This window comes from Pipra filicauda, unplaced genomic scaffold (genome assembly GCF_003945595.2).
Source record: "Pipra filicauda isolate LSUMZ 115617 unplaced genomic scaffold, ASM394559v2 scaffold183_size1465899_pilon, whole genome shotgun sequence".
NCBI lineage: Eukaryota > Metazoa > Chordata > Aves > Passeriformes > Pipridae > Pipra > Pipra filicauda.
In genome coordinates, this window is record NW_024104291.1 from 1,237,031 (window position 1) to 1,465,842 (window position 228,812).

General features: G+C 43.8%; 15 protein-coding genes across 22 annotated transcripts; 7 read left to right on the plus strand and 8 right to left on the minus strand.

Moving 5' to 3' along the window:
• Nucleotides 1-25,254: 25,254 nt before the first annotated feature.
• AQP11 (aquaporin 11) lies at nt 25,255-40,308 on the plus strand. Of its 2 annotated transcripts, none has more exons than XM_027741064.2 (4): nt 25,255-25,550; nt 25,652-26,296; nt 31,367-31,483; nt 38,913-40,308. In XM_027741064.2, the coding sequence occupies exons 2-4, from the start codon at nt 25,702-25,704 to the stop codon at nt 38,963-38,965; spliced, it is 765 nt and encodes a 254-aa protein (XP_027596865.1). In that variant the 5' UTR covers nt 25,255-25,550; nt 25,652-25,701; the 3' UTR covers nt 38,966-40,308. The 2 variants fall into 2 exon arrangements, with proteins under 2 accessions (XP_027596865.1, XP_039235949.1); XM_039380015.1 differs by lacking the exon at nt 38,913-40,308 and adding an exon at nt 37,540-38,905.
• A 2,260-nt stretch (nt 40,309-42,568) lies between these two features.
• Nucleotides 42,569-54,720, minus strand: CLNS1A (chloride nucleotide-sensitive channel 1A). The gene is made up of 7 exons (XM_027741065.2): nt 54,556-54,720; nt 52,291-52,427; nt 49,908-50,015; nt 49,052-49,162; nt 48,445-48,618; nt 45,934-46,018; nt 42,569-43,364 (listed from the first exon to the last, which is right to left on the minus strand). The coding sequence occupies exons 1-6, from the start codon at nt 54,702-54,704 to the stop codon at nt 45,951-45,953; spliced, it is 747 nt and encodes a 248-aa protein (XP_027596866.1). The 5' UTR covers nt 54,705-54,720; the 3' UTR covers nt 42,569-43,364; nt 45,934-45,950.
• A 3,109-nt stretch (nt 54,721-57,829) lies between these two features.
• Nucleotides 57,830-121,921, minus strand: RSF1 (remodeling and spacing factor 1). Its single transcript, XM_027741066.2, has 16 exons — nt 121,614-121,921; nt 97,584-97,675; nt 93,172-93,264; nt 92,309-92,514; nt 90,246-90,403; nt 84,733-86,450; nt 81,081-81,278; nt 79,775-79,879; nt 79,075-79,154; nt 77,134-77,188; nt 75,730-75,839; nt 72,727-72,794; nt 71,569-71,776; nt 69,740-69,963; nt 67,418-67,609; nt 57,830-65,651 (listed from the first exon to the last, which is right to left on the minus strand). Exons 1-16 carry the CDS (start codon nt 121,813-121,815, stop codon nt 65,077-65,079), a joined length of 4,284 nt encoding a protein of 1,427 aa, XP_027596867.2. The 5' UTR covers nt 121,816-121,921; the 3' UTR covers nt 57,830-65,076.
• Nucleotides 121,922-122,141: 220 nt separating this feature from the next.
• AAMDC (adipogenesis associated Mth938 domain containing) lies at nt 122,142-131,596 on the plus strand. Of its 4 annotated transcripts, none has more exons than XM_027741089.2 (4): nt 122,142-122,185; nt 125,797-125,947; nt 129,106-129,201; nt 129,934-131,596. In XM_027741089.2, exons 2-4 carry the CDS (start codon nt 125,816-125,818, stop codon nt 130,072-130,074), a joined length of 369 nt encoding a protein of 122 aa, XP_027596890.1. In that variant the 5' UTR covers nt 122,142-122,185; nt 125,797-125,815; the 3' UTR covers nt 130,075-131,596. The 4 variants fall into 4 exon arrangements, with proteins under 4 accessions (XP_027596890.1, XP_039235966.1, XP_039235965.1 ...); XM_039380032.1 differs by lacking the exon at nt 122,142-122,185 and adding an exon at nt 122,290-124,612; XM_039380031.1 differs by lacking the exon at nt 122,142-122,185 and having other exon boundaries at nt 124,646-125,947; nt 129,934-130,189.
• A 3,559-nt stretch (nt 131,597-135,155) lies between these two features.
• Nucleotides 135,156-168,740, minus strand: INTS4 (integrator complex subunit 4). Of its 2 annotated transcripts, none has more exons than XM_027741087.2 (23): nt 168,666-168,740; nt 167,813-168,004; nt 165,336-165,453; nt 164,538-164,644; nt 164,131-164,316; nt 162,248-162,298; nt 161,504-161,592; nt 161,153-161,273; nt 160,570-160,641; nt 159,373-159,547; nt 157,012-157,217; nt 154,311-154,453; nt 153,416-153,531; nt 151,155-151,288; nt 150,188-150,345; nt 146,670-146,763; nt 144,991-145,071; nt 143,237-143,367; nt 142,265-142,324; nt 140,421-140,580; nt 139,972-140,115; nt 139,156-139,276; nt 135,156-136,800 (listed from the first exon to the last, which is right to left on the minus strand). In XM_027741087.2, exons 1-23 carry the CDS (start codon nt 168,717-168,719, stop codon nt 136,607-136,609), a joined length of 2,907 nt encoding a protein of 968 aa, XP_027596888.1. In that variant the 5' UTR covers nt 168,720-168,740; the 3' UTR covers nt 135,156-136,606. The 2 variants fall into 2 exon arrangements, with proteins under 2 accessions (XP_027596888.1, XP_027596887.1); XM_027741086.2 differs by having other exon boundaries at nt 167,813-168,007; nt 168,666-168,723.
• Nucleotides 168,741-172,052: 3,312 nt separating this feature from the next.
• KCTD14 (potassium channel tetramerization domain containing 14) lies at nt 172,053-175,391 on the minus strand. Of its 2 annotated transcripts, none has more exons than XM_039380026.1 (2): nt 175,332-175,391; nt 172,053-172,724 (listed from the first exon to the last, which is right to left on the minus strand). In XM_039380026.1, the coding sequence occupies exons 1-2, from the start codon at nt 175,389-175,391 to the stop codon at nt 172,053-172,055; spliced, it is 732 nt and encodes a 243-aa protein (XP_039235960.1). The 2 variants fall into 2 exon arrangements, with proteins under 2 accessions (XP_039235960.1, XP_039235959.1); XM_039380025.1 differs by having other exon boundaries at nt 175,323-175,391.
• Nucleotides 175,392-180,492: 5,101 nt separating this feature from the next.
• LOC113998401 (mid1-interacting protein 1-B-like) lies at nt 180,493-182,059 on the minus strand. Its single transcript, XM_027741098.2, has 2 exons — nt 181,587-182,059; nt 180,493-180,828 (listed from the first exon to the last, which is right to left on the minus strand). Exon 1 carries the CDS (start codon nt 181,996-181,998, stop codon nt 181,609-181,611), a length of 390 nt encoding a protein of 129 aa, XP_027596899.2. The 5' UTR covers nt 181,999-182,059; the 3' UTR covers nt 180,493-180,828; nt 181,587-181,608.
• A 4,892-nt stretch (nt 182,060-186,951) lies between these two features.
• Nucleotides 186,952-187,644, minus strand: LOC113998404 (mid1-interacting protein 1-B-like). Its single transcript, XM_039380017.1, has 2 exons — nt 187,154-187,644; nt 186,952-186,968 (listed from the first exon to the last, which is right to left on the minus strand). Exon 1 carries the CDS (start codon nt 187,571-187,573, stop codon nt 187,172-187,174), a length of 402 nt encoding a protein of 133 aa, XP_039235951.1. The 5' UTR covers nt 187,574-187,644; the 3' UTR covers nt 186,952-186,968; nt 187,154-187,171.
• A 4,701-nt stretch (nt 187,645-192,345) lies between these two features.
• Nucleotides 192,346-193,434, minus strand: LOC113998405 (mid1-interacting protein 1-B-like). The gene is made up of 2 exons (XM_027741102.2): nt 192,952-193,434; nt 192,346-192,668 (listed from the first exon to the last, which is right to left on the minus strand). Exon 1 carries the CDS (start codon nt 193,369-193,371, stop codon nt 192,970-192,972), a length of 402 nt encoding a protein of 133 aa, XP_027596903.1. The 5' UTR covers nt 193,372-193,434; the 3' UTR covers nt 192,346-192,668; nt 192,952-192,969.
• Nucleotides 193,435-198,145: 4,711 nt separating this feature from the next.
• Nucleotides 198,146-199,239, minus strand: LOC113998402 (mid1-interacting protein 1-B-like). The gene is made up of 2 exons (XM_027741100.2): nt 198,751-199,239; nt 198,146-198,467 (listed from the first exon to the last, which is right to left on the minus strand). Exon 1 carries the CDS (start codon nt 199,168-199,170, stop codon nt 198,769-198,771), a length of 402 nt encoding a protein of 133 aa, XP_027596901.1. The 5' UTR covers nt 199,171-199,239; the 3' UTR covers nt 198,146-198,467; nt 198,751-198,768.
• Nucleotides 199,240-202,875: 3,636 nt separating this feature from the next.
• LOC113998406 (mid1-interacting protein 1-B-like) lies at nt 202,876-203,578 on the plus strand. The gene is made up of 2 exons (XM_039380018.1): nt 202,876-203,374; nt 203,560-203,578. The coding sequence occupies exon 1, from the start codon at nt 202,955-202,957 to the stop codon at nt 203,354-203,356; it is 402 nt and encodes a 133-aa protein (XP_039235952.1). The 5' UTR covers nt 202,876-202,954; the 3' UTR covers nt 203,357-203,374; nt 203,560-203,578.
• Nucleotides 203,579-208,680: 5,102 nt separating this feature from the next.
• Nucleotides 208,681-209,818, plus strand: LOC113998400 (mid1-interacting protein 1-B-like). The gene is made up of 2 exons (XM_027741097.2): nt 208,681-209,168; nt 209,452-209,818. Exon 1 carries the CDS (start codon nt 208,749-208,751, stop codon nt 209,148-209,150), a length of 402 nt encoding a protein of 133 aa, XP_027596898.1. The 5' UTR covers nt 208,681-208,748; the 3' UTR covers nt 209,151-209,168; nt 209,452-209,818.
• A 4,148-nt stretch (nt 209,819-213,966) lies between these two features.
• Nucleotides 213,967-215,534, plus strand: LOC113998399 (mid1-interacting protein 1-B-like). The gene is made up of 2 exons (XM_027741095.2): nt 213,967-214,440; nt 215,199-215,534. The coding sequence occupies exon 1, from the start codon at nt 214,029-214,031 to the stop codon at nt 214,416-214,418; it is 390 nt and encodes a 129-aa protein (XP_027596896.1). The 5' UTR covers nt 213,967-214,028; the 3' UTR covers nt 214,419-214,440; nt 215,199-215,534.
• Nucleotides 215,535-220,635: 5,101 nt separating this feature from the next.
• On the plus strand, nt 220,636-224,139 carry LOC113998407 (BTB/POZ domain-containing protein KCTD14). Of its 2 annotated transcripts, none has more exons than XM_027741108.2 (2): nt 220,636-220,695; nt 223,303-224,139. In XM_027741108.2, the coding sequence occupies exons 1-2, from the start codon at nt 220,636-220,638 to the stop codon at nt 223,972-223,974; spliced, it is 732 nt and encodes a 243-aa protein (XP_027596909.1). In that variant the 3' UTR covers nt 223,975-224,139. The 2 variants fall into 2 exon arrangements, with proteins under 2 accessions (XP_027596909.1, XP_039235957.1); XM_039380023.1 differs by having other exon boundaries at nt 220,636-220,704; nt 223,303-223,974.
• A 3,164-nt stretch (nt 224,140-227,303) lies between these two features.
• Nucleotides 227,304-228,214, plus strand: LOC120323009 (integrator complex subunit 4-like; the record flags this gene model as incomplete). The annotated part of the gene is made up of 2 exons (XM_039380021.1): nt 227,304-227,361; nt 228,020-228,214. Coding segments are annotated over exons 1-2 (249 nt in total), but the record flags the coding sequence as incomplete, so codon positions are not given.
• Nucleotides 228,215-228,812: the final 598 nt, after the last annotated feature.

Genomic DNA, 228,812 nt, shown 5'->3' on the forward strand with positions numbered 1-228,812 from the left:
TAAGGAAGAAACCAGAATTCATTAATGACTTGAAAACTAATTACAAATCTCTAGGTCTTAGTAGCTGGGAAAAGAAAAAGACAAAAAGGAAAAAGAGGTCCTACAGTTATACAATACACAGTTTCAAAGTTCCTCAGCCAAAGATCTCACTGCAAAGATGCAGAAAACAGCAAGCACCAGCAAGCAAAATTGAAGGTGATGGTGGGTCAGCGTACCACTGCCTGGGGGTTTCTCACCCAGTAAATCAGAAGTCAATCCAGCAGAGTAATGTTGTTATAGTGGTGTGATGTGATGAAGAAGACAGACTATGATTCATCACTGCCCTACATATCATGTAAGCTTGTACAGCTCTGCAAAATGTATGTAAAACACTTTCAAATCACAACTATCTCCTTTTCATTTTGTCCAGATAATACAGCAGACTAAAGCAGTGAGGAATGTGTTTCTGGACACAAATCTGTGATGCACCGATGTTTTTCCTGAACAAACACACAAAAGCACGTCAGCAGTGATTTTTCATTTCCTCGGTAAGTTTTAGGGTGTCTTAGTGCCAGAAAAGCAAAGTAAAAAATAACAAAAGGACCAGAACACCTGACTAGTGAAGAACAGCATCTGGTTCCCATCTTACATATCCTGATGTTAGATAGTGTGTAATACCCATCGCAACGGAAGTTAAAATCAGTTCCAAAACATATACAAGAAGCACATTACATCTGATGCATATTTAACATGGACATGCACCTCCTAACATCCTGGAGAAAGGTTTGCTAAGATTTCTCCGCCCAGTATGAGTTCAAATACAGGAGTAGGAACCAGGGTCACCATTTTAGCAAAGCTAGCTCTGGGTTACTCTTGTTTGATCTTAGCACTGAAGTCAAAAATCCAGCTTATGCGCTACCATTTTCTCAGTATTTGGCTTTATGCAGTTGTTTCACTCCAGATAAATGGTTAGAGCGTCATACTGTACATGTTCCCACTTGCCACTTAGTCCTCCATTTCTGTACTGAGAGGCTCACAGTAGAGGGCCAGGATCTGTCTGGTACAGTTATAACAGTTATTACAACCTGGTACATTTTTGTGATACTAAAATCCCAAATAATTCAGGTTCTCCTTAAGGGTTACATTCTTGTTGGTTAAGTTACCCTATAGTTGACTGAAAACTTAGAGGAACCTTCATGCCATTCCAATTTTAAATCATCTCTTACCGCTTCACTGAAGTCCTGGAATCTTGCAAAACCTCTGATGATGAATACACTTTTACATTCCAGATCTCCTTTAGCCAGGAAATTGCACAGAGACAGCTAAGAGTGTTCAGTGCTTTGGTGAGCAGTCAGCAAGTCGGGGGAATACTAGGGAAGCCACAAATGACTATTCGATTCTGGAAGCCTTGTGTATCTCTGGAAGTCATAAAATACAGATGGGCAATGGCTTAACAGTGAGGTCAATCTTTGATTCATTAGCTAATAGCTGAATTTAAACACATATATCTGAGTTTTGAGGCACGCTGCTAATTCAAGCTTAAAAACATGGGATGAGTTTCTTTGGAGCCCTACAGGATCCTGGTTTTGGCTTAGATTTTGTATGTTTTCTCAATGATGCAAACAGTTTGTTTTTCGAAAAAATATGACCAGCCACTGGTAATCTTAGGTAAAAAACAAATTGAAATGTCATAAGCTCTTTTTGTGGTTGGGGGTATAAGTTTCAAACACATTGGATCAGTCACTGGAGCTATGCAAAGTCCAGGGGCTGACCATTATGTATGTTAATCCTACACTGTGCAAGACTCTGTGGAAACGAGTGCCATAACAGAAAAGTCTGTTTTCAGATATAAAAAGCAGGAACTAGACTCAAAATTTCCTCTTTCCTTCTCCAACTGCAGTCGTAGCTATACTTCCCTGCATCAGAACTTCCCTCTGCCTGCAGTCCAAAAAGCCCCTATCCATCCCTGCCCCTATTCTTCTCCAGCTGTTTCTTGAAACATCCAGTCCTATTTCCTCTCCTTTCCCCTTTCTTCCACCCCCTGCCTTATTTAATCATTCACTTCACTTTTGAAAGCCCCTTCCTTCCCTGATCCCACCAACCAACCTAAGGTGAGGACACAAATAGGTCTAGACACTCCTTTAGTGTTCAGTGTTCCGTCTCAACTGGAAATCATAGAATCCTAGAAAGGAAGGGACCTTAAAGATGATCTAGTTCCAACCCCTTTGCCATGGGCAGGGACACCTTCCACTAGACCAGATTGCTGAAAGCCCCATCCAACCTGGCCTTGAACACTTCCAAGGTTGGGGCATCCACAGCTTCTCTGGGCAACCATTCCAATGCCTCACCAGTCTCATAGTGAAGAATCATGACAGCAGCTCTACTTTACAAAATACAGGCAGCTGCAGACAAAGAACGAGGCACCCAGGGAGAGCGAGAGGGGCACCGCTGAGAGGTGTGGGGGAAGGGAGAGGTCATAAATACTGCTTATTCACTTGGGCCTTTGGAGCATGAAAGAATTGCTGACAGTTAAGGAAGTGTGGAAAGCAGCATAGTAACAGCAGACAAACGTCTCAAGCACAGGAGAGCCTGTCTCCCGACTGGCAAAATACCTGCAGAAATCACAGAACTGTCTATGGTTGCTGGCTGCTGTTCAGCCACCAGTACAAGTGGTCCTGGCCTGGACCATTGTGTGGCAGAGACTTCTTAGAACTGTTTGAGTGACTGTCCTGGCCTCAGGTGTGAGCAGGTTCTCTGGACTGGACCCGAACCATGACTCTAAGCTTCTCTTCTCAATACAAAGAATTCAGAAAAAAATAACACTGCTCAAAATGTAAATTTGCTGCCTAGAACAGGTTTCCCAACAGACATGTCTGTGACAGGTTTTCCTTCCAGGATTCAGCTTACAGAGTTGAAAAGGTTTTATAACAGACACTCACAATCACTTTTCCATTTATTTTATTGTGTTTTACTGTAGATCTGTGATGAGATAAATCCTCCTCTGTGAGCCTGTGGAGTAACACATTGGAAATGGATTTACTCGTAACTTGAGTTCAACAGCTCCTGCTAAACCAGTAAGAAAACCAGAATAACGCTTCTGAAAGTGAAATTAATCCAAATTATTCAGAACTATGTTATTTTTTAAAATTTCCTTTTACCTATATGTGGGGAGAAATAAAAAAGAAAGCTATAACATCAAGGGGAGATGACTCTGGAAAAACAAGGCTGCAGCAAACTTACCTTTCATTAGGGACTCCCCAAGTTTAATGGGCTATCTTATAAAGAAAATAATAATAAAAATAATTTCAAAATCAATTAGCTTTTCCTCTCTTTATTGATTTTTTTAAAGTATGCATCTGGAGAGTTTCCACTTCCAGTATCAGGGCTTAAAAACAAAGCTAGGTAATGCAAGAGACAGTCTGAATGAGACATCAGACAGGGACTACTAATCCAGGGCTATTTATTGCTCAAAACCTAACAAAAGCAGCTCATTTTTTCTACACAGAAAGTCTTAGTTGCATGGGAGGACACTGTAAACAGAGGAGGGGGAGCCTGAAAGAGGTTGTAACAGTGTAATGGTACAACAAAATTAGATTCTTTTCCTGGTTTTGTGGAGCTTATTCAAACTGAATGACTCGGAGGACCTGATCCTGTTCTGACTGAAGCCAGTGAGAGATTTGCTACACATTTCAGAGAGAACAAAACCAGCCCTTCAGTCATAGCACCTCCGCCAGATTTTGTTTCACATCCTGCCAAAATGTCATAGCTTGAATCACTTCAGTAGCCAGAGCCATTTAAAACTGGACTGAACAAAACCCTGGAGAATAAACTGCAGAGAGAAATCTTCCTCTGTTCTTTCCCTTATCTCTGCTCTTCTGCCTCACTGGCTTACATGAATAGCAACCAAAAACTGCAGAGCACTGGCAGACATGGAGTCTCCAGGCATTTCAGATGTTTCACAAGCAAGCCATGAAAATATGAAAACACTACCCTTCATTTCTACCTGTTTGCATTGTGTCCAAGAGGGACTAAGTGGATCATAACAAAAAGATTACAGAGTAGCTGACTTCAAATGTTTTGGAAAAACTACGTTGAATTTGAGAGATTTCATAGCAGCTTCAAACATCAGTGCAGTTAAATTCTATTAAAGTGCAAAGTAAAGGTCTTCAGCAACATTATCTGAACTAACCTGGAGCAGGCAAAATACCATAAAAACAGCAAGATAATTCAAATTATTAACTCATCAAAAAGCGGGAGAGATGGAGCACTCATTTTGCGGGGCAAAGAGAGCTTGAATAGTTAGTCCAACAGAGGGAGCTATACAAGCTAAGGGGCAATTTTGCTGAGGACAGTGACACTGGTAATTTAATTATACTGGTTGGTCACACTATAACCAAAGTTACACTGGAGATATAGATCACAACAAGCCTGCCAAGAGAGCTGGCCCTGCAAAATTCCTTTGATATGATGTACATCTCAGTGCTGTCCAAATCGCTTATGAGTCACGGATTGTTCTGCAGGACACAGGAAATCTTAATAAATTAATTTAATTGCGTAATCCTTTCCAATTGCTTCTTTGTATATACCTGCAAGAACCACTAAATAACAACATACAATCCCCTGAACGTTTTCACTGGCTGCCTTAGCACACCACATTGATCTTCCAAAACTGCCAGGGTAAAACTGAGGTTTCAGGAACGTACTATCCTCTAACTTTACATTTCTGTCAAGCTGCCTCTGAAATCAGAGGAATGTCAAGTTGCACTGGCTGAACTGGCCATAATATCTCTGATGAGGTTTCTATCCTGAATTTCACCATCTTTTCTCGGTTTGTTAATTATCAGTTTTAGGGCTGGTTATTTTGCTTTTCTTTTTGCCGCATTTCCTGGGATATATAGAGATTCTTATCAAATTATTAAATTCTGACCAAGTAATTAACTTCATCAGCATAAATTAATCACCAAACCGTCCTATGAGCTGTATCACAGATGGGGAAAATGAGGTAAGAGCTCAACCTGTAGCCTCAGGCTGTGCAGCAAAACTACTGCAATAATGCCTTTTGAATTCAGGAGCTCCTACCTCCCGGTTCTGCTCTCAGACTAGATCAATCCTTTAAGTTGCCTCTGAATGCTTCCAATTGCAGCAAATATAAACCTCCTGGAAGAGACCCGGCTCTGCAGTCATACAGAGAACTAATCTTCAGCAGGCAGATGAACTATAGAGAAGAAATGTTTAATTTTCCCATTTGCATCAGATTGGCAGTGTCCGTCCAAAAGCTTTGTGTTAGCAGACAGCAGCCCTGCAGAAAAACAGGATGCTGAAACTTATTCTCTGTTGACGGTGGCCTTTATCCCACCCAAAGAGGAAGGTGTAAATGGCTGTATAGAGAAAAAGGGCCTAGAGGCCCGAGGTAAATAATTTTCAAAAAACAGTGCAGAAAGTGAGTCAGCTGCTGATGGATGGGGACTGTGTTTGAAACAGGGTGGGAAAGCTACTTGCCGACAGGGAACTGGGTTTGGGAACATTTAAGTTCCATGGTGGACAATGCTCTGTTGTGAAATCTGTGTATTGAGGATTTCTTATTTTTGCCTGTATGCCTAGATTCCTGGGAAGAGCATATTTAATAAAACCGTATTCAAGAAGACCATGTTGAAGTAATTGTTTTCCCCCTTTAATTTTTAAGTGGTTACAAAACAATGAAGCTCTCAGTTCCTTGGACTTCACAGGGGAGAATTTACAAAGAGCTGCTTAATCTCTTTCAGTTCAGTCCTTTTATTCTCATGGGTATCCAGTTGCAAGGTATCTGTATCAGTCTCTGAATTCTCAGCCATGCATCAAACTGTAAGCTCTTGTTTTAACATGCTGTTTCAGGACTGACCAGGTTTTAGCACGAGTACGCGAGGCCTGCTATGCCTAAATCCGTTTGACGTTGGCAGAGGAGCAGTGTCACAAATCCAGCAGTACTCATTCTGATGATGAAATGCCAAGTAAGCGCTTTCACAATGCTGGGCTAATCTTAACGCTGATGCTTGCGATCTAGAAGGAAGCAAGCTGTCCAACTAAAGTAGGCATATCACCAAGGAAGATTTGAATGCTTCCTGATTAGTTTTCCAAATAATTATTTCATTTGCTTATAACAGAGATTAGCTTGCAATTCAAGTATTATATGGTTTTCTTCATTGCAAACTGCAATTAAGGAGTCAGATGGCAAGATACAAACCATACCACGAGATCAGCTAGGAAAGAATGGTGAAACCAGACAATATTAGAGTTTCAAATCAATTTCCTCACACTATTCCAGGCAGTCTCAGATGCAAAGTGGAAAAAAGGAACATAAATATATTTATAGTTAATGTAATAAATTAACACCTGTTTGCTACATTAATGTGTGAAATTTGCTAAATTAAAATGCTAAATTTGGCTCAGTCACTTAGCAACAGCTGCATCAGTTTAAGATATTTCCATTCTGCAGCTGTTAGCTGTCACCTCAGGTTGGAGCTCCCATAGAACCTTAGAATGGTTTGGGTTAGAAATACCTGTAAGATCACCTAATTCCAACACCCCTGCCATGGGTACCTTCCACTAGACCATGTTGCTCAGGGCCCCATCCAGACTGGCCTTGAACAATTCTAGGGATGGGGCAGCCATAGCTGGTGCCTTACCACTGTCACAGGAAAGAATTTTTTCCTAACATCTAATCTAAAAGTATCCTCTTTCACTTTAAAGCCATTCCCTCTTGTCCTGTCACTCCATGCCCCGGTCAAAAATCCCTCTCCAGCTCTGTTGCAGCCCTTTTATGTACTGACAGGTGCCCCTTTAGGAGACTGTATGGTCTTACTCGGAGCCTTCTCTTCTTGAGGCTGAACAACCCCAAGTCTCTCAGCCTATTTCCATAGCAGAGATGCTGCAGCCCTCTGATAGTTTTTGTGGCTCTACTCTGGACTCACTCCAACAGGTCCACGTCTTTTTTTGTACTTATGACCCCAGCACTGGACATGGCACTCTAGGTGGGGTCTCACCAGAGCAGAGTAGAGGGGCAGAATCACCTCCCTTGACCTGCTGCCCACACTGCTTTTGATGTGGCCCAAGATACAACTGGCTTTCCGGGCTGCGAGTGCACACTGCCAGCTCATGCTCAGCCTCTCATCCACCAGCACTCCCAAGTCTTCTTCACAGGGCTGCTCTCAATCCATTCATCCCCCATCTGTATTGAAACCAGCTGTTGTATTGAAACCAGCTGATCCACATGCAGCACTTTGCACTTGGCCTCATCGAACCTCAAGAAACTCCCACAGGCCCACTCCTCAAGCTTGTCCAGGTCCCTCTGGATGGCATCCCATCCTTCAGGCGTCTCAACTGCACCACACAGCTTTGTGTCATCTGCAAACTTGCTGAGGGTGCACTTGATCTCTCTAGAAAAGTCAGCAGAAGGAAACATGTACCTGCATTTCGCCCGCTCCTCTCCCAAACCAAGTGTCTTCCCTCAGATGCATCTTTATCGACTATCTACTTGTTTGGCTTTGTTGTTAGGTAGAAGCGTCAGCACCTGTTCATTCTGATAGCTGTGATGTGAAGCAGTAGTCCACACCAGAGAGGCAGAACAAAGTTTAACTGCCATAGCAATACTCATCAGAGTGTACCCAGCAGTGCCTGAAGTGAAGATGAAAGTAGAATCGTGAATAATCATGAAAGTGCCTAAGGAAATAAGGACAAAAAATTTCAACAGGAATTTTGTCACAGTGCAACACACTATTTAGAAATTACTGTGCCAAAAAGAAGGAGCCTAAGGCTTAGCATACACCCCAGGGGATAGGTAGATCTAGTCTTGATCCAAGCTCTCTTGACCACTTAACTGCAATGCTGCAGTTATTTATTTACTTGTTTCCTGATGTAAGTGGCTGTGAGTGCTGTGATGTGTACTCAGGTCAGTGCTGTCCCCTGTGAGGCAGGTGTGCCTGGAGTGCAGCCTCCAGACCACAACCCTCAGTGGATGCAGACAAAGGAATGCTTACTCTGAGGATCATGGGTAGCAGGATTAAGAGCAATACAGGAGCTGAAACTGCCAAGAAAAATTCAGAGGGCAAGAAACTTGGCCAGCCAGAAAGAAATCACTTGCGCTGGTGATTTTGAAGGGCCATGCTGTGAACCTACACACCTAAACACCAACAGCACAATGCTCAAAAATTATTATTTTGATCCTTAGATATTCCTGCCAGAGAATATGCCACTGGAATAAACAAATTCAATAAGTTACAGTCACAGAAAGATAATCTCTGTGGGATGGTGCTCACATTTTCTTGTTCAAGTGGATCAAAGAAATTTCTCTCTAGGAGCTGCAGCATCTCCAGCTTCACTGAATGTCCTGAGGCAGGGCATAGTGGTATATCTGGAACAGTGCAGGCAGGCAGTCTGCCAGGTATCACCATTTGCTATTCATCAGGCTGGAACTCCCTCAAGCACAGTGATGTTTTCTCCCATGCTGTCATTTGGCAAGGAGAACTTTACAAAATCCATAAGAATAGCATTGCAGCCTCCATAATGAAATTTAGGCTAAGGATGATGCCTTCATGCTCAGCCACAAAGAAGCAGTTGGTATGCTGGAAATGCTGCTTATTTCATTAATCATCCTATTTTTTCATTGTGTTGTCTCTCTTCATGAATAGAAAAAAGACAGGAATCAGCCTTTCTGCTCTTAACCTGTGTATGCCATGTATAGTCACCAGGGATGCCACAATCTCTGGCTGATGCGTTTCAGATTGAAAAGCTAAACAGACAAAACATGCAACCAGCCCAGGCCATACAGTTATGACAATCCCAATAAATGCTCATAAATGAAAATCATACCTGAACCATGTCTTAAACAGACCACGATCAAGGCTTCCACCTGATGTTTTTATCAGTACGCCCAATGGCAAGGCACCACCTTACTAGCACTAATTATGAGTAATAATTTCCAACGTAAATGATCCAATAATAGTTTGCCAAGCCTAAACTCACAGCTCCATCGTGACACACACACATCCAAACCGCACACTGGTACTGAAAAAAAGCAGGAGTTACTGTGTTTATTTATTTATTTCCACTGGGAGCAGCACATCCTTGTGTACAAATGGAGAAAAACCATCCAACATTGCAGATACATGACTAATCTCTGTAACAAACAGCCATCATAAGCATACCCAAGAAAAAGATCTAATAAGCTAAGTAGGCCCAATCCTCCTCTGCTCAGTATCCTTCATGGTAATTTGTGTTATGCCAGGGAGTAGGATACCAAGGCTTCATCACCTCTTTTTGTAATCTCTACTTTGTTCTGCACCATGTGTACATATAGAAATTAGAGCTATTAAAAAAAGAGTATATGCTACTATATTCACACCACTGGTAAGTCTGCTTAAGCTTTTGTTAGCCTAGGTAGGAACTACATGTAGTTCCTTCCTACTACAGAAGCTAAATTTCCTTCAGCAGACAGTCCTCAGGCTTAATAAGTAGTTGCAGAGCAGAAGATTTGTGTGGAAACATGAAAAAAAATTAAACAGGATGCTATTATTAAACAAATTCAGATCAGAGATTGCCAGTGGCTATAGTTTTTCCTTGTTTTCTTTCCCAAACCTGTAAGATAATGTGATGACTAAGAAGATCACAAAAACAACAGAAATGCAGCTGAAGTTACTGCTTTGCACAGTGTGAGGAATGAGAGATTTCCCTTTTAAGTGTACTCTGCAAACCACTTCCTAAACAAGGTAATTAAGTCTTGATCTACTTCATAACATACTAGAAAAATTCTCTTTTGTAGACTTACAGACAGTATATAGAGCAGAATTTGTACTTACCCAGGACTTACCAGCAGACCATGTGAAGCACAGCCTCTTCTTAGACAATTTGGCGTATCCAAATCACACAGGCCTCAAAAAACATGTGCAACCTACACACAGGCAGTGACAACACCCCCACACCTGCTAGTTGTCAACCCAGACAGAACTTGGCAAAACCAGGATACATTTTTGCCCCTTTTGCTGTTTACCTGCATGTTTTCCATTGGTCTTTCCTTCACAACCTGTTAGTTTGACATAGATAACATGGCACAAAACAACCAGTTTCATGGGCTCATGGGACATAATCATGCAAAAGCCAAATAAGTAGGGAACTTTGACCCCACCTGTTTATGCTACCACTCTTACCATAATCCTCACTTTCACCTGGTTGACTCAGTTTTCTTTGTGGCGACACATCAACTCTTGCACTGAAGTCCTGAGAGATCCCATTTTCCTTGTCAATAATAAATTATTTTACAAAATAAATTTATGCCCTTGATGTCTATATTTTGGTTAGCTCCTTTTACTTTTTACCTGATCTCCGCTTGCCTCTAAACTCTCTAGATTTGTTGTAAAGCCTCCACTTGCATCAAGGCCAGATAGTAGTCCTGAGAGACTTACTGGCTAAGCTGCAGTTTGCTGGTTGCTCTGGAGGATGGCCAATAAACTAGCACACTTCAGACCTCAACTCCACAGAGATTTGGGTTTTCTTTAAAGTAATCTTCCTTTTTGCTTGCAATGCAAGCCCAAAGAAAGCATTATATAGCAGTGAAGTCATAATGTCAAAGTGTTATTTACACTTTGATTGCAAGAGAACAGTTTTGCTAGCTATGCCCACTACTTTTGTTTGCTGTGGTGTCACCTTCTGTGGGAGAGGGGACGTCATTAGGAGCATCTACACTAGCACCTCTCCCTTATATAACAAAGTAATCATTTAAAGTGCGATCACTGGTACTTACTGCAGATCAAAAGAAGGCAGCTGATGAAACCAAAGTTTGTCTGAGCTTGTGAGATGACTTCTCTTGTTATTTCAATTGAAATGGAAAGTTTTGATCCTGCAGTTCATCCGTGTGCCTGCAATCTGAGCCAAATACTCCTGTCAGTCACAAGTTTGCCACACACATTAGACCAGAGTCATTCCAGGTGTATGTCTACAGACTTCCATGCAAGCAGACCACAACAAATTTACCCTACTGTTATCTTTTTTTGTTTCTCACTAAACCTTTTATTCAGGCTTCCAGGATACTGCAGAAACTTAAGTGTATCACACAACCTCTCTTTATTAGACATACCAAATAAGTTTAAAGAAGAAGGGTGAGACACAGCTTCCAAAGAATGTACTGACTTCCAAGATCTGCACCTGGAGACCTGAAAGCCAAAGCAGAGCAATGGCTGGCATCCACGGGGAGTTAGCTCCACAGACATGTTTCCTGACCTGAGAAAGTCCTGTTCTCCCAGCTCAGTCAGAGGGGACTGCCGGATAAAGAACAAGACAGACAGACTGTCCCTGATGGCCTGCCTGCCTGAGGTGATGAGTGACAGTCACTGAAGCGTTTTCAGGGAAGATGATTCTAGCTGGTTCATGTGTTGCAAAACCAAGCAGCTTGTCTAATACTGTAAGAAATGCATAGAAGCCAGAAACTTTCACAGTCACTACTGCATGCCCAAATCACTTCAAGCTCTATGGGAAGAAGCACGGATGTCTTCAAAACCACAAGCATTTACAACAAAACCAAATGACAATCCCTATTGTCCGTTAACAGCGCTCTCAGCCTGCAACATCCAGCTGGGGAGCTCTGACATGCACCATCAAGGCTTAAGGATTTTAAAAGTTTTATATTAGAAATTAGTACTCACCATCTTTATCAGCACAGAATTTTGAGTCCTAAGGTGGCAACAAAGGATAGTAGAAATTGTACAAGGATAACGCATCTCCAGTTCTGAAAAGCACACAGTCTAAATATGCAAGTCAGGGACTACACACTGTTATTTGTGTTCCCAGACAAAATTCATACATCTCAGGTTTTTTCAAATGTAGTCCAAGTCAGTAGTAGCTGAAGAATATGGGCTTCTGACAGCTATTCTGTGTTGTAACTGCAAAACCTTAGAATCCTTGCCTAGAGCTTCCAAGCTCTACCTCTATACAAACAATACACAACATTAATTAAACACTCAGAAATAAGGCTAAAAAGAACACTAATGAAATTTGCAAGTCTAAGCATTTGAAGGCTGCAAAATGCCAAAGTGAATGTCAGCTGCGTCACCTTAATTATTGCCCTTTGCATATATACCTTATAATGGATTTTAATTATCTGAGTTGGTGATGTTTTTCCACAGATCCCTGCTTCCTCATTTGGTTGACAAAAAGAACGACACTCACTCAAGAGGAGGTTGATGTCATTTTTCTTCATGCACCAAGTTTATGTAATCTGAGTCTTAAATAAACTGAGTCTCCTTTTGAAATACAGATCTTACCATGATGAATGTACAAAGATAATTTAGATATGTCATGGATATGTCAGTAATCCACCATTTAAAGCAACAGCAGCTCAATTTTTTTCCTCCTAATTTCATGTATGTTCCAAAGTCATATTCACTGTAAACTGGCCAAACCTGAAGACAGAAGTACTACTTTATTCTATCATTTGCTATGATTTTCATCATAATAGAACCTAATTTTTTCTTTCTTATTTTTATAATATCCTAGAAGGTGAAGGAGTCATCTCTCCAGTCCTACAGGGAACATCTCTTACTCAGTCTCAGCTTCTCGCTTCCCATACATCTGCCATTTCTATTTTGTTTGTCCAATATATTTGTCCCCACGCACATCAGACTGTTTAGATAAATCTTTCTATACTCCCCCACAGCCAATCCAACACCTTCATAAGGCCAGTCCTAGTTTCCAGTTTTTGTCCCCTCTCTCCCATCATCTTCTCATCCAGTCTCTGTCATTCTCCCACCTACTGTCTTATTTTACTGTTGAAGATCAACACATATCCCCAGAACATGAGAAGTGAGATTCTTTTCTAAAGCTTTCTGACTTGGCCAAATTTAGGTCAATTTTCACAGGCACAGTCCTGACACATAGTCCATTCTCTTGCCAAACAAACAACAACAACAACAACAAAACACACACAAAAAAACCCCACAACAAAAAAACCCCCCCACACCCCAAACCAAAAAAAAATACAAAAGGATCTAAGCTTCTAAGTTACTTTAACACTGAAGAACAACTTATTCTTCTCTTTTCATACTGGGAAATGACTGAAGAGCTCTGGGTGAAATTTCAGGGGACGTAGAGATGAGACAACCCGAGACAGGCCCTTGGCTCAATAACATTAGAGTTAATTAAAACTAAATAGGTAGTCTCAGACAGAGGCCCCATTACAACTCGTTAAAGGAAAATTATTATTTTTATTGAAACATATGCTTTTTCATGGTCTGCTATGGTTATGGCTATGGTTATGAGCTATGGTTATGAGCTATGGTTACTCTGGTAGGATATCAGTCACATTTCAGAAGAAATTTTCGATGTTATCATCTACTGACTCCTGACATCCATTCAGTAGATTCATCTCAGATCATAAGCACTAAGAGAGGAAATTAGGTTTTCACACATACTTACTGAATATCTCATCCAAGGGGATCCATGCAACTCGTTGTTATGTTTTGAACATATTTTAAGTATGTTTTGAATGCATTGCATTCCTTTAGCATAAAAAAGGTGACCTTTTAATTTTTTTTTCTCCACACTCTCTTTTCATCAGAACCAGCATGATTCGACTTCCGTGTAGTATTAACAAGCTATTGATTCATTATAAGTCTGTATCTTGGAATTTTAAGCATTTATTTTCTTTGTTATTGGTGGTTTACCAGTTTCAGATTGTGGAATTGGTCTGGAGTGAGAACTCTTGCAAACCCTGATGCAAATCTTCCATAACCAAGATTTATTTTAAGCCCTAGCTCATAAAAAAAGGATCAGGTTCTGTCTTTTCGAGGTATATTTACTTCTGAAAGAAAACATGCATCTTTCTCCCTTTGCTGACCTTCAGTTTCAGTTTTGCTCTGACATGCAAGTCAGTTTTCCCCTGTCTTTTTTGAGTTCGATTTTACCTTTCAGAGGTTGGGCTGAAGATTCACCGAGAGCAGACTGGGAGAGACATTGCATTACAGATCCTCTGTTTGATCCCCATCTTAATTAAAATCCCCACTTCCCACTTATGTTCATTGTTTAGACAAACTACACAGTGTCAGTTGTGTTCTGGCACAGCCTAGTGAACCCTGATACAATTGGTAAGATTACTTCCTAGTTTTCTTGGAGATTGTTGTATTTTAGCAGGGAAAAGTATTATTGACAGTAATTAAGCCTGCCCTTTTTTCTGCTGTGATTCTAGGAACGTAACTGATAATACGACTATAAAGGAATCCTTGAACCATGAATTCATGTTCTCTGCTAGTAGAAGCATGGGAATCAAAGCTTAAAATAAATGTGCATGGTTTTTGACTTAGAAGTGTATGCCTACTTTGAATTTCACACTTATATATTTCCATTTGTTCTTGTGTCAATATTGTCTTTTAAATTAAACAGGTCATCTCTCTGTGGAGCATTAGTTTCTTTGATGTATTTTGAAAAGCAGCCAGAGACATTTCAAGATTTCATTTGCCTTCATCTGGGCACGTCTTAAGCTGGCCCACAGTACACTGGCAGCTGACAACTGAATCCAGATGTTCTACCTCTACTCTTTCTGCAAATCTCCTCTTTTCTATCAGATTTTTTTTTTCTTAGTCCCCAGTACATGACATTGTGATTTCTGTTACTCCAGTCCTCAAGGTTATCCAGTGCTTCTTATATGATGTTCCAGTTCTTCTTTGTTTTGATATTATCTTCCAATATTCGTTTTGATATTATCTTCCAATCAGTGTCGTCTGTCTTGCCTGAAAATTAGCCCTGAAAATATTGTTTATTTATTGTTTTCATATGTTTGTACTGTATTACTGCTCTCTTGACAAGCTTATAAACACATTTCTTTTTATTAGGTCTAAGTGGTTATTTAAGCAGCACAGTTGTTAGTGCTCCTGTCACTTTTTCTATCAATTTTTAAATTGTCATTTTGCAGGGTTACTCGGCCCCTAGGCAGACTGGGAAATTGTGATGGCACATTCCTCATGATATTCCAACTAAAGTGAAATTATTTAATTTGTTAAGTTCAGAAGTATTACCCACTGAGACAAAAGGCATCCATGCATGCTTCTCAGAATTATTCTTCCCAAATATTTCTGAAAACTCATCTCAGTCACATCCTGAATTGTTTTTTGAAATCCTTCAGGCTAGAAACCAGAGAAGGTTGAAGAAACTGGGTGTTTATAACAAAAGCTTCAATTCTGGGAAACTAGTGGCTTTACAGAAAATTAGTAGTTGTCCTTAGTTATGCGCTGACTGAATCTGACCCCAAACCAGTCTTTATTTAAAGTTGATGTGGAAGTTCAGGCTTCAGATACTTTAATGTGCCACTTCTCAGCAGGCTAAAACTCATTCAAAGGTAGAAACAGAATAATTGAGAACTGGCAGGCTTGACACTTCATGTCTCAATGTTGTACTTCAAGTTACCTCCTATTATCTGCCTTGAAGAATGATGCCTATCATCTTTCCAAGGAAAAAAAGTCTCTTGGTACTCAGTCCCCCCATCTCACCCTCATGAAAACTTTTAAAACTCTAGTTGATTCAGCGTGGACCCAGCATGTCCACAGCAAATAGCAAACCCATTGCTCACCTTTTAGGCCCAGAATACCCAAGGAGGAGCAGTTGAAGGTAAAGAAAAACCAACAAAATCATACCCAGTCTCCTGAGCACATACTGTGTCTCTACGTACACGAGCTCCGTTACACTTTCTGATATCCCAGTTCTCAGGTTTACCAATAACTTGAAGTGGCTGGAGGGAGTACCTGGCAGAGGCAGGGGTGTCAATAATTTGATTTTGTGATCATGCTACCAACTTGGGAGTCAAGAGGCCTAGATGCTGCTCCACATAATCCACAGCCTTCCTGCCAGACAAAGCATTTAACTATCTGTTGTTTTACTACTCAGTAAAATGGGTAATATTTTACTGCATCTTGTAACAGTGCTGTGAAACATGCTTTTTAATGTTCATGTAATATTCCAACATAATTGTTATTTCTAATTAATTGTACTGTATTACATACACCCAAGTGTTGACACTGCCCATTGACAAGTAGAAGGCTGCAGACAGACAGAGCAGGAATCAAAACAAGTCTACAATACGTGATTATGCAATAAGGATTAGACTGCACCTCTCTTGACTAGCGTACATGCTTTGCTACCAGATTACCTCATCTCTCACAAATAAATTATGATTCCATTATATAAGGGGTCATCCACTCAACACCTCTTCTTACACTGGAAAAAATACATATATTAAAGTATGAAATATAAGCAAACAAAAGATGTGATAATCCCCCATAGAAAAAGTACTGTATCTGCTTGAGTGAAATGAAAGAAACACAGTTGTGCTTCTTTAATCTTATTAAATTTTCAAAGCAATTATGTGAGTGCAATGATAAACAGGCATGAGATGTCTCCTAGTGCTAGAAGCAACGACTTCACTAACATAAACTTCTGCCACAGGGAGCCACTCAATCAAATTGATCTTCCTGTTTGACGCTGAAGTTTTCCTTTGCTTCAGTTTCATGGCATCAGGAAGAGACAGTGAACAAATACACCTTATCAACAGGTATCCCAGCAAAGATGAGTTTACAAAATGCTCTCTCCAAAGGAGACCATAATGGACACAGGCATGGTACAGCTCAAAGTCAAGGTACAAACATAAAATCAGGCATAAATCAGAGTCATGTTCCACAGTCTTTTCTTTGACACCAGAGCTGGACAACATCAGAGCCAACTAAAAGTTGTGATCGTTCCCCTTATATCTGGTTCTCCACTCACCTTTGGTCAAGCTTGCTGCTGCAGCTGTCTGACTCAAATCCTTCTAAGATGGGCTGTCTCCTTTCTTCTCTTGAAATCTTTCATCACCTGTTCATAAAGAAAAGCAGAGCTCCCATTTGCTTTCTGAACTACTGCTATTGTACTTTTGAGGCTACAAGCAACACATGAGTCATCATCACTAACAATTGAAAGAGGGACAACAAAAGAACTCACTTCTTTCCCACAGAGAAGTTTCTGGCACACTTGCTAACACGTATTTTTTGATAAATGCTTTTATACATGTCAAGTGAATGTGATTACTTGACAGGCACTTGGCAGGTGTGTGCCATCATCATACAGTGAGATTATTTATACTTGAACACACAGTTTACCTACAATCAAACTTTAATTCAAGAACTGTTTTGCCTGGGCCAAAACATTGCTTTGGTAGCAAGTGCAAAAGGGAACTAGTACAAGCCCTTCTGTTCACACAGTACAGTGAATGCCACTTGCAACCCAGATACATGAAGAAAGACAAAACTGAGTGTGAACGAGGTTGAAAAGTTTTCACAAAGTGTAAAGACAGCATGCTAAAAGACTGCTGGATTCCAATTCTGTAACCCAGACCTGCAAAACACAAATACATATTAAACATATTTTAGTGCAGCATGAGACAATATAGTCCCTCTTAACCTTCTTTCTAGCCTTCAAACTATATTTGTACAAAAATATTCATTGGAGCTACTCTAAATCATAGTGGCAAACTATTTGTTTGTTTTGTTCCATGGCACTTTATAGAGACAAACCTAATTATCAATGGGAGCAACTGGAATTCAGTAATGTATCTTTTTTACAAGTTCGGGAGAATATTGCGTTTGCTCTTACACATTTTTTTCTTCTTGTAAACAATCATAAGTAAAAAGATAATAAAGCAATGATGATTTTTGTTAATCTATGGCACTATGCATAATAAACAGAAGCAGAGAATTCAGTTGGTTGTTTTGGGGTCAGTTGTCCTAAATACACCTTTAAATGAGTCATTTCAGCTCAAGGCCTTCTACTGGTTTTTCAGCATTTACAGTTCTTAGAAATATGGTTCTATGTAACCTCACATAATAAAGTAAAGTATGTTCACAAGCAACTTGAAAAATATTTTGAATGTTGGGTATAACAGATACATTGAGACAGTAAGCATTCACATCACAGACTCCCAGTTCAATATAGGACAATGTTTTAAGGCAAGCAGTTTGATTCTGGAACAAGCTTGAAACAGATGGAAAGCAATAGGATGGGAACAAAAGATGAAGGACTGCGCACTGTGCAATTTTTGTTAGCAAGTGTCACTTTACTATCATGAATGAGGCTGTGGCATCAACACTTAAGAAATGCAAAGCTAAGGATTATTTTGTATTACATAATCCAGAAGAGGGAAAAAAACCCCAGAAACAAAAGAACAGAAATGGCCTTCAAAAACAAAAGCCTTTAAAAAATGTGAAACTTTTTCTCTGCCTTTGGCTTTTTTGTTTTAACTTTTAGCCTTTTTGATTAGGGTGGATTTAGTGGGCTGGTGCCAACCTCATGAAGCTCAACAAATCCAAGTTCAAGGTCCTGCATATGAGGCAGAGCAGTCCCAAGCACAGAGAGAGGCTGGCGGATGAAGGGATTGAGAGCAGCCCTGAGGAGAAGGACTTGGGAGTGTTGGTTGACAAGAAGCCCAACAGGACCTGGCAATACACATTTGCAGCACAGAAGGCCAACCGCGTCCTGGACTATGTCAGAAGCAGCAAGGCCAGAAGGTCAAGGGAGGGGATTTTCTCCCACTACTCCACTCTGGTGAGTCCCCACCTGCTGCATCCAGTTCTGGGGCCTGAACATAAGAAGAACACGGACCTACTGCAGCGAGTCCAGAGGCCACAAAGACAGTCAGAGGGCTGGAGCAACTCTGCTGTGGAGGCAGGCTGAGAGAGTTGGGGTTGTTCAGCCTGGAAAAGGGAAACCTCTGGGAGGTACTGAGCAGCTCCCAGTACCTGAAGGGGCTACAGGAGAGCTGGGGAGGAACTTTGTATGAAGGATAAGGAGAAATGGCTTTAAACTGCCAGAGGGTACATTTAGATTAGATGTTAGGAAGAAATTCTTCCCTGTGAGGGTGGTGAGGCACTGGAACAGGTTGCCCAAAAAAGCTGTGGCTGCCCCACCCCTTGAAGCTTTCAAGGCCAGACTGAACAGGGCCTAAGAAACCTGATTTAGAGGAAGGTGTCCTTGCCCATGGCAGGGGGGTTCAAACAAGATGATCCCTAAGGTCCCTTTCAACCCAAACCATTCTAAGATTCTAGGATTATGCCTGTGAGCTTGTCTTCAAAACCAGGAAAGTTAGATCCTTCTGATTTTAAATGAAAACTGACAGATTCACTTGAATTCTGGGTCTTGATCTCAGGGGAAAAAGAGAAATACTGTACTGGTCATAAGGAAATCAAGCATCAGTTAATGCAAGGGTCTTTTGCCAACAGGACCTGCCTTCAAATCATCGTTACTTAAAATTAATCTATTTTTGCTCCAGTCATATTAAAAATGTTCTTTAGAATCCTAATTCTATGCACCCTACTGCAGTAATAACAGGTAGGTTTCTACAACAACATATCTGATTTTATATAGTGTTGAAAGCTGTATCTATTATTACAGAATAGTGATTTTATTTATATTAATTTGTATATGTCTTGTTGCTTCAGAGATTGTGAACATCAGGTGGTTTAGAGATTTTCTTCATGATTCACCTCATAAAATAACATTGCTTGTTACATTTTTAGAATAAAAGATAAGTCCTTCCCATCAAAGCTAACAGCATGATCAGAAAACAAAAACTAGTGATCTAACTCAATTACTGTGCAAAGTGGCCAGTCATGACTGAAGAGCAAATAAACCTTCTGGCCCTTTTGTACAAGGCAGTAACATTTGGTAACAGAGTGGGGGAAGAGATGGGGTTAACCCCCCTTCAGTTGCTGCTACCTAAACCAAACAGGGTTTGCAAAAACAAATTTTCAGTCTAGTGTCTGGGCCTAGGCACTGCCTAGTCACTGTTATTACCCTCACATTAGTAAATTAAACAAGTCTGGGACCAGTCTCTGCCCCTGAGGCCAGCTGGCACGGGACATCCAATATCCATTCTATGAAAGCCTCAAAAAGTCAGTGGAAGCACACAATCTGGTATTGGGGACAGCAGGACATATCCCTGAGCCCTCACTCTGGAATATTTTGGGACACTGGCCCAGGCTAAAACCATATAAGGATTAATGAGAGTAGAAACAACTGAGTTCTGGTGCTCAGGAACATCCCTGATGCTGTTTAATTTGCTGGCACCAGCAGAGGTATAAAGAGTCTGTACACTTTCTGCACTTTGATCTGAGTTAATGCCCTCACCAGGCCCTCACGGCAATGGCCTGCACAGGCAGTGGCATTTCTTGCCCTAAAATCAGGCACTGTATTGTCTAAGGGCTCAGACTCATGTGCACTGAGAAATTCCCCTGATGATATCATCCCTGGCTCTTTCCTATCGCCCATGCACCGGGATTACTGTGTGCACAGCAGCACAGGTACAGCAGAGCTTCCAACAGCCCTCTGGTGCAAATCCTGGCACTGTCCTCCAGCTGCTGTGAAAAGCAGCCAGAAAGGGGAAATGTCCAAAGCCTCTGCAGCTGCTTGCTAAGAAAAGCTTTACTGAAGCTGTGCCTGAGCTTGCCTGGGCCTGTGCTCAACAAGGATTTTCTGTTTGGAGGCGCTATGACTACTTCTACTTTCTGTATCTAATCAATTTCCAATAAAGATTTAAATGTCAGTGGAAATCTACTAATCTGGGGGAAAACCAACTAAACCACAACAGAGAAAACAGGAACACATTTATTCCCTGGTATATAATTACTTAAACTACAGATTTGGCTCCTCTGCAATTATTCATTAACAGTAATGTAGATGGAAGCGTTTCCCAGTATTTTCCAGCATGATAATGCCCAATTTCACCCCTGAAAAACCCATCCAAGAATTCTTGGCATGTTGATACCCTCTGAATGACTCAGCCTCCCATAGGAAAAGGAAGTAGATGAGGGAATTTTAGGAAGGAAGGAGATTGAAACCATATACAGAGCTAAGAACAGTTAACTGCATACAGAAAAAGCAGGAAATACAAGGGCTTGGGTAGAGAAGGAAAATAGGAATACACACAAATAGGAAGGAAAATTCAAGGACTGATGTGCATGGAAGGGAAAATGGGAGAAAAGGATGTGGAGGGACTCTGAAATGAGGAGAGGAGAAAAGAAAATGGAATGTTTCACAGGAAAGGGAAACTATCTATGTCCTGGTATAGAGCAGGCAGGAGCATGAGAGAATCTTGTACACAGAGGGACACAAGGACAACCTAAAATGAGGCACAGAGACAGCAATGCCACAAGGAAGAAGAAACTGATGATCCCAATTCATTCAGTATCAAGAAACTTTATAGTCTAAAATAAATTTTAAAAGACACTTCAGGCTTGAACACTCATTTTTACAAATTACAAAATTAAGAGCTTGAACTTGCACATAGGAGATCTATATTCTCACCTCTCAGTGGCAAAACACAAAAAAAGCTGCTCTAGGAGCACACCAAAAGCAATTGTTTGGAATGACACTACCCTCTGGTGGTCAAAAAATACAGTTATATGTACGCCAGGAAGGTAATATATTTGCAGCTGGTCATACAGATAACTACAGCTTGTTTGACTTTATTCCTGTCATTGGCACCAACTATACTAAACAAAAAAAAAAAAAAGGCAATCAATTCCAATCCACACTTCAGTAAGCCACATCGAGAGTGTGCTCTTGAATCAAACATCTTCCTTATTAGTCTGTTTTTAAATGACAAATTCATGACTGGTCGCACACACAAGTAACTGTCCAAGGCTCAAAAAGAGACTGGCAATAATTTGTATGTTCTCTGGCAAGCTGCAAGAACAGGAACAACACATATGGCTGTGCTTAGCTGTGTAAGTAAAGGAATACTAAATTCCCAAATAAAACGTAAAGCTATTACCAGCATTTTTCTGCTTTATCTCCTTGGAAAATAAGCTCTTCTGAGATTCACTTTTAGCATGTGCAAGAGAGCTCCTAGACCAACACACTGCAGTCCCTACATGTCACATAATACAAGAATTTAATAAAAACCACAATACCACTGGTAGGAAAGAAAAATGGAAGATAATTTTTCTAAGTTAGTGCTGGCCACATGCATAATTGTGTACATGGTCACCAATGAATTCAAAACTGAGTGCATAAACCTATGCTCAGAGAAATAAACAAACAAATAAAACAGAGGAGTCTCTCTCTATATATATTAAAAGCCAGTTTTCTTATTCTGATCCTTACTTCTAACAGGACATTCCTTAATTTCATCCAAAATCTTAAATACATTAAGGATATAACTGAGTTTTTTTCTCCTGTATTACAGCTACAGAACACCTCTGCTGAGAAAAGCAATTGCTTCAATGCATGGTTTTCATGGAGATGCACTGGGACTTTTGTAATGACTTAACACAGTCATGGCTGCTGCCTTGCCTCACTCACATTTCTTGACATCTAATCTTCTACAAACAATAAAAACCAAATATTAACCACTCTGTCATTTTCTCCTTTCCTCTCTTCACATTATCACTGTTCAACTCCTGGATTTTCCACTCTTCTGTTAAAAATATCCCTATTTCTTAAAGCCAAATGATCCTCTGGGAAACTGAGCCTTCCAAATATTCTTCTATCCGCAAACTTCTTAAGCCCAGATGTCTCAATTATCCTACATTTAAGGAAATGAGGAAGAGCTTGTCACATTACTCCCTCCTAGAGAACAATTCTGTGTTTTTCAACTTTGCTCTTTATGGTAGCCTGACCTTCAGCTAAAAGTTTTGTTGCTTGGAAGCACATTTGTGTATTGCCTCCTTACAAGAAATATACTGTATTGATTCATACACGGACCTTGACCAGGCAAAAGTCATTCCTGGGAGGTCTGATAAGCTGTCATTGATGCCACCTTGTGGCAAAAATACTGGATACTGGAATTCTGGAAAAATAGTCAGCATTTGCCCCTCCTTGCAGGTGCCGCTGCGATTCGGTTTTAGAGTTCATAAACTCAGGGTTTGGGCACTCCTAAAAACACATCACCAGTCGGTGACTACAAGGATGAAAAGCGGGAAAATAAGCACCACAAAATACATTTATTCTTATTTTATTAGGGTGAACATGGTACACCCAGGGACACATGGCACAACCATTGATGTGCTCAGAGCCTGGGCATTTATTTCTCTCTCCCCACAAGAAAAACTTTCTGGAGAGAGGTACAACCTGTTCCAAATACTGCAAAATAGCACTGTGGGGAGAGACTGGAGGAAAACTCGGCCCCAGCCTAAGGGGACAGGAAGCATTTCCCAATTACCTCATGCTGGACTCACCCTTCTTAGCTACCAGGCTCAAAGAATTATAGGAGGCTATGCCTATTTTTCCAAGACTGTCCCGAGGCCATTTGGGACCTGCTATGAAAGCCAGCATTACCACATACTGCAGAATGAGGAAGATACCTATTTTTAGCATCACTTCCACTGGAGAAGCCCAAGAATCACCACCTGCCTCTTCTGGGCTTTCTGTCAAATGCCTTCTCCCAGCGAGGGAGTGGGAAGAAGAGACTGAAGCAACCTGTGCACCTATTTTTTGCAATGCCAAGTTCCCAAGAACACAGGAAAGAAACCCCTCTTGTTGCAAAATGTGGAAAATGTAAACATTTTCTTAAGAAAGGGTGTACTTTGATGTTTGATCTTTGTACACTTTTAAGCCTAATCAACAACAAGGGAGATTTAATGCATGAAACTGAGAGCAGCTAACAAGCAAGCTCTAAGCAATGTCCAGGGGCTAGAAAAACAAATTACTTGTGGGTAGAATTACATTGTTAAGGATTTAGGGCTGGACATATTTCAATGACCTAAGACCTAGGGGGAGGTTAACAAAGCTTGGTGAGAAGGATGTACCACTGATAGTGGACACAAAGAACACAAAATTTACAGGCCACAAGGACGTTTGACAGAACTCCCAAGATAAGGAAGAAACTAATAAAGACAACTCGTCAACTGTGCTGAATCAGCTCCAACTGAATAAAAAGTAATTCCTGCAGAGGAAGATCATGATTACCAAGTCACAGACCACCACCCCAAGAAACCCACTGACACAAAAGAAGAGAAAGGCTGAGCATGAGGACTAATTAGCAAGAGAAGTGAGAGAATCATTAACCAATAGAAGATAGGGTACTAATTAATAAGAGAACTATGCAATCTGTAGCCAACGAACAAGTCTTAGCAGGAGTGGCTGAAGAAGCTGGGGGTGTTTAGCCTGGAGAAAAGAAGGCTTGGGGCCTTCTTTTAGGGCTTGCACTCCCTACAACTACCTGAAAGGAGGTTGTAGCCAGGTGGGGGTTGGTCTCTTCTCCCAGGTAACAAGTGACAGGACAAAAGGACAAAGTCTTAAGCTGCACCAGGGCAGGTTTAGGTGGGACATTAGGATCACAGAATCAGCTAGGTGGAAAACACCTCTGAGATCATCGAGTCCAATCTGTGACCTAACACCACCTTGTCAACTAGACCATGGCACTAAGTGCCATGTCCAGTCTTTTCTTAAACACCGTCGGGGACGGTGACTCCACCACCTCCCTGGGTAGCCTGTTCCAATGCCCAGTCTCTCTTTCTGTGAAGAACTACTTCCTAATGTCCAACCTAAACCTCCCCTGGTGCAGCTTAAGACTGTGTCCTCTTGTCCTACTGCTGGTTGCCTGGGAGAAGAGATTGATACCCACCTCCCTTCAGGTAGAGAGTGATGAGGTCTGCCCCGAGCCTCCTCTTCTCCAAGCTAAACAGCCCCAGCTCAGCTGCTCCTCATAGGACTTGTGCTCCAGTCCCTTCACCAGCCTTGTTGCTAATTATCCTGAAAGGGTAATTAGACATTGGAACGGGCTGCCCAGGGAGGTGGTGGAGTCGCCGTCCCCTGAGGTGTTTAAGGAAAGACTGGACGTGGCACTTAGTGCATGGTCTAGTTCACACGGTGGTGTTTGGTCATAGGTTGGACTCGACGATCTCAGAAGCATTTTCTAACTTAATCGATTCTGTGATTCTGTAATGCCTTTGTTTGCTAAAATGTATAAATACTAAAAAAAGTTTTGATAGCTGGCGTGCTTGTTTGTGGAACACCACCGAGCACCCGGGCTTGTGCAACTCTGAAATAATCAATCTGTCTCTCTCTCGAGCGTGTAATTATTGGCTTGTCGCACAGAGCGGGGTAAGCAATCTGATTTTTGCGGACAGCCCGAGCTGGGGCCCGCAGAGCTGGCGGTGACACCGCACCCGCGGCGCTGCCCCGCCACCCTCCCCTCAGCGCCCCTGCCCCACGCCCGCCCGCATGCGCTGTGCAGCCGCAGCGCCCGCCGGAGGGGGCGGTGCGCCCGGAGCCCGCGGCCGGCGCGGAGCTGGTGCTGGAGCCGCGCTCGCAGCCCCGGAGGGGCCGCGCCACAGAGCCCGCCGCGGGAGCGCCTCGCCTCCCGTCCCCTCCGCGGGCGGGAGCGGCGGCCCGCCCTCCCCACCGGCAGGCTGAGGGCGAGAGGAGTGTTCCGTCCGTCCCGCGGCGGAGGGGCTGAGGGGAAGCTGAGCCCCCTCCCCGCCCCGCGGTTTTCTACCGAAGGGACAGACCTTCCTTCTTCTAAGCTCTGCCGTGGCAGGAAGCGGGATCCCCTTGCCCTCACTTCTGCCCTTTGCTCCGCCAAGCCGAGGGTGAGTCAGGCGCCTCGCAGGTGGGGACAGAAGCTGGCTCCTGCCTCGGAGGGCAAGGGTGGGCATTTTCCCTCCCTCTCCTGCTTTCTTTCTCCCCGCAGGTGGTGGGGCTGGACCTTCTGCGAGCCCTCGGGCCTGTGAAGCTCCGGGCATGGCTGTCGGTGGGCTCGGGAGCTCCCTGCTGCTGATGTCCGGCGTGGTGGTGGCCGTGGGGCTGTGCAGGAGGCTGACCCGCCGCCGGCTGCGCTCCCACCCGCGCCTCTTCGCTTTCCTCGTGGAGATGTTCAGCACCTTCCAGATCTGCGCCTGCACGAACGAGCTCAGCCTGCTCGGCAATGTGGAGCCGAAGCCGCACACCGCCCTCACCCTCACCTACGGCTTCACCGTCCTGCACGGCCTCACCCTGGCCGGCAGCACCTGCAATCCCTGCGGGACCCTGCAGCCCATGTGGGGCGGCAGGACATCCCTCAGGATGGGGGGACTCAAGATTGCCGCTCAGTTCGTGGCTGCAGTGCTTGCCAGGGTGTTCATGCACTTTATTTGGAGTCTAGAGATGGCAGAGCCACATTTTGGAGCACTCTCACAGGGCTGCAGCAGCCCCATGCAGACTACAGAGATGCAGGCGTTCTGCATAGAACTGCTCTTTTCTGTCGTTTTCCAGCTGGCAGTCCTGCGATCGGAAAGTGTTAATCCCAAATACAGAGTCCATTTGATTGCCCTTCTCATCACCATGCTCGTGTATGCAGGTTAGTATTTTCTTTTTTTTTTTCTCTCCTCTGTTCCTGCAATTAAGTTGTAATGGAAGGGGGTTTTATTATTTTCTTAAAGGTTAAGATGCAAAATTCTTTTTCATAGATTACAAAAAAAAATATCATCAAGGAAAGTTTATTGTCCTACATATGCAGAGTCCATTTGGAGTTTATATAAAGTTTACCTGTTTGCATTCCAGACAGGTGCAGGGTTAAGAATGAAAGGAGTTATGAATTTAAAAATATGTCAAATACACAAGTAAATATGGTTAAGTATTAAGATATCTCAGTGAAGGATTGTTTCATAATCTGACTATTTATACAGCATGAGAGATTTCTTAACTATGTGCTCTGATTTCTAAGTGGCGTTGCGAGAGAGAGCACCGCTCTTTGTATCAGGAAAAAGTGCTGATGGTGCAACAGCAGGGTACAGACCGGCAATAGGGAAGCTCTGTATTTAGATAATGCATAATTCATATCAGTGCAGTTTATTTAACTACGTCCTTAAATCAGAAACGGGAATGGTTATTTGTAGACTGCATACAGAAATGATAAACACACGCAGGATCACTCTCGAGGAGAAAAGGCAACGCAGAAAGAATCGTGTTCTGCAGAATATACCATCTAAAGAGTCTTTCTACTGTGCCTTTTGCAATCGGATATGTCTATCTCGTATTGGCCTCATAAGTCACCAACGTGCCTGTAACAAATGTGGTTAGAGCCTTCCCAAATCTTCGTTCGCGAAGCCCAGCCATGATGACAGAAATGATAAATACCTCCTGAAACCAAATGTAAAGAAAGGAAAAAAGTAGGTGTTGTATTAGAGCCTCCTGTGTCTGTAATACCGTGTGTCCATAGCCTTGCCTCTATCTGATTGTCACCTCATGCTTCCCAGAGCTGGGACACTCTCACCTCCGCATCCTCTCTGGAGCAGTGGGAGGGAAGAGGTGAAGGGAGTCAGTCTGAACTTCTTTCTTCCGGCTGTTGATGCTCCCTTTTGTCCCTAGTGAAGTGCGGAGAGTTGTTAGGTCACTTGAGTCCTTCTACTGGCAAGGAGAACTCTACAGTTTGAAGAGGTGAGAGAGAGAGGGTTACCGAGCTCCTTGATTGTGCTACTGCCCCCACCACACAAGAAGTTATCTAGGGAATTATCAAATCCTTTTATGAGAGAGGGAGAACTCTTATCTGCAAACATCCGTGGTGTCACTGATGTCGTGTCCAAAAGGTTTACCTTGTTATGCTATTTAACATAATAGTGTCAGGAACAATGTACAGTCAAATTTTCAGATGTAGTAATGAAAAAACCTTTACTCATTATTTTTAGCTGAAATTAGCTAATGCCTAAAAGGTAAAAGAAGTCCATGGGGAATTTTGAGAATTAACTTAGCAGTTTGAACTACTTTTCAAAATTAACTTTTGAAGGCAGAAGCAAGGTGCATTTGAGGACGTTAAATATATTTCTGAATTGCTCAGTGAAAGTATAGCCAAATATTATCCTCTCTCTTTACAAGCAAAGAAATCTGCATTCCTGATTCTTAACATTCTTTTCCTGCTTAGAAAATACTCATATGTCACATTGCCTTTCTCTTCCCTAGTTCAAACATAGGATTCATTCCCAGTGTTGTTGGCCAGGCTTCTCTCTTTTTCCAGCAGGAGAAGGGTGTGTACCACTTCCCCTTCCATGTCATAAACTTGGACTTGTTAAACTATCCAGTGCAATTGATCTGCACGTTCTTCTAAGAAATCTCAGACCTGCTGCACCCAGGCCTCTTTCTTTTGCACCTTCTGTCTGTACCCTGTGCTACCTAGACATTTTTCTTTGCATTTCTTTTAATCTGGAGTCCAGCCTACTATAAAAATACATGGGTATTCCAGAGAATAGATCCTGAACCTAGGTTTATGCCATACTTAGTGGAAAAACTAATTTTTTCTTGTATGCTCTGCTCCAAGCTTCCTAAGGTTTCCATGTTTGCTGTACACTCAGGTTCAAAAGGAAAGATGAGAATCAGTGTTATCCTCCCCCTGCAGCAGGCATGCATGAGCCTGGTGTTTACTGTCCGCTCCTAAGATGTGGATTGAAGCTTTCTGAAGCAGAGGAAGGCATAAACCCTGATTCCTATCACTTGAGGTATTACACAATAAGTGTGGGTGCAGGCTGCTGCTATTAATTTCTTACTGTGATGAAGTCAGAGGTTTGCACTGTAACAGATCTCTTTTTCTAGTGGAAGGTTAATTCCTCCATTTTGAGGGCTGCTGATATTGGAACCCCCTTCCCACAGCATCCTGACAGCGTGGCAAGTAACTGGGGCAATAGCAAAGGGCCTAGTAGGCAGCCATGGACTGGTGCATAAATCCTGTAAATTCTGTGGATCTCATGGCGTAGAGGTCTGTTCCACCTCAGTGTTTCTTACATGCATTAAGAGTGACTTACAAATCAGGTGTCACAGATAGTGGCCTCCAGCAGGCCAAGTTCTCATTTACAGGCTGTGAAGGCAGACAGATGCAAAACTTAGTTGGGCTGGGTAATTCTCGTAATTCTCAGGAACTCTTCTACACCTCTTTGTTTACTGTTTATATATTTAAATATATGTATATATAAATATATATATATATTTAAGGACTTTGAGTGCCTCTCTAAGAGGAATGGATCTTTCTTGCATACCCAGCACCAAAGGGCCAGGCAACCAGCACAAATTTAGGCAAAGCAATGCTAACTTAGGCAACTTGGTAACACTCTTCCTCTTTTCTACAAAACTATCAAACAGGGTATTGAATGAATAATGATTTTTTTAAACTTAACTTAGCAGATAGAGGGTTCTAGCTAGCAACTCTGGTACATTAAATTTACAAAATAAAATTTATGATAATGATTTCTTTTTATACTGTGATTGTAAAAACAAAGTCCATTGTGCCTTCAGGACCTGTGTCTGTTACAGTTATGAATGAACCAGAAACATTAGGAAAAAACATCTTATACATAGTATATTGTATTTCATTCCCTGAATTATGCTCTGAGTTTGGTAGCTGTATCCTGTATGGGGAATGATTGCTGTCTGAAAAGGGACTGTAAGAAGGGACTCCTATTTAGTTTGGGTAAAATTTTGGAGGATAGCCACATCCCTGTGGCTTCCACCCTTCTAAATGTATTGATGCAGAGACAAGGCTCAAAAACATTAAATTGTATTTTTATGGTTGAATAAATGGAGCTATTGGAAAAAACAAATTTCGCTAGGTCAGTGTTTTGTGTACCAATACAAGGTACTTAGGTATGCCATGCAGCTCACTCCAACAAATAACATCAGGTTGTATAGTATTATCAAAATTACAAGCTGTTTCTTTAGTTTTTCTTGCACTTTTTCATAGTTAAGAATATTTGGATTTTTTTTCCACATTTAGTCTTACACAGAGCAAATTTTTATAGTAGTATGTACTGTACACAAAAGCTCCAATATTTTCTCACGCATTGTGTGGAGCACACATTCCTTCCCCTTTTAAAGTTCTTATATGTACCACATCAAAGAGGCTACATTTCTTTTGCCATAAAATAATTTGTCTTTTCTGGTACACAGACTGAGGTGCTTTATATATAATTTTAAATCAGATTATACTAGTGCCCCTGGCCTATGGTTGATATTCCAATAGTTATTAGTAATGAATATTGAAGAAATACAGCAGTTAAAACTCTTATCTGATGTTCAGTGTTCAGCAACCACATCCTGAGAGTGAAATTCTACTTTCAACTGTGTGTTTGTTGATATAAAAGTAGAAGCAGTTAATTCATAAATAGGTTTAAGCAAAGTAAATTATTGTAGCTGGGCTTCCTGGCAACCGTGGACATTGCTAATGTGTCATTGTGCAGAATAACAGACTGCACAACAAACCTGAGATGCTCTTGAGAACAAGTGTAAAACCACAGTCAACTGAGTAGGTAAAAAAACTTTCCTGAACTGTAATAACAGTAAGAGAAATAATAAGGAGAACATAGAAAGAGAAAACAGAAGATGACAATAACAAAGACTGTACTAAAACTTTGGGTAAATGATTGCATGCTCATAGCAAACAAGGATTGCAGCAGCATGGTATTTGTACAAAGGGTAAGTTCAAAGCTCACACTAGCTTATTTGGGGAAAAATCGAGAATAAGCTTTAAGGAATTAAATAGACACAATTATTATTTTATGGGAATAGATTAATAGATAAAAGAGATATGGGGTGGTTAGTAACTTATAGTACAGAAATACAGATAATTTTGCTGTGAGTAATGCTATTTCTGCAGGATTGGAATGAGAGGAACAACATACATCAGAATTAAACACACTTAGCTCCAGGTTCATCTGCAGTGAAATTACAGTTTAATCCTCACAGTTTAATGTGTTTGGATCTAGTTATTTAGAATATGTTTAGGCAAGTTCATTTACATCTGAAATCAGAAGCAAGGAAAGATGCTTGACTTCCTTTTACAAGACATGGGGTGGCATTTGCTTTTATTTTCTTCAGACAGCATAGAGAATGATTGTGAAGGCTTTTCCCACAGTTATTATACCATATGATAACGTTCTATACATTGGTGATATTAGTGTTCTTATAATAAAGTATAGAGGTCAGCTGTCAGTATATCTGTCAGTGCTTGACAGATTTTTTTCTATTATCTTGCATATGTGTTTCATGTGACATAGAAATGTAATGAGGGCTCAGTAGTTCTTTACTAATATTTGTGTAATTCCTGCTTCTAAAAGACTGTTAGTAAAACAGCTTCTAGTTTTATCAATAGAAACATTCAGTATTGGCCAAACTTATCTCTTTAAAGAATATTTGCTACAAAGATATAAAGGAAGTTATAGCCTGCCCTTCAGATGTTTTAAAGCCTATTAAGAAACAGTTAAACTGTTAACCATGTCATCAGGTAAATAAACTCTTCTGAAGTTATCTGTTCAAACGGTTTCTGCTAATTCATTTTATTGCTGGGTGCACATTTCTTGTAATATTGTGTGTGCATTTCAATATTAATTTAATAATAAGAAAGATGGTTTGATTTCATGTTGTTTGCATTATTTTCATCTTATTGCAGGTGGAAATCTCACAGGAGCAGTATTTAACCCAGCATTGGCATTTTCATTACATGCAGATTGTTTCTATGACAAATTTTTGAGTTACTCACTAGTATACTGGATAGCACCAGCCTTAGGTAAGTTCTTAATACTTTATGTATTTGAGAAAGTGTTATGTAGTACATGGTTCAAAAATCAGGAAATAGCTATTCTTTATTTGATAGTGTGCTCATTTTCTGCTTTAAATAAAATCCAGAAAATAGTAAATTGTAATTTATGTGTAAAAATCATTCAGAATCATGGTTTCATTTTTGCAAATGCAGGCTGTGTATTTTACTCTTGTTCAGTGCTCCATGTAGAGTGCCTGTGACACTGTTTTGTGAATCATAGAATGGCTTGGGTTGGGAGGGACCTTTAAAGATCATCTAGTCTGACCCCCTTGCAATGGGCAGGGGCATCTTCAACTAGAGCAGGTTACTCAGAGCCCCATCTGACCTAGCCTTGAATGTTTCCAGGGATGGGGCACCTGCCACCTCTTTGGGCAACCAGTGTTTCACCCCCTCATTGTAAAGAACTACTTCCTTAAATCTAGTCTAAATCTGCCCAGTTTTAGTTTAAACCATTACCCCTTGTCCCATCAATCAAGTATCTAATACTGAGTTTTAAACACCAGTTTTATTAACAAAATAATATCTACTGTTTTAATTAATTTATTTTAAGAAACAGCCACATTATGCTGTACAATTGTTTAATCCAGATGTCATGTTCAAAGTCTAAGTACATTTGGGATACTTTGAGCAAGAAAATGTACCTACCAAAGAACCACAACAGCACAATTCTAGATGGAAGAAGTTTGGTGTTTAGGTTAGGCTTAACTAGTTAGTTATAAACCACAACAGCTGTTTACTCTGGAGCTTGATACATTTGAAACTGCCTATTGTTTGGGACTTTATGCCCTGGTATTAAAATCCAGCCTGTTTGAGGTATCACACTGACCAGAGGCCCACTTGTAGATTGTAGCAGAATACTAAACAGGAGAAGAAGATACCTGAAAGTAAATATTAGCTTGATTAACTTCAAAAAGAGAAACACACTGGTTAGCACTGGTTTGTCTTGTTTTGTGACAGTATCCAAGAACATGGGGATGATAAATTAAAAAACACCCACAAGTATTAGGACAAGTCTGTAAATATGCTTTCTCGATTACTACTTTTATAATATCAAATCTTTCTTCTCTCCATAGTGTCTAAACTTTGCAGTTTTCATTCTGTGTTCCAGTTCCAGTCACTGCTGGAAACAATCTGTTATTAGTTTAAGAATTAGGAATGTTAGCAACTAGATTTTTTTCTAAGTTAAATTATGGTTTTAATTTGGAACCTATTGATTTAACTTCTAGTTGTGTGCAGATGAAAATGCTGCATGTGATACTTCATGCTGTTTGTTTACAGTTAGTCCTTACAACTCTTGAGCTTTCTGCTTAGAGGGTATATAAAGAAGCAGTTTGCTAATCCTAAATTCTTTCATGACTGTTAATCCTATTAGAAGGTACAACAGTGATGAAGGCACAACAGGATATAAAATATACACAGGAAACATAACAAAGGGCTCCCATTATAACAAAAAACTTCCTCTTCTTGAGTTCACATCTGTGCATGTTCTACTTGCCTCGACTCTCAGTCAGTCAAAAATGAAGATCGAAGTTTTAGTCTATCTAAAATTTACTTTAATATAATTTTGTTAAATTAGATCTCCAAACAGGATGAGTGAACAGTAGAGTAAGCTTGATAACTGTTCAGTTAGTAGTTAATGAAATGTCTTCGGCAAAGCTGATCAGCATCACTCGGGTCCTAACAGAACACATAATATTTCTCACCATTCAGCTTTAGCTTTCTGTTTTATTAACTGATTTCGATGTGATAACTGTTTAGAGATTTTCCAGGTTGTAAGTACTTGGGATTTAATATTTTGGCAAGTGATCTACAGAAACAAGGAGGCATTCTGAAACCCCATGTTCTGCTTATTTGTCAAGATGTGTTCTGCAGAACAGCTTTGCAGAAAGCCTTCAGAAGATTTTGACATAAGAAAATCAGCTGATGTTAACTCAAATGGACCCATGACTTGAGGAATTTAGAATGTGATTAGGGAGTAATGTTACATTTCTATGAAAATTCGTAAGCAGGGGTTTGTCATTAGTTAACATCTAGAAAATCCATAAAGAATGTATTGAATTCTGCCTCTTAAATTAAAAAGGAACTCCAGACTGAACAGTTTTAAAGATGTGGTTACTCAGGACACATCACTTCTTGTGCAGTGTTGCTACTGCAACCACCATTTAGTTACAGATCTAGGGTGAAGGGTGGAGGACTCTATTGGTGGTATAAATAGCTTATTACAAAACAAGGATGCTTCATGGATACGTAGAGACCTTACAAACCAAGAGCTGTGAACACCTGTCTGAGGAGGAAGGATAGAGGAGATTGCTGCATTTGAAAACTGAATTGGTGAATACGAGAGTGCAGATCTACAAAGCTAACATGAAGTGATTTTCTCTCTGACACTTTTTGAAAATAAGAAAATAATAGGAATAGAATTTTTTCTTCCACAACTGGACCAAATGATGAGGCATCTAGGAAAATGACCTGTTAAGATGATAAATAAAATTGTTTTGAAAAGAACTTCTAAGCAGAATCATAAAAGTAGATAATGGGGGAATTAAATTTAGTTGTAAAAATTACTTTCAGAATCCACGTGTCAGCAGAAATACTGTTTCAGACTTCCTAGAAACTGGCAGAGTTGTAGTGATATGCTAACTTGATGCCTTACTTTTCACAGCATCAGCATCTTAGGTGGTTAAATTACTTTGCTCTTCCTTTGGGGTGATGCCTTAAGCCCCTAATGGTTTTTTATTTTTCTAATATTTGTAAGACTTGTAAGTTTTATAAATAAGTTTTAAAAGCAGCAACCTTCCCCCCCCCCCTTGTCCCTTGCTCCTTTCCCTTTCTCCAGCAGCCTTGTTTATACATTCCCTAACCCTCTTACCCCACTCTATGCTCCCCATATCAATCCTGCTTCTGAATACAGCACAAGTGTTCAGTCTTTCGTCAAGGCAAGGCCTAGACAGTTGACAGAACAGCATATCAGGGCTAAACCACAGAATACGGTCAAAAATTAGGTAACTATGTACCCTTTGTGCTCTGAAGATGGTGAAGATGATGAAGTAAAAGACCCCAGACTCATTTCAAGGGGGTGGACCCGGGGTGGTCCAGAGGAAAGGCCAAAGGGTGGGCACATCTGGGATTGGATAGATGGTATTATAAAATGTAACCTCTCAGGCACAGCCAGCGTGCGTCCTGTAACATCTTTGCCTTGGCAAATAAACCCTTTCTTATCTCACCCCTAATTAACTGCTCCTGGAGATTTTTTTCAGAACCAAAATATACCGGCAACAGGGGAATTCTTTTAGGAGTCTATTAGCTTTTTTTGTGATTTTCTGTAATAACTACCTCATGCAGAACCATGGATTAGCATACCGTGAAATTTGAAATTGCCAGTGCAAAGTGCAGTATGTTCTCATTTATGGCCAGAGCAAAAACCCACAAGGCTAAAGAGATTGGAGAGCGTTCAGTATGTAACTGATACCCTGATCTAGCTGTAAACAAGTTCTTAACCATCAGCTTCAGAACAATCTTCATAGAAAAGACACTTGGAACAAGAGGAAGATTGATTGTCACTTTCACAAGAGGAAGATGAAATGGAAGTTCTGTTTTAGGATAAACAAACCAACTAGTGGTTTATGGTCTTTCAGGAATATAATCTTGAAACTGTAGTTAATTACTTATTTTTCAAAATGGCTTCACTGACGTTTTGGTGAGGTGATTCTCCTGCAGCTTTAAACAGCTAATTCCTGTAATAAGTATGAATGTCAGCAAGTGTTTATGACTTAGCACAGGCAGGCCTATGTTCTGCACTGTGAACATAGACACAACACGTACCAGTGGAACAAAGATAGTTTCTGTTTTACTGCCAAAGGAATTCATATTAGTTGTCCAGGCATTATTAGTAATGATGGGGACTGAGCTAATGATGCTCTTTCAGTACCAGGAAAATGGAAGCTTTGAAGGGAAGAGTTGGTAACATAGTCATGAGGTCAGTAAAATGAGATGCTCTTTCCTGGACAGGTGCCATCTTAGCATATCATAAAATTGTGTTGTAGAATGGTTTGGGTTGAAAGGGACCTTAAAGACCATTTAGTTCCACAGCCCAGGGGCAGGGACACCTTCCACTAGGCCCAAGTTGCTCAAAGCCCCATCCAACCTGGTCTAGCATTCTGCTAGGTTTCTAACACTATAAAACCAGAATCAAGACCCACTTCTTTAGATCAGTTTTACTAGAAAGACTATTCCTTAGTTGAAAAAGTCTTTTCCTGACCAGGAGGGAAAATAAGTGCTACCAAAGTTACTTAGCAGTAGAAGTAAATGGAGGAGGTAAGCAAGGGAGAAGGCAAGAGGTGAGACTTTCACCTTTCTGCTCAGAGGACAGGATATTCAGAGCCCTCCAGCATGTTCAGAACACTGAAGCATGGAACTTAGCAAAGAAACAAGAATTCCAGGTCTGTGTGCCATACAAAACTCTCTAAAGGAGAGTTTCAACAACTGTAAGTCTCCTATTCCCTCACCCTGATCTCCTAGGGGTTTTCAGCTCTGCAGAAATCATCTGACAGCGAAACTCATATGCAGTGAGTGAATGCAATCCATGAAGTTCCTAGAAAACTGTCAGTAATTAAGTCTAATTTAAATACTAAAGGGCTGGTGAGTGGTAACCCTGTACTTTGCCTGCTTACAAAGGATGGATGGTGAGTGTGGCCACTTGGTTTCTAGTCCTTACAAGAGTTCAGGGTCCAGAAGGAGACTGGGAGGGTAAACAGCAGAGCTGTTTAGACTTTGGACTTCAAAACAAAATTCTGCTTGTGTAGGGCACTGCTAAGTCAGTAAGAATTCCCTTGGAAGCTGCCATAAATGACAAAAGTATACCATGGAAAGGTGATTTTTCAAAAAAGCTCACTGAGAACTCAGTAATAGATTTACATGTGCAGGAGAATCTGTCACATAGTTAGACTAGGAATTTTGACAGAAAGCCTTTCTCTGTTTGCTAGACAAAGAGCTTCCCTATGAATGAAGGACAGCATGTAAGAAATTGAAACAGGGGTGGGCAGCAAAGGAGGAGTATAAGAGTTTTGCACTTAGAAACAAAATCAGGAAGGTCAGAGCTCAGCTGGAACTAAGACTAGGGACATGCAAAGTTACAAATATATTAATCAGAAAAAAATTCCAGAGAAAATTCAGGTCCATTGGCGGATGGGAGAGACAACTTAGTGATGGATGGCATGGAAAAGGCTGAGGTACTGTATGTCTTTTTTTAACCATTGAGTCTTCCCAAGAAAATTTTGCGTCCAAACCTCTGTGTAAATCAGTAAGGTTTTGGAAAGGAGGCAATAAATAGTGAGGGAGCAACGGGGTAGGAATGGATAAGCTCAGTGATTGTGAATCCATTGACTCTACTGGGATTCACCTAGAAATGCAGGTAGAGTTGGCCAATGTTAGGATTGTCCTTCATTTATGAAAAGTTACAAGAGTTGGAGGAGGTTCCTGCCAATGGGAAATGTGCTAATACTATGCCAGCTTTTAAGGAGGCGGAGAGAGAGGCCGGAGAACTCTAAGCTAGTTGGTCTCACCTCAGCCAGTGGGAAGACGGTGGAGTACCTAGTCTTGGAATCCATTTCCAACCATGTAAACAACACAAAGGTAATCACAGGAGCAATCAGCGCAGATGTAGTGAGGGTAGTCTGTGCTTGACCAGCTTGGTTGCCTTCCATGATGAATGCATGTGGGAATGAGGGGGGAGCAGGGATGTAGTATACCTTCACTTTAGTAAGGCTTTTGATACCACCTCCCACAGGATTCTTGATCCAAATTTAAAGTAGTGGGGTCACCCATGAAGACTCTTAAATGGAATAAAAACAGGCTAAACCACTGACCTCAAAATGTAACAATCAATGGTTTGACACCTGGCTGAGGGCCAATAACATGCAGAGTATACTGGTGTCAGTACTGGGACTTTTCTCAGTATACTTAATATATTTTGTATATTTAACATATTTAATTCAGTGACCTGAATTAAAGTTTGTTCACAACAGTTTGTTCACGACAGTTTGTTCGCTCTGTAAGTAAGACAAAGCACACGATTCAGCAAATTGGAATCATCATGGGACATTATCACCCCCCTCTGCTCAATGCTTGAGAGGTGACGTCTGGAACATGGCTGTCTGGAGTCCCCCAGTTCAAGAGCTATGTGGACAAAACAGGATCCAGTCAGTGGAGGACTACCAAAATGGTGAAGGGCCTAGAGTACCTGATACATGAAGGAGATGCTGAGGGAACTGGACTTGTTTAGGCTGCAAAAATAAGATGAAAATATGTTTTAAGAACAGTCAACCTTTATGTCAAAAGAAGTTACAAGGATGCCAGAGATTAACTGTTCTTGTTGGCAACAAGTAACAGCAATGCCCCAAATTGTGGCATGGGAAATTCAGATCAGTCTCCGAGAAAACCTTCAGAAGCAACATTGAAACTAGTTATTTGGAGAAGTGCTACAGTGCGTGGAGGTTTTAGGGACTCAGCTAGGGAAAGCCTCACTGACCCATCTAGCATAGGCAAAGTCCTGCATCGAGTGGGAGACTGGACTAGAGAGAATTCCTTCCAATAAGCTTTTTTTTTTGTGATCTAAGAAGCTTCATAAAATACAAGCTACACTGTATGAGCAACACTGTCAACCAGGATCCTCTTCATTTCTGAAAGAGAATATGCTGATTTTTTTTCCCAGGAGAAAAAAAAATGGTCATAATAAACTGTATTTGGATGCCCTTTGGACTCAATGGCCCTTATGGGCCACTTCCAACTTGAGACACTGTACGATGCTCATGAAGAAAATACAATCTCTAACTTCACTTTTTTTCTGCTTCAGAATAAACCCTAAATCAGAATGATCTTCAAAAAACCACCCATTATCCTATAGGCACTTGGCAGCACCTAAAAATGATCAGCAGCACGATTTGGCAGCACCAAAATAGACACTGCTAACAAACTCAGCTGAGAAATAAAGGTTAAGCTGCTGGTTCAGTCATTTATACATCCAGCTACAAAGAAAGGAGCCTTGATACAGCAACAGGAAGGTGCACGTGTTGGATTCACCTAGTCAAACTGCTCTGACTTTGGCTTGGCTTACACAGAGCAGAGTTAAAACATTAAATATACTAAGAAAAACAGGATTATGAACTCATAAGGACCACTTGCATGGTTGTTGAAGCTTTCTTTGTGAAAAAAAATTGTGTTTGGAAAAAGTGCTGACTGCCTCTAACCCTTTGACAGAAAATTCAATTTTTCTGCAATCTATGCTGTATTGCATGTTAGACACTCAAATACTTGAACATAATGCTTATTTTCAATATCAGTACTGTGTCCTGCTCAAATACATTTAAATAAAGGTCCTTTCTGTAATTTCTCATTTCAGGTACAATACTTGTGGCTTTTATATGGGATGAAATCTTTCCTCGGATATCCTGAGACATCAAATCCTGAAATCTGGCAGTACTACATTAAAAATTATTTTCAACATCTGCAGACATGAAGCTTTCAAAGAATTGTTGACATAGACTTCCACATCACCTTTCAATTGCATTTTCAGATTTCACGTTTGAAATATTAACTTATCACTTTGTATTCAAATAGTAATTTTGTAAGTGTGTATTGGGATTCTGGGAATATCTGCCACCATTTTCAGTTAAGCCATATGAATGTGAAGGACTGTTAAAATACTGAAACTTTGTCACTTTAGCCATAAGTGCCATTTGCTGACCTTTATTACAACAGCATGCAAAACTAATTTTAGAGAAATACCCAGTCCTTTCGAGGTTTGAATTTATTGGATTTTTTCCTATAGAAGGCACCTGCAAAAAAGGAGCTGAAGATCTCTTATATTGACATCATCATATTCCTACTTGCCATACATGTAACTCTGAGAGGAAGAAAGGCTACACTACTCCCTAGAAGAGTCTCCACAGCTCTATTCTAGAGGCACCCTACACCAAAATTGAAAGTCTGTAGGACCAGCATTGTTTTAGTAATACCTGAGTGCAGGTAAGTAACCTCTCACTTCCTGTCGGGAAGGCTCTGCCGCATCCTGGCCCACTGTAGATTGTCGAATGTTTACCTTGGTTGGAAAAATCAGTAGTAAAGTACCATAAAATTCTGTAGACACACAAGTAAAAGGGCATTTTAGGCAACCGCCCCTACTTTGTATCAGAGATTACTGCTACCTCTTCATATAGACACAGTATATAGGGATGAGTCATGGGGTATTCAATTTGTCCTTGATTTTATGCAGCTTTTACCGATTTTTAAAAAAAAAAAAAAAAGAATCTGCAACATAGGAGAATAAATAACAGAGCTAAAAACCACAGGAAAGCTCCAGACACAAATTGGCACAAACATGCCCTTTATAGCCTCAGCTAAGGCAACCACCACCGACAGGTACCACCCTTGGAAGCTCTGCTTCTAGCATGAAGTTTCTTCTTCTGGATGCAGCTTAATTTTTAAATATGCCAAAATAATTTTTTCAAATTTAGGAGTAAATTCAGTTTTTCACTTTATAGTTACTAGGTTTAAAAGGAGAGATAGTTAACAAGTTCTACAAAGATCTCAGTAGCATGCCACCAAACTCAGCATCCAAGTCACCTTACAAACCATGTTCTAAGAAAAAGGGAATCAGATGGGGGTTTTTTTCACAGTAAAATTATGAACCAAGTATTTAACAGGTACTATTGCCAGCTATCTTTTTTGCAAGAGTTCGGGAAGTAAATATTTTCATGTAATTTCCAACTTGTTGCAATAAAATCTTTTCTCACTTATATTTTCCAAGGTACCTTTAAGATTATATTGCAAAATGAAATCAATGGTTTGAACATGCTTTACATACAAGAGTTCCTAACCACGACCCTGTATTCAGTCATTAAAATAATAATAAAAAAAAATTAGCCTGTTAATACAGTGAACTAGAACTAGATAACTGGGTTATCATTCAGCAGCTCATGGACACTAGTGTGTTGGCCTGCTAAAGGAAATTGTCTCTGGTAAAACTATTCATGGTAAAGACCACACACGGGCACACTGAGCCTGGTAAGAGGTGATCCTCAGAAAAAATATTTACTTTTATACAATGTTCTGCTTCTAAAACAGATACTTTAAGGGAGTTCTAACTTCCTTTCCTTGCTTTACTGCTTTTTATACCTTTTACCTATTTTTAAAGTGTTCTATGCCTTACAGATTTTTTTCCCCACTTTTCAGCCTCATTTCTTATGGAAACAAACCTTTCATAATTTACACGATTTGATGTTTCCATCAAATGTGAGCCCATGAAGCCCACAGGGTAAAGGTCCCAAAAATAAACCTCAAAGAGCATAAAAACAGACAGGGAAAAGAGAAAGCAGAGAGACAAACCTAGAGGGCAGCCAAGATTTGTTAGATTAGAGGCCCTACTTCTGTGTCATTTCTGAAGGCCTGCAAAAGCAAAGTCCATAAACTGAAAAGGTCGTAACAGATATGCCTTCTCCACATCTGTATTGTTTATTTTGGCATAACATGTAGTTTAAAAGAAGTTGGTACAAACCTGGGTGATTAACAAGTAGTTGCTCTATTTATAGCCACTAGAAGTAGAATATAAAATTGAAATAAAAATCACTAAGAAATAGACAAGCCTTAAATTGACTAAATTAACACAAAACAAGCAAACAAAAAACCCCACAAAACAAAAAGTAGCAGAAACAATGAAAAATAAACCCAAGTTAGGAACTGAAGAATTTAACTATTTTTGGTAGGACAGACAAAAATGAGTATTTAACATTCAAAGCAACGAATGCTTATGAAGTACACAACACTTACACATAGCCTAAATGCAAAGTTTTATTGGAAATAAAACTCGTCAATTCACACAAGACACTTCTCAGTGCTACCCTTCAGGGCTCATCCAGGTTTGTTTCCACCTCACCAAAATTAATTTTGCTCCATTGACTGGGCTAGAAGACAAGATTTCTGTTCCTGGAGCTCCACATTGGTACAACACAAATTCTCCCTTTGGAGCTTCCTAGTGCTCGGATGTACAGTGAGAGTGCTGAGAGGAGCTGTGTACAGTCCAGCTGCCCTGTGGTTAACTGTGCCCAAATGCCAGGGTATGTAACAGTCTGCAGTTTAGTGTGGAAAAGAACAGAAAGACCACACTGCAACTCAGGTTTACACACACACACAGAAAAACCCACCAGTATGTTTTAACAGTGACTGCTGAGTTAGAGTTGAATGAGCCTTTTGCCTAAACTATGGTGCTGGTACAGTTTTACCATGCTAAGATTCTCCAAATGCCAGTGCAAAAATCAACACATCACTCAGTACCCTCCTTTGTTGCTCTGTATCCCTAACAAAATCATGCACATATTTACATAAACACATATATACATATGCATATATAGGGGCTAGTACAGACATTCTTGTAGTGTCTTGTTGTGTAACATGCTAAATACCTCATTTATTCAGCTATGGTTCACAACACTATTAAGACATCCCTAATTTGACTGGCATTCCTAATGAATATTCAACAAAGGGTGGTTATAATTACCAGGTACCTTGAAACCAGATCACATCCTAAGGTGCTAAGCAGGGCAGGACCACTCAATACAATTCCAAGAGTGTAGAGCCAGTAAAGAAAACTGTTCATATACCAACACTACAATATCCCCCAAAAAAGAATCACAAGTCAACTTCAAATCAAAGGAAAACAGAAGTTTGTTATCAGACTTTCAATACTGGGGGGAAGTGGGAACAACCTGAATTTGCTGACGTTGCCCCATGGCAAAAACACCACCCCACAGAGACATGAAAGAGGAAAAGCTGCGGTAGGACCAAGATCTTGGCAATCTAAGGCCAGGTTCCTCAGTTTGGGGTGTGTCAGACTAATTCCATCACAGGCACACTCTGCAAATATTCCACCCTTTTATCCTCACATCTGGGTAAATGATGAAAGTGGCTTCACTGGAGGTTTTTTGTTACAGAAGAGAGTGCTGAAACTCAAGGGCTGAAGCTGTTTGCCGAAGAAAAGGACTGAGAACTACAACACAGAGCTGGTTGTGAGATACAAAAATCTTAGTTTATTTAACAATGTTAACATTTAATATAAAGACACAAAACAGTTCTCTTTCTCCGGACATTACAGACTTTATTCCATCTCCTCTACGCCCAAACTCTGCTTCTCAGAGAAATGAAAGGGATAGCACTGAAATGATAAAGCCAGTTACTTGTGGGGCTTTTAATTTAGTTTTGCTTTTAATCCTTGGCCAACCCTATTTCCTTTTAGCTGTCACGCTTCTATGTCCATTCTACACCATGGAGTCAATGAACAGGTAAAAAAAATATGGAAAATTCCAGGACAATCTAAAATTCTGTTCTACTTACAGTTTTATTTCTCAAGTCCTAGAATTCCTACAAAGGCTTCTTTAAAAGGCCAGAGAGGTTGCTCAGAGAGTGAACCCATCCCTGGAAGTGTTCCACAGCCAGGTTGGGATGGGGTCCTGAGCAACCTGATCTACTGAATGCCATCCCTGCCCATGGCAAGGGGGGTTGGAACTAGATGATCTTTAACTGGGATGTTCCAACCCAAATCATTCTGTGATACTATGAAATGGCCCCGATTAGCCCCATTCAAGTGTTAGATGCAAGAGGTTTTATTGTTTTTGTTTGTTTTGTTTTTTTAAATAACCCCATAGTGGTCACAAATGTCAAACCCTGTTTTAAACAACTCTAAAAGCATTTATTGACCTAGATGTCTAAGCTTAGGTCATTTAAAAAAAATGTTAACTCCCGATAGTCACTGCAATGCCTTCGGTTTTACAGCTTATTCTGGAAGTGCCACAAGAGGAATCTGAAAGACACAAGACACCCAAGTTTATATAATTGGCATCAAAAGAATATTAACCTTTACAGAGTAGTAACTCTCTGTTGTTTGCAGTCAGAGGGCAGCACTTTACTGCAAACCCACTAATTTTCAGAAGGGCTGAGCATCTTTGCCTTTGGCAGCAGCTCCAAACTGAGGTCAGCTAAGGACAGCATGTGCTTACAGCATGTACTAGGGTGCCCTGGCAGACCCCGCTGCACCGCCACACACAGACACATAGTTGCTTAGGAACAATTACTGCAGCCTCGTGATGCAGCAGACAAAACACTGCTTCTTGCAAGAACAGTGGAAATGTCCCGCATCAACCATCAGCAAGTCTTCCAGGAGCTTCAGCAGGAGACTGTCACATCCCATTTGAGTAACGAGCAGTGACACACAACGTGAGCGTCCCACAGGGGCAAAGCTTTAGAGGCAGAGCACTGCACTAACCAACAAGATGTTCGTGTAGATCGTTTTGCAGTTCAGGAGGTTAAAAGGGCTGAGCTGTTCCAGGGAGTGCCCATAAGATCACAGCAGGCTCCCTCTCCGTCCTTATTTTCAGGGTGCAGAGCCAAGGCACCCTCATGCTCAAACTTGGTTAGCAGGGTCATTAGCACAGAGCTCCAAGAGTGTCCTTGTCACTTTGCACCTTCAGTTATATATTGCTGCCTTAGATCCTAGATTTCTGAACTTACTTAAATTACATCAACACACTCAGGCTGGCAGTTACTTAAAAAGGGCCACTGAGTTCATGGCTCCCGAACTGCCACCTGGAGCAACGTCATTGCCAACACCTGACACTGCACATGCAGGTCACTTATCTGCTCGGGCAGGGATCAGCTCCTCAGCTCTGATCAGCACAAGCAAAAGACAGAAAGAATCCCTGTCCAGTTGCCTCTCACAACATTAATCTCCGACAGCCATGTGCTGCACCATGGAAGGCATGGAGTAAGCAGCAGGAAGAATTCCATGACCAAAACTACTTCTTACTGGGTGTATTTTGTGCTTTGCTAGAAGATTTCCACCAGCACTTTCAGACTCCTTAGAGATCTGCTATGAGCCACTAACTCTCCTTAATCCAGCTCAAGTTTAAACCCGGATAATAAATAAAGCACTCAAATCTGAATTTTTCCACAGCATGATTTTTTTTTTTAACAAACCACGGACCAGAGTAATCTTGGAGATGGAGTCATCGGAGCCAAACTTTCCATTCACTCTCTAAGAGGTACTTGATCTACATCTAAAGGCTTTCCTTTAATTTTAAAGTCTGTCCTTTACCAAACTGGGTAACCATCCAGTGGCAGGACAACCAGTATCTGGACTTTTCTGGAAGAACTCGTCTCTGTTCTGTGAAGTCCTTCCCAGGGTAGAAGTGTGACTGCAGAAAAGTTTGAGCTCTTACAGGATAAATACCAATTCAGCACCACTGGCAGTGGTTGAGGTAAGAGAACACAGAACTACTCTGAGACTTTCCGAACTGCAACAACAAAGAAAAGCAACAGAGGAGGAAAGCAGCTGTGCATCACCCCTCCACAACAGCCTTACTCGGGGACTGGGGCCTCTTTCTCAGTGACACTGTAAGCCCTAATTAACTACTTTCCACTGACATTTTTCAGTGTGTCATCTTCCTATTTGTGGCCCTTTCCTCCTTCCTCCTCCAAGCTTCTGGCTGTCTGCTCCACAACTGTTTTCTCTGGCATTTCAAGTGGGATAGTGTGACACTCACTTTAGGGTAAGGGCTGTCAGTCTCGCTTACAAAAGAGGCAGAAGAACTGGGACCTTGCAGCACCACTGGAGCACCACGTGCAGTCTGTGCAGTAGTGATCACACCCCCGCTGTGCCTGTGCATTTCCACAGACAGTCCCAGAAAAAGCTGCTCTTCCTCTCGCACCCAGCATCAGCAAGGAAACACTGGCACATCTTGTAACACTTAATAACAGGAGAAAGCAGCACACGTGATGGTAGGCAAGAGGGCACACTGGCACAACCACCTGAGCAGGGTGTTGCCTGTAAGCTGTGCAGTCCTGATAGCAATCCCATCCAGATTGCACACTAACTTTACCAGGAACTGCACAGTTACTTTACCAGGAACTGTTCCTGCTCTGCTTACGGTGAAGGAAGAGGACTTTCAGCACTGTGAACTGTCCTGCCTCCCTAAATGGCCTGTGAAATCCTGTGCACTAAGGGCAAAACATACTAAGGACAGTAACTTCCCAGGGATGGCTCCAGTATTCGTATACCAGCATCTAAGAGCCTCTGGGATTGGGCAATTTTTAAATCAACTAAAGGGCTGACCTGTCTTCCAGACAGGCATATCCACACAGGTTGCCTCTGCAGGGTGATGCCAGTAGGCATTTTGGACAGATCATTGAACATCTTTCCATGCTTGTGCTAACTACAGCTACCTTTTCCATCCTCTAAATCATCACCATCATACTGATATGATCATGAAACAGTTCCCGAAGGAGATCTGGGATCACATACATTACACACATTACTGAGAGGGAAGGCTCTGCAGGACTGAAAAGCATTGCTGTTGGAAGTCAGAGGAACTTACAGCAGTGTAGGTCCTCCTCAGTGATCGACTTCTGCATCTTCAAACTGCCCGGCGACTACTGGTGCTACGTCCACCTCCATCCCATCTGAAAGAAACAGCCAATGCTCTGTAACCAAGTGGATGATGTTTTCACGGGAAAGAGTGCAGATGCCCTCTGCTGACAAGACGTGGCAAGGACAGAAAACTCCTCTGAACTCCTGAAAGCAGCTTAAGGAAACACTGATGTGCTCGCAAGTTTCTGGGTTTGTTCCAGCTCTACTGGTTGGTCACTTAAAGATGTCACTGCTTCCTACAACCTCACCTCACCCTGTCTTATTGAAAGACTTAAACACTGGATTAAAACTATTTCATGTTTTAAATGAAGTTTCAGTGTAACAAATGGTGTAACAATTCCTTTGAATACCTCTAATTATGCTCTAGCAAAAAGAGGTTAGATCCTGTTCTGAAACCAGTCTCAACAATCATCAAGTTGAAAAAAAGAACAATTGCTCTATGCCACAATGTCAAACATTAATGTAATTCTGAAACTGAGTAGCCCTGGGGAGATTTATAATTGCAGAAAACCAAGCAGCAGTACCATAGCAAATAAGGTTAGGAAAATAAACAAATCTGATGAAGATGACTCTGAGACATGTGACATACTTGCTGGTCAATTTATATTCATTTTCAAAATTTTGGGGTTCAGAAACCTGACTAAATTTTCAAACAAAGGGCACTGCTAAAATGGGAGTGTATCACCTAAAGTTGTCTTTACATTACATAAATTTATTTGAAGTTCCAGAACAAAGAGAACCTGTAAACAACAAACAAAACAGATAAGATTAAAAAAATCCTCCCTCTGGATGAGAACAAGTTAGTTATTATTTTGTTGACTGTTCTACACAAGCTGATAGCTAGAAATCCACAACTGCTGCATCATTCTCCATCTTTCAAAAACATCAGGGCATATTAAAAGCACTGCAATTTATATAGATTAAAAAAAGCAATGCTATTAAACTACTTCCCTGTTCTTCTCCCAAGTAATATATTGCTCCACTGAAAACAGGATGCAGAAAAGGCAAAGTCTGAGAGATCCGGTTTTTTTCACCCAACAGAAAGAGATTTTACTCCTTAAATACATATTTGAATAATCAGTAGAATTAAAAGACAGAATCCTTCAGGAAACTAGATCTTTTTTTTACATCTCTTTCAGTATCTTTCATTGTTCCTGAATTCACCCTGAACTCTGTTAAGACAATTATTAACTTACAATTTAGGGTATTAAAAAAACCAAACAAAAACTACAACTCATCTAGAGTAGAAATTGCTTCCTAATCCCAGTGTAGACTGACAAGTTTAATTTTTTTTTAATCCTAAATCCACTTCACACTACCACTATTCCAGGAAATTATACTGGGAAGAATCAAGCATTCTTAACACAGCAGCGCTCACTCTCTAACAGAGCAGCCCTCAATACACAGCTGGCGACACCCTGCCTTGTAGGGCCACAGGCATGTGGGTGATACCTTTTGCAGTGAAGTATGACTCACACCATCATACTTGCTCTGTCCTTGTGTTTATGGATTAGCCAGATTGGAGAACCACTGCTTTCATATCACAGAATCACAGAATGGTTTAGGTTGGAAGGGACCTTGCAGACATGGGCAGGGACACCTTCCACTAGACAGGGTTTCTCAAAGCCCCATTCAATGTGGTATTGAACACTTTCAGGGATGGGGCTTTCACAGCTGCTCTGGGTAACCTGTGTCAGTGCCTCACCCCCCTCATGGTAAAAAATCTTTTATCATCTGAATCTCTCCTCTTTTGGATGAAGTGATTCCCCTTGTCCTATGGCAACCAGCCTTACCAAAAAGTCTGTCCCTATCTTAAAGTACTGAAAGGCCTCAATAACATGTACCCAGAGCCTTCTCTTCTCCAGGCTGGACAACCCCAACTGTCTCAATCTGTCCCCATAGGAGAGGTGCTCCAACCCCCTGATCATCTTCATGACCTCCTCTGGACTCACTCCAGTAGGTCCACGTCCTTCTTACGCTCCAGACCCCAGAGCTGGATGCAGTACTCTGGGTGGGGCCTCACCAGAGGGAACAGAGGGGCAGAATCAGGTCCCTCAACCTGCTGGCCACGCTGTTTTTGATGCAGCCCAGAATATGGTTTTCTGGGCTGGGAGCCCACATTGCTAGCTCATGTCCAACTTTTGATCCTCCAGCACCCCCAAGTCCTTTTTGACAGGGCTGTTCTTAATCCCTTCATCCCCCAGCTTGCATCAATACCAGGAGTTGCCCCAATTCGCGTGCAGCACTTCGGACTTGGCCTTGTTGAACCTCATGAAGTTCCCCCATGGGTCCACTCCTCAAGTCTGTCCAGGTCCTTCTGGATGGCATCCCATCCTTCAGGAATATCAACTGCACCCCTCAGCTTGGTGTCATCTGCAAGCTTGCTGAGGGTGAAGTCAATCCCACTGGCTATGTCATTGGTGAAGATATTCTTTAGTAAAACAAAAGCATTTCTTACCTTCAAACTCCCTTATCGAGTCCTCTGTTCTCACTCCAGCCATGTTGTACTGAGTGCTGACAGACTGGGCTAACATGCCTTCTAACCTCTCCAGCGTGGCCTGACCTTCTGCAGTTAAATGTGACAATCCTTCTTCGTACGTGTAAAAGCTTGGGATGTCACCTTGTTCTAGCTCTGCAAAAACAAGTTTGTGTTTATCAGACCTAAGTTTAGGAGCCTGCAACATGCAGGGGTGGAGGAGTAGGACATCGGCTAGGCAAGTTATGCTCAGATTAACTGACTGAGATAAAAAAGCTACTTACATGAGGTACAGAATGTACACAGTGATGTGAACTGACCACACTGCAGCATGGGCACTGAACCCAGGCTAGCACAGCCACTGGGCACAGGAAAGCCTGCTGTTTGCATCTGTGGCCTTTTGAGAACCAGAACAACACTTTTGCTGAATTCCTGTGATTTGTGACAGCTAAACTACATATTCCCTGCAGATTTATGTGTTTCTATACTGTGTCTGTGACAAAAAGAATGTTTTGGCAAGACGAGTAATAAACAGATGCCAGGTGTCTAAGTGCTGACAGGTATTTCAAAAGAAGCAACTGTTACCAACCGCGGGCCTCAACATCGTACTCGTCCCCTTCGTAATCGTTGTCTGAATCGTCATCATCCGGGTCTGGGTGCAGAGCTTGGCATTCACACATGGCTGAAAACATGGCTTCCACTGCAGGAACACAAGTGAGTGCAAACCTCCCTTGTTTCTACACCAATACCCCAAAACAACAGCCAAGAAACCCTGGACTGAGTGATCAAAGAGATTAAGAATATTCCTTTAGCAGAACCACCACTGAATTCATATTTGAAAACATCATCTCACAAGTCAGCAGCCATGCAGGAAACAAATCGTGTAGATCCCAGCCTGGTGCTTTATCCTCTTAACAGCACTTCTCCGTAATTTCACTGATGATAAAGGTGAAATGGACTATGGACAATTCCACCTGTGGTAACCCACTACAGGAATCCTTGCAGGATCTCATTCATCAGATTCTTAAAACTTGAATCCAACTGTAAGCTCCACACCAGATGGGATATGACTGCTTTCCAGTGGTAGTGTCTGGGTATTAAAATTTTCCTAATGAAATTGTCGCTGACTCAAATATCACTGAATTAGTAATTTAAAAGACGTTTCCCATGCATGTTCTCTCCAAATGTATATAAGTGAGACTGCTCATGTCATGTATTTATACTCAAGTCTCTATTTTAAAGCATTACAATTTTCCTTGAGAAGCAGCTGCTTGAAATATTCCAGCTTCAAGCCAGATAAAAAAATTTGCTTTGTTCTTTTCAGCACACAGGAATCAAGGAATTAAAAGGGCACTCAAAAATCATGGCATTTACATCTCTGTACCCCACTGTCTTCCACATATAGCCAGGACTTTAAATTAAGACACAACTTCCCCCTCACTTACAGGCTGATTTGTCATTAGGTACAAATCGGAATTCTGCAATCGGTTCAACATCGTCATCGCTGTCGTCCTCCTCCTCCCCTTCAGCCATGGGAGCCTCTTTTGTCTCCTCTTTAGGAAATTGAAATATTTAAGAGAAATGCGTTTATTTAGTTGAAAAAAAAATAAAAAAAGAAAGAAGTCACATTTGTTTATTATTTCAGGAACACACATGTAATCAAATCAGAAACCCGGACACAACCTGACAGAGGCACAAAAAACCCCACTCTGTTCTCCCAGAAAACCCCATGAGATTCCAGGACTCACACGGACATGTGAGGTCCTCTCACAGAACCTTGACAGCACTTGCAACGCACACAAAAACTTCTCTATTTATAATTTTATGACTTAAGATTTCTGTAATGGTCACACAACGTATTCACGCACCTGAGGAAAATTGCCTGATCCTTATTAAAAACAACTGTGCTCACCCCCTGGCCCTAATTCACAGTTGTTGCCATTTACTTGCAGAACACTACATGTCTTTTTTTAAATCACATGAATTTTACAGATCCTTGACGTTACTGTCATGAAATCAGCCACCTTCCAGTGTGGCCCCTCACAGGGGACTCTGACATTTACAGAGGATCTCTACTCCATTTCCAGTATTCCTAGCTAGCCAGCGAGATGTCAGAGGTAGAAAGTACACACAGAGCCAGTGACAACTGCGGGCAAGACAGCACTTCCTGGCTTCTGTGCATGAATAAATAAGCAACAACATGGTGTTTTACTTTCTGTGAATGTAAAAACCACAGAGATGGCTGCAGTTCATCACTTTGTGGCTGGGGACACTGCACTGACAGCCTCAAAAGTGCATAACTATTTTCTACAGAAGAAGAGGCCGTTCCACTGAGAGTGGCTTTTATCACATACAAAACTGGCACCACCAGGAATATGAAGATGCCAAGAAGCTGCCAGCCAGCTGCCCCCAAAAATGTAGTGTGCAAAGGAAGCTACCCAATCCTTTTCCAACTGACACCCGCAGGCACAGCTTGTTACTGTTGAGTCCAGCTCTTCGTTTTCAATGGAGTCAACCTCTGAGTGCCTTTTTCTGAAAAAGGGGTGAGGACAAGGCACACACTCATAGAGAGCACAACAAAAACTTTCAGAGAAGAACAAAATGTTCTCTGCCCAACTGAGAATGAAGACTTCTGCAGCCAAGAAAGCGGAAAGGTTTGAGTTTAACACTATTCAGCAGTTAAAACTGCAGACCAGGGCTAGACTTGAAAACTAAAATCTACCTGCTGTAGAAGATTTACTGTAGGCAGAGTACATATATATAAAAGAAAGTTTACACACATGGAGGAAATCAGTCTATTAATGATTTCTAGATAAGAATTAACACACGATATCTGTATTCTTAAACACCATGATCAGAATGAATTAAAAGCTAGAAACAGTATCTTTCTTCAGATGAAGCTCAGTTTACTTCAAAATAACTCGTTAAAGGAAAATGAGGAAGAAGAACCAAGAGGAGGATGCATGTTCTCTTATTATTTGTAGTGATAGACTGTCAGAGATTATTAGTAACTTGAGAGAAGGAAATAATGAAGAGCATTAATAGCTTAGAAATGGCTCCGCCTCCTCAGAGTCTTGTCATTACTTTCTGGATACATTAAAAAAAAAAATTAAATGCTAGATTTTAACCTTTAACAATTATGACCAGTAGGCACGAAGAGGAAAGAAGACCTGCCCAACACCTAACACCCATTACTCTTCAACTGAGATGGCAGTTTATGACACACTTAAAATATTAACAGGTCTACCATAAGAAAAAAAATTAATATATCAAAAAAAGCCAATGAAACAGATTTTCATTGATATCAAAACAAGAACAGTCAAAAAGGTTGGTTTTGTGGGCAATCTACAAAGATCAATTAAAGCCTGGTCACATGACCTATTGTCTTTTTTTGTTTTTAAGTAAGCTGTGGGAGAAAATTAATGAAAATTTCCAGGCTGCTGTGAAACAGCAGGAATCCATAAAGCCTGGAGAGGGCAGCAACATTAATATAAATTCAATAAAGAAAAAATTATACCCAAGCTGGAATCACAGGGAGACTGCAGAGGAACTAAATTGTTTAAAACAGTGTAACAGAGCAGCGAACTGATTCTCAGCATCTCCAGCTGTACACAGTCACATGCTGAGAGCAGAACTGTACAGAAGCGACTCCAGAAGAGTGCAAAGCTGTACTTTTAAGACAACTAGACTTTGCAAAAATGAAAAATAAAATACAAGCTATTACTCAAATGAAGCATGTAATTTTTAAAACCAACATTTACTCTTTTTGAAGAAGAAATCATGTCAGTTATGACAGTGTGGGAGCGCTAAGGAACCCTCCGGGCATACCTTCAAATTTGGCGTTCACCATGACATACAAGTGCTCCCTTGGGAAGGCGCTCAGGTCCCTGGAGACGGCATGTAAGCTTATGGTGGGATAATCCAAGGAGAAGCCAACTCCAGAGTTTTCCAACCAAGACAGGCGACTAACAAGGAGGGACGGAGGAAAAAGAGACAAGTTACAAACTAACAGTGGTATCCATAGTACCTGACTCAAGCCTGCAGAAAAGCAAAACAACCCCAGAAGAGTAATTCTGGACAAGGCACTCTCCAGGCATACACAGACCCAAACAGGCCTTTGCAATGGCATTAACTGTTGGCTGAGGTAAAAGAAACCTCTTCTCAAAGAATGTGAAGCTGAGCACCCCAAACACATTGCAGCTTTATCACATTTGCACTGAATGCTGAATTTCTCTCCTTACCTCTTCATTTTCTCCTCTCTGTAGGTACCTATCATTCCAAAGATAACTACAGTGGTTCCACAGTGTGATTTATAACTCAAACTATTCAATGTGGTTTTTCAAGACAAGGAGAACACCGAAAGAAAAGTCAATATCACAATTTCTAGAGAATTATAGATCTGATGTGAGTATAGCCTGGATGTATAAAAACAAACAGTTCTGTGATCAGCAGAGCTAACAAAGCCAGGTTATGAGTATTCCTTCCCTTGCAACTTATCTGTATAACCTCTGCTTCCCCCCATTTTCACTCTCATCCCTAACTAACCACAGCAAGAGACAGCACAGGTTGTCACCACTGGGCGCTGCCTCCTTCATATCAGAATGATCAACGTCTTTCTAAGCCAACGAGAAATCACACTCAAGCTAGTTTTGGGTGTCTGCAATCAATGAGGTCACACAGTGAACAGAAATACTGACGGGCAGAAAGCGAGACCTCCACCACAGGCAAAACTCAGCATTCATAAGCTTTTGTTTTGTGGAGGGATAGAACCCTTTTGTGGAGGGATAGAACCAATGGAAAAGTCACAAAAAGACTCCTTGCCTTGGAAAATCTGGCTGAGAGCAAGAACTAGTGCAGAGGGAGCAAAGAATTTCTTTCCTAACCTCAACTGGGCAGTCCTCAATGTTTACAGCTGCTGATAGAGAATCAGTACACAGATCCAGAGCCACACTGTCCTCCTGGGTTCTCCCACGGCATTCCTGCAAACACTGGCGTATTCTATTCATTACCAGCAAGTGACTATGGTAAAACCTCTGCAACGTGCTCCAAACATGTTGAGAGGAAGGTGGCAGCCTTGTATTGTGCCTCACACAAAAACCTATAGAAAGCAAGTTACAAGGAAACTCAACATTACACCTCTTGAGACCTGATGCTGCACAAACGAAAGCTCCAGTATCTGCGACCAAACTAAACAAAAGAGTAAACAAAATTCCAAAGAGATTCTTCTCCAACACAACACCACTAACAAGGTGGGGCAAAATATTGACCATTTTATAAATGTTTCCTAGTCTAAAGGTTTTAAAAGACAATTCACTCCTCCATGCACATTCTAAATGACATTTTTGTTCTAACAATGCTCTTCTAGTGCAGAATATATTACGAGTATTTTCCATGGTCAAAGAAAATTCTGTTGGTTTAATCATTAAGCTGTCTTCTTGAGATATACAATGCAGAGAGGATTTAAAGGAGACTGTAAAGAGCTCAGATAACATCTTCCAGAATAACCAGGCTGATTTCTGCCTAGTAAGAACATACAGTCTCCACGTGATTAACGCAACATGAAAGAACCACAGTAGCTAATAACAGCAGAAACCCAACAGCCCCATCCACTTGCCTGTCAAAAGAGGAGAGGTGCTGTGTTTTTCATTATAGAATGGTTTGGGTTGAAAAGGACCTTCATGATCATCTAGTCCCAAGCCCCTGCCATGGGCAGGAACTTCCACCAGCTTGCTCCAAGCCCCATCCAGCCTGGCCCTGAATGCACCACCAGCCGGGCTCCCGTGCCGAGCTGTTCCCTTTTGCCTTGTTTAAAACACCGTTTCGAGCAGGAACAGCGGGACGCTCACACCCCTGCCCCTCACAGCCCCCCCGAGGGCCTCCTTCACACCCTTATCCAAATCACCCACATCCCCCCTCGGGCAGGTCCCCTCAGGGGTGACCCCACAGGCCCCTCAGGGGTGAGACCCTCTCAGGGAAGGCTCCCACTCGCTGGCCCCCTCAGGATACCCCGCAGCCCCCTCAGGACGCCCTCAGGAGCAGCCCCTCACAGCACGGCCCCCCGAGGGGTCCCCAGCGCCGTGTGTTCCCCCGCACCTCTCGGCGATGTAGAGGGTGCCGGCGCCCAGGCTGCGCCCCGCCAGCAGCGCCTCCGTGTCCGGCTGCTGGTGCCGAACGCCATCGGCCGGCGGCGGGAACCGCTTGAGGAAACTCATGGCGCCGCCGCCGCCTCCCTGCTCCACCATCGCCGCCGCCGGAACAGGAACCGCGCCGCTCTGTGATGCAATTCCCCCTCCCAGTCATCGTGGATCCGCGGGGGAGCTGGCGGGTTGTCACCTCACAACCACAGTGTTCCTTACGGTCGGACGTTTGTACGTCCGGAGCGATGCGGGCTGTGCTCCAGGAGTATCTCTGGCAGTTTTTGGAGTGAAGTTTTCATTTTCTGGAAAAGAGAAGCAAAGGGGAGGCGCTGAGGTGATCATTGAGGGCCAGAGCACCTCTGCTGGGGAGACGGGCTGAGAGAGTTGGCCTTGTTCAGCCTGGAGGAAAGAAGACTCCAAGGACATCTTAGAGCCCCTTCCAGTATCTAAAGGGCTACAAGACAGATGGAGAGGGACTTTTGACAAGGGCATGGAGTGACAGGACAAGGGGTAATGGCTTTAAACTGACAGAGGGCAGGGTGAGATTAGATATTGGGAAGAAATTCTTTACTGTGAGATTGGTGAGGCACTGGAATAGGTTGCCCAGAGAAGTTGTGGATGCCCCATCCCTGGAACTGTTCAAGGCCAGGCTGGAGGATGGGCATTTGAGCAACCTGGTCTAGTGAAAGATGTACCTGCCCGTGGCATGGGGATTGGAATGAGATGATGTGGAAGGTCCCTTTCAACCCAAGCCATTCTATGATTCTACGATTCTATAGTTGACAGTACTGGCTCTAGTCCTAAAATCATAGAATATCCTAAGTTCGAAGAAGCGCACAAGGTCAAGTTAAGCTCCTGGCCATGCACAGGACAACCCAAAGAATCACACCGTGTGTCTGACAGCTTTGTACAAACACTTACTGAACTCTGGCATACCTATTTTAGCATGTAAGTCTCTGTTGGAGAGGTGAAAAAGGGAAAAACAAACACAGCAGCTTTTCAAGTGCCATCTTCAGATGCTGGAAAGGAAATTTTAGGTGGATGACCAGTACCTAGTGCCTGATAGATGCACACAGAGAATAAAAAGAATGTCACAAGTACCTCAACTGCCTAAAGAGTATTCAGTTGATTTCCTTAAGCATTGGTGGACTCGGGATCAGGAGCCCAATAGTACTATGATATGTACCTACCCGGGTGCAAACCCAGGTTCTCACAAACACAAACCAAATATGAACAGGATTAGGTCACCATCTTTCCCTTCTCTGGACTTTCCTAGTTACAGTCTTGAATAGCAGAGAGCCAGAGCACTGCATTCTGGAAAAGGAAAGCGTGCAAAGAAATCAGGGGGAACAAGAACATAATGTGGTTCTCCTAGGCTGAGCTTTTCACAATGCTTTGGAAAGCTTCTCAACCATGGCTACCCATTTGGGATTCTAATTATGCAAATAATTATTACTCATATAAATAATCACCTTGACTGAAATGTAAGCAAATTCCACAATGAAGTGATATTTAAACAACATTAGAATAGCTTGAAAAAAACCAAAGAGGCAACAGCAGATGAGGAAGAGGAAATGTCTCAACCATCTTCAAGTTTGCCGTGCCAAGACAAGGGCTCATTTGGAAACAAAAAATTACAATTCATCCGTGAACACAGATCAGGCTGTGGCAGCTGGTGGGAAGAGATGCAAAAGCATGGAAACGCCATTCACCACACTTTGTGGTTATAAATCAATATTCCTGCTCATGTCCATTCCCTGTTACCTAACGTGACTGTCATATCAGCCATGAAGAGCCCTCATCACCTCTGTAGTTAACTCCAAATCATGCAACTCCTTTAGGTTGTTAAGTTATAAGATTTCTGAATGGCTGAGGTTGAATTAAGCCACTGCAGTGGAGCAGTAGTGTGTTCATTTCTCCTCCTGATGCAAATGCAAGTCTTTCTTCTGTCACATACCACTCTTTCAAAAGAAAATGGAAAAAAGGATGGTTTAAGTCCAAGCAGGGAAGTTGGTTTTGAGTCCAAGGCATTAAGGAGGAGGAGAAATCCACATCTTCTCGTTTACACAATTGAGACACTTCATACCCCAGTACTGAGTGCTGCACCTAACAGAAGTCTAGAGCAGGAAGGCAGACGTTTCCTGGAAGTTTACAAATGGAACAGAATGGTACTATTTGAAAATGCTTTTCCTCAGCTGTAAGAGGTTTAAGTGAGTCAGGACCCAACCCCACACTGATATCTGAACACTGGATGTCCAACAGTGATTTAGTCAACAGGGTCATGTTCAGAGGCAATGGATAGCAGCAGGTACCTTCTCAGGGTTAAGAGTCACCTTAGGACAGAATGCAGAACTTGCCATCCAAGGGAGCTTGTTTCTCTCCACAGCACTGCCTGCCATAAGATGGCCAGTTCAGACTTAAAATACCAAGAATCCATCAAAAAATGCAAATATAAAATTTTGGCAGTGGATCTGGAGCAAGAGGAAGATTTTCACCGCAATTTCTCATCACTACAGGAACATGCAGTAGCTTGACTACAACCACAAACACATTCAAAATAAAAAAAAGGCTTCAGTGATTCACACAGAGAAAAGCCACCCTCTTCTTTGATTTCTCTCTCCCTGAATTTCTCCTGTTAAAGTCCTGAAATACCTGGTGTGTCCACTGCCATTGCCACATGTCAGAACATCTGCTTCTTCAGTGCGTCTCTGCACTTTTTTCCCCCCATTTTTTCCAGATTTTACACATCTCAGCCTATATCAATGAACCTGTCTCCTCTCTCATTAGCACTACGTGGAAACCTCATGGATGTCTGCTGGAACAGCCTAGCTGGGTACGGTGCTGGCTGCAGGCATACTGTTTTTTGTCAGGTGACTGCAACATCGCTATGAAATGAGATATAAAAATTATGTAGAAAACGGAATACATGCAGAAAATCACTGTGACTGCAAAAACAGTCCATCAGATCTTCCACACCATCAGCCAGAGCTGGTCGAAGAAAGAAAGAAAGACTGTCAGTTGAGCTGCCATAAAAAAAGCAACATAAACCATGAGCTGCCCGTTCCCAAGGCAGACAGTGAGAATGACATGCAAGGAACCATCACAGGCTGGAACAATACACAGCAGCCATTACTCTGTGCTTGTTTTAAAGCTGAAAAAGAAATGTGCATGTGTGATGCCCATTAAAATTCACTTGCATCTTCAATACACATTATACTTTGTACATCAAATTATTTCAATTTTTTTTATTATGACAATTTACATGTCATATTTATATGAAAGAAATGACAGTAGATATTATAACAAAACCATTATGAAAGAAAAGTTACACAATTAGGCCTACAAGCTATAAAATGGCTTCAGGCCCAGCTTATAGACAAAGAGTTCTGACCAGACTGTAGTGAGAGACAACGCTGAACAATTCATTAACAAAAATATTGGCACCAGCCTTAACATTTTTTTTTACTTCATTTACAAGGAATACAGTATTTAAACAGTTGTGTACTGCAAATCTAAAAACATTAGCTGTTATTAAACTGCAGTTAACCCTTTGAGCACTGAGGCCACCATGACTTCCATTTAAAAAAGTTTAAACGCAGCATGTTTTACATGCACGTGGTATTACTGGTGGGAGGGAAAAGACAGTGAAAGCACCACCCAATTTATGTGCAACAAGAATAACACTTCCAGTTTTTTCAACATATCTCCCCCCCTTCCCACACACACAGTGTGTGTCCCCTCGGTCCTTTCCCTTTGATATTGTAGCAAGTCATGATTGAAGAGAGACTGAAGAAAACCAAAGTTCAGGACTCAAGAAACGCAAGGGTTAAACTCTACATAAAGAGCTCAGCTTGTGGAACTTCACTGTGTTAATTCTTTAGAGAAAGAAAATAAAAAATGAGGCCAGCCGTGAAGGAGACCATTTTTAAGGAACTCAGGATTTCTTTGCAAACATACAAACAGCACCCAGGAGTAAGACAAAACTGTATTTCATGAAAGTGTATCTTAAAGAGACCTGTCTGGCAGATTTGATCCAGTTCTCACAGAATATTGGAGGGTAACCATTCTGCTGGCAAGGGACCTGGTCTATGTTACCCAGGACATTGAAAATACCTGACGTTTGTCTAATGTATAGGATCTGTGCCCATGTGAGAACCGCTGTGCATAGCAGGAACGGTGACATTATGCGTTTGAACTGGTCACATCCTTCTCCTGGCTGCAGCGGGAGGACTGTGGAAAATGGGCAGGAACGAGCAGCCACATTGGCATTGACAACACATCGATTTAATGCAAGTTTGGGGGAGTATCATTTGGATGAATATAGGATAAGATACTGTACAAGATTTTAGAGTCCATATAACGGGTAAAAAATGGCAAACTAAACAAGGCTTACAGTTTTATGATTTGATTTCCTTTTCTACCACTACCCTGAGTAGCAGATTAATATCTATTAATGACTTTTAACTGATCTAACTAACAAACAGTGCACTGATAACTAGGCTTATCGTATGTTTTCACAGAAGGACTTTATCCCCGTAGAATCATTTAAGTCAAGTTCTGACAGACTAATCTAAGTTCAGTTGTGTGGGACACAGTAAAGGGAACAAACAAGAAAGCAAACCGTGTGGACCGATGTCCCCAGAGGCAAACATTGTCATAATATTCTATAGACTGATCCTGATTTTTTCCATATCCACATTGCACTGATGGAACATTATCTATTCCTTCAAGGAAGGAGACCTCAAGTATATTTTCCAGTTACTTTGAAGGTCAGGATGAGAAAAGGAGGGTAATTGGGATGTTTCTCCTAAATGGAGACCTTCCATTGGAAATACAGTCTTTAAAGGGCAAGTCACAAGTAGTTTTTAGGCCTGTCTTGCAAATGGCATGGGTTTGCATACACATTTTTCTGCTCCACTTCCCTCCATCCATTCCCCATCTCCTTCTGCTGTTTGAACAAGCATCCAAACAGCAGGAGCAAGTGACTCCGTCTGCACCTGGGGAACCAGTGAGACCGACTATACACAAAGTGCTGCAAAGTGCACAAAGTAAACCAACCGAACAACAGAGCCACTCCGTTGTTCAGCCCTTGGTAGCAACCTTTGGGGTTATATGTAGCAATAGTAGATACTTACAGGCACACATGCGCCCTCTAACTGCAGTACTGTCCCCTCTCCTGCTGCTCAGCTCAGGTGTGGGGTGCCAGCATTTACGAAATGATAGTCAAAAACCGAAGCTGTAGGACTTGTTTTTAATTGCAGTTGAATCTGGAGGCTTTACACCACAGATTCAATTATAAAAACTTACCTACTTTAGAGTGTTCTGTTCTTTCCCCCAGAACCTCTACACAATCTTTTTTTTGTTCTTTTAAGTGTCATACTAGCAATATACATCTTTTGCAATACACAAAGTAAGTTAAATTACTCTGAAGTGTCGGGACAATCAATTCCCAAGCACACGTTTTTGTTGTTAGGAACTATCTCAGTTACTTACACCTAATCTAAAAGAAGAGCTCAATAAGTGATGTGACTTTCTGAAGTGACTGGTAATCCTCAACACCCCAACTGCAGGGTGTCCAGATTCAGAAATAATTTCCAACTAGTAAATATTTCTGAAGCCAGAGTTCTCTGTTAGATCTCAGATTGGGAACTCAACTGTAAAACATCAAAAATTAGTCACAGAATTCTTCTAACATCAATATATACCAGAAGGAAAAGGATCATGTCTGTTGGATTTTTTCTACTTTCCGCCTTCCAGTGTTTCAAGTGAGATATAGTTCCCATCCCAGCTGTTAGGGAAGGGGAGGAAGAAGAAACTAACAGGAAATGTGGTCTTGATCCTGTAAATCCTTACTTTAGACAATATCCTAAATGCTTCTATATATGTATGTACGTTCTAAACACTTAAGGAATTGCAAAATTCTGCTCTTCCATTTCTAGAGTTTCCCCCACCATACTCAACACAATGTTTTTCCCAAACTTACTGTCTTGGTTGAAGTTCTTGATCTTTTATATATATTTATATATATTTAAGGATTTTATATACCCACCAAATGGGAAGCATACATCAAATGTAAATACATAGCTAAGGGTGCACGCTGCACATCAGAACCATATTACAAGCCTGTGAACAGTAGCCACTGCACATGTACCAAAACCAATTTTCAAGGCCTATATATTGCCATTTTGAATGAGATGATACAAATCTCTTTCGTGAGACCAGTTCTTGGGGCAAGCATTACTGCCATGATTTATTTAAATCACTGTGTACAAAGTGAATTTAAAAAAACAGGTGCTATAAAAATTCCTCACTTACTTTTTGTAAAAGGAGTTTTTGAAAATATGTGATTGGAAATGATTATTGGAAAGTTTAGACCAGGATTTCCTGCTGAAGAACACTGAAAACCAAGTTATAAGCACCTGAAAAGAGAGGTATAAAATGGACACCCTGACAATGAATGATTAGAATTATTAAACAGTTGCAGCATCTGGATACCAATGTAGTTCAAATGACAGATGTGAAGAGAAATCAGAACAAGTGTACCACTACCATACAATTTTTCTTTTGTGAATATACATTTTCCCCCTAGAGTTTCTTTGAGTAAGGTCTCACAGCAATTAGAAAACAGAGGTGAACAGAAAACAAAACAAATCCAACTAAGTAATTAGCTCCTATGATAGGAAGAGTAACTGAGACACTTAATACAAAGAAATCTTGAAGGTGACGTACTTCATAAATGAGCAATTTAGAAAAAAGCATCTCTTGTTTCTCTCAAGTGTTGCTAGAACAGAGCAATCTTTTCATTCAAAAAATAATCAGGAAGATGCAGTAATTTTATAATGTAATTCAACATGTAGGAAATTAAACTATCAAAAAGTTGATTGTTCAGTACTGACCTTCCTACAAGATTTCAGTGCTATGAGTTGTTTTGGTGATGTCATTTTCCACTTTTAAATCAAAACGATGCTCAGGTTTATCAGACTCAACAATTAGAAGACAGCAACCATGGTGAAACCCAGTTCTTATCACTACCACCCTTCTGCTTATATTAATGCACCACATTCATTAATTGCACAGTGGAGCTACTTGTGCGCTTTGTGTTGCTGACAGTCACACAAGTCCCATGCAAGAAAGCAAATATCCAGCATCTATACTGGTGACACAAAAAGAGTCCAATCTTCCGCTCGATTTATATGTTCTTCCCCTCAGCAATGCTACTCAGGCATTCATTCTTCTCCCAGTCAGTTATACTCAGAAGAGTTTGCAGTTAAAAAAAGACAAAGCTTCTAGTGACAATCTGTGTGGAATAAACAAGAGTTTGTTGAACAAATGCTTTGTATGTTCAGCCGATAGCTGCTTGTTCTAGTACTTCTAAATCCATCATGTTAAAAAAATCCCTGGCCTGTTTTCCCTGTTTCTCATATGGTTTGAGCTTTCTCTAAGCCCAAAGCTACACCTGAAGATCCCTCCTCAAAGGCAGTTAATTTCTGATCTCACAAGGAGCACAGAAGGGCACAGGAATGTGAGGACACCAGGAAGACATTTCCACTCTGGTACATATACGTACCGTAACAGAATGAACCCTCTGTGGCAGTCAGCTGGCCTCATGTCAGAAAGTGTCATCTTCCCAAATAGGAGACTGTACATTTTCCATCAAACAGGAGGCCTTAGAAATGAGATAAATGTTTTAAAATGGTAACACTTTCCAGGGCATTTTTTGCAGTGTTATCTTGCACACCATTCCCACAGGATCTAAGGAGGAACTCTAGATCCTGTGGGATGAAGCCAGCTCAGGTACCAAGGGTGACTTCTAGAAGACAGAAAAGTTGTTTTTGAGAAGTGACCTAGAGAAAGTAAAATTTGGTAACAACTGGTCACTTTTAAAATACAACACTCCTGATGCAAGCTTCAATGCTCCCATTCTGTTTCTTGGTCTTTCCTGCTTTTACATCACTCCTTAACTCAGTACTCAATTTTTTTTCTCGACTGGCGTATCCAGTACTGTAAGTCTTCTGCATTTTCCTACATTCACAATTACTTGGTCACTAGGTACTGAACATTTAGGGTTGACTCCACAAGTAAGAATGTTTGCTACAGCACTGATCAGATACTAAAAGGCTCCATCAGGCAGCAAAGAAAAATATGGCACTGCCAAAACAAATCAGAAACCATTGGTTGCACGCTGTTGCTGCACGTGAATCAGTTTGCACTGCAAGTATTAAAAATGCTCAGCAGCTACTACCATGGACAAGTGGAAGCCGTATGTTCTTACTTGTTCTAAAACACAAGTATATTAGAAATGTAGACGCACTACATTTATGGGTCACCTAAGCAAAGCAAAGCACTACAGTAGCTTAAAACGCTACATATGCTTTTAAGAACTCATTGTAAGTTTCTGCGGCTTTTCACTACCCTGTTTTAATCATTTAACTGTTAATTGTTAACATCAGTAAGGTAGGAAAATATTTAACCTTTGATGAAATTAAATTCTCATTTAGAGAGTGATTTCTCTTGTTTGTTTTTCTTAAATCACAAGCTTGCTTAGCACAGCAGATAAAGAGCGAGTTCCATCTTTTTGCATCTTCCTGATCCTAGTTTTTTAGCACGATATGTGCACTGCTAGAACCCAAACGAGTCATGGAGTGGTTCTGATAGACCTCATGGAGAAAGAGGTGGGGAAACAAAACCAAGACTTTAAAGGCTAAAAAGCAGGTAATTTTTGGACCTAGGTTTTCTAGAGAGGTATTCAGTAAAGGCCTAATGCTGGTTTTATTACAAGAAAAGAAGTGCTTAATGACTGACTAGTAAATACAATATAATGGAAGGGAATCAGGTGGGGCAGGAAAGGAGAACTCACTCCTCGGTGGCAGCAGCAGTTTTGGTGCATCCATTGCCGGCAATGGACATAAACACCAGTCAAAAATCCAAATCTCAGAGCAAAAGGATTAATAGATGTGACCTTTTTGGATTTCAATGTTAGGCAGATCTGTTTGAGTTATCTGTGTGCTGTAGCACATATAAATGCTACAGCCTGCATCTTAATCAGAGTAAAGAGAAAACTGAATGCTCTTGATATGCCCCATATTGGTTTGTTTTGGTTTTTTTCTTCCATTGTCTTTTTTTTTTTCCTTGAATGTATCACTTATGCCTGCTCAAAAGTTGGTGAGATGTCTTGGAGTCAAGCGTTTTCTCTCAGAAACACTGCCTTCTTGAAATCAGTTGGTCACATGACAGTTATTTAAATGTAAGAAAATTCTAATGGCCAAAAGCCAACAACTACATTCAAAAACCTGCTAATACATCCAGGCAGATAAGTAAAATCAAAACAAAAACACACATAAAACCCCAGACAGGAAACCTCCAAAAGGAAAACTGTTCCATTTGATTACTTCAATTTGAAGTAGATATTAAGGGCATGAATGGACCAGTCACGGTTTATTTGATAATCCCTCCATCCTCTGATGCACTGTCACTCTGTGGTCAATGCCGTTTGCACAAACACATTTTGTTCAGAACACTCCGACGGATGGTGAAACTCGTGTGGCCGGGCAGCTACCGCAGGGTTCTTTTGTCTGTAAAAGGTTTGCAGCACTTACAGACTTACTTGACATCCAACTTACAGACTAACTTGACATCAATACGTCCTCCCACTAGACACTGTGCATCGAAGACTACCTGATGAACTGAGCATGAGATCGCTTTAGAAATTCATGGCTAGTGTGTTTTGACTGTCAAAAACTTCATTACAGTACACTTCACTGTACAAACACTTTAAAGGATGTTTATTAGGAAAGTCTGCAAGTCATAATGGATAGCAGAGTTCTTGTTTATGGTACCTTCTTGGCCTCTAATAATTCTGTTTGCCTCCAGTATTAAAATCGAACTGCTTCCATGAAGGTGATTACTAAAATGAGCTATGGTATGTTAACCTACAACTCACAAAATGCGACAGTACAGACATTAATTTTGCTTTTAACTGTCTGTTAAGTTGTAATCTAAGTTGTGAACATTTAAATATAATATATATCTCATATGAAAAAGCTAAAGCACAAGTGCTTCTGCACCACCCCCCTCCCATCCTCCCACCCCTTGAGCCAAACCCACCCCAGTTCCGGTTTGGGCCCTGACTGATTTGGAATGCTTTCTTAGGCCACCCATTTCCACAAATTTGTATGCACTCAGGAAATATAAAGTCAAAAATATACAAATCTCTTGTTGTTATAAGGTTTTTGTGAGTGAAATTACCCAGGACCATGGACTTGTAAGGAGAAGGGGGGGTATGAGAGGGAATTTACAGCAATTAATCTTCAAAGTTCAAAACTGGTCACTTCACAGAAAGACTGCAGGACTGGTGAAATTCTTGCTTCTAGAAAGTGATACTGTAGTGGAGAATTTTCTAGGAAAAATAAAACAGCTTTTAATAACTGGCCCGCTGGTATGAGCTACCGTGGAATAAATTAGCACAAAAATGGAAGTCTTATAACTGTTCACTGTTACAGACGTAATCAACAAGGTCAGTCACTCTCAAAAGTTCATCTTCATCTTCCTCTGGCCCTACTGCCTCCTGCCCACTCCCTGTCCCGTTGGGCGCCAGGCTGGCGCTGGCTGTGCTGTCCTTGGGGGCCTGGGTCTTCTCGCTTGGCTTGCCAATCAAGTTCTCAATGGTTTTCCCTGGGCTCTGTCCGTTGGTGGAAGGCAAGTCCACCAAGCTGTAGTCCAAAGGGCTCTCTACTTTCCCTACGTTATCAAAGTCATCTTCGTCGTCGCTTTCTATCCGGTAGCAGTGCTTCTTGGGGTTGTCTTGAGCAGCTTGTGCTGCTGGCAGCTTGTTTGCAGGAGCGGGGGTTTCTGTGTCCTCATTGGCATTTTCGCAGTTATCTTCCTCATCTGTCTCGATTCGATTCAGCCGTTTGCGGACAGGCTTCCCTTCCTCCTCCTCGTCCTCTCCTTCTTCCTCGGAATAGTCGTCTGTGCTCCGCCGACGTTTTCGAATCAATCGCTTCGACTCCTTTGTGGATTCATCATCTTCAGAGTTCTTAGATGTGTAGCTCTCTGGAATAAGCAGCAGACTTAGAGCCATTAGCAAATCTTAGTGCAACCTTTACACTTTATTCTTCATCTTTCACACTCATTATCGAGCGATCTCTCACCACACACACTTCCATCTCCTCCAGGATCCCCAACCAAGTCAAAACACTTGCATCCTTTTTACTTCTTAAATAAACTCCTAAAGCAGAAAATACCAACAATTTGTTGATATTCTGTTTCCAATCTGAGGAGTACAGGAGGCTTTGGAGGTAGCTGTGTTCCCCTCTAGAACTGCTAACTCCATGCTGGAAATAACACAGAAGTGCATCCCTCATCTCATAGCACATGCTTTATTTACAGCCTGCCAGATATTGAGAACCCAAATAATGGCTGCTCTGTCATGAAATTCACACACACACACACACACACACACACACACAGAACTGTACTATACCCCTGCCACCCCCAAATTATATACAAATTCTTTCAAAGCATATAAATGCTGCCTGACTGTCATCTGAATTTTGCTGCCCTTTATTGGGAGGCTTTTTTTCCTCTGGCAAACTGGAATATTGCCTACACACTGACAGCCTTTGCACTGATCTTTGATGATTTTGATGAGAAAAGGAGGAGGATGAAAAATCAAATGGCAAACTTAATTTATTGTCTCCTTGTGATTTCCATTAGAAATCCATTTCAAAGGGTATTGTTTAATGTAGGTTCAAGTTGATAGAGACTGTTAGCGCTCCTCTATTTTCAATGTAATACAATTCTAGTAATGTTGTTACATATTTTATGGTATAATGCAGGAACTGTGGGAGAGTGCTGGAATGGTACTTAATGGTGCTGATTTTAATACGCAGAAAGCCAGCACCAAAAATACCTGAGGAAATGGAATTTCATGAAGAGAAGACACTGTCAATCAGGCACTGTTTAAAATCACAAATGCAGGCAGCAAAAAGCCACCGTATAGTGAATTCTTGAGAGCAGGCTGAAGTGAAGTGTATGATCATGTTTTTAAGGTACTACACGCACTTGCATCACATAATTGTTTCCCCTCAACTAAGAGGGTGCTCTAACACTCTCGAATTTCAGGGCAGCCCTTCCAAAACTGAGGTGCTTGGCCTGTCAAGCGTGGCTTGTTTTCTGAGGAAGTCTGGTATCCATTGCAACCCACACTGCTCAGCATTCAGAAAGCTGGACCTAAGGTCTCATAAGGTGCGTGCCCAGAACCCAAGGTACCCAAAGTCAGTGGTTGCTTTTGTAAAAGCTAATGAATTATAAATCAAAAACCAGTCACTCATGGTGTGATTGACATTACTAAGAGGGGCTTCTGCCACACTTAGCACAGGTCCTTAAACAGGAGATAGAATGAGTCTAAACCACCAGCACAAACACAGTCAGGGCACCAGAGGCACTACCCTTTCTTTTATAAAAGAGAATCTTTAAAGGCTCGTGGGATGGAGCTTTATGACCTCTTAACAGAAAAGTGGTGAGACAGTTATATTAGTGCAAATTTCAGAACTCCAGCATTCTGTGCCAGATACAGTAAATTCAGACCTGGAAGTCAGGATTAGGGACATTAGGGACAATGAAACACTTATGAGAAGTGACTCAGTTAACAGTGCCTCATGAAGTACCAGTGGGCTGTTTCAGAAAGAAACAGTTTCTGAGAAATATCAAGGAACTGAAAGATGATTCTCTGAAATCTTGGAATTATATACAGTTTTCCCTTCATGGTAATGCTGACAATATACGAGCTCCTGCGAACACCACACTGTTTATTTTACCTTCACTATCTGAAGTGGAGAGCCTGCGCTTGTGAACTCTTCTTAACTCCTTCCCATATCGGACACTTTTCTGTGAGCCATCACTTTCTGAATCTTCCTTATAATTAACTTGTCTCTTCTGATTCCGTCTTGATCTTCTCCTCCTAGTTTCCAGGTAATCATCATCACTGTAATCTGTGTACTCACCACTCTCTGTACAGAAGGAAACAGTGACATGCATTATTCCAACAAAGCAAACTGCTCTACATAAAAAAATTTATATAAGCTTTAGACCACCAATAAAATCATGTGCTCTTCCAGGACAGACAGTCTCAGCCATCATGCCTCATTATTCTGACCCATGCCGGCTCTCCCATTTATTACCAGTGTAGAATTCTGACCCACTCCAGCTCTCCCATTTATTACCAGTGTAGAATTGCTTGATTTTAAAAGTTTCTCAAAAACCCTTTCCCTGTCTCCCTCAAACTCCTCCAGAAGGTTTCCTTCCAATGTTTTTGTTGCCTCATCTCTACTGGCACCCAAGACGTCTCTACAATTCCTGACAGTAAAAACAACCTAACTGAATCAGAGTTGATGGTGCACGTTACCACTGACACTGGGAAGTCCATTCTGCTTTTAAAATTTAAATAAATAGTACTCTACTGGAAGACTTTTAAGAACAGGTAGATGAAAAACCACTGACAAGATGAAACTCCAAGATCTGAGTTACAGAATTTATATTAACAACAAAAATCAGTTTCTCTCAATCACAGGTTTGCTTAAAACAGAAACCATACAGAAGAAACTTACCATCAATCACAGTTTTTCCTCCACCACTCTACTGCAGCTAGTGTCTTCAAAAACTAAATTTATTTACATCAGATGAAAATAGCCTCGAATCAACTTTAGCTGCTCTTCCACTGAGCTATGCCAGAACAATTATCCCAAGGTACATTTCTATACAAGTCTCATACTCTGTTCCTAACTTAGTGACTGACATGAGTCACAGATCAAAGTGGCATTCTCTTTACTTCCTAAAATATTAGAGAAAGAATCAGAGCAAGTTAGCAAGAAAAACCCCTTTCAGAAAGAAATTCCATCTCTGGAGACTGAAAACAAAGCTTGCTCACAGGGCACCTGGTTTCCTTAGCTCAAAAGTGGTTTAAAACAGGATCCTGAGGGATGAGGGTAATGAGGGTAAAAGAGAGAAACACATAGTTAATGCTATACTTTTAGATAGAGATGGCAGGATACTGGAATCAATTGATTTTATCACAGGTGCATGTCCACTGTGAAACAAACAAGTTGCTCTTGTACATTACAAAATATAAGAACAACCTCTTTATACTTCTGCCAGTATCTTCGTCTAAGAGCTTATGATTAGCGCAATGATGTATTCAGGACAGGGAGACAGCAACAACTGCATGTGCATATAGCTGTCTTCATCTGTCTGTGCACAAACCCTCCTTTTGGAAACCAGTACTCCAAAGCAACTTACTCCAACATGGTCATCTTCTATATTGTAGAAAGACAGATAAAACACTGGAAAGATAACACACACTACAATAAGTTAACACTCCAGTATAGTTAGTACCTTAAATTCACAATAAAAATAAGTAAAAACAAGTGCTTCTGTATGTGGCACTTTCTAGTCTGTGACTCAAATGAAGCAGAAACAGTCTTTGGAGAAAGATGCTGATCATGAAAAGGTTTAAGGTAGTATTCTCACACTTCAAACCATGGCAACAGAAAATGAACTGGTTGAAGGACAAGTAGAATACAGTGAATTATTAGGTTCTTCTGTGATGCAAGAGTCTTCAGTTACTAAAGATTTTAAGGATAATTGTAGGAGAGAGAGAGGCAAGGTGTTATTGTTTGCCTTCAAGTCAACCGGAAAGCACAGAATGACATAAAACGAAAAGTTTTCTTCCATACAAAGTGAGGGAAAATGTTCCTTTCAGGAGCTTTTTCTAAAGTGTTCAGAAGGTCTTCTAGTAGCTATAAAGCCTCCATTCCTTCTCTTCCCTGCAATCATGTGCCAAACAGGAACATATGGGGGTAGCTGCAACTATCCACAAAGCTGGCCTTTAGAATCGTAGCATAAGCATTCATTTAAACACATAATTACTTGAAAATGCCGAGAACCTAGTGCTCAATACCAGTTCCCTGCAGAATATTGACAGCAGAACTATTAGCAAAGTGCTTTACAGCAAAGATCTGACACATCTGACTTGACCAAAGCAAGCGAACAAGTTAGAGTCAGTTGCAACAGGAAACTGAGATTTCCATTCTTTCTCTTTCCAGTACAGAGTATTTAATATATCTAAGACTGCTTATACTCACCAGACTCTCTGCTTGAATTTTCCTCAGAATCTTCATCTTCATCATCTTCAGAGTATTTTTTCTTGGCTGTTTTCCTTCGTAACCTCCTGCTTTGCCTCATGGGCCTGGAGAGGTGTCGCCTGGATATGCGGGCACAGAACTCTGAATCACTGTCCTCGTTTGATGGTGGGTCATCTTCACTTTCATCCAGATTTTCCTCTGATATAACAAACTCATCCTGAGATCTGCTCAAAGAAGAACCACACACAACAGAGATCGGTATTGAAAACAAAGGACTGAGACAGTACCTGTGTTTTACAAGTCAGTGGTAAGTATCCTCTTACAAACAGAGACTAAAGCAGAAAAGGCACAAATCTTATCATGAGGAGCGAAGACCCTGAGAGAGCAGACTGCCATCACTGACATGAGGTTTCAGCTGTATATTTGGGACATAGCTCTACAGTGCATGACATTACACAGCAGATTAGAACAGCAGGTGGATATAAAACTCTGTCAAACCAGCACCACAAGTGATATTAACATAAGACAGACTCTAGAGCGTTCACGTAGTTCACTGCAATGTAATGTCTGCACAGAAATAACTGTGGGGGGGAAAACACTCACCATGTTCTAGGAGAGGTGACCTTCCCTTCACAAACCAACTAACTATGCAATTTCTGAGAATCAGAATATTGTGTCTTAACACAAAACTACTGCTCTTATGCACCTCACAACCTTAACAGCTCGTAACACTCCCATTATTTCAGAAGTGAGCCAAGGCTTTTTTAAAAACCATTAAGCACTGAAGGTACCAGCTGCTTGCGTTTGTGTTAAATTCCAGTATAACATCCAGAAGGCCCTCAGCAGAGGATGGAGTTGAAAATGCCTGACTACACTTCAATATATCAATGCACCAATGCCAGATTTTCACATGCTACACTCATTGATTGAAAATTTCCAGCATATGTAGCTCAATTATTCAGGGTGCCACTGAAATGTCCTCAGCATGGCCACAGGTGAAAAACAAAGCTCAAAATTTGCATCTGTCTTGTATAGATTTTTCATACACTTAGTAAATAGACTCAGTGACTGGTGTAAAGCTTTAAATGTTGCTGGTAAAGACTCTACAGCCTCATGCTTCATTATGTTTCTTCACTGAGGCATGAAGTTCATCTAAAATTATCAAATTTTTCAACATCAGGAATTGTACAGACTGAACAAGGAGAAATTTTGTGCAAAATGAGTTTCAGTTAGCCAGAGCAATATTCATTTAGCATGTTAAGCTTCACGTGACACCTATTTGTTTTCTATAGTATAAACCACTTCTTTGGTTGTGTTCAAACTCTATCTCCTAGAGAGCAGCAATCAAAAACTCATTTCAGAACCTGTCAAGTTCTGTATGCTCTAAATAAGAACATTTTCCTCTTCCAATTTCTAAAAATTGGTTAAGGATTTTTGCTCGACAGTCACATCATCATCACTGAGCCCACCTGGCTCCTTCCCGAACAGAACCCTTTAGTGAGGCCTCAAACATCCCAGTAACATTTCCAGATCATGTTTTGCTTAAAATACAGATTAGATGATTTCAGCACATGGATCCAGAGCGCAGTTTTTCCAGTACAATGACATTCCCCTAGGCCAGAAGGACCCCAAGGCAGGGGGTTTGGAATTAGGTGATCTTTAAGGTCCCTTCCAACCCAAACTGTTGTATCATTCTGTGACTTCTGCTGGCACTGTGCAGTGCCATCCCAGCACTGGGAACATCCTCCTGATGATCATTTCAGGGGCACTGCAGAGTCACAGAAGCCTGCAGTGGTCAGTGACTTATGGAAGTTAAATTGCAGACCTACCCATCACTGATCTTGAATTCATCCTCACTCTCTTCTTCATCCAGATTACTGTCACTATCCAAGTCATTTAGTCGCCGTCGTTTCTTGCGTCGTGCTGCAGCAGCCCTTTGTGGTCGCTTGCTTTCCTTCCTTTCTTCCTCTAGGATTGTGGAAATGTCTTTTCCACGGTGACCTGTGATATTTGACATGTCTTTGCCCCTGCCAATGCCTGAATTAAGTGACACAAAGGGGTAAAAAAGAGCAAGTTTATTTTCTTGCTTAACTTGCTACAGATCTTTCTTACATGCTTCAGCTTATTTTCTGTAAAAGCAGAGTATTTTTTTTTGTCAAGCAAGACTCTGTCCAGACTCTTGTTCCTGACACACAAAGCCCAGCTGTGTCCACTTGGAAATACTGAGGTCCAGGCAGAGGGTTGAGACTCGGTTACGTTTATTGTATGGGCCTTGTGTTACACACCCAAAGACACCTGATTTTTACATTGTCTGTGTACATTCATGAGCTTCTGAAAACTGGTGTCTGTAGGGAGATGCCACAGGCCAAACAACTGAGGAACAACATTTCATGGCTGTTTTCTCCAGGCAAGTTAAGGTGATGCAGAAGCACAAATCCATCTCCACCTCTCAGATAGTGCTGAAGATCTCTCTTTTGGTCCCCTGTGTTGCCCTAACGGGCAACAAAGAACAGAATTTCACTTTATTCATGTTCAACTGAGAAGCGCTTACAGAGGTGGATGAATATTGTTAAGACAACTTTGTACACCCCATCTTTACGGGGTCCAACTGCAGACCAATTTATGAGCCCTATTTTTACAGGGGAAAATGTCAATAGCACTGCTGCCATTCCAATCTCAAATCCAAAACTCAGCAAAATAATTTTAAGAGTTTTCTTGTCATGCTTATTCATTGCATATAACAAAACACATACAAGTTGAATTTAACTATCAAGGTTAAATATTTTCTGACATCTTTGGGCAGTCTGGGATGGCCATTCCTAATGGAAATTCTTTAGTTCACTTCCAAAAATACGGCAGCAAAAAAACTCTATAAACTACAAAGTTTAAGGGGAAAGATTATATTTGTTGCTTCTCATATAAAAATAAATTCGTCTCAATTTTCTTATCACCACTGCAGTGCAAAACAACTAACATCAGAAACATACCTCCTCCATCAGCTTCCTTGATATCATCTTCAATTGCCTCATCGATTGCCTCATCAAATTCATCAAACCTAAAAATAACAGCTTTCATTTACCACTTTGAAATGAACTCTAATGAAATATATTATGAAAACATACCTCAAAATCTAAAGAAATAACCCTGCTTTAAGAAATCACACTGCACAGACAGTGGTCTGGATATATAATAAAATAACTAAGATAATGGGCCAGATTAATAATAAAATAGATATTTTTTTAAAAGATGTGTTTCTTGTTTCTATTTCCTAAGAGAATATTTGTCATTGCCTGGCTGTATTACTATCGATTTAGGTGAACAGAAATGCGGTTTCATTTTATGCAACATATCCCTGAATTAAACAATATATAATCTGAAAGTTCTTTAACATAGTTTCAGTGGCATTTTTCAGGTAAAGCATTAATATTTTTTTCCACACCTTTTATGACATGACATATGTCCTACCAATCTTCAAAACAGACTTTCTGAGAAACATCTATTAAAGTCAAGGTAAAACTATTCATTCTGTCTACATTTTCCTTCAAAACTCATTTCACATAGCTGCTTTCTCCTCTTAAAGCTCACGATAATCATACTTTGTGGATCTGCAACATCCTAAGCTGAACAGATAAAACAAAACATATTGTACACAGTTCCTTGTGATTCTGTAAAAATAACCTGTAATACAATGTTACATAACTAAAAAGGACAAACAAAAGCAAAATATTTGAGTTTGTCCTTCAGCAACTTTTATAAAACTGCATAAATCTCTGCACTCTGAGTAACTCATTTAAAGGGAACAGCAAATGGAGGAAAAGGGATCCAATTCTTTCAAACAGACAACCTCAGTTTGTGCCTTCAGTTATGAATTCAAATTCCGTAAGAAGGGATTGTTACCTGTTCCACCAAATAGATGCCTTGAGCTCCATCATGCAAAAGTACAAAATTTATTAACTATATAGGAAAGACATTTCATTTAGATGCAAGTTTTTTGTCTCATTTTTTAAAAAGTAAATTTTTTTGCTTGTTTTTCGTACAAACAACTTACAATTGGACAATACATTCATTAAAGATTCCATTTCTCAGTCATGAAAGGAAGATTACAGTCATATTTATCTTGATCCTCCATAGGAACCTCCAGTAGAACAAGGAAAGAATAAATCCAATCCTATACTCTGTAATTCAATAGTAAGCATAAAACACTTCCTCCTTTAAAAATAAGGTGATGGGCTTCTGGTATCTCAAAACAACTGCATGTCACATTCAAAGCAGCTTTACCCAGCAAGGAAATAACTCTGAAATTATTCCATCAACAAGATTAGTTCCACTCTACTCAAACCCTATATTCTCTCCACAAAGCTACAAAAAAACCCCAAAATCCCACCTCTTCAAAATGTGAGAAATCACTTAACACTGTCAAATCACTGCTAACAAATAACCTGAGCTCAGCCACAAGCTGACAGCTCACTTGTCCATTAAGTGTAATGGAACATAATTTCTTCTGCTGCTGCTTTATTCGTGGTGCAGGTTTTTGCTAACTTGCTCGCAGGAGGACTCAAGAAACGACTTGGGTGATACAAAGGGATTACGGATCTTTAGACAACCAGGATGCTCCACAGTACAGATCTGTTTGTAAGCAGAATAAGGCATTTAGTATTTATTTTCCCCTGCTGAGGGAAAGCACACACAACTCTCAGTGACACCAGCAGGACTTCACTGTGGACATATAAATCTGACACACTGATACATGCAATATTTTCACCCACTCAAAGTTATGTGGATGACGTAGTCTGTAAGAAAAACTCTTATCCTTTTGTATCAGAAGATTGATTTTTCCAGAACATTACTTCCAATAAAAAATATTGTCTTTGCACAACATGGGTCCTGCTGCAGTCATGCCACATACCCTAGTGTTAACAGGTTTTTTCTCTTGGTCAGATGCTGCCTGATCCTGTAGCATAATGTTCCTTACAGGAATACTTAATTTCTCAAAGCAGCAATGGCATTTTCTTTAGTGTGACTTCTGCTGTTCGTGTAAAAAGGCACCAAAAATCAACCGCTAAGCAAGGTCAGGCCAAGTTTTCTGGCCAGGCTGGAATGCCTCTCCTCAGCAGCAAAACCAGACTAAGTTCAATGATGGTTATTGTTGGAAGGCTTATTGTTCCAATATTGTAATGTTCTCATTTTTGATGATAAAGGTCTGCATAGAGTAAGTACTGGAAAGTATTTTTTAAATCTTCCTAATGCATCTGGGACAAAAAAACACAAGCTCTCAGGCAACCACATTATTTTTCTAATCCCAAAGGTATCCTACTTGCCTGGATACCTGGTGGACTGAAGAAGATATGGAGTGTTTAAAAGTATTATTTAGATATATAAAAATAATATTGGTAATACACTGGGAACAAAAGACATTAATAAGATCATGCTGAATTTTGGAAACCTTAGGTAACCTGTTCTACTTTAAGAATGCACAGAGTTTAAATATCTTGCGTTTTCATCGACTAATTGCATTCTTATCAAAATTTCCCTAAAGAGTTACAGACCATTTTTAGATGTACTGTCTCATAATTACATTTTAAGTTTCATGCTCCTTTCATGTAAAGAATGTGCAAGGTGGGGAGGGGGGAGAGAGCAAGGAATTGAAGGCCTTTAGACACAAGCGTAAGTCTCCCTTGCAAGAGAAAGAAGAGGTTTGATTCACCTGCTTTAATGCACTCCAGAAACTGCAGTAATGCCAAGACCTTCTCCAGTATTCCTGAACAAAGTACCATACACATTTTTATTTTTTTTATGCATCATCCCTTCGCTATACCACCTCATGCTGTCACATCCACCAAACATAACTAGTATTCAGAGGAAAAAACAAAGACACTTTAGTTGGACTTTTCTTTTAAATGTAAAAGTGCGTGTGAGAAGTGGTGGGGTGATTCAGAAAGAAAGCACCTGTGTGACTTCTGCTGTACAAGCCATTTAAACAAGCTGCTGACCTGTAGCTTATGCACTTTCGAGTTCTGGTAGATCTCCTTTCAAGCAGTTTTGATTTGGGCTTTTTGGAATCTTTCTTCTTTTCTTCCTGACCTTCAGGTATTTCTGGTTCCTGTTCAGGTAAGACAAAAGTGTCAAAAAGACATATCTCCCCCCTCCCTTTGCACTCATTATGACTGAAGTCATGTGATTCAGATATTCTTACCATCTAGAAAGCTCATATGCCCAACACAGCACATTTTGGCTTCTAATATAATAACTTGTTACAGCAGTTCAAGTGAACACTTGCACATCTCACCCTTACTGGCTACATAACTTCCCAAACACAGAGTTTAAAGGTTCAGCCTACTGTATCACTGTGCTCACACTGCAACGCTGAGATTGTGCCTTGGGTGACACTCCCAGGACTAGTAAATGTGTCAGCTGAGCAAACTGTGGCCAGCATCTCTAAGTACTGAGCACAGGGACACCTCTACATGGTGCACTTTCAATAAGGTTCCATGCAGGTTACTTTATTACACTGTTTCCAAGTTATTAATTTAAAAGAAAAGTAATCCACTCCTAGTCTTTATTTTTTGAATATTTTCTCCCAAGCATAGACTTTGTATGTTTGTAAAATCTGTTATCATTTTTCTGTTATCCAGAGACAGGGAGAGAAAGTTGGCCTTGTAACAGTCAGGCAGAGTGGAAAGTCTATGTTTAAAACAAACTAAAGTTTCATTCTAAACTGCATACAACAGATGATATCATTCTGGATGAAGGCATTTGGCTAAGACTTCAAGAGAATGGCTTTAAAATGTATTTATGAAGTGAGAAGAGGCTGTTCTCCATGTGAGTAAAAGCATTTTTCCTCTTCTGTCAAGGGAAACCATATAAAAGCATAATGAAACATTAAATGTTTATAGTTGTTAATCACATGTGACCTTAACATCCATTTGTTGAAGGCAAATGCTATGCTGCTAAGAGATACTACATATTCCCTCTGAATTATAAGCCAAAAGTGTTTGTTGCCATCCGTTCCAAAGGAAAGCTATGACAATTATCTCAGAGCTAGATAACTATGCAGCAAACACCAGAGTTAAATAACTGAATCCCACCTTTATAAAGTACTGAATATTGGAGCACTCAATTCAAAACCCAGTTGTAATGGGTAGGAAGGCAATTCTGAGATCGCTCACTGACAGAGGACTCTGTGTGGCATCAGTTGGCTCTAATAAACACCATAAAGCTCCCATGGTTTCTCTGCTATGTTCAGTCTAAAAGAGTCTAGAATTATTTCTGACCTGCATATAGATTGATTTTTCTTTCCAAGATGCTACCAGCACTTCTGACACACCACTGAGAAACTTTTTCCCTGAGCAGTTTGGAAAATAAAGCCATAATACAACATAGAGGCAGTAACTTACCTGAGGTGGAATGATGTTCTCGATACTGATACCCACATACACCAATCGCTCTTTCCTTTAGGAGAGAAGAAAAGTGAAAATAAGCTTACAGAAAGACTGCATATATCTAAAATAATGCTGTATTAGCACCGTTTGAAGCTCTTACTATCACTAGGCAGAAATATCGCAAGAGGATGTTCCAAGTGAAAACAGTTGTTTTAGTTGGGATTATGTGCTAATTCTCATATGATTACATTTTCCTGCATGTATAATGTAAGAGATTTCCAAAGAGTTCTGACAATCAACAGTATTTGAAGATTGTGGGCACTGCAGAAACGATTGAACTTGGGGTGTAAAAAGCAAGTAAAAAACAACTGAAAAATATTAACATTATGAAGATTATGCTGTTAGATCCATAACTACCACCAATCTTGGAGGTGCTGAAAGATAAAATAGGAATTCAAATCACACCTGGAAAATTTATGTAAAGATCGGATGTGATCCAAAATGGATAAGTGCCAGATCTTAGATCTGAGCAGGAACAACCAACTGGTTCAAAGAATCTATTAAGTAGACAGATCCATAATGACAGAGTTGGATTTCTTCTCTTTGCCAAAAAGACACCACATACTGTGAGTTTTCAGAAACACTGAAATATTCAAGTATTTTTGTGCCCCAAACAACCAATTTGTTTTAACTTATACACTGAGCTGTTATAAAGACTATAATTTCCTCTAACATTATGATTCTTCAGCCTTTTTACCTTACTATTCGCTAAAATACACCATCATTAAGTTGGAAGGTTTCAATATTCAACTATTGTATCAAAGTGTTTATTATAACCCAAGCTCATTTCTCTTTTTAAGAAACTTCATAGAAAACTTTAAAAAATAGAACCTCAATTTTATGATATACAACATAATGCCTCATTTAGTATGAGGATCAAATTGCAAAATGGTTGTAAGACATCTGTTTCAGACACTGAAAACTGCTATGATATCAACTGTATGCTCTCCTGTTAGATCACTGTGTTTTTATGCAACACTGGTGATTTCAAGAAAGCAGGACAAACTGGAAAAAGCTTGCATTCCATGTAATTTTTGCCAGCAGAATGTTTACCAAAGTAGGACCAAAAATATTGTTCACTACTAATGAGCATTCCCACCACAAAGCAAAGCAGCAGACACAGTTCCTGTGTGTCCTGTAGGACTGCACAGATGGAGGCTGTGTGTAAGCTGAGCTCACTCATAAAAATAGATAACAGTTTCATTCCCAAAGCTACAAATTCAGCAGAATTGGCAAGCCATGGATAATTTTACCACAGTGTGATCCAGATACAGTCTGAGCAGAAGTAGCGACATTAGAAACAAGTGGTACCTGATCTGTCACTATCCTTGTTGCTGTTGCAACAGCAATAACAGATTTGAAGGAAGCTGAAAGTAGACATGGACTGCATTTTGCTCTTCCCAGCACTGACTCACTACATCCCACGTAATATTACAGTACCTGCCACAAATATAAGCCTGTTCAATTACTTTCTATAAAAGGGTGTCACCTTCTGCTGAAATTTGCCTTTTAAGATAAAATTCATGCAAAATTCTGTTTAATAATTCATACAGATGTTATTAAATTCTGCAAAATACTCAATGTCCTAAAAGGTATAAATTACGCAGACTGTGTTTTATGTTCCTCCTTTTCAGGTCTGAAAACTACAGACAGGATGTTCCAAATATTAAGGCTGTTGTTCCTAAATGCATTAAATCAGTTTGCATTTAGCCTTTGGTATTGGCAGGGGTGGACACAAAATTTCATTCAAAGTTGCAACTTCACTGACTCACTGCACTACACCAATTACATAATCTTGTAAATTTGGCAAAGTTTAACAGAATCTAAAGCACAAGACTCAAACCCTACATTAGCGTGGATGACCTCTGGAGAAAAGTCAGTACCAGACAACAGTACCTGCGTTCCGCACGTTCCTTCTTTTTTAAGACAACATCCAGATCTTGTAATTGTTCTTCTAATTTCTCACAGAGTAATTTCTAAAGGAAGCAAACACAGTGTTAGTTTCTTTCATAACGAACTATTTTGACACTGAAATAATGTTCAGACACTTCATTCACTATGTATTTGTCTGGAAGAAGTGTGAGTGCCTCGCTACGCTGGAGGCTCCTCTTCAGTGAACAAGGCTTTACAATACAGAGTGTCTTCCTAAAACACATGTGCTTCACCATCAAGGCCAGGTTGGATGGGGATTGGAGCAACTGTGTCTAATGAAAGGTGTACTGGCCACTGATCCATCCCTCACTGTCTACTGCTTCCGCCTCCAGGATAAAAACATTTCTTTTGGGAAAAATTAAGACATTCTATCTATATTAGTCTTGAGATGATTTAACCAGAGATGGGAGATAACTGGTGTGGCTGAAGATTCCCATCTACAAGTCAGCAACACAAACTAGCAGAAAAGAGAAAACCAGGTCACAAAACTCAGTTTTACTAATGGACAGGAGGGAAGATCAGCAGTCCTACCACTCATCCCAGTCTATCTGTTAACAGGAAAAAAAAAGATCATAGAAAGAACTTGTTAAGAGTCCGAGCAAATCTCCACAACCACAAGCAAAGCTGTAAAGGAGTGAAGAGTGAAGTCACACAGGAACCTTACATGCTGGCAAGGTGGGCAGAACCACTCTCCATCAGGGATTATCATCAATGGAGGGCGAAGGCAGGCTGTGTGGTATCCACTGTCACAAGAGTCACACAACAAAATCTGTGGAAATACATCATAAGTATCTTTTGGCACTCACAAGAAGTAACAAGCTCCAGAACTATTTCCCCAGCCAACACAGAAGTGCTTTATACTTTGGACTGTGCCAAAACAAAAAAAACCCCTGTAGTGCATTTCCAGGGCCAAGAGTGATTTTTATGGGGAAGTTTATGTATCACGATTTTTCATTTTAACACCAGATTTCCTCTTACTATGCCTTCTCAGTACTTAATACTACTGGACTACATAGACTGTGTGCCCTTAGTGTAGAATCTGGTAACGCTTTCCAGATCCTAGACTAAGTGAAAAACTCCATCTGAACAAGACGGGGTATGAACGGTTTTCCTTGTGCACTGATATCCTCGTGCAGGAAACCTGGCCTTTTTCCTCAGTCAGGATGATTTTATGACCCGGACAGTAGGGACAAAGCCTTACAGGCTCTTAAGGGGCATCCAGAACTAGGCAACTATTAGAGTTCATACTTAGTTGGGTAAAATTTGAGATATCCCTTTCCATAAAACTGAGGAACAAAGCTGGCATAAGCTGTGTGTGTATTTACTGAAATATTTATCTCTAACATTCTAAAGGTCAAACTTTGCCTCAGCTATGCCAGGATATCTGTCACACACCCTAGAGTGGGCTTACTTTGTGGATTCATATCAGGACTGCACATGATGGTTTCCCAGATAAACAGGAATCCATAATATCTACCACAGATGAACAGGAACCATAACCATGAGAAATAGTAAAAGCTCACTGTGCTCTTTCTGTCTGGGATTTTGCTGTACTCAGTCCTCAGGGTGATGTGCAGCTACATCCAATGAGGATGACCATAGCTGTGGCCATGTCATGTGACACTGGAAAGCAGACATGACACTGTTGGGGTTCTTTTTAATACTGTCTCCTCTGTATTTATTGCAATTGCAGGCACAACCTAAAGCCTCACCCAGATTAATTCTCAATGGGCTAAATTGTGTTAATACCTCATAAAAGATGATATTTTTGTGGTGGAAAACAGAAAAACTAACTTCCTTCCCTCCTTATCAAAGGTAACTCACCCACTTTTGTGAGTTTACCACCTAAAACCTAGAAAGTACTCTCCTACGTACAGCCATCCCAAAGGCTGATGTGCCCTCAGACACCACCAAAGCCAATCCACCAAGTCTGACACAACAGCCCACAGAAGCTTTCCCCAAAAACTTACCAGCTCAGGGTGATTGGGAAGGCCACACTTCTTGCACGGCTCATCATCATCAGCAGGTGCAACTTCTTCTTCCTCCTCTTCTTCCTCTTCTTCCTCCTCATCAGAGTTTTTTTCGCTCTCTGAGTCCTCACTTTCTTCATTACTTGAGTATTTCCACCTGCCACGTGTTCGTGTACCAGTCCACCGAACTTTGCTTTTCTGTAAGAGACACCATTCCAAAGAAAAAACAGGAAAGAAGCTCAGAAGAGTTTCTTCCCAGATCTTAAAAAATATTTGTCTCTAAAGTAAAGTGACTCATTTCAGTCAGAACAGCTGCAGTAAATTTACAGCAGAGCATTTCAATGAATATTCTCTTTCCAAGATCCTTAAAATGCAACAGGATAAAGGGAGAAAAAAATTGCATCTGTGTACAGAAAGAAATTTTCAAGTGAGATTTAAAAGATGGAAGACAATTTTTTTCACTCAGCCCATTTTTATCTATTTCGACAAGGTAAACTCGGTAGTGAGCATGGTAAATTCCACATTTAAATTTTCTGACTTTTTGACGATAGCTTGCCTCTACTCAAAGAGGATCTTTTTTCTGTCCCGCTGTCCCCTAATATAGTTTAAGCCTTTTATATTATTTATTTCAGAAAACATGTTTGTTTCTGAAATAAAATCACTGCATCTTTTAAGCACATAACATATCTAGGTCTTCTTTCACATTTATAGTTTTCAATTATTTTTCTTAAGTGAAAAGTGATTTAGTTGATACTTCTTTTTTGATAATCAAAGGAGCCTCTACCCCCTTTCTATCATATTTACTACCACATTTTGGATGAAAAACAGGTTCCAAATAAAACTCAGAAGCCTATTTTGAATTACTTAAAAATACTTTGTGCAACTGAGGTATTTTAGATTTAAAGCAACATGCCAAACAGAAGAAACTTTTATTCCTGTTGACTGACTTGTTTCTTACAGCCATCATTCTCTCACAATTCTTCCCTCCTCAAAGGTATTGAAAAAAGAAAATAACTTTTCCAGCTTTTTCAACTCAAAGCATTTTTTTCAATTTTGACTTAACTATTCATAGCTTCGAATGAGCTGAATAAACTAAAATGTACAAAATATTCTATTTCTCTTGCAGAATTAACTTGTACCACAGCAGTAGTTGTCATATTGGTAAAATTTTGTTTCAGGTTCTTAACATTAATTTCCACCTCTTTAAGGGATTTTACTGTTCCATAAGCTTCAGTAGCAAAGGTATTTAAAATCCATTATAATATTAGATTAGGTTTTGGCTTCATCATATATCATCATCATTTCAAATCTGTTTTTTAGAGACCCTTCTTTAAAAAGAAAATTAACCCAAGAACATAAAATAGGCTATTAAAGAATCTGATATTTTTTTATCTTGATCAAATAACAGCTTAACAGCTTCAAACTTCTTCCTCTATCATAATTATTTTAGAACTTCTGTAGAAAAGCAATCATCTTCTGATCTCTTCATCTTTCAAAACAGAGATCAAATTAAAACACCTGTAGCAACAGTACTTCAAAATTCTAACCACTTACAGGACTTACAATCATTGTTACTTTTGTTTATTTTCTTTTTTTAATTAAAATATTTAAATGGAAAATTTATTATGACAGATTTTTTTCAGTATAGGTGCTACCATTCATTGAAAAATCAACTGTTTGTTCCATTTATGAAGGTTATTCAACATAGCAATATGTGAAAGAAACTTGCTAAATGAGTGAATGCTTTGGCAAAACTACAAAATCAGTCAAAAATGTGCTGCAGTGGAAAAACTGACAGGATTTTACAAATTGATATAAAAAGAGAGCACTTTAAAAATACAAACTCATTATTCCTTGTTTCCCTTTTGTACTCCATATCCAGAAAAAAACAGAAAATAAATTAATAAAAGGTGTTTATAAACACACAGACTCAGAAGAACACTATACAAATGTATGTTTAACTTTCTGTGATATTGTCATGGTTTGAGATGGCCCCCCTGGGAGTCGGGGGGCTCAGAGGTGACTGGGTGCCAGGGCAGTGTTCCCTGGAGAGCCAGTCACCACTCGTCTTGTTCACTTCTGCTAAAAAATCATATATACACAGCACCGTAAGCTGCTGGCATATCTCTCTGTTGGTGTCTGCTGTGTGTAGGTGTAGAAGGCCAGGGGGTGGCTGGGCTCCTTCTTCCCCACTCCAGGGGGAGAGAGGGGAGCCCTGCGGCCCCCCCAACTCTGCCTAGGCCAGAGTTAGAGACAGCATTGGAGTGAGTGAGTGTTTGTGAGGGACATGACTCACAAAACAACTGGTAAGCGAGGAGAGAGAGGCAGGCCTTGCGGTCAGGCCCTCTTCTTCCCCCCTTTTGCAGCCAAGCTGCAGAAGGGGGCTGTTTTTCCCTCTGACTGTTTAAGTGGGAGTGGATGCAAGGCTTAGTATTGAAGCTGAGCCAAGAGCCGGGCCGGAGGAGGCTCAATTGCCAGAGGGAAGAGTGCCAGGCAAGAAATTGGAGATGGGCCAAGGGCTCAGGAGTTGCCCTGCTGAGGCTTTGACCAGGGGCAGCCGAAAACTGACTTGGAAGAATGAAGATTCCAATGCCTACCGTGATAAGCTACAGCAGCAGCGAACTGAGGTATGAGACTGAGAGAGCGAGAATGACACAGCAGAGACTGACATGGGACCGAGGAGAAAGGACTCGGAACTACCTTCTTGGACTTCGTGAGAAGAAAAGACTGCAGCAAACAGTTGAAGGTTGGTGAGGGAGTGTTCAGGGGGCCCTGAACACTCCCACGAGAGAGAGACTGCGTTACATATCAGCCTTGAAAGGCTTCTCCTGGACTAAAGTTAAAGGGAGGGGCTTAAAAGGACTGATAGAAGTGTAATAATATATATATAGTTCCCTTTAGTTTATATAGTATTTATTTGTGTAAATAAATGTATATACTTCCCCCTTCCCCTATGGAAGCCTCTGGCCTAAAAGTTTTCTCTTCGGTGTTGGGATAAATTGTGGGAAGGGGTGGGGAAGCCTGGAAATTGGATTTTGGATTTTCTAATGCGGCTCAAACTGCCACAGATATATTTCCCTGATGTACTTTTAAAGATTCTATGCTGCATAAATAAAAGTTAATCATGAAAAAAAATACCTCCACCCAAATTAAAATGGGTATTCCACATGAGAAAAGCTAAATTATATCAGGAACTCACCACAAAAATAACTTTGGCTTCCCCTAGAAAGAGAAGTGATAATATTTTTATTCTTTACCATTTGTTGGTTCCTTTTTAGCTTATGATCATCCTGACCAACCAGACACCAACAAGTATACATCTAGTAAATCCACAGGAGCTACAAGTCTCCATTCAGCCACTCAGCCAGACAGACTCATGTCTGATCATGTCAGCTTTTAGAATTCTCTCCAGTTGATTTGGTCTACTTAGGTTGGTTCAAATGACAGATTTTACAAACTGGTAAGTCAACAGATATTAGCACTCTCTTACAGGGTGTTGCAAAATTGGTTGAGTCCACTAACTGAATTGCAAAGCTAGTTTCTTGCAAAAACTGACAAAAGGAACATATTCTTCAATATTCCTACGTAAGTGTATATCCTTATAGATAAGGCTGCCGGTATTCTCTATTCCCAGGTAATAAAACTGTATTACCTTGTTAACCTTAGAATTTGTCTCCTTCTCTTGTTTTTTTGCATCTTCTTTTCGTTCTGCTTTTTGTGCTGCTGTAGGTTTCTCCTCTTCCTCTTCAGTTCGCTTCTTCTCAGTCTTCTGATCCCGAGTCTCCGCAACTTTTGGAGTAGGCTTGGATATTCTTGGAGAGCGCCTTAATGTGCGGCCAATGCTGACCTCTTCTGGCGGTGTTTCTGTCTTTTTCTTCCGACTAGAGATCCTGATTGTTAATTTAATTCCTTCTTTCTGTCTTTCAGAAGTTATTTCCTTGTTCTCTGTTGCACAGCTTTCTTCTTCAGAAACTAGCTTATATTTAAATTTGCTTCTAGGTAGTGGAGATTCCTTTTTGCTCTCTGAGGAGTCTTCTAGATTAGATGCATGAGCATCATCTAATCCATCTGGCTCTGTTTTGGCGGTATTTGGCTCTTCCTCTTGATTTTCAAGGCTGGATTTTTCTTCTACTTTGCTCTCCTCAGGTAGAGCCGTTTTACTATCAGAGTCCTCCTTTTCCAAAACAGGTTTCTCCACAGTAACAGGAGAAGCAGATGCAGGAGGTACCTCAGCAGCTTTTGGAGAATCAGTTTTCTCCTCAGACTCACCTTTACTTTCCAAAGTCTCTTCATCAGCCAGTGCAAGCGTGGGCAGTTCTTCAGGAGCAGATGCACTTGGGGGTGTCTCCAGCTTCTCTGAACATTCTTTGGGAGGCAGTGGGCTGTCCTCTTTGATATTGGTTGCTGGTTTCTCTTCAGTTGTTTTGGCACAGTCTTCAGAGTTCGAAGACTCTTCTGCTACTGTTTCAGTAGTTGCGCTGTCAAGGGACTCTTTTTCCACAGGACTAGATTCCTCCTTTGAAGGCACTTTCTGATTAGAAACGTCAGAGACCACAGCCCCAATCTCTTTCAGCACACTTACGGAATTTTTCTCAATCTCACACGTTTTTATAGAGTTTAGGGAGTCTGATAGGTTTTCCCCATTTTTTCCATTTTTCTCTTTCAGTGAGCTGCTGTCTTCCTTTGCACCAGCAGAGTGATCTGACTTATTGTTTTGTATGACGCTCGGGGTTATTTTTTCACAGCTAACCTCTCCATTTACTAGCACTTTCCCGTCAGGACATAAAGCAGTAATTGTAGGGACTCTCTTAAAAGCTTCTTCTTCTGGTTTCCCTTCTTCCTTCAAGACATCCTTTGTTGGAGTAACACATTTACACAGGGTCCCCTTTATTGGACTGTCATAGTCATCCGTCAGCTTGATCTCTCGCTTTTTAAGTGGTATTTTTGCCTGCTGGTCATTTTTAAGTTTTTCACTTTCTTCCACAGACTTCTCCACAATTTCTTGGGGAGTTTTGACATTAACACAAAATTCTAGCCTCTCTGGTTCATGAACTGCTATTTTGTCCGAACAGCTTTTTACTTCTTTTAGGTCTTTGGGTTCTGTTTTGTTTTCCTTTACCTCTACTTTAACAGGCTTGACATTTTCTTTAAAGGAGTCACTTTCTTCTTTGACAGTTTGCTTTTCTTCATTGTGTTCTGAAGGTTTCTCTAATTTTACTATTACTGGCAATTTTATAATTTCTTTTTCTTCCACTTTCTCAATTTTCAGCATATTTTCATCTTCTTTGACCATAGGAGGAGGAAGGCTTTCTGATTCCACTGACTGTTCCTCCACCTGCTCTTTTTCTTCTTTGATTTTTAACTGATTTTCTGTTGACAGAGAAAAATAGCTATGAAACAATCAGGGGACCTCCAGGATTACAAAGAACATCATCAAAACAAAAGCATATCTAAAAAAACCAACAGCCCTAAGTCTCACATAAAGGAATCTTCTCTTGTTCAATTACTTGAAATCTTGCTTGTCTAACACTGTCATTAAATGAGTGGGCTGACAATTTTTAGCTGTAGAATCACTGTTCAGTTTAATTATATACCAAGATAAACCTAAATTTCAGAAGCCAGCAGCAGAACTCTAGATTTATGCTTCTTTCAACAGACATCCCAGCCCCCTCTTCAGTAGTACCACAATACTTTCAGAGGATAAATAAAACCTAAGCAGAGACCTGAAGTCTCACTTGAGTTTCTGGACTATTTCAGAAAACAGAACACAGTGTAGGATTCCGAGGCCTTCAAGTGAAATTCCTCAGAGAAGTCAGTCTCCTGTTTGTACGTGTTTTTCTTTCAAGATATTCTTAACTATCGTACTTCAACAGTTTGGAGAAAAGACATTCAGCATTATGGCTTATGGCAAAATTCATCCAGGTTCTTGGGCAATGACTACATCTCCTACATACAGACAATATTCTACACCCACTTCATCTACTCTTTTTAAAACAAGCAGTGAATAGAAGCATATCCCAGAAAAACCTGCAGAGATTAAACAATCAGGTTATTCCACTTTGCTAACTCAGATTATTAGGGTCTGAAGTACAGTTCCAGCAGTCAGAATAAACCATAGAGCTATTCTGTTCCTATATGCTTAAGCTCGTTATTTGTCATTACCACAACCTCTTGATACCTAAGGTTTTTTTGTGTCAGCCAGCAATAGAACTAATTAGAAAAAGCAAATACAGTATCACTATATATACCAGAGCAGCAGCTCCTACCACCTAAAAGATGCTTTTGCGAGTGTGCCATAACTGCGAACAAAAAGATTATTTTTTTTCCTTCTACCTTGCCCCTCTCAATCCAAGCTAGTGTAGTTTTTTCCATGATGAGAGCTTTCCAAAATAGTTAAAAATATACAGGGGACAGTACATGACAGTTAACAATTACATCAAAGAAAAAAAGCATTCTAGGAAAGAGCAGTGAGGAAGAATTCACAGATTTTAAAATATTTTCAAATACAATGCATGTACCCATATAAATCTCAGCATTAGTACAGCAGTGAAAGATGCATCTATAAGGCACCAGAAATGGTAACATTTTGAAGGCTCAAGACTGGTTTTTTCCCCTTCACAGAAGTGATCCCCACTCAGAGCCCTTGTAAAAAAAGAAAAAGCCGCCTCTGTAAAGATCTTTAACAGTGAAAATGAGATATTTTTTTCTATGTCTGAATTCTGTCAGCTTCCCTACACTTCTGTCTAAACTTTGTCCAACCATTTCTTCCCTTAACCTACTGCTTTCCTCCCAAACTTCATTAAGGATCACCAGAATCCCAAAACTTCTCCATACTGAAAACCAGCAGATGTTCTATAGGTAAACTCCGTCAACTTCTCATAAAGCATTTCATATATATACAAAATTACTCAGTAAAAGCACAAGTTTTCTTAATGCTATTTGAGTCAATCAATTAGGCCAGCAGAAAACATGTAAGCACTGGGTCAGTTTACCATATTTTTGTATGAACTAATTTAATTCTGCATGGAAAGTGGCCAAAGCAAACAAGTATATGTTGCAAACAGCAACATATTCTGATATGTTTCCACTGCACTTTAGAAGGGCTTTGAGTGCAATCCTTGGACTACAAGGAAGAAAAACTACAGCTTCTCAACTGAAAGACTTTAAGTAGTGCTCTGTGAATACACTGACAGCACTTCAATCACTGCAAATGTAAATAATTTCATTATTCACTACATATATGAGACAGAGACCTGCTGGAGTGAGTCCAGGGGAGATCACAAAGATGCTCAGAGGGCTGGAGCACCTCTGCTATGGAGATAGGCTGAGAGAGTTGGGCTTGTTCAGACTGCAGAAGAGAAGGCTCTGTGGAGACCTCAGAGCCCCTTCCAGTACCTAAACCGGCTACAAGAGAGCTGGAATTCTGACAAGTGTATGAAGTGACAGGACAAGGGGGAATGGTTTTACACTAAGAGAGGGCAGGTTTAGATTAGATATTAGGAAGAAGTTTTTTACAATTAGGTAGGTGAAACACCAGCAGAGGTTCCCCAGAGAGGTGGTGGTTGTCCCATCCCTGGAAACATTCAAGGTCAGCCTGGACGGGGTTCTGATACAGTTTAAGACATCTCTGCTCATTGCAGGGAGGTTTGACTAAATGGCCTTTAAAGGTCTCCTCCATTCCAAATTATTCTGTGGTTCTGCAACTAGTGCTTAGGGGTGATTTTGAACCAATAACACAGCCTAATGCAAGCACTGAGCCAGGTGAGTGTGCCACAGGATTTGGGGAATTATCTACAAGGTGGACATTCATTGAAATGTTTTCAAATGACTGCTCCTGAATTCAAGGTAAAGTAAAATCGTATCTGAAGAAGAGATGTCAGTTAGATGATTTGGCTTGATTGAGACAAAGGCAAAATCAATACATGGAATTAATTCTGCAGTGTCAGTAACCATGCAGGTTGTGCTGGCACTTACATGCGGAATTAGATATTAGCAATGTCTAAGACTGAGAGACAATTCTGCTGGTGATTGTCACAATTTACTGTCATTTCTACAATCTTCTTTTAATACTTCCACAACTCCAAATTTATCTAAATGTTTCATTTATTTTTTTTCTGTTCTACACTGTTTGTTGCACAAAGAATATGAATAAAATGCCAGGTCTTTCTCTTTGGTATTCAGAATCAAGACAGGCCCCAACTAATTCCATATATCCAATTAACTCATACACATTTGAAAAAAACACCTACAAACACTCTGTAATATTTAAATCTTGTTTCTGATTGTGAAAATATTTTCCTGTATTTTAACAAAATAATAATACGAGGTAGTAAAACTGGGGTAAAATTACTTGGGATAATAAGATTTTAGCTTTTTTCATGACCTGAAAAAAGATCAGATTCTTATAAAATACTTCAAGCTAACTGATACTTAGTAAAACCAATGCACAAACCAACAAGTCAGCAAGTTAGTAGATTATGTGCAATGACATGATAATAAGGAAAGAAAAAAGTTCTTTGCTTTGATCTTAGAGATCTTTTCCAACCTAAATGATTCTATGATTCTAATAACAACAATGCAGTGGAGATAGATAAGGACAGCTTCACTTCTACAGTATTTTAGTATTTTTAATTGTTTTAACTTAATCTCATGTCTTCTTGAAAAATCATGTTGATTGTGAAACATTTGAGGAAATAACCTATATTTGTCTGATTCAAACTCAAAAGCAAGAATAAACACCACACCCAATACTATATTGATTTCAATCATGGCATTGCACGAGTAGATTTTTTTCTTTTTCAAATTTTAATGTTGCTAGAACAAGAAAAGTTTGGCAACAGTTCAATGCCCCACAAAAACATACAATGATGAGTATTTACAATATAATACAAAGGGTACAGCAAAAATAAAAAAAAATTACCTAGGAAACAATTTGTACATAGCTCTCTTCTTATAAATAAATTCTTGAGCTTAAATATGTGCTAAAAAACTCAAAAAATATTTATAATTTCAAAGGATTCAATATTTACTTGATTTACTTTGAACAGAAACATTTTTTCTCTTTTTTAAAAAGTCCTAATCTAACACAGTAACTTTTCATGAAGCTCAAAAGTCTAACATTGCCATATCACAACATTTAAAATTTGAGATAAGAAGGCAGAAAACCTTGTGTAGCTGCTTCTTCACTCTTTTTGGCATCTTCATCTTCTATGCTTGGACTTTCACGTGATGAGTTCTCCTGCTGAGAATTGTTATTTTTCAACAGGGCAGGATCAATTTGTGCTTTCAAGAGCTCAAGGGTCTCGGCAAGCTCATTGCGGTTTCTAGAAGTGAAAAACATACAGTCTGATAAGCCACTTACTTACCCCAAAAGGATTCATGAAAAATAAACAAACATTATCTCCTTAAATGAACATTACCCTGAAAACCTTATAGAGTTATATAATGAAAGCACAAGCACAGTGAAATGCTTGTCCAACCTGAATGGCTGGAACTTTGCAGTCAGAAGCCTTCACATTTATCCATACCAAAATAAAATTATGTTTTTGGAAGGACCTTATCTACTTATCTATCTTAACTCAATTTTTGTTGGGTCTGGATCCAAGCTGCTACTATTATTCTTGTATTCATTATCCTACTGCCAATCCTCACTGATTTTACTTTGCTATTTCTTTTTTCTCTCAACAGAGAAGTTATAGCTTTCTGCTCATGCACCAAAGAAGCAACCACACCATTTAAGTGAAATTTTCAAAAGCAACTAGCAAAATAATTTAGATACTTTTTGCAAGTGTGCATCCTAAGAACACGCAGCAAGCACCACCAAGTTGTCTAGAAAACTCCAGCGATTGGAGTTATGACAGCAAGAAAATGTTGGTGCACATCTGTATAAATGTGAATCTCAGTTCACTGTAACTCCTTGTTTAAACTGCATATCTAACTGTTAAAAAAACCCTTTATGTATAAAGAATTTGAGCCATGATTGAACAGTCATTGTTTTCATAATGGACTAGAATAATAAGGCTCTCACATTTCTTTTTCAAAGTCAATGTTCAGCAATTTGTTGTCTCCAGATTTACAGAAAGAAAGGAGGCTTGCAACAACCCTGAGATGTGGAATCTCACGTTTTAAAACCATTTCAGATTTCTCAGTGCATTACTGTGGGTTTCTGCTGTGAGTGTGGAGTAGAACCCTGATTTCTTCCACTTTTGGCAATGATCTTTGGAGTCTATAAAGCACAAAAGAGATAAACACCGCTCTGCTCTCGATCTGTTTGTTTACATACGTTTACTTTATTCACCCACAGCAGTTGTCTAGATGCAACCAGAAGTAATGCTAGTAAGTTTAAACTAAAGTTATGGCAGTAAATAACCTGCAGATGGTTTGAGTTGGAATGGACTTTCAAAGACCATCTAGTTCCAACTCCCCTACCATGGGCAGGGACATCTTCCACTAGACCAGGTTGCTCAAAGCCCCATCTAACCTGGCCTTGAACACTTCCTGGGGTTGGGTAGCCACAAGTTCTCTGGGCAGCCTGTGTCAGTGCCTCACCACCCTCACAGTAAAGGATTTCTTCCTAATATCAAGTCTAAACCTGCCCTCTGTCAGTTTGAAGTCATTACCCCTTGTCTTACCAGTACACAACTCTGTAAGAAGTTCTTCTCTACCTTTCTTGAGCCCCTTTGTGTTCTGGAAGGGGCTCTGAGGTCTCCCTGGATCCTTCTCTTCTCCAGGCTGGACAACCCCAACTGCCTCAGCCTGTCTTCATAGGAGAGGCTCCAGTTCTCTGACCATCTCCTTGATCTACTCTAGATTCCCTCCAACAGGAGCAATTGCAATATAATTCCCCCAAAACCAAATCTGTCCCCTTGCTACTTTCTGAATAAAACTGAAGTTGAAGAAGCAAGAGTATTTTATTTTCTAAGACATTTAGCTGGCCAGTAAGCAATATGGAGCCGTCATTCTTAAGAGTGTCCTCTTGGTACCCTTTCTATATATTCATTGTAGCTCAATTAAGCGGGAAAAAAATTATATGATAGCTGTTACCAACAAATCAGCAAGTTATTTCTCTATATGATTTTTCACTAGAACATAGATGTGAAGGCAGAAAATCCCACTGTCAGGAGTTCTACTCTGTCAGAAACAAAGAGTTACGGAAATCCATTTCTGAGTCCCAGCCACAAATAGTCAAAAATCCTACAAAAAAAAAAGGAGAAAAAAAAAAGGAATACCTAACAATGCACTTCCATGTGGATCCATCCTGGTCATCCTGTTCTTCTATGTACATCCTGACATTATGCTCTTGATCCAGCTGATACCAGTACATCAGGCCATCCTTGTCCCGACCAATGGGCTGCAGACGCATGGCATCAGCATCCTCCTCGTTAATGATATTCTTAAACTTGAGATTGTCATCAAACTGACATTCACAGAGATACTGAAAAAGTGAGAAAGTAGAAATACTGTTAAAATATCGAAAATATAAAGAGAAAGAAGAAAATCAGTTCACTTCCTTTCAGTGTAATTTGGAACTTCTTTTTAGGCCTCTCCCTGTTGGATCTGTGTGTCAGCTGTACCTATCAGTTTTTTCCAGACCACGTTGTTTTTAAATGAGAGACAAGGTTTGTTTTGTTTTTTCTGGCCAGCTTAGAAAGCTTATTCTAAATTTTATTACATAGTACAAGTTCTCATTCTACACTAAAAGTCATACATAACTTGGAATCAACCCTGACAGTTTTCTCAAGACTTGAAAAGATTAAGTCCTATCTTTGCCTTTGGAATTCAGAGAGATAACATACATTTTTAGAAGTGTATACTGCAAAGACAAACAGCTGTTGAAAAAACAGTAAGCACAAAACTACTGTCATACAAAGTGTGAAAAATACGCAAACAAAGTGTTACATGCTGTTTGGGCTTATCCCACAATAATGAACATGATGTCTGTTCCAAGATCAGCTCTCTATTTAATATATGCACTTATGGTTCCATCAAGTTGAATTTGCAAGACATTTAAGTGAGTGAGGAAGCTAAATCTCCAAGATACTGAAGTGAGTGAGAAAAAAGTAATTTAGAATCTTAGCTGATGAATGTGTACCTTCAGAATTCCCAGTTTGCATTCAACACTCATTTCTAGGTATCCTTTTTTTTCCATCTCCCAAGCCCAAGTGCTGTTGAATTCTTGGCATATCTGTCACAAACAAAATAAGCAGATTTCCAAGGTTAGGAGATAAAAGCAACTTTAAACTTTTTTATTAATAGTACTTTACTGTGGTAACTCATTATACATAATCTCCTTGGGACTGCAGTCAGAAAGCCTCACACAAAAAATAAAACTGAGGTAGGTTAGAAAGCACTGGTGCACTTCCATGGAAGAGCAGATCATCAAGGCCCTGATCACCACCACATTCTCTAAACACCCTAAATTACATAGCATATCTCTGGATTGGGAAGGTATTCTTGTCTTTGCTGTGCAAAATATCTCACATTTTGCTATTTCTGTCTGTTTAGAATATAAATTCTCTGAAGTAGACAGCATTTCTTATTATATCTCCTTACAGCACTTAGCACATAAGCTGCCAGGGTCTCTTGGGGCCCCCTAAGTCCTTCAACTGTACTGCAGATAACAAATGCAACTGCTACTCACTCCACGTGGTGGAATTATTATTCTTCAGAAAATACCTTGGGCTTTAAGCTGTTTGATAGATATTTTAAAATATTTTAAGTATAGCCAATTTCAATTTACTTAAAGCACATAAATTCAACCACACCAATATGGGGGAAAAAAACTAACACAAAAAGAAGTGGTCGTAGAGGATAAATAGATTGAATCAGCATGAACTCCAATAATAAAGGTGGAGAAGGAATTCCCTCTCCTCCTAAACAACTCAGACAAGCTTAAGACAGCTCTCATGATCAGAGACAAGCTACTCATCAGCTGAGGACACATGGCAGGATCTCCAGTCGGTGAGGCTATTCCAGTGGAAATATCCACGAGGAGGTGAAAGCTGATCACAGCTACACTACCAGCTGAGATTATTTTGAAGTGTCACTGCTGAATCACGATTGTCCAAACCAACACATGAGGTGCTGCTGCCCTTCAGTCTGCAAGGATGGACTCAATCAAAACAGCATAGTCTCCCAATCACCGAATTATTATTAAAAACAAGATATAGTCACCAAGCTACTTTGAAACCTGTCAATCACATCTGAAAGCAGCTTTCTCTGGAAACAGCAGCAAAAATAACCCTACATTTTACCCACCAGAAACACAGATCAGCAGATCTACCTGGACTCCAACCAAGAAAAGGGGCTGCTACCCCTCCACTATCGCCTGGGCCACATCACTGACCCTCCACAATCCCTAGTACTAACACCAGTTCTTAAGTGGTCCAAGGGTAAGACTGCAGTTAGATCACCTCAGCCACCAAAAATCATACTGTGACTTTAAACTACAATCTACAGAGAACACCAAAGAGCACTCTGGTCACAAGGGATCCTGCTGAAGAGCAGATTTTCTTGCTCTGAGGTTAAGGAATACTACACAGGGACTTCTCTGATGCAAAGCCAAAGCTCACAGCAGGAGACAAACGCTGCCCACTCACAGAATGAGGTTACTCTACTTTCTCTCTCATATTCAGTGAAGAACACTGGGAAACTATACATCAAAACCCTTGCTCAAGGCATATGCCAGTTGCCGTTCATTACTTACTCATTAAGTATGAAAGCAATAATGAGAAGCTTCATATGCTGTGGAAGTGTGTGACTGTCAAAGCAAGAGCTACGAGACATCAGAGCTGAGGAAGTATCTGTTCAAACTGAAATGACTACATTTTGACAATTAAAACCCAGATAATTGTGCTTTCTCTTGACAAGTACTGTCACAACTCTGAACTACACATCTCATTGATTTAGGCTCTGCTGAAATCTTGTCTTTGCCTTCATTGAGGGTATGTTTCACACTGATCAAAAACCTGCTGCTTGCAGGAGCAGCTGGCTTCTGCAGGCTAAAGGGTGGTCAGCACCTTCCCACCCTGCAAGAGATGCTGGAACAGCTCACTCTCTCAAATATTTCCAAAGAAGCTACGATGGCACCCGACACTTACTATTGGCAGGTTCGAAATGTTCACTTTAAACAACAAAAACAGGAAGGTGAAAGACATAGCAGAGGAGCCTGTTTGGGTGGGACTACAGATGCCTGAATTCTAATAATTGGAAAAGACAAGTGTATCCAGAACATATTGATTTTGGATTGAAGGTTCCAAATGGACCAGCCCAGAGAAATCTTATCTGTATAAAAATGCAAAATATGTTTGACAATAGTCAAATAGAACATTTTGTCAGGAGACAATTCAATGTGACTTAACTACTTGTTTCTCAAAGAACAGCTAAGATAGACAGTTCCTTGTAGTTTTTGGAATGTTTAGGACAAGCCATTTCTTTATGTTGGTCATACATGACCACATACATTCCCTATATAGAGGAGAAAAGTCAGATTCCTGGAGCCCTACAGCCATTTTCTGCCAGAAAAAGACTAGTGAGCATGCTGGTGACTTGGGTGGTTCACCACCAGAAGAGGGAAGGGAAAGAACTCTCAACTATCATGTTCACTTTCTATCCCAAAATACATTAATCTGTCAAAATACCAGCCATATCTTAGAGACAATTTTTATCATACTCTTTATAAGCACAACAGTCAAATGAAATACATTTTATAAATAGTTGGTATATAAACAAAACATAGTAATACCTACATATTCTTAATATTTGTGCACATAAGTCCTCCACAAAAAGTTTCTGCCTAAGTAAGAACATGGTCACATCTAGAAAATGTCAAACCCTGTTTTAGCAAAGAAACACATTAGTAGTTTCCAACAAAGGGAAAACAGGTCAAGTTTGCCTCTTAGAATGTATCAATAATATGTGGAACAATACTGCTAGTATCAGGGAAGAATGCTCTCAGTGGTCTCACATCTCTTCAGTTTTTCCTGGCTTTTGTGACATTTCCCAGTGTTCTTACTTGTTTTTCTAAATTAATTATACTCCTTTGAAATCAGGACAATATTAGCATACCTTTCTAATTAGTTATAGTCAAATTCCTTTGTTCTTCAAGGTTACTTTGAACCACTGTCCAGAATAAATTTCAAGTTAGCTCTGGAGACTGTTAAATGAAGTCAAATTTATTAATACTTAGTCGGTCTTAACAGGGGTGTAAGGGAAGGTTTCCTTACTGCTTCCCCATCCTTTCAATGCCTGCTGAAGAAGATTTTCCAAACTATTCCCTCATAAACCTGTTTTATCCCTCTGCTTTCTCCTTACAACACAACTGATAAGTGGCTTCAATGGGGTACGTAAGTTCTCGACTCAGAGTTGGGTTTTCTCAGCTTGCTGCAATGGTTTTTGGGTTTATTAGGGAATTTAACATAATTCAGTAACCACAGTACTTGGTAATACAGAAAGTATACAGAAGTTACATACATTATTACATAACTATTTTTAAAAAATATCATCAATACTTTACAACTGGGTAAGGGATTAGAGTTAATTTAAGGCTCTTCACCAGGTTATTCCCCAACATATTCCCAGTCCTAAAAACTTTGTCATCTTAAGGCTACACAAACCTCAAGACAAATCCCTGTCTCTGTAAAGCTTACACATAGCACTTGAGGAGACAAACTGCAACTGGATTTGTCAAATGCCATTATTTGTACGGTTGCTATTACCATGATGCTGTATTTCTAAGCAAGATGTGATTGTGGCTGTACAGACAATAATAAGATTGCAATTCTGTGCATGGAAAGACACATGGAACATATCCAGAGGGGAAATGGTAACCTATTAATTTTGACTATCCATATATTTTTATATTCTGAAGAAGTGTAAATTACTTAAACTGAAAACTGTTTGCATGTGAAGTGTCAACAACGGCACAGCAGCAATTCAAATACCAAGACAGAATTATGTAAAACAACAGGATGCTCTGTTTTTACTGATGCATAACTACATTTTCATCTTAGCTGTGCCATTCTGAGCATGCAGATATAAATCACTGCAATACCTTCTTTTATTATTAACACGTGCTAAAAGACCTCTATATGGTTAGTTCCTGTATGAATACCAACCAAATCACATTAAATTATATCCACAATTGATATACAAATGAATTGTTACTGTGTAAATCTCTCTGCTCGATTTAGCCCACTTATGAGCTACTAAATCTTCTTTATTTAGTGTCTTAATGCTCAAAAAAGTATTTTTCCTACCAAGTATGAAGGTGGATACTCTTTTACATGCAGAAGATAATGCCTATTTTCAGATATATTTTTACACAAGCCTAGGCAGACTGAAAGTTAAGCTGGGATCTGATGCAACTACAGTCTGGGCACGCACATCAATGCTGGCCACAGCACAGCCCAAGGCTCACTATAATTCATACCAGGGATTGCTCACACAACTACTCATCATAACCATACTCCAGCATTGCAGGATAATACAATGTGCATATTGTACCTTGATCAAATATTTTTCCCATCTGTCTGCTGTGACAGACTTCCCAATCTTTCTCATCAGTTTCAAGTGAAGCTCCACCAATTCTTTTGGAACTGCAGTATTAAGAGAGAAAAAGAAAAAAAAAAAAGAAGTTGTTAAGTCTGGTGCAAACATTCTTCAATGCCAAATACTGATAACACTGAAACACTGTGACAAATTCAGAAATTTTACTAAAACACAGGAACTTCAAGCCTGCTGAAGAGCAGCCCGGCAACTGAGAGATGGAATAAAGTTAATTTAATCACATGAGTCTTTTTGTTTATATTTACATTAAGGATAATCATTGCCCTTCCTTCAATTCAAGGAAACAGATCTTAGTGATAAATACATAAAAAATTTGGCAGTGTTAAAACCACAACTGGACAGGAAGTACTTCAGTCAAACACCTACAAAAATACTACCACTTGCAGCACACCTGCAGCTGCCTCCAGAGACCCCAAAGCCATATTCTGCACTATTTCTGGAATATCACTGAATCCAAACTATTTTTGGTTGGATGCAAGGTATGGGAGAAACGTTCCAGAAACTCTATCCTCATAGATGTAGCTTTGCTATGTACTTACTGTCTTTTGTACTGAAGGGACAGAGGAGGACTCTAAATATGGGGCTTGAGGAATGGAGGCCAGAACTGCTGCTGAACACAGCTGCACCACCACTGTCACAGAATCAAAGTTTTCCAACCAAATTTATACATCTCTTAGTGTACACTCCTCAGAAACAACTTCAACAGCTCATCTTAGCTCACATCTGTGATTTATAAATCAATGTGGCACCACCAAGTGGCAAATTTGCAGAATGCTAATTTTATAAGCTAGTGAGCAGCAAAACTTTTAAAAAAATATGTAACTGATGATTATTAATCCAACTCTACATGACGTTAACTTTCTCATTTCTAATTTTTTGAGAAAAACTTAAGAATTAATTTGTCAAGTATTTTTATTTCTCTACTCTTTGCGTACAATTTTATGTTCTAAATGCATTTTCATTACTCTATGCACACACACGTTAAAACCTTTAAATCCAAGAACTTTTATTATTGTAATTTATGATTATGATTATGGTTTTCCAGCTGGTCCAATAGCATTATTTGACACAGGATAAACAGCTGGGACACCAAATGTGTTTGTTCTAAACTCGAACATCACTGAAATGTTCTTTCTTTTACTCACCTATACAACATTTGAATACCTGTATGTATCTTCTCAATACTGAGCTTGGCTTCACCTAACCTCTGTCTTTCAATTATATGCCTCTATTTTCAGGTGAATACACTGAGTTGGTAAAATACTAGTCTGATGAAAATGCTTGTGTTGTTTCAGAAATAAATCATCACTGCTCTAGAAATTTTATACACAAACTCCTTCAATAAATAAATACAGGAAGTATCAGCCTGGTTCCCCAAAAGAGACCTCTTTTCAATGTAGATAATTCATATCCAATTCTAAACTAGCCCTGTTTTTCTCTTTTATTGCATTTATATTTAATATTTCCACTGCAATTGCATATTGAAGACACCTAGCACATATTCTCCTTGCTTTTCCTGAAAACTGATGCTTTTCATAATTTTGAACGGAACAAGATCAAAGGACTTAACCCCAGTAAGTGTCAAGCACTTGGCACTAACAAAATTAAGGACAAAGCACTTTATACACACGAGCAATTCTATCAAAGTTAACTCATACAGCTAAACATCAGTTTGTGCTTATGTAACATGGAAATGACCCAGAGTATTCAAAATCTTGCTGAATCAAAGCTTTTGTTCTGCATCTTTTTTTGTTTTTAACCAGATCTCTTTTTTATGAGTACATACTGATAGGAACTCTAGTTTAAAGAAGTACAGGTGATTTATTTCAAATGATCCAATGCCTAGTCACCAAAAAAATCCCTGCTAGAGCATTTGCCTTAGAAAAAATGGAGAACACTAAAAATTACAAAACCTGAGTAATTTGCACACCCTTGGAGGTCAGCACTTCCTGTCAGTTGTGTTAGTACCTAAAGAAACCTCACTTCTTTTTCCAGATTCAACATTTCAGCTCTCGCATTTCTAGGATCTTCATGATGTATAGATGTGGTTACTTTTGCAAACTTCACAAAACATTTCAAATCTGTTCTCTATTTATCACCCTTTCAGGATGCTTTTCACATATCACACAATATTAATGACCGGATTTCTCAGCTGGCTTTTCACCAGGTCCTTAGTAAGCACTTAAAGAAATCACATTCTATCCTCCTGGTTTAAGGAAGGAGGTGGGAGGAAACTGCTGTCTAGAGCATGAGAAGTGCAGCCTGACCAGCCAGGGTGCCTGAACTACCACAGGAGCAGAAGCCTGCAGGACTGAGAAACAAACTCTATATTCAAACCAAAGTAAATGTAAATACTACATGGATCACACGCAGCAGTGTACACCTGACTTGTCCAGAAATACCAGCTAAGGGAGCTCGTGTAAGAAGGCTAAAGAGTGGTAGAAAATCCCTCCTTTCCCAGAGCACTTACCTGGTAAGGAATAGAAGTGCACTAGTAAACACAACTAACAATTCAGTCCTCTCAGAAATGCATTGAACCTGCATAACTTTAAACACTTAATTCTGTTCAGAATACAGAGAGAATTCTTGACAAGAGTTCATTGAACTCATATGGGACATCAGTAAGGATCATTTTTACAACACTGTTCTGTCCTACATGTAACATCCCAAAGAGAATGAACATGAGATGTAATTATTTTGGGTTGTGTTGTTGGTTGGTTTTGGTAAATAACAGTAGACTATCACCTCCTTCGAAAAATTTCATCTCCATTCAAGAGGGACCTGCATCACCCATTTCAGGAGCTCGCATAAAAATGTTTTGCATTTGTTAAAATTTCACGTAAGGGAAGGAACAATACCTAGCATCTTTCTTGCATAATTGCCATTCTGTGTAAAGTTCTGGCCAAAAAAGTGTGATGGAACACATACAAAAAACCCCCTAAATCTGAATGAACTTCTCAGTCTTTTATGAAACTTTGATCTCTCTGTAAAGTTATACAGGAGCTCTCTAAAACCTTCATAAAATATACTTAAGCAGTGAAGAAAACACCAGGACTCCTCACAGGGCTAGTAGAATCTGTACAGCACTATTGTAAAAGAAGAACTGTTTCAAAAAATCGAGTATAATTAAACCATGGTGCCATCTGCTAGATATTAAAAAATATAGACTTTTCATAGGAAGAAGTCATGAGCCAGGAAGAATGAGTCACTGTATATACAATTATAAGGCTTCTGGTGGAGTTCAGTTCATTTGTTAAGTCCTGCACTTTTTCCTGGAGGGCAGGCGCTTGTCTGGTCTTACACAATATTCTTCGAACACTATTCTGTCTACTCCAGCATTCCAGGGATCATCCCATACATCAGTAACACATTTCTAATAAATTTGGGAATGAAAATTGAAATGGAAGAGAAAATGTACGAACATGTGAAACCCCCTTAATCTGGTTAGAAAAGCCATAACTTTCAAACACCTGCACAACCGCAGATTAAAGACCTAGTCGTGGGTACCCATTAACACCTTCCCATGTAACCATAACCCCATTTCACCCCTACTTAATTTCCCTGCCAAAATGAATCACAGCTCACCTAAAAAAACCCTGAAACAGATGAGGAAAACAGAAAACGTACATGACAAAGTCTAGAGGGAGGATAGGGGGAATCTGTTATTTGGAAAATTATTACAAATAAAAACCCTTCATATCAGAGCAGATCTTGAGTGCTGGACACAGAGGGGAAGATCAGAACCACAATGTATGCAGAGCACCTAGTACTGATGTGGATTGCAAAGCTGGTGCCTCCTGTCCTCCTCCAGGGATAGCAGAAGAGAACTCTGAAACCTTCATGCTGAGGGGATTTAGGAGAAGGGAACAAAAAGTAAAACTGTGGGATGCAAAGCCTGCTGGCAGTTTTCATGCTTCATGAACACAAACAGGTCCTCCCAGCTACACTAGTAAAGCCATTTTCCATGCTAACTTGTTTTGGCAAGTGGAAGAAAAAAAATGACTCATAAGACATACATGGCAAATATTTCCATTAACTGTATGCTCTTTTTCATCTTTCTGCCTTGACCAAAATTAGCTCTGCATGCTATGACTTCACTGTCAAATAAAAACATGCAAACAAGTGTTCAGGTCCCTCTGCTGTGAATGCTGGAGGGAGTCATCCTGGAGGTACATCCAAAGGCAAGAGCATCCACTCAGACATCATTGAAGAGTTAGTACATGCTCAATGTGGAACAGGTTGCCCAGAGAAGCTGTGGATGTCCCACCCCTGGAAGTGTTCGGGCCAGGTTGGGGGGGGACTTGGAGCAGCCTGGTGTAGTGGGTGGTGTCCCTGACCATGGCAGGAGTGTTGGAATTAGACGATCTTTAAGATCATCTTCTAACCCAAACCATTCTATAATAATTTACCACTTAGCCCATCACACACTAGCCATGCAGATAATTCCCTTTACAGACAGGTCTTTAAGCATAAATTTTCTTAAAACCAGTTGGTTGCATCCCCTACAAAAGGTACAAAAGGTACAAGAGTCCTTAATAGACAAGTGACCATATTTCCAGCATCTTTAATATTTTCCTTCATTTCTTTGTGAAGTCTGAAGTTCCATGAGCACCCTGAGGCAGCAAACACTTTGTCTTCTAGATTAGTTTCAACCAAAGAGAAGTTCCTCATCTCTTTCATTACACAACTAGCAAACTGAGGAAAAGAAAGGGAATAGTATCTCCCCTTCGGCATCAGTACTGGTTTATGATAACATAAATTTTCTTCTCAAAGAACTATCTAACTTGTTTCTTATCTCAACTCTTAGTAAAAACAAAATGGGAGAACCTTGTCATTGGTATGTGTTAAGAACTTTACACATCAGAGAGAAAAATGACAGCCTTGGTACGAACTTGGCATGATAAATAAATGAAAGGACAAAATCTCTAGTTTGAACCAGGCAAGGAATTATAGTGAACCTCTGACAAAAAACTGTGGCAATAAGGAGCTCCATCTTCATGCAGCGAGTTTGGCATAAAAAAATAAATTGGAAGCATGTGAACCCTGTAATGATTCCCAACATGAAAAAGCAGTAGTTCCTGTACCAAAGGACAATCTAAAGATCCTATTTTCTATCTGAGTCACTTGATGAGTATTATCCTAACAAGTTGTATGCCCGTAAAAAAAAGACATGCAGGAAAGGGGAAAAAAATATAACTGCTCTGCCTCCTGAGTGAATGAAAAGAGCAATTAAACATGCTGTAATTAAACCGCAGATCAAAACAGAATGAACAAGTCACCAAGTAGCAGTTTTATATCCTGTTCCTAGAAAGATTGTTGGCAGGCATTACAAACAAACAAACCATGCTCACATTTAAATGACACTGTTATCCTAGGAAAGTACTTTGAAATCTGGATGCTCAGCAACTAGATCATTTTCATACAAATATCCCAGTACCTTTATCTCTCTTATCTGTACAAATACCTATCAGAAGACTCCCCGCTTACCTGGACTATTTGGAGCACAGGCCACTCTAACACTACTCAGCAAAGTTAAGGTTTTTATCTTGCTGATAAATCCCCTTCCACCCCTTCCCATGTGAGGATCCCAGCACACCACCTCTTTCACTGCCGTTTGCAAATTAATTGTGACCAACACGCACAGTGCTTTGAACCGGGACCAAAATGCTTTCTCCTCTCCCAGTTCTTTTAGTAAGTTGTGTCACCAACATAACAGACCTTGCTATCAGAGCTGTACTCTGACTTCACTGCATTAGTCCAACCATTAATCCAGCACTGCCAAGTCCACCACTAAGCCAAGTCCTTAAGTGCCATATACACGTGATTTCTGAACACTTCCACGAGAGTGATTCCACCACTTACCTGGACAGCTTGTTCCAATGCTTGACAAACATAATATTTTTCCTAATATCAAATCTAAACTTCTCCTGGCACAACTTGAGGCCATTTCCTCTTTTCCTGTCACTTGTTACTACCTGGGAGAAGAGACCAACATCCACCTGGCTTCAACTTCCTTTCAGGTAGTTGTAGAGAGCAAGAAGGTCCCCCCTGAGACTCCTTTTCTCCAGAGTAAATACCCCCAGCTCCCTCAGCCTCTCCTCATCAGACTTGTGCTCCAGATCCTTCCCCAGCTCCACTGCCCTTCTCTAGGCAGCACCTCATCCAGCACCTCAAAGTCTTTCTTATAGTAAAGGGCCCAAACTGTACTCGAGGTGTGGCCTCACCAGTGCCACGTACAGAGGGACAATCACTGCCCTGGTCCTGCTGGCCACGCTATCGCTGATACAGGCCACGATGCCATTGGCCTTCTTGGCCACCTGGACACACTGCTGGCTCAATGTTCAGCTGCTGTCAAACAGCATGCCCAGGGCCCTTCCCACCAAGCAGCTTTCCCAGCCACTCTTCCCCAAAACCACAGCATTGCATTGAGCACCCTTTCCTCCCTTTTTTTTTTATTCTATCATCTTCCCTTGTCCACAATTGAATCTGATTATGTTTGTGCTCTCTAATGCCCACACTACCATCAGTCACTTTCTCAGTATATCTAAAGCTGAGATTAAAACAGTCATTTCCATTGTCATAGGCATAACTCTTGAAGCTGGAGTTAAAGACCATACCAACATAAACAAAATCTCCAGAGAGTTGTTTTTCAGCAGCCTTTCAGTAGTTAGAAGATGGTTTAATCTTTCACAAGTCCCCTCTGTTTCATTCTCTGGCTATTAAGTTCCTAGGAATGTTGGGGACTTTTTAAACTAATATATTAAGCAACAGCGGAGAGGTTAAAAAAAGCAACACTGATGTTAGAATAAAGCATAAAATTCAGGAAGAAAAGCATGTTGTACTGTGCAATGAAGAAGAAACTGAGAGAGAAAAAAAATTACTTTGAAAACGATGCAGGAAAAAATAGCACATGATCTATTTTAGAAACTGGAAATATGCCAGGAAAGACTAAAAGTGAAAGCCCAGTTTACTGCTTCAAAAAATGTACTGAATAAAAAATGGGGTCCAGTCCACAAACTCAGGACACGTGAAGAGCAACTGAGAAAAATCAGGTGGTGGCAGCAATGTGCAAACGAGCAGATTGCTCTGAGAAACAGGTACTGAAAACATTTGAAATTGTCACTGATCGCCACTGTCCACAGTTAAATCACGCGCGGTGACCACACCGTGCATTTTGACTACCTAAAAGCAAGAGCACCTGACCTGCTGGTCCTTTATTTGTGCATAAGCAAACACCTGCCTCTGAGACTGCTGGGACCACAGCCTATAAAAGCAATGACGCAGCTGAACAGGTATCTTTCATTCTCAACAGTATAAATCAGGAAATAAGATCTTCTAAAATGACTCCAGGACTCTTGCCTGCTGAGGCATTTCAGTCTCCAAAACAACCAAGACTTTTAGACCATGAACAAAAAATCCTCCTCATTTCCTTCCTTGGCCCTAAATTGTGTAATTATAATTCTCAAATAAAGAGCAGATTTGACCAAGGTGAAAAGTAATCACAAAGACTACACTTTAACGGCGGACTCTGGAGTGCTTCACAGTTCCTGAGTGTAACTATGTATCTCCATGGCTTTACGATACACTGGGATAAATCCACTTCAGAGAAATATTAGTAGCTTGGTTTTTTCCCCACTGGAAGACAACGCAGGCAGGGACAAGCTGCAGTGGGTGGCATCATCATGCCCAGTTCAGGCACTGGGAGCCAGCCTTTGGAGCATCTTGCAGAATGCTCCCCCTGCAGAGAAGCAACAAGATGTAAGGTGACCTGTTTTGTTTGTGTTAGGCACCAAGGTGTCTTACGGAAAGCATAAGCAACGTTAGGAGCTTTAACAAAAAAAAGAAGCAGGTTGATCAGAAGGGTTGGTCCAACTCTGTAATAAGAAATGCTGAAGAGGCACATATTCGGATGTGCAACTCCTCTCCAGAAATACTGGTAGCAAAAGGAGGATTTACATCCAGACCTGAGTCTGGATTGAGACACTTACTGGCCATTACAATAATAGAAGCTCACACTTGCCGGAAGGGATGTAAGCAAAAGAAGTTGAGACGGCAGTGCTCACCTTGTTCACCTTCTGATCTAACAGTAAGTAGTTACACAGCTGTTCACGAAATGGTAAAATTTAATTTAGTGTCTTTATTCACTCTTAGAAGGATCAAAATTACAACACCCTCAAAAAGAAATAAAATTCAAGGGATCAAAGAACGGAGAAGAGTCTAATTCCTGTCAAGAGGAGCCTAAGTTTTTGTCCCTACATCAAGCTCCTGGAATCTTTTAGGTATTTTTCCATTAAAAAGCTAGGAAAGGGCAGCAGTATAGCAGTAGGTTTCATCTAAGCAAATGTAGATATTTACACCTGAGCTAATTCCATATAATCCATTTATAGCCCACAGAGAGAAATACACTTTCAGGAAGAATCAGCTCATCCTAAAGTAAAACATCTAAGCTCTGTTAAATACATTTGGAGAGATTAATTCCGTTGTAAAGTGTCTGGCAACTTTGTCCAGTGAAAACCCACGTATGCAAGGTCTTGGGGGAAGGTGGTGGAGATATAGGAGTGTTACCAGTTACAGAAGGGGTACCCTTATCTAAACTCTTACGCTCCCTGTTAGACACAGAATTACCATTGCAGACCTCACCTTATTTCATACAGTTTATCCATGCACAGACATTTCTGGTAGACAAAATCAAATGTCTAAGCATGGCAGCATTTAACTTCAGATGAAAGAGCTTATATCCTGCTATGTTAAAGTATCCTTAGTGCACTGAAATAAGTAAAAGTCAAGACTAAACACATGAAGTTGTATACATCAGTAGTTAAGAAGCCTTCAGCTTTATTTAGCTTTATTCACCTAACAAATACAACAAGCCTCTCTTAATGTGTTCTGTTACAGGACAAGTGAATGAAAGTCCTTTTTTAGTTCATTATACAAAAACAAGGACAAATGTAAACGCTTATTTTTTAATCTCTTACTTTGTTTCTGCTAAATTTCCCAGGTACTGTCTGAGTGTTAACATTAACAGCATTAACAAAAGGAGGATACTAATTACACTAAAAAATCACTTTCTTTCACATCTCTCACTTGAATAAAAAGGCAATACTAAAAAATTCAGAGCAGGTTGCATAAAAACTGCTTTTCTAAAACAGGTTTCATTACCAATGCTGAGGTTATCACTCTTCAGTCATCAGCAGGGAAAAAAACCCAACCAACCAACCAACCAAAACAAAAAAACCCTCCACAAATACTTATCCTCTTTCACGTATCAGATGAGATCTACTGCAAAGACATTTCTGTCCTTTTCCAGGTCTAATTTGCCAAATAGTATGTTTTTTTTCTAGTCACCGGCGATCCAACCTGCACTTCAAGTAAGTCTCGCTTATACTCTGTGATTCACCATTTCATCTTGCATTTACCAACAACTTTACTGAACAATAGCAACCAATAAATATTTCTTGGTATTTTCTCCATAACTGTTAAATATTGCAGACATTTTTTCTTGAAAACCTAGTCTTGCAAACTGTTAATATTTTTAATAATAAATATTTTTCATTTACTGGACCCTAAAGAAGTGCAAGAATATAACCATGCTACAAAGATGTATATTTTCTATTTTTCAAAACATCCAGCAGCGACTAACTCATGTAGAAAAATTTGAGTACTACCCAGTAAGCATTTGGTATTTGACAAACAGCAGCATTATATGAATGTGAGGTTTTTTTAAGGATCAGCATAAGCAAACTTTGAAGGTAAAGCCAACACAAGTCATTCTGCAATGCACAACACACTTCCCCATCAGATGGAAATAAGTAACTGCATGTTTGTTCTGCTCTAAGGCAATATCAGTTCACTAGTCTATCAGCAGTGCAAGTGAAAATTGAAAATAGTTTTAAAAAATAACCAGTATCTAGAATGAGACACCTCCCATCTCAGAGACTTGGGCAAAACAGTCTTAAGGAAGCAATATTTCTAGCAGCTGACAAAAATTTCCATGAAAGGTGGCAGTCATACAGCTGGATGAAATTCATTCTACAGATGAATTCATGATCACAAACGAACAATTTTATAACTTTAATCCAATTAAAAGAGAATTTGAGGCTTCTTTTAAATGGTTTCACAGCTAGCAGCAACTTTTTTTCTATTATGTCTTAAGGAAGTGAGAATAGAAATTTAAGAAGCAAAACTGTCCAAGACAATTGCCTGACAAAGCGCTAGTAGTACATAAAAACACGGTGTGGTTTTTTACCAACTGCCTTAAGTCTAGATCTAAAATAAAGACTTATTTGAACTTACAGAAAAAGCAAACAACTTATGTCCTCTTGTGAGCTGATAACTGAATCTCACACAAAGTGAAGATTCACAGAAGTTTAATTCCTTGAAACAACCAACTCTTTATTACAAATTTCTATGAGCAAACTCATGTTTTGACCTGTCAACACTATTAAAATATCCACCCCCATAACATGATTCTTTTAATTGCAAGGAATGGTTATAACCGTGGGGCTGTTGCAGCTTCTCAGGGGAGCCAAGACTGTTAGCTTTGGGTCCACATTATCTCCTGTCTGTCTAGGCAGCCTTAAAGCCACAGAGTCCTTTGCCATACTGGCAGCGCTGTTACCTCTCCGTGACTCTGTAACTTGGGCTGCATTGCTGCCAACCACCTCTTACACAACTTTAATCTGAGCTACCCAGTAAGACAAGGGTAACAGCCTGAAGGGATGCTCAGTTTCTAGCTGCTGTTTCCATGTTGCCATCACTCAGTCCTCATGTTTGAGATACAAACCCTCCAACCTACACAACCACTCATAGATGCTATCACAATCAGGAAGAGCCTGGCAGCTCGCTTGGCAGACAGAAGGAAAGTGCCACAAAGTAACCCACACCCGAATCTTTCCACTGAACCCGCTTCCCAAAAACACTATCCAAAAAACATAAAACTTCTGACACCAAATCCTTCCCTTCCCATACAGAACAAAACAGACAGAAATGAAGGTGAACAAAGCTGGGCATGTTTATGCACAACACTTGGAAAGGAAAAAGATGAGCCACAGTGCGTGTAATCCATCACTTGATCTGACAGTGACCACCAGCTGCTGTTTCAGAATTTGGGTAATGAAAACCCACAGCACACGTACAAAATTACCTGCCCCTAGGTTAGCTTTAAACCATCTTTTTACATAGAGCTTGGTTGAACTTAAAAGCAAGAAAGTTTATGCTATTAGTTTTATTTTTAAATATTTTCACTACAACTCAATATTCATCAGTGTCTAAATCATTCTGAGCTCTGGCCTCAGTAATAATTTGCAGCAATCAATTGCAATTACAGAACATGTAAAAGGTGTTTAAATGCGAAATACTTTTGAATTTCATTCAATGCACCATTTTTCTGGTTTTACAATATAAAAAGAATGCAAAACTCTAGGAGCCTTGCTTTGAATACTTTTAAAAAATCTCCTCTGGAGTTCATAGTACAAGCCTTCATACAGTCTTCTTTACTTTTGCATTATCTCTCAAGATGAAGCTGCCATAGTTGAGCACTAAAATCAAGATACAGGCAAATAAGCAAATGACAAAACAAGAGGTAGGTACAGATACTCAAAATATTATGTTCCCCAAGATTCTCAGCCCATTCTTTGTGTTATCTGGTATTTTGTTAATTTTACAACTCCAGCTCCATGTTAATGGAGCACAACACTACCTAGAGTATTTTGTTGAGCTAAGAGCTAATTTTAATATTCTGGGACGTATTAGTTCTAAACATTTTCCCTTCTAACACATACTTATAAGTCTCCTTCATTTGCAGTTTTGTTGCCGATTTGCAATACTATTTTATCCACAGCAGTGTTTCCCCTTAGGCTGGATTAGCCATTTTACACCTTAATCTGTTTAAAAACAACTCATCTCCTTCTGTTTTCTTGGTAAATGAGATTAATTGCCCATGATACTAAAAAAATTAATTAAATTAGGAATCCTACTTTAGTTATACTACAGTGACAAAAAAAAATAATCTCTTTTTCTAACCAACTTCCAGTTGTTTAATCAGTTTAAGGTTTATGATGATGTTTTCCTTCTGAACCGATGACCACTTGGATGCTGACTCACGTTCACAGGTTGACTTGGCTTGAGTGATGCAATCCCTCATGTTCTTCCAACCTTCTGCCAGGGAGGGTTATCAGGGATGAACAGAAAGCAAAGCCCCAGCTAGTCCTAACTTAAAATCGACAGCGTGAACACAGACCACTGGCAACATCAGTTTGCGTTAACATGCTGGCTGTAGCCTGCAATGCCTAAAAACATACTCCATGGCTCACCAGATTCCTCCTGCCACAAAGAATAACATCAAAGAAAGGGTTGGGCATGAGAGCTATTATTTGGGTCATGGCAGGTAAGGCCACTCTGGAACCCAAGTGAACCACTTTAATCAGTGACCTCCTTAAAAGACTTCGCATCTGTGTGTAAGTACCTGTGGAGCATGAGCCATCTTATCTATGCTTCAGAAGAATTACCCACGATTTCAAAAGAAAACAGAGTATTTTTCTTTGGAGAATTACTACTACAACTATCAGAACTAAGAAATTACAATTTCATAAAGTTTCTCAAAACCAGATGTAAAAGTTCCTTGCTTTTGATTTCCTAAATCTTTGCTAAACTCTTCAAAATGTGTTAGTCCCTGTTTTCCACTTCTGTACTCAAAGATATGTTTGTATATTTTTTTACCAGCTGTATTTCTGAACTTTTTCAGAAAGCCGAACTAATGTCTAATCCCAGCAACTCAGTATGCTTCCACATTATTAGCATGTTCCACATCATTTCCTAACACGTCAGTTTTATCATATTTCATTTTTATTGCCAGAAAGGTAATAGAACAAAGATATCACAAATTAACCTAATAATCACACCTTACGCAAAGAGGTTATTTAAGTTCTCAGCCAAGTTCTCAGTTCTCTCTCTTAATCATTGCATTGTAACTGATGATTTTAGCCATGTTTCCTAGATTTTTTCTTTTTATGTAAGATGCTTCTGGGACCACAATGCTCTGTAAATCCACCTTGAATTTCTTAGCTTCCATCATTCTACTGCTAGCTACGAGTACATTCTCCTCCTGTACTTCACTAGGGCTAGATTTTCACCTTTCAAACAATTTGTACTTACCCCTCCACTTGGACACTTAGCCCTCAGGCTTATCTTCACCACTCTACTCCCATTTGTCAGACAAATATGAGTTCACAGACCTCTACCAGCTTGGAAACATGCTCCATCTAGGACATAGTGTTTTTATTCCTTGACTTATGACTATTCCTTCTGATCTCCCTTCTTATAAAGGTTAGGTCTTCCCAAAGCTCCCTTGTTGCCGTATCAATTTTTCTTACCTACTGTTAAACTTTGTTAACTTTCACACAGATTGCAAACATGCTATTTAGGAGGTCAGCTAATGCTGTCTGCTACAGAATTTGCCTAAGCTCAAATACACAGTTCAAGGGATACTTTTGCCCCTTAATGGAAGTATCTTTTGCGAACCAGGGCATTCACGTGGCCACTTCAGTCCAGCTTAAGCCAGTTCCCTTTCAACCACCACCTCTAGGCAACACAGGAGGGGTTTTAGGTGGTTTTTATTGTTGTTGCACCCCACCACACAGCTCTCTACCTTGGATGCTTTACTGCAATGTATTGTTGATAACTACAAGAACACCACACTGCAAGTTCTGAGATCAAACTAAAATTTCCACACTTTATCATCCAGTAATTAATACAGCTTTTGTGAACTATTGCAGTTCGTTCTCAGGAGGAAACCTTTATAATCCTGGTAGTCATTAATACTAAGAGGCAATAAACATGCCCTGGCACTTGTGCTCCTAGATAGCTGTAGAGAAGTTGGAAAATAGCCAGGGCAGTACCAGAGGGACACTAAGTGGAATAGGAAATAAAGTGTTTAGTCATACACAAACTTAAACAACCAGCTTCACTGAGCATACTACTGGTTCAGGACAACTGCTAGAACAGGAAAATGGTAGAGCCCTAGACAACCAAAAAAAACTGCAGAGCTTCATGCTGATAACCACTATTTTCCTGGAAAAGAGGATTTTCAAGGTGAGGTACTTGCTATCCATTCTTCAAATATCAACCAAGCCTTTGAGTTCAAGGGTAAGCAGCATTTTTCTCCAATGTACTAAAAGATCTAAATGATCATAATGGAAAGAAATTGAATACTAAAACACAGCTGCTGGAACACAAGAGTCTTGAGAAACAGGCCTTTGCTCACTTACAGAAATTGTTTGTTTTCCCCAGACCACTACAGACATCAACATGGTCACAATTTCTACTGTAGTTCTGAGAAATTCTCTGCTGCTTGAGATTTAAGAGCTTTGTTTGGCTCTTGGGGAGAGAATGTACCAGTTTGCTGTACCAGGATGACAGCAAACTGCATATGACAGACTGACAAATGCTAGAGGCTACTAAGAAATACTGGTTAATGCTAAAATGTTTGTCGAGGTTTGTAGACCAGTTGCAGCAAAGGAAAGTTCATTGATTTAGGGAGAAAAGGGGAGAAAAGAAAGAGTAATGAAATAGGGTGGAAAGATCACCTTAGTGTTATGAACAGCCACAGACCTTGCTATTCCACAAATGCAAGGCTGGACAAAACAAAAATATATACACACCTTTTATGAGTTTTATTATTGCTCAACGGTTTAAACATTTGGAACCAAGCAGATGACTTTACCAAACTGAAAAAAACATCAACAGCCAGCCACCTAACGCTGACAGCCAAAGCTATCGAGGCACTGCTCTGCCCCATCATCAGTGCTCAAGTAGGGAGTGATGAAGAGGCTGCAGCACAAGAGTGGCTCTGCTCTGCTGCAGCCCACCTGGCAGTTTCCCTGCTGTGGGATGGGCCATCTCCACAGTGCATACTGCAGTCCCAGTGCAGACTGCCTACATCAGGAGATACTCCCAGAACACAAGTTCAGCTCTTCCACCAGCCATACACCTGCATTTCCTCCCAGAGGAGCACTGCAGAGATTGTCCTGTGAGAATACCAGAGGACACTTGTCCCAACTAGGGCAGATATACATGAAGTCCTGAATACCTCTATCCACTCCCAACAGCCATAAACCTGAAGGAACACAGCAGTACTACTAGGAAGTGTTCCAGTCCAGAGAGACTGTCCATTTTATCTTGATGATAAAATGGACATTTTCAAAGAACTGCAAGACAACTGGCTTTGAGGCAGCAGTGAGCACACAGTCAAAATATTCTTCATCAGGATAGCTACTTATCTTCCCATCATCTGCCTCTTCTTGCCAGTTCAGTCCTGGACTCCTCAGTAAGGAGAGACATGGAGCTCCTGGAAGGGGCCCAGTGGAGGGCAACAAGGATGACTGGGTGACTGGAGCATCTCCCTTACAAGGAAAGGCTGAGGGAGCTGGGCCTGTTCAGCCTCAGGAAGAGACAACTGACAGGGGATTCCATCCATGTAAATAAGTATCCAAAGGGAGGGTGCAAGAGGATGGGTCCAGGCTCTTCTCTGTGGCGCTGACCAATAGAACAAGAGGCAACAGGCAGAAACTGATGCACAGGAAGTTCCACCTGTGTATAAGGAAGAACTTCTTTACTGTGCTGGAACACAATGGAACAGACTGCCCAGAGAGGTTGTGGAGTCTCCCTCACTGGAGATACTCAGGAACTGTCTGGATGCAATCCTGTGCCATATGCTCTAGGATTAACCTGTTTGAGCAGAGAAGTTGGATGAGATGACCCACTGTGGTCCCTTCCAACCATATCCATTCTCTGGTTCTGCAATACAAATGTCAGCTTTAGGATGAGTTGAGAAGTGTGAGCATCTAGCAGTGGGCAGTAATAATTGCACATGTGTATCAGCTAACTATTCTTACACTAGACAATACTAACTTGAAGTAATCCCAAACAAGAGAAAAAAGTTCATGGTAAGCAAAGAAAACTCAGGAAGCCCCTGAGTTACAAACATGGGTGCAGAGAGAGTATTTTGAGGAACTCTTACAGCTTCTGCAGACCTCTGAAGTTGGCCAGGGCCAAGAACAAGGTGCAGTGCGGATGGATCACTGGACAAAACATAACTTCCAGCTTACATGTGATGATGGTGTTAACTCACAACTCACTTGATGTTTATTCCATGAAGAGTTCTTCCATACAAATATACCACAGTACAGCGTTGCCATGGGGCTTCTTTCACTGGACATCATCTTGCACTGGCCAGAAGAATTTCCATCAATATTCCTGGTTCTTATACACTTGTCCTGAAATAAGCCTTAAGACTCGGACTTGAAAGTAATATCAGAAGCTTTTCCTCCAGTTCTGTACCATCCAAACTATGCTGGAGTTCAATAAGGCTGCCTACTGAAAGCATACTGCTCTTCCTTGGAGACACGTGGTCCAACAGAACCTGCACAATCTCAAGGAAGGCTGAGTTTTGGGAGGGGGCTTCAGATATCTTGTGGCTCATAGGTACCTGGAAAGCAGAGTCCCAAGTTCCTTCTTTTCCATTCCATATGGCATTCTGCCATCTCCTTCAGAAGGGCAGTGTTACCGGAAAGAGACAGAACTGCTTCTCTCCCAGAAGTAGTGTTTTCTTGTCTTCTACACTGGATCACGAGATGTGGAGTCTAGTTAAAATGGGCACTGACAACTTAAATATGAGAGCACACTTGGATGAGCTGACATGCCAGCTCAATACACAAAGGTATGAAGTCTCCCCATGGAAAAACTAACAGAACAGGAACAGGTAAAACAAAGATATGCATCCATACTCTTATTATGAAATAATTAATTCCAAGGTAAACTTAACTTCCTAAATGAATAACTGAAAAGTATATGTGGATACAGCATGCTGACCTTAAAGTCAGATTAATCTACCATGACTAAAGTGTAGACAAGAAGAGTTAATTCTGCATTAAAGACTTACTTGCCATGAACTCAGTCAAGAATGATCCCCTGCTACTTATTTTCTCAGAATTTAACCCCATTATGCTGTTTGAGAACATCAGCTCCAAGTCACTGGAGTCTATCTTCAAAAAATGAGTCAACTTGATGGTAGAAACATGACTGTAGAACGTCTATCAGACTCAAAAATGAAACAAGTACAGAAGTAATACATCAAGTTCTAAAGTTTACTAGCTATGCTTTTATTTTCCTATAGTTAGTTCCTAAGTTAAAGATGCAGCATTTTACTAACAGGTGGTAGATTAATGCCTTTGATATAAATGTTTTGGTTCAGCCCCCAGGTGCAGCAGAAAAGCAAAGATCTACTTATATTCCACACATACACAGTCAGGTCAGCCTCTGTTCAGGTGGTAACTACTTGACTGACTCGAAACAGCAGTTTAATTTCTTACTCACAAAGAAAAGGGTGTGAAAACACATGAACACTCAGACCTGCAGAGCAGATGAAAAAGTGCTACCTCTGACTAGCTGATACAGCTTTATGGCAGAAGTAGCCTTATAATACCAATATAGCCACACACTTAATATGCTTAATGAAGAAGATGGAGCAATATATGATGTGTGAATAAACTCAACTCATCCAGCATTACAGACACAACCAATGTTATATGTCGGAATTTGGTCATTTACCTAAGAGGACATCACATGAACTAATCTTTCTACATTGAAATCAGATAATAAGTCTCATGTACAAGTCTCATGTATGAATTATTAAATTTTAAGTGAAGCAGTGTTTGACAGTACTTCCATATCACATTATCACCTACTTTCAATACTAACCAATCTACTGCGGATATTACAAGTTACTGCAATGTATCCTGACTTTACCTAAGAGTCACATCAAACCCCATAACTTCCGATCAATAGTACACAAACATGCTTGATATCAAACACTAAATACAAGAAAAATCAATCACATTAACAGAGCACCATTTCACTGCCTTTTTCATTAGGAACATACCTAATCTTGAGCTTGAAAGTCTGTCAAACTCCTTGTCGTTAGATATATTTAGCTTTTGCTTGCTGTATTAAACAGCTACAAAGTTTCAGGTATCTTTCTCCCATACAGATATTCAACAGCAGTTTAAGCAAACATTAATTGTTAATTTCTTCAGACAATGGTAAGAACTTTTAAGCTTAATGTTGCATAGCTCTCCAGAGGAACTGGAATGACAATAAAAAAACAACCAGGCATAACCTACTGAAAACAAATTAATTCAGCATCCAAATTAATTTTAATAAAGGTGTTATGTATCTAGAAGATTTAGGAAAAATACAGCAGCTTATGAAATATAACTTACTGCTTTGAAGCATGGTAGCTCCAAAGACTTTTTTTCAGATCTACACTGTAGTATCAGGTATTCTCTACTGAAAAAAAAATTAAAGAAACTTTAAATGGCTTGCACAGATTTTCCGTAAGCTGCCTGCCATTAACCTTGACTCCCACTATAAAGACAGAAAAGGGGAGAAAAGATTTAGAAAAATGAACCTCCTACCAGGCATCTGCACCTCACCATGTCTTTCCTTACATCACTTAAAACCCAGCCAGCATGTGAAGACTGTTCTTATTATCAGACTCCAAACAAACACAACACATTCATGCTGTATTTAAGCAACAAACTTCTAGGCTGGGTCAGTCTATCGGGGTGACTGCCAGGCAAAGGTGATAAAGAAGTTTGAGCTGCAGTGAGAATACAGGAGAATGCTCCGGACTGGAAACCCACACCAAACACACTTGCTGTTTTCAAGACCACCTTTAGCATGATCTTTACCAGCAAGATTCTGACGCAATTTTGCTGACAGAATACACAAAGCATGTGTACTTGTTACCATTTCAATGAAGAAGAAACCAAACCCCACTCTGTTAAGAAAAGCCTGCAAAAAAAATCAATGAGCTAATGCAGTCTAGCACACTTTGGAAGACACCATTCACCTCCGGGAGAGGTTCCCCCATTCATACACCAGGGAACCTGGCAAACCAGTGAGTGTTTTGTGTAGTCATGTGTAAAATTAGATCTCTGTTGTGCAAGCTAACATTCTACTAATATTTTCATTCACAAGAGACTAAGTGCTTAATTAACATTTATACTGATTCTCAAGCTATTTACCAACACAAAGAAGGTTGTGACTTGATATCATGGTTCCTTAAACACAGTCCCAAATACAGATATAGTTCTTGCTCCTCTCTACCATATATTTACCATTTAAATTTGCAATTGCTCTTCTGCTGCAAGTAAAAACTCTCAGGGGAAAAAAAATAAAACAGAGAGAGTATATTTGTTAGAACAAGGAGAACAAGTATTGGTTTTCTGTGATGATTTGTTCCAGTTTGCAGCTTTGCCTTTGGAAGCAAGCAGACTCAAAGGAGATGCAACACCATGGCACACTGCAGGATGGTCTATATAGTTACCTCAGTTTTGCACCTGGAAGTACAGTAATACAGTTGTAATGACATCTCCCAGCCCTCAGAAGTTCCAGTTAAGATCATATTTTGGGTTGCTGTGCTAGATTTTGAGGGGATAGAGTTAATTTTCTTCATAGTAGCCAGTATGGGGCTGTGCTTTGGATCTGTGCTCACAACAGTGTTGATAATCATAGAATGGTTTGGGCTAGAAGAAGCCTTAAGGATCACTTTGTTCCAACCCCTCTGACATGGGCAGGGACACCTTCCACTAGACCAGATGTTGTTCATAGCCCCATCCAACCTGGCCTTGAACACTTCCAAGGATGGGGCAGCCACAGCTTCTCTGGGCAACCTGTGCCAGTGAACACCAGGATGCTTTTGTTATTGCTGAGCTTACATAGAGCCAAGGCCTTTTCTGCTCCTTGTCCCTCCCTGCCATCAAGGAGGCTGGATGCATACAAGGAGCTGGGAGGGGACACAGTCAGGACAACTGACCCCAACTGACCCAAGGGATATCCCAGATGATATGGAGTCATCCTCAGCAATAAAAGCTGAGGGAAGAACAAGGAAGACAGCAACACTGGGAGTGATGGCATTGGTCTTCCCAAGTCACCCATACACATGATGGAGCCCTGCTGTCTTGGAGATGGCTGAACACCTACCTGCCAGTGGGCTGGGGTGAATAAATTCCTCATATTGGTTTCCCTATTAAACTGTCTTTATCTCAGCCCGCTGGTTTTCTCACTTTCACTCTTCTAATTCTCTCCCCCATCCCACCAGGGGAGTCAACAAGCAGCCGAGTGGGGCTGAGTTGCTGACTGGGGTTAAAACACGGCTTTTTAATAAAACCTACAAGAAACCATTTAGTTTTTGAGGCACATAAACTAGCGAATTTTGTGAGTTAACACTGTTAACCATCTTGACAGACACTCAACTTCACTCCTTCCCAAGAAGTTTGTCATAATTCCAACCCAAGTCACGACATTGTACTTAAAACTAAGCATTCATAAAGGCAAGATAATTATTCGTCATAAAATAAAATCTTCATCAGATAACTACAGGTCTTATTACTTTGTTTGAATAGCTACAACTTTCAAATGAGCCACCAGCTGGAAAAGTTGAGCTGTTTTATCATACAGCCTTTGTACGAAGACTATTTCCAGGGCTACCAGTTTATCCCACTATTAAAAAGCAATGGGTGAAATCAACACCACACATTCTTACTTTCTATTCAAGTATGTTTTATGTTACCCACTAAATCCCAAAGAACAGTTTAAATTGGTTTGTGCACCTTAAGACCATACCTGTGTACACACGGTTAAAACATCTAGCCTGCTACTAATTCAGGTTAATTTGGTATCTAAACTAGTCAGACTACTTTTGAAAACTATTCATACCCAAGCGCTGCTGTCCTTACTATTTGTCTTGAAATTCTCAGCTAGGAGAGGCAATACAGCAAAGTTTAAGTGCTGTCCAAGCACTAAAAAAAAAAAAAATCTAAAATCCCTCTAAGAAATGACTGATAGCTTCCTAGCTGTCAACATCTGCTCAGCATCCCTTCCTGTGAGGGAAGGTTGTAGCTTGTTGCCTTAATAAGGAACAAGTTCTTTGTTCTAATTATTAACAGGGAAGAAAATATGACTGTTATACAACTACTGAACAACATTCAAACTTAAGCCCTGAGTTCTCCTTGGGGCTCCTAAAATAAAGGAAATAACTTCTGCTGGCATCTCCCAAGAGAAACTCTTCAGACAAGACAATATAGGCCATGTTTAAAAAAAAAAAAAAAAAACAACCATAAACAAAACTTTAAAAAAAAAAAAAAATTAAAATTACAACTGCTGAGAATCAGAACAGTTTTAAAGATAACTAAAAAAACCCCTAGGCTATTGATTCCTTTTCTTGATTGCAAAATTAATATGGAGAGGAGTTACAAATAGCTGTTATGTGGCAGTTGAGATTTAAAACTTGCTCCAGTTTTTAAGAAATTCAGGAAAAAACGCCAGTACTTTGGGATTGTGTACCTATTTCCTTAGATTTTGTTATGTATTACTGCCATTGTAAATCTACTGTCAAGCAATGCTGGTATCAAAAGTGAAACTAACTGTATATAACTAAAATCAAAATCCCTTTTGCATTCCGAGGAAAACTACATACAGTTGGTAAATAATAGACATTCAGAAATAAAAGAGCCACTTCCATTTTCAATCTAGGTTTAGTAACTTTATGACTTGTACCCTTAAAAACACCACCTTGATTACTTGAAGTAAAAATCACGTAGAAAAATCTAGTAACTGCAGCTGTTTTTGCAAGAGCACAAAATACTCCAGGTAACAGGTACCAGCACCACAGACCAAGCCCAAGGAGCCAGTCATATCAAAGGAAAAGAAAACACCTGTCACACCAGTCACCACACAAAGTATCAAGAATCATACAAGTTTGTTTTTCACACCTCCACACTTTCTTTCTTAGAGATGACAAAATGCAACCAAACACATCATCTACACCAGACACAAGTAAAAAAACCCAGCACTTCAGAGAGTATATTTTCAGAAGCTGCATCTCCTCCCATTTTGGGGGGGGGAAGGGGGAATAACCCGCCCTCTGCCAAACAGGAAGGGAAAAAACAAACAGAGAAAAGTTTAAAAACTTGGCAACTACCAAATCAATCCATAATGCAAACTCCACAAATAATTCAAAACCTTTTCAGAAGAGAGTTATGCAGTAAACATTATCCTATTGACAACCCCTCCCACCCATCATGCAATTAAAAGTCATCAGGACTTTATTTTTTGTTTGATCAAAGGTATATACACTCAGAACACAGGTTACCATCTCATCCTTTCATTTTTTCTGCATTTCACACAAGAAAATTACTATTGCACACCCAGTGACATTGTGTCACAGTAAAAGCATTAGTTTTCTTTATAGACGTTACTTTAAAAGGATTATTTTTGTTAAAAATTCAAACTTTTAAGTGCGTTGGTGATTTTTACAAATACGTTTTGCAACAGTTTGACAAAACAACATTTTTTCTAATGAGTCCTTTATATAACATAAGAGGTACAGGAGTGGTGGGGAACTGAATATAAATACATACTTCCCAGAAAGTTAACCCTGTTTTAAGAAGTTTGCAGATTTCAGCTGTCTTTTTTTTTTTTTTCATATTGACTAGGCACCAGACAACACGAGGAGAAAATACATTAATCTTATTTCATTTTATTTCAGCAGTTGATGCTGTGAACCCACAGGCAGGACATCTGCACTTGGCAGAAAGCAACTTCCTTTACGAGAGGAAACACCTACACGCCGATTTAATGGCACACGCCCCAGATAGGGTGGGTTTGGAGGGAAGGAGGCGAGAGCGGGTGCCTTCTGGGGGAAAAAGCAGGGTCTGCTGGACCAAAAACAGCCCCGAGCTGGGCTTCTCCAGCAGCAGGAAGTTTCCAAGGGGCCTTGCCGGGCATGCGCCGTGGGCTCCATGGTCTCCCTATGTGGCAAGAGTGCAGAGGCAACAACCAAGCGAATAACAGAGACAAGAGATCAAGAGCAACAAGCTCCCTCCCCTCCGTATTTCTACGGCTGCCTCCAATACAGCCCTCCTTCCCCGGGCTGATCTCTCGGCCCAGGCCCTCCCGCATCCATCGCGGGGAGCTGGAATTAAAGAGAGTCAGGCAACCAAACCTGCTTCTGGAGAGAGGAGGGGAGAGGAGGAGCAGCTTGAAAGCAAACGGCGGAGTGCACAACCCATCCCTCCACCTCGCACGTCTCAGGTGGCGGCGGGGGAGCAGCCACAGCTTATCCCCCCCGCAACTACAGAGGGGATGAGGGAGGAGGGGGGAGAGGAGAGGGATGGAGGTGGCACACAATGGCTGGCTGTGTTTGTGGGGAGGAGACGGCCCACAACAGCAGCCGGGGGAGGCTCGGGGCCTCCCCGCGCCCCCCATTCTTCATCCCACATACACAGAGAGGAAAGGGGCGGGGGGGGAGGTCAGTGGGGATCAGGACATTCCCTCGTGTGTGCGTCTGTGCGTGTGTTCCCTCCTTGTTTCGGCCGACAAGCAAAAACAGACAGATACATTAAATATATAAGATATATGGGGGAGGGGGGTTGTGAAACGACCCCCCAAGCTGGGGGGAAGGGAGGAGATGGAAGAGAGAGCGGCTGCCAGCGCCAAGCTGAACGAAAATAGTTATTTCAGCTTATACCTCCTTTCTGCAAGGAGTCCCACCCGCACAGAGCTCGAGAACGAACCCAGGGCAACGTCGGGGGGGAGGGACGAAGGGGGAGTCACAGGCGGCACTGAGAGCGAGGAGAGGGGACGGGCGAGGTGCCCCTGCTCCTTCCCGTGCCCTGCCATAGGCCGCCCCCCCCAACAAATAGCTGCTCCCCCCTAAAAAAAAGCAGAGAGCGAGGGCTCCCCTCCCCCCGGGAATCCCAGGCCCCTCCTCTCCCTCGGCGCGCTCCACCCCCGGGGCCGGGAGGAGGCGGGGGGGGAACAGCCCCGGCCCCCCCCCCCGCCCCCTGGGCCCCCCTCAGCCGGCCGGCCCGGGCTGGGCGGGCGGGGGGACGTGTCGGGGTCGCTCACCCTGGTCTCCGGGCTCCTGCGGCGGTTGCAGGACGCGCTCCAGCTCGGGGAAGGGCAGCTCGGGCAGGTCCAGCAGGGCCCCGTAGCGCTCGAGGAAGGAGCAGACGACGGCAAAGTTGGGCCAGGAGCCCGGGCACCGCGGGCCCGCCGGGGCAGGGGGCGGCGGGGATGGGGCCGGAGGAGCCGCCGCCGCCGCCGCCATCTTGGACCTGGGGATGGAGAAGGAGCTGGGGAGGGGGAGGGAGGAGGGGGCGCTGCCGGGCCGGGCCGCCACTATCCCACAATGCACCGGGGGCACGGCGAAGGCAGGGGAGGGCAGGGGGCGGCGGCCAGAGCGGCGCGAGCCAGCTCCCCTCCGCCGCGCGCGGCGCGGGGGAATGAAAACAAGGCGGGGCTGAGGCGGGGCGGGGCGGGGACGGACCGCAGGGCCGGCCAATCGGAGCGGGTGGAGGCGGGGAGGGTGGGGAGCGCTGGCCAATGAGAGGGCGGTAGCTGGGAGGGCCCGCCCCCGCCCCCCGGGGGCGGGGTGGAGGCAGTGCGCGCCGGGGCAAAGGGGCCGCGCGCTCGGGGCGGTGAGTGCGGCGCGTCAGGGAGTGCGGCGTGAGGGGCGGCAGGGAGGGAGGGCAGGGAGACTCCGGTCCTGGGCTGAGCCTGGGCTTTGTCACGGTACCCGTCCTCATCCCAGTCCCCGTCTTGGTCACGGTACTGGTCCTGATCTCAGCCCCGATCCTGGTCCTGATCCGGGTCCTGGTCCCGGTCCTTGTGCCCCGTCACGCAAGGCCAGGTTTCGAGGGGTTCCAGAGCTGTACCCTCCCTTCTCCCTTTTCCCGTTCCCATTCCGTGGTGCTTCCCTGGGTTCTCTGTCCTCGCCTCCTTCTTCTTCCCACTTTGTTCCTAAAGTGCCGTCCCCACCTTCTCTTACCAGCGACCCCCTTCCACCATGACCTCCCCGATTAATTCGTCTTGACCAGACTCCCCGGCGAAGTGGGATTGCCGAATTCCCAAAATATGTTTTCCTCCTTTATAAACTTGAGATCTTCCCCCTCCCTACCTTAAATTTCTCCCGACCTTTCTACTTGCCTTTCTGCTGTCTGTTTTTAATCCTGACCTGCCTCTCCAGCTGCTGTATCCCCTGGAATGGGAATTCTCTCACCTCTACCTCCTGACCCTGTTCCCAGGCAGTGCTGGAGAACCACATTGTCTTCTGATTCCTTACAGGGGTTTGTTCTGCCCAAAATTTCACGTACACCAATTTTCTCTTTCACTTTTATCTTCCTTGGTCTCGGGTTGCCCTTTGGATTTTGTGAAACATTTCTTTCCTTCTGCAGTGTCTCAATAAAATATTATCAGGTGCACTGCCCTTGTTCACCTCTTTTATTCTATTTGTCATTGGTGGGTGCTGCTCTGGAACAGAAGACAGGTGTGCTGGCAATCTCAAAATCCACCCCCTTGCGCAACTGCACTTCAATCTCAAGTTTCTTCCATTTCGTTCTCAGCTACTTTTGTCTTCTGCCATCCTTAGCCACTGCTTCATTTCTCTCTTTCCCTATAGTCTCCTGGCATAAACTTGGATTTTTCCTCGTTTTAAGTTCTGCTTCCTTTATTTCTGATGTTTTTAAACTTTCATGACTTTGCTTACAGAGCCCCGAACCATTTCTCCTCCTTGTCTCTTTGTGTTTCGACTACCGCAGTTTACAGAAATTGCTATTTTAGGTTGTACTTTCAAGTCATTCAGTTCAAGATCTCTTTTATTTTAAGTGTTACTATATGTTTTTATACTGTACATTTCTCACAGTCAGTAATTTAAAAAAATAATTTGTCCAAGAACTATTTTCCTACTCCTTGGTGATTGGACCATGCCCTGCATCAAAGAACGTCCAAAGTTCTTGTCAATAAGTTCATTCTTATTTACTCTAGTCTAAGATACTCATATTTATTCAAATAGCCTGCCCTTACTGATATTCTCTGGCAGTATTATGGGAAATAGTTTTAGATTACCAATTTGTATTTATGCCGTGTAAATTTTGTTTCTTCATTTCTGCTACTTACTTATTTCTGTGCTCTTTGGAAAAGATAGCGTGGAATCTTTGCTCTCCCATTTGCAGTTTGTGCCTGTTTGATTGCACAGTTCCAGTCTTGTAGTACTGTTTGGATTAGGGAAGTTGATATTCCTGATCATTTTATCGTTCATTCACCTCTGTCCAACCTCCAGGTCTAATTCCACCATTTCCTCTCAAAAGTAGTACACTCAAAAATTATTTTCATTCTTCAGAGCCAGGTTCTGGGGGGTTTGTTCCACCTTTACTCTTCAATTTCATTTTGTTGGGACTACTGCTGGTTATTTCTTCAGCTACAATCTCCCTTCAGGCAGACTTTTGGAAAAAGAGTCATACAAGCCTTTGTTTGAATCCCTTGCATCATGGATGTGTGATGAGAGAATCTAGGATATATGAATCCAAGCAAGTTCCAGTCCTCTGTAGCTTCTTGCCTGGCTTCCTTTTCGGCAGGACATATGTGCCACAAACGTCACACAGGAATGAGAAGGAAAAGAATCGCCTCACTATCCTGTGTGAGAAGCACCTCTGGCAAACTCAGTCCTATGCTGGATCCAAAGTAATGCCTTTTTTCCTTCATGCAATGTTTTAGGCGGATACTGAGAGCTGCTCCTGGCAATCTGAGGAGAGCATGTCCCGTCTAGCTGTGCTGTGTCTGTTGCAGCACGTGCAAGATGGGAAGGGAGGCTTCCAGGAGGACTGGAAACCTGGTCATCCAAAGATTTCTCTTTTGCAAGGGCAGTGCCTTTAATCTGTGCCACCAGGGTTCCTATGATGAATTTACACAATTCAATTCCTGGTAAATTTAAACAACTCAAAAGTAAAGGATGAAAATCTGTGTATCTGGAAGGATCTGCCACAGAGATTTTCTGGATTAGCCAGAGGTGGAGCCTCTTTTTACTGCAGAAACAACCAGTTTTCTTCATAATGCGGATTTCAGACCAGGTGAACTGGAAGGGCGGAAAGGTGACTCTACCCCTGAGATGTGTCAGTGGACTGCCATGCTGGTCTAACACACTTCCAGCGTATATCATCACCCTCTGATTCCTCTCTTTTCCTCTACTGCCCGAATCACACCAGCAATCGGACTGGTGTGCAGTAACATGAGGGACTGTGAGGAGGGTGAAAGCTTCCGCGGTGAGATAACGTGGTGAGATAACACGGAGAGATAACACAGTACTTTGTGAGGCAGAGCCCCTGCCCTGGTGGTGCCCAGCAGTGCCTGTGACAGCAGATCCAAACATTGCTGCGGCACACACCAAAAAGCAGTTGGTCTATAGCGGCACCAATAAGGCTCTGTCTAGTTCCAGGCAATAGACATCAAAGAAAGATGCATACCAGTTGCTGGATGCCACAGAAAAAAAGGAGGAAATAAGGAGAGATTTAGAAAACATGACTGAAGGGAAGTTTATTTGATCTAAATGAAGGGGAAAAAAAACTGAGTGAAATCTTCAAGAAAACAAAAAAAAATTAAGCTGTTCTACTTGTCCCCAACAGAAAAATTTAGAAACAATGGGTTTAAGTTGAAACAATGAAGATTGAGGTCAAACAATTAGACAAGTTGCTATTTGGATGTATAACTATTGTGGGAGACTTGCCCTCTGTCAGGAGGGATGGGGGAAAGAAGGTTTGACCCCTTTACACCCCTGGAAGTCTTGTTTGCTGTAGCAATATGGCAGTGCCACTGTTTGGTTCATGGCTTTTCTGTTGTGTTTGTTTGTTTGGCATTTCTTTTTAGTCTCATTTGCTACTTTAGTGAAGCCAAAGAAATAGTGTAGATCTCAGATATTTTAGGAAATTATTATCGTCTTCATTGTACATTTTAGGGAGAAGATTAAAACGCAGATGTGAGAGGATATTCTGGCACTTGATCCCTGTTGATAGTTTTAAAAGTTGAACACCCAGTACAGATTTAGCACATAAAATGATTTGCACAAAATCCCCAAGAGGACTGGTAATTCAACAAATCTGCTGATCCTCAGTTCAAGTCTGTTGTCACAAAGTCACGTGGATGAAGTCTGTAATAGTGTTTCCTTCCTAGCTCCTTGGGGCAAGGACAGAATTTTCCGTTTTTATTAACGTGCTGCATATGTTGGCCTGATGTTATATATTAAATATCCTTTTTCCAGACTTTGTTTCAACTTTGTGATGTCTTCCCCTGAAATTGCTTCCCTTTCTTGGGGTCAGATGAAGGTGAAAGGCTGCTCTACAACATATAAGGACTGCAAAGTATGGCCGGGAGGAAGCCGGACATGGGATTGGCGAGAAACTGGGACTAATGTAAGTTCACTGTTTACTACCCTGCATTTAAAACAGGACTCTGAGAATGGTCCAGAGAACAGTTCCAGCAAGAAATTCAGCGAGTTACCTTTTTCTTTCATCTAACCATTAGACTTTGCCTGGTAAGACCTGAATGTACATTTTGGAGGTGACTGTGGAGAGGTCAGAGGGCTGCGGATGCACAGTGTCCTACATGCAACAGGATGTAGCAACTGATGCCACGAGTCCTCACAGCTACCCTGACCAAATAACAATCACACACCTTAGAGCTTTCAAACAACATCCTGCACCTGGCTAAGAGGGCAACTGTCATAAGATGCCAGTAGCAACCTCTCTTCAGACCGTCTAAACAAAAGTTGTCTTGAGTGAGATAGGAAAAGAAATTATGAGAAGTAAAAAAATCAAGAGTCACTGACCTTACATGTTTGGAAGACAACAATGCGTGTGGTTTAGTTTATATCCTTTTCCTTGGGGTCTCTTGTACTTATTTCAGAGGAAAAATATGCAGATGCAGTGTCATATGCACTAGTTTCTGTGTGAAAAGCTCAGCCTGGCTAACCACACAGTGACTTCTCTTGGAAGCCTTATACTAAGTGCTTGCCCTTGTAATTTTTGAAGTTTATCTGTAAATGCAATCAGAATTGTATAAAAGTGCATGGAACAGTGTTGATGTTCCAGATTTAGAAGCAGTATTGAATCTATTGCATTAGGAACTCAATGTTGATAATTCTCCCCATATTAGAGCTTGCACTGGCATAGATGATTGGCTAGAAAAAAAAAGTTCCATGCTTTCAAAGCAAAAGTTAAAGCACAGAAGAACTGTGTACTGACCAAGGCTTAGACCCAGCACCTGCAGCTATATCCACGCAGAGGATACAGCTCTGTTGAATTCATTTTGACACAACTGAAGTGCAGAACCTTTGGTTTCAGAACTTCAACTGTAGTATTTGGGGGAACAGAACTTTTTTAAGCCATCAGAGCTCAATTTATGCAGAGTAAGTTTATGCCAAGAGAAAGGTGGTGCTGTCGTGCAAAGATATCTGCACCTTGCAGAGAGAAAGGTAGCTGTATATGTAACCTTTTAAAATGTATTTCCTTTATGGTCTGATTATAAAAAACTAAGTTTTGACTGGCTGTTCAAAGGGCTGGGTCATGTGGTGAGAGTCACTGTTTGTTTGACAGTGTGTTTTCCTGGTTTATATGCACAGGACTGGAGAAGCAGAACAGATAGGGTAGCTGAAAAGTTCCCAACTAGTTTCCAGCTCAGTCACAGATCGATATTCATTCCAACCACTGAAAAACTTTGGTTTCAAATTATAAGTATTTATTGACATTAAGAAGTTGTGCTTTCTTTTGGAAGTTTCTAGCAACTGATATCTTAATGTCACAGATAAAATCTTTAAATCCACAAGTTTTAGAGTTCTGCAAATGAAACAAGAATAAACAAGTCTATGTTAAATTAAAATTGCAGGAGAAAAAATATGGTTGGGTTCTTTGGAGATGTAGGTTTTCTGCCGTCCTTTTTTATATAATCAGGAAGTAAAAAATATCTATTTAGGGTTTGTTGCCCGTAAAGCTCCTGCTGTAGGTCAGTCCTATCCTTGCAGCTATAAGGAGAGAGGTGATTTGCTTTTAAAATGAATAGCAGACAACAGATATTAAGAATAGAACTAAGCTTTTCTAGACTGCATCTCCAACTTGAGAAGAAGTGTAAAAAAATTGATCAGTAGAATTCAACAGGTGCATTTTCTGCATGTTTTTTTATGATGTACTACAGTGTGCCTACTTTCTTTGAGCGTGTTTTTCCTGAGGTAGATGGAACTGAAGTTTGGGAAACAAGCAGTGCTGGTCATGTCCCACACTCTAGTTGGAGATAAATTGCGTCCTCTCCTTCTCTGCTGTCACACTGCTGTTTCGTATGGCATTCTTTCATCAGGAAAATTGTGTAACTGGCCCTGCAAGGTTCTGTAGCTAAGCACTAATAGCCATATTAGACTAATGGTCCATATGGTTTAGTTTAAGGTAGTCCTGTGAATGATTCTCATGGATCCCTTCTGACTTGAGGTATTCTGTGATTCTGTGAACTTGGAGAACCATAGAGGTGAATCATCTCTGTTACTGAAACTTCAGATACCAGCCAGGCTAAAGACTTTCTCGTGGAATAAGCTTAATGCACTCATTGGAAGTTGCACTCTACCATGGAAGGCTTCGGGAGATCATTTGTTTCAGCTTGACAAGCCTTACTTGCTTACTTACTTGAGTTTCTCTCACTTGAAGTAGAGAAACTCTTCTCAGACCTCTAAAAAACTTCAGAATTCTACTAAAAAAGGGGGGAGAAATAGTGTTTATGGTTTAAAAATAGAAGTGCACACCAAAGAGGGGGCAAATTCTAGCCACAGGTTGTACTGAGAAACTGAATCCAGGAGAGTTAGTGTGACATAATAATATTTTATTTTACTATTGAAGGTGTATTTATGGATTCATATGTTTAAAGTGTGCTAGGAATAAATGGGTGTGCGTCTTTAAAAACTCAGTTAATGTATTATGAAAGTTCTTTCCTTCTTGGAGGGGCTTGGTTTCAAATATTCCTTTCTCAAAATAAAGAATAGTGCAGAAATGGAAGCTGTTAACTGAAATGAAGCTACCCAGTACATTTCAGTCCTCTTTGGTAAATAAGATTTGCAAAGTAAACAAGAAAATAATCATTTTAATTATTTGAGGAGCTCTTTGTATTTAAAGTGAGTAAACTTTGGCTTGCCACAATCTTTCTTACAAAAAGATTTTGTTAATTTGAAATCAAACAGCAGTATGTTGCCATTTATTGATTTCACTTTAACTGTTAATATTTATAAAATGCCAGTAGTTAGACATAAATGTCTTAGAAATGTGTAATGTATCTTTTTTTTCTTGACTGTTTCATAAGGAATTATAATATAGCCATCAATAGATTAACTGTCATGCTTCATCTGCATATAAAATACCATTTTCAGTTTCTAGTGTTACCTTCTCTCTGTATGCAGAAAAGAGGGTTGTGTTACATTTTGGTATGGCTAATTTACCCTGCTGCTCTGTGAACAGTTTCAGAGCACACAGACACAGCTTTCCTGGTTGATGCTGTCAGTATAGCAGACTATTATTTTCCTTCCCTGACAACTTAGCATTCTCCAGGAGTGCAGCCCGCTGACCTTGAAGAAGTCGTCAAGAAGGATGTTAAAACTGTGGTGATTGGCCGTGGCATGAATGAGGCTTTGCAGGTAGGTTTTTGTTCTGTGAGAAGCATAAACTAGCACTGTTTTTTTTCCTCTCCCTCTCATTAGGGAAAAAAAATTAAATTGAAGATGCTCCACTAGTACGGAGAAATTCAGGATTAGCATGACTGAGCTCCTGTCAGGGGTCCCTCTGAAAGAAACATCATTTGAGTTCCTCTGTATTAGTGTCAATGTCGAGCAGTAAACAGGTTTATGTCCTGCTACAGGAGCAACTGAAACAAGAATTTTTCAGTGTGTCATTAGTCCCCTCCTCTTGCAATAGGTGATAAACTGGCTCTCTGGCCTGCTGTGAATACTTTGATAATTCGGCATTTTTGTTACTAATGTTGCCAGGGTGTCATTTCAGCAGATAAACTAGCTACAGAAAGCTCAGAAGTGCTGACTTTACTTCATGAGAAACAACTCTTTAGCTTTCTGGTGGGATGAGTAATACTTTATTTAGATTAAATACCTTTAGCTCCAATTCTATTTATTTTTGCAAGAAAGGACTGCATTTTAAAGTGTGCTAAGGAGATATATGAGGTGTAGATATAAAAGTAGCTTTATTTAAGAGAAAAAATTAAATCAATCTTAGAAATATCGGAGCATATTATCATTTTGGCTATTAGCAGTTACTTAAGTGGTGCTTAACAAATGGCATCAGTGTTCTTCAAGCCTTCCAGTGTAAGGGGAAAAGAATCTAACACTTGCTTTTCCCATTTCCTCTTCTCTTCTGAGGTTCCAGCATCCACCGTGGACTATCTGAAGAAGAACGGGATTGATGTGTTGGTCTTGCAAACGGAGAAGGCTGTGGCAGAGTACAACACCCTGGCTGCTCAGGGTGTCAGAGTGGGGGGAGTCTTCCACTCAACCTGCTGAAGCCTTACAGCTCATCCCACCTCCCCGGACTGCAGCCAAATCACGGACACACCTCTGCTGAATCAAATTACAGTCAACAGAGCGTGAACTTAGGTGCCAAGGCATCTGTGTGCTGACAGTTATTAGTTCAGGATTTAAACAAATTGAGGGTTCACAAAATGGAGCTGGGAATTAAATTATTTAATTACAGAATAATTTCTGCATATTCTTTTAAGATTGGCCTAACCTTCCTCTGAAGGCTGTCCGTAGTCTGGTTACTTAACTTTTCACCTGTTGACTAAATCAGAAGGTTATGTTTTGAATACTTTTATTAGAAAATGTCCCAAAATTACATTATTGGCTATTGGAATGCAGCCATAAGATAGCTGATGAGCACAGTCAAGTGGTAGATCTGAAGCAATAAGGAAGCACTTTGCCACCACTGGATAAAGTAGTTAAAAATAAAACAAAATTAAAAAGTAAACTCAGAATATGCAACTTTGCCTCCTGCTGGTGACTTCAGTCAGGATATTTGCTAATTCGTGAACATCACATAATGTAACACTTCTAAATTTTTTATTGAACCTGACAAAGAGGAAAACATCTACAGGGTATAGACATAAAATATGGGCCCTAAAGAATGTTCTTATTAATTGCCGGTTCTGAGGATTGAGTTGTCCAATACATAGCTATTCAGAAATGCTTAAAATCATCTGAAAGATGCGTTACAAAATCAGAGTTTGCAGCAGCATATAACGTTGATCCTTAGGAAATCAGTCTAAATTGCTGCTAGCAAGGTGCTGCTGGTAAGCTGGGGATGGATGTGAGAATTATTACTGGTTGTCATAATCTGATGATTTAAATGCTGCACCAACAAATATATTATTACACTGAAAATTTAAAAAGTTCTCTTGGTTGTTGTTCTTGGTGGGCTTCTATTAATATTACCAGATACAAGTAGATCTTTTTTCCCACCAGGCTCACTATTTCTTGTTCTGTGCATATTGATTTTTGTGTGTATTAATGAAAGTACAAAGACGAGGCTGTACAAGCCCTGAGGCACTTGGTGCTACTCAGGCAGTAGCAGAGAGGCTTAGATTGATATGAGAACACAATGACTCCCCCAAAATACTGTGTTCTTTTTTTGTTTATTTGCTGTAGTAATCATTCAAAACCTTTTATCTGATAAAAACCAATGTGGTGTAAAAGTAAAGGGAAAGTGAGTACTTGAAAGTTTTATCATGCAATCTCCTAATTACAGCAATGTTTTCTGTTAGTGTAGCTATATTTGAGGCAAAATCTTATCTAACCCAGCAGGAACTGCCTTTCCAGCCGCATCTGTGTTCTGTGATGCAGCAGCTGGTAAAATGCTCATTGTAGCTACTATGATATTTTTCTGAATAACTTGCCTGGCGTGAAGTAGAAGGTGAACCACTGACCTAGAAGACTGTGGTCATCCCAAGGGAATGCCAGCAGAACGAGTTCCTACCAAACCACAGAGTGTGAAGGCTTTTTGCATTAAATGTTGTTATATTACAGTGAAGGTGGTTTGACTCTTGATTGTGGTCATATATTTGCGTTATTTTGTCAGCTTTTGGGCCTTAAGGCAGCCTCAAATAGGAAGAGGCTTTGTAAGGCTTTGGCTGAGAGGACAGTGCAGTACTTAAAAAACTAGAATGTGAATTACACTGTAAGAACTTGAGCAAACACCTTATCTTTCTCCTCCGGGTTATTTTTTTTTAATATATTTTCATGTTAATGTGGCACATTAATGGTGATGCCACTTTCACCAAAACTGCTCAGCCCAGGTTCTGCATTTGAGAAAAACTGTGGGTTCCTCACACTGCTGCTGCTACACGATTCATCCTCCCAAAAGGCATGTGAGGAGCAGAGCCCATATTGCATTGCTAGGTGACTTTCAGAAGTGAGCCCTACCCATTGTGCTGCAGCCTCTTTATTCTTCCCTTCATCTGGCAACTCGTAGGATACAGAAGATTCCACTTCCAAAACAGGGAGCTGCAGTGTGCAAAGAAGTGGATTTCTGTTTTTAAAGGCAAACTGCTAAGTTTCACCACCATCAGTACAAAATTTCAGTGTCAACAAGGAGATCATCTGCTGTAAGCCTTTTCCATCCTTGTCTTCTATTGCTGCTCTCATCACAGCTTCCTGAGTCAGCGTTGTCAGTTCCCAAAAAGCATCTGCTCCACTTGGGCTGCTCCAGTCCCTGAAAGCCCGATTTCCTTCTTGGTGCCTGAAATTGCTTTGCTACATGGTGGAAACAGCTGGGACCGATTCATCAAAAAATTCCACCAGAGCTCAAACCAGTGTCTTTGTTAAATTGCTGCTTTCAGCTAGAGCCATAAATAATTCATTAAAATTACGGGCTCATCTCCCAAATCATGGGAATGCACTTTTATAGTGCAGGATTTCTCACATACACCATTGCTCTGCCTCCCACCAGGAAAACTATGTCCCAGTAGGCAGCGAACTCCCACCCTGACACTGAAATTAAAGCCGAGCTGCGGCTGGGCTGGGAGCCAGGAAGATTCCACCCCAGCTGCTCCGCCGCCCAGCGGGTCAGTCCCCAGCCCTTATCTTTGTGCAGCAGCATGTGCGAGCTGGCAGCCAGGACAAACAGGCTGTAAAGAGGCTCACTGACACACCGAATGCAACACGACCAGCATTCTTAAGGGACATCAGGCAGGAATTGTGCAAAGCGTGGCATCCAAGAGCCTTCAACTTTGTTTTGGAGTCCCACTAATATGGCATTAGCAAACTGTAAAGTAAAAAGACAGCCTTTCTGCATTCCTGGTGCCTGCTACTAAGAATAAAATGGAAGATGCAAGTGAAATAAAACGAAAAAAGTGATTGTAACTCAGACAAGTGAAACAGGATTCCTCAGGAAATCCATTTCTGTCAGCTGGAACCTAAGATGACCTGCACAGTACAGTGCAGAGTACAAGTCTTATGAAGAGCAGCTGAGGAAGCTGGGAGTGTTCAGGCTGGAGGAGGCTCAGGGGGGACCCTATCTCTCTCTACAACAGCCTGAAAGGAGGTTGTAGCCTGTGGGGGGTCAGTCTCTTCTCCCAGGTAGCAAGGGACAGGATAAGAGGAAGCAGCCTCAAGTCGCACCAGAGGAGTTTTAGACTCGATATTAGGAAAAATTTCTTCCCCAAAAGAGTTGTCAAGCATTGGAACAGGCTGCCCAGGAAATCAGTGGAGTTGCCACCCCTGGAAGTGTTCAAAAGACATGTGGATGTGGCATTTGGGGACATGGCTTAAAGGTGGGCTTGGCAGTGCTCTGTTAATGGTTGGACTCGATGATCTTAGCAGTCCTTTCCAACACAAATGATTCAATGATGTCATACAGTCCGATTTAAATGCATGCCCTGTTCTTCTGTCTTCCCAAGAACTTGCTTTGTACTTTTTGCACGGAGTGTACCTGCCCACTTAGGTCTTTTGTACTTTTTAAAATAAGGGAGGTGAAAGCTACAGCAGGTCCAAGTTAATGTCTCATAGGCTTCAACTTTGTTCCCAATACATTTATGCATTGTTTTAAGAGCTCTTGACTCGATAATTGCATTATTTACTTTCAAATTGGCCTAATGAATTTTGGCCAATTTCCCATTGAATTTCCCATACGAATTTCCCATTAAATGTATTCAGAGTTGGGCTTCCTCACACACAGATGCCATGTGTAATTAAATCCAGAAAGTTAATGGTAAACAGGACAACACATTTTCACACCACTAAGCTACACCTCTTTCATATGAGGTCAGCCTTTTCCTTGCTCTGCCAGATTCTTGACCCTCTTCCCTTACCTCTAACTAGGAGGTACAGTGCAGAGGTGAGGGCTGTTTGAACATGGTTAGTTTTTAGCAAATTATTTGCCCTTCCTTTGTAGATCGCTCAATCTCCCTGTGGCAGCAGCTGTACTGGCACCGAGTTCCTACCCTTGGAGCCATCTGAGAGAACAGAATCTCCCTGTACTTGGCTGATTGTGATCTGAAGTCCTCTGTTCCCTCTTCAACAGAGATGAAAGATGCAAATTATCTTTGAGCATGACTACAGCCCTTTGTTTTTCTTTTCATTCTGAGATCAATCATCTTATAGGCTATTGCAGGGCAGAAGCCCAAAAATTATCCAAAATAAATGACAACTGGTGAATGGGTAGAAATGATTCTGAGATGACACAAGGTCCTGCAGCTCCACAAAGAGCGTGAACTCCGGTATTTTTGAGAGCAGAAAAACCTGGGCATGGAAAGAAAGAGCCAACATCTAGATTTAAACAACTACAGTAACACGTGCTTTTTATACAAATTTCCTTTCAGATTTCCCATATATTGGAACATGGCGTGAAATGGTCAGTCCCAAGCACAAATACAGGCTGGGTGGAGAAGGGATTGACAGCAGCTCTTTTCCACAGCCCTTCAGTATTGGATTCCCGTTGGTAATACAGAAGGCAATTGATCTTTGCCTAATACGTTGCATGGAAGGAGCTCAAGGACAGCATGAGGGGGAAAAATGGTAGAAATTTGATCCAGTGCTTAGAAAAAGAGAGAAAGATGCCAAAATTCTGATATTGAAAATATGTGCTGTGCCTACCGCAGCATCCATTATGGCCTGGAGCATATGGACACCATTTAAATTAGAAACTTTACTGGGATGACAAACTGCAGAAATACTCGTGAAGTGCAAAAATGAGAGGAAGAAAAAAAAAAGTCCGTAATGAGCTCACTCAACTCGTAAAGCATCCGCCCAGACACAGAGATACATCAACCCTGCCTGCCGGGAACTGAACTGAGGATGCCAAAGTCAAGTCAGACAATAACAACTCACCTGTCAGAGGTGCAGAAGATTTTCAAAACAGCGCCCCAAAGGTGAAACACCAAAAACCAGTTTGTAAGAGCAGAAGCACTAAGAAAGGATATTTAATTCAAGAATATCTAAAGCAGCAGCAAAGTTTAATGGCTATGAGCCTTTGCGCCACAACGTCAGTGCTAAAAAATTAAAATCACAAAAAATGTGCAGTAACTGTATTAGCCAAGTACCATGCAGGCATCCATGTTCAGTCATATAATAAAGAGGAAACAGAATAGCACGAGTTTTCCAATTTTATTGCAGGAAAGCACATAAGGGGTTATTATTTACACTAATCTCTGCATAACTGGAAAGTATTTCTTCACGGCTTTGTTTACTTGCTAAAAATACATCTTTAAAAAAAAAAACAAAACCCCAACTGATTTATGAACACAGGTAGCATTTGGCTGCTGCACTAGAATGTTTCACACATTAAGTCCTCCTAGAAAATCATACCAAAGGATTGCTACAAATCATAGGAGGTTCCTCAGTCCACTAAGCCTGGCACACAGAAGTGATGCACAGACACACTTCCCGACAGGAATGCCAGATGGAGCACGTTTTAACTAAGTTCTTGTTCCTCCGTAGTCCCAGCTCACCTCCAGAAGGGAACACTGACAAGTTGCTTGACTGCTGCTTAATTGAGAGCATGTTCAGCTACTTCAGCTGATCAGAAAGCCTTTGAGTGCCAAAAGTACTGCTGAGTTGAAAAACGTAGATTTTTCTCATCCTGCTAAGTATTGGTTCAGGCCAATGGAAACAGATCCTGTAAAGCTTAGTGCAATGTCATTAGGAATTTTCCAACTGGTACTTGATCACGTTGTTCCTCAAGATGTACAAATGTGCAATAGGAGAGCTGGGTTACATCTCAGGTATGGAGATTGTTCTACTCCATTTCACATAAACGAACAAAAGCCATAACAAACTGCTCTGTTCCTGTAACTCAGCTAAATTCCATGTCCTGCTGACTGAAGTTCTGCTGCTGGCACGAACAGGTTCTTTCTCCTCCTGCACCATGAACAACCCGTGCCCTCCCCAAAGCTGTACGAGCTTCAGTACAGCTGTAGAAGATGTAAACCAGCTCCAGATTTAGCCTATGGCAAGTGGCAATTTCCCTCAGAGGTGCAGTTCCCATGTAAGAACAATAGTACTTTAGAATATGCTTTTTTACTAAGAAATTAGGTACCAGTGCACAAATGCAAGTTTTAGACACTAAAAACCAAACCAAACCAAAACAAAAAACCTCCACAAAACAAACAAACAAAAAAGACCAAATCCAAACAAACAAACCCCCACAAACCCCTGAACTCCTCAGCTTCACTTAAGAGTACTGTAAAAATAACGTTGATTTCTGTGCCCAAGCATTTACATAGTAAATACATAGCAGAAAACGTACAGGCCTTGGAGAGAAATTTTTGATACATAAAAACTGAAGATATGGCCCAGTGAAATTACTACTGCAATGCTGATTGAGAACTGTCCTGTTTTTGTTAAGTTAATGTAAAAAGACCTGCATTTTCTTGAAATCACTCTTAACTAGCTGAATAACTCTGCTGCTGAGGAGACCAACTGTTCTTCAGCAACTTTATTTTGATGTCTGTTTTGGCTTGGTTTGCTCTCTTGGACAGAGCATCTTGTTTTCTTGTAACCCAACCTAGCAATCCCATAAATAGGTTTCTTTTAGCAATAGACTTCACCGCCTGGCAGGTTTGGGCATGATATACACCTTGACAGGTTTGCTGAATGGTATGGTCCCCTCTATGCCATTTTCAGATGGCGGGAGAGTCTCCAAGCTCTCACTCCAGGTAGATTTAGGAATTCTAGCAGATGCCTTGCTCCTGTTGGAATTGTAAGCCAGTAGCAACCTCACTTCAATCTGGCATGGCTCTGCAGAGAAAAAGAACAGAACAACCCAAACATGACTGTCATTGCACAGCAAACCAACACTGAATGGATTTTATACCACATATGCTGGGTAAGTACAGAGCCATTCTGGTCTGCCCAGAATCCAGTCTGGTGTCTGAAAACACAACTTTGCCATTACTTTTGGCACAGCAAAACTAAGTACTGTTTCAGGTTCCCCGGCCTTCTTTGCCATCACTTAAAAAATCTCACCACTAACTTACTTTTAAGTTATTTTTAAAAGTTGCAATTTGTAACTCCAACCAAATAATAAAATCATTAAAATCCCCACAGAACTTGCAGGGCCTGCTCACTGGATTTATGGCAGGATCAATCCAGATGACATCTGATAAGACTTGTGGCACAGGAGATAACTTGAAGATTCTCTTCTGTTGGAGGCTTTTGCACTGCAAGACAGCCTCTCCCTCTTTCAGCAAGTGCAGCTAGGCAGATATTCCTAATCCTGTACATAGGATGATTTCACTTTACTCTTCTCACAGTGGTCACAACCAAATCGGGATTTTAGTCCACACAGTATTACTCTCAGCAGCCTGCTGGACTTAACATGCCCAACAAAATTTTCCTTTCTAGACTGAAAAAGAGATTCTTTTAGGTTTTCTTGATGGACTTGTACTAGTTTTGGCTGGGATAAAGTTAATTTTTCTTTATAGAAGCTTGCATGGTGACATGTTTTGGATTTGTGACCAAAATGGTGTCAACAGCATAGGGATCTTGTAGCTATTGCTGATTAGTGTAATACCCATGAGTTTTCTCATGTTGCCCTTCTGATTCTCTTCCCTGTCCCACTGGGGAGTGAGCACCACGTGGTTTGCAGGGCTTAACTGTATACCAGGGATAACCTACAACAGGAATACGTTAATGAAACTACTGAAACCCACAGGATTTTCAGTCACATGCAGTGGAACTCCAGCCGAGACATCATCAGCACCAGACAGAACACAAGAAATTACCCTCTTTCACAGCTACCCCACAGTTCAGCAAACACCTCCCTGAGCTCACCTTTCACACCACCAACTCTTCTGTTATGTGCAGCTTGCAGTCACCTCTGTCACTTCTGCTCTACACCCTGGCAGTTAACCCACGCTTTGCACCTGGGCGTTCTCCTGTGCTTAGGAAAGCACACCCTTTCTACTGGCCTTTAACGAGTTTCATTGTCTTGAATTAAGGCAATTTCTCCACTTTGAATTCTGACCCTGTTTCCTGAGCCCCTCCCAGCTCAGTGTCCTCCCCCTGTTTTATATGCTTAAGTGCCTGTGTCAAAGTTAATAATTAAAAAAATGGCTAGAGGAGACACCAGAACAGAATCCCTTAGGGCCACACGTAAAATGCCCTTCCAGTGGATGCTGCAGAAGTAGAAATAAGGACTTCATTCAGCTCTTTCTGGTACAGGATCAACCTTTGAACACAGATACTTCCAGTCAAAGAAACAATACCATGTTTTCTTTTCCAAAACAAAACAAAAGACAGTAGGATGAGTAAGTACACCATGGCAGTGCTATATAAAAAGGAGTATGTGAGGGAACATGGCAATAAATAAAATTCTGTTGGTTTAAAAAAAAAAGATCACCAAATGCAATTAAAAACTGCTCAGAAAAAAAACCACTCAGAGACCCCCCCTCCATTTGAATAAACGTGAAGAGATTAAACAAAGGCAGGACAAAGGGAGCTGTGAATGAAATACTCTGCTTTTGTTTCAAGTCCACAAGGCAATTACTGAAGTGCTTCCATGAGGGAGTGTGAACGACAACTGAGACTGAACATGAATGTTGGAGTCACATATTTCATCAGAGCTAAAGGGTGGGTTTTTAGGGCATTAAAAGGGCGAAAGTTTAATCAGCAGTGCAATTGTACTGCTGTGTACATACAGTTCCAAAGGTTCTCTGCCATGCTCAAATACATGTCAGATCCGAAACAATTAATTCCAAGGAGTCAGTTTACCATGACTCCTTGCCTTTACAGGAGGATGCAGACCTGGCTCCTGCAGCTGATCCTGCTCTGCACAGAAACAGGTGAACTCACCTTGAACATGGCTGTGCAAAGGCTCTCAGGACTCTCCCAAGAGAGCAGCCCCTCCAGTCATCTCTGGAGCAGCAATGCCCTGTCAACCAGGGAGACATAACTGCTCAAAGACTGTGAGAGCACAAACCTGATCAACACTAATGGCAGCATCAACCACAGCTTAGACTCTAGGATCCTCAGAGCCCCCAAGACTGTGGGCATGTACATCTTATGTGCCAGGGAGCGGGATGAAGCAAGACACGCTCCTGTCTTAGAAGAGTGCAGCCACACAAACACAGGAACTTGAATCATTTACATTACCTGTCCAGGCTGTGTGTGAGAGGTAAACCTGAGTTATCAGTCTGTGCCTTCCAGGGCCAGGATTTCGGAAATCAGCTGGTTTAGGATGGATTAGCTGTGCTTGTCCATCTGGATACAACACCTAACGAAAAAAAAAAGAAACAACTGAATGACAATTGTACTGGGGATCTCACCATGTGGACTACTTAGGTAGTTTCTGTTTGAGTTGGGAAGGCAAGGACGTGGGTTTTAGCTTGGAGCCATGACAGAACAGCCACATGCCAGCCATTCAGAACCACAGCACAGGGGGAAAAAAACCCACATTGACATCAGCTTCTTCCTCTGCATCATAACTGAGGTTTTAATCCCTTTGTTATGTGGTGACGTTGCATGTTTTACTTAGATATTACCATGCCTACCTCCTCAGCTGCATTTGAAACTAGTGATTCAGCAGCAGGGAGAAAAGCTGGAATACAGACAGACTAGAGCCTGCATATTTCTGTGCTGTTTGGAACAGCATCTTTTGCTCCTCCTTCTCCCACTACATCAGCTGGAAGTTCACCAGCATTTGTTTGTGTTCATGTCTGGAACATGCCCAGTGCACGTGGAAGCACACAATGACATCAAAGTACTCAGAGCAACCTCTCAGGAACTGCACCCAAGTCACCTGAGCACCCTGTAGACAAGCCAGTTTCTGAACATGTGGTCAAAACACAGGAATCCAACATTGTTACTAATAAAGCACATAATTATTTGCAATTTAAAACAATTGTCATCCTTAAAGAAACTCCCCCCAAGACACAATCTTGTTTGCATTTATGTCAAGTGACTTCTTACCTGAACTTTAACAGTTCCTTGGGGATCTTGCACATGTTCCAGAGTTGCATCAACATCCAGTGCCACAACCAACCCCGATGTAAACCTCAGGGGATTATCAGATTCACCAGTAGGCTCAATGATATTTGCAGTAGCTCTATGGAGCTGTTAGGGGCAAAGTGATTGGCAAAAAAAAGGAGGTAGGGGAAGAGGAAAGAAAAATATGTAATTACTGCTGTCCTTAACAGAGCAGTGCATGAACCTTGCAATTTTTAGATACTGCCACGAATTGTTAAGTTTTGCATAATTTTATCAGTAGTGCTGAGTAAGAAGATGAAGCCTTTGAAGAAATAACACTTGTAACTGACCAAGAACCTGAATTCTAAAAACTTCATGGTATATTAGGAACTAGTCAGATGCTGTGACAGTCCACAAGGATATTGCATTCTAATTCTCTGTGTTAAACCAACCTGCTCTGGAAGAGGAAGGTGGAGGAAGGTACTTTGTCGCAGTGTTGTCTGAAGAATCTTGACCACTTCTGAAGGCTTAGACGTCACAAGTCTGGGCATTAAGTCCAGCAATTTATCTACAAAACTGCCTTGCATATGTGGGAGCTCAGAGATGAAACATCTGTGATAGGAATAAATTAAAAATCAAATACTTTTTTTCAACTTTTTCTACAGTACTGTTATTTTCAGTCTAGCTACTTAATCCTTACATTTTGTTATAATGACAGAATTAGACACATACATTCCTCTTGTGACGTGCATCTCACATATACGAGAAATTATTTTGGCTAATTGTGTTGGGACCGTGCTGTGTGCTCAAACTGACATCAAGGGCTATGTGGTGTGGCCAGCAGGTTGAAATAGGTGATTCTCCCCCACTACTTTGCCCTCATGAGACCCCACTTGGACTACTTTGTCCAGCTCTGGGGCCCCCAACGTAAGAGGGACATGGACCCACTGGAGCAACTTCAGAGGAGGCCACAAAAATTCTCAGAGAACTGGAGCATCTCTGCTACGGAGACAGGCTGAGAGAGTTGGCATTGTTCAGCCTGGAGAAGAGAAGGCTCTGAGGAGACTTCATTGCAAATTTTCAGTACTTGGAGGGGACTTAAAAAGAAGAGGGAGAATAACTTTTTACACAGGCAGACACTGACAGGACAAGGGAGAATCATTTTAAACTACAAGAGGAGAGATTTAGATCAGATTTTAGGAGGAAATTCTTCACTGTGAGGGGGGTGAGGCACTGGAACAGGTTGCCCAGAAAAGCTGTGGATGCCCTATTCCTGAAGTGTTCAAGGCCAGGCTGGATGGGGCTCGGAGCAATCTGGTCTAGGGGAAGGTGTCCCTGCCCATGGCAAGGGAGTTGGACTCAGATTATCTTTATTGTCTCTTCCAACACAAACCATTCTGTGATTCTATGATTTTATGACTCAGAAGGGACTTGGATAGGTAGTCTAGAGATGCAGGTATCCTGAGCAAAATCTTATTTCCGATAAAATTCACATTTATTTGTATTCCATATGCTTGGCAGTTGTGGCTAGTTAACTGATGAGAAAAGGGGACTGAATTCACCCATACGCTAATGTCTATCTCATTTGATAGCTGAAAAACAGAACTGTTCATTTGCTTTACATCTTTTCCTTGCATCAAGTCTCAGGATCAGCAGAACTCATCACTATTTCATAGAATCACAGAACCACAGAATAGTTTGGGTTGGAAGGGACCTAAAAGATCATCTAGTTCCAACTCCCTTGCCATGGGCAGGACACCTTCCACTAGAATCGATCTATTCATGAAAATTGACAATTAATACATTTATTCTCCCTGAAAGTAAAGGTGACTAATAAGAGGTGGCAAAAGTAGTAGACAGGGCCAGGAAAGATACTGCAGAATTCTTGTCTGACTTACTGCTACATGTAGAGTATGTCAAGAGTAATCAGGTTTTTTATTAATCCGTGAAAGGTCAAAGTGCATCAGGACTCTCGAAAACAGAGTAACAAATGAAATTGAAGTATGTATCACAACAGCATCCACTTAAGGTAGATAAATCCTTATAAATACAAGAAAAAAAATCAGGTTTTCTATAAAAAATTAATTCATGTTCCTGAAGTACCAGCATAATATCCTGATGTTAAGTATTTCAACTACAAAGCTTCTTCTTGCTTTATTATTATCCCATGATAATTCCCAATGTAGGACAGCAGGGAAGGCAGATGCAAAGAGATGAAAAACAAACAGAATATCCCCTGTTGACAATGGTGATAGAACTTTCTAACATAAAGTGAAGAAGCAATGGAGTTTGTCACCTCTGGAAGGAATCCACTTCTTGTAGAAATTTTTCACACATCCCAAAAAGGGGTTCAACTCTGTAATGAAAATAATATTCCTTGGTTTAGTTTTAAAGAAAGAAAAACTGCTCTGTGGCTATAAGCATTTAAGTGATTTGGAAACCCATTAAAGCTCCTAAACCCAGAAAGATCTTAAAATTTCTAGGCCAGAAAAGTGTTCCTCACATCTATATCCCCCCTCTCACAGAAAAACCTTTTTGCATAAGGCACTAATTAAGTTCCCAAAACCACTGTTAGAAAATATTTCCAACTATAAAACAAGAGGTTAAAAGGCAAGTATATTATGGACCTCTGTGGTAACACAGTAAATTGATGGCAAAAAAACTCAAAACAAAGCAAACTATTTAGGACACCAACTACTTTGCTCTAATTTCACCAAATGCAGTTCTAATTCTACAGCCATCAAAACCCATGTGCCACTTCATTTTCAGCAGCCAAAACGAACCGCTCACAGCCTCCTGTGTACCTAAACCAAGCATGCACAGGAGCAGTTTGTGTCTGAGTCACACACACATTAGCTGCAGATCAGTCAAGAAGACGATGCTTTTCTGATGCTAAAAATTCAGCAACTAATACTTAATGAAGCAAACATGATTAGTGCATTATTCTGATACCTGACTTTTTCTCATTTAAATAGGTTCCAAGTATCAATTCTACAACATTTTTAACCTATTTATATGCTCACTGCTGAGAGAACTCAACCCCCAAAACTCATCTTCCTAATATTGTCATTTAATTTATGATTGTGTCACTGTCCAGTTATACCAAAGGCAAAAGAAGGTTCTTCACCCTGAATTACTTTAGCAAATGGTTATTGGCATGTCGTCATGTTTTGTGTCTAATTTACCCTTGCTGTTTTTTTAAACAAAGCTCAAGGAAACTAAGCTTACAGCTAACCCTAAGAAGACCCTTTGACCAGGTCATCCTTACCCTCTAGTGGTACGTGCAGTCACAATAAGCTGCAAGGCCTTTGCTTGCAGTCTCATGTGGTGAATAATGACCACTTGTCTACTTTCCACTCCACTGTACATGAACTCCATTTTGTAGGTTTCTTCCAAGATCTGTCAGACAGACACCACAGGGATAAAAAACCATCAGACTGCTAAACTCTGGTACAAGCACGACCACAGTCTGGTATTTTCCCTCGTATCAAGAAAAACATTAATACATGAGTCTCATTCTTTTGGTGAAATTCTTCATGGTGTAAAGTGGTACCTCATACTAAAAGGTTATCTTGGCTATATTAAAGAAACAATTCATGAAACTTGGCCTGGAATCAAACACTCCCTCCACCAGCAGTCTATCTTTTGATACTGCATTTTAAATTTCTAGGTGTAAAGCACTCAGTGAGTCTCACTGGTTACTCTGGAATGCAAACGTGAGCAGCTCAACAGAGCAACCTCAATGGTCCCGCTCAGGTTTACATTTCTGGAGCCAGATCTGACAAGTTCTCCTGCAAACAACTTTACATTCTACAACACTTCATGTACTGCAGCTGAAGATGGGAACTATCACAAGATAAGTATCACCTTGGGTTACTTTAGATATGTAGTTAGAAGCTTAGACAGGACATTGCACAGTTTTACTCATCATATTTTATCTGTTGAATAGATGGGCTTAAATAGACAAGAGGAAGTGCTCAAATTAATACAGTTGAGTTCAGTATGACTGTACACAAGCCAAGAACTTGCAAGTTATCTAACAGGAAATATTCCCTCACCTTGCATTGATGGGAAGTGATCTACATTTACCATCACAATAGATAAAACTTCCCAGGGGGTTCACATGCAACTGAAAAGGGCACCCAAGACAGACAGTTTAATCAGAAAAGATTTCAAAAGCTGGAAGTCTTTTGTTTCTACTCATCAACAGCAGAGAAGGCTTTGACACACAGTGGTACCTGCCTATTACATCTTAATTACCTGAAGACTCAAAATGTCAGTAGAGTTTCCCAGCAGATCCATGAACTTGCTTTTACCCTAGATTTGTTTCCAGATTATTTAATAGCTTGCTTGCTTCTTTTTCTTAGGGCTTAGCTTCAGTTTTTGCAGGATCAGATCATCTATACATCACAGAATCAGAGTAACTCAGACTGGGTGGGACCTCCAGAGGTCATCTAGGCTGGTCCCCTGCTCAGAGCAGGTCTAATTAAATTCCAATACGCAGAGACACATAAAACTACAAACACTTCCAGGGACAGAGATTCCCCCCATCTCCTTGGGCAACCTATTACACTATTTAACCATCCTTACAGTAAATTTTCCCTTTACATTTAATTGACATTTCTCATCATTTGCCCACTGCCCCTTGTCCAGAGCAGTCTGGCTCTGTCTCATCTGTATCCTACAATGAGACAGGGGTAGACAGTAGTAAACCCACCCTTCTCTAGGCTTGACCTCAGCCTCTCCTTATGAGGTGAGGACAAGCAGCTCACCATTTGCTTGGTCTTTCTTGCTCTTCTGGAAGATGGCTGAAATGCTTGCCTTTTTACAGTTCTCATGAACCTCCCTTCCTCACCATTCATCTTTTGAAGATAAGAGAAATTACTCCAGTTTTGGGGAGCTAAGATTTACTTGGACAGACTATAGCAGTGGAAGGACAGAAGTGTATTACTGTTGCATGGCCAAGGAAGGACTCATACCCAAGGATTTGCCTCCATGCAGACTCTGCTGCTTCCACCTCACCTGTTTTGCTGCAGCAGATGCTAATGCATTCTGTTTCAGGTACAGAGGAGCTGCCACATTCCATAGCTTCTCCTGCAAGGCCTACAAGAAGAAAACCATAAAACGATGACAAGAAGAAAATTGGAGCCAAAGCTCAAGCTTTATATCCTTCACCCAGGCTGGTCCCAGAATCCCAGTTAACTACCCCCAAAATCACAGGGTGTGTAGAGCCTTTAAAGGTCTGGAACCCTTTGAGCCTTGAGAAGCTGGGAAATGAAAATACTTTTTCCCCCCACAGCTTTTTTTCTACCAAGGAAAGAAGCAACGGGAAAGAAATGTAGTGAAAAGGGTTGCTCTGACATTTGGATTCTCTCTGCAGCATCAGAATTTCTAATCATATCATATCAGTGGAAGGTGTCCCTGCCTGTGGCAGAGGGGCTAGAATTAGATGATCCTCAAGGTCCTTTCCAACCCAAACCATTCTGTGATTCCATGGTATTACGAGTTACTTTTCATTCCATGCACATTACTGACTCCTCTGCATCACGGATCTATTGACTGTTCTACAACTCAAGCCAAGATCGGCTGATGCAGCTTTTACCCCCTTCCTCCAAACAGAGCACTCCTCTGCCAGATACAAAAAGCATCTGGTTCAGTCCAGTCAAACCCTGGAGAAGGGAACAAAGCCATCTCCAAATGCTGGTCCTCTGCCTGGACAGCACGTTTCATTTTGGATTCAGCTGGGATTGTACTGAACTGCTCATCTAAAATACCTTCTTTAGGTGATAAACATATTCCAAGGACTTGAGGCCTGCCACCAGACCTCCCAACTGGCAGCTATGCATTTAGCAAAGCAACTAAAACCCCTCCCTCGTTTTACATAACAAAGCTTTTATTGAGTCCCTTCTGGAAACCTGTTTGTTGCTTGCTTTAGTTCTTGCTTTACATATGTATAAGCTACAGTCAAACATTAAAGAATGCCAGGAGACTAACTTAAATACTACTGCCAGCTGATAGCCCTGAGCAACCTGATGATGTGGAATCCCTGACATGGCAGGGGCTTAGAACTAGATGGTCCCTTCCAACCCAAGCTTTTCTATGAATCAAAAAAACTAGTTCCTGTTTACAGCAAGAAGCTGACTTCGAAAAGGGGCTTTTGAAAAGGGCTGCTGCCAGGGTGTTGAAGTAACCACTTCACCTGCTAATACCAGAGAGATAATCATTGCAACATTGTAAAGGAAAGCATGACTGATATTTTGCTCAATCAATTCTTAAGAACTCCTTGGCAGTGGTGTCAAAAAAGCTGTCTGCAAATCATTGTCTAATGAAAACTCCACTCACAGCAGCACTTTAGCAAAAAACATTCCAGTGACCACTAGCAGGGAAAAGTTACTCTCATAACAAAAAGGCTACAGAATAATTGCTCTCATTGTGATTTCTGTCAGATAATAAACTCTGCACAGACAAAATACACATGGACCAACATAACCCTTAGGTACAGCAGCAGAGATCTGCACTGGCATAAGGTACTGCATAAATTATGTGCTACAGGAGGGAAGCAGGATTAGCAGAAATGCACGGAACCTGTGCTTTCATCGTACATCAGTTTTCCGCACGAACGTCAAAACGCAAAAGCGCACCACTGTGATGGACTGGGGGCACTTTTGAGGAACAGCCCGAAAACCCAGATGAAGTCAAACCTTGATGAGGAGCAGCTGACACTGAAGGTAAGTTGCAGTGAAATCTGCCATCCCTGCCAGTTCTGACTGCAGTTCTCCAAGCCTCTGAAGATCACTGAAGCATGTGAAAAAATAAAAAGAAAAAATAACACTGAGAGAGTGAACAGTTTAATCTAAACACACTCAGAACACAGCGACAATGAAACCAGCTATTCTTACCTCCCGCTTTTATTAGAAAGAGCACCAGAAACAGTAGCAAAACACACACTACAAACCAGTTTGCACCTTGGGACTTGGCATGTCCATTCTTCCAGGAGGCTGACACCAACAGAGCAGTGGAAGCACTAAGTCTGTCAGCCACATTACTCTGCAGCCCCGTGGGAACCATAGAGCGTGGCAGTTCCAGATTTCACTTAAAACACTTCAGCCTTCCACAGCAGCTAACGACCGATTTGTGTTACACTGCTGGGAAATCAAACTATTCATGTTGGCTAGGAAAGGTTGTTTGGAATGTGTCAGGCTCACCCAACCAAGGGTATCTGAAATAGGGCTGCCTTTTCAAGCCAAGCTGGAATCTGATGTACCGATATTTGCCCAACTATATGGTGTGTTATGTCTGGTATTTCTTGTAAATCATACAGCAGCTTTTAACTTGATAGAAAAAAAAAAGTGTCAGCTAATGGAACCCAAAAAGGCTTTAGTTCTCTACTGTTAGGCATGGTTTAAAATCAAGAGTGTGCTTTAAGAGAACAAAACTGATTTTTGTTACAGAAATGAAAACAGGCTGGATGATGCGGTTTCACTGTCTCTGTTCTTTGCATTTTGCTTTGCTCCAAAGTCTAAGATTGTCACTTTACTTCCGTGTTTCCTACTGTGTTATTAAAGTATGTTTTTTCAGATGATTGTTTCCTTTTGTTTATCTTAGATTTATCTTTGCATTTAGGATGCAATTCTGAAACTTTGGCTCTGCCAAACCAGAAGGTTGCTGAACCCTGAGACATTCACAAAAGGCATGAGATTATCTGTATAATATGCAGCCAAAGAAAATCTCTCCTAAGCAGAGAACCATAGAATCATTTATGTTGGAAAAGACCTCTAAGATCATCATGTCCAACCATTAACCCAGTACTGCCAAGCCCACCACTAAACCATGCCCCCAAGTGCCACATCTACACATCTTTTAAATCCCTGCTGGCATGGTGACGCCACCACTTCCTCAGGCAGCCTGTTTCAGAGCTTGACAATCCCTTCCATGAAGAAATTTTCCCTAATATCCAATCTAAACCTCCCTGGCACAACTTGAGGCCATTAACTCTTGTCCTCTTGCTTGTTACTCAGAAGAACAGACCAACCCCCACCTGGCTACAACCTCCTTTCAGGGAGTTGTAGCAAGAAGGTCCCCCCGAGCCTCTTTTTCTCCAGGCTAAACAACCTCAGCTCCCTCAGCCGCTCCTCATCAGACTTGTTCTCCACACCCTTCCCAGCTCCATGGCCCTGCTCTGGGCACATTCCAGCACCTCAATGTCTTTCCTGTAGTCAGGGGTTGTGCTCTCCTCCAATGCAACAACAGTCAAGCCAGCCTCAGCCTTACAAAGCAACCCCATTTCATCTTTTTCCAGAGAGCAGAATGAAGAGGAAGCTCCTGGGTGCTTAAGTCCCATGTCATAATCCATCACAACACACGAACGGGGAACAGGATGTCATCTCTCAGCTAACAGCTAGGAAGATATTCCATTTTCCAGTCTTCTACAGTTCCCAATTCCACTAATTCTATTTCCTTACAAATTTTAAACAGATTTCGACATCCCTACAAGACAAAAAAAATTCCTGTTGTATAGATGGAGAAACCAAACCACAAAGACGGATTTGCTGAAAAGCAAATGAAATGTCTTACATTTCTACCCACACTGCAGAACTGGCATTCCCCCTCCAGGCTCTGCAGCTGAAACTGTAAGTCCCAAGTAGACACCAGCTCCACAAGGTCTGTGTTATTTCCTTGGATGACAATAATGATAAAGGAGGAGGGAGTTAAGTCCCATGGCAGAATCCACTGCTGTGAGCTGTTTTTATGTCTCTTCTCTCAGCAACCAAATTGTTGGTGCAGGGAACTCTTGCTCTCTACAGAATAACCATTAACATTTTTATTTTGTTTTTGTCCAAATCCTCCCTTCTCTTAAGGACAGAAAACAGCAGCTGGTTTAGTATGGTTTCATGGGGGGCAATCCCAGCAGGAAAAAAGCCAAGACAATAATTTCCATCAACTCAAAAATCGAAAACAGTCACAGCCTGCAAGGTTCCTAATCCCATGCCTGTAAAACTCTGAATGCTCTGCCAAGAGATCACCTGTTTCAAGTGTTTAGTGCATTAAATGCTCTGAGACCATATTTTAGGTGGTGCACAGTAGCTGCAAAACAGCTGAGGACAAACCATACAGTTTCCATAGCTGGGTTTTCACTGTTTATTCTCTGCTGCAGATGGGTGTGCAAGGGATTCACAGCTACCCACAGAAGAAAAGGCAGCTATTTTGGAGGAAGAAAAAGAATAACATGTTTTTGGAATTCCATATTCCAAACAAAGTATTTTGGATTGTTTTTCTCTCTCTCAAAATAAGGCTCTTTTCCTCTTTTCAAGCAGAGGAATCACACTGAAAGGATCCTTTTCAAGTGTTTTGTTTGTATAAATCAGTCTAGAGATGAAATGCAAGAGGCAATGTAATACACACCAAGAAGCAATACCACACACCCTTATCTATACAGCAGCAGACAGCAGCATGCAGTAACAGTGCTTATTCCAAGAAAAACTCTCTAATTTGCAACTGATGAAGAATGCTGCAGTACTTTGTAAGTGGGACTGGCAATGAGAATCCAACAAAGCACCAGAAGCAGGTTCTCTCCTGCAGAATGAAAGGCCACAGGACCTGGAAAATAGAAGACCAAAGGGGACAAGCTCTCTCCCCTCACAAAAACAAGACAAAAAACCCTCATGCATGTACATTACAAATAATACGATCAAAACGAGGGACTCTTATAGGGACACAAAACTAAGAATGACACACAAGGCTGTCATCCTCTTGGGTACTGCAGACCTTGAAACAGGGAGCCCAGAGAAGGGTGACCCCTGGTAGCCTGGGAGAGACAAAATAGGGAGCACAGAGAAGGGGGACCTCCAGGATCCCAGTACCCCCATCAGCTGATGACCCTATAAAAACTGAGAGTTTATTTTAACCACAAGTGAGTAGTCCAAGAAGAACACCCTTACCTGACTCTTATCTCATGCTCTGAAAAGATGCCACCCCAAAACACACACTGGGGTAGTGCCAGACCTGAGACCATCATTTTAATTTAAATAGGCCACACACAGTCTCTAGAAGGCGGCTCACAACAGTCTCTAGAAGAAGTCTTTAATCACAACACTCTCTAGAAGAAGGCTCAAGTTAAGTGCTTGACATCAAAGTACATATGCAGAAGCAGAGAATCTGTGTCAGAAAAACTGGAAATCCTAAGCCATCCTCTCATAAACAGGTTGGCTTGCAATCTTACCGGATGGTAAATTCCAGCAGCTCCTGTATGCCCTGAGGGTCGAGGTGCTGCAGGTTGTAAACCCTCTCCAGACTCTGATGTAGGAACTGCTGGGAAGGATCCTCATGTGGGGTAATACTGGGAGAGACAGGGGAGGACACCAGCTTTCTACCTGGCAACTACACAAGAAGGAACATACATAAACAAAAAAAGATAAGTCTAACACAAAAAGGTAAAAGTCTAACACAAGTAATAACATAGTAAAACGCTGCCATATTATTTATCAGTGACCAACTGAGAGCTCCAAATAATTTCTCAAACTCGAAATTTGTATCAAGCCTTTCAAGCCTGCATCTTTGTTAGCTAATACAACACATTTTACAATCCACTCGCAGCTAGAGATCCTCAGGTTAAATTTCAACATCTCTTTGAGGGAAATACTTTCCTCATTTATTAACTTTGACACTGTGAAGTCAAAGGAAGTCCACATAAGACCACATAAACCACCATTCACTTTATGAGCTGTGACAAGATTTAGGACCAACTTCCATCCCACCCATAGTACCAGGCAGGAAAACATGTTTCAAAGCATCAGGGAACATATCTCACCCACAGGTAAACCATTTAGGTAGGATACAAGTCAAATGTTGGAAGACCTACAAAGGCTAAGCTCCCCTTTCCCACACACAGAGTCAGAGCTACAGAAAGTTCCCAGGAATACTGTTCTACCAGTATTCTTTCCTAACCAGCAAACAATGTGCTATCCTCATTTGAAAGCAATAATGTTATTATTCTCCCCAAAATATTGCAAAATCCATACTGTAACAATCTAACATTTGTCTGTCCTGCCGTAATGCACATTTCAATATTAATTCCTGCGGTGCCTGAGAGAAAAAACTTTTAGAATGGAAGTGTTACACACAGACACAGAAGAGACCAGCAACATTCATAAGAGTGGCAAAGTGCAAACCAAAGTTGTTCAACTTACTCTTAATGGAGGGACCAAATGAGAGAGACTGTCCCGAAGATACGCGTAATGTCTGAATGTATGATCAGAGAACAGGGCAGGCATTGTTGGGCAACTTTTAGCAGCATTAAAAATCAGAACCAGAACAGCAATATCTATTGAAAATGGATTGTTAAAGAAAAATAAACAATGGCAAGAAGAGCTCCTCGGGGATGCAAAGTTAAAACAACAACAACTCAACAACTCAACAACTCTTTCTTTGCTTAGGATTTGTCTATGAAGTTCTTAATAGTTGGAAAATACCCAGCAAAACCCAAAGAAATGGTTGTCTGAGCAGATGAAAACCAAGTACAAAGAGCAAACAATACAGGATGGGCCATACTGGAGGAAGGATGTTGCCGACAATGTGGAATGGCTCAAAAGCAACACAAGGAAAGGAGCCAGGGATCATAAATGCAGAACATACTCATTAGATGGAGTTCCACTCTTCCTCAGAGCTTACACTGTGCCTACCAGTTTGAATCACAGAATCAGAAAATGGTTTGGGTTGGAAGAGACCTTAAAGACCATCTAATTCCAAACCCCCTGCCACAGGCAGGGACCCTTTCCACTAGAGCAGGTTGCTCAGGTTGTTTGTTACCCAAACAAATCTAAAATTACACATTTACTGCCAAGTCTTTGAAAATTGCTGCATTTCCTAGGATGCCCTGAAAAACATCCCTCTATGCAGACTTTAAGCAACTCAAAAAAAATCAAACATAGAAAAATTTTTCTGGAATAAAACCCACATTTTCACAGTTTGAGAGCCTCAGAAATATAGAGCAGCCAAAGGCTTTCACAGTCCAAAGGCTTTCACAGTCCACAGGCTGACACCTGCAATTGGGCTGATCCCAAGCATAAGCTCCCTGACAGGAGAGCATGAAAGGATCCCAATGCAAAGCTTACAATCATTTGGGCATGCAGGGTACTTCCCTACTGGACACTGAGGGAAGAAGCAGGTTCAGCCACAGAAGGGACTGAACCTACACTTTCACCTTGTGAAAAATCTTCTGCATCCATGGGCTGCCAAGCAAAAAGGTTTTCACTTGACAAACCAATTTCTTCTCTTTACTCAAAACACCTTACAAATTTTCAGCTAAAGCTATTCAGCTAACCTGATTCAAATTTGCTAAGTGCTTTGAATCAAACAAAACCATGGTTTTAATTATCAGTTTGCACTGGAAACACACCATTCAGGTCTACCTTGTAGCCTTCTGGCTTGTAAGCCTGTCTTCACATAATATGTTTCAGTAAAATTTGGTGCTAAGTTACCTCCAAAACATTCTCTAAAATAATATTCTGTGATTCAGGACAGGAAGGTGCATTGAGTTAAACAACGAGCTTTTTTCCCCTGCAATGTTCCTTCAATTCTCAACTCACAGGACAACTTCACTCAAATTATTACTAAACCACCTAATTATGGATTCATCTTTCTCTCCACCTGATTCAAACACTTTTTAATTCTCACAAGGTATTTACTTAATTTGTATAGAATTTCTGGTTGATGGCGGGTGACTGATGAGAAAAATAAGGAGCAGCTTCTAGAGGAAGGTTTCAGTCCAATGTGTCTCAGCATGCATCAAAAATAACGCTACGTTCTGCAATCACAAAGAAGGGAAGCAAGGAGAATAACAATGGAAAAATGCATTTCCAAGGCATCTCCTGTTATTGAGGATACTGGCATAACAATAATAGTTTGTATTCTAAACCACTAGAAGAGATAATATTAATAAAAGGACTTCTGATATTGAACTATTTAAAAAAATTGACACATTCAAAGCATTACAGGGATTCAGGCACTGCTGTACTAAGAGACGGTGCTCTTCTACACACTGCACAACAGTGAGGATAACAGAAGTTTTACCTAGAAAGAAAACAGACATGAAAAACCACTCTTCTTATTTAAAAGCTAAAGCATCTTCAAAATTAGTGCAAACTAGACACATGTTTTCACATCAAAGGACTCATCTGCAAAGCCTAAACCTTGACAAATTGTTTGATTATTCATTACAGCATAAAAAAAGGCCAATTATAGTCCACTGGTATTTATGAAGATGGTTCCAAGAAATAGTTATTCCATTACTTGCTGAGTAAAAAAAAACTAAGTGCAAAGGGATTCAGCAATAGCTAAAGGGTTGTTTGTCTGCTACAGTTTGACATGTTTTAAGAAATGTGAGCATCAGGAAAATATGAATAAAATTTACTACAGTCAAAGTGATCAACAGGCTTCACGAAAAAGATACAGGCTGGGTCATCCATGTCTGGTTCTGGAGTGTCAAAGAATGGATGTGTGCTCAGCAGCTCTGGGACTAATGGAAGCACCAAGGTGGGATGCCTGCTTCCCAAGAACTTCAAGCATCTGAAAATACACAGATTGAAATATTTCTTAGTAAACATATACATTTCAAAACACAGTATTTAAAGCTTTATTACTTTATGTTGCAGCAGCATTTTGAGAAGCTGGTCAGTAAGAAAATCCTGCTGTCCAAGCCTACTGTTTCTTCACAACTGACTATTTGCACTAATATTTGATAGGATCCAAGAAAACTGAAAGGACAAGCAGTAATAAAAATGGTTTATTTAAACTGTCCATGAAACACTTAACACCTGGAGTTATAGAACATAGGAAAAGCTTTTATACTAGATGCTAACAAATGAGTATTTTTTTCTTCAGAAATAAGGGAGTGAGGAGGTAAAACCCCCAAATCCCCAAACTCCACCAAACTCCAAAACAATGTAAAAGTACACTGGAAATCAAAGCAGGTTAAAATAAGTGTTTCCAATAATACCTAGGAATTCCATCTCAAACCATGTGTCCCACACTAATGTTTTCTTTTTGCTTAGACAGAAAAATTCTCTCCGACAGCAGAATGCCATATGGCCAATCCATAATTGGCTTGTAATAGAGGGATATTTCCAGGAGTGGTCAGCAGTTCTGGATTCCCAGTACAAGTATCAACAAACAAAAACAACACACTTTCCACACCCATCATGAATATGTACATATTTATAGAATAACAGGATTCTATACCTGAAATGCCTGTTTTCTCCTTAGCAACCTCAGTATTTCCTAGCACCTCACTTTCTAAAAAGAATAGGAAAAAAAGTAGACACACAAGGACACTGAACACCACTCACTTCCATATGGATTCTCTGTCTGTAGGATACTTGGTCAGGTTTTTCAGCAGCTCCACCAGTGCAAGATGGATGCCTTCTTTAGTTGAAACATTGGTGCAACACAACAGTTCGTGAAGTGCTTCCCGAATGTCCCTTGAAGAATCCTAAAATAAAAACCCAACCCAGACACTATTGAGTGCTGAGAGAGATATGCCTGCATAGCAAATGCTGCAGGGTCTCCTGGTCTCATCCCCCCACATTCTTCAATTACTGCAATGAATGGGAATGCTCCACTGCTGACTTTCTCAAGCAGAGCAAAAATCACTATTCAGTTTGGGTGACGTCGTACCCTTAGGAATAGACAGTAACAGAAAAGGAAGCTGCAAAGGTAAGGTAACGCAGCAAAACAATCACCAAAGATTGTTTTATCGTCTTCAGAGAAGCCTTTAACTGTTCAACACAGGGAGCTCAATTCCACAAGCCTTTAAGCCAGTCACCAGCCTCCAGGGGCTGTGAGTAAGTGTTGAGGATATGTCAATGGCTGGACAGACTAGAATATTTTTAGGATTGCTGTGGCTGAACTCCACCTTAATTAATTACATTCCTTCAACCAAAAACCATATTGACATTGCATATCCACACATTGTACTTCCTTGCTATCAACATTTGCATGGTACTGCTGGACACAATGTGAAAATTTAATAGGATACAAGAACTGGATGCTTTTCAATGGTGGATTTTATTTTTTTTACATTATAATTTGCTAAGTATCAACAGCTCATTCATCACTGTCTTACACAAAAGAAGAAAGAGCAATCCTCTTGCAAAGGCTCTTAAATGATGGCCAACACACACAAATGATCAAAGGGGGAAAACCCAGAAGGGTTGCTCAGCCTCTCCTAAGTTGAAGACAGACTATGATCAAAGAGAAGACAATTTCTAGGGACTGGAATGAAATGACCATGGACATAAAATACTCCAGACCACTAATACAGCCCATTGGAAGGGAATTACAGAGACAAACGAAGCAGAAGACCACGAAGGGACAGAGATGAGCACAGCTCAAGAAACTGAGATCAAGGACAACAGGGAAAGCAAAATCCAAAGTCTGGTCAGAAAGACAAGGAGTAGCTGGCAGAGTTATTCAGACAAAGTCAAAGCAGTGGGGTGAAAACAGAAGTTACCCCTGTACCGAACTATTCCATATTTACACTATTTGAACAACTTTAGGCACCAAAGTCAATACCATTTTCCACATCCTTTATTTTGGTACTGGGGCCTCTGGTGGTCTAGTGGTTAGAGTGTCTGACTCTCACCGCTGCGACCCGGGTTCGATTCCCGGCCCCCTGGGCAGGTGGAGCTCGTCAGCCGTGGAAGGCAATCCACCTAAGAGAAGGTCACTCTAAACAAACCTACATCCTGGGGACCTCACTGCCACTGTCCAAGCTTTGCTCGGCCCCGGCAGATGAACCTCAGGACTAAAGGGTGGGCTCAGTTCAGCGCACGCTGTGTCTCACCTAAAAATCCACTGCGCAGGCTGGAAGGGTTAATGACCTTTCCCAAATCTTCGCTCGCGAAGACTGGCCATTATAATATTTTGGTACTAGAAGATGGATTTTACAGAAAGTGAGCAAGCATCTTTCAGAATCAGACAAATCCATTAAAATGTTAATAATTCCCTTGACTTGATCTATCCTAATACCTGATAATAATTATGACAATATAAACCATAATACATGTAGGATTTATCATACATAATAAGTCAGCACAGAAGAACCCAGTCTAATCAGCACATTTTTATACCTTGATGCACATGTCCCCAGCTTAAACAAATGTAAATAACAACATAAAAATGTGAAGCACCTAAAGCTCATTGCTGTGTTTGCAAAATCAGATCATGTTCCACAGCATTTGTTACAGAATGATAAAATATGTTTAGTTAGTTTACTTCTTCCTGGGGCATAACTGAAAGAAGCCACTACTGCCCTGGACCAAGCAAACAGCATCTGAAGAGACAAACAGTGGATTTGCAGCACTGCCCAAACCTAGGACACTTCCCAAAAGAAGGAGAAACTTGCCTACCACATGCAGCAGATTCAAGAAAACATGCCTCAGAGGCTAGAGCTCAGCAAATAAATCAGGTCTGAGGGGAAGCAGTGTAACACACCACCATTTATACAGCCAAAATCTCTCTTTCTGGATCAACCTCATCAACCAGGAACAGCAGATGACTCATGCAGTTCCCTGAATCCTGGCTGAGCACAAACTAGGAGGATGTTGGTTGGGAAAACCCAAAATTACACTGGAGAGCACGCTAGCAAACTCTCTGAAACAGCCAGAAGAGAGATCTCTTGGTAAACAAAGGTGCAGCCAAAACAGCTGAGCAAAGGAAACAGAAAGAAAATGAAGTTGCACTCAACATGAAGTGGTGCAGAGTGTTGAACTACAACACAAGACTGAAGGAACCACATGTGAGGCAACAGCACAGTAATCAAGGGAAGAGTTTTTATCTAAAATTCATCTAATTCACAAGTATTCTGTTGTCCTGGGGATTACAAGCTACTAGAGTTTAGGAGCTGTTGGGATTGTTCAAAGAAGAGCAAAAAAAACCCCCCAAAAAAGGTGGGTTTGCTCTCAGAGGAAGGGACTGATTAGCAGTACATATTTAAGCACCTCAGAGCAAGCAGGAATGCAACGTTTTCACTCCTCTAGAACTTCTTACCTCCAAGACAGCTAACACAGTATCCAGCTGGTCTTCCCGCAGCGTGATATTGTGGGAAATTTTTCTCATTGTGTGTATTGACTGCAATCTCACCTCCTCGATTTCATCGTTAAACATGTCAACCAGAAAATCCAGGCACTTCTCCGCAAAAGAAGGTGAGGACTGAGCCAACATACAGAGGGCTTCCACCGCAGCAATTCGAACCTCTATTAAATGAGAAGGGGGGAATTAATTGTAAATTAATTAAAACTGTCCTGTTTAAAAGGCCATACACCCAACGTCCAGGTCTTCTATTATTCAAGGATTAGGCTAAGGACAAGAGATGCTAAAGAAAAGCTGAGGACAATGGAGCCTAAGCAGGGACCCATGATATTGGGGACCTTTTCACAGGCAAGTCTTCAAATCGAAAGTCTCAGCTCTAATACAGCCTGTGCTGCTGTTGTAAGCATCTGCAACAGGGACCTGCAGGTGAAAAATAGGTCTCCGACCCAGCAATAAATATTACATATCTCACAGTGTGTTTTGCAAGTGTAGCGTTAACCCTGGTATCTTAAGCAAACTCATTTAGTTAATTAAACTCTGGTTGGTTTATTCTTCCTGACATTTTAATTGCTTGGAGCTTTCACTGCACTTTTAACTTGCTATATAGCACTTTATGAATTGCTGAAAAGCCCCAGAGAATCAACATTTTGGCAGTGAACAGAATGAAATTCCTCTGCTTCGCGACTTCAGATTCCTCAAAAGAAAGGAAAAAGGTGCCACCTAATAAAATTACTCAAATTTAAGTAAAAAAAGCATCAGAAAGCATCCAGAGTATATTTATGCTGTAAAACATTGAAGGAATTTGAAGAATACCCAAATATAACAAGCTTAAGCAGATATGAGATTCTCTTTCCTACAGCCATCCTCCTTAGCTTCCATAACATTTACGTGTGGGACCATAAAAATTATAATTAATCTGATGTCTTAAAACGTTGTTTTAAAAATAATTCTATTTTTAATTCAAATCAGCTCATCTTGACAACATTTAGTTAAAACTCTTAGGCCTATTGTTCTTAAAGAACATGTTTGACTCCTCAAGATTCTGATTAAGGAAAAAAATGCACATGCAGCAAGACCCCTGCTTACTCAGGAACAAAGCTTTTGTCACAACTACGAGTCTCCATGGGCATTAAGACCAAGGTATTAAGAGAAGAGAAACATTTTGCCAATATTGCTCTCATAAGCTGACATACTAATTCAGATTTAAGTTACAACATGGAATTCAAGAAATGAAGTAGCATTGCAAGTCAAGGAGAGCTCAGCAGTATTTAAAAATGCTGCAGTGGAGGGAGATATCTACATTATTCAAAGATCTGTGTATAGTCCACATCTGTCCATTTTTATCCATGTCCCTCAACAGCACCATACTGCCACAAGACCTATGGCATAAGAAACTGGAGAATGTTTCAAAGGTCAGTGGACTGAACTGGTGAAAGTTTTTTTACTGTTTGTCAGGAAAAAAACAAAGCTGCACTTTCAAGCTTTACTTCAGCAATTAAGAAAACATGCTTTTATTTGCAGGAGTCATGGAACAATAAACCAACTTTTACAACACAATATACAGCAATATTTTTGTTATGGTGGTTTTGTACTTTCTAATTTAACCTCATCCTTCCAGTAACATTAAAGGCAAATTCAGGAATAACAATCAGAGCTTCAAGTTCTCATGGTTCTATGCAAATACCAGTCACAGTCAATAGCCTTAAGAAATATAAAACTTCATCTATGGGAAATTTGAGCTGGGAGACTCAGACTTTCCTGAGGCCATCAGCCACAGCCAAATCTAGAAGCTCAAGAACGACTGTGTTCCAGTTTGACACTCACAATTCATTCTCTTTAAAATAACAGATATAACCTACTGGAAAGAGACTATGGCCTTCAAGTCCATCATAGGAAGACAACAGGAGACCAGTACAACAGCCCTATGGAACAGGTAAATGTGACCTCAAGACATAGGTATTTCTATTACAAAAAACCCTACCAATAACATGGTAGGGTTTGAAATGTAAGCAAGATCTCACCTGAAATTTAAGTACCTGAAAACATACAGATCCAGCCCCTGATTTTTAATAATGCCTTCTAGTGAGCCAAGAGAAAACCTTTTATAGCAACAGAGACTAAAAGAAGCCTAGCCTGTTAAACCTCTGACAAAATGAAACCTGTCTATTAGTTCATTATCCCGAAGTCCACAATTTGCTAAAAAACCTGGACACGATGGTCAAGTGATCTATTTTGACCAAAAAAAACCCCAACTAAAACCTAAAGCTTATTAACCAGCACACATCTCCTTTAGCTATTCCATAGTAAGTTAACACATACCGTACATCTCATCCTCCAGGCCATGAACAAAAGCCCCACAAGCTCCTGACTCAATCAAGTTCACAGCGCCAGTATCGATTTCTTCTTTGGGAGCATCATCTCCCCACTTTCTGCCACTTGAAAACTCGCCAGAGCTGTAGAGTTCCTTGGCTCGTTCATGCGCAGTGCGCTTCCTCTGTCCAAACAAGTTTTTCAGTTACAACCATGTAAACTTTAAAAGATGACCAAACAAAATATTAAATGGCTTTACTGGATCTGAAAAATCGAGGTAGCTGGATAGATGCAGACATAGAAAGACATGCAAATGCTAAGGTAAGCAAGCAGTACTTTCTCTTCTATGACTATTTCTAATTGCCAGTAACTCTTTGTACTTTTGATGTTGGAAAAGGATAATAATGAATATATTTTAATCAACATATTCTTAGACATCCATTGTAAAAACAGCCAAATTGGGTCAGAACAAATGTTCACCTAGTTAAGAAGCCAATAACTGATCTGCAAAAATGCTATCACTTTGCAGTTCAACTTGTTAAACTGCAATTAAATACTTTAATGACTATCAATGCTATCCAGAGTTCAGCAATGTGTAAAATGGGATATTCATTCAGCATGCTTGCTAGTTCATCTCCTTCCCCCAACACTGTAAATAAAGCTGTGCAGCACTTTTTTTAACAGCCTTTAAAAAGCAGCCCACCAAAACTAGCAACTCTAGCTTCACCATACTTTAGCAGACAGAAAAAAACTGAGCATAATAATCTCAAGCATGTTGCTTAAGGAAGGAGCTTTACTAAAAAATTTGCTCATAGGGCTCAGTAGCCTTTAGCTACTCATGTCTCTTGAAATGTCCAGGTCTAGTGGTCGATCTTGCAGGAGGTTTCCTCAGCTTGCTCCTAAAACTAGGATACGGTCTTTCCATACGCAACAAATAAAGCTTTTAGCCCAAAGACTATCACAAATCCACAAACGTTTCCCTTTCAGCTGTTGCAAAACCTGGATAGCCTAGAGCTGTTTATTACATGCTATACTAATGAAATCTAAAACTAGCAATTGCTTCATTGACTTTAAAAGAAAACCTGTCATCATCAATTAACTCTCAGCAGCCCTGAGGCAAGGACAAGGTAAACAAATACACTCAACATTAACATTCCTCTTGTGCAATTTTAGTACCTACAGACAGAAAAACAAACATTTACCTACCCTCAGATCTGACATGAGCTTCTTGTCAAGGGTCTGCTCTAAGAAATGGGAGCTAACTTGTTGCATAGAACCCTTCAGGAAAAAAAAAAAAAAACAACAAAAATCAAAAGAACAGGATCATTCTAAATTGCACCATTTAATTTCCTGACTTATCCCAACACAGCATCCAATCTTACCCATTCATTCCAACAGTTTTCTGCAACGCCTGACACTACCATACATCAGAGTCTAAAGAACTGTACTTAAAACAATCAGAACATCACCTGTGCCTACTGAGGTTAATATGGTTTTTCTTGAGTTCAGTTGGTTTACATGTCCTGTGGTGGAGAAGTAGGGGCAGGGAATTATGACAAGTGCTTGTTTTTTTCTTTGATACTCAACCATCTACCCTCAAGGAAAGAATCACTGTCTAGTTCAGCTGAGAAACTTTTGGGTTTCCTCAACCTCTCTCATTTCTTTCATCTCCAGAAATTTACCTATACAGTTTTTAAACATCCTCCCATTTCTTTTCAAATATATACGAAAAGTAAAGCAAGTTAAAGAGGAACTACTCTCAGCTAGAGAGGAAAAGAATGCAACTTACCAATAACTTAGCAGCTTGTACTCTAACAACCCAGGAACCATCACTAACCATGTGACAAATTTTTCCAAAGGCATCATCAACCAAGCGAATTTCTTCATTAGAAGAAGGAATTGGGACAATGCTAACAGAGAGAAACACAAATCAGTTTGTTCATTCTATTCCATACCAGATGGCCTAATTCTTATGGATATACAACAAATACCAGGAAGCAAAATTTCACTCTTATCGGGCATCAGCAATTTGTTCAAATCAGCTTCCTAACAGCTACTCCTCAGACTAACTAGCACAAAACTCTCAGGATTAGGGTGATTACTTTGCCAATACTTTGAGTACTTTGCATGCAGTACATACCTTTCAGGGTAAAGTTGACTGAGGACCCAAATTAGCTGAACTGCTGCACTACGCACTTGCTCATAATCATCTGCCAACAGCTTGCAGGCCTGAAAGAAGAGTCACAGTCCAGTACACCTGAAACGTCTCCACCTGAGCTTTCATTCACTTCCCACAGTCCAGTCAGCACCCTTACCATGAACCGCTAAAGACAGATTAAAAATCAGGATGAATTCAATCTTCCCTTCTACTCCCTAGTATTTCTAAGTTCGATCAGGCAGATTAGTACTAATAAAGTCAATCAGGCACATGCTGGAGAACTCCAGAATTGCCTGTACTGTGCAGGGAGGATTAAATGTCAGTCTGTAACAGAACTAATTCGATACAGGCTGCAGCTGCACAGCCTTACTGACATAACAAATACGGGCTTCATGGGTACTCTCCAACAAAGAAGGGTTTAAGACTTCAAGACTATTTAAGACTTCAAGACTATTACTGTCAAATGACAGTAATGATTACATCATGCCTTGCCCTTCCCATGATTATCTCCCCAAAGTATATAGTGCTTTAGTGCATTTAAGCGCAATGGATGCAAAACAGACTTTTATTTTCACTGTCATGGGAAAAGGAGTATCAGCAACCTAAGTGCAAAATAATCCTCCTCTGCTCAGTGCCCTCCTCCTCTCAAAGCACACTGTCACAGAACTTAAAAACAAAGATATGCAAACAAGCACAAAACAAGTACAAAGTAATACAAGGTTTTACCTGACTGTAAATAGCCTGCTGTAGTTTTAATCCCCTTTCATGAAGCTGCAGCTATGGGGGAAAAAAAGCCATAAGAAAGTGTAACATAAGTTTAAGTGACAAAGACCAAATTTCCGCCACTGTTTTTTCTGCTTTGAGTAAACTTAGCTGCTTGCATTTCTTGATTGCTGCTATAATTAAAATATGGCATTATCAAGAGTACTATTTTAAATAATATCCTTGACTTCAGTATAATTTTTTCAACTTCAGAGCCATTCATACTTTGATTAGGAAAATACAATTTATCTAAACACACTGTCTGTCCATTCTCTCAACCGTCAAAAAATTGTTTAGTGTTAGCCATATTCAACAATTAAAACAGATGTAGGAATCCTCAAAATAATTAGTTTATTCCCATTCCTGAAACATGGATCCAATAGCAGCATTGTCAAAGGTTTTCATGCCTTGTAAATCATTCAATTACCAAACCAGAGGAACAGCAAAAAACGTCCTACTAAACATTGCTTCTCTCTGGAATAAGGCAGTATCATGAATCTGACTTATAAACAAAGGGATAATATTTGGTTGAACACAGTCAATAAGAAACATTTTCATCTCTATATCCACTTCTTCAAAGTATAACACAAAATTAAAAAAAAACCCCACACATAGTAGCAAGGGAAACTATGATCAAGAATCCTAGAAGTAGTTAGTGACCCTGCATTCACTCAGGATGTTCCATGCTTCAGACAACAGAAAGTCAGTTTTCTCTGTGCTATGATTATAAATTCAAGGTCATAAATCTTGCTATGGATCTGGTTGGACACCATCATAAAAGTCATGCAAATTACTTTAAAAAAATTGTACTGACAAAAACTGGAGGTTTATATTGGGTATTAGGAAAAATTTCTTCACAGAAAGGGTTGACAACCACTGGAAGAGGCTGCCCCGGCCAGTGGCGGAGTCACCAACCCCGAAGGGATTTCAAAGACATGCAGATGTGGCTTTTAGGGACGTGGTTTAGTGGTGGACTTTGCAGTGCTGCATTAAGGGTTGCACTCAATGATCTCAGAGGTCTTTCCTAATCTAAAAGATTCTATGATTCTGTGAAGAGTAAGTGTAACCTCCAGCAGAGGGAGATCCCACACAGGTTAAAGTGCAATTTGATCTCTTCAAATACATCCTTCTTCCTTCTTTGGAGTTTAATATCATTAATTCAAATACCCTTGTTGACCATCACTTTAGGTGGGATATTGTTATAAGCTTTAAGGAAGTTGCTTTATAGAGCAACTTCTGTATGCCCACACACTCACAGGCAACTCGCATTAAGCAACATTTTCAAATGGGTGGTCTTAGCTTGCATTTCTGCAAAGTTAAAAACTTCTGAAGGGTCCCCACACAAAACAACAGTAAACCTCACGAACAGTTAGAGAACACTAATGAATGTGACCACAGGGCAAAATGCAAATGTTGTTTTAAAACAACAAACTGAAATTCTTTCTGGACTTATCACACAGGTTTCCTGTCATAACCAGCCACCTACTGCATGTTGGAGCACTAGTGGCTTATCGTAGTTCTGGAAATCAATGCTAAATCAAGAAATACAGATTTATCACTAAAAGAAAGAGCCTACATACACTCAAAGAGTCAACAAATAGAAAAGCTCCTTCAGCTATAGCTGAAACAGAAGTTATTATGAATCACTCAAATGCCCTTTGAGATCTTGTTTCACTCTCACATTTTGAGATCTAGTTTATTTTTCCAGGTAATTTTGATACACTCAATGGACTTTTACTAAATTAATTAAATAATCTCTAACCCAGACCTCTGGATTAGCTTGCATCCCCCACCAGCTTCCTTATACAACTCCAAACTGTTTCTTCCACTGTACCAGCAACACTTACCATGGCTTTTATAGCTGCAGTCCTAACACGAGGATCCTGGTCATTAAAATGATCTCCTATTATCTTCTGGACATCTTTGGCAGCCTGGCTTTCAGCTTCTTTTGCAACGCCTTTTTCCACTGGTCCAAGACAGCCAATTAACTGAAGACACTTATTTCTTACACCATGAGAAGAATCTGTCAGATGCTGTGGAAAAAAAGCAAAGAGCAGATGTAACTGGATTCTTATTGTTCTCTCACCCCTCTGAAACAATTTATCACATTAAGTTCCCCAGCAGTCAAAAAATGTAAAAAAAAGCAGTTACTGTAACAGTTGGTTGAGAAAAATGAGAACAATTTAAATACTGACTACCTTTCTTTTTTTCTTGTGGCAGTTTTTCTTGGAGGCCACAAGAAAAGCCTGCTTACCTTGCAGGCTACCTCTACCAGCCTCATCCTGATAGATGGATTCTCAGGGAGTTTTGTGCCGATCACTAACAGGGTGTCCAGCAGCTGAGCGAGGACTTGGTGAGACTCTGCAAAACAAAACAGTGAAATGCTAAATACCACTTTACTGAGCTCCTACTAGCTACAGGATCACAGACTGATCCAGGTTGGAAGCTCATCCTGAAACGTTCTCCTTTCAAGGCCTGGACAAGCCCAGCTCTCTCAGCTCTTCTTGCACATCACATACTCCAGTCTTCAACCACCGCGGTGGTTCTGCTGAACTCGCTCAACTTTACCAACGCTAATCTGGCACCGAGGAGCCCAAAAGTGGACACAATATTGCAGATGTGGCCTAACCAGTGCTGAGCTAAAGGGAATAATCCTCTCCCTTGACCTGCTGGCTACACTCATGTTGATACAATCTGATCAGCTGGCCTGCACCATGGTACCAAAAAAACTCCTCTTCAAACAGGATTCCTCTTCAAACAAGACAGTCCCGTAGAAAGGAGAACTTCAGAAGCAACAGCTCTCACATAAAGATGCAAAAGCAAACTTTGCATTCCCTTAGAACAAAGATATATAGCAGGTAGTTCTAAGGAACATTTTTCTTCTCCTCAGAACATGTACTTGTCTGTCATCATTCACAAAAGCAGAAAATAAATACCCTGAGCAGCAATTTCATATCATACACCTCAGATGTAAGGCCTTGCCACTGTCCCAAATGCTTTGACAGCACGATTCTGCCTTGACCTCAAGCACCACCTGAAAAGGGAGACTTACTCTCATTTTGAAGTGTGTTGATGGCATCATCCATAATGCAGTCTGGGGAAAATCCTGCAGTTTTAGACAACAAGCCCAGCAAGGATGCGATCTTCAATCTTACTGAGGCATCATTCTCCTGGAAGGAAACAACACACACCCTTATTCATTTTACATGTTTGAAGAACACACAACGCTACACAAGGGCAGAACCAACACATAATTCAGCACGAAGGTCTCAATCTTACTGTCAGACTACTTTTCTCCTCCCTATGTCCACAGCACACCTCACAGAAAATTAATTATGCCAGAATGTTTGCATGGCAGCTTTCAGTACATTTCAAAATTATTCTTTTACTCATAATTCCTCAAAATTACCTTCATACTGTTTGAAAACTTAAAGTTTTCTTAAATTAAAGGGTTGTCAAACATAACACCCATGGGAGTAGCTCCTTTCTCAACTGACCTGAGAAGCATTTTCTCTTTTCAGGGTCAAAGTTATGTGCTTGAACAAAAAGTACTGCCATCAGACTGCTCACATCAGTGGTAGGATTCGTGGATTTCCACAGTATGGGGCTATTTACACATCTGGTGTTTGTTCTCCATTATGTTCTTTTCATTAAAGGACAAGCCCCTTCATGAGTACAAATGAAATCAGTGATTTAGGAAAGGCATTTATAAAGACACTTTTAATAGCCTCATGAATAATGTCTGCAGTGTTATAATCGAGTGAGGTGGTTTGAATCTGGCTCCCTGCCAAGTCTCCAAACCTCACCACAAGAGCTCCCCCCGCCAAAAACCAAGGGAGAAGAGAAAAAAACAAGAGAACCCAAACAAGAGAGAGACAGCTAAAACAATATATATAAATATATTTACACTTATATTACATTTATATACAATTGAAATATATGTACAATATCAAAAGGGAAAGGGAAGGGGGAAGGAAAAAAAAGAACAAAACCAAAATAAAATAAACACGATCAATAGCCCGAGATCTAGCAACTAAAAGAATTAGCAAAAGAATATCTTACTACTCTCCTTGGGACAACAGAAAGTCACACTGGAATGACCACCGGCAACCTCCGCCTCCCAAGGTAGGCCAGGCCTTACCAGGCCTCGCTCCCCAACCCGATAGACTCAACAGCAGGGAAACCCACACCTCCAAAGCTGACGGAGGGAAAGAGGGGGGAAGGCCTCTCCTCCTTTCTTCTTATAGCCTGGCTTATGTAAAAACTGTAGGGAATACTGGGTAAATCTGGGCACTTCCTTGGTTACAAACTGGTCACCAAGGAAGACCTAGACCAAACTACCACATCGAGTTATAAGCAGCCCTCCACTCCAGTGGACAATTTTTCCTCCTACTGGCTCATGGGCAGGAAATCAGTGAAAGCTCTCCTTTTACTTTGCAGGTTTGATCGCTGTCTCCACAACCAAAACACCGGTAAGTGAAGGTACCTCGAACCCTTCATCGCAATCACCCTCAGAAATCAGGAAAGGACTTTCAGGATCACCTCAGGCCACTGTTTGAAGACACACCATCACTTACAGCAACACCAGCTCACAATATACTATCCCCCACCTTTCCCCCACACACCACTTGAAAAGTTTTTCAGAAGCATCATTTTATCATCTATTACCCATGGACTGGAGCACCTCTCCTACAAGGAAAGACTGAGAGAATTGGGATTGTTCAGCCTGGAAGAGACAATTTAGGGGTGACCTAATCATGGCCTTGCAGTACCTGAAGGGAGCCTAAAGGAAAGATGGAGAAAGACTTTTCACAAGGGCATGGAGTGACAGGACAAGGGGGAATGGATTTAAACGTAAAGAGGGTAGGTTTAGACCAGATATCAGGAGGAGGTTCTTTGCTGTGAGGTTGGTGAGACACTGGCACAGGTTGCCAGGAGAAGCTGTGAATGCCCCATCCCTGGAAGTGTTCAAGGCCAGGTTGGATGAGGCTCTGAGCAACCTGGTCTAGTGGAAGGTGTCCCTGCCCATGGCAGGGGATTGGAACTGGATGATCTTTAAGGCCCTTTTAACCCAAGCCATTCCATGATTCTATGATTCTAAAAGTGCCCCTTTTCACAGCAGAAGCAATAACTAAAATGTTTTTAGCTAGAGGGAATTAGGAGCATGGGAAAGAAACATCAGTCAGGAAGGATTCAGATAAAGCTGAAACAGCTCTGGACAGCCAGGCTCCCTGGAAAACTTGACATGTCTTCTGTCCTTTGTCAAGTTACAACTAACCACACAGGCCATGGTCAGGGATAACATTGCCACATCCTTGTCACAGGCTCCTGAAACCATCAGAAAAGCAACTAAGTGATCAGAAATCACTTGGATAAGGGGCTGCAGTTGCTCAGTCTCCTCACACAGAGCACCCAACAGCCCAGCTGGTAACTCAGTCAGCAATAGGGGAGCCTGAGACTCCGTGTTCCACATCCCACACCAAGACAAGACCAGAAGAAGCAAGCATGCTTGGCTCCCAGTTTCACCACCTTGTAATAATGTTCCAGCAGGATCCTGACAACCCCTTCCACGCTCTCCACTTCCACGGGCTTCCTGGCAAACTGGAGCAGGTACTGCAGGGCATCTGCAGGCGAGGTGGCTTTGCACAGGTCAACATGGAGAGCTGCCGATTTGCTGGGCTTGGTCAGACGCAGCTTCTTGGTGGATAGGTCCTCGTGCTGCTGCTGTGCACACAGGGACATGGCTCAGAAACAGCAAATCCTGACCCACTCCTGCCCAGACTGAACACGGGGAAGCCTGAGGAAGCTCCTATGTCCCATGGCAGTCACTGGTCTCTCCCTCATCTGTCTCAGGAAGGAACCTCAGACCTCTGCTCAGACCCCTGCGGCTGCTCCTGTCCTGTCCGGGTACCCCCATCCCCTGGACACATGGCCTCTCCCCACCCCAGCCTGGGACAAACCCTTCTGCTTCCAACACCAGACAACCAACCCAAGGCAAACACAATTTATCCTCTGCCCACCGGCCTGGAGCAGCCCAGGAACTCGCTGTAGTTCCTTCCTTCCCCAGGCCCAGGCTGGGGGGAGCCGCGTCTCTCCCGCAGCAGTCGCGCCCCTCCCCAGTTCGCTTCTAAAGGGAGCACCGTCCCCCTCCCGCAGCCCCCTCCCCTCCAGGCAGCTCTAGCCTCCCTAAACTCGGAGCCGCCTCGCCCCGCTCCTCCCCAGCCCCACTCGGGACACCCCCCTACGAGGCACAGCGGGCGGGCGGCGCTCCCAGGCCTGGTCCCGGGCTGAGCCGGAGGGTTCCCCCGCAGCTCCGCATCACCCGCCGGCACCTCCCGCCGCACGGCAGAGCTCGGGGCCGGCCCGGCCCGTCCAGACCCACCTGGACCACCTTGGTGAACTCCTCGTACACCCGCTTCTTCAGGTGCGCCGCCATGGCGCCGGACAGCGACCCGGAAGAGGAACCACAGAGCGGGCCGCGAGGTGCGCCCTCTCTTTCCGGCCGGAGGCCGCGCTCTATGGTCAAGCAGCCTCCTGTTGCCTTGGGAACGCGGGGCGGACATGGCGCCCGCGGTCCGGCCAGCGCAGTCAGCGCCGCTGCCCGGGGCGTCGGCCCCGCGCAGCTTTCCTCCAGAATACCCACTGTTTTCGCTAGTACTGGATTTTAGACCATATAAGGACCATATAACAATATAAATAAAAGTATAAAATATATATATGTCAGTGACGTGACTTGATGTTGCATTAGACACACATGGAAGTGTGTGTGCCTTCAAACATGTCTCCTTGGAGGAGAGGGGAAGGAGGCCCTGGCACTGAGGAGCCGCCCGACAGACATGTGTCTAGTTAGATGACAGGAGACACTGGCAGCAGCTGTGTCTGTGACACCCGTGTCACCAGAGGTAGCCAGAGATGGCCACAGTTCGGTCACGTCCTTGGGACAAGAGGATTTGGGAAAGGGCTGAATCAATTAGGTTTGAAAAGACCTATGACTGAACACCACCTTGTCAACTAGACCATGACACTAAGTGCCATGTCCAATCTTTCCTTAAACACCGCCGGGGTCAGTGACTCCACTACCTCCCTGGGCAGTCCTTTCCAATGGTTAATCACCCTTTCTGTGAGGAAATTCCTCCAATATCCAACCTAAACCTATCCTGGTGCAGCTTAAAACTGTCTCCTTTCATCCTCTTGTTTGATGGGTCCAAAGGAGGGCCAGGGAGGCAATCACAGGTCTGGAGAAACTGCCTTAGAGGGAAGATTGAAGGAGCTGTGCCTCTTCTCCCCAGGGGGACCTCAGCGTAGTGTTCCCTGTACTTAAAGGGCACCCACAAAGATGTATGGCATCTCTCTCTTCACGAGGAGCAGTGTAGATGAGACAAGGGGCCACAGGGGCAAGTTGCACCAAGAGAATTTTCTTCTCGATATAAGAAATATTTTTTATACAGTGAAAACCATCATTCAGTGGAAGAACCTCCCCAGGGACATGGTGGAGTCCATATCACTGGGAGTTTTTGCTATATGACAGGACAGGGTGCTCAACAATCTCATTCAGGCTCCCTTTCCCAGCAGAGGCTCTACCAGATGATCCTTTGATGTCTCTTCAAGCCTATGCTGTTTTATTAGACCATCCTTGATGAAGCTATTAGAATCATAGAATCATTAAGGTTGGAAAAGACCTCTAAAGTAATCAAGTCCAACCATTAATGCAGCACTGTCAAGCCTACCAGTAAACCATTTCCCCAAGTGCCACATCCGCACATATTCTGAACACTTCCAGGGATGGTGACTCCCATTTCCCTGGGCAGCCTGTTCCAATGCCTAACCACCCTTTCAGTGAATACATTTTTCCTGATTCTTCCTGGCACAACTTGAGGTAATTTCCTCTTTTGCTGTCACTTGTCACTTGGGAGAACAGATCAACCCCCACCTGGCCACAACCTCCTTTCAGGGACTTGTAGAGAAGGAGAAAGTCCCCCCTGAGCCTCCTTGTCTCCAGACTAAGCATCTCCAGCTCCCTCATCCAGACCTCACCAGATTTGTGCTCCAGCCCTTCCTCAGCTCCGTTGCCCTTTTCTGAGCCCAATCCAGCACCTCAATGTCTGTCTTATCAAGAAAGACCCAAAACTGAACATAGGGTTTGAGTATGTGCAAATTAAAGTTTCTCATGGCAGCAGTCCTGTAGACTTAGGATGTTGGTTGGTTTGATACTTTAGCTACCCTATAATCAGAAGGTTTCCTCCAAATATATAATTTTCATCTCCTGTGTTGTGACTTCAGCCAGTTTTCTGACCTTTGGTATGTACAAGTGTAACAGATCTCTTTAAAGATCTGGGAGGCCCCCTCAATCTCTCTTCTTCTAACCACTTGGTTAGGATCAAAAGATCCAATTTTCTAATGTTTTTTGTCATCTCAGACACTGACTGTGTCTGTTCTTACCAAGGTTAGGAATGTGAGAGGTCTCAGAGAGCCTCCTCACACATACAGCAGAACTGCCGTGCAGTCAGTGGCATGACTCACTGTCAAGGAATCTGTGCTAGGATGGGCACATCCGAAACTCAGCTTAATTAGGAATGATTCAAATCCATTGCCATAAAGAAAAAATTTCAGGACTTTAGAACCTGTTAGTAAATAAAATAAATAAAAGCAAATAAAGAACTTCTGCATCACTCAAAAAGCTTTTAAAAGTTATTTATTTGACATCTCAGGGACCATCCTATGATTCTATGATTATTGTCCTTAACTGGAAGAAATCCATCTTCTAAGAAGTAAAGGAAATACAGTCAGTATCAAATTAGCCATTATGATTTTCAGAGTGATTAAAACCAAGACATATCCAGTATAAAAATAAACTTTCAAATACTAAGATTTTTAAAACACAATTTAGGACCCAGCTTGTGTTCTGTAAAAAAAGAGAATTTTCAGGCTACTGCTTCAGTAACACTTCCTTCCCATTGAATCAGGGTGGATTTTCCCAATTCTTCCAGAAGCATATATATTTAGAAATAGTATAATAATAATAATAATAATGAATGTCATAGGAAAAAATTAAAATTGGGTGGCCTGAGAGATGAGTGCATGTCCTTAGATTATAGACTCCTCACATAAGTGATGGTATTTTTGCCTTTTGTTGATCCTGGAACTGAGGTTCTCTATCTTTCCTTCAGAATAAATAATAAATAATGGTAATAAATACATCAACTAGAGAGCAGGCTGTCTACTGAAGGAATAAGAAGAGATCATAGACACTGAATCCTTCTTTTTAACCCAAGTTCCGGTGTGGAAAGCAGGGAGAAGAAGAGCTTTTGCCTTCTCATTAAGAAGCCAAATTTAATTTGAGCATGTGTTGATGTCACTATTTCCATTAGGATTTTCACATGTGTGACCTGTTCTCATTTGCACCAAGAGACCAACTCTACATATCCATGAGACACATTTGGGATTATTCATTTCTCTCAGGTTGAGTGAGGTTGGTTCGATTCACAGATACATCTCTCTGAATCTAACGAATAGTCAGCAACACTGAAAGAGTAAAATTCTTCCTTTTCCTGGTACTTTTTAAATCCCCTAGAAAGCTATCCCCTAAAGCCCAAGAAAATAGTAACTCTTAAGTGCTTAATTTAATTTGGCAAACAGCCAAAGGAGATCCTTTCATTGACCCATGCATTTCTTCCTGTCTCTCTGGTAGTCTATGGCTTAGTCTCTATGGCCCAGGCCAATTTGTTTTAATAATTGCTTCCTTCCATTCCCCACCAATGATGGCATTTTGCTACCACCAGGTGAACAGGAACTTGTAGAAGAAGTCATGTGATTTGAAGCGAAAACCTTTTTCAGCAATGTGGGGCTGAAAGGATACTTTATACCCTTTGGCTTCAACATCCATTTGAATGCAGTCCAGCAGATCAGAAATACTTGGCGCAGCCTTCCAGGGGCCAAATTTCACCACAGATTTTTTATCCATGTCCAAACTGTTCAGGGCATCCTGACACCTGGACGCGTCCTCCTCAGTTCTGACCACACATACGATGACGCTGGACCGGCGGGATGCAACCGCTTCCGCCCTCGCGATGCGGATCATCAGCTCAATGTTCTCACTGTAGTTGGGCACACGAGCCAGAAACTGCTTCCTTGCCACAAGCTCCCCAAAGATCTGTGGGGAGTCCTCTAGCTGCTTGATTAGAGGTTCTATGTCATAGAACAATGCCTCCTTGTAGACATCCTGGATGCATTGGGTGGGCACTTGGTTACTGCGCAGGTACTCCAGGATGTATTTGAAGTAGGTGCCTGGCCTGTCAATGAAGAACCTCCCTTCAGAGTCAGTCCTGAGTTTGGGCTGGCCGGTGAACATCTCTGCCAGCTTGGATCCAGGGTGTTTCTTTAAGGTGCTCAGCGTTGTCGTGTACATCTCCCCACCAACATTTAACTCCACGATTGGTGACAACTGCAAGTATCACAAGGGGACAAAAAGCATGTGCATTACTAGTCTGAGGCCATCAGCATGGGAGTTGGAATGATTGTGTGAAAAGTGGTATGAGCTCCCATCTCTTGGGGATCAGATGGGAGTATCCACCACATGTATTATTAAAAGCAGATGCAGGATGCTTATACAGCCCTTGCAACCAGAGCAGCAGAAACTTGAACGTTTCTAAATGGCTAAGTCTTTGCCACGTCTTGGGATGTAGGAAAGTGTTGTTTTCCCAAGGGGGAAGAGGGAAAAGAAGTACCCTGCCCAGGAAAGCTGCGAGTGACTACAGGATTCAACACTAATCTCCTAAGTCCCACACAAGCATTGTCCCTGTGGGCCATTGTCCTTACAGCAAGAGCAATATGTGAGCCCTCATCCTCCCCATGTGCAGAGGGACAGGGATGGAACCCAAAGTTGTGCCACTTCATTCTTACCACCTAAGCTGTTCTTTTCTCTTCGAAGGAGGAACTAAAGCTACAAAGACTAAAAACTAAAGTTACAAACACTGAAAAAAATCCAGCACGTCAGAGGTGCTAGAAAGAAGCTGTTTAGCAAAGCACCTAAAAAATGTATGATAGCTTTAGCTAGAGGAAGTAAAGGAAATAATTCATGAAACTGACATGGATTTAAGAGGGAAGAATGTAAAGTTTGTGGATTTGTTTGGATTTTTTTTCTCCCTGTGCATTAACACCATTTTCTGAATTGGAGGAGGTCTGAAGGCCTGGAAAGCTGGGCTTAGTGTCTAGTCTGACCTTCCTGACAGTTCAGTGGTGAAGAATTTTAATAGCCTCCCTTTGCACTTGGTCATTTTACGTAATTCTCAGCAGATGAAAAGAAGAGGGAAGAAAGAAGGCAGCTCTTTCCCCCCCCACCGTCACTGCTGTAATGCAAGTCACAAGCCTGGCCAGGGCCACACCTGCCATTGGGAAGGCGTGAGTCAATAAACAACCCTATTTTCCAGGAGCTCACCTGCGCTTTCTTGGATCCGATCATGCAAGGATCTGCCTCAGTGCTGCTAGTCACATGCCTCAAGTGAAGTGTGTACTTAAGTGCTTAGCTGGATCCCACAGGTACAAACCCATGGGGTGACGTAAGCTCATCTCACAGCTCATACCAAGAGAAGGGGGGGCTCCTGCTGCCCTCTTCTGTTTCTGTCCTTGTACCTACCTATGTGCTTCTGTTGCTCATCTCGTGCCAGCTCTGCTTCTCTTTCATCTTAGTGAGCTGGGTTGGCTCACAGACGATTTAGCAAGTAACAGAGCTGACAAAGGGAAGGAACTAGGAACAGATAACCTGGTGCAGGGAGAAACCTTCCCTTTGAACAGCAGCAAACTCTGAGATTTAGCAGAAATTTGCTCACAGCCTAAGCAACCCAGGGAAGCAATAGAAGATTCAGGCCAAAAACCCAGCAGGAATATTGCTTTGGACTAGTTTGGTGGCTTCGTCTCAAGGGCAATCATTTACCTGGGGGTCAATGACTAATATTATTCTGTCTGAGACTATCTTGTGATTACCATGCGCTGAAGAACACAGCCCAAAGCTGTTTCTGTAGTAAAGTCTGTCATTAGGAGATTTGCCATTAGTCCAAGTGATACTAACAGCTCTCCCCAGCAGGGATCATTTGACAGAAGGGTCTCATGCTTTTGAGCCTTTGCTCCTTTTTCAGGTGGCAGGTTGGTTTTTTCATGCTGTTTGTCACTAATACAAATGGAAAACATGTTCTTCATTAATACAGTAGCCCGACTAACTTTATGTTCATATATCTCAATTAATGGTTTTGGCCTGGCACCAAACTGGTTCCCAGCAGGCTGGAAGAGATGGCACCAGCTGATTTCCAGTTCTGTAACCAGCCAGTAAGGTGACTCTTAGGAAAGTCATTCCCCTATTTGTGCCCAGTTTATTAATCTGTAAAACAGTTACCTCCCTGGGGAACGTTTTATAGCCTACACCTGAAAAGCTCAACACAAGAAGGTTGGGTTTTTAAAGGCAGAGAGGTCTGGAGGAGAGACTGTACAACTATAGCAGAGAAGACAAACTGGTTAGCAACAGACTGAGGGCAGAGGAGAGGAAAAAGAAATCATCTCATCAGTGATTGCTGACTAGTAATATTCTGCTTGTCTGAGATTGCCACTAATTCTCTTAATAGGTAGAAAAACTACTGCTCCCACCTGATGATTCTGCATGTTAACAACACAGGACAGCTTTTGCATCATTAGAGACTCCTAAGAATTGTTGAAAACCCCCCCAAACCCACAGCAGGCCTTTATTTAGGGATCTGACCAATTAAAGTTCCTATTAATTGAACTCCACTTCTTGTTTAAGGAGAAGAAGAACCAATCTGGTTATTTGCTGTTGCCAGACCTTGTATACCTGTGAGGGACTTGGCCCTTCTGTAAGCAAACAAGTGCGAAGATGCCAGAGTCAGACACAGCTGTTTAACTAGGATCTTCTTAGTCATCCATCTGGCAAATCCTGGTGTCTTCAGGATAACAGGTGGGGGAAAAAACCACTCAAATGTAGCCCAAAGAGGGTGCTTTGATCCCTCGTGAGGAGATTGTGCCCTTAAGCCTGTACCTTACTCACCGTATGCAAGCTGCCGGTGACCTGCTTCCCAAGGGGTTTGTGCTCTGACGAAATACTCATCTTCCCCAGGAGCTGAAGGCTCAGCTGTTTGGGAAAACCTGCTGCTCAGTGCTAGGGTCCTGCCCTACACGCAGGGTGTCTCCCAGCTGTGCTCCAAGCCTCTTTCACTTGGTCTTTGTTGGGTCAGCTTTTCCACGCTCCCAACCCAGCTGCTGCCCCGCAGGCTCCAGTTAGCTCTGGCCACAGCCCTGGTACTAGTTGCAGGTGTAGGCAGAGGGGAGGGAACAGCTTGAAAGCGGAAGTATTTGCTCATTAGTTTTCTGGCAGCCAGCAAGGTGCAGGGTGGACTTGGGCTGGCTGCCAGCACACACCTCCTGCAATGCTATCGGTGTGGTGACTAAGTGCCAAACAATCCATTCCAAACAAGGAGCCCCGCAATGTGTGCCTGTGTGTCTGCCTCTGCCTCGACAACTGATTGTCTCAAACCTGGCATTTCCCAGTAAACATTTTTGCAGCTTTTTATCCTCCATGAGCTGCTATTTTAAGGCACAGTTTATCCCAAACCATTTCATTGATCCCATTTGTCATTCCCATTGACGACAGATCAGGGTGTCTACAACCTGTCCAAGGTGGTGGCATTTTCTTTCTCACCCATACAGTCACTGGGCACTGAGTAATTTGGGCAAGATAAATAAAACCAAACTGAAATCTCTGCTTGAGCCTGAACTATTCTTTTCAACTGGTCATAAATATTTGATTATTATCTTTGCATGACAGTGTTTTCTAATATCCTATATCCACCAAATATAGAATGTGAACAGCACCATAGATTTAGTGATAATGAAACTATTTGTTACAACATCAAAACACTCACAAGGATGTACTGCAAATGGGCTTGTAAAAGCTTAAAGGGGGGCATATAAAAAAGAGGGAGAATGACTTTTTACTTGGGCAGAAAGTGACAGGACAAGGAGGAGCAGTTTTAAACTAAAAGAGGAGTGATTTAGATCAGATGTAAAAAGAAATTCTTTACTGTGAGGGTGATGAGATACTGGGCCAGGTTGCCAGGAGAAGCTGTGGTTGCCCCATTCCTGGAAGTGTTCAAGGCCAGATTGGATGGGGCTTTGAGCAACCTGGTCTAGTGGAAGGTGTTCCTGCCCATGGCAGGGGGGTTTGGAACTAGATGATCTTTAAGGTTCCTTCCCAACCCAACCCAAACTGTGATTCTATGATGAATCTATGTCTTTGTTAATTTATTAAATGCAGAGTATCAAATCAGTGAGCCTAAATAACCTCTCCAGAACTAGACCACAGCCCTTCAGAATCTCCTTTGTTTTATTCTAGGTGTTTCCAAGGGCACTGGTGCTTTCAAGTTTGTCTTCAGGCCACTCATCACTTCTGTGTCTTTACTTCATTATGGTGGTATAGATGTAACTTAATGTTTGTAATGAGAGACAACATCTTTTATTAGATCAGCTGACACAGATGGATAAAACCATCCAGGCGTTAGGGCACATGAGCCATTCTCAGGGCTGCTTCTTAGGTATGTCAGATTCTGTTTCACCTTGCTTGGGTTTTTTTCCATTTTTTTTTTCAGTTTCTGTTGGTCTAATAAAAGGTGTTACCTCCTCTACCAACCTTGCCTCACTGTCTTTCATTTCAAGCTGCTTCTTGGTACGAGCAACAAAAGGGAAAATCTCAGACAAATACAGTGCTTCCTAAAAATCTTCCAGGGGGAGATATTAATCATGAAAATCAACAGTGTGATATACAAGGAAATAATTGGCACGAAATCTTCATCGTGCTCATGGACACCAGCTTTGTTGTTTTGAGTTCTCCTGGGATTTTGCTGGGTCTGTATCCTCCCAGAAGACAGCATTAAGGTGAGCAGGAGGTTGAGGCAGGGAGAAAAAAGAGTTAGAATTTGCATTGATTCACTCACCTTGAGAATAAAGTCTGTCCTCACCAAGGGCTCCAGCAAAGCTGGACTCAGACTCTTTTCAATGTTTTGTGCATTTAGGTGAACCTGTCATCAAACCCAAATCCTAAGGAATCCCCAGTAATAACCTATGTCTGAGGTATCTTGGCTGCTTTGAATAGAAAGGTTTGAATTTTCCCTTTGCCAGACCAGCAGAAGTGATAGTACTGGATTCACTAATGAGGTCTGCTTGGGAGCCCAGGTTTTGTGACTTGTAATAAATTTTAAAAAATCAATTGGAATCAATTGGCTTATTGGAAAAGAGGGAGAACTGGAAGATCCACATGTTCTGGGCCTTTGATTCCTGTAAATTCTATTCTTCGGGCTGGTTAATTTAGGTGCTTCAGAAAATATCCTGACAGAGTTCACGTCCATCACATCTTTGATGCTGGAGGTCATAACCTTTCCTTCTGCAGCTACAGAACTGGATAGACAGGTGGACCCTCACCTCTCTCCTCACTCAAGCTTTTCAGTAGGGAAGGGTAAAGAGCAGGAAATTAGTTTACTTTGTTCAAAAGCTCATCTGAAAGGTTTCCCCAAATCAGAATCAAGGGTGGCTAATGGCATTTGAGGCCAAACCTTCAATGCTACTACAGAGATCCTTAGCACTTCAGTGAAAGAATATTTGTTAGCTGATGTCCACAACTCTTTTCTACTGCTAGACCAACCATGGCTTGTCCTTCAGTGTGATGAACATGCTGGTCCGGTCCCCCTGCTCTTTTGCTCCTTTTTTATAACTTGGCTACTTTTTCTGGCACATTATGGGACAAAGAACGGCCTGGAAGTCTGTAAAGTATTTTGACTAGAAGTCACTATGTATGTGAAAAATCTGACTTTTACCCTTTAATCCCACCAACCAGATGACTTGCTTTAAGATGACATTTTTCAGTCCTGCTTTACAAATTACCCACTGTTGAATTTTTTGCCCCCTTTTCATGAAAGATATGATTTAAGTTACCAAGTTTGTAAAATTCTATAAATTGTGCATAACATAATCTTATAAATCTGTAGATAACAATGAGCTGGAACATCTCTGCGCTGGTACGTACATTTACTCAGAGGGTAATGAGGCACCAGCACAGGCTGCCCAGAGAAGTTGTGGCTTGGATAGCAGGTTGGATATTAGGAGAAGGTTTTTCACCCAGAGGGTGGTTGAGCGCTGGAACAGGCTCCCCAGGGAAGTGGTCATGGCACCAATCCTGTCTGAGTTCAAGAAGTGTTTGGACAATGCTCTCAGGCACATGGAGTGATTTTTTGGGTTGTTCTGTGTAGGATCACAAGTTGGACTCATTGATTCTTGTGGGTCCCTTCAAACTTAGGATATTCTACGATTCCTGAAAATTGCTGGGTTGCTCTGGTGACCTGTGGCCAGCCTGCACAATTTGTGAAAATTTTACTGTAAAGCAAAACCATCAGCAGTTTGATTTAGATCTGCTCAGGAATTGCAGCTGGGCTGGTGACTCTGCAGTTCAGGAGCCACTCCTAAATCAAACACCATGTGCTGTACAAACACCGTAGACATTCCTACCTGAGGCCTTCCAGACATTTATCAGCTCCACCCACCTTTTCAGAATGCATGGTTGATGGCTTGTATCTGAGATCTGAGCTGGCTTTGGACAGGCCCCAGGACACCATCAGAAGCCAAGGAAGCAAAATGTCTGCTGGCCAACTAAGTGTGTGCTCCATCTCCAATGAATGAATGGGGGGAGGCACCCCTGGGATACAGATTTAACCATTCATATTGCCATTTGTTAAAACAACCCAACAAGACCATCAGTGCCCACATTCCCAAGAAACTAAATTATTCTCCTTGTACCCATATTCATTGACTTCTTTCCCATGTTTATATCATGTTCAGCTTAGCTCGCAGGGCATTTCCCAATGTTCACACTCTTTCAGAAATGCCTTATTCTCTTTGGGGAAATTTTCTCTGTTATTTTCTGTGCAATTAGATCTTCACTAAAATAAAAGCAAGGGATGGAGTTCCTGCTTTTCTCATTCTTTACAGTCCTGTGGACTTTCAGTTGCTGCTCAGCAATCAGAGCCTCACTAAAGGGGTTACCATGAACATGAACAGGTGATCAAGGCATGGAGCTGCTTCCAGGAGATCAGAGGAAACAGGGTACCATCTGCAGAACATCTGTTAATTTTAGGTGGAGACTTTTAGAGCTGATGAGTCTCTCATTTCAGTATGAAGGATGTTATTTCACTCGTGATATGGCAGATTCAGAGAGCATATTAGCAACACGCAACACAACTGGAGCCTGCAGCACAGGGCATGGTCACAATCATCCTCTCACCACAGATCCTCGGAGATCTCCATTTTTTTAATCAAAAGTGGAAGGATGCTGGAGGACCAGTGTTTGTTCAGCCAAAGCAGTGCTATTTCAAGACATGAATTTGTTTTAAAATGTCCTGAACAGGCAAGGGAACACCTCCCTCTAGTGCCCAGCTCGGTAGAACTTCCCAAGGGTGGTGTCTGGGAGAGAAGGAGTCACCTGGAGGTGGGACCCAGTCTGTACTGAAGGCTCCAACTTGCCTATGAAGAGCTTGCAGCTTCTGCCCACCCACCCAGCGAGGGCTTTGCCCCTGGTCTCACCACAGCTCACAGGGACTGAAGGCGAGCAAAGTCCTGCCTTCCTACTTACCCCAGCTGAGCATCCCCACCTCCTCCTCTGCTCCTGGCTCCAGAGTGTGTCATGGACAAGCAGGGAGAAGGCAGAATTGCACCCTGGGTTTTGCTGGGGCCAATGAGGATTGCGACAGATTGTCCACAGGACTGTGTGTAGCGAAGATGGTGCTGGGTATGAGGAGCTGGGTGAGTATAGGCCATGGGATGGGATGTGCAGTCACTGATTGTACTGGGGAGATGATAAGTTGGGGATCCAGGAGAGAATAGGATGTTAGGGAAGGGAAGGAAGGATGCTGGGGAGCAGGTTGGGATCCCAGCACAGAGCACAGGGTGGTGGCAGGATTACACCAAGGTTTTACAAGGTGTGAGAAACAGAGGGCTGGGGGAACATCCATCCCAAGGCAAATACAAGTCCCACTCTCTGACAGAGAAACCCAGCTCACCTCCCCGCACTGAACCCTGGCCTTGTTGGTCAAGGTCCTGTCACCCTCATGGGCTGGGGGACAGTAGCTATACAGAAGTGACAGCTGGTAGGAAACACAGGACACATGTGCACAAGGCTTTACATTTCATTTACATTATCAAAGAGACCAGTTGCGGGGGGGCAGGATTAGGCACACACAGAAAAAGGCATCTCTTCAAAGTTACAGCTGCCTTCCACAAAGCAACAACACAAAACACTCATTTCCGCTCTGCAGAAATCCCCCTGGGACAGGAGTGAAATGAAGCAGCAGGCTTGCTGGCAGGATCAGCCACAGGACGAGTCGGATGGTACGGGCAGTGCTCGGCGGGTACGGGCCAAGCTCTGCACTGCTCACAAAGGGCGTTCCTTAGTGGGACCTGGCGCAGGAAAAAAAGTGCCACTGGGCTGCAGACAACAGATCACCCTGTGGGGATAATGCACATGGTTTGGTCATGATGTCCTCATTCCTGGCTGTGTTTCCTCCTAAGCAAGGGTTAACACTGTAAAGTCCTGTTAATGTCCTCTGTTGTTACTGTCACCTTTCTACACTCTCCATTTCACTACAAGGATCTTGGCCATAGCCCTGTCTGATGGAGCACAAGGATGTCTACCCAAGGGGTCTCAGGGATGAAAGTCCCACCAGCATGGAGAATGGGTTTGCTTTTTCGGCTGGGACAAGATTGAAGTGTCTAAGCTGTTTGCAGGTGATGTATCAAAGTTAGATATTTGGAGACATGAAAGTGCCAAATTCCTCCCAAAAAATGACTCTGTTACATTTTCAATTAGAGAAAAAAGAGAAACAGATGGAGCAACAGTGCCTGGCAGCTCCTGCAGTCCAGAGTTCAGGGTCCACCAATCACACATCACTTTTGTCCCTGGGACCTTTTGTGTTTGCCCAGAAGCAGCAAGATATTGCCTATGCTGTAAACTGGGGAGTCTTGGGAACAATGTGGAGCTCACAGAGTGGCCTTTGTTCAGTGGTGCATTTTGCATTAGTGAGCAGTTGAGAAAGACAAATACAGGAGAATGTATCTGTTGAGCAGTGAAGTGCAGACTCAGAAGTCCTGGGATTTGGGGATGTGATGCAAACATTGAAAAGCCACACAGCTGACGGGGCATAAGGAAGAGTATGTTACCCCTCAGCCAGCTCCTCCTCGGCACTCTGTGTCCCCAGGCTCTTACCTCGGAGGCAGGGAGTGCAGGCTCAAGAGCTGGAATGATCTTCACTGAGGTTGATCTCCTCCAGGATCTGGCTGTACCTCCGGGTGAGGGCTTTGGTGTTTTTGGTGAGGTCTGTCAGAACTTGCTGCAAGCCGTTGACATGATGGGAGAGGCGCTCCTCCAGATTGCTGTCTGCACCCTCATCTAAAGCTTTTTCAGCGTCAGTGCCAGTCGGGCTCTGGTCGTTGACAGAGGCCAGGCCTTTCTCCACCATGGGCTTGATGGACTTGAGCAGCTGGTAGCGCTCATAGAGGTCTGTGTGGCTGCCTGCGGCCAGGGCCGCCCCCTCCTCTTGCGGGAAGACCCCTCGGAGCAAGCTGGGGAACATCACCTCCTGCTCCATCTTCTGGGTGGCTGAGAAGTACTGCTCCATGGCCTCTCTCCCACAGCTCTGGCAGCGCTGCTCTGGGCTCTTCTCCCCGTCCTGCTCCCCGTCCCCGATGGGGGCTTTTTATGCAGTGCCGAGGCACATCCCTGAGGCACGTCCCTCCTCTGCTGTCCAATGCTGTCCTCCCCTGCCAGCCCCATCCAGGCTGGATGGCTGCAGGGCCAGGCTTGGCTCCACCCCAGCTGGGGCTTGGCTACACTGTGTCCCTGTGCAATCTCTCCTGACCCAGCCTCCCTGTGGCCTTCACCCAAGCTGGCCAGGGGTCCCACTGCATCCCCATGGTGTGACCAGGACAGTGAGAAGAGGAGGTGCCTGGGGTCTCTCATGTACTGTCTCATCCTGTCCTGTAACCACCATCCTTACCACTCCTGAAGGCCTGGGACAGTGAGTCCAGCACCTTCCCCCAGTGCAGGCAGGCTTTAGGCAAAGCTGCCTTGATTTGGGCATTTCTGAGGAGGGGGGAAGGAGAAAAAGTGATGGGTTTATCCAGAGAGGGGGAGTCCCTTATGTGCCCTGCCTGGCAACCCAACTTCTTCAGGGCTGGTCTGGGGGTCTCACCCAGCCCAACCATGGCAACTGGCCTTGAGAACAACCCCTGCTAAAAGAGGAAGGTGATAATGAACAGGTGATACTTGTCTGAAGGGTATTTTCCCCAAACTGGTTATTTAAGGAGTAATATGACCATCAGGATTAAATGGTGACCAGAGAATGAAAAAAAAGACTTTTAAAATTGAGAGGATGTCAGCCAGAGGAGAGGCATGAAAGTTCCAAGTGTGAGGGAAGGTCCTTGGACAAGAGTCAAAACCTGTCGAACCCAGTCCAAAGCAGCCGTGCTGGTATCCCAGACTCCAAGCAGGCCTGGCAGAGCATCCTCCCTGTTGGGTGCTGTGAGCAGCCTGCAGCCAACTCCTGAGCAGGGACAGAGCCAGAGTCAGCACTGAAGAGGATGGAAGATACATCTGGAGCTGATCTGCTCCAAACACTACTAAAGCAGGGTCAGCGACTGGAGAGGTTGGAAATCAGATATCTCTGAGGATGGAGACTCTGCCATCTCTCTGGGCAGCCTGTGATGATGTTTACTATCTTCAGTTTTAGGAACAAAAAGAAGTTTTTCTCACATTTAGATGGGATGTCCTGTGTTTCAGTTTGTGCCCTTCACCATCCTGTCACTGGACACCACTGGGAACAATCTGGCTCCATCTTCTCTGGCTGCATCCTCTCCACCTTCATCATAAACACTGATTGGATCCCCCTGAGCATTCTCTTATCCAGTCTGAACACTCCTAGCTGTCTCAGCCTTTCATCATGTGGAATATGGCCCAACTCCTCTATCGCTTTTACAGCCATTCACTGGACCTGCTCCAGTACATCCGTGTCTCTCTTGTACTGGAGAGCCCAGAACTGGACACAGCACTTCCAGGTGAGGCCTCACAGGGCTGAGCAGAAGGGAAGGATCCCCTCCCTCCACTATCTTTGCCTGAGGACACCTTGCTGGCTCACAGCCAACTCGGCTGACAGCAGAGCCAGACCTGGGGGGTCCAAGCGTGAATTTGTGAGGTTCTTTCCTCCAGCATCTCCCTGAGCAGGCAATAGGCAGCAGCAGGAGGTACAGCCGAGACCAGAGCACCCCAAATTGAAAGGCAGGGGTGTGCAGATGGGAAACCTGCCCTGCGGGAGGGGTGGGGATGCTGGCAGCCCCCCATCCTTGGGGGTGGGTGGTTGTGTGATTAGGACTTCTTGGGCCTGGTTAGAGAAGGGAACTTGGGGTTTCTCATTCTTTTGACATTTTGGGTCAAAGCTGTACTTTCTCTCTTGTCTTCCTGACACTGAGCCTCTGTGCCCAGGTCACTGCTCTCTGCTGGCTTTGATGCCCCTAAACAGATTTAAAGGAAGTGTTGCCATCCTGATTTGCTTCAACGATATGAACAGAAAACATATTTCCCCGTGGTGGATGGTGACAGTGCGGGTGCCCCGGGAGCCTGCCCAGGGCAGCGCAGAGCCAGCATCCCCTGCCAGGCCAGAGACGGCCTGATCTGCCCCGTCTGCCAACATCCCGCTGGGACCAGCCCTGGGTTTTTCCAGGACAAAGACCTTTCCTGTGGCCATCTAACATCTCTTATCAGCTGTGGCCAGCAGGGGTGTTCAGCAGCAGCAGGGCATCCTGAGGGCTTGACGCATCCCTGGGGCAGTGTGACGCAATGCCCTGCAATCGGTGCAGGCAGAAGGTTCCTGTGACACACCGGGGTCGGGGCCAGCTGAGCAGACAGCGGCTCTCAGAGACAGACCCACAAGTCCTGGGGGGTTGCAAGTGGCGCAGAAGACGTCAGCAAGCCCTTCCAGCTGTGCCAGGGCACAGACCTTTTCTGGGAACATCTCGCGTCTGTCATTGGTCGTGTTCAACAGTGATGGGGAGTGCTTCATCCTATTCCTGGTATGACACTTCGCTGGAGCACCACGAGCCTCTCCAGCTGCTGAGCATGCTGCCCGAGCCCAAAGCCACTGCTGGAGGTGACTGCAGGCCTTCCTCGCTGTGGCACTGTCATGGCTTAACCCCAGCCAGGCACCAAGAACCACCAAGAGCTGCTCACTCACCCCACTACGAGTGGGATGAGGGTGAAAGTGAGAAAACACATGGGTTGACATAAAGGTAGTATAATAGGGAAAGCAAAAGCCATCCTGCAAACACAGCAAAACAAGAAATTCATTCACCACTTCCCATGGGCAGGCAGGGATTTAGCCATCTCCAGGACAGCAGAGCTCCATCGCAGGTAAAAGTGACCTGTAAAGACAAACACAATCACTCCAAAAATCCCCCCTTTCTTTCTTCCTCCTCCCACTTTACATACCGAGCACGATGTCATATGGTATGGCATATCCATTGGGTCAGTTGGGATCACCACACAACTGTCCCTGTTGTGTCTTCTCCCAGATTCCCATGCTCCTCCAGCTTCCTCATCAGCATGGCAGTACAAAATACAGAAAAGGCCTGGGTGCTGTGCAAGCAATGTCAGTGATAACAACTGTGTATTATCAACTGTGTGTTCAGCACAAATCCAAAACATAGTTCCATACCAACTACAGTGAAGAAAATTAACTCTACCCCAGCAAAACCAGCACAGCTGGCCTTGTTTTCCAGGAGACACAGATCCCCACTCTTGAGCTCCAGACAGGTAGACCACCAGAGGGACATAGCATCCTTTGTTGTCCTCACCTCACTGGGAACCAATGTCCATCCATTCCTTATGGTTCAACATCCGGCTCTGCAATCAGCCTGGGGGCAGAGGAGCTCCAAAGGCAGTGCTCCATCATGCCCCACCTGGAGGTGGCATTGCAATGGGGATGGTCTAGGTCTCTCCCAGTATACCCCTCATGCTCCATTTTCTCTCGATAAGACAAGGCTACAACTTTGCCCAGGCTGAGGAGGGACACGGTGGGGCAGATCCCCTCTGAAATCCTGATGCTGGCTGGAGGGATTTGTGTTTGGTCCCTTTTGAGGAACTTGGCAAGTGGCACCTGCTTCTGTAGAAAAGCAGGACTTTGGGTTGGTAGTGCAATTAGCTACTTGGGTGTCTGGGGCCACAGGCCTGGGGTTTGGGCAAGCCTCCCCCCAACCCGCCATCCTCCTGGGGAGCCCATCCCAAGCCACAGCTCAGGAGGGGGAGATGTCACCACATGTGTCTCCAAATGATCCCACGTTGTCCCCAGCACCTCCTGCTGACAGATCGCCATGACTCTGATTGCCCCAAGCCCCTTGAAACTGTCCTTGTCCTCTCTTGAATCTGACCAGGACCCTTTCAGATGCGAGGCAGCTCTGGATCTGGGCCCCAGCTGCCCCCTCCAGAGTCCCTGGGCCCCACAGTTGCTCACTCAACCCCAGCTGGCTGGACACCCTTTCCCGGCTGCCCATGCTCGAGCAGGACAAGCCAAAGTCAATGTGGTCTCAGCAGCTGGGAGATCAGGCGACAGGAGATGAGAATCTCCAGTGTATCCCAAAGCTCTGTGTCTGGACATGGGGCTGGGGTCCCGGGGCCGGTTGCTTTCCAGAGCTGCTTTGAGCTACAGCTCTGCTGCCCCTCAGTGTCGCATGACTGGGCTGAGCGTTGGACAGATTCACGCTCTCTTGTGCGCAGAAATCAAGCACCGGCTTTTACTGGTGTTGCTGTCAACACAAGGAAGAAATTTTTCAGCCTGAAGTTGTTGAGATAAAGGTACAGGTCGCCCAGCCAGGTCGCATGTGCCCTGTGGTTGCAGAGTACTCTGAGATACTTGGTCTAGTGCAGGATGGCCCAGCACAGAGCAGGGCATTTCACCAGACAATCTGTGAAGATCCCATTCAACCCAAACCATCCCAGGACTTTGTGATTCTTTGTCCCTTCAAATTCCCCATCATTGCCCGGGAAAGTCCCCTCCCCACAGAGCCAGTGTCTCCCTGCCCCACGCTGGGGCACTCCATGAGAGCCCCAGCCAGTTGAAAGCACCACACAGACAAATGGCTTCACAGGGCTTCTTTTATTAGCAAAGACTGGGGGAAATACCCTTGGAGTCCAGGTACCAGCTGGAAAAGGGCTTGGCAGTTGCAAGGGACTGTTGGAGGTTGGGGCCGTCGCACAACACCTCCACCTTCGTCCTGCTCTTTGAAAATAAAGAGGAGGGCACGAGTCTGCAGCTCTTCCAATGGAGTTCCCAGCACAGCCAGATGCTTCTTCCTATGAGGATAAGGCAGCATCTGGTTCTCCGGTGTCAATGCCAGCCCTGGGAGATCAGCTGCCACGGTGCGAGGAGGGCGAGTGGGAGTGGGGAGGAGCCTGCGATGTTCAGCGATGGGACGTCTTCTGCTTCCTGACACCAGCACCCATCCTGCAACGGCAGCCGTCCTTAACTCCAAGGGTCATCCCCGGCAGACATATAGTCCACCAACCCTGGGTCCACAGATCTTGAACCCCTGGAGTCTCTGCCTGGAGGGATGGGATGTGCCCACTTCTGCAGCATGGAGATGGGTACCTGCCCCCATTTGAGGGGACAGCCCCCCTTTCAAGGCCCTTCCCAGGAGCTTCCCACCCCTTTGCAGTGTTGGGGACCTCTCCAGGGACACCACCCCTTGCCTTGCTGCCCCTGAGCTCTGTGGCCCCTCAGCTCTTACCTGGTGGCCAGGACAGGATCACCAGCTGGGCTGCCCCTCGCTGAGGTTGATCTGCTCCAGGATCTGGCTGTACCTCCGGGTGAGGGCGTTGGTGTCCCTGGTGAGGTGGGTGAGGACCTGCTGCAAGCCCGTCAGGTGGTGGGACAGGCGCTCCTCCAGCTGGGCATCCACAGCCTCGTTGCCGTCCGAGGATGTGTCCGTGTCGCTGTCGGCACCGGTGGGGCTCTGGTCGTTGACAGAGGCCAGGCCTTTCTCCACCATGGGCTTGATGGACTTGAGCAGCTGGTAGCGCTCATAGAGGTCTGTGTGGCTGCCTGCGGCCGGGGCCGCCCCCTCCTCTTGCGGGAAGACCCCTCGGAGCAAGCTGGGGAACATCACCTCCTGCTCCATCTTCTGGGTGGCTGAGAAGTACTGCTCCATGGCCTCTCTCCCACAGCTCTGGCAGCGCTGCTCTGGGCTCTTCTCAGGGTGCCTGCTGCTCCCCGTCCCCGATGGGGGCTTTTTAGGCAGTGCCGAGGCACATCCCTCCTCTGCTGTCCCCTCCTGCCTTGGCTGGGCTGCATGGCCGTGGGACTGGGCTTGGCTGCAGCCCAGCTGGAGCTCGGCCACACAGTGTCCCAGGCTCTGTGCAATCTCTCCTGGCCCAGCCTCCCCGTAGCCTTCACCCGAGCTGGCCGGAGGTCCTGCTGCATCCCCATGCCAGGAGCAGGGGAGTGGCAAGGAGCGAAGGTGCCTGGGGTCTTTCCCTCTGTCCCACTCCTACCCCTCTACATGTTCAGTTGTGGGGCCCTGTGAGAGTGGGTCCAGCTCCTGCCCCCCGGGGCTGACAGTCTGCAAACAGCTGTGCTGCCAGGGGGTCCTCACCTCCTCCTCTTCTTGCTGCCATGCGCTTGGGACGTGAACGCTCCGGGGACATTGAGCAACCCCTGTCCGTTCCTGCCAGCCCGGACACGCCAGGAGACAGTTATGTAAAACCTCACTGGGGGTGCAGGGGTGCACTGCTGCATGGAATCCTACGTGGGGTCATGGGGACATACAGTGGGGACAGAGATGGGACCAAACGCCGCAACGGAGAACTCCTGCAGTCATGGAACGGAGCCATCACTGCCCACAGCGGAGCACAGATGGTGCCACCACTGCCCCTGTTATCCCCATCCTGGATCAGAGGCCATGGCTGGTCAGTGGCCAGAACTGCCTATCTCTGTGTATCTTGCAGGATGTGGCAACTGGAGGAAATTGTTCTATTTTGGGAAAGGCCGGGGGGTCCTTCACCCCTTTTGCAACCCTCAGTGGTGGCAGCTCTCCAACTGACCCCTCATATCCCAGCCAGGTGCCCATTCTGCCACCTGCCCTCTCCCCCTCAGACCTGAACCCACTGCTCCTCTTGTCCCTTTCTGGGTGCCCCTGGCATCTCTGGCTGTCCTGCTGTGGAGCCCAGTGTGGCACTGACATGTGCATACACTGCCAGTCCCATGCTCTCGGGATGTCTGGCCACCATGGAGTTTCCTGGAGGTGAAGGGACATCACAGTGCCCCCCCAGCATGGGGGTGAGGAGGCTACCTCTGCCCTGGGCTTGGAGCTTCGCCGTGGATGTCATGTTTTAACCCCAGTCAGCAACTCGGCCCCACGCAGCCACTTGCTCACCCCCCACCAGTGGGATCAGGGAGAGAATTGGAAGGGTAAAAGTGAAAAGACTCATGGGTTGAGATAAAGACAGTTTAATAGGGGAAGTAAAAGCTGTGCACACAAAGAAAGCAAAACAAGGAATTAATTCACCGCTTCTCATGGGCAGGCAGGTGTTCAGCCACCTCCAGGATAGCAGGGCTCTATCACATGTAATGGTGACCTGGGAAGACAAAAGCCATCACTCCAAATGTCTCCCTTTTCCTTCTTCTTTCCCACCTCCATGTGCTGAGCATGATGCTATATGGTCTGGGATATCCCTTGGGTCAACCCTCTCACTGGTGGGGGGGGGGAAGAGCAGAAAAATCTTGGCTCTGTGTGAGCCCTGCACAGCCATAAGGAAAACATCCCTGTGTTACCAACGCTGCTTGCAACACAAATCCAAAACACAGCCCTGTATCACCTACTCTGAAAAAAACTAACCCTACCTCAGCCAAAACCAGCACATTCTCCCCCCTTATTCCTTACCATTTATGTCATGCTCAGCTCTCACACTGTCCAATACGTTCTTGTGTACCACCACCCCCTTCCTATCCCTTGATTCAATATGCAGATACCATTCCCTTAGTCTACAGACCACGTCTGTGAAAGCTGTGTAAAGTGCCCATAAAGGTCCACAAAACATCCACTGAGTTCATTTAGTCTGTGACTTTGGACTCCATCCATTACGGTGGTCAGTCAGGAAAGGAAAGGTGGTGTGTTCAGAGGAGTTATTGGGCACCAAAGCCAACTCAGGTGTGGTCACTGTAGCACTTGCACTGCTTCTTGTAAGGCTTGTCCTCCACTGGTATGGATGGTTCCTTCCACGCTAATTTATGAAACAGGCAACTCAAATAATGAGATACAGCAATTTAAAGATATTTCCATTACGATCTCCAACCTGGTCCCTCTGGACCAGGTTATAGGGTTTAACTTTGCAATAAACTCCTCCCCATGCCCCTGCTTCAGCTTGAACTAACCCACAGACTGAAGTCCTTTAGGGCTGTACCTGCTCCACGTGGAAACTTATCTGTGCACCACAATCACTACCACAGAGGTATAGACTTATCCACATCTACAGTTGCTTTGAGGTGCACCCGTTCCAGTGTGGCCTAATCCATGGGCTCTTCTTGCTGCCATGTGCTTGGGACATGAACGCTCTGGGGACATTGAGCAACCCCTTTCTGCAGACATATGGAAATCTCGCTGGAGATACACTGGAACTCGGATATCTGGGGACAGAGGATACAGATGGTGTCCAGAGACTGGGGACCCCAGAAACATCCCCTTTCCCTAGGCTCTTCCTGAGCTCAGTAGGGATGTGGACAGGGACTGAGATCTGACCCCATGATGTGTAACTCCTCTGGCAGCAGCACAGAACCATTGCTGGACCCAGGGATTTGTGGACATGGGTACCCTGCCACTGTCCCCATCCAGGGAGGGCGAAAGCCACAGCCAGGGCATTGGCCAGCATTGCCTGTCCTCGCGTGTCCCTGTGGCATGTGGCAATCAAGGGAAATTGTTCTATTTGGGGAAAGGCTGTGAGGTACCTCATCCCTTTGCAACCCCTAGTGGTGACAGCTCTCCCACGGTCCCCATTTGTCCCAGCCAGGTGCCTGCAATGCCAGCCACCCCTTCCCTGCCAGACCTGTCCCACCACACTTCTTATCCCTTCCCTGTGCCCCAGTATCCCTGGATGTCCTGCCATGGGGCCTAGTGATGCACTGAGGTGTGTGGGTGCTGCTGGCCCCATGCAACCAGCTGGGAGCTTGGCCACATCAGAGCACCTGGGCCACTGCAGAGCTTCTTGGAAGTGCAGAGGCATACTAGGGCTCTGGGGACAGAGGGACACAGGGGATGCTCTGCCCTTCTGCTCCCCCACCTCTTCCTAAGATGCTCATAGTGATTATGGCAGCAGAGTTGCGGGTGACTTGGGTTCAGCAGACTCAAGTTGCGCCTCAGCATCCCAATCTTGGGACATAAATAATTACCAAATCCTCTCTGTGCCTCTGGGGACCCCCTCAGCCAAAAATGGTCCCCCACATCCTGCTGTGAGAGACGGGGGGCAGCTGCCACTGCCAGCAGTGATGACAGGAGCAGGAGGAGGGGGACTGTGGCTGGAGTATGGCACAGCCACCATGGGGGTGCAGCATTGCTGGGTCTGGGCTGAGCTGAACTGGGGTGCCCAGCCCCAGGTTGGGGCCCAGAGAAGGCTGCTCAGGGCCATCAGGGCCCCCGGGAGATGCAATGAGATTCTCAGCTCCCTGGTGCCACAGGCTCCACGTTTGGGCAAGCCTATCCCTGACCTACTGCTGTCCTGGGGAGTCCATCCCCAGAAACAGATCGGAGGTGGACTGTGCCATCACACGTGTCCCCAAGTGTCCCTGTGTCATCCCTGGCACCTCCTGCTGTCATATCCCCCCATGGCACTAGGGGAACCATGGTGCCACAGCTTCAGGGTGCTGAGCACAAACTTACCCTGGGCTATCTGTGACCCAGCTGCCCCATGGAGAGATGGAGATGCTGGGTCAGAGATGTCCCATGGATTGAGGGCATGGCTGGGAAGGGACCTCATGTCCTGGGGAGCTGTTCCAAGCCTCCCCCCAACCCGCCATCCTCCTGGGGAGTCCATCCCAAGTCACAGCTCAGGAGGGGGAGATGTCACCACATGTGTCTCCAAATGATCCCACGTTGTCCCCAGCACCTCCTGCTGACAGATCACCATGACTCTGATTGCCCCAAGCCCCTTGAAACTGTCCTTGTCCTCTCTTGAATCTGACCAGGACCCTTTCAGATGCGAGGCAGCTCTGGATCTGGGCCCCAGCTGCCCCCTCCAGAGTCCCTGGGCCCCACAGTTGCTCACTCAACCCCAGCTGGCTGGACACCCTTTCCCGGCTGCCCATGCTCGGGCAGGACAAGCCAAAGTCAATGTGGTCTCAGCAGCTGGGAGATCAGGCGACAGGAGATGAGAATCTCCAGTGTATCCCAAAGCTCTGTGTCTGGACATGGGGCTGGGGTCCCGGGGCCGGTTGCTTTCCAGAGCTGCTTTGAGCTACAGCTCTGCTGCCCCTCAGTGTCGCATGACTGGGCTGAGCGTTGGACAGATTCACGCTCTCTTGTGCACAGAAATCAAGCACCGGCTTTTACTGGTGTTGCTGTCAACACAAGGAAGAAATTTTTCAGCCTGAAGTTGTTGAGATAAAGGTACAGGTCGCCCAGCCAGGTCGCATGTGCCCTGTGGTTGCAGAGTGCTCTGAGATACCTGGTCTAGTGCAGGATGGCCCAGCACAGAGCAGGGCATTTCACCAGACAATCTGTGAAGATCCCATTCAACCCAAACCATCCCAGGACTTTGTGATTCTTTGTCCCTTCAAATTCCCCATCATTGCCCGGGAAAGTCCCCTCCCCACAGAACCAGTGTCTCCCTGCCCCACGCTGGGGCACTCCATGAGAGCCCCAGCCAGTTGAAAGCACCACACAGACAAATGGCTTCACAGGGCTTCTTTTATTAGCAAAGACTGGGGGAAATACCCTTGGAGTCCAGGTACCAGCTGGAAAAGGGTTCGGCAGTTGCAAGGGACTGTTGGAGGTTGGGGCCGTCGCACAACACCTCCACCTTCGTCCTGCTCTTTGAAAATAAAGAGGAGGGCACGAGTCTGCAGCTCTTCCAATGGAGTTCCCAGCACAGCCAGATGCTTCTTCCTATGAGGATAAGGCAGCATCTGGTTCTCCGGTGTCAGTGCCAGCCCTGGGAGATCAGCTGCCACGGTGCGAGGAGGGCGAGTGGGAGTGGGGAGGAGCCTGCGATGTTCAGCGATGGGACGTCTTCTGCTTCCTGACACCAGCACCCGTCCTGCAACGGCAGCCGTCCTTAACTCCAAGGGTCATTCCCGGCAGACATATAGTCCACCAACCCTGGGTCCACAGACCTTGAACCCCTGGAGTCTCTGCCTGGAGGGATGGGATGTGCCCACTTCTGCAGCATGGAGATGGGTACCTGCCCCCATTTGAGGGGACAGCCCCCCTTTCAAGGCCCTTCCCAGGAGCTTCCCACCCCTTTGCAGTGTTGGGGACCTCTCCAGGGACACCACCCCTTGCCTTGCTGCCCCTGAGCTCTGTGGCCCCTCAGCTCTTACCTGGTGGCCAGGACAGGATCACCAGCTGGGCTGCCCCTCGCTGAGGTTGATCTGCTCCAGGATCTGGCTGTACCTCCGGGTGAGGGCGTTGGTGTCCCTGGTGAGGTGGGTGAGGACCTGCTGCAAGCCCGTCAGGTGGTGGGACAGGCGCTCCTCCAGCTGGGCATCCACAGCCTCGTTGCCGTCCGAGGATGTGTCCGTGTCGCTGTCGGCACCGGTGGGGCTCTGGTCGTTGACAGAGGCCAGGCCTTTCTCCACCATGGGCTTGATGGACTTGAGCAGCTGGTAGCGCTCATAGAGGTCTGTGTGGCTGCCTGCGGCCGGGGCCGCCCCCTCCTCTTGCGGGAAGACCCCTCGGAGCAAGCTGGGGAACATCACCTCCTGCTCCATCTTCTGGGTGGCTGAGAAGTACTGCTCCATGGCCTCTCTCCCACAGCTCTGGCAGCGCTGCTCTGGGCTCTTCTCAGGGTGCCTGCTGCTCCCCGTCCCCGATGGGGGCTTTTTAGGCAGTGCCGAGGCACATCCCTCCTCTGCTGTCCCCTCCTGCCTTGGCTGGGTTGCATGGCCGTGGGACTGGGCTTGGCTGCAGCCCAGCTGGAGCTCGGCCACACAGTGTCCCAGGCTCTGTGCAATCTCTCCTGGCCCAGCCTCCCCGTAGCCTTCACCCGAGCTGGCCGGAGGTCCTGCTGCATCCCCATGCCAGGAGCAGGGGAGCGGCAAGGAGCGAAGGTGCCTGGGGTCTTTCCCTCTGTCCCACTCCTACCCCTCTACACGTTCAGTTGTGGGGCCCTGTGAGAGTGGGTCCAGCTCCTGCCCCCCGGGGCTGACAGTCTGCAAACAGCTGTGCTGCCAGGGGGTCCTCACCTCCTCCTCTTCTTGCTGCCATGCGCTTGGGACGTGAACGCTCCGGGGACATTGAGCAACCCCTGTCCGTTCCTGCCAGCCCGGACACGCCAGGAGACAGTTATGTAAAACCTCACTGGTGGGTGCAGGGGTGCACTGCTGCATGGAATCCTACGTGGGGTCATGGGGACATACAGTGGGGACAGAGATGGGACCAAACGCCGCAACGGAGAACTCCTGCAGTCATGGAACGGAGCCATCACTGCCCACAGCGGAGCACAGATGGTGCCACCACTGCCCCTGTTATCCCCATCCTGGATCAGAGGCCATGGCTGGTCAGTGGCCAGAACTGCCTATCTCTGTGTATCTTGCAGGATGCAGCAACTGGAGGAAATTGTTCTATTTTGGGAAAGGCCGGGGGGTCCTTCACCCCTTTTGCAACCCTCAGTGGTGGCAGCTCTCCAACTGACCCCTCATATCCCAGCCAGGTGCCCATTCTGCCACCTGCCCTCTCCCCCTCAGACCTGAACCCACTGCTCCTCTTGTCCCTTTCTGGGTGCCCCTGGCATCTCTGGCTGTCCTGCTGTGGAGCCCAGTGTGGCACTGACATGTGCATACACTGCCAGTCCCATGCTCTCGGGATATCTGGCCACCATGGAGTTTCCTGGAGGTGAAGGGACATCACAGTGCCCCCCCAGCATGGGGGTGAGGAGGCTACCTCTGCCCTGGGCTTGGAGCTTCGCCGTGGATGTCATGTTTTAACCCCAGTCAGCAACTCGGCCCCACGCAGCCACTTGCTCACCCCCCACCAGTGGGATCAGGGAGAGAATTGGAAGGGTAAAAGTGAAAAGACTCATGGGTTGAGATAAAGACAGTTTAATAGGGGAAGTAAAAGCTGTGCACACAAAGAAAGCAAAACAAGGAATTAATTCACCGCTTCTCATGGGCAGGCAGGTGTTCAGCCACCTCCAGGATAGCAGGGCTCTATCACATGTAATGGTGACCTGGGAAGACAAAAGCCATCACTCCAAATGTCTCCCTTTTCCTTCTTCTTTCCCACCTCCATGTGCTGAGCATGATGCTATATGGTCTGGGATATCCCTTGGGTCAACCCTCTCACTGGTGGGGGGGGGGAAGAGCAGAAAAATCTTGGCTCTGTGTGAGCCCTGCACAGCCATAAGGAAAACATCCCTGTGTTACCAACGCTGCTTGCAACACAAATCCAAAACACAGCCCTGTATCACCTACTCTGAAAAAAACTAACCCTACCTCAGCCAAAACCAGCACATTCTCCCCCCTTATTCCTTACCATTTATGTCATGCTCAGCTCTCACACTGTCCAATACGTTCTTGTGTACCACCACCCCCTTCCTATCCCTTGATTCAATATGCAGATACCATTCCCTTAGTCTACAGACCACGTCTGTGAAAGCTGTGTAAAGTGCCCATAAAGGTCCACAAAACATCCACTGAGTTCATTTAGTCTGTGACTTTGGACTCCATCCATTACGGTGGTCAGTCAGGAAAGGAAAGGTGGTGTGTTCAGAGGAGTTATTGGGCACCAAAGCCAACTCAGGTGTGGTCACTGTAGCACTTGCACTGCTTCTTGTAAGGCTTGTCCTCCACTGGTATGGATGGTTCCTTCCACGCTAATTTATGAAACAGGCAACTCAAATAATGAGATACAGCAATTTAAAGATATTTCCATTACGATCTCCAACCTGGTCCCTCTGGACCAGGTTATAGGGTTTAACTTTGCAATAAACTCCTCCCCATGCCCCTGCTTCAGCTTGAACTAACCCACAGACTGAAGTCCTTTAGGGCTGTACCTGCTCCACGTGGAAGCTTATCTGTGCACCACAATCACTACCACAGAGGTATAGACTTATCCACATCTACAGTTGCTTTGAGGTGCACCCGTTCCAGTGTGGCCTAATCCATGGGCTCTTCTTGCTGCCATGTGCTTGGGACATGAACGCTCTGGGGACATTGAGCAACCCCTTTCTGCAGACATATGGAAATCTCGCTGGAGATACACTGGAACTCGGATATCTGGGGACAGAGGATACAGATGGTGTCCAGAGACTGGGGACCCCAGAAACATCCCCTTTCCCTAGGCTCTTCCTGAGCTCAGTAGGGATGTGGACAGGGACTGAGATCTGACCCCATGATGTGTAACTCCTCTGGCAGCAGCACAGAACCATTGCTGGACCCAGGGATTTGTGGACATGGGTACCCTGCCACTGTCCCCATCCAGGGAGGGCGAAAGCCACAGCCAGGGCATTGGCCAGCATTGCCTGTCCTCGCGTGTCCCTGTGGCATGTGGCAATCAAGGGAAATTGTTCTATTTGGGGAAAGGCTGTGAGGTACCTCATCCCTTTGCAACCCCTAGTGGTGACAGCTCTCCCACGGTCCCCATTTGTCCCAGCCAGGTGCCTGCAATGCCAGCCACCCCTTCCCTGCCAGACCTGTCCCACCACACTTCTTATCCCTTCCCTGTGCCCCAGTATCCCTGGATGTCCTGCCATGGGGCCTAGTGATGCACTGAGGTGTGTGGGTGCTGCTGGCCCCATGCAACCAGCTGGGAGCTTGGCCACATCAGAGCACCTGGGCCACTGCAGAGCTTCTTGGAAGTGCAGAGGCATACTAGGGCTCTGGGGACAGAGGGACACAGGGGATGCTCTGCCCTTCTGCTCCCCCACCTCTTCCTAAGATGCTCATAGTGATTATGGCAGCAGAGTTGCGGGTGACTTGGGTTCAGCAGACTCAAGTTGCGCCTCAGCATCCCAATCTTGGGACATAAATAATTACCAAATCCTCTCTGTGCCTCTGGGGACCCCCTCAGCCAAAAATGGTCCCCCACATCCTGCTGTGAGAGACGGGGGGCAGCTGCCACTGCCAGCAGTGATGACAGGAGCAGGAGGAGGGGGACTGTGGCTGGAGTATGGCACAGCCACCATGGGGGTACAGCATTGCTGGGTCTGGGCTGAGCTGAACTGGGGTGCCCAGCCCCAGGTTGGGGCCCAGAGAAGGCTGCTCAGGGCCATCAGGGCCCCCGGGAGATGCAATGAGATTCTCAGTTCCCTGGTGCCACAGGCTCCACGTTTGGGCAAGCCTATCCCTGACCTACTGCTGTCCTGGGGAGTCCACCCCCAGAAACAGATCGGAGGTGGACTGTGCCATCACACGTGTCCCCAAGTGTCCCTGTGTCATCCCTGGCACCTCCTGCTGTCATATCCCCCCGTGGCACTAGGGGAACCATGGTGCCACAGCTTCAGGGTGCTGAGCACAAACTTACCCTGGGCTATCTGTGACCCAGCTGCCCCATGGAGAGATGGAGATGCTGGGTCAGAGATGTCCCATGGACTGAGAGCATGGCTGGGAAGGGACCTCATGTCCTGGGGAGTTGTTCCAAGCCTCCCCCCAACCCGCCATCCTCCTGGGGAGTCCATCCCAAGTCACAGCTCAGGAGGGGGAGATGTCACCACATGTGTCTCCAAATGATCCCACGTTGTCCCCAGCACCTCCTGCTGACAGATCGCCATGACTCTGATTGCCCCAAGCCCCTTGAAACTGTCCTTGTCCTCTCTTGAATCTGACCAGGACCCTTTCAGATGCGAGGCAGCTCTGGATCTGGGCCCCAGCTGCCCCCTCCAGAGTCCCTGGGCCCCACAGTTGCTCACTCAACCCCAGCTGGCTGGACACCCTTTCCCGGCTGCCCATGCTCGGGCAGGACAAGCCAAAGTCAATGTGGTCTCAGCAGCTGGGAGATCAGGCGACAGGAGATGAGAATCTCCAGTGTATCCCAAAGCTCTGTGTCTGGACATGGGGCTGGGGTCCCGGGGCCGGTTGCTTTCCAGAGCTGCTTTGAGCTACAGCTCTGCTGCCCCTCAGTGTCGCATGACTGGGCTGAGCGTTGGACAGATTCACGCTCTCTTGTGCACAGAAATCAAGCACCGGCTTTTACTGGTGTTGCTGTCAACACAAGGAAGAAATTTTTCAGCCTGAAGTTGTTGAGATAAAGGTACAGGTCGCCCAGCCAGGTCGCATGTGCCCTGTGGTTGCAGAGTGCTCTGAGATACCTGGTCTAGTGCAGGATGGCCCAGCACAGAGCAGGGCATTTCACCAGACAATCTGTGAAGATCCCATTCAACCCAAACCATCCCAGGACTTTGTGATTCTTTGTCCCTTCAAATTCCCCATCATTGCCCGGGAAAGTCCCCTCCCCACAGAACCATTGTCTCCCTGCCCCACGCTGGGGCACTCCATGAGAGCCCCAGCCAGTTGAAAGCACCACACAGACAAATGGCTTCACAGGGCTTCTTTTATTAGCAAAGACTGGGGGAAATACCCTTGGAGTCCAGGTACCAGCTGGAAAAGGGTTCGGCAGTTGCAAGGGACTGTTGGAGGTTGGGGCCGTCGCACAACACCTCCACCTTCGTCCTGCTCTTTGAAAATAAAGAGGAGGGCACGAGTCTGCAGCTCTTCCAATGGAGTTCCCAGCACAGCCAGATGCTTCTTCCTATGAGGATAAGGCAGCATCTGGTTCTCCGGTGTCAATGCCAGCCCTGGGAGATCAGCTGCCACGGTGCGAGGAGGGCGAGTGGGAGTGGGGAGGAGCCTGCGATGTTCAGCGATGGGACGTCTTCTGCTTCCTGACACCAGCACCCGTCCTGCAACGGCAGCCGTCCTTAACTCCAAGGGTCATTCCCGGCAGACATATAGTCCACCAACCCTGGGTCCACAGACCTTGAACCCCTGGAGTCTCTGCCTGGAGGGATGGGATGTGCCCACTTCTGCAGCATGGAGATGGGTACCTGCCCCCATTTGAGGGGACAGCCCCCCTTTCAAGGCCCTTCCCAGGAGCTTCCCACCCCTTTGCAGTGTTGGGGACCTCTCCAGGGACACCACCCCTTGCCTTGCTGCCCCTGAGCTCTGTGGCCCCTCAGCTCTTACCTGGTGGCCAGGACAGGATCACCAGCTGGGCTGCCCCTCGCTGAGGTTGATCTGCTCCAGGATCTGGCTGTACCTCCGGGTGAGGGCGTTGGTGTCCCTGGTGAGGTGGGTGAGGACCTGCTGCAAGCCCGTCAGGTGGTGGGACAGGCGCTCCTCCAGCTGGGCATCCACAGCCTCGTTGCCGTCCGAGGATGTGTCCGTGTCGCTGTCGGCACCGGTGGGGCTCTGGTCGTTGACAGAGGCCAGGCCTTTCTCCACCATGGGCTTGATGGACTTGAGCAGCTGGTAGCGCTCATAGAGGTCTGTGTGGCTGCCTGCGGCCGGGGCCGCCCCCTCCTCTTGCGGGAAGACCCCTCGGAGCAAGCTGGGGAACATCACCTCCTGCTCCATCTTCTGGGTGGCTGAGAAGTACTGCTCCATGGCCTCTCTCCCACAGCTCTGGCAGCGCTGCTCTGGGCTCTTCTCAGGGTGCCTGCTGCTCCCCGTCCCCGATGGGGGCTTTTTAGGCAGTGCCGAGGCACATCCCTCCTCTGCTGTCCCCTCCTGCCTTGGCTGGGTTGCATGGCCGTGGGACTGGGCTTGGCTGCAGCCCAGCTGGAGCTCGGCCACACAGTGTCCCAGGCTCTGTGCAATCTCTCCTGGCCCAGCCTCCCCGTAGCCTTCACCCGAGCTGGCCGGAGGTCCTGCTGCATCCCCATGCCAGGAGCAGGGGAGCGGCAAGGAGCGAAGGTGCCTGGGGTCTTTCCCTCTGTCCCACTCCTACCCCTCTACACGTTCAGTTGTGGGGCCCTGTGAGAGTGGGTCCAGCTCCTGCCCCCCGGGGCTGACAGTCTGCAAACAGCTGTGCTGCCAGGGGGTCCTCACCTCCTCCTCTTCTTGCTGCCATGCGCTTGGGACGTGAACGCTCCGGGGACATTGAGCAACCCCTGTCCGTTCCTGCCAGCCCGGACACGCCAGGAGACAGTTATGTAAAACCTCACTGGTGGGTGCAGGGGTGCACTGCTGCATGGAATCCTACGTGGGGTCATGGGGACATACAGTGGGGACAGAGATGGGACCAAACGCCGCAACGGAGAACTCCTGCAGTCATGGAACGGAGCCATCACTGCCCACAGCGGAGCACAGATGGTGCCACCACTGCCCCTGTTATCCCCATCCTGGATCAGAGGCCATGGCTGGTCAGTGGCCAGAACTGCCTATCTCTGTGTATCTTGCAGGATGCAGCAACTGGAGGAAATTGTTCTATTTTGGGAAAGGCCGGGGGGTCCTTCACCCCTTTTGCAACCCTCAGTGGTGGCAGCTCTCCAACTGACCCCTCATATCCCAGCCAGGTGCCCATTCTGCCACCTGCCCTCTCCCCCTCAGACCTGAACCCACTGCTCCTCTTGTCCCTTTCTGGGTGCCCCTGGCATCTCTGGCTGTCCTGCTGTGGAGCCCAGTGTGGCACTGACATGTGCATACACTGCCAGTCCCATGCTCTCGGGATGTCTGGCCACCATGGAGTTTCCTGGAGGTGAAGGGACATCACAGTGCCCCCCCAGCATGGGGGTGAGGAGGCTACCTCTGCCCTGGGCTTGGAGCTTCGCCGTGGATGTCATGTTTTAACCCCAGTCAGCAACTCGGCCCCACGCAGCCACTTGCTCACCCCCCACCAGTGGGATCAGGGAGAGAATTGGAAGGGTAAAAGTGAAAAGACTCATGGGTTGAGATAAAGACAGTTTAATAGGGGAAGTAAAAGCTGTGCACACAAAGAAAGCAAAACAAGGAATTAATTCACCGCTTCTCATGGGCAGGCAGGTGTTCAGCCACCTCCAGGATAGCAGGGCTCTATCACATGTAATGGTGACCTGGGAAGACAAAAGCCATCACTCCAAATGTCTCCCTTTTCCTTCTTCTTTCCCACCTCCATGTGCTGAGCATGATGCTATATGGTCTGGGATATCCCTTGGGTCAACCCTCTCACTGGTGGGGGGGGGGGAAGAGCAGAAAAATCTTGGCTCTGTGTGAGCCCTGCACAGCCATAAGGAAAACATCCCTGTGTTACCAACGCTGCTTGCAACACAAATCCAAAACACAGCCCTGTATCACCTACTCTGAAAAAAACTAACTCTACCTCAGCCAAAACCAGCACATTCTCCCCCCTTATTCCTTACCATTTATGTCATGCTCAGCTCTCACACTGTCCAATACGTTCTTGTGTACCACCACCCCCTTCCCATCCCTTGATTCAATATGCATGTTATAGGTAAACAAACCAAATCAAAATATAGCAGCAAAATTTATTATAAGATTTATATAAAGTGCAGATAAGCAAATCAGCGCGCTGGCTGGCCTGGAGAGACCCCTGCTCTCCACCGGCCCACAAGCTCAATAAAGACAAACAGTAACTTGTATACTTTTTCAACTCCCCTCCCATAGTCACTTGTTAGCTCTTGATTGGGCTTGAGTTCGTGGGCTTTGTTCTGGTTGGTTCTGTTGCAGGCCCGTTCCAAGTGCCAGGTACTTTTCCATCAGCAGTTTTAATTAGCTCAAATGTCCTTGGAGTTAGGTATGTGAATGGTTTGCAGATGTTCTCTTTGGCTCTTCTTTATCATCTTTGTCCTTGACCCTCTGATCCTTGTTCTTTTCTTCCTTTTCTAATGAGTACACTTAAACAATATTTTTAGAAAAACAGAATATAGTATACAATCTGTTACAGGTAAATGTGCTTTTTTTGGCTGAGGTAGAGTTAGCTGATACAGGGCTGTGTTTTGGATTTGTGTTGCAAACAGTGTTGGTAACACAGGGATGTTTTCCTTATGGCTGTGCAGGGCTCACACAGAGCCAAGATTTTTCTGCTCTTCCCCCCCCACCACCAGCGAGAGGGTTGACCCAAGGGATATCCCAGACCATATAGCATCATGCTCAGCACATGGAGGTGGGAAAGAAGAAGGAAAAGGGAGACATTTGGAGTGATGGCTTTTGTCTTCCCAGGTCACCATTACATGTGATAGAGCCCTGCTATCCTGGAGGTGGCTGAACACCTGCCTGCCCATGAGAAGCGGTGAATTAATTCCTTGTTTTGCTTTCTTTGTGTGCACAGCTTTTACTTCCCCTATTAAACTGTCTTTATCTCAACCCATGAGTCTTCTCACTTTTACCCTTCCAATTCTCTCCCTGATCCCACTGGTGGGGGGTGAGCAAGTGGCTGCGTGGGGCCGAGTTGCTGACTGGGGTTAAAACATGACATCCATGGTGAAGCTCCAAGCCCAGGGCAGAGGTAGCCTCCTCATGCCCATGCTGGGGGGACACTGTGATGTCCCTTCACCTCCAGGAAACTCCATGGTGGCCAGATATCCCGAGAGCATGGGACTGGCAGTGTATGCACATGTCAGTGCCACACTGGGCTCCACAGCAGGACAGCCAGAGATGCCAGGGGCACCCAGAAAGGGACAAGAGGAGCAGTGGGTTCAGGTCTGAGGGGGAGAGGGCAGGTGGCAGAATGGGCACCTGGCTGGGATATGAGGGGTCAGTTGGAGAGCTGCCACCACTGAGGGTTGCAAAAGGGGTGAAGGACCCCCTGGCCTGGTCCCATCTCTGTCCCCATTGCATGTCCCCATGACCCCACGTAGGATTCCATGCAGCAGTGCACCCCTGCACCCCCAGTGAGGTTTTACATAACTGTCTCCTGGCGTGTCCGGGCTGGCAGGAACGGACAGGGGTTGCTCAATGTCCCCGGAGCGTTCACGTCCCAAGCGCATGGCAGCAAGAAGAGGAGGAGGTGAGGACCCCCTGGCAGCACAGCTGTTTGCAGACTGTCAGCCCCGGGGGACAGGAGTTGGACCCACTCTCACAGGGCCCCACAACTGAACGTGTAGAGGGGTAGGAGTGGGACAGAGGGAAAGACCCCAGGCACCTTCGCTCCTTGCCGCTCCCCTGCTCCTGGCATGGGGATGCAGCAGGACCTCCGGCCAGCTCGGGTGAAGGCTACGGGGAGGCTGGGCCAGGAGAGATTGCACAGAGCCTGGGACACTGTGTGGCCGAGCTCCAGCTGGGCTGCAGCCAAGCCCAGTCCCACGGCCATGCAGCCCAGCCAAGGCAGGAGGGGACAGCAGAGGAGGGATGTGCCTCGGCACTGCCTAAAAAGCCCCCATCGGGGACGGGGAGCAGCAGGCACCCTGAGAAGAGCCCAGAGCAGCGCTGCCAGAGCTGTGGGAGAGAGGCCATGGAGCAGTACTTCTCAGCCACCCAGAAGATGGAGCAGGAGGTGATGTTCCCCAGCTTGCTCCGAGGGGTCTTCCCGCAAGAGGAGGGGGCGGCCCCGGCCGCAGGCAGCCACACAGACCTCTATGAGCGCTACCAGCTGCTCAAGTCCATCAAGCCCATGGTGGAGAAAGGCCTGGCCTCTGTCAACGACCAGAGCCCCACCGGTGCCGACAGCGACACGGACACATCCTCGGACGGCAACGAGGCTGTGGATGCCCAGCTGGAGGAGCGCCTGTCCCACCACCTGACGGGCTTGCAGCAGGTCCTCACCCACCTCACCAGGGACACCAACGCCCTCACCCGGAGGTACAGCCAGATCCTGGAGCAGATCAACCTCAGCGAGGGGCAGCCCAGCTGGTGATCCTGTCCTGGCCACCAGGTAAGAGCTGAGGGGCCACAGAGCTCAGGGGCAGCAAGGCAAGGGGTGGTGTCCCTGGAGAGGGCCCCAACACTGCAAAGGGGTGGGAAGCTCCTGGGAAGGGCCTTGAAAGGGGGGCTGTCCCCTCAAATGGGGGCAGGTACCCATCTCCATGCTGCAGAAGTGGGCACATCCCATCCCTCCAGGCAGAGACTCCAGGGGTTCAAGATCTGTGGACCCAGGGTTGGTGGACTATATGTCTGCCGGGGATGACCCTTGGAGTTAAGGACGGCTGCCGTTGCAGGATGGGTGCTGGTGTCAGGAAGCAGAAGACGTCCCATCGCTGAACATCGCAGGCTCCTCCCCACTCCCACTCGCCCTCCTCGCACCGTGGCAGCTGATCTCCCAGGGCTGGCATTGACACCGGAGAACCAGATGCTGCCTTATCCTCATAGGAAGAAGCATCTGGCTGTGCTGGGAACTCCATTGGAAGAGCTGCAGACTCGTGCCCTCCTCTTTATTTTCAAAGAGCAGGACGAAGGTGGAGGTGTTGTGCGACGGCCCCAACCTCCAACAGTCCCTTGCAACTGCCGAACCCTTTTCCAGCTGGTACCTGGACTCCAAGGGTATTTCCCCCAGTCTTTGCTAATAAAAGAAGCCCTGTGAAGCCATTTGTCTGTGTGGTGCTTTCAACTGGCTGGGGCTCTCATGGAGTGCCCCAGCGTGGGGCAGGGAGACACTGGCTCTGTGGGGAGGGGACTTTCCCGGGCAATGATGGGGAATTTGAAGGGACAAAGAATCACAAAGTCCTGGGATGGTTTGGGTTGAATGGGATCTTCACAGATTGTCTGGTGAAATGCCCTGCTCTGTGCTGGGCCATCCTGCACTAGACCAGGTATCTCAGAGCACTCTGCATCCACAGGGCACATGCGACCTGGCTGGGCGACCTGTTCCTTTATCTCAACAACTTCAGGCTGAAAAATTTCTTCCTTGTGTTGACAGCAACACCAGTAAAAGCCGGTGCTTGATTTCTGCGCACAAGAGAGCGTGAATCTGTCCAACGCTCAGCCCAGTCATGCGACACTGAGGGGCAGCAGAGCTGTAGCTCAAAGCAGCTCTGGAAGGCAACCGGCCCCGGGACCCCAGCCCCATGTCCAGACACAGAGCTTTGGGATACACTGGAGATTCTCATCTCCTGTCGCCTGATCTCCCAGCTGCTGAGACCACATTGACTTTGGCTTGTCCTGCCCGAGCATGGGCAGCAGGGAAAGGGTGTCCAGCCAGCTGGGGTTGAGTGAGCAACTGTGGGGCCCAGGGACTCTGGAGGGGGCAGCTGGGGCCCAGATCCAGAGCTGCCTCGCATCTGAAAGGGTCCTGGTCAGATTCAAGAGAGGACAAGGACAGTTTCAAGGGGCTTGGGGCAATCAGAGTCATGGTGATCTGTCAGCAGGAGGTGCTGGGGACAACGTGGGATCATTTGGAGACACATGTGGTGACATCTCCCCCTCCTGAGCTGTGACTTGGGATGGACTCCCCAGGAGGATGGCGGGTTGGGGGGAGGCTTGGAACAGCTCCCCAGGACATGAGGTCCCTTCCCAGCCATGCCCTCAATCCATGGGACATCTCTGACCCAGCATCTCCATCTCTCCATGGGGCAGCTGGGTCACAGATAGCCCAGTTTGTGCTCAGCACCCTGAAGCTGTGGCACCATGGTTCCCCTAGTGCCATGGGGGGATATGACAGCAGGAGGTGCCAGGGATGACACAGGGACACTTGGGGACACGTGTGATGGCACAGTCCACCTCCGATCTGTTTCTGGGGATGGACTCCCCAGGACAGCAGTAGGTCAGGGATAGGCTTGCCCAAACGTGGAGCCTGTGGCACCAGGGAGCTGAGAATCTCATTGCATCTCCCGGGGGCCCTGATGGCCCTGAGCAGCCTTCTCTGGGCCCCAACCTGGGGCTGGGCACCCCAGTTCAGCTCAGCCCAGACCCAGCAATGCTGCACCCCCATGGTGGCTGTGCCATACTCCAGCCACAGTCCCCCTCCTCCTGCTCCTGTCATCACTGCTGGCAGTGGCAGCTGCCCCCCGTCTCTCACAGCAGGATGTGGGGGACCATTTTTGGCTGAGGGGGTCCCCAGAGGCACAGAGAGGATTTGGTAATTATTTATGTCCCAAGATTGGGATGCTGAGGCGCAACTTGAGTCTGCTGAACCCAAGTCACCCGCAACTCTGCTGCCATAATCACTATGAGCATCTTAGGAAGAGGTGGGGGAGCAGAAGGGCAGAGCATCCCCTGTGTCCCTCTGTCCCCAGAGCCCTAGTATGCCTCTGCACTTCCAAGAAGCTCTGCAGTGGCCCAGGTGCTCTGATGTGGCCAAGCTCCCAGCTGGTTGCATGGGGCCAGCAGCACCCACACACCTCAGTGCATCACTAGGCCCCATGGCAGGACATCCAGGGATACTGGGGCACAGGGAAGGGATAAGAAGTGTGGTGGGACAGGTCTGGCAGGGAAGGGGTGGCTGGCATTGCAGGCACCTGGCTGGGACAAATGGGGACCGTGGGAGAGCTGTCACCACTAGGGGTTGCAAAGGGATGAGGTACCTCACAGCCTTTCCCCAAATAGAACAATTTCCCTTGATTGCCACATGCCACAGGGACACGCGAGGACAGGCAATGCTGGCCAATGCCCTGGCTGTGGCTTTCGCCCTCCCTGGATGGGGACAGTGGCAGGGTACCCATGTCCACAAATCCCTGGGTCCAGCAATGGTTCTGTGCTGCTGCCAGAGGAGTTACACATCATGGGGTCAGATCTCAGTCCCTGTCCACATCCCTACTGAGCTCAGGAAGAGCCTAGGGAAAGGGGATGTTTCTGGGGTCCCCAGTCTCTGGACACCATCTGTATCCTCTGTCCCCAGATATCCGAGTTCCAGTGTATCTCCAGCGAGATTTCCATATGTCTGCAGAAAGGGGTTGCTCAATGTCCCCAGAGCGTTCATGTCCCAAGCACATGGCAGCAAGAAGAGCCCATGGATTAGGCCACACTGGAACGGGTGCACCTCAAAGCAACTGTAGATGTGGATAAGTCTATACCTCTGTGGTAGTGATTGTGGTGCACAGATAAGCTTCCACGTGGAGCAGGTACAGCCCTAAAGGACTTCAGTCTGTGGGTTAGTTCAAGCTGAAGCAGGGGCATGGGGAGGAGTTTATTGCAAAGTTAAACCCTATAACCTGGTCCAGAGGGACCAGGTTGGAGATCGTAATGGAAATATCTTTAAATTGCTGTATCTCATTATTTGAGTTGCCTGTTTCATAAATTAGCGTGGAAGGAACCATCCATACCAGTGGAGGACAAGCCTTACAAGAAGCAGTGCAAGTGCTACAGTGACCACACCTGAGTTGGCTTTGGTGCCCAATAACTCCTCTGAACACACCACCTTTCCTTTCCTGACTGACCACCGTAATGGATGGAGTCCAAAGTCACAGACTAAATGAACTCAGTGGATGTTTTGTGGACCTTTATGGGCACTTTACACAGCTTTCACAGACGTGGTCTGTAGACTAAGGGAATGGTATCTGCATATTGAATCAAGGGATAGGAAGGGGGTGGTGGTACACAAGAACGTATTGGACAGTGTGAGAGCTGAGCATGACATAAATGGTAAGGAATAAGGGGGGAGAATGTGCTGGTTTTGGCTGAGGTAGGGTTAGTTTTTTTCAGAGTAGGTGATACAGGGCTGTGTTTTGGATTTGTGTTGCAAGCAGCGTTGGTAACACAGGGATGTTTTCCTTATGGCTGTGCAGGGCTCACACAGAGCCAAGATTTTTCTGCTCTTCCCCCCCCCCCACCAGTGAGAGGGTTGACCCAAGGGATATCCCAGACCATATAGCATCATGCTCAGCACATGGAGGTGGGAAAGAAGAAGGAAAAGGGAGACATTTGGAGTGATGGCTTTTGTCTTCCCAGGTCACCATTACATGTGATAGAGCCCTGCTATCCTGGAGGTGGCTGAACACCTGCCTGCCCATGAGAAGCGGTGAATTAATTCCTTGTTTTGCTTTCTTTGTGTGCACAGCTTTTACTTCCCCTATTAAACTGTCTTTATCTCAACCCATGAGTCTTTTCACTTTTACCCTTCCAATTCTCTCCCTGATCCCACTGGTGGGGGGTGAGCAAGTGGCTGCGTGGGGCCGAGTTGCTGACTGGGGTTAAAACATGACATCCACGGCGAAGCTCCAAGCCCAGGGCAGAGGTAGCCTCCTCACCCCCATGCTGGGGGGGCACTGTGATGTCCCTTCACCTCCAGGAAACTCCATGGTGGCCAGACATCCCGAGAGCATGGGACTGGCAGTGTATGCACATGTCAGTGCCACACTGGGCTCCACAGCAGGACAGCCAGAGATGCCAGGGGCACCCAGAAAGGGACAAGAGGAGCAGTGGGTTCAGGTCTGAGGGGGAGAGGGCAGGTGGCAGAATGGGCACCTGGCTGGGATATGAGGGGTCAGTTGGAGAGCTGCCACCACTGAGGGTTGCAAAAGGGGTGAAGGACCCCCCGGCCTTTCCCAAAATAGAACAATTTCCTCCAGTTGCTGCATCCTGCAAGATACACAGAGATAGGCAGTTCTGGCCACTGACCAGCCATGGCCTCTGATCCAGGATGGGGATAACAGGGGCAGTGGTGGCACCATCTGTGCTCCGCTGTGGGCAGTGATGGCTCCGTTCCATGACTGCAGGAGTTCTCCGTTGCGGCGTTTGGTCCCATCTCTGTCCCCACTGTATGTCCCCATGACCCCACGTAGGATTCCATGCAGCAGTGCACCCCTGCACCCACCAGTGAGGTTTTACATAACTGTCTCCTGGCGTGTCCGGGCTGGCAGGAACGGACAGGGGTTGCTCAATGTCCCCGGAGCGTTCACGTCCCAAGCGCATGGCAGCAAGAAGAGGAGGAGGTGAGGACCCCCTGGCAGCACAGCTGTTTGCAGACTGTCAGCCCCGGGGGGCAGGAGCTGGACCCACTCTCACAGGGCCCCACAACTGAACGTGTAGAGGGGTAGGAGTGGGACAGAGGGAAAGACCCCAGGCACCTTCGCTCCTTGCCGCTCCCCTGCTCCTGGCATGGGGATGCAGCAGGACCTCCGGCCAGCTCGGGTGAAGGCTACGGGGAGGCTGGGCCAGGAGAGATTGCACAGAGCCTGGGACACTGTGTGGCCGAGCTCCAGCTGGGCTGCAGCCAAGCCCAGTCCCACGGCCATGCAGCCCAGCCAAGGCAGGAGGGGACAGCAGAGGAGGGATGTGCCTCGGCACTGCCTAAAAAGCCCCCATCGGGGACGGGGAGCAGCAGGCACCCTGAGAAGAGCCCAGAGCAGCGCTGCCAGAGCTGTGGGAGAGAGGCCATGGAGCAGTACTTCTCAGCCACCCAGAAGATGGAGCAGGAGGTGATGTTCCCCAGCTTGCTCCGAGGGGTCTTCCCGCAAGAGGAGGGGGCGGCCCCGGCCGCAGGCAGCCACACAGACCTCTATGAGCGCTACCAGCTGCTCAAGTCCATCAAGCCCATGGTGGAGAAAGGCCTGGCCTCTGTCAACGACCAGAGCCCCACCGGTGCCGACAGCGACACGGACACATCCTCGGACGGCAACGAGGCTGTGGATGCCCAGCTGGAGGAGCGCCTGTCCCACCACCTGACGGGCTTGCAGCAGGTCCTCACCCACCTCACCAGGGACACCAACGCCCTCACCCGGAGGTACAGCCAGATCCTGGAGCAGATCAACCTCAGCGAGGGGCAGCCCAGCTGGTGATCCTGTCCTGGCCACCAGGTAAGAGCTGAGGGGCCACAGAGCTCAGGGGCAGCAAGGCAAGGGGTGGTGTCCCTGGAGAGGTCCCCAACACTGCAAAGGGGTGGGAAGCTCCTGGGAAGGGCCTTGAAAGGGGGGCTGTCCCCTCAAATGGGGGCAGGTACCCATCTCCATGCTGCAGAAGTGGGCACATCCCATCCCTCCAGGCAGAGACTCCAGGGGTTCAAGGTCTGTGGACCCAGGGTTGGTGGACTATATGTCTGCCGGGAATGACCCTTGGAGTTAAGGACGGCTGCCGTTGCAGGACGGGTGCTGGTGTCAGGAAGCAGAAGACGTCCCATCGCTGAACATCGCAGGCTCCTCCCCACTCCCACTCGCCCTCCTCGCACCGTGGCAGCTGATCTCCCAGGGCTGGCACTGACACCGGAGAACCAGATGCTGCCTTATCCTCATAGGAAGAAGCATCTGGCTGTGCTGGGAACTCCATTGGAAGAGCTGCAGACTCGTGCCCTCCTCTTTATTTTCAAAGAGCAGGACGAAGGTGGAGGTGTTGTGCGACGGCCCCAACCTCCAACAGTCCCTTGCAACTGCCAAGCCCTTTTCCAGCTGGTACCTGGACTCCAAGGGTATTTCCCCCAGTCTTTGCTAATAAAAGAAGCCCTGTGAAGCCATTTGTCTGTGTGGTGCTTTCAACTGGCTGGGGCTCTCATGGAGTGCCCCAGCGTGGGGTAGGGAGACACTGGTTCTGTGGGGAGGGAACTTTCCCGGGCAATGATGGGGAATTTGAAGGGACAAAGAATCACAAAGTCCTGGGATGGTTTGGGTTGAATGGGATCTTCACAGATTGTCTGGTGAAATGCCCTGCTCTGTGCTGGGCCATCCTGCACTAGACCAGGTATCTCAGAGCACTCTGCAACCACAGGGCACATGCGACCTGGCTGGGCGACCTGTTCCTTTATCTCAACAACTTCAGGCTGAAAAATTTCTTCCTTGTGTTGACAGCAACACCAGTAAAAGCCGGTGCTTGATTTCTGCGCACAAGAGAGCGTGAATCTGTCCAACGCTCAGCCCAGTCATGCGACACTGAGGGGCAGCAGAGCTGTAGCTCAAAGCAGCTCTGGAAGGCAACCGGCCCCGGGACCCCAGCCCCATGTCCAGACACAGAGCTTTGGGATACACTGGAGATTCTCATCTCCTGTCGCCTGATCTCCCAGCTGCTGAGACCACATTGACTTTGGCTTGTCCTGCCCGAGCATGGGCAGCAGGGAAAGGGTGTCCAGCCAGCTGGGGTTGAGTGAGCAACTGTGGGGCCCAGGGACTCTGGAGGGGGCAGCTGGGGCCCAGATCCAGAGCTGCCTCGCATCTGAAAGGGTCCTGGTCAGATTCAAGAGAGGACAAGGACAGTTTCAAGGGGCTTGGGGCAATCAGAGTCATGGCGATCTGTCAGCAGGAGGTGCTGGGGACAACGTGGGATCATTTGGAGACACATGTGGTGACATCTCCCCCTCCTGAGCTGTGGCTTGGGATCCCCATTGCAATGCCACCTCCAGGTGGGGCATGATGGAGCACTGCCTTTGGAGCTCCTCTGCCCCCAGGCTGATTGCAGAGCCGGATGTTGAACCATAAGGAATGGATGGACATTGGTTCCCAGTGAGGTGAGGACAACAAAGGATGCTATGTCCCTCTGGTGGTCTACCTGTCTGGAGCTCAAGAGTGGGGATCTGTGTCTCCTGGAAAACAAGGCCAGCTGTGCTGGTTTTGCTGGGGTAGAGTTAATTTTCTTCACTGTAGTTGGTATGGAACTATGTTTTGGATTTGTGCTGAACACACAGTTGATAATACACAGTTGTTATCACTGACATTGCTTGCACAGCGCTCAGGCCTTTTCTGTATTTTGTACTGCCATGCTGATGAGGAAGCTGGAGGAGCATGGGAATCTGGGAGAAGACACAACAGGGACAGTTGTGTGGTGATCCCAACTGATCCAATGGATATGCCATACCATATGACATCGTGCTCGGTATGTAAAGCGGGAGGAGGAAGAAAGAAAAGGGGGATTTTTGGAGTGATTGTGTTTGTCTTTACAGGTCACTTTTACCTGCGATGGAGCTCTGCTGTCCTGGAGATGGCTAAATCCCTGCCTGCCCATGGGAAGTGGTGAATGAATTTCTTGTTTTGCTGTGTGTGCAGGATGGCTTTTGCTTTCCCTATTATACTACCTTTATGTCAACCCATGTGTTTTCTCACTTTCACCCTCATCCCACTCGTAGTGGGGTGAGTGAGCAGCTCTTGGTGGTTCTTGGTGCCTGGCTGGGGTTAAGCCATGACAGTGCCACAGTGAGGAAGGCCTGCAGTCACCTCCAGCAGTGGCTTTGGGCTCGGGCAGCATGCTCAGCAGCTGGAGAGGCTCGTGGTGCTCTAGCGAAGTGTCATACCAGGAATAGGATGAAGCACTCCCCATCACTGTTGAACACGACCAGTGACAGACGCGAGATGTTCCCAGAAAAGGTCTGTGCCCTGGCACAGCTGGAAGGGCTTGCTGACGTCTTCTGCACCACTTGCAACCCCCCAGGACTTGTGGGTCTGTCTCTGAGAGCCGCTGTCTGCCCAGCTGGCCCCGACCCCGGTGTGTCACAGGAACCTTCTGCCTGCACCGATTGCAGGGCATTGCGTCACACTGCCCCAGGGATGCGTCAAGCCCTCAGGATGCCCTGCTGCTGCTGAACACCCCTGCTGGCCACAGCTGATAAGAGATGTTAGATGGCCACAGGAAAGGTCTTTGTCCTGGAAAAACCCAGGGCTGGTCCCAGCGGGATGTTGGCAGACGGGGCAGATCAGGCCGTCTCTGGCCTGGCAGGGGATGCTGGCTCTGCGCTGCCCTGGGCAGGCTCCCGGGGCACCCGCACTGTCACCATCCACCACGGGGAAATATGTTTTCTGTTCATATCGTTGAAGCAAATCAGGATGGCAACACTTCCTTTAAATCTGTTTAGGGGCATCAAAGCCAGCAGAGAGCAGTGACCTGGGCACAGAGGCTCAGTGTCAGGAAGACAAGAGAGAAAGTACAGCTTTGACCCAAAATGTCAAAAGAATGAGAAACCCCAAGTTCCCTTCTCTAACCAGGCCCAAGAAGTCCTAATCACACAACCACCCACCCCCAAGGATGGGGGGCTGCCAGCATCCCCACCCCTCCCGCAGGGCAGGTTTCCCATCTGCACACCCCTGCCTTTCAATTTGGGGTGCTCTGGTCTCGGCTGTACCTCCTGCTGCTGCCTATTGCCTGCTCAGGGAGATGCTGGAGGAAAGAACCTCACAAATTCACGCTTGGACCCCCCAGGTCTGGCTCTGCTGTCAGCCGAGTTGGCTGTGAGCCAGCAAGGTGTCCTCAGGCAAAGATAGTGGAGGGAGGGGATCCTTCCCTTCTGCTCAGCCCTGTGAGGCCTCACCTGGAAGTGCTGTGTCCAGTTCTGGGCTCTCCAGTACAAGAGAGACACGGATGTACTGGAGCAGGTCCAGTGAATGGCTGTAAAAGCGATAGAGGAGTTGGGCCATATTCCACATGATGAAAGGCTGAGACAGCTAGGAGTGTTCAGAGTGGATAAGAGAATGCTCAGGGGGATCCAATCAGTGTTTATGATGAAGGTGGAGAGGATGCAGCCTGAGAAGATGGAGCCAGATTGTTCCCAGTGGTGTCCAGTGACAGGATGGTGAAGGGCACAAACTGAAACACAGGACATCCCATCTAAATGTGAGAAAAACTTCTTTTTGTTCCTAAAACTGAAGATAGTAAACATCATCACAGGCTGCCCAGAGAGATGGCAGAGTCTCCATCCTCAGAGATATCTGATTTCCAACCTCTCCAGTCGCTGACCCTGCTTTAGTAGTGTTTGGAGCAGATCAGCTCCAGATGTATCTTCCATCCTCTTCAGTGCTGACTCTGGCTCTGTCCCTGCTCAGGAGTTGGCTGCAGGCTGCTCACAGCACCCAACAGGGAGGATGCTCTGCCAGGCCTGCTTGGAGTCTGGGATACCAGCACGGCTGCTTTGGACTGGGTTCGACAGGTTTTGACTCTTGTCCAAGGACCTTCCCTCACACTTGGAACTTTCATGCCTCTCCTCTGGCTGACATCCTCTCAATTTTAAAAGTCTTTTTTTTCATTCTCTGGTCACCATTTAATCCTGATGGTCATATTACTCCTTAAATAACCAGTTTGGGGAAAATACCCTTCAGACAAGTATCACCTGTTCATTATCACCTTCCTCTTTTAGCAGGGGTTGTTCTCAAGGCCAGTTGCCATGGTTGGGCTGGGTGAGACCCCCAGACCAGCCCTGAAGAAGTTGGGTTGCCAGGCAGGGCACATAAGGGACTCCCCCTCTCTGGATAAACCCATCACTTTTTCTCCTTCCCCCCTCCTCAGAAATGCCCAAATCAAGGCAGCTTTGCCTAAAGCCTGCCTGCACTGGGGGAAGGTGCTGGACTCACTGTCCCAGGCCTTCAGGAGTGGTAAGGATGGTGGTTACAGGACAGGATGAGACAGTACATGAGAGACCCCAGGCACCTCCTCTTCTCACTGTCCTGGTCACACCATGGGGATGCAGTGGGACCCCTGGCCAGCTTGGGTGAAGGCCACAGGGAGGCTGGGTCAGGAGAGATTGCACAGGGACACAGTGTAGCCAAGCCCCAGCTGGGGTGGAGCCAAGCCTGGCCCTGCAGCCATCCAGCCTGGATGGGGCTGGCAGGGGAGGACAGCATTGGACAGCAGAGGAGGGACGTGCCTCAGGGATGTGCCTCGGCACTGCATAAAAAGCCCCCATCGGGGACGGGGAGCAGGACGGGGAGAAGAGCCCAGAGCAGCGCTGCCAGAGCTGTGGGAGAGAGGCCATGGAGCAGTACTTCTCAGCCACCCAGAAGATGGAGCAGGAGGTGATGTTCCCCAGCTTGCTCCGAGGGGTCTTCCCGCAAGAGGAGGGGGCGGCCCTGGCCGCAGGCAGCCACACAGACCTCTATGAGCGCTACCAGCTGCTCAAGTCCATCAAGCCCATGGTGGAGAAAGGCCTGGCCTCTGTCAACGACCAGAGCCCGACTGGCACTGACGCTGAAAAAGCTTTAGATGAGGGTGCAGACAGCAATCTGGAGGAGCGCCTCTCCCATCATGTCAACGGCTTGCAGCAAGTTCTGACAGACCTCACCAAAAACACCAAAGCCCTCACCCGGAGGTACAGCCAGATCCTGGAGGAGATCAACCTCAGTGAAGATCATTCCAGCTCTTGAGCCTGCACTCCCTGCCTCCGAGGTAAGAGCCTGGGGACACAGAGTGCCGAGGAGGAGCTGGCTGAGGGGTAACATACTCTTCCTTATGCCCCGTCAGCTGTGTGGCTTTTCAATGTTTGCATCACATCCCCAAATCCCAGGACTTCTGAGTCTGCACTTCACTGCTCAACAGATACATTCTCCTGTATTTGTCTTTCTCAACTGCTCACTAATGCAAAATGCACCACTGAACAAAGGCCACTCTGTGAGCTCCACATTGTTCCCAAGACTCCCCAGTTTACAGCATAGGCAATATCTTGCTGCTTCTGGGCAAACACAAAAGGTCCCAGGGACAAAAGTGATGTGTGATTGGTGGACCCTGAACTCTGGACTGCAGGAGCTGCCAGGCACTGTTGCTCCATCTGTTTCTCTTTTTTCTCTAATTGAAAATGTAACAGAGTCATTTTTTGGGAGGAATTTGGCACTTTCATGTCTCCAAATATCTAACTTTGATACATCACCTGCAAACAGCTTAGACACTTCAATCTTGTCCCAGCCGAAAAAGCAAACCCATTCTCCATGCTGGTGGGACTTTCATCCCTGAGACCCCTTGGGTAGACATCCTTGTGCTCCATCAGACAGGGCTATGGCCAAGATCCTTGTAGTGAAATGGAGAGTGTAGAAAGGTGACAGTAACAACAGAGGACATTAACAGGACTTTACAGTGTTAACCCTTGCTTAGGAGGAAACACAGCCAGGAATGAGGACATCATGACCAAACCATGTGCATTATCCCCACAGGGTGATCTGTTGTCTGCAGCCCAGTGGCACTTTTTTTCCTGCGCCAGGTCCCACTAAGGAACGCCCTTTGTGAGCAGTGCAGAGCTTGGCCCGTACCCGCCGAGCACTGCCCGTACCATCCGACTCGTCCTGTGGCTGATCCTGCCAGCAAGCCTGCTGCTTCATTTCACTCCTGTCCCAGGGGGATTTCTGCAGAGCGGAAATGAGTGTTTTGTGTTGTTGCTTTGTGGAAGGCAGCTGTAACTTTGAAGAGATGCCTTTTTCTGTGTGTGCCTAATCCTGCCCCCCCGCAACTGGTCTCTTTGATAATGTAAATGAAATGTAAAGCCTTGTGCACATGTGTCCTGTGTTTCCTACCAGCTGTCACTTCTGTATAGCTACTGTCCCCCAGCCCATGAGGGTGACAGGACCTTGACCAACAAGGCCAGGGTTCAGTGCGGGGAGGTGAGCTGGGTTTCTCTGTCAGAGAGTGGGACTTGTATTTGCCTTGGGATGGATGTTCCCCCAGCCCTCTGTTTCTCACACCTTGTAAAACCTTGGTGTAATCCTGCCACCACCCTGTGCTCTGTGCTGGGATCCCAACCTGCTCCCCAGCATCCTTCCTTCCCTTCCCTAACATCCTATTCTCTCCTGGATCCCCAACTTATCATCTCCCCAGTACAATCAGTGACTGCACATCCCATCCCATGGCCTATACTCACCCAGCTCCTCATACCCAGCACCATCTTCGCTACACACAGTCCTGTGGACAATCTGTCGCAATCCTCATTGGCCCCAGCAAAACCCAGGGTGCAATTCTGCCTTCTCCCTGCTTGTCCATGACACACTCTGGAGCCAGGAGCAGAGGAGGAGGTGGGGATGCTCAGCTGGGGTAAGTAGGAAGGCAGGACTTTGCTCGCCTTCAGTCCCTGTGAGCTGTGGTGAGACCAGGGGCAAAGCCCTCGCTGGGTGGGTGGGCAGAAGCTGCAAGCTCTTCATAGGCAAGTTGGAGCCTTCAGTACAGACTGGGTCCCACCTCCAGGTGACTCCTTCTCTCCCAGACACCACCCTTGGGAAGTTCTACCGAGCTGGGCACTAGAGGGAGGTGTTCCCTTGCCTGTTCAGGACATTTTAAAACAAATTCATGTCTTGAAATAGCACTGCTTTGGCTGAACAAACACTGGTCCTCCAGCATCCTTCCACTTTTGATTAAAAAAATGGAGATCTCCGAGGATCTGTGGTGAGAGGATGATTGTGACCATGCCCTGTGCTGCAGGCTCCAGTTGTGTTGCGTGTTGCTAATATGCTCTCTGAATCTGCCATATCACGAGTGAAATAACATCCTTCATACTGAAATGAGAGACTCATCAGCTCTAAAAGTCTCCACCTAAAATTAACAGATGTTCTGCAGATGGTACCCTGTTTCCTCTGATCTCCTGGAAGCAGCTCCATGCCTTGATCACCTGTTCATGTTCATGGTAACCCCTTTAGTGAGGCTCTGATTGCTGAGCAGCAACTGAAAGTCCACAGGACTGTAAAGAATGAGAAAAGCAGGAACTCCATCCCTTGCTTTTATTTTAGTGAAGATCTAATTGCACAGAAAATAACAGAGAAAATTTCCCCAAAGAGAATAAGGCATTTCTGAAAGAGTGTGAACATTGGGAAATGCCCTGCGAGCTAAGCTGAACATGATATAAACATGGGAAAGAAGTCAATGAATATGGGTACAAGGAGAATAATTTAGTTTCTTGGGAATGTGGGCACTGATGGTCTTGTTGGGTTGTTTTAACAAATGGCAATATGAATGGTTAAATCTGTATCCCAGGGGTGCCTCCCCCCATTCATTCATTGGAGATGGAGCACACACTTAGTTGGCCAGCAGACATTTTGCTTCCTTGGCTTCTGATGGTGTCCTGGGGCCTGTCCAAAGCCAGCTCAGATCTCAGATACAAGCCATCAACCATGCATTCTGAAAAGGTGGGTGGAGCTGATAAATGTCTGGAAGGCCTCAGGTAGGAATGTCTACGGTGTTTGTACAGCACATGGTGTTTGATTTAGGAGTGGCTCCTGAACTGCAGAGTCACCAGCCCAGCTGCAATTCCTGAGCAGATCTAAATCAAACTGCTGATGGTTTTGCTTTACAGTAAAATTTTCACAAATTGTGCAGGCTGGCCACAGGTCACCAGAGCAACCCAGCAATTTTCAGGAATCGTAGAATATCCTAAGTTTGAAGGGACCCACAAGAATCAATGAGTCCAACTTGTGATCCTACACAGAACAACCCAAAAAATCACTCCATGTGCCTGAGAGCATTGTCCAAACACTTCTTGAACTCAGACAGGATTGGTGCCATGACCACTTCCCTGGGGAGCCTGTTCCAGCGCTCAACCACCCTCTGGGTGAAAAACCTTCTCCTAATATCCAACCTGCTATCCAAGCCACAACTTCTCTGGGCAGCCTGTGCTGGTGCCTCATTACCCTCTGAGTAAATGTACGTACCAGCGCAGAGATGTTCCAGCTCATTGTTATCTACAGATTTATAAGATTATGTTATGCACAATTTATAGAATTTTACAAACTTGGTAACTTAAATCATATCTTTCATGAAAAGGGGGCAAAAAATTCAACAGTGGGTAATTTGTAAAGCAGGACTGAAAAATGTCATCTTAAAGCAAGTCATCTGGTTGGTGGGATTAAAGGGTAAAAGTCAGATTTTTCACATACATAGTGACTTCTAGTCAAAATACTTTACAGACTTCCAGGCCGTTCTTTGTCCCATAATGTGCCAGAAAAAGTAGCCAAGTTATAAAAAAGGAGCAAAAGAGCAGGGGGACCGGACCAGCATGTTCATCACACTGAAGGACAAGCCATGGTTGGTCTAGCAGTAGAAAAGAGTTGTGGACATCAGCTAACAAATATTCTTTCACTGAAGTGCTAAGGATCTCTGTAGTAGCATTGAAGGTTTGGCCTCAAATGCCATTAGCCACCCTTGATTCTGATTTGGGGAAACCTTTCAGATGAGCTTTTGAACAAAGTAAACTAATTTCCTGCTCTTTACCCTTCCCTACTGAAAAGCTTGAGTGAGGAGAGAGGTGAGGGTCCACCTGTCTATCCAGTTCTGTAGCTGCAGAAGGAAAGGTTATGACCTCCAGCATCAAAGATGTGATGGACGTGAACTCTGTCAGGATATTTTCTGAAGCACCTAAATTAACCAGCCCGAAGAATAGAATTTACAGGAATCAAAGGCCCAGAACATGTGGATCTTCCAGTTCTCCCTCTTTTCCAATAAGCCAATTGATTCCAATTGATTTTTTAAAATTTATTACAAGTCACAAAACCTGGGCTCCCAAGCAGACCTCATTAGTGAATCCAGTACTATCACTTCTGCTGGTCTGGCAAAGGGAAAATTCAAACCTTTCTATTCAAAGCAGCCAAGATACCTCAGACATAGGTTATTACTGGGGATTCCTTAGGATTTGGGTTTGATGACAGGTTCACCTAAATGCACAAAACATTGAAAAGAGTCTGAGTCCAGCTTTGCTGGAGCCCTTGGTGAGGACAGACTTTATTCTCAAGGTGAGTGAATCAATGCAAATTCTAACTCTTTTTTCTCCCTGCCTCAACCTCCTGCTCACCTTAATGCTGTCTTCTGGGAGGATACAGACCCAGCAAAATCCCAGGAGAACTCAAAACAACAAAGCTGGTGTCCATGAGCACGATGAAGATTTCGTGCCAATTATTTCCTTGTATATCACACTGTTGATTTTCATGATTAATATCTCCCCCTGGAAGATTTTTAGGAAGCACTGTATTTGTCTGAGATTTTCCCTTTTGTTGCTCGTACCAAGAAGCAGCTTGAAATGAAAGACAGTGAGGCAAGGTTGGTAGAGGAGGTAACACCTTTTATTAGACCAACAGAAACTGAAAAAAAAAATGGAAAAAAACCCAAGCAAGGTGAAACAGAATCTGACATACCTAAGAAGCAGCCCTGAGAATGGCTCATGTGCCCTAACGCCTGGATGGTTTTATCCATCTGTGTCAGCTGATCTAATAAAAGATGTTGTCTCTCATTACAAACATTAAGTTACATCTATACCACCATAATGAAGTAAAGACACAGAAGTGATGAGTGGCCTGAAGACAAACTTGAAAGCACCAGTGCCCTTGGAAACACCTAGAATAAAACAAAGGAGATTCTGAAGGGCTGTGGTCTAGTTCTGGAGAGGTTATTTAGGCTCACTGATTTGATACTCTGCATTTAATAAATTAACAAAGACATAGATTCATCATAGAATCACAGTTTGGGTTGGGTTGGGAAGGAACCTTAAAGATCATCTAGTTCCAAACCCCCCTGCCATGGGCAGGAACACCTTCCACTAGACCAGGTTGCTCAAAGCCCCATCCAATCTGGCCTTGAACACTTCCAGGAATGGGGCAACCACAGCTTCTCCTGGCAACCTGGCCCAGTATCTCATCACCCTCACAGTAAAGAATTTCTTTTTACATCTGATCTAAATCACTCCTCTTTTAGTTTAAAACTGCTCCTCCTTGTCCTGTCACTTTCTGCCCAAGTAAAAAGTCATTCTCCCTCTTTTTTATATGCCCCCCTTTAAGCTTTTACAAGCCCATTTGCAGTACATCCTTGTGAGTGTTTTGATGTTGTAACAAATAGTTTCATTATCACTAAATCTATGGTGCTGTTCACATTCTATATTTGGTGGATATAGGATATTAGAAAACACTGTCATGCAAAGATAATAATCAAATATTTATGACCAGTTGAAAAGAATAGTTCAGGCTCAAGCAGAGATTTCAGTTTGGTTTTATTTATCTTGCCCAAATTACTCAGTGCCCAGTGACTGTATGGGTGAGAAAGAAAATGCCACCACCTTGGACAGGTTGTAGACACCCTGATCTGTCGTCAATGGGAATGACAAATGGGATCAATGAAATGGTTTGGGATAAACTGTGCCTTAAAATAGCAGCTCATGGAGGATAAAAAGCTGCAAAAATGTTTACTGGGAAATGCCAGGTTTGAGACAATCAGTTGTCGAGGCAGAGGCAGACACACAGGCACACATTGCGGGGCTCCTTGTTTGGAATGGATTGTTTGGCACTTAGTCACCACACCGATAGCATTGCAGGAGGTGTGTGCTGGCAGCCAGCCCAAGTCCACCCTGCACCTTGCTGGCTGCCAGAAAACTAATGAGCAAATACTTCCGCTTTCAAGCTGTTCCCTCCCCTCTGCCTACACCTGCAACTAGTACCAGGGCTGTGGCCAGAGCTAACTGGAGCCTGCGGGGCAGCAGCTGGGTTGGGAGCGTGGAAAAGCTGACCCAACAAAGACCAAGTGAAAGAGGCTTGGAGCACAGCTGGGAGACACCCTGCGTGTAGGGCAGGACCCTAGCACTGAGCAGCAGGTTTTCCCAAACAGCTGAGCCTTCAGCTCCTGGGGAAGATGAGTATTTCGTCAGAGCACAAGCCCCTTGGGAAGCAGGTCACCGGCAGCTTGCATACGGTGAGTAAGGTACAGGCTTAAGGGCACAATCTCCTCACGAGGGATCAAAGCACCCTCTTTGGGCTACATTTGAGTGTTTTTTTCCCCCACCTGTTATCCTGAAGACACCAGGATTTGCCAGATGGATGACTAAGAAGATCCTAGTTAAACAGCTGTGTCTGACTCTGGCATCTTCGCACTTGTTTGCTTACAGAAGGGCCAAGTCCCTCACAGGTATACAAGGTCTGGCAACAGCAAATAACCAGATTGGTTCTTCTTCTCCTTAAACAAGAAGTGGAGTTCAATTAATAGGAACTTTAATTGGTCAGATCCCTAAATAAAGGCCTGCTGTGGGTTTGGGGGGGTTTTCAACAATTCTTAGGAGTCTCTAATGATGCAAAAGCTGTCCTGTGTTGTTAACATGCAGAATCATCAGGTGGGAGCAGTAGTTTTTCTACCTATTAAGAGAATTAGTGGCAATCTCAGACAAGCAGAATATTACTAGTCAGCAATCACTGATGAGATGATTTCTTTTTCCTCTCCTCTGCCCTCAGTCTGTTGCTAACCAGTTTGTCTTCTCTGCTATAGTTGTACAGTCTCTCCTCCAGACCTCTCTGCCTTTAAAAACCCAACCTTCTTGTGTTGAGCTTTTCAGGTGTAGGCTATAAAACGTTCCCCAGGGAGGTAACTGTTTTACAGATTAATAAACTGGGCACAAATAGGGGAATGACTTTCCTAAGAGTCACCTTACTGGCTGGTTACAGAACTGGAAATCAGCTGGTGCCATCTCTTCCAGCCTGCTGGGAACCAGTTTGGTGCCAGGCCAAAACCATTAATTGAGATATATGAACATAAAGTTAGTCGGGCTACTGTATTAATGAAGAACATGTTTTCCATTTGTATTAGTGACAAACAGCATGAAAAAACCAACCTGCCACCTGAAAAAGGAGCAAAGGCTCAAAAGCATGAGACCCTTCTGTCAAATGATCCCTGCTGGGGAGAGCTGTTAGTATCACTTGGACTAATGGCAAATCTCCTAATGACAGACTTTACTACAGAAACAGCTTTGGGCTGTGTTCTTCAGCGCATGGTAATCACAAGATAGTCTCAGACAGAATAATATTAGTCATTGACCCCCAGGTAAATGATTGCCCTTGAGACGAAGCCACCAAACTAGTCCAAAGCAATATTCCTGCTGGGTTTTTGGCCTGAATCTTCTATTGCTTCCCTGGGTTGCTTAGGCTGTGAGCAAATTTCTGCTAAATCTCAGAGTTTGCTGCTGTTCAAAGGGAAGGTTTCTCCCTGCACCAGGTTATCTGTTCCTAGTTCCTTCCCTTTGTCAGCTCTGTTACTTGCTAAATCGTCTGTGAGCCAACCCAGCTCACTAAGATGAAAGAGAAGCAGAGCTGGCACGAGATGAGCAACAGAAGCACATAGGTAGGTACAAGGACAGAAACAGAAGAGGGCAGCAGGAGCCCCCCCTTCTCTTGGTATGAGCTGTGAGATGAGCTTACGTCACCCCATGGGTTTGTACCTGTGGGATCCAGCTAAGCACTTAAGTACACACTTCACTTGAGGCATGTGACTAGCAGCACTGAGGCAGATCCTTGCATGATCGGATCCAAGAAAGCGCAGGTGAGCTCCTGGAAAATAGGGTTGTTTATTGACTCACGCCTTCCCAATGGCAGGTGTGGCCCTGGCCAGGCTTGTGACTTGCATTACAGCAGTGACGGTGGGGGGGGAAAGAGCTGCCTTCTTTCTTCCCTCTTCTTTTCATCTGCTGAGAATTACGTAAAATGACCAAGTGCAAAGGGAGGCTATTAAAATTCTTCACCACTGAACTGTCAGGAAGGTCAGACTAGACACTAAGCCCAGCTTTCCAGGCCTTCAGACCTCCTCCAATTCAGAAAATGGTGTTAATGCACAGGGAGAAAAAAAATCCAAACAAATCCACAAACTTTACATTCTTCCCTCTTAAATCCATGTCAGTTTCATGAATTATTTCCTTTACTTCCTCTAGCTAAAGCTATCATACATTTTTTAGGTGCTTTGCTAAACAGCTTCTTTCTAGCACCTCTGACGTGCTGGATTTTTTTCAGTGTTTGTAACTTTAGTTTTTAGTCTTTGTAGCTTTAGTTCCTCCTTCGAAGAGAAAAGAACAGCTTAGGTGGTAAGAATGAAGTGGCACAACTTTGGGTTCCATCCCTGTCCCTCTGCACATGGGGAGGATGAGGGCTCACATATTGCTCTTGCTGTAAGGACAATGGCCCACAGGGACAATGCTTGTGTGGGACTTAGGAGATTAGTGTTGAATCCTGTAGTCACTCGCAGCTTTCCTGGGCAGGGTACTTCTTTTCCCTCTTCCCCCTTGGGAAAACAACACTTTCCTACATCCCAAGACGTGGCAAAGACTTAGCCATTTAGAAACGTTCAAGTTTCTGCTGCTCTGGTTGCAAGGGCTGTATAAGCATCCTGCATCTGCTTTTAATAATACATGTGGTGGATACTCCCATCTGATCCCCAAGAGATGGGAGCTCATACCACTTTTCACACAATCATTCCAACTCCCATGCTGATGGCCTCAGACTAGTAATGCACATGCTTTTTGTCCCCTTGTGATACTTGCAGTTGTCACCAATCGTGGAGTTAAATGTTGGTGGGGAGATGTACACGACAACGCTGAGCACCTTAAAGAAACACCCTGGATCCAAGCTGGCAGAGATGTTCACCGGCCAGCCCAAACTCAGGACTGACTCTGAAGGGAGGTTCTTCATTGACAGGCCAGGCACCTACTTCAAATACATCCTGGAGTACCTGCGCAGTAACCAAGTGCCCACCCAATGCATCCAGGATGTCTACAAGGAGGCATTGTTCTATGACATAGAACCTCTAATCAAGCAGCTAGAGGACTCCCCACAGATCTTTGGGGAGCTTGTGGCAAGGAAGCAGTTTCTGGCTCGTGTGCCCAACTACAGTGAGAACATTGAGCTGATGATCCGCATCGCGAGGGCGGAAGCGGTTGCATCCCGCCGGTCCAGCGTCATCGTATGTGTGGTCAGAACTGAGGAGGACGCGTCCAGGTGTCAGGATGCCCTGAACAGTTTGGACATGGATAAAAAATCTGTGGTGAAATTTGGCCCCTGGAAGGCTGCGCCAAGTATTTCTGATCTGCTGGACTGCATTCAAATGGATGTTGAAGCCAAAGGGTATAAAGTATCCTTTCAGCCCCACATTGCTGAAAAAGGTTTTCGCTTCAAATCACATGACTTCTTCTACAAGTTCCTGTTCACCTGGTGGTAGCAAAATGCCATCATTGGTGGGGAATGGAAGGAAGCAATTATTAAAACAAATTGGCCTGGGCCATAGAGACTAAGCCATAGACTACCAGAGAGACAGGAAGAAATGCATGGGTCAATGAAAGGATCTCCTTTGGCTGTTTGCCAAATTAAATTAAGCACTTAAGAGTTACTATTTTCTTGGGCTTTAGGGGATAGCTTTCTAGGGGATTTAAAAAGTACCAGGAAAAGGAAGAATTTTACTCTTTCAGTGTTGCTGACTATTCGTTAGATTCAGAGAGATGTATCTGTGAATCGAACCAACCTCACTCAACCTGAGAGAAATGAATAATCCCAAATGTGTCTCATGGATATGTAGAGTTGGTCTCTTGGTGCAAATGAGAACAGGTCACACATGTGAAAATCCTAATGGAAATAGTGACATCAACACATGCTCAAATTAAATTTGGCTTCTTAATGAGAAGGCAAAAGCTCTTCTTCTCCCTGCTTTCCACACCAGAACTTGGGTTAAAAAGAAGGATTCAGTGTCTATGATCTCTTCTTATTCCTTCAGTAGACAGCCTGCTCTCTAGTTGATGTATTTATTACCATTATTTATTATTTATTCTGAAGGAAAGATAGAGAACCTCAGTTCCAGGATCAACAAAAGGCAAAAATACCATCACTTATGTGAGGAGTCTATAATCTAAGGACATGCACTCATCTCTCAGGCCACCCAATTTTAATTTTTTCCTATGACATTCATTATTATTATTATTATTATACTATTTCTAAATATATATGCTTCTGGAAGAATTGGGAAAATCCACCCTGATTCAATGGGAAGGAAGTGTTACTGAAGCAGTAGCCTGAAAATTCTCTTTTTTTACAGAACACAAGCTGGGTCCTAAATTGTGTTTTAAAAATCTTAGTATTTGAAAGTTTATTTTTATACTGGATATGTCTTGGTTTTAATCACTCTGAAAATCATAATGGCTAATTTGATGCTGACTGTATTTCCTTTACTTCTTAGAAGATGGATTTCTTCCAGTTAAGGACAATAATCATAGAATCATAGGATGGTCCCTGAGATGTCAAATAAATAACTTTTAAAAGCTTTTTGAGTGATGCAGAAGTTCTTTATTTGCTTTTATTTATTTTATTTACTAACAGGTTCTAAAGTCCTGAAATTTTTTCTTTATGGCAATGGATTTGAATCATTCCTAATTAAGCTGAGTTTCGGATGTGCCCATCCTAGCACAGATTCCTTGACAGTGAGTCATGCCACTGACTGCACGGCAGTTCTGCTGTATGTGTGAGGAGGCTCTCTGAGACCTCTCACATTCCTAACCTTGGTAAGAACAGACACAGTCAGTGTCTGAGATGACAAAAAACATTAGAAAATTGGATCTTTTGATCCTAACCAAGTGGTTAGAAGAAGAGAGATTGAGGGGGCCTCCCAGATCTTTAAAGAGATCTGTTACACTTGTACATACCAAAGGTCAGAAAACTGGCTGAAGTCACAACACAGGAGATGAAAATTATATATTTGGAGGAAACCTTCTGATTATAGGGTAGCTAAAGTATCAAACCAACCAACATCCTAAGTCTACAGGACTGCTGCCATGAGAAACTTTAATTTGCACATACTCAAACCCTATGTTCAGTTTTGGGTCTTTCTTGATAAGACAGACATTGAGGTGCTGGATTGGGCTCAGAAAAGGGCAACGGAGCTGAGGAAGGGCTGGAGCACAAATCTGGTGAGGTCTGGATGAGGGAGCTGGAGATGCTTAGTCTGGAGACAAGGAGGCTCAGGGGGGACTTTCTCCTTCTCTACAAGTCCCTGAAAGGAGGTTGTGGCCAGGTGGGGGTTGATCTGTTCTCCCAAGTGACAAGTGACAGCAAAAGAGGAAATTACCTCAAGTTGTGCCAGGAAGAATCAGGAAAAATGTATTCACTGAAAGGGTGGTTAGGCATTGGAACAGGCTGCCCAGGGAAATGGGAGTCACCATCCCTGGAAGTGTTCAGAATATGTGCGGATGTGGCACTTGGGGAAATGGTTTACTGGTAGGCTTGACAGTGCTGCATTAATGGTTGGACTTGATTACTTTAGAGGTCTTTTCCAACCTTAATGATTCTATGATTCTAATAGCTTCATCAAGGATGGTCTAATAAAACAGCATAGGCTTGAAGAGACATCAAAGGATCATCTGGTAGAGCCTCTGCTGGGAAAGGGAGCCTGAATGAGATTGTTGAGCACCCTGTCCTGTCATATAGCAAAAACTCCCAGTGATATGGACTCCACCATGTCCCTGGGGAGGTTCTTCCACTGAATGATGGTTTTCACTGTATAAAAAATATTTCTTATATCGAGAAGAAAATTCTCTTGGTGCAACTTGCCCCTGTGGCCCCTTGTCTCATCTACACTGCTCCTCGTGAAGAGAGAGATGCCATACATCTTTGTGGGTGCCCTTTAAGTACAGGGAACACTACGCTGAGGTCCCCCTGGGGAGAAGAGGCACAGCTCCTTCAATCTTCCCTCTAAGGCAGTTTCTCCAGACCTGTGATTGCCTCCCTGGCCCTCCTTTGGACCCATCAAACAAGAGGATGAAAGGAGACAGTTTTAAGCTGCACCAGGATAGGTTTAGGTTGGATATTGGAGGAATTTCCTCACAGAAAGGGTGATTAACCATTGGAAAGGACTGCCCAGGGAGGTAGTGGAGTCACTGACCCCGGCGGTGTTTAAGGAAAGATTGGACATGGCACTTAGTGTCATGGTCTAGTTGACAAGGTGGTGTTCAGTCATAGGTCTTTTCAAACCTAATTGATTCAGCCCTTTCCCAAATCCTCTTGTCCCAAGGACGTGACCGAACTGTGGCCATCTCTGGCTACCTCTGGTGACACGGGTGTCACAGACACAGCTGCTGCCAGTGTCTCCTGTCATCTAACTAGACACATGTCTGTCGGGCGGCTCCTCAGTGCCAGGGCCTCCTTCCCCTCTCCTCCAAGGAGACATGTTTGAAGGCACACACACTTCCATGTGTGTCTAATGCAACATCAAGTCACGTCACTGACATATATATATTTTATACTTTTATTTATATTGTTATATGGTCCTTATATGGTCTAAAATCCAGTACTAGCGAAAACAGTGGGTATTCTGGAGGAAAGCTGCGCGGGGCCGACGCCCCGGGCAGCGGCGCTGACTGCGCTGGCCGGACCGCGGGCGCCATGTCCGCCCCGCGTTCCCAAGGCAACAGGAGGCTGCTTGACCATAGAGCGCAGCCTCCGGCCGGAAAGAGAGGGCGCGCCTCGCGGCCCGCTCTGTGGTTCCTCTTCCGGGTCGCTGTCCGGCGCCATGGCGGCGCACCTGAAGAAGCGGGTGTACGAGGAGTTCACCAAGGTGGTCCAGGTGGGTCTGGACGGGCCGGGCCGGCCCCGAGCTCTGCCGTGCGGCGGGAGGTGCCGGCGGGTGATGCGGAGCTGCGGGGGAACCCTCCGGCTCAGCCCGGGACCAGGCCTGGGAGCGCCGCCCGCCCGCTGTGCCTCGTAGGGGGGTGTCCCGAGTGGGGCTGGGGAGGAGCGGGGCGAGGCGGCTCCGAGTTTAGGGAGGCTAGAGCTGCCTGGAGGGGAGGGGGCTGCGGGAGGGGGACGGTGCTCCCTTTAGAAGCGAACTGGGGAGGGGCGCGACTGCTGCGGGAGAGACGCGGCTCCCCCCAGCCTGGGCCTGGGGAAGGAAGGAACTACAGCGAGTTCCTGGGCTGCTCCAGGCCGGTGGGCAGAGGATAAATTGTGTTTGCCTTGGGTTGGTTGTCTGGTGTTGGAAGCAGAAGGGTTTGTCCCAGGCTGGGGTGGGGAGAGGCCATGTGTCCAGGGGATGGGGGTACCCGGACAGGACAGGAGCAGCCGCAGGGGTCTGAGCAGAGGTCTGAGGTTCCTTCCTGAGACAGATGAGGGAGAGACCAGTGACTGCCATGGGACATAGGAGCTTCCTCAGGCTTCCCCGTGTTCAGTCTGGGCAGGAGTGGGTCAGGATTTGCTGTTTCTGAGCCATGTCCCTGTGTGCACAGCAGCAGCACGAGGACCTATCCACCAAGAAGCTGCGTCTGACCAAGCCCAGCAAATCGGCAGCTCTCCATGTTGACCTGTGCAAAGCCACCTCGCCTGCAGATGCCCTGCAGTACCTGCTCCAGTTTGCCAGGAAGCCCGTGGAAGTGGAGAGCGTGGAAGGGGTTGTCAGGATCCTGCTGGAACATTATTACAAGGTGGTGAAACTGGGAGCCAAGCATGCTTGCTTCTTCTGGTCTTGTCTTGGTGTGGGATGTGGAACACGGAGTCTCAGGCTCCCCTATTGCTGACTGAGTTACCAGCTGGGCTGTTGGGTGCTCTGTGTGAGGAGACTGAGCAACTGCAGCCCCTTATCCAAGTGATTTCTGATCACTTAGTTGCTTTTCTGATGGTTTCAGGAGCCTGTGACAAGGATGTGGCAATGTTATCCCTGACCATGGCCTGTGTGGTTAGTTGTAACTTGACAAAGGACAGAAGACATGTCAAGTTTTCCAGGGAGCCTGGCTGTCCAGAGCTGTTTCAGCTTTATCTGAATCCTTCCTGACTGATGTTTCTTTCCCATGCTCCTAATTCCCTCTAGCTAAAAACATTTTAGTTATTGCTTCTGCTGTGAAAAGGGGCACTTTTAGAATCATAGAATCATGGAATGGCTTGGGTTAAAAGGGCCTTAAAGATCATCCAGTTCCAATCCCCTGCCATGGGCAGGGACACCTTCCACTAGACCAGGTTGCTCAGAGCCTCATCCAACCTGGCCTTGAACACTTCCAGGGATGGGGCATTCACAGCTTCTCCTGG

Excerpts from the sequence above, each read along its gene's own strand:
- AQP11 (XM_039380015.1), top strand. The coding sequence starts at position 25,702 with ATGGCTGTCGGTGGGCTCGGGAGCTCCCTGCTGCTGATGTCCGGCGTG. Across the intron at positions 26,297-31,366 it reads CACCATGCTCGTGTATGCAG|GTGGAAATCTCACAGGAGCA; the intron begins GTTAGTATTTTC and ends ATCTTATTGCAG. Across the intron at positions 31,484-37,539 it reads CTGGATAGCACCAGCCTTAG|TTTGTTCACGACAGTTTGTT; the intron begins GTAAGTTCTTAA and ends TGTTCACAACAG.
- CLNS1A (XM_027741065.2), bottom strand. The coding sequence starts at position 54,704 with ATGGTGGAGCAGGGAGGCGGCGGCGGCGCCATGAGTTTCCTCAAGCGG. Across the intron at positions 50,016-52,290 it reads GGTGAACGCCAAATTTGAAG|AGGAGACAAAAGAGGCTCCC; the intron begins GTATGCCCGGAG and ends AATTTCCTAAAG. Across the intron at positions 48,619-49,051 it reads GTACGATGTTGAGGCCCGCG|AGCTAGAACAAGGTGACATC; the intron begins GTTGGTAACAGT and ends TTGTTTTTGCAG.
- RSF1 (XM_027741066.2), bottom strand. The coding sequence starts at position 121,815 with ATGGCGGCGGCGGCGGCGGCTCCTCCGGCCCCATCCCCGCCGCCCCCT. Across the intron at positions 93,265-97,583 it reads GGGAAAAATATTTGATCAAG|ATATGCCAAGAATTCAACAG; the intron begins GTACAATATGCA and ends TGTTTGTGACAG. Across the intron at positions 92,515-93,171 it reads GCAAACTGGGAATTCTGAAG|TATCTCTGTGAATGTCAGTT; the intron begins GTACACATTCAT and ends TCACTTTTTCAG.
- AAMDC (XM_039380031.1), top strand. The coding sequence starts at position 125,768 with ATGTTATATATTAAATATCCTTTTTCCAGACTTTGTTTCAACTTTGTG. Across the intron at positions 125,948-129,105 it reads GGCGAGAAACTGGGACTAAT|CATTCTCCAGGAGTGCAGCC; the intron begins GTAAGTTCACTG and ends CTGACAACTTAG. Across the intron at positions 129,202-129,933 it reads GCATGAATGAGGCTTTGCAG|GTTCCAGCATCCACCGTGGA; the intron begins GTAGGTTTTTGT and ends TTCTCTTCTGAG.
- INTS4 (XM_027741086.2), bottom strand. The coding sequence starts at position 168,719 with ATGGCGGCGCACCTGAAGAAGCGGGTGTACGAGGAGTTCACCAAGGTG. Across the intron at positions 142,325-143,236 it reads ACTGCACGTACCACTAGAGG|AGTTGAACCCCTTTTTGGGA; the intron begins GTAAGGATGACC and ends TTTTCATTACAG. Across the intron at positions 140,581-142,264 it reads GAAGTGGATTCCTTCCAGAG|ATGTTTCATCTCTGAGCTCC; the intron begins GTGACAAACTCC and ends TTCCTATCACAG.
- KCTD14 (XM_039380025.1), bottom strand. The coding sequence starts at position 175,391 with ATGAGTATTTCGTCAGAGCACAAACCCCTTGGGAAGCAGGTCACCGGC. Across the intron at positions 172,725-175,322 it reads GCTTGCATACGGTGAGTAAG|TTGTCACCAATCGTGGAGTT; the intron begins GTACAGGCTTAA and ends TGATACTTGCAG.
- LOC113998401 (XM_027741098.2), bottom strand. The coding sequence starts at position 181,998 with ATGGAGCAGTACTTCTCAGCCACCCAGAAGATGGAGCAGGAGGTGATG.
- LOC113998404 (XM_039380017.1), bottom strand. The coding sequence starts at position 187,573 with ATGGAGCAGTACTTCTCAGCCACCCAGAAGATGGAGCAGGAGGTGATG.
- LOC113998405 (XM_027741102.2), bottom strand. The coding sequence starts at position 193,371 with ATGGAGCAGTACTTCTCAGCCACCCAGAAGATGGAGCAGGAGGTGATG.
- LOC113998402 (XM_027741100.2), bottom strand. The coding sequence starts at position 199,170 with ATGGAGCAGTACTTCTCAGCCACCCAGAAGATGGAGCAGGAGGTGATG.
- LOC113998406 (XM_039380018.1), top strand. The coding sequence starts at position 202,955 with ATGGAGCAGTACTTCTCAGCCACCCAGAAGATGGAGCAGGAGGTGATG.
- LOC113998400 (XM_027741097.2), top strand. The coding sequence starts at position 208,749 with ATGGAGCAGTACTTCTCAGCCACCCAGAAGATGGAGCAGGAGGTGATG.
- LOC113998399 (XM_027741095.2), top strand. The coding sequence starts at position 214,029 with ATGGAGCAGTACTTCTCAGCCACCCAGAAGATGGAGCAGGAGGTGATG.
- LOC113998407 (XM_039380023.1), top strand. The coding sequence starts at position 220,636 with ATGAGTATTTCGTCAGAGCACAAGCCCCTTGGGAAGCAGGTCACCGGC. Across the intron at positions 220,705-223,302 it reads GCTTGCATACGGTGAGTAAG|TTGTCACCAATCGTGGAGTT; the intron begins GTACAGGCTTAA and ends TGATACTTGCAG.